At 45.5% G+C, this 222418-nt stretch overlaps 1 protein-coding gene and 1 long non-coding RNA gene across 8 annotated transcripts; one reads left to right on the top strand and one right to left on the bottom strand.

Annotated features, from left to right (window-relative positions):
* Nucleotides 1–12416: 12416 nt before the first annotated feature.
* On the bottom strand, nt 12417–164920 carry BCAR3 (BCAR3 adaptor protein, NSP family member). 7 transcript variants are annotated; one of them, XM_045166074.1, is made up of 13 exons: nt 139434–139573; nt 131058–131385; nt 102730–102769; nt 41036–41164; nt 37640–38085; nt 33257–33360; nt 31224–31876; nt 26143–26258; nt 21815–21986; nt 19127–19238; nt 15930–16142; nt 12850–13035; nt 12417–12805 (listed from the first exon to the last, which is right to left on the bottom strand). In XM_045166074.1, the coding sequence occupies exons 2-12, from the start codon at nt 131372–131374 to the stop codon at nt 12857–12859; spliced, it is 2481 nt and encodes an 826-aa protein (XP_045022009.1). In that variant the 5' UTR covers nt 131375–131385; nt 139434–139573; the 3' UTR covers nt 12417–12805; nt 12850–12856. The 7 variants fall into 7 exon arrangements, with proteins under 7 accessions (XP_045022009.1, XP_025144021.2, XP_044800601.1 ...); XM_025288236.3 differs by lacking the exon at nt 139434–139573 and adding an exon at nt 164753–164920 and having other exon boundaries at nt 12417–13035; XM_044944666.2 differs by lacking the exon at nt 139434–139573 and adding an exon at nt 139811–139908 and having other exon boundaries at nt 12417–13035.
* On the top strand, nt 44268–47500 carry LOC123334056. The gene is made up of 3 exons (XR_006551806.1): nt 44268–44394; nt 47050–47180; nt 47366–47500. It is a non-coding gene; the product is annotated as an uncharacterized LOC123334056 (long non-coding RNA).
* Nucleotides 164921–222418: the final 57498 nt, after the last annotated feature.

The raw sequence follows: 222418 nt of genomic DNA, 5'->3' as shown, positions 1-222418 counted from the left end.
GTTCTTTGCTCAAAAAGATAAGGTTTGGGGGAAATGGAATTATGAAGTTGCCTGAAAAATGGCAGAAGGTAGTGGAACAAAATGGTGAATACGTTGTTCAATAAAGTTCTTGGTGAAAATGAAAAAATGTGTGTGTTTTTTTTTTCTTAAAAACCAAAGGAACTTTTCGGCTAATCCAATATATTCCTGGGTATAATCACTGTCTGTAATCAAAGAAACTATAGACAATGTAAGAGATGCCAAAAGGTGGGGGATGAGAAAATATAAATTAAAACTTTTTTATTGATTTAAATGTGTTAATTTCTGCTGTACAGCAAAGTGATTCAGTTATACAGACATATATATATTTGTATGTTATATATATACAACACACACAGATTCTTTTAAAAATTCTTTTCCATTATGGTGTATCACATGATATTGAATCTAGTAGGACCTTGTTGTTTGTCCATTCTACATTTACAAGTTTGGATCTGCTAATCCCAAACTCCCACTCCATCCCTCCCACCTCCCGTAGCAACCACAAGTCTGTTCTCTATGTGTCTTAAGTCTGTTTCTATTATGTAGATAGGTTCATTTGTGTCATATTTTAGATTTAACAGGAAAGTGATATCACATGGTATTTGTCTTTCTGACTTAACTTGATAATGATGACAATCTCTAGGTTCATCCACGTTCCTGCAGATGGTTATCGTTTCATTCTTTTTTACGGCTGAGTATTATTCTATTTGTGTATATGTGCTATATCTTTATTCCTCTGTTGATGACTATTTAGGTTGCTTCCATGTCTTGTCTATTGTGAACAGTGCTGCTATGGACATTGGGGTGGATATATCTTTTTGAATAATAGTTTTGTTTGGATATGTGCCCAGGAGTGGTATTGCTAGATCAAATGGCAACTCTAGTTTTTTGAGGAACTGCCATACTGTTCTCCATAGTGGCTGCACCAGTTTATGTTCCCACCAACAATGTAGGAGGGTTCCCTTTTCTCTCTACCCCTCCAGCATTTGTTGTTTGTAGATTAAAAAAAAAATTACGACCATTCTGACAGGTGTGAGGTGGTACTTCATTGTAGTTTTGATTTGCATTTAATAGTTATGTTGAGCATTTTTTCATGTGCCAGTTGCCCATCTGAATGTCTTTGGAGAAGTGTCTTAAGTCTTCTGCCCATTAAGAAATAGAAATTTTGATGAGTAAATTCTGTGAACTTTGACAACTCTTAAAAGTACTGGATAATTTTTGTCAGCATTTAAGAGAAAATATAATGGGCACCTGACCTGGGTCCTAAGAATAAGTCACATTTCGGTAGCCTCATTTCTTCCTTTAGATATAAATGCGAAATTCTACAGACATTAATTGTCCTGATTTCAGCACGATTTCAGTAATTAACAAGATTTTGTACTCATTTTTATAAGATTTTAATGGCATTATTGTAGAGAATGGGAGCTTGCAGTGAGCTGATTTGGTAAACCCCAAATGTCAACTCTGAGGAGATAAGAACCATCATAAAATAAACATAAATCTGTCAACTCAAGAAATAGAAAATTACCATTTCCATCTTCTTCAAAGATAACTACTATCCTGAGTTTTATGTTTCTTGTTTTTTTCATTTTACCACATGGGTTTTTTTTTTCTTTTCTAAACCTGATGAGTTTTCCATGTTTTGAGCTCTGTAAAGATGGTGTCATACTCTGTTATGAGCAGGGCTCGTATGTAGCCAGTGCACACTGAAATAGCTGCAGTAAATGCTGTAGAAGTATTTCCTTACTGGTTGGTAAAAAATAATTCTGAAAAGTAGTAAAACTTGTTAATCTTGTAAGTTTCACTACATGTGGTTTATTTCAGAAACCACGTGACACTCCGTGATACATTTCTGGCTTGAGTACTGGAGACAAAGTTAAAGGTCTTACTATAGACATATATTATTTCAGGTGTTGGGGAATCTTCTTGGTTTCATAAGCCCCTTGAGTGGGAGAGGACCCTGGACAGCTAAGCTTAGGAGACCTCCTCTGTTCACCTTTCAAAGAAATGCCTCGTCCTGCTCAAGGGGAGGAGACATATCGAAGATCTGGTAGCAGCTGGGGAGACTGGAAGGGAGTGTGGGTAGACACTGGTGTTTAGGGGCATAGCCTCTTGTGATGCAGAAATGGCCCTTTCACCACTCAGTGGACGTGCATTTGAGCAAACTCTGGGAGCTGAGGACAGAAGAGCCTGGAAGGCTGCAGTCTATGGGGGTCACAAAGAGTCAGACGCCACTTAATGACTAAACAACAGTAGTGGCCCTTTAGATTTTTTTTTTTTAGCATTTTATTTTATTTGGCATCTTATGCTGTGGTGGAGGGTAGCCTGCCTTGGTCATTAAAGAGGGGTAAGGAGAGGGAATCTACCAGCCTCCGTTTCATAACCCAGAAGAATATGGTAAGTGACAGCACAACTGCTCCCTTGCCTCATCTGAGACAAGTACAAGTTCCCAGTTCTGGCAGCCAGGATCATCAGTCCCCACTCAACTTGCTCCGACTCCCTCATCTTTTGTGCTGTCTGTCTTCTAACTGGGTGCTCCTGCCACTGGCTCTTGGCATACAGCCTGCATCCAAATGGTACTGTTCTAACCAGTGAGGTGAGATGGAGATCAGCTGTGTGTCTACTGTCTCTGGGTGCCAGGTAGCACATTCAGTTCAGTTCAGTCGCTCAGTCGTGTCCGACTCTTTGCGAGCCCATGAATCGCAGCACGCCAGGCCTCCCTGTCCATCACCAACTCCCGGAGTTTACCCAGACTCGCGTCCATCGAGTCAGTGATGCCATCCAGCCATCTCATCCTCTGTCGTCCCCTTCTCCTCCTGCCCCCAATCCCTCCCAGCATAAGAGTCTTCCAATGAGTCAACTCTTCACATGAGGTGGCCAAAGTACTGGAGTTTCAGCTTTAGCATCATTCCTTCCAAAGAAATCCCAGGGCTGATCTCCTTCAGAATGGACTGGTTGGATCTCCTTGCAGTCCAAGGGACTCTAAAGAGTCTTCTCCAACACCACAGTTCAAAGGCATCAATTCTTCGGCACTCAGCCTTCTTCACAGTCCACCTCTCACATCCATACATGACCACAGGAAAAACCATAGCCTTGACTAGATGAACCTTTGTTGGCAAAGTAATGTCTCTGCTTTTGAATATGCTATCTAGGTTGGTCATAAGTTTCCTTCCAAGGAGTAAGCGTCTTTTAATTTCATGGCTGCAGTCACCATCTGCAGTGATTTTGGAGCCCCCCAAAATAAAGTCTGACACTGTTTCCCCATCTATTTCCCATGAAGTGATGGGACCAGATGCCATGATCTTCGTTTTCTGAATGTTGTTGAGCTTTAAGCCAACTTTTTCACTCTCCACTTTCACTTTCATCAAGAGGCTTTTGAGTTCCTCTTCACTTTCTGCCATAAGGGTGGTGTCATCTGCATAACTGAGGTTATTGATATTTCTCCCGGCAATCTTGATTCCAGCTTGTGCTTCTTCCAGGCCAGCGTTTCTCATGATGTACTCTGCATATAAGTTAAATAAGCAGGATGACAATATACAGCCTTGACGTACTCCTTTTCCTATTTGGAACCAGTCTGTTATTCTATGTCCAGTTCTAACTGTTGCTTCCTGACCTGCATACAAATTTCTCAAGAGGCAGATCAGGTGGTCTGGTATTCCCATCTCTTTCAGAACTGGAAGGGGAAGTCATTGGAAGAGTTTCCAGCCCTGTGTTAAATCATGGAGGCATTATTTAGTTGGTGGTAGTCAAGTCAACAAAGTTATACCAACCCAACTTTAATTATTTTATGGAGATTATTAGTGATTGATGATTTGTACTACTTTCATTGCTTGATAAACATGTATATTTAAATAGTAAAGGATTATTTTAGTTGATTTGCACGTTGATTTGTACATTAATTCATTTGTTCATAGTGATTTATGTATTAACATCCCACTTGTTAAGTATTTTGAATATTGCATAGTATCTTCTATTTATTTACTTATTTGGCTTTGCTGGTTCTTCATTGCTATGTGGGCATTTTTCTAGTTGCAGAGAGGGGTCTGCTCTTCATTGAAGTGCACGGGCTTCTCATTGTGGTGGTTTCTCTTGTGGAGCAGAGGCTCTAGGGCACATGGGCTTTAGTAATTGTGGCACCTGGGCTCAATAGTTGCAGTTACTGGGCTCTAGAGTGCAGGCTAGTAGTTGTGGCCCATGGACTTAGTTGCTCCATGGTATGTGGGATCTTTCCAGACCAGGGATCGAACCCATGTCTCCTGCATTGGCAGGTGAATTCTTTACCACTGAGTCACCAGGGAAGCCCCTGCATGGTATCTTCTGAGAGTTGCTTTTTCCACTTAATAGATTTATCCATATTTATGCATAGTTCAGTTTACTGTGTATAGTATTCCATTATATAAATATACAGAATTTATCTGTTCTCCTGTTGATGGATATTTGGTCTGTTTACTGAATTTTGCTAGAATAAACAGTGCTCTTATGTACATCCATGTGCATGTTTACTAATAAAAGTCTCTAAGATCTATGGCTAGGAATGGAATTGCAAGTTATGGGTTATCTTTTTTTTTTTTTTTTTTTCTTCTATTTTTTTTTTTTAATTTTATTTTATTTTTAAACTTAACATAACTGTATTAGATGGGTTATCTTTAATTTAAAAAGGTAATGCCACATTTTCCCCCTGAAGTGATTGCAACATTTTTACAGACCTACAAGTTAATGTATAAGTGTTATTTATTCTCCCATCCTCACCAACAATTTAGGAGTAAGACCTCTTTTTTTTTTTTTTTTTACAGTTCAATGGATGTAAAATAGCATTTTATTATAGTCTTGCTTTTTCTTGATTATTGATAATGTTGACCATCATATTTACCATTGTGTTTCCTCTTCTGTGAAAAGCCTCTATATCTTTTGCCCATTTTTTCCTTAGGTTGGTATCTGTATTTATTCATGGGTGTTCTGACCAGGGTTGCAATCATCTCAAGGCTTTGACTCAGACTGGACTGGAGAGTCCACTTCCAAGATCATTCACATCGTCCTTGCCATGTGGACCTCTTCATAGGGATGTTCATCACTATGTGTGGCATCTTGCTTTCTTTAGTGAGTGATCCAAAGGAGAAAAATTCAAGATAGAATAGGCAATCTTTTATAGCCTAATCTCAGATGTGAATACCATTTCTTGGTGATGCAAACCAGCCCTGGTATATGTGGGAGGGGACAACACAAGGGTGTGAACACCAGGTGGCAGGGAAGCTCTGGGGCCATCCTGGACGTTACCTGCTATACTAATACTTCGATATTTTTACGTGCTGCTGATATCTTTCAGTTTTTTCAGTCTAGGATTATTTTTTGATGAATAGAAGTTCATTTTAATGTAGATTGATGAATCTTTCATATTTAATGCTTTCCTATCTAGTTGTAAGAAATTCTTCCTTGATTCAAAGTAAAAAGGATATTCTCCAGTGTTTTCTTCTAAAAGTGTTATGGTTTTGCGTTTCACATGTGGTATTTTAATTCATCTAGATTTTATTTCAGCATATGAGGTAAGGAACCATCACCTCTACCTTTCATTTGCTTCACCATTTGTTCAAGAATTATTTATTTAAAGAAGCATCCTTTCCCCCACTGAGTGGCAATGTTATGCTCCTGTCATATATCAAATTTTTAATGACAGTTTTTTGATTACTGTAATTTAACTCATTATTGACCAGAGGATTTTTGCAGAAATGAATGCCTATGGCTGGTGATTTTTATTTTGGCCCAGCCAATAATTAATTATTTCACTAACACTTTGCAGGTTATTACATTCAGTAGTTATACCTGTAAAGTCTAATTTTCATGAAATATTTGCAATCCACTCTTGTGCAGAAGCAAAAGAGCATTTTCCAGCACGTGAGTTTCATTTTCACTTTCTGTATCAGAATCAGTCACTGAAGTTTTTTTGTCTTTGTTGGTCTAATACTCAACATCATCTGAATCAGAACTATATTCTGAAGAACTATCATTTGTGACACTAGTATATATGTTGCTCAGCCAATCAGGGAAAGTATCTGTATCTGCATAAGATTCACTGAAAAATTTTTCTTCACTCAAAATTTCACTCTGTCCTTTTTGAAAATTTGTACATTATTAATATACATAGGGTTGGAACAAAAACCTGAGTGCAAAATGTAAATGGTAATGATAGTCACAAGTTGTCTAATGAACCCTGGATCATTTTAAGCTCTAAACACTTCACATGGTGATGTTAATTGTACATGCATGCTAAGTCACTCCGGAGAAGGCAATGGCACCCCACTCCAGTACTGTTGCCTGGAAAATCCCATGGACGGAGGAGCCTGGTAGGCTGCAGTCCACGGGGTCGCAAAGAGTTGGACATGACTGAGTGACTTCCCTTTCACTTTTCACTTTCATGCATTGGAGAAGGAAATGGCAACCCACTCCAGTGTTCTTGCCTGGAGAATCCTAGGGATGGGGGAGCCTGGTGGCCTGCCGTCTATCGGGTCGCACAGAGTCGGACACGACTGAAGCGACTTAGCAGCAGCAGTAGCTAAGTCACTCAGTCATGTCCCAACTCTTTTCAACTCTGTGGGCTGTAGCTTGCCAGGCTTCTCTGTCCATGGGATTCTCCAGGCAAGAGTATTGGAGTGAGTTGCCATTTCCTCTTCCAGGGGATCTTCTGACCCAGGGATCAAACCCGTGTCTCATGCCTCCTGGGTAGGCGGGTGGGTTCTTTACCACTCGTGCCACCAGGGAAGTCCTGATGTTAACAGTATCACTCTCTAAAAACATATTGTCTTCAGTCAATAGTGTATTTTAATCATGAGCTTTTGTATTTGGTAGAACAGATACCCTCCTCCATCTGTCTTACTTTCCTAACCATTGATGGTCTTGACTTCCTAGCCATTACAGGTTTAGAAAAAGCTTAATCAAGCTAGCTTGAAAGGTCCTATTGAATTTTGAGTGGGGTTGCATTGAATTTATAGATCGTATTAAGAACTAATTATCTCTAATACTGAATATTCTGTTGATGAGCATGGTTCCTTCATTTACTTTTCAGTGGTTTTCAGATTTTTAATAGAATAACATTAAAAAATTTCTTCACCAAGTTCTGATACTTCAGTTCAGTCGCTCAGTTGTGTCCGACTCTTTGTGACCCCATGGACTGCAGCACGCCAGGCCTCCCTGTCCATCACCAACTCCTGGAGTTTATTCATGTCCATTGATTCGGTGATGCCATCCAGCCATCTCATCCTCTGTCATCCCCTTCTCCTCCCGCCTTCGATCTTTCCCAGCATCAGGGTCTTTTCCAGTGAGTCAGCTTTTCACATCAGGTGGCCAGAGTACTGGAGCTTCAGCTTCAGCTTCAGCTTCAGCATCAGTCCTTCCAATGAATATTCAGGACTGGTTTCCTTTAGGATGGACTGGTTGGATCTTCTTGCAGTCCAAGGGACTCTCAAGAGTCTTCTCCAACACCACAGTTCAAAAGCATCAATTCTTCGGTGCTCAGCTTTCTTTATGGTCCAGCTCGCACATCCATACATGACTACTGGAAAAACCATAGCTTTGATTAGATGGACATTTGTTGGCAAAGTAATGTCTCTGCTTTTGAATATGCTGTCTAGGTTGGTCATAACTTTTCTTCCACGGAGCAAGCGTCTTTTAATTTCATGGCTGCAGTCACCATCTGCAGTGATTTTGGAGCCTCCCAAAATAAAGCCTGTCACTGTTTCCACTGTGTCCCCATCTATTTCCCATGAAGTGATGGGACCAGATGCCATGATCTTAGTTTTCTGAATGTTGAATTTTAAGTCAGCTTTTTCATTCTCCTCTTTCACTTTCATCAAGAGGCTCTTAAGTTCTTCGCTTTCTGCCATAAGGGTGGTATCATCTGCATATCTGAGATTATTGATACTTCTCCCGGCAATCTTGATTCCAGCTTGTGCTTCATCCAGCCCAGCATTTCTCATGATGTACTCTGCATATAAGTTAAATAAGCAGGGTGACAATATACAACAATATACAAATATTCCTAAGCAATGCTTAACATGTTAGATAAAATATTCAGAAAATGTATAAAACATAAATGTACAGCTTAAGTTATTAGAAAGTCAGTAACTTTTAAGTCAGGCAAAAAAGCATTACCAGCACCTCAGTAACCCACCACATTCTTCTCACAAATTATACCCTGTTCTTTCATAATTATCCTGACCTTTTTAGAAAATGAATTTTCAATTTCTATGTATTTTTATGCTTTATTTGTCTTCTAAATATATAGAGTGGTTTTGTTGTAAATTTAGTTGATCACCTCTGACTTTTAACTGGAGGGTTCAGTCTGTTTACATTTATAATGACTACTGATACGTTCAGACTTATTTCTGCTGTCTTTGTGCCTGCTATTCATCTCACTTTTTTATGTCTCTTTAAATATATTTTTGGTTTGTTGTTGTTGTTCAGTTGCTAAATCGTGTCTGACTCTCTGCAACCCTGTGAATTGTAGCAGGCCAGGCTTCCCTTCACTATCTCCCAGTTTGCTCAAATGCATCCATTGAGTCAGTGATGCCATCCAACCATCTCATCCTCAGTCTTTCCCAGGATCAGGGCCTTTTCCAGTGAATCAGCTTTTCACATCAGGTGGTCAAAGTATTGAAGCTTCACCTTGAGCATCAGTCCTTCCAGTGAATATTCAGGGTTGATTTTCTTTTAGGATTGACTGGTTTGATCTCCTTGCTGTCTGAGGGACTCTCAAGAGTCTTCTCCAGCATCACAAATTGAAAGCATCAGTTCTTCAGCACTTAGCTTTCTTTTATGATCCAACTCTCATATCCATACATGACTACTTGAAAAACCATAGCTTTGACTATATGGACTTTTGTTGGCAAAGTGATGTCTCTGCTTTTTAACGCACTGTTTAGGTTTGTCATAGCTTTTTGTCAGGGAGCAGACATCTTAATTTTGTGGCTTTAGTCACCGTCTGCAGTGATTTTGGAGCCCAAGAAAATAAAATCTGTCACTGTTACCACTTTTCCCCTCTTTGCCATGAAGTGATGGGACTGGATGCCATGATCTTCATTTTTTGAATGTTGAGTTTTAAGCCAGCTTTTTCACTCTTCTCTTTCACCTTCATCAAGAGGTTCTTTATTTCTCTTCACTTTCTTCCATTAAAGTGATTCATCTGCACATCTGAGTTGTTTATATTTCTCCCAGCAATCTTGTTGGTATTCTCCATTTTTTTTTCTCTCTACTAGTTTGAAACTTGGACCATAATTTCTGTTCCTGTAGTATTTACCCTTGATACTTTGCATACTCACTTAAAACTTAAAGCTAATTAGTATCTAAGAGTAATACTTTATCAAAACTCTAGTAACTAGTCACCCCACTCCTGGTTTGTGCTACTGTTGTAATTGACTTTTTTTAACCCCACATAGTAGACACTATTTTTAGTGTTTGCCTTAATATACCTATAAGCTTAGCAGTTTCTCTGCTCACTCTTCTGGATGAATTCCTTCCTCTCTCTCTCTCTCTTTCCTTCTTGAGCTCTGATGAGATGCATTGGGTCATTCTATTACAAATTGTTCAGGTCTTTTAATCCAGTATTCTTGCCTGGAAAATCCTATGGATGGAGGATCCTGGTAGGCTGCAGTCCATGGGGTTGTGAAGAGTTGGACATGACTGAGCAATTTTTCACTTTTAATCTCTCCTATTTTTCTTGTCTTTGCTGTATTCTGGCCATGGTCTTCCGATATGTTTTTGAGTTCATTAAAGCTTCAGTAGGATCTAGTAGTAGTGTGAAGTGTGATCAGTCATGTCCAACTCTTTGCAACCCCATGACTGTTCTTATAACCCTGGAAATAATACTGGAATGGGTTATCATTTCCTACTCAAAGGAGATCTTCCTGACTACGGGATTGAACCTGCATCTCTTGTGTCTCCTGCTTTGGCAGGCGGATTCTTGACCACTGTGTCACCTGGGAAGCCAGTTGGATCTAATCTTCTGTTTATTATTAGCATCCAGTGAGTTTTGAGTTTCATTATTATACATTTCTAAAGGGTCTACCTAGTTTCTCTTAAAAATCTGATCCTTTTTTAAATACTCATTTCCTGTTTGAGTTCATGTTTTCTTTATACAAATCCATATATGAATGCTTTGCATTCAAAATGGGATAATTCCAGTATCTGAAGTTGTTGGGATTCTAAATCTTTTCCCCCCAGCATTTTATTTTTCATGACACTGTTTCTGTTTGTGTTATGCTGCTGCTGCTGCTGCTAAGTCACTTCAGTCGTGTCCGACTCTGTGTGACCCCATAGACGGCAGGCCACCAGGCTCCCCCATCCCTGGGATTCTCCAGGCAAGAACACTGGAGTGGGTTGCCATTTCCTTCTCCAATGCAGGAAAGTGAAAAGTGAGAGTGAAGTCGCTCAGTCGTGTCCGACTCTTAGTGACCCCATGGACTGCAGCCTACCAGGCTCCTCTGTCCATGGGATTTTCCAGGCAAGAGTACTGGAGTGGGGTGCCATTGCCTTCTGATATATATATATATATATATATATATATATATATATATATATATATATATATATATATATATATATATATATAGTGTGTGTGTGTGTGTGTTGTTACCACTGTAAATCAGTTTCTTGGTTTTGAGTTTTATAAATTTTGTCAAGTTTACTCCAGACCTATTTGAGGACAGGCTTATAGTTGCTTCCCTGCAGAGACTCAGGTTTGATTCCTGGGTTGGAAGATCCCCTGGTGGAGGGCATGGCAGCCCACTCCAGTATTCTTGCTTGGAGAATCCCATGGACAGAGGAGTCTGGTGGACTACAGTCCATGGGATCGCATAGAGTTGGACACAACTGAGCAATTAACACTTTCACTTGTAGTTGCAAATCCTCGCCAAAGACCATTATCATTACAATTATTTTTCTTATTGTAAATGTTCCCTGGTAACCTCTCTTTTCTGGCAAATTATTTCTTTTCCAGCTTGCCAACAGGGATCCTTTAAGGATTCCTACATAATGGAGGCATTTCATGTTCAGCTCCCTTAAGATACTGTCTTCCATTCGTTGAGTTGATGTCAGTATTTGCCTTTAGGGCTACCCAGGGTTTTTAACTTCCTTTTACAGAGTTTATTTAAATTTGCTGTTCCTTTTGATGAGTGAGGTGAGGAGTAGATTATTTCTTAGGGATTCCCTTTTCATTCTGTCAAATTTGAAAGTGAAGTGAAAGTGAAAATTGGTCAGTTGTGTCCAAGTCTTTGTGACCCCATGGTCTGTAGTCCATGGAATTCTTCTGGCCAGAATAATGGAGTGGGTAGCCTTTCCCTTCTCCAGGAGATCTTCCCAGCCCAGGGATTGAACCTGGGTCTCCCACATTGCAGGCGGATTCTTTACCAGCTGAGCCACAAGGGAAGCTTAACAGTGCATTAAAAGGTATGTTTATGAAAATTTAGTTAGAGGGATTTCTAAGAGCATCTGAACCCCCATACCATCAGAAGTAGAAGTGTGCTTTGGTGTTTTCAGGGGAAAAAAAAAAAAAAAAGATGGCTTTTAAAAACTGGAAGAAGGGCTTCATGATTCTAGGCTGCATTAATGAGAATACAGAGTCCAGGATTTGAAACTAATATTTCCATTTTATTAAATAGACCACATGAGAGCCTTGTACTTAGTTCTGGCGGACATATTTAAGATGACCAATAATAGAGTGATGGTTAAATTATAGTGTAACCTCTGGAACCAATCCTTTTTTTCAAAGGCCACCCTGGAGAAATTTTCACAACTTATTGGAGAAAAGTGGGATATAAAACTATTTTGTGTGATCCCCGTATTATTTAGAAGACAGGAAGAAAAAGCAGATCGGTAAGTGACACTTGGTGGCAGAGTGATAGAAGTTTATTATTGATACTTTAAAGACTTGTATTCAAATTCTACAATAGAAAAAAATTGAGACAGATACTGTTAAACTAGAAAGTATCCCCTTTGGGAAGTCAAAAAACCTAGAAAACTCATCCTTATCAGCCAGAGGAAAAGCTACTTTATTGTGAAATACGTGAAATACTGTCGTGAAGCACACTAGCATCTGGTGCTCACTGCATACCAGCCGCTGTGCTGCACGTGGGACTTGAGGGTTAACTTGACTGAAGTGCAGCTGCTAGCAAGCACCAGGGCTTTTGTTGTAACTTTTAGGTATTCTGGGGTCAGCTCCACCTATATCACTATTTATCTTACCCTGTCCCCTAAGCCAGATACCTTAAATTTTCTGTACCACTCTCTTGATTTTGGTTTACTATCAGGATGTGGTGGCAAGGGAACAGGGTGCCCCAAGAAGTTAGGAGGTGGAATTATTGTACTACAATGAATTGTTTGTTTAGTATTAAAGAGACTGGATACAGTTGTTTCACAAAAAGATATATTTTCATATGACTATTTACATTTTTCATATTTAGTTAGAGAATATCATACAACTGATATCTTCAGTTTCATGCTTTTAAACTCTTCTATTTACACTTATCTGACATGGAATTAAAACTGAAATGGTCATATACCTCAGTAATAGAAAGCAACCAGCCAATATAGCTGGGTCTTCACTTAAATTTGTTGATCAACATTAGCAACAGTTACCTTAATAAATTATCATTTATTTTAAAATCAGTAGTAATTTTAAACAATTCATAAATAAGTGTGCTCTGTGCAATTTACATGTTTAATATCCTGTGGATACTAAAAGCTGTATATTGTCAGTTTTGCACATTATTACTTTTATCAAATGATAAGCTTTCTCTGAGGAGAAAGTAGATAAGCTTGAAATTATATCCTAAGCTTCTCTGGAGAGTTATCAAAACTCCATCTGCTTTACAGGAGGAGGTTCCAATTTACGTGAGAGGGCAGTTAAAATCTGATTGAACTTTTCGTATCTCTCTGTCTGATTGACTTGTGCACCTTTGCTGCCCCAAAGCAATCTCATTTGGAATTCAGTCTTGAAGACTTCACTCATTTCTTCATCTGGTTGAAAACCTAATAAAAACAAAACCAAAAAAACTTCAGTTCTGCTTGAAACAGTGTTGAAAATAGACTGAAAACTTGCTTGTTTAAAGTAAGATCAAAATGAACATCTTTCAGAACTTAAAAAATGCCCTCAAGGAAAAATATAGGATCTTTCTATATAAGGAAGGGGAGAACATCCCCCACCCCCAAGGATCTGAGCAACTTCAGAGAAAGAATAACTAAGTCACTATGACAGAATAAAATTTGTGCGCACAAGCACCATGGGTTGTAGTAGTGCAGGAGTGTTCAAGTATTTTTTTTAAAGCTTTATAATTTACTTGTCATGATTCACCCTTTTTTTAGCCGTACAGTTTATAGAGTTGTATAAACATCACACCACTTTAGAACCCTAGAAAATCTCTAGTACTTCTTCTCAATCCCTGAACCTACCCCACACCATTAATCTGCTTTCCATTGCTATTTTGCCTTTTCTAGAAATTTGATATTATTCCATATTGTTGCCTGTTAATAATTCCTTTTTATTGCTGAGTAGTATTCAGTTATATGGATATACTGCATTTTGTTTACTGAATGGTAAGACATTTCGATTGTCTCCAGTTTCTGGCTGTTATGAATAATGTGAACATCTGTGATTAAGTCTTAGCATGGACATGTGTTTTCATATCTTTGGAAGTGGAAGTACTGGCTCATATGGTAAATATATGTTTAAAGAAACTGTCAAACTCTTTTCCAAAATGTCTATACTGTCTTATATTCTCATCAGTAACATAACGAAGAGTCCAGTTGTGAACTCTATTGTCATCTCAGGTGAGGTGCTGGCATCTCACCGTGGTTTCATCTTATATTTCTGTAATAACTAATGCTTTGAACATTTTTCCATATAGATATTTGTCATTGTACATCCTCTCTGGTATAGTGTCTATTCAAATCTTTTCTTCTCATTCAGTTGTAAGAATTCTTTATATTCTAGATAATAAGTCCTTTATCAGATGTATGTTTGCCAAATACTTTCTTCTAGTCTGTAGTGTGCCTTTTTGCTTCCTTAATAATGTCTTTCAAAGAGCAAAATGTAAAATTTTGATTTATCAGTGTTTTATGGTTCATGCTTTTTATGGCTTAAGAAATTTTGCTGGACACAAGGACTTTCTATGTTTTCCTCATAGAAGCTTTACAGTTTAGCGCTTATATTCTGAGTGTATTCTATGAGGTAAAATTGAAGGTTTTTTTTTGCATGACATTCAGTAGTTCTAGCACCATTTGTTGAAAGATTACTTTATCCAGTGAATTACCTTGCCACCTTTGTCAAGAAACAGTTAACAATCATATGTTTGGGCCCATTTCTTAACTCTCTTTTCTGTGTAAGAGATCTGTTCTACTTATGGCCAAGGATGCTCTCAGTCAGCTCTGTTAGAGCAGGGGAAACCTCTAGCTCGAGTCATACAGGAAGATGTTTCTCATCCTTGATTACTGCTGGAGTAGTTGGCTCTGTCATTAAATATAGTCCCAGCATCTAAATCATAGTCTCTTGGTGGTGGAAAGGGTAACAGAAGCCTTCTATTTCATTCTTCATGTGATGCCAAAATATCTTTCTTTGGCAGATAACCAACTAGAGGCCAGATGACAACTTCCATTCATTGAGTTAATCTGCTTTGAGCCCCTATCCTGGGCAGGGTACTGGGATATGTCGGTGAGCAAATTTCTGCCCTTACTGGGTTCACAGTTAATTCCAGCCATAAGAACTTGCTGTGAAAACCTGTAGCAGGAACAGCTGAGAAAATACCTTTAAGGTGATTTGCTGTAAAACAGCTTAAAACATACTTTTCTCAAAATCCACCCTGATATATTGGCTTATGGAACATCTAATGTAATATACTTACTGGTTTTGTATAAGCAGGCATTCTAATAGTATCTACTGACTTGAATTATATATGCTTTTATTGTTTGAGCCACCAGGGAAGCTCCTATAATTAGCATCTGAGTCCTATACTCCCAACCCTGCTGAACTTTCTGAGGAAAAGAAACAGGTATGTATTGCTTATACCTATAGCAGACATAGTGCAAGCTGTTTAGTCCCAAATTCTGTTTCTGAATTAACAACTTTGTTTTAGGTCAAATACTAGGCCTCTCCTGCCCCATATATTTCTTAACCTTCTGGATCAAACTGTAGGTCCTTGAAGAGTTTTAAAAATTATACAGTGGTGAAGAGACAAGGCCCTTATTCTTGTACTCGCTTCCTAAGTGGTCTTTTTGCCTACAAGCTTCAGCCCTCCAGCCTTCCTGCACAAAGATGCCAGACTGAAAACAAATCTAACCATGTGATAACATCTTCTCATATTTAAAACCCTTCACTGGCTCTTCCTCAGCCACAGTCCTACATGGAAGGCCTTCCCACCTCTGTGCCCCTCTTTGTTTAGCCTAGCTGGCCACTCCTGAAGACACACGGTACACTGATCCAAACCTGGGTTTGGATCAGTGTACTTGTGTTGCTATTCTCCAAGCTCTCTCAATCTCAGAGGCTTGGCTTACGGTGGACCCTCTGATGCCAAGAGCAGAGGAGCTCATGTCCCAGTGTGTCTGGGAAGAAACAAGAATATAGATAAGTCCAATAGAACCCTAACGCCTCATGTGGGCCCATCACGTTTTCTAATTATTATTATTAGTGGTACTAATGGTAAACAAACTGACAAATTCTTTCTTGATCCTTTCTCTGTTTTCTTTATACCACTGACACAAAAGAAGAGAGAAGAAGGATCCTTAAGTCAGGAATTAAGAATAAGTAATACAAGAAATGGAATTCCCAGGTCTTAATCTTTCCTATTTGGTCTTTTTCTAATTGAGAGCACTGATGCTCTTTTCATTCCAATTACTGTGCAGAGAGCAGCTTAACCAAAACCAGCTCTTACCGGCCAGGATCCTCTCAGCATTCATCCGGTAGCTGTCTGCAGCTTCCGCCATGAGTCGGGCCGTTGCCAGATGGTTCAGCATAATCTCACAGCTTTCATCGTTTTTTTCCCACATGTCAGTTCCTTCAAAAGTGACAGCCTCACGTTCCATTAAGGTCACAAGAGGCATCAGCAGTGGGACCGATACATTGTTTGGGGGAACACATGTGGACTCTGAAAAACAGGGGCAGGGGTAAAGTTCTCCATATCATGTTTTTTTCCCCCAAGTTAAATGCAGCGAGTTCCAGTTGAAGATGGCAATGTAGGAGAGTCCTGGGCTTACCGCCTTCTGTGGACACAATGAATCTATGGCTAAGTATGGAACAGCTTCCTCTGGGAAAAATCCTAAAGACTGCATTGTGCAAATAAGAGAAGACCCACATCAAAGTAGGTAAGAGGGGCTGGGAGACTATCGCACTATAAACCCTCTCCTGGGGCAGTGACCCACAATCAGGAGGGAACTCAAAACCTGGAGCTTCAACCTGAGGAGCAAAGGGCTTGAACACCACGTGTAGCACTGCAACTTTTAAGACCAGCACCTGAGATACAAACCCCCAAAACATCTAACTTTGAAACTCAACACTGTACCTGTCTGTAAGACCCCAAGGCTATAATTGTCTGAGAAACAGGTCTTAAAGGGCTTACAAGCTTGAACTCACCTGATCCAGGGCTCGGTACAGAGGCAGCCAATTGAGAGGTGCCTAGATATTATGCAAATTGGCTCATTTGCCAATATTAAAGTTTTAGCCTGAAAGACAGGCTTCTGCTTTAGCATACAGCTAGGGCTTAGGAGGCCCTCAGCAAATGGAAGCTGATAGATGATGCAGTCTTTGTGTGCTGTCTCTGCCTTGCTCCAGCTCACTGATATATCCTAGAAAAGAGCTTATACCTTTGTCCAGCTACCTCTAGAACACTACACATTGCCTAGCTCTGAGGGCCAAAGGGGCTTATGCCCATGGATCCTATAGGACTGTAATCTTTATAATGCCACAAGAAAAGAAAATTATAGGCCAGTATTTGCAAATTGAATTCAACAATACATTAAAAGGATCATATGGATTGATTAAGTGGGATTTATTCCAGGGAAACAAGGATGGCTCAATATTCACAAATCAATATGACATACTGTGTTAATAAGATGAAAGAAAAATAATTTGATCTTAATAGATGCAGAAAAATCATTTGACAAGATCTGACATCCATTTATGGTTAAAAAAAAAAAAAACTCCCAACAAAGTGGATATAGAGGGAATGTACAACAACATAATGAGGCCACATATAACAAGCCCATAAAGCTAAAAACTTTCCATCTGAGAACCGGAATAAAAGGATGCCAATTCACCACTTCTGTTCACACCATACACAAAAATAAACTCATGTAAGACACAATCCCATAAAGCTCTGACACAAGAATATAGGCAAAACATTCTCTGGCATAAATCATAGCAATGTTACCTTAAATCAGTCTCCCAAGGTAGTAAAAATAAAGGGGATCTCATTAAACATGTTTTTGCAAAGGAAACCATAAACAAAATGAAACGACAGCCAACAGATGGGAGAAAATATTTGCAAACAATGTGACCAACAAGGGCTTAATTTTGAAAATATACAAACAGTTCATACAGCTAGCAAAAAACAAATAGCCCCCTGAAAAAATAGGCAGATGGCGAACAGATACATGATGCTCAATAGACAACAGATGCTCAACACTGCTAATTATCAGAGAAATGCAAATCAAAACTACAATGAGGTATCACTTCACAGTGGTCAGAATGGCCATCAAAAAGTCACAAATAATAAATGCTGGAGACAGTGTTGAGAAAAGGGAACCCTCCTATACTGTTGGAGAGAATGTAAATTAGTGCAGCTACTATGGAGAACAGCATGGAGATTCTTAAAAAACTGAAAACAGAGTTGCTATATGATCCAACAATCCCACTCATGGGCATGTATCTGGAGAAAACCCTTAATTTGAAAAGATGCCTGTACCTCAGTGTTCATAGCAGCACTATTTACAATAGCCAAGATATGGAAGCAACCTAAATGTCACTCAACAGATGAGTGGATAAAGAAAGATGTGGTATATGTATGTACACAATGGAATACAACTCAGCCAGAAAAAATGACAGTGCCATTTCCAGCAACACATGGATGGACCTAGAGATTAATTATCATGCTGAGTGAAGTGAGTCAGACAGGTAGATATCTCATGATATCACTTATGTGTGGAATCTAAAAATGATACAAATGAACTTATTTACACAACAAGGTCCTTTTGTATAGCATAGGGAACTATAATCAATATCTTGCAGTAATATGTGATGAAAAATATTAAATATATAACTGAATTGTTTTGCTGTACACTAGATTTACACATCATAAATCAACTATAACTTAAATTTTAAAAGATGCACATGTGTGTATACACACAATGGAATATTATTCAGCCATTAAAAAGAAATCCTGCCATTTGTGACAACACAAACTTGAGGGTATTATGCTAAGTGAAATATGTCAGACAGAAAAAGATAAATAGCATGTGAACTCACTTACATGTAGAGTCTAAGAAAAACAGAAACACCCCTTGAGCTCATGGATACAGAGGACAAATTGGCGGTTGCCTGAGACAAGGGGAGAAGTGAAATGGTTGAAGGGCTCAGAAGGTACAGATTTCCAGTTATAAAGTAACCCCTGGAGGTAGGCTATACGGCGTGGTGACTATAGTGAATACCGCACTGCATATTTGAAAGTAGCTAGCAAAGTGAATCTTGAAGGTTCTTATCAGAAGAAAAAAAAATTTTTGCACCTATGTATGGTGATAGATATTAACTGGTCTTATTGTGATCATTTTGCAACAATCAAATATTGAACCATTATGTTGTACACCTGAAGCTAATATGTAAATTGTACCTCTGTTTACAAAGTTAAGCTCCAAATGAGGTGACTGGTACCCTATGTCTTGTTTTAGCAACTGAATACCTACAAGCAACTCTGTCATCTGATACAGGCTTGATTGACAATCCTGACTGACTCATTGACAATCCTGCAGATAACCTGGAGCCTTTATAACACGCCCTGCTAAAAGCTTTGCTCAAACCAGAACAGATAATGACACTGTCAAGCAGCCCCCAGGCCGCCTGCCCTGACCCAGTGCTCACCTCTGCCTTCATGCAGGACTTTGCTGAAAGGCTTCAGCTGTTTCTCATAGAGGATGGCGGTTTGTGTGTACTGGTGCCGCAGGGCAGTCCACGTTTTTTCTAACCGTGTGATCTGGAAGAAAGAAAAGTGTTATAGCTTTGGAAAAAGGCTCTTTTAAAAATTACCTTGGTGCTTAAGTTTTGAAATGGATGATAGATGGACATGATAAAAACTCAAAGCAGTTGAAAGAGTATAGAGAAAAGCTAATCCCTACCCACTCCCTGCTCCATGTTGCTCTCATGACCCATTAGAGACACACACACTTTTTAAAATAAATGCATATCATACTATACACATATTTTCGTGTTCCTTGTTTGGAAGTTATTTTACATAAGTACATATAGAACAGCATACAACAGTCTTGTTTTATTAAGCCTCAAGTGGTCCATTTATGCATAAACCATAGTTTAGCTCATTTCCTATACGTAAGAGCTTTAAACATATTTTTCTGTTATAGAATTATCTCAAAGATTTTGCAGATGTGCACAAGAGAATATCTGGAGGATAAATTTCCAGAAGTAGAACTACTGGGTCAAGAAATAAAATCTTGATAGGCATTGCCAACTGTCCTCCAGAGTTTATACTGATGTAAGGATGTAGAATTGTGATTTTAAGCATGTTAATGTTACTTTTAAGTAGTAAAGTCTGAGACATATGGAAAATTGCCTAGGCCATGTGATGCCACTGCTCATTTCTTTGGAATCGTTTAGTCCAGACCAACATATGCCACTGACTCTGACTATCCTAATAGTCCCCCATTCACACCCTAAAACCAGCAAGCCTGTGTCTGATGTCTTCTACATGAAACAAGGAAGGGGGAAAAGGGAACTAATATTTAGGGAATGAGGGCCAATTCTGTCAGGTATTTGAGGAATTTCATTTAATCCTCACAGTGCTCTATGAGGCAGTATTTTGACTTCATTTTACAGATCAGAAGACAAGAGATTAGGGAACTTAGTCAAGTTTCACAGCTAAATGGCAGAGATTCATTTCCTTGGCCTCTAAGAACTCCCTGTGTATTCCAAGAGGAGGGTGAGAAAGGATCACCACCAGCAGGTCTGCTGGGAAGGGGAGGATGTGGCTTATCTTCCTCTGGCCACCCATGATGCCACCATTTCTTCTCATGCCCCCTTCTTCTTCCCTGCCCTGAAGCATCCACCTTTCTGAAAGGAGCCCTTGTCTCGGCCCATCTCCTGGATGCGCTCTCTTGATACCAGAAACTGAGAACAGAAGGCAGCACAAATGGCTGTAGTCCGGGGTCAGGTTTAGATGATACACAGAAATGACATGACTCTCGTCTCTGGTTTTTCCTGGGTCTGCCACTCCCCACCCCAAACAGAGCCCTGAGTACTCTGGAGGACTCTGCGCCCTCATTGCTGAAGTGTTGCAGATAGGAAGAGTATGATGCTGCCGTGGGATGGGGGGACCACCTATAAAGGCATGTTTATGTGCTTTGGGATAAGTCCCTAATTGCTGAGTTTGATGTCATGGAAAGCAACCATGTTAATGTCACAAATTCCCCTTCACTACTCTCAGAGGAAGCTCTGGGCTGGGAAGCTATACGAATAGCTAACCTATTAGTCCTCAGAATTATAGGCAGTTTTGGATAAGAGGAAATAAACATAATGTAAATTAGAAACACCCAAATGAAAAATGATAACTCCTGTTAGTATAGTAGAAGTCAGTATATCATGAAAATACAGCTGAACTTGCTTATTTCAAATATTGACCCAAATAATTTCAATGCATCTAAAGAAATTTGAAAGTTCTTAGAATATTATAATTGGAATTGACCCTTCTCAAAATTTCCTGGTGAAAGCATGAAGCATTTCAGCTTCTTGTTTGAAAGGTGACCTTGGTTTCATATAAGGAAATTATGTTCTTAACATGCAGGATTTCAGAGAATCTGTGGCTGGTTGCAAAATAGCCAAGCTAAATGAGTGGTGGCTTTGGTATTACTGGTTGCAGACTGGGTTTGTGGGACTGTGATCTCATACTCAAAGTCACTGAGCATCTACCTCTATGAGGTCCACTTGGCTTCAAAAACAAATTTTCAGTTTCAAACCTCATTCTAAAAACAGACTGTCAAAGCAGATAAATTCAAAGTGCCTGATTTCAGAAACTCTGCTTTAGGGGGTTGTATGGCAAATGAGTCAGGAAGCTGAGTCTTTTAACAGGAGAGTCTGTTTTAGGTGACCTGAGGAACATACTTTGAGATAAACCACTCTAGGGATCCTCAGAGATCAGCTCCCCAAATGTCGTTGTTTCCCAGTCATAACCCCAAACAGCCCGCCTGCCCAGTGACCCAGATGGAAGCAGTCTTTCTTACACAACACACTTGAGCCAGACTTAATCATCCTAACCGGTTCTTCAGGAACATCTGTTGTTCTTGAGGATGACTCTTATTGTACATCACAGAGAAAGTGTAGGCAGTCAGCGATTATCTGCTGTCTTTAAAAACAGAGCCAGAAACGTGCAACGCTGCTCTTGTTTGCCCCCTAATCAAAGCAGCTTTCACTAAGACACGATTTACCTTTTGCATTGACCAAAGTCACCTGTGGTTTGCCGGGCATGGACTTAAAGACCATTTTGCAGAGCATTAAGTACACACAGGCCCACAGGGCTGCACAAAGCAAGCTGAAATTTACCTGTGGCATTTCCAAGGCCTTCATGATGGCTGAGAAAGAATAGAGGTCCCCCATGGAGTCTTTCAGCTCCACTGCCACCTGGATGATCTTATTGAGGGTGGCTGCTCTGTCCTCCAGACTGCCCGTGCAGCCCAGAATGTCCACTGCGATGCCGATGGCCATCGTGTTGTGTCTGAAAGGAAGGAGATGAGCGATCAGGCCAGGGCTAATAGGACCAGGAGGAAATGAAACCAAACTGGCCAAGGAAAGGACTGGCTTTGCACCATTTGCCGCTGTCTTCCTGAGACACACTGGCAGCTCACACAGTTTGGTTGCTGATTGCAAAGACAGACCACCCCCATCAGAGTGACTGCAGAAGGGCCTCAGTGGGCGTCCTGTGGGGAATCAAAAAGGACAGATACCCCAGGACATGGCATGTTCAGCCCTGGAGCAAGGGGCATGAAGGGGCCTTCCTGTGCTGAAGCTGCTCAGAAGTGCACATGGCTCCTTGTCCCTCTCACCATGACAGGTCCACAGAGATGCCAGGTCCCCAACACACTGAGGAATCCTTTGGGAAGCCCCTAAGTCCCCTGGACTGGGGAATGGAAGGGACAGAAAGATGAGATAATATGCTTGATCCAGGAAGACAACATGGATGTGAGAACAAGGGATGAGCTAAGAATAAAGTGGCTTGGGTCAAGGGGCCAGAAAGTGAGTGGGAGTGTGGACAAAGACTCAATAGTGAGCTGGCAGGATTTCTCTGTAAGGTCAGACCCTCATAGAAAGAAATCTTGTATCTACCAACAATCCTCCCTTTTCTCATCCTGAATGCCACGGGTCAACTGCGCAGACCCAGAACAGGAAGCAGAGTGGTCTTTTCTGTACAGACAATGGGATGGATATGAATGGGGTCACAGAGAGGTCTCCTTCCTGGTGGCAGCAGTCTGTAAACCTGTCTCTCCCTCCCTCTGTGGCCCAGGAATGCGCATTCCCTACCTTGGGCCAGAGTGAAAGTGAAAGTTGCTTAGTCGTGTCTGACTCTTTGCGAGCCTATGGACTATACAGTCCATGGAATTCTCCAGGCCAGAATACTCGAGTGGGTAGCTGTTCTCTTCTCCAGGGGATCTTCCCAACCCAGGGATCAAACCCAGGTCTTCTGCATTGCAGGTGGATTCTTTACCAGCTGAGCCACCAGAGTGGCCTTGGGTAAATTTCTCTCCAGGCACTGGTACGAGTGCTGAAGGTGAAGCACTAATTCACAGCTATGGTCGCTTCGATATGACTTGCCTCTGAAACTCTGGGGCCACCTTGTCCTAGAAGTTCACAGCTAAGGATGATATTCCACGCTTCCTGTGCTGGCCTCCTCCTCACTCTTCTAGAGCAAAGAGAGGAGTGATTCATCTAGTGGCTAGCACTACCAGTTTCTCCAATGATTTTTAAATCAGTAACAGGCTCTGCTGTCTCTGAGCATTTGCACATGTGGGTGTGCAAGGTGGTTGCTCAAAGTGTGACCTTAGGCTGTTACCTGACTGCTCCACTCCCCTAGTTCCTCATCTCTAAAATGGGAACAAGGGCTGTTGTGAGAAAGACTGTGTGTGTGCGTAAAGATAATTAAAGTGCCTGGCTCAGCAGTACCTAAAATAGCAGTTGTTACTACACCGGTACCTGTGTGTGCATTTCTCCCTCTGTGTGTTGGTCCCTTTTGCCTATATCTCTTCCCTTTATCTTCTTTTGCTAATTTCCTGTCTTTCTTAATCAATGGATCTTTAAAATAGACTTAAAGTATATTTTTATTATGTTAAGCTTACTGAAGAGTTTTGTTACCCATTTGCAAAGTGTTAAGGTTGAGATGAACATTTTAGCTGTTTAATAGTAAACTAACTTCCTATGTTGCCTTCAATTGATTCTTTAGTCAATGTTTTTTCCTATGTTTTAAGGCCCTTAATAAAAGACAGGTTCTCTATTTTAAGAACTGGCTTTATATCAACAGTTAATTGGGTAATTATATCCATTCATTCGAACAACATTTGCCTCAAACCTCCTGCACACACCGCCTTGGGAAAAACAGCTCAGCAAGGCAATTGTGTAGCAGAAGCTCCTGAGGTGGGTAGGAGGCACAAAACATTTCAGAAGGACATCCCACCCACTAGCCTTGGAATGGGTGGTGACTGAACTGAAGTTTAACATGGAGGGTGGTTTACATTAGAGTCTCAAACACAAGGCTGTCACCTGATCCTGCAGGACTGCTGTAACCTTAATTTAGTAGACACATTGTAATGGAGAGAACCACTCCCCAGGCCCTAGCAGGTAGATCCTACAGGTCAGCTCTGGATGGGGAACAAAGCAAGAAGCCAGACCCCAGGCAGGCGGCAATCAGGAGGAAGAGGAAATGGATGTAGACAAGAGTGGAAGTCAGAAAATAGCCCAGAGAGAAGCCACAAGCCTGCTGACCTCAGCCTGGGCACCCATAAAGCATGCCCAACACAGCTCATGAAACTGATAAAATAAGGCCTGCAGGGCTTCCCTGGTGGCTCAGTGGTAAAGAATCCACCTGCCAATGCAGGGAACATGAGTTTGATCCCTGGTCTGGGAGGATCCCACACGTTCCAGAGCTACAAAGCCCACGGGCCACAGCTATTGAGCCTGTGCTCTAGAGCCCGTGCTCTGCAACAAGAGAAGCCACTGCACTGAGAAGCCCGCACACTGCAATGAAGAACAGCCTCTGCTCGCCACAACTAGAGAAAGCCCGCACGGCAACGAAGACCCAGTGCCGCCATAAATAAATAAACAAGGCCTGCAGCTGGGGAGCTTTCAGTCTGAAAAGTATCACAGGAGAAACAGGGATGCATGGCAGCACAGCTGGTCTCTGCTGAAATAATGACCACGGGCCCAGACCAGGAGGGAGGGCAGGTGAGTGGAAATGAGAAGCCAGGCCCTGGGGCATGGGGAGGGAGAGGATGCCTTGGAGAGCAGGGCTGGCATCTAGAAGAGTGAGCAGGGAAAGTAGGGGAGTTCAGAAGTCAGACCTACCATTGCCCAAAGACACTGAACAATAAGCTGACAGGCATGCCTAAACAACAGCAGCAGGCCTGCGTCCTGCCCTCCTGCCTCCCAGAAGTCTTCCATTCAGCGCTGGGTGTTTCCTACGGGAGGCACCTGTGGCTGTGAAACCACAGCAACAGAGGCACTGGAGCCATTTTATTTGCTTCATAGTCGGGTAACCTTGAAAGCAGCTGTTACCAACTCTCCCAGGCCATTTGAAATATAGTGTTTACTTTCTAGGGGCTAGTGGTAGTCTAGGACTGCACTGTCCACAAACCACATGTGGCTATATTTATACTTAAAATGCTGAAGAGTAAAAATAAAGTTCATCCTTCAGTTGCCACATTTCAGGTGCTCAGTGGTCACCAGTGGCTAGTGGATGCCGTCAGGAGATTTCTGCCATCCGTGTTGTGCTGGACAGCGCTGTGACCCAGAGCATCACAGAAGACCATGGGCAGGGGACGATGGTGCTAGGGCTCCGGCTTCTGAAGCCTCACTCTCCTCTTCTCAGGAGAAGCCAGGGCCCTGGCTGCCCACTAAAGACCACACGAGTGCTGTGGCAACCAGGAAGCTGGTTGGAAAGACAGAAAACTTCAGATAACAAAATAGTCTTGCGCAAAACAACTATCTTTTCATGTGTATCAAAAAGGCCAACTTCTATGGTAATATGAGATTCTAGTCTAGTGCTTCTTAAAAACGTGCCTCGCTACTTCTACCTTTCTAATTTCTAAATATCTGACGTGAGTGGGGTTTAATGGCCAGCCAGGGCCCTGGCTTTCCATGAGAAGAGGGCAGTGATGCTTCAGAGGTCGGGGGCCTGAGCACCTCATCTCTTGCCCTCTGATCCCCCATTTGTCCACACTTCAAAGAAAACACCGTTCAGACCCTGTTCTTCCCAACTTCCCCCACAAACCCCCACTTAATTCCTAAAGCAGACAGAGGGGCTGCAGCTCCCGCTGGAGGGAAGTGGCACGGCACCCCTGCTCCACCTGCCTGCAGCACTGCTCCCAGCCCAGGCCAGCAGGGGGGGTGACCTGTGCTCTAGGGCTGAGCCTCTGCCGGCTTCTCCATCTGCCCATGGAGCAGAGTTGCAAACGTGCTATCTGTTCCCTGACTTCCTCTTTGCCACCTGAGCTTCTCCAGGAATTCTCTGGTCACGGCTTCTGGGAAAGGCCTTCAGGGGCCACACTTCCTCGAGTGAGGTGGCCCTGGGCCAGAGGGTACCTGGCCTCTCCCAGCTCTGAAACCTGTAGCTCTGACAGCCTGTGGAGTTGAAAGGACCATAAGTACAGAGCAGCACTACTCACCTTTCAATGATGTCCAGGCGCAGTTGGTGACCATAAGGCAAGGTGATGAGCTCCAGCCCTGAGTTTACGCCCATGTTCTTCCTCATCTCTTCCGAGACTTCAAGTATCCTCGCAACCTGTCAAGAACACAGGTTGAAATGAACTGGACCAGGAAGTGGGCTTGCTGCGAACATGGAAAGAAATACACTAAACTGGGACACTGTGGATGCACTTGACTTGTGACACTTTTGAACAGCAGCATCTGAAAATACAGTCTTAATACACTATTTGGAGGCTTTTGATACATATACTGGAATGTAAAACCTGGCAGGAAAGTACCTAGATTGGTCTGCAGATTTGGTGTTTCTGCCCGGCCAGAGAACGGTGTGGTTCTTCGAGCTTGTGTCTAACATGGCTGGATCCTGCTGCTAGGTTTGCCGCCAACAGCAGGGCTGTGTGCACACGGAGCAGGCTGATCCCCGGCAGTGGAAAAGTGGAGCTGCGTCCAAGAGCCACTCTGCTGCAGGCTCTGCCGTTCATGTTCTCGCTTAACGGCAGGGCTGGCTCCTATTACCCGTAATTACGCCTCTCCTGGGCTCAGTAAACGCACTGTACATCTGGAAACTATTAGAAACATGTACGGCTATGTGAAACCTGAGGTCTCAAACACACCCACTTCTCCCCCTGAGAGGTCTTCCTTAAAGAAAATCTGGTTTGTCTGTCCCAGTCAGCACTCCCCATCTCAGTTCCAGTGTGTGAGCACAGCTTATTGGAATCAGGTATTAGTTAACCACTTATAGTTATTACATTACCTCCAAATGCTACAGCTGAGTCAGGGCATCTCTAGACCGGGGCTGCTGACACTCACAGAGCACTGATACGTTGATACTAACAGCGCAATGAGCAGGTGTGTGTGTGTGCTAAGTCGCTTCAGTTGTGTCCGACTGCAACCCTATGGACTGGAGCCTGCCAGGCTGTCCATGGGATTCTCCAGGAAAGAATCCTGGAGTGGGTTGCCATGCCCTCCTCCAGGGGATTTTCCCATTGAACCCACATCTCCTGTGGCTTCTGCATTGCAGGCAGATTCTTGACTGCTAAAACACCAGGGGAGGTCCAACTAGCAGATACAATGGGTCAAACCATCCCTGGACATGTGGAGGCACAGGACAATTCCTTTCCTTGTTCCTGTGGAGTTGTCCTCCACGATAATTATCCTGAGCATATGAACAGTCCAGGTGTCTTCGTAACAGTCCACCAAAAACTTCTGGCAGTTTAGCTGATATTAACCTTGACCTTTAAATTCTGTAGTTGAGCAAAGGCACCACCATCGGTCCTGGGGATGAGCTGTCCAGTGCAGACTCCAGAAGAAGATGCAGGATTCATCTGCTCTCAGCCTCAGTTTCCCCTTCTCTAAAACAACTGCTGAGTTTACCTTCCTCAAGGACTTTGCCAAGGATCAAATGACCCTAAAACCTGAGCTATTTACAAAGCCAAGTTATGAATCACTGGCCACATGGAAGGGGGAAGAATTCTGGCCCGATCTCTGGAAAGAGATTTACGCCTTGACCATGGCAAGGCAGCCCAGATGGACACCCTGGTCACCTGCAGTCACACACTCTTTGCTTGTTTAGACATCTGCCCTGTCACAGGCTCCAAACCTAATACATTCAGTCCACACACACTGTGTGTAATAGTCAGAGGCTTGTCACTGATTCACTTTTATTCTGGAAGCTGTATTCCCCTCTTGCCTGTTTTCCTTCAGTGTAAACATGCACTCCCCTGGTCACTTTCCTGACGTATTACCAGGAAATGCCAACACCTGGTTGCCCCAAGGCTGAGCTCTGGGGCAAGGGGTCCTGAGGTCACAGTGCAGCCTGGATTAGGTCTCCTGGGAAAGCCTGGGGCCATGATGCTCAGAGAGGGAGAGGAAGGACGAGCACTTCTAGAGGATTCACTGTGAGCTGGACTCGGCGGGGCAGAATGACACCCGTCCTCATGAGACCTGGCTGCCTTCTGCTCTCCAGATCTTAGCCATCCTGGCTCTGCAGGGTCTCCTAGTTTTGTCCGCTCTTCATCCGACTGCCTGGGGAAGAGCTGCGGTGACCCAGTGGAGCCCTGACAGGGGCCTGGCTGGCCTTCTTCCCAGCTGCCAGGAACCATCTACCGAGAAATGAGGTCGCCATCTCGGTTGCCCTCTGTAGAGGACTCTGATGGGCACTCTGCACTTACGGGCCTGTCTCCCTCACTGAACTGCAGAGTGCCCTGAAGGAAGCAACCTGGAAGGAGCCCAGAAGTAGAGATTTAAAAACAAAGACAGACAGATTTGCCAGGCCCTCCCTTTACAGACCCCATTTCCCTCACTACCCGTCCAGAGTGAATCCTTCATAAACCAATACCCTTCTCTCCCATGGTTCCTGGCCTCTCAGTCTCTGCAAGTGTGCGCTGCCCGCCACCTGGAAGATGCTTTTGTGTTCTGCATCACCAGCTCCTATTCAGCCTTCAAAGCTTGTCTCAGAAATCCCCACCCTGACCCCTCCCTCCGCTATGTTTGAGACCCTACCTTGGAGGCCCTGCAGAGCATTTCCCACCTGGACCGTGGTCCAAATTCTACGTCACTGTCGCTCCTGCCTCTCCCACTATGACCTGGCCTGACCTGACCTGGCCCACAGTTGGTGTTCAATCAAGGCTCAATACATAACACTAGGGAACCGTCACTCAGCCTCAGTCTGGGACAGGCACTGTATGAGGGCTTTAGTCTTCATAAGCACCTGGGTTGTGGCGTTCTTCTCCCTTTAGAAACTCTGAGAGGCGGTGGGCGGGGGGTGGGTGGGGGGGTTAGACTCAGGCAGCTCACCCCCAGAGGCCAGGCCCTTGGCCACTGGGCCTGTCTCCTTCTAGCTTCTGCAGAGACAAGTGGGTAAAGCAGGGCGTTACCCATTCACAGGGTGGGAGCAGCTCAGTGGACGCCCACCCAGCCCCAGCCTGCAAAGGGGCTTACCCTGCTGCCTCCAGGCATTCAGGACCACCCACAGGCCCCACAGGCTGGGCTGTGGGCACAGGTGGGAACCAGCATTTGGGCCCTGGATGCTGCCCAGGCCAGCTCTAGGCTTCCGGGTGGGCTGGTCTGGTTGCAGTTAGGTGACAACAGCCTTTGTTTTACTTCTTAGAGACGCTTGCTGCTCCTGCTGTGTTGGCAAAGCCCGGCAGTCAGTAGTTCAGGAAGAGGATAAGGAAATGAGGGCGGAGGAAGACGAAACAGCCCCGCCCTGGGGGCTGGGGGTGGGCTCATCGTCAGGGGGCTCCCGCTCAGGTCTCTGCCTCGCTGCCTGGGGGCTTCATCCAGCGCCTCTTCCAGGGGTGCCTAAAGGCATACGGGGGGAGTGGGACCCCCACCAGGAGGACAGAATGCAGACAGAGAAACAGAACAAAGAGGAGGCTACACATTCCTTCAGCTGAGAACAGACTGCCAAGGCAGTGGGAAGGTTCCAGACTCCTGTGAAGAGCAGTCGGGCCTCTCACCTCCTCCTAGACAGTGATACTAACCAAGTCCTGCCTGAGAACACAGCGGGGAAGCATTCATTTCCTCCCAGAAATTAGGCTGTTCTATAAACCCAGAGCCATGTTCCCACAAGGAGCTTCCTCCACCGAGAACTCAGACAGGTTCACACCAGGCTCCTGGCCTGCTGGTGTGGTTCTGCTGTCTCAGACCCAGGGCCTATTCATACCAACTAGAACAGGAGACTAAATCCTCTTCCTGTCCAAACAGGTTTAGCTCCCTCTGAATGAGGTAAGGTCTTAACAAGGAAAATTATCTGACCACTTGGGGCCCTGCCCAAGGACACCCAGTGAACCACACAGACAGTCCTTGTTCCTCCAACACAGCCCCATTCCTGGCAGCCCCTCGGCTGTTTGCCCCGAAACAGCCAGCGCCTGCTTAATATTCCTCAAGACAGCTTTGGGAGGTCCCATGCGCCCTGTGAGCCTCCATCAACCGAGGAACTCCCTGGGGAATGCTTGGAGATTAGATTTCCTGCCATGATTCATGACCCAGGAAATTTATTTAGGAAAACCAGTTCCTCAGTAAGCCCTGACCTTTGAAGCTAATTGACTTCACTGAGCTACAAATGAAAAAGGGCTTTAAATCTAAGGCCTCATCTGTTGCTCAAATGAAGGGATCTGTCTCCTTATATTGAGGGGTGGGCTGAGCACACCCCAGCCTTAAACGCTTGCTTTCGAGAAATTACTCTCTGAAGGATGAGGTTGTCTTGGGGCCAGCTATGAACAAAAGCCACCCATATCTAAAAGAAATGCATCAAAAATGATGATAATTTTTTTAAAATGATGATGTAAACAGAGGTTTATGTAGTCACTTGGAAAGATAGTCATGCTATGTTGTTCCATGAAAGACAAAAAAGGTTTGAAGTGGTATGCGTAGGCCTGTGGCATTTCTGTGGTAAACAAATAGATATGCGTGCAATTATTTACACATCTATTGGCGGAACAAATGTTAACAACGGTGATCACCAAGAAACTGGATTTTGTGTGGTTTTCATTTTTTTTCTCCTAATCTGTATTGTGTAATTTTTCTAAAATGATATCTTTTATAATTGTTTTATATTTTTTCTCAACTGAGCAAGTAACTTTAAAAATTTTACCCTAAAGACCATTTTCATAACAATAAAAATAAATATATAATGTACATATGTGGCATATAATGAAATAAAAACCACGAAATCTCTGCTACTCCAGAAACTCCATTTTCATCTACAATCTACTCTTCTTTGGACTTGACTTCATCAGTTCTGATGGAGTTGAGGCAGGGGGAGAATTGAAAATTCACACGAGCTGGGAGAAGGGCATGGCAGGGGTTGGGGGAGGAGAGTAGGGCCCTGGGTGGCCCTGTATCCTTCTGTCCCAGGTGAATTTCACAAGCTTCCTGCCTGGGCAAGGGTTGTCACAGCCTGGGTTCCCACCCCTTCAATAAATCCCACACCCAGGTCATCATCTCCATTGTCCTATGAGCAAACAAGCCACAAGGTAAGGCAGAATGAGGCCCAGACAGAACCCCCTTTCAAGCATCTGGAAATCCCTCCGGCACCTACCTTGCAGTCCACGCTGAGCAAGTGCTGGGCAATGACCTTGGGGTCACTGTTGGTGAACAGTTCTTTTGCACGTTTCAGCATTGAAGTTTCCAGGGGCTTGTTCTCAGGAGGAAGCAGCTTCGACTCAAAGTCGTTGGGCTTGAACGAAGAGGTGGTCTCTAGGAGGGGCATCACAAATGTGTCCTGGTCCTCCCGCCCTGTGTCCCCTGGGGCTGGCGGCGGCTTCCAAGGCCTCGTCCTATCATCATCATCAAGGATCAAGTAGCTGGTGTCAGAGTTCCGGGTGCCCAGCCCCCCATTCTGCTTGGCTGTCAGCAACTCCACGTAGCTGTCCTGGGCACAGAAGGGCAGCCTAGATGCCCCATCATAGCTGGCCGCCAAGGCTGGGTTCAGTTCGCAGTAGTTGGCTTCAGAGTTGAGCCAGATAGATGGAGACGGGGGAGCTTTGAGCAGGGGTGCCTTGCAGGGCTTGGGGGGCGGCTTGGGGCATAGCTGGCTGTCTGAGCCCCTCAGCGCCTCCCCTGGCCTGGCGTCTGAGGAGACCCTCCGCACCACAGCTGGACTCAGAGTGGGCTCGCTGCCCGTCCTGAACACTGGTGAGTTTGGGCAGGGGCTTGTGCCCACACTTGGGGACTGAGGAGGCAGCTTACCACCTGTGGAGGATAACAGAGGGTCAGAAAAAGCTCAGCTGTGAGGCAAACACAAAACAGACAAAATTAGAGTGACAGCTTCTGGCCCTCAATTCATACCCTAGGGCTTTGATTTTTACCCACAAAAGACCAGCCAGTATGACCACTGCAGGTCTGGTCTAGAGCAGTCAAGAGCATGTCAAGGGCATAGGTGGCCCCATGCCACTTCTTGGGGAATTCTAAATCCTGGTGACTACCCACAGCTGGGCAGCAATGCCATTTTATGGTCACAGAAGGTTATACAGTCAAAACAGGGAAATACATCGAGCTTGGAGGGTGGTGAGTAATCTAACCTTACCCTAAGAAACATGTCTTTAGTCACATAGTATAAAAGGGGGAGGGGTCTGAGTCACTCTCAAAGCCAGAGTGGATCCTGCCAGCTTTAAGGAAGAGACAGAGACACATGGGGAAGGGAGAAAAAGATGCTGAGAAAACCCACTTTCAAACAGTTTATGAAGGGGTGACAGGAAAAATCACCCTGTGGTTCCCCAAGGAAGGTCTGTTACAAAAATAATGAAAAACAATCCCATTGCCTATTAGCACAATTGCTTACCTGGTTTCCCCGCATCCCACAGCATCTCACTCTTCCAGCTGTGACAGCAGAATGGAGAGGAGGCGGGGTTTCTACCAGGAACCCCAGGACTGACCCATTCACCCTCTCCCCAGGGAGGAGACCAAGGGGAAGGCACGTTTGTCATGATGACCACCAGTTTGCAGTTGGGCTCAGAGTCAGGAAACCTAGGTTCAAATGCTGGCTTCACCACTTACTAGACAGATGCATCTAGACAGGTCAATTATATCCATGCCTCAGTCTCCTCACCAAAAAGAGGATAACCATGCTCACCTTTAAGGCTTCTTATGAGACTTAAAAGCTAGCACACATTAAGCATCCAGGCTCTCCTGTGGCTCAGATGGTAAAGAATCTGCCTGCAATGCTGGAGACCTGGGTTTGATCCCTGGGATGGGAAGATACCCTGGAGAAGGAAATGGCAACCCACTCCGGTATTCTTGCCTGGAGAATTCCATGGACAGAGGAATCTGGTCCATGGGCTCACAAAGAATTGGACACGACTGAGTGACTAACACACACACACACAGAGTACATGGGGTTGCAAAGAGTCGGACACAACTGAGTAACACACACACACACACACACACACACACACACACAGCATCCAGCTCAGTGATTCGCGTCTGGATACAGTTCTATGAACCCCTCAGCCTCCAGACGTGGAGTCTTATGTCCTTCCCAAATTAGGTGACCAGAAGGAGCAGGGGAGACAGCCTGCAGAAAATCAGGGGAACACCGTCACCCTCCTCCCCCCAAAATTCCCAAAGACTTACCAATTGGCAGGTAACTTTCTGACTGGTGGGCTTTGAGGGACAAGGCTCTTCTGTCCTGCATGTGATCCAGGCAGGCTGGCTGGCTCCCACTCTTCTCTTTATTTCTGAAGCAAAAGACAAATAGGGCAGAAACATGTCATTAAATCATAAAACCTTTAGGCAACATCATGGAAAGTTTAAAAAAAGAAAAAGACTGCTCAGAATGAGAGCACTCCCGTATAGCCTAAGAGTAAAGGAACGTTGGCTGGAGGAGGAAATCACTGATGGGGGTGATTAGTACATGACTGTGCCATGGGCTCCTTGCCGTGTCCCCAGGACCCATCCAGTTAGATCCCCGGCTGCTGCTTCTGAGTCTTTCCATCCTGTTAAGCAGAGCAGGGTAAAGGCTTCAAGATACTCTCAGGAAAATCTGATAAGCTGGAATGTGTACTTTCAACAGCGCCTAAAATTACTTACAGACCCAGGAGGAATGACTTGTATAACTAACACGCGTTTTCCACCAAGCCTTTCAGTGTCACAGTTAGGAAGGAGGCTGTGGGGCAGTTTCCAGTGGAAAGTTCAGCGTCCCCCAAATAACCTGCAGGATTGCCCAGGGAGGCTGTCATACCCATTCAGAAGGACCCCACTGGGGGATCCCCTGGCCAGCCTCCTTGCGCTGAGTCGGGGAAAGGGCTGTGGGGTCATCAAGCAAGCCGGGAGGCACAGGACACAGCATCACAGGAAAAGTAGACCCTAATGACACGATTCACCAGCATGGCTCTGCCCCTTGCCAGTTCAGACTGGCAGTTTCTCTGATTGGGAAGCACAGAGCACAGCAGCGCAGGGCAAGCAGGCCCAGCAGACCCTAGTGACACAGTTCGCCAGCATGGCTCTAACTCTGCCCGTTCAGATCAGGAATTACTCTAATTAGCACCAAAGAACAGAATCTCCTGTTAGCTAAAACAGAAAGCACTTCACCAGTCGAGTGGTAATGAACTTTATTAGTCACCACCCCCAACCCCCAAACTTATGTTACAGAAATTGTGAAAGTTCTTTCCTACCTTTGCAGACAACCAGAGGGAAAAAAAAAAAACAACAAAACCAAACAGCCCCCAAACTCCAGCAACCCCTCAGAGATAAGGCTGGGCAGAGGGCAAATTCCAAAAGGCAGTGGCTTCAGTGAAGCGATATTTAAGCAGTGATCCCCACCAGCAGTCAGACTCCGTGGTCATACACTGGCCTGAAATGTAACCTGGCCGAGCGCACACCTTTTTGGGGGGGTGGGGGCAACCATTTGGCCTGACGTCAGGGAATGTGGGGAACCACTGGCAGGCGGAGGGGCAGGGCTTCCAGCCTCTTCCGTGTTGAGTCCACCCCACCCCCACGTCTAGGTCTTTCTGGACTTGCAGCCTATGCCAAGTGTGATAAGGCTTAGCAAACTCTGCTTTCAAAGGGCAATCCCCAAGAGTGGCTCTGTTAGCTTTGTGTTATCAACATGGAGACTTTCTAAGCTTTTCTTTCATTTTTATCTTAAAAATTTTTTTTTGTATTTTAAATTCAGGTTGTTGAGGGTAGAGCAAGGGGCCTTCCTTCCCAGCACTGTTCCTAGCAGGGGTTCTGCGGGTCACCTTGGCTCTGTTCACATTAACTCCCTACTCATTAGTTGATCAACCAACCCCTAACTCCCAAAAGAACAGAAGATAGCGTTTTAATAGTAGGCTGGTACAAAAGTAATTGCAACTTTGGACTATGAATTTTAAATCTTATAACTAGGCTCAAACACATCTTTATTAATCAAAATACGAACCATTACCATCAACATGTTTCTTTGCCAAGGAGAAATAAGTTTGTTTATTCCTGTAGCATAAAAATCCATGCTTTGAGATTCAATGAACTCTTCTGGAAAGCATTTTCTGCCTCCTGCTGGATGTGGAAGCATTTTCCCTGCGAAAAGTTGTTGAGATGATTGAAGAAGCAGTAGTCGGTTGGTGAGAGGTCAGGTGAATATGGTGGATGAGACAAAACTCTGCAGCCCAATTCGTTCAACTTTTGAAGTGTTGGTTGTGTGACATTTGGTCAGGTGGTTTGGAGAAAAATTGGGCCCTTGCTGATGACCAGTGCGGCTTCCCTGGTGGTTAAAGCGTCTGCCTGCAATGCGGGAGACCCAGGTTCAATCCTTGGGTTAGGAAGATCCCCTGGAGAAGGAAATGGCAACCCACTCCAGTGTTCTTGCCTGGAGAATCCCATGGATGGAGGAGCCTGGTGGGCTACAGTCCACAGGGTCGCAAAGAGTCAGACACGAGTGAGTGACTTCACTTTCACTTTTGATGACCAATGCCGGCTGCAGCTGTTGCAGTTTTTGGTTCATCTCATTGATTTGCTGAGCTTCCTTCTCCGATGTAATGGTTTCACTGGGATTCAGAAAGTTGTAATGGAACAGACTGGCAGCAGACCACCAAACAGTGACCATGACCGTTTTTTGGTGCAAGTCTGGCTTTGGGAAATGCTTTGGAGCTTCTATTCGGTCCAACCGCTGAGCTGGTTGTCGTCAGCTGTTGTGTATAATCCACTTTTTGTCGTGCGTCACAATCAGATTGAGAAATGGTTCATTATGGTTGCATAGAATAAGTGAAGATGATGCTTCAAAACGACAGTTTTTTAAATTTGTGGTCAGTTCATGAGGTATCCACTTATCAAGTTTTTTCATCTGTCCAGTTTGCTTCAAGGGCGGAACAACCATAGCATGAGTTCTTTGGCAACTTCCCTTGTAGTTGTAAGAGGAGCTTTGAAGATGCTCTCAAATGATTGTCGTCAACTTTCAGCGGCCGGCCACTATGCTCCTCATCTTCAAGGCTCTCATCTCCTTTGCAAAACTTCTTGAACCACCACTGCATTGTACAGTCATTCAAAGTTCCTGGGCCAAATACATTGTTGATGTTGCAAGTTGTCTCTGCTTTTGACCCATTTTGAACTCGAATAAGAAAATCATTTGAATTTGCTTTTTTTCTAACATCATTTCCATAGTCTAAAATAAATATAATGCACAGCGTCTTGCCAACTTTTCTTTCTTGGCAGCTAGATAACACGCTCAAGGACTCCTCACTGCCTGAGAGACAAGTCCAGTATTAACCCAGGGCACATCACTTGTAATCGATGGTGGGGCTAGCCCAGCACTCAGTTCTCTGAACTCTTCTCTCCAAGATCCCCCAGGGGTCAGCCTGCAGCCCCCAGACTCTCAAAATCATCTGTCTTAGGAATCTCATCTCTTCTGACCTAGTCAATCACCCTTTCTGTGTGGACCAAGTCCTCATCTAAGCTTTCAGGACTAACTTCACTTCCTAATTCCAGAGCTGTTGCTGGACACTGGCCCTTTGCAAGCCCACAAGTCGCCCCTCAGATGGAGCAACTGGTTTTCCTCCGAAGTCTACCCACTCTGGTCCCTCCTTTGGTATCTGACTTGCCTGTCTCCATCTCCCCACAAGAAGAGGTGTCAGGAAGCCTGGTTCTGAGCCTCCTGACTTTCCTCGCTACTCCATCTGCATAGCCTGATCCTTCATAGCTCACTAGCTGCCTTCCTGCTCCTCTCCCCTCTCACCCTTCTTGCATATCACCATTCCGTCTTGTTCTTAGGACACTCCATTCCCCATGTTAAGTCTTTGAGGCGCTTCAAAGTCTGGCACGAAAGCCTCCGTGATCTGGTGGGGTCAGCTCCCTAAACCTCCCTCTGTCAGCCCCCTGCGTGGACAGACCCTTTGTTCCAGTTCCTCCAGTTTCCACACTCAGAGCCACGCTTGCCCTTTTCTAACTCTGCAACTCAGGCTCTGTCTGAGCCTCCTCCCTCCAGGGGCACACCCTCCCCTCTGCAGCATCTATCCAAATGTCCCCTAGCTTTCAGACCAGCCGGAATCCTTACCTCCTTCACAAGGTCTCTCCTGGTCAGCCTTCCCCTTCCTCAGCAACAGCACCATTTTTTTTTTTTTTTTTGGGGGGGGGGGGCACCAACTCAACTGGCAACTGGGCTTCCCAAGTAGCACTAGTAATAAAGAACCCACCTGCCTTGGGAGACCTAAGACACGCAGGCTCGATCCTGGATTGGAAAGATCCCCTGGAGGAGGGCGTGGCAACCCACTCCAGTATTCTTGCCTGGAGAATCCCATGGACAGAGCAACCTGAAGGGCCAGTCCATGGGGTCATAAAGAGTCGGGCACGACTGAAGCGACAGCACAACTGGGAACTAACCGCGCAATGTCTTGTGTCCGCGATTCCAGCGCCACTTGGAGTTCCACTAACATCTTTCATTGTTCCTCTGCTCCTATGGGAAGCTCGTCTGCTGAGCAGAGCTGGGCCCTGGCCAGGTGAGTGCCCCCCATGGTCCCAACACCACCCGAGGAGGCCCTGACTCACCTGAGGAGGTTGCCCCTGGGCAAGCCCTGCTCTCGGGCCTGGGTTCCGCCCACAGTGAGGCTCAGCCTCTTGGCCGCGTCCGGCCTCCCCTCAGCGAGGCTGCCCTCGTGGGCCCGGTCTGGGGAGGAGGCTCCGAAGCGCTCCTCCAGGCAACGCAGGGGCACCGTCCTGTTGACGGGCTGGGAGATGACGGCTCCGCTCTGCTGCGAGATGGGCCGCCGGCTGCCCACATAGCAGCGCACCAGGCCAGGGATGGAGTCGAAGCTCTCCATCTCAAACTGGTACTGCACGCGGCTGTAGGCCTCGCTGAGCCGCACCACCGTCCGGCGGATCTTGAAGTGCTGAGGGAGGTTCTTCCACTGGCAGGTCAGGACGAAGTCTCCCGGGCTGGACAGAGAATCACGAACCAGGAAGTCACCGTCTCGCCGCATGAGGCTTTCTGACACCTTTGGGACAGAATGGCGAGTGAGGAACAGGCAAGGCAAGCTTAGCTGCACTATGGACAAGACTATAATGTCTCCTCTTCCTCGGTCGGCTCTTTATTTTGTCAAATTCTGAGAAGATTCATTCACTTATGAGCTATTTGTTGATCACCTACTGTGTGGCATCACCGACTCAATGGACATGAGTTTGAACAAGCTCTGGGAGGTGGTGAAGGACAGGTAAGCTTGGCGTGCTGCAGTCTATGGGGTTGCAGGGTCGGACATGACTGAACAGCAACAGCTGTGTGCCAAGTACTGCTGTAGGCACTGCATTTATATAGTGAATGAAGCTGAGCCTCCACTGGCTCAGAGCTTCTGTTTTCACTGCAGAGCTTCTATTCTAGTAGGACAAAAAAGGAACAGGTATGCCATGTCAGATGTTGTAAAGTTAAGGAAAAAGTAAATTGGGATGGGGGCTGTCCTTTTAAATATGGTGATTAGGAGGGTATCAGGAGAAGATGACATCTATGCAGACCTGAAGGATGTGAAGCGATAAAACTAAATTTGTGTCTGGTGGGTCTGATTCTTTCTCTCCCTGCAACACCTGGAGGAGGATGTTGGTTGTCATCTATGGGTCATCCTCAGAGCCCTCTCCAAAGGAACTCCTCTCCAGGCCTGGTGGGTGGGGAGGAGGAGGGTCTGCATGCAGGTGGAAGCCAGGGACAGTAGAACTAGACCTCTGAGGGTGGCTCTGGGCACACCGATTATTCTGTGGGCCTGGAACAAAGTGGCCAGTCTCTCATCCCACAGAGTTATTAGGAAGGTTATATATTTGCATACATAAGATATGAGGCATCCCTGGTGGCTCAGTTGGTAAAGAATCTGCCTGCAATTCAGGAGACCTAGGTTCAATCCCTGGGTTGGGAAGATCCTCTCGAGGAGCGCATGGCTACCCACTCCAGTATTCTTGCCTGGAGAATCCCCACAGGCAGAGGACCCTGGCAGGCTACAGTCCATGCCTTCGCAGAGTTGCGTAAGACTTAGCAACCAAACCACTGCCACATAATATACACAAAGCACTAGCACAGTGACTGGAACATAGCAGATGTTAAAAAAAATCATTAGCTATAAGGATACTGAAGTTGGTAACAAAAGGAGAATTTAAACTGTGTCGTAGAATGGTTGTTCCCATAGCTAGTCTGCCTGGGTTTGTATTCTGGCTCTTCCGTGAGACAAGTTACGTATACAAGTTACACTCCGTTACATCATCTGTAAACCAGGATAATATCTCCTACAGAGTAGCTATAAAGATTTAAAGGAGTAAAGTGTTAACTATGTATGTGTTAGTCAGAGTCGTGTCTGGCTCTTTGCAATCTCATGGACTATATAGCCTGCCAGGCTCCTCTGTCCATGGGATTCTCTAGTTAAGAATGCTGGGGTGGGTAACCATTCCCTTCTCCAGGAGATCTTCCCAATGCAAGGATCGAACTCAGGTCTCCTGCATTGCAGGTGGCTTCTTTACCATCTGAGCCACCAGGGAAGCCCTTCAGAGTTAACTACAACGATCATTATTATCGTTACAGTCTTTAGATATACAATCTAGATGATGTATAGCTGAAAATTTATCCTTATGGCAAGTGGGAAACAAATTTTATGATTATGATAAGGAGAATGATGGTGATGACAGATATCAGATTTATAAACTTTGACAAGTTTTCCAGGACCTGCCAACATTTGATCAGCTAGCTCAGAATAGTATGTTACCATGGTTACCTTAAAATTGCATCTTAGCCTTAAAAATGTTTTCACACAGAAATTCCACTTCTTGGAATTGAGCCTGAGGAAATGAGGATAGCGATGAACACAGTAGTTATCTTCAAGGGTTGGGAGACTGCCCAGTACAGAGCGGAGCAAACATACAATGGATGCAGACAATGGGGGCTGGTTGAGAACAACATTTCATAGCAGGAGAAAATTCCCAGGTTACATCATTAAGGGAAGAAAGTGGGCTGCTAAGTTATAGGCAAAATGAGCTCAAGCTTGATTTGGAAAAGTCTGGCAGGATTTATATCAAAATATTCATAGTGGTTATCTCCAGAAGGGAGAATTATGGGTGAGAGTTTAATTTGCTTCTTTTTTAATTCTATTTTCTATAATCAATTTTAAGCTAAAAGAAGAAAAGCAAAGTTGAAATAAGATTTCTTTCTTTGATGGTGCTGAGACTCTGCTACATTAGAAACAAAACAAACCCATTCACAATACGATGCCCCTCCCCCACCCCCCCTTTCCTGTCCTGTGGTCCTGAGTGACTGACTGGTCGGATCATGTTACAATAAAAACTCAAGGAAAATTCTATACCTCAATTCTGCATTTATTTTTCAATTTCTATACTATTAAATACAGAAACATGATTCATGGCTATGACCCAAAGGACAATCACACAAAGTATATTCTGGCCATGAGTCTGTGGTCGCTGGTATAATTCCTCTTCCCTATTTCTGGGCCAGGAGCCGGATAGGGCAAGAGTAGAGAATGAATAATTGCCGGCCCCACTAGGGCACAGGCGGCCTATTTCTCTGGGTTACCTGCCCTGATGATACCCTCTTTTCACCTGAAATTAAACCACGGCCTTAAGAAGGAAGCAGGCTCCACAGGGTATGAGGCTGCAGGCAGCTGGCCAAGAGTTCAATTAGCTGAACCACAGCCCGCCCTCATACTCCCCGAGGTGCCACCCTGCATGGCTGCCTCCCGCTGGGCTCGTGTTTACAGACCACAGAACACCTGCTTTTCCTTCATCCCCTCACTGGCCACAGGCAAATGGACTTTGAATTCCTGACCTTAGATCTTCCCAAGATCTCCTTAGAAACGGGCCTACGTTAAGTCACCGCAAACCACTTCATATTATTTCGTTTGGGCTGAACTGGAGCTTGCTCCTAATGGCCCTGGGCACATGACCCTGCGTGAGGGCGGGTACCTGTCGGGGGATGCGGCCGTGGTACCAGGCGTGGCTGCGCAGATCCTCACTGCTCAGCAGCAGCTCCTCCTCCAGCTCCTTCTTCAGCCTCTCGGGGGTCCTGTCCATGACGTGCCTCTCCTTGGAGAACTGCAACACAGGGTCCCCAGTCACCAGTGACCTTCCCACCCTGCTCAGACTGGCGAGCCCAGGCCAGCCACCTGGAGAAGACGGCCTTGCAGTCAGCTGCTTTGCTATCAAAGCGGTATATGCCCAAAGCCCCGGTCAGGTAGGGGAGCCTGGATAATGATTACAATTAGCTGTGACCTTTCATTTCTCTGGCTGCAAGTGTGCAGTAAAATTTTCACCTGCACACAGGGACTATGACAGCAGAGTTAGCCAAGCTGTTCCTTTTATCGGTTCTGCTCGTGTAGCAGCTGAAAACGTGGGGAGCAGGGTGGGGGGCACCAGGAAGAGAGATGTGCGGGGCATGAGGAATATCGAAGTTGCCTAGGGAGCTTCCTCGTTCTCCTTCTGAACTGTCCTGACACACAGCTGGGAAGGCCACAGTCCCCACCTGGCCCTGGAGGGACAATACTGTCCAAAGCGCTGCCTTGAGGACCTGAATTTTTTGTACTGGCCAACTCCAGTTCAGGATTGAGTTTGCTTTTAGAAACGTTTAGAGCAATTGGATAGAGTAAGGTCTCCTGCATCTACTAACAGAAGTCTGAGTTTGTGTTTTGTATGTAATTTTAACTTCATTTTTCTAATATTTCATTTTTTTTAATAACAGAGTAGAAATTAAAACTTCAAGAACTGGCTCTTCCTTCAGGCAGTTTGAGAATCACTATATCTAGGTCTTTGCCCAGTGGCCGGGACAGGAGTTCTGGGTGGGTCGCACTCACTGGGGTTTAATTTAGAACCCACGCCCACTTACAACATACGAACTGAACTTGGACACCTGCCTGGTTCCTAGCAAAACCAGGCTCAGGGACTATGGCTGAAGGTCATATAAGAAGGAAAGGGTCATGTCCTTGCATTTTCTCAATTTCCCCAGGTTGGCCTCAAAAGCCTGTAGGACTCACAAAACTATCCTCATCACTCTGCCCTGCACCTTAGCAAGGAAAGAGCCCCCAAACTGCCTTGACTCAAGGAAAAGACCTGGGGGCTTCCCTGGGGGCTCAGTGGTAAAGAAGCCACCTGCCAATTCAGGAGACACAGGTTTGATCCCTGATCCAGAAGTCCCCACAGGCCGCAGAGCAACTAAGCCCGCGTGCCACAACTACTGAGCTGGTGCTCTAGAGCCTGGGACCTCAACTTCTGAAGCCGGCGCAACCTCGAGTCTGCGCTCTGCAATGAGAGAAGCCATTGCAATGAGACGTCTGAGCACTGGCACTAGAGAAAAGCCCGTGCAGCAATGAAGACCCGGCAGAGCCAAAAGAAAATAAATAAAAAAATTTTTTTTAAAAAAGAAGAAGAAAAAGACTTGGGATTTTACCGCTGGATTCTTATCCTCAACCCATGAGGGCGCTGGCAGCAGAATGACTCCCGGGCCGCTTTCGAGGTGAGGCTCTGGCTTACTGATTATTTACTTCTCCCCTCTCCCCTTCCCCTCCACTCCTCACAGTGCAGGCCCTCGGGAGTGTTTGATGGATGAGCTGAATTCCTATCAAAGTGATGCTGATGCTGGCTGCCCACAGCGCCCGCAGGCATCAGCAGTGATGTCTGACGCTGTTGGCTTCGATCATTAATTATGTACAGGTACATCTGAAGAGAGCTCCTGGGGAAGACCTGAGCACAGAATGTAGGCTGTCAACCAGGCCACGTGTGCCATTCGTTTATTGTCTGTCTCACCTCCTGCTACGAGACCAGAGCCCATCTGCCTACCTTGCTGTTGCCCTCGAGAAGTGCATGAACACGTGGGCTACTCCCTACTCACTGAATGAACAGATAACCCAAGATGAGGAAGGTCTGTGACTTTTCTTAGTTATGAAAGTTCTGTTTCCTCTCAAATTATCTGAAACCCTGTTATAGTTGGGAGTGTTGCCATACAGCTACAGGATGATATTCCTCAATCTCCCTCTCTTACTGGGAGGTGCAGCCACATGACCAAGTTCTGGCCAAAGAAGGATAAACTGCCACGCTGGTGGGACTTGCAAGCTGAGATGTGATGGCTGGAGCTGCAACACCATCCTGGAGCATGAGGAAGAAGCCAAGCCACAGGAATGGGGGTGGGGGGTGGGGCGGGCAGAAGGCCTGAACAAGCCCAGGTCCCTCACAGCAGTAAGGCCAACCCCCCAGCCCCGGATTGCCCATTTCCAGGTCTTCCATGTAACCTCTCTTTTTTAAGCCTGTTATTTTCGGTGTTCCTCTCACTAGCAGCTGAGTTAAATCCTAGCTGATACTGTGACCCAGGCCTCTACTTAGCCACCCTGGCAATCTGTATGCCCAGCCTAAATCCCTTGTCCTGAGCCCTGAAAATGCAGCAACCAGCAGGTCCCATCCTCTGCATAACCCTCCACTGAAACTGCATTTGCCCTAAGCCCTGAAGCTATTGCCGTACTTCTGTTTGCATTCTCCTTGCTCCCTGATACCCAACACCCAGGCCATGTCCCCCCATCATCACCTTCTCTCTCTCTCAGCATCTCATCAACATCAAAGTTGTTTTTAACATTTATACATGACAATCTTTTTCTCTAGGTTTTGAGATAATATTGTTCACACTTGTTACCAAAAATATAAAATCAGCTCTGTTATTTCTGTCCTTAGAGGAAAGTCCACAATTACTGCTCTCTTCCCCTATGGACTTGAGAGGCGAGGCACTCTAGGGAGGTACCTAGAGGAGAGAGAAAAGATCAGAAAGACCGACCCTCTCAAATAATCTGGGACAGAAACCAGACTTCAAAAAATAAGCCCTTAAGCTCTTGCATAATTTGTGAAAAGTCAGGAGGTTACACAGTTGTCTAGACTTGTATTTTAAAAGAGGAGGAGGAGAAGGAAAAGGGAGGGAGATGGGGAGAGAAAGGGGAGAGGGGAGCGGGGGAGACAGAGCCACAGTGAGCAAGAACTGCAAAGGGCTCCTTATTTCAAGCTGGTGAGGGCTGGTTCTACCGCATTAAAAGGAGGCAGGTGGGCTGCTGGGAGCGTCTGCTTCAGCAGATGACATGGGCAGTGTCTCCCAAATAACTGAAGAGGCGATTCAAAAGTCACCCACAGGTGACTGATCACCCTCATGATGAAATAGTGGTTATCTGGAGGGAGGATTCCTTCTAGAACTTTCACGTGTAGTTTTAATCATATATATTAACACAACTTTTATTTTTCTCAAGTGCCTGTTTTATGAACTCTTGACCTTGGTGACTCTGATTTTGCCACTGTAGGTAAGTATTTTGATCAGCTAGCAACCCCATGGGTGGTGAGGGGTGACCATAGAAAGGTTGGCGAAATGTATCCATCTGACTGCACTGTGACTGCTACTTGTGCACCTTGAGGACCAGGAATGACCAGGAATGACCAGACCTGTGACACTTGGCAGAATTCGGATGGCTTCCCCCAAACAATGGGACCTTTGCTAATGGCGCACCCTTCCACTTAATTGCTCCCATCTGGCAGGCATTTGAAATTTCTTCTGAAATGCCCCCATCTTGGATAATTTGGGGGTCTTATGGGGCTCCCCTGGTGGCGCAGAGGTTAAAGCATCTGCCTGCAATGTGGGAGACCTGGGTTCGATCCCTGGGTCAGGAAGATCCCCTGGAGAAGGAAATGGCAACCCACTCCAGTATTCTTGCCTGGAGAATCCCATGGACGGAGGAGCTTGGTGGGCTACAGTCCACGGGTTGCAAAGAGTCGGACACGACTGAGCGACTTCACTTTCACTGGCTATGAAGTAAATTCTAGTGATTTAAGGTAACACAACAGTACCTCAGCAATGTTTTTTTTTTGTTGTTTTGTTTTAATTGCAGGCTAATTACAGTATTGCAGTGGTTTTTGCCATACATTCACATGAATCAGCCATGGGTGTACATGTGTCCCCATCCTGAACCCCCCTGGTTTTTATCCCATTTGCATGGTCATCCATGTCCTCTGAAATTCTAATTGATACTACTAATGAATCCTTCCGGCCTTCCTTAAATTACCTTCTAAGGAGAGCCTAGATGAGAGCAGCTCTCACTCATACACTGTTAGTTTATGCACAGCCGAGAATTCAGCATGAGAGACTGAATGAGGGACAGGTCCCAGCCCTCCGACAGCTTCCCATCTTAGGGAAATAGGGAGGACACAGCACATCTTCCATACCCGGTCGAGTCCCCACAGCCTTCTCTCCAGGCTGATCTCTTCCAGCTCTCACAGGTGTTTCCACACACATCTTCTGAATTCAATGTGTTTCAAAGACTGGCTGGACACAGTCATTCTCAATCTGCACTGGGCACCATGCACCCAAGCACGTGTAATTTCAGCTCTGCTCTCAGGTTACACTGGACAGAAGTGCACTGCTCACCAGCCCTTGGACTTTACATTCTTCAACTGCCAGACAGAGACAGCACGGAAATAATTAGGAATAATCAGTCTCTCAAACAGATGCTGTAGATGTTCCTAATGGCCACCTTATAGTTGTACAACTTTTTCTTCAGGCTCAAATTCTCCATTTATCCTTAACTTTGAACTTCATTCCAAGAAGACAAATCTGATTCCTTGTCTCTCAAGCCTCTTATCTTTAGGGGAGACCACAGACAAGGGACTTCGGTTTCTCTGCACCCAGCACAGGCTCTGGCCACCCCGAACTCCTCCGCACACAGCAGCTGGGCCACAACTTCCAGAGGGAGGGAACATGCTAGGCTTTGGGTCAAGAACATTCTGCCCATGAGCCTTGACAGGTTCATTCTAGGGACCAATCCCACTCGCAGCCCCCATAAAAGAAAGATGCAGTCTGGACATACATCTTCTACTCCACATCTTGCCTGAGTTGGATCCATCAGAGATTTGAGAGCAGTTGCTTTTTTTAAGGAGGGGGCCAGAAGGGTGTAATAAAATGTGCTGTGTACGTAAATTAAGTAATAAGCATACCTTGATCAGGAAAGAAAAGGAAGGAAGGAAGGAAAGGAGGGAGGGCTTAGCAACTACTGTATCAGAATTACCACTCACATGGCTCCACTTCTAAAACTTCATCTGGTCCCAGTCGTTAGCACTGGGGTCTGAGATGAGAGGCAGGTAAGCTGATAACTATGGCAAAGAAAGGGATGGATGAGGTCCACAACTGTCCAACCACACTGAAGAGTAGCTGGAAAGTTCCTTAATTACTATAACTGTTGCTTCTCATGGAAATCTGAGTCTAACTACTACTTTCCTATTGCTGACATTTCCATAACTCTAATACCAATGAACGTTACAGCAGAGCCTTTAAGAGCTCGGGCCAGCCTGCCTGCTACATCCATAGGCCACTGTGCCACTCACCAGCTGTGTGGCTTAGGGCAAGTGACTTGACCTCTCTGCAGAGCTCCCGGTCTTCACAATGAGGATAATAATGTATGATGAGAGGTTAATAAGGATGAAATGGATCAATATCTGTGAAGCACTTATACTGTGGTACACAGACAGCACTGTTAATGGTTTTTATAGACATATCAGAACACTATTCTGGTTAACTAGAATAGAAGGTTTACATTTGAGATGTTTAAGGTCTGATGCACAGCCATGATGAAGGGACTGGGCTGGTATTTGGGAGGAAAGCAGCCTGGTACTTGGCTACATGTCCACTGTCTACTTCAGTCTTCTTAAGAACCTCACTGTCCACCTGCCCCAGGTGGTCCAGTTTCGTGGCCAGGACCGGTCCTGGCTTGCTGAGGTTGGCTCTGAAAATCATTCTAATCTGGAATGCACATCTCTGGAGCCTCACATGGCAGGCAAGTCTGGTCTTGACTTGCTGGAATAGCTGGAGCCCAGGAGATGCTTGGAAAACACATTCTGGAGGCACAGAGCCAGCTCCGCCGACGTGCTGGGAACCTCGATTAACGAGGAAACCTCCTACATTTCAACAGTTCTCCAAGGAAGAAAAGCTGGTCCAGCTGCGGGAGGAACAGCTCGGGTCTTGAGAGGGCTGTGTGATGTGTGATCCTGCATTTCAAATCAGGCAGAACAATGGGACCCAGCCTCTCAGGAGGTTTGCGTTGTAAGTGTGCGTGTGGGGGGAGGGGGCGGGGTGGGGTGGGGGAGGGAGGTGTGTGTACCGCAAGCGCAATGGGTGGGAAAGGCCCAGAGCAGCTCATTTGTGCGCAGGAGACAATTGAGAGGATTAGAAAAAGATGGCATCTGCATTATAATTAATATTTATTTTACTCTCTCCCTGCCTGTAAGAAAAGCTTCCCAGTTCCCACAGAATTTTAAATTGTGCAAGGTCATGGAAAGACCATGTCCCCGGGCTGGGAGCTGTGTGTGGAAAGGAGAAGATTGTGAGGCGCCATCATGGGGCCACCGACAGCTCAACTGGTAAAGAATCCGTCGGCAATGCAGGAGATTCCGGTTCAATTCCTGAGTCAGGAAGATCCCCTGGAGAAGGGCATGGCAACGCACTCCAGTATTCTTGCCTGGAGAATCCCCACGGAGAGAGGCTCCTGGTCGGCTACAGTCCATGGGATCGCAAAGGTTCGGACACGACTGAGTGACTAAGCACAGCACAGGCTGGTGGCGGGCAGTGACAGCCTGGGGCCCACCCTCCCGAGGGCACAGTATCCTAGAAGCCAACACAGGGAATGGTGCAACACATCCTTGAGCACTGAAGACAGAGCACTGAATTCTCATCCCTGCCCCTCCGGCTCCTTAGTCTGGGGGAAATTACACCACCTGTTGATCCTTTGATTTTCCTCTGCTACATAAGGGCTCCCTATGGGATAGGGAGGAGGAAGGAGAGGATAGGATATCAGGATTGGCCCTTGAGGGTAAAACTTGAGAAGAGGGAGAGTGCTTTGGGCATTTGAGCTAAGAGTACCTGGGCTTTATCAGATAGAGGTTCTGGTTGGGGTGGAGAGGGCTGAAGCAGGCAGAGACATCTGGTCACAACATCGCTTTTCTCCTCTCCAAGAGAGCTCTATCTTTTCTCTAAGTATGTGGTTCAGACCCACTTCCCTGGCCATTGCTGGCTGACCCAAGCTGGCCCAATCAGAGTTCTTCCTGGGATCTTTCTAAGTGAATTGAGTAAAAAACACCCTGCTGCTGCTGAGTCACTTCAGTTGTGTCTGACTCTGTGCGACCCCATAGACAGCAGCCCACCAGGATGCCCCGTCCCTGGGATTCTCCAGGCAAGAACACTGGAGTGGGTTGCCATTTCCTTCTCCAATGCATGAAACTGAAAAGTGAAAGTGAAGTCGCTCAGTCATGTCCGGCCCTCACCGACCCCATGGACTGCAGCCTTCCAGGCTCCTCCATCCATGGGATTTTCCAGGCAAGAGTACTGGAGTGGGGTGCCATTGCCTGCTCTGAAAATATCATGAGACTGGAAGTACGGAGGTTGCTTCATTTTTTGACCCATAGTGTGGATGAGACTGGGCTGGGAGAATGAAATCATTGTGGGAAGAGAAGAGGAGCAAGAAATGAAAGTGTCAAGTGGCATGCATGTCCCTAACCCCAGGGCATTGCATCAACTTGTAAACTCCCCTGTGACCTCAGTTAGTTTGCACTGGACTCCTGTCACTTGTGACCAGAGAAGTCCTGACCCAGGAAGGTGGGGATAGGACAGATCAGACAGAGGGGCACTGCAGGCTGAGGGCTTAGACCTCCACACTCCAGACAGTGAGGGTTGTTGACAATTGCTGCCTGGGATGGCAACAGGTACAAAGAAAGAGATGCTTTTAGACAGATCAATCTGGCTGCAGTGAGCAGAAGGGAGTGGAAGGGGCTGGGGTTAGTGGCACAAGGCCAGTTCAGTCTTTTGAAAGGTGCTGATGATGCCCAAATCCCCATTTCCAGCCTTTAGAGCTGGTGCCGTGGTAGGATATTTACCAGAATCCACTTCAGAGCTCAGATGTCGATATGGATAAATGGAACTCATCTTCTCTGGAAAGCCTGCTCTTCTCCCCCTTCCCCAGACACTGGCACCTCCTCTGCCCTCATTACTCACACAAGAACCCTCAGAACTGGCTTCCACTGATCAAGTAATTCCTGATTTTCCCTCTCACTAAAGTCCATTCTAATCCCCATGAAAGTTACCCTGTCCTGTTCTCCCTAAACCTTTACAATCGCCTCCTGACAATTTCCCTACCTCCGTGCTCCAGTGGTACAACCGCCGCCTACAAAGTCACAGACTTCTATAATTCCTGCTCAGGGACTTTAGTCAAGGGGTGCCCCACTAGGGCTGACATGAGTCACAGTCTCTCCCAACCCCTCTTCCCCGCAAACAAATGGGCTTCTTACATCTGGTCTGCACTCTCCCAGGGCTCAGACCTGGTCCATAAGGGACACAGACATGCATCCTGCCCTCTCCTCCCAGATTCCTGAGCTTTGAACACATTACATTTCTCACAGCCCCATGAGCTACAGCACCACCCTGGCCGTATACTGATACCTCATATTGGGAGCCAGGTCTGAATTCGATAGAAGGCCCAGGTCATGAGAAGGTGTGGATACATAAGTGGAGACATCTTTGTGGGTCGCCAGAAATAAGCGGCAGAGGCTTCACTGATGGGGAGAATGCACAAGGGCACTGCTATTATGCAGTGGAATCCATGAAAGTGTTAGTAGCTCGGTTGTGTCCAGCTCTTTGCGACCTCATGGACTATAGCCTGCCGGGCTCCTATGTCTATGGAATTCTCCAGACAAGAATACTGGAGTGGGTTGCCATTCCCTTCTCCAGGAGATCTTCCCGACCCAGGGATCAAACCCAGGTCTCCTGCAACACTGGCAGATTCTTTACCACTGAGCCATCAAGGAAACCCTTAAGTCAGCAGATTTGGGGCATTAAAGTTTTTTGGACTATATTTAAAGGGTCCACATGTTCCAAAAGGTCACAGTATTCTACAAATAAAATCCAAAGGCCAGAGATGCCCTTCTCCATCTGGCCATGAGCTCCCTTTCTGAGGTGCACTGATCAGGGGCCCTGGTCACTGGGACTTTCCCCAACTTCCCAGACACACAGTCTCGTACATCCCTCCTCCATACTCTCATCCTGTGGTCCAGAAACAGCAACCCCTCTGTAAGTGCCACTGTGCAGCCTGGTTGGAGCCCAGGCTGGCAAATGCGGAGAGGCTAGAGGAGAGACGGACAAGGAGGCAGGGCCTTAAAGGCCACAATGAATTAGTCTAATTACATCAAAGGGGGCAGGGGATCCACTGTCACATACTGCACAGGGGGGCCAAGGCTGTCTGCCAGGCATGAGCTCCTGGGGGCCAGAGGCCAGGGCTCACTCGTCTGTGGCTCCCAGAGCCTAGCCTGTGACTGGCACACAGTGTGTGTCCAGTAGCCACTTATTGACTGGAACCCTGCTTGCCTTCTTGCCCTCCATGTGGCAGCTTCCTTGTCACTGGGTGGGGAGAAAAAGAAAGAGTCTGAAGGCTGGTCAAGAACAGGTGATGAAAAACAGGCATAGGTCAATGGAATACAATAGAGAGCCCAGAAATGAACCCACACTTTTACGGGCAATTCATCAACGACAACGGGGGCAAGAATATACAGTGGGGGAAAGTCAACCTCTTTAACAAACGGTGTTGGGAAAACTGCAGTTAAGTGTAAAAGAAGCAAATGAGACTCCTTTCTCACATCACATACAAAAATAAACTCAAGATGGATTAAGGACTTAAATGTGAGACCTGAAACTACAAAAGCTTCTAGAAGAAAACATAGTGCACTCATTGACATCAGTCTTCATAATTTTTTCCTCCTCAGGCAAGGCAAACAAAAGCAAAACCAATGGGACTGCATCAAACTAGAAATCTTCTGCACAATGATGGAAATTATTAACAAAATGAAAAGGTCTCCTGCTAAATAGATATTTGAAAACAATATATCTGATAAGGGGTTAATATTTTAAATATACAGAGAATTCATACAACTCAAGAGCAAAAAACCAAACAACCTGACTTTTTAAAATGGGTAGAGGATCTAGATAAATATTTTTCCAAATAAGACCTAATAGATGGCCAACAGGCACGTGAAAAGATGCTTACCATCACAAATCATCAGGGAAATGTAAGCCAAAACCACAATGAGACATCACCTCACACCAATCAGAATGGCTATTATCAAAATGACAACAGATAATACAAGTTGGAGAAAAGGGATTCCTGGTGCACTATTGGTGGAATGTAAATGGGTATAGAAGCTGTGGAAAACAGTACAGAGATTCCTCAAAAAATTTAAAACAGAACTACCATAAGATTCAGCAATTCCACTCCTGGATATTTATCTGAAGACAACAAAAACACTGACCAGAAAAAAACTATGCACCGCTGTGTTCACTGCAGTGTTACTTACCATAGCCAAGATACGGAAGCAATCTAAGTGCCCATCAATAGACGAGTCGATAAAGAAGACTTGGCATATATACACAATGGAATATAACTCGGCCATAAAAAAAAAGAAACCTTGCCATTTGTGACAACGTGAATGGACCCAGAGGGTATCATGCTAAGTGAAATAAGTCAGGAAAAGACAAATACCATAGAATTTCAGTTATATGTGGAATCTAAAAAACAAAACAAGGGACAAACATAACAAAACAGAAACAGACTCATAGATACAGAGAACAAACAGAAGGGAGTGGGGTTGGGGGAGGAGATAAATAGGTGAGGAAGATTAAGAAGTACAAACTTCCAGTTGCAAAATAAATGAGTCAGGGGATGAAGTGTACAGTGGGGGGAATACCATCAAGAATTATGCAATGTATTTGTGTGCTGACAGATGGTAACTAAACTTATCATGGTAATCATGTGAATGTACGGAAATATCAAATCATTACGTTATATAACCGGAATTAACATAGTGTTATATACATCAACAGTACTTCAAAAACAAACAAACTCATAGAAAAAAAAGATCAAATTTGTAGTTACTAGAGGCCAGGGTCGGGGGAGGGAGAATTGGATGAAGGCAATCAAAAAGTTCAAGATAAATAAGTTCCAGGGATATATGTACAACATGATAAATTAATACTGGTTCAATATTATTGCCTGGGAAATCCCACGGAGAGAGGAGCCTGGCGGGCTGTCCATGGGGTTGCAAAGAGTTGGACACGACTGAGTGACTGAACACATACGCATGTATGTTATAAATGTTAACACGTATGTTAAGAGAGTAAATCCTGAGTTCTCATCACAAGGAAAACAAATACATTTTTTCTATTTTTTATCTATACAAGATGATAGATGTTCACTAAACTTACTGTGATAATCATTTCATGATGTATGTAAGTCAAATCATTATGCTGTACACTTTATATAGTTCTGTATGTCAATTATATCTCAATAAAACTAGAAGAAAAAAAAAGAACAGATGATCTTGGCTACCTTTCTAGACTTCTCTTTACTTGCGTCTGTCTACATCTGGGGATATTAGTACCCACTTCACTGGGCTACCTGACCTCATGTACCTGGCATTTAAAAAAAAACCAAGGACCTGGCAGTGTGCCTAGCACATAGTATATACTCATATGGAACAATGTAGAATTTGAAGCCCCTTTAAAGATGCCTCTTAGCTACAAAAATAGAGTTGCTTCACTCACTAAAGAATTTTTTTTTTAAAGAATTATACAATCCATCAGAAGGTTTTAGAGATATCTGGTCTTTGAGAATTTAGCGCTAATGGAGTAAAAAAGCTAGCAGTTGAAACTACCAATTTCTACTCAGGTGTAGGTGTGTTTATTCTGTTCATTTCAGTTCTAAGTTAATAGTTGCTGGGTTTTTGAGTGCCACTAAATGCTTCCATCTGTGCAGAGTGACGCTGATCACCTGTAAGAAGGCACCGTCCCTTGGTGACATGTGTCTCCGTATGAACACACACATGCAGTTACTCCAGCCAGTCACACGTCCATAGCACACAGGACAGGGAAGCAGCCTGAGAGTGCAGGGAAGTTGTGTGTTTTGTGCAAGGGCTGAGGGGTCCTGGTACAGAGATGACGTGTCCTGTGGGGCCCAGGCGGCTTAGTCATCAACATGTTTTTTTGTTGAATTTTTAAGATTGGGATGATTTTCTAGTCATTCGTTCTATGATCAAGGTTGGGAACTGACTTAAGATAAAAAGGGAGGATGGACAGGAATGTGCACAAGAAAAGAGGAGCGAGGGAGTGAAGAGGGAGGGAGAGAGTTTCTGGGCTATTCTATCCTAGTTTAGAGCATCAGGCCACAACAGCCAGAAAGCTATCAGGCTCCCAAACAAAAGTCCCTTTCTTCTGCACAGGGATGATTTTCTCAGCTGAGGGAGAGATCCACAACAGTCCAGGCTGCTCGTCAGGTTCAACCAAACAACTCCACAGGTCACGTTTCTCCAGAAGTCTCATCCAGAAATTACGATCACAAACAAAAGTATCAGTCTCACTGCAAGTAAAACTGGTCTCATTTCTGAGCAAAGACCATGTCCTCCGATGAGCTGGTGGGAAACCCTCTGGGTCTGCCGTGCACTGTCCGTAAGTTGGCTGGAGCCAGGGCAACACAGGCGTCCAGGTAAACAGACCCTCACCTGAAATGCGCTGAACTCCTGCACGTGATGATGTGACGGCTTCACCATGCGGATCCCTAACAAACGTTAGACACACGAAGAGGTGGCGCTCCCCCACCTTGGAAAAACGACACTGTCGATCAGCTTTACTGGAGGATTCTGAAGCCTCACCAAGGATTGTCTTATAAAGTAAATCCACCTAAAAATAAGATACTTTGGAGATTTCAGCACCTTTGAACCACTGCTTTGGGCTGAATTTTAAGCAGTGGGCCAGTTTATAACCACATTCCAAAGTATATCAAGGGCTTTCAGAGATCCAACTGGTATTTTTACCATTGAAAACCAGCATAAATTGATCATGAAGGCACGGAATGAATAAATCCCAATTACTTCTGCACTCTTAACCTTAACCACAGCCTGAAAAACAAAAACCCACTTCTCCACCAGTTTCAGGCACAACAATTTTTAGTACAAACACTCAGCTGTTTCAATCCGAGGTAGAATGGAAAGGAACTGGATGGTGTTTGTGGCAATCCTAAGACCTTGAAATGAAACAATTCATATACTGGTTTCTGGGTCACCTTTGATTGACACTTGCTGGCTTTCATGGCTTGCCCAGAAATATTTTATTAGAATCCAAAGATAAGTGAAGAAAAGCTTGAATTACTAATCCAACTTTTCCCACTGGGGTGCTAGGTTAGACAAATACAGTTTCTTACTCTAATAACTGACTAAAACCAAAGTCTCTACTTAAGAGAACACTTAATTTTGCAACTAAAAGTCCAAAGAGAAGAAATGCTAAATTCAAATTTTAAGTCTCCTGTTTGGTAGGTAAAGCAAAGAGTGGCATGGGCAGTTGGGCGTTTCGGCCTGGCCCAGCGCAGTGGTGGGCACACGGTGGTGGCCTGGCCAGTGGCTCAGGGACGTGTGCAACACAGGAGCATATCTAAGAAGGGGCCCTTCACGCACAGCCATCGAAAATTTGTACGCAACCATTGCCCGGCAGATGGCAATAGAGTGTCTCGGGGAAGCGGCGCCTTATTCTAATTCACACAAAAGTACACTACAAGCTAGGAGAGAAAGGCCCCGGGCTGTCCCAGGGGCCTCTCCGCCTGTTTGGTGTTGGGCTCTTGACAAATGGGGGTCTCTGGTCTCATTTGGGCCCCTTGCCTCTGAGCCCACTCTTCTCAATCCTGAGATTAAAGCTCAGTGAAGCAGTCTTTGGGGGCAGCTTCCTAACCCACACATATTCATCCTATTGGCCAGAGTTCTGCAGAAACAATCAGGGAGTCTTAAGAACTTGATAGTCACTGGAACACTGTGCCTTCAGTTAAACTCAAGGACTTCCCGAGTGTCCACTGTGCTCCTCCCAGGCTAGATTGGAGGGGAGACGCAGATGTGAGTAAGAAATACCCCATGGCCTGACCTGGGCTTACAGCCCCTCTGAGGAGACGAGACATCTGAAGGGAATGTACAGCAACAAATCACATGATGTTCTGCTGAAGTTCTCAGTGTTCTCTGTCTTATTAGAGGTCAGCGAGGGCCCCTGGATCCTTCTGAGAAAGGGATCAGTGGCAAAGAGATTTCTGAAACACTTCACTTAATTTGATGCTAATGTTCAAGTTCCTGGGCAATACAAATTTCTATTTTCTAAAACCTAGAAAGAATCTAATCTTCAGCAAAGAGTCTACAGATGGGTTTTGATGCTGTTTTCCCATTTTATAATTAAACCTGAGTAATTTATCACACTTTACATCGGATCCTCCAGTGCCATTAAAAACGGATTTGCAATTTGCTGTTAAATTAAGATGCCTTTATTTTTTATCACTCTGGGTGATTTTCCTTTTCACAGACAAAGGATGAGACAGGGGTCATCAGATTCTTAACACAGAAAGGAAAATGCCAACAACACCCTCCCATCCCGCAGCCCAAGTCCAGGAGATTTCATTTTATTCATTATCAAACCTTATCAAAAGAGGCTCAGAAACCATGAATAAGAAACGTGAAGAGGGTATCTGTGGACCTCTGGGCTTATCAAGGTTCTGAGAAATTAAATATCATGTATGAAATGAGTTGCCAGTCCAGGTTCGATGCACGATACTGGATGCTTGGGGCTGGTGCACTGGGACGACCCAGAGGGATGGAATGGGGAGGGAGGAGGGAGGAGGGTTCAGGATGGGGAACACATGTAAACCTGTGGCGGATTCATTTTGATATTTGGCAAATCTAATACAGTTATGTAAAGTTTAAAAATAAAATAAAATTAAAAAAAAAAAAATAAAATTCTGCTTTCCATGTGTGTAAATGAAAAAGATTGCTTTCATTTTAATTTGTGCAGGCTGGAGCCTTAAAGCAGCGTACCCACTAAGCAGGCAGCAGTAACTTAATCCTCCATTCCAAACTAATTACACTAGAATCATTCTGATTGGTACCCACGGCTCCCTTTGATGTTAAACTCCTGTTGCCTTTTATCCCCAATCATTCTCTGGGCAAGGTTCTCCCCCCACACCTTCCCATCCTGCTAGATCATGAAGCTATTGCTTTTGAAGTTCAATTTCATTTTGATGAAACACCAAGGGATTGAAAATTATTTCTCACTGAAGGAGACTGATTTCGGTCTGGAAACGGCAGGAGGAATTCTAAGTGTGACAGAATGCAGCACATCCAACAAGAAAATGGCTCTTCCTTCCTTCAAAAGGTTACTCACACGTGAAAGGACTCGCCCCATGCACTCACTACACTGTAAGAGCTCCACACCACCCCCCACAACCCAGCCCAGTGGGTTTGCCCATCACGTTTCTCACCCTTTTGACAAAACATTATTTACTCAGGGGCTCACTTAGTGCTCAGCTCCAAGGGGGTCTCACCTTTCTCTGGTAATAGATACACTGAAACACGATGAGATTGTCAACAGGCCATTTGTTAACATCCAGCCCTGCTGAAAGCTGCGGCGGGTACCCTCCCCTCTAGATCAAATTTAGATGATGATTTCCTGGAGCAGACATCCAAGTAACCCCCGTGCGGCAGCCCTGTATTCTGGTTCCTCCTGGTGAGAAGTCGGATGTGCCCACACTTACAATGAAGGCTGGAGGTCCCTGGTTGCACTTAATCATTTATTGGGTCAGTGATATGAAGGGCTTCAAATAAAAGCCGAGTACCAGTTCCACTGATGAAAACCTCCTGTAAACTGCTTTGCTCCCTTTAACCATGTCCTCAAGTGACTTCTGATAATAACCCCCTCTCTCACAGGGTTGGCACACAGGCTAACCAAGACAATGCAAGTGAAATATTAATCGCTCAGTCTGGCAGTGAGATTCCATTCAGTAAGAGTAGTGCTTTGTTAACATCTATGGAGAATGAAAAACAGACTTCCCTGGCTAAGGCAGACCCAGGATAAGGGTTTGGAGACCAAATGACCAGAGGTCAGGATGCAGAGAGAGCCAAACCAGAAAGCTTACCACTGGTAATTCAAGCTTGTTAATTTAACATCTTAATTCAAATTATGAGTGACTTGGAACACAGCCGTACACCAAATGGATGCCCTATTTGCTCTTAAATAAGAATATCAGAAAATAAAAATCAATTCAAATACAATCCTTTACAAAAAATAAACAAACCCCAAACCCAAATTCTATCCTTTCCTTACTTCACCTCAAATGAATGAGGCATTACTGAATAAACAAAATGCATTGTGATTGAAAGACTCTGGGAGATGTAACTGGCAGAAAAGTGAGATATGCCAAACACGTGGAGAAAAATTCAAAGATTCAGAAAGCCTTTCAGTGTGGGGTGTGGAATAAATGACTTTCCAAATTCTCTCTTTCCAAAATAGCACATGACTAACAACTGTCTCAGAAAGTGCATTATATATCAGAGCTAAGTATATAGTAGGTTTTCAGTAGAACTCAATGATTCATCACAAAATGGGTTTTGGCCAAGCATCAACATTATGGTTATGGTTTCCAATATACAAGTCACATGTATGCCACTTTAAAGGTATATATTTCTCTCAGAGGAATTCAAAGGTCTTGACACCCACATAACTCATCTAACAAGTTTTTGTTTTTTTGTTTTTTTGTTTTTTAATACAAACACCATGTTAGATGTCATGGGCAGGATCAGGGAAACAGCAGCTGGACTTAGAGGGACAAGACACCCGATACAATACAACTCATGTCTCATGAATCATACAATGTCCTTGAAGTTAAAGAGGTAGCAAGAATAATTATATCTTACAAAAGAAAACATGACCAAGGCCGTGAATTTTCGTGACTCGCTTAGACTTTTGCAGTAAAGGATTGCCTGAAAACTAGAATCCAAGTCTCCCAAAATATACGAAGAACTAAACAGGTTTAGTCTGTACAGAAAGGACGTGGGGAACATGAGGTACTGACATATACAAAGGTTTGAGGTGTTCTCATCCTAAGATGACAGGTCACATATTCTTGGTGCAACTCCATAGAGAAATGAATCCAGACTCCCTCCTGTCTTATTTCTAGGTGTCTATTCATACCAACTAATTTGGCCTCAAATAGACATGCTCGAGGGGGAAAAGCACGCATCTGAAGGGTTTACACCATTTAACTGAAGAATAATAATAGCTGGATATTGCAGGGCACAGATTCTGACTCAATACAAGGAACAGCTTTCTAGTAATTAGAGTTTTCAAATGTGGGCATGTATTTCCTTGAGGGTACAGTATACCTCCCGTCTCAGGAAATGTCAAATAGAAGGCTAGTGAAATGACCTCCTATGAAGATTCAGGGCCAGATGACCAGTTAGGAAGTTATTGCAGAATTCCAAGCAGTAACAGGTAATGAGGGACTTTCCTGGTGGTCCAGTGGTTAAGAATCAACCTTCCAATGCAGGGGAAGGAGGTTTGATCCCTTGTTGGGGAACTAAGATCCCACATCACGTCGGGGCAGATAAGCCCACGTGCCACAAACTATAGAGCCCATGTGCTCTGGAACCCACACTCCACAACGAAAGAGCCCTCGGGCTGCAACTAAGACCTGTAAATTTTCAAAATAAAATGGTAAATAAGTATTTTTTAAAAACAGACAATGAGACCTGGACTAGTAAAGTACTGGTGGCAGAGAAAGGAGGAAGGGGCATATGAGACAAGAGCTTAGGAGTAAGTCATGAAGACTTATAACTGATCAGACATGGAAGATGAAGAGGGAGAAGAGGCATGGGAGCTACTGGAAGATGACTGAGCCACCAACTTCCAGCGCAGAAGCTCGAGCGGGGAGCAAGTCTGCGAAGGAAGATGTACATCCGGAGCTGTCTGGATGGAGCGGCTCACCCCGTGCGGAGAAGGGCTTGAGAATCCTCAATGCAGAGGGGGTGTGCTGTCTCAAATGCCCCCCAAGATATGAGTTACAGAGGGAATATGAGAAGAGGGCTGGGGACGCTGGCTTTTAAGAGGCAGGCTAGGAAGAGAAGCTGAAGGACAGGTGTCTTAGTCCCTTTTAGCTCCTGTAGGAAAAATACCACAGACTGAATGGCATAAGCACAAAACATTTCTTTCTCACAGTTACTGGAGGCTGGAAAGTCTAAGATCAAGGCACTGGCAGACTCAGTGGTTGATGAGAGTGCGTCCTAGTTCATAAATGGCCATGTTCCTGCTGTGTCCTCACATGGTGGAGGTGGGGAGGGCAAGAGAGCTCCCTTGGGTCCCCTTTATTTATAAGGGCACTAATCCCAATCATCAAAGCACCACCCTCCTGACCTAATCACCTCCCAAAGGGGCCACCTGCTAATACCATCATGATCAGGGTTAGGGTTTCAACATGAATGGTGGGGGTGGTGGCAGACACAAACATTGAGTCCATAACCCCACAGTATGATGGGTCGGGAAGGATCTAGGACAAATAAGCAGAGTGCATTGTCCTAGAGGTTGAGAGCAGACTTCCAGGAAGGGATGGCCAACAGTGCCAAGTGCAGCAGAGAGTTCTAATAGCATCAGAACTGGACAGCAGCCACCGGACTTGGCAAGGACAGGCCGCTGGTCAGGTCAAGGGGTGAGTGGCCAATGGGAAGTGAGGCAGAGACTGTGTTAACCAGCTCTCTGGATGGAGGAAGCCAGGGACCAGGAAAGAAGACATTGAAATGGTGATTATTTTTAGAATAGGGAAGACTGGAGCTAAGAGGAAAGTGCTGGTAAAAAGGGACAGACTGAAGGTGCCTGAGGATTCTTTGGGAAAGGGGGTGGTCATGGGCACAGGTGGCAGGGCAGGCCTTGGTCTGAGAGAGGGACATTTCATCCTCGGAGGATGCAGGCAGGAAGCGAGGATCATGGATTCAGACACGGATAGAGCTGCAGCTTGTGGGGGCAGCAGTGGGGACGGAAAAGTATCCTGCTTGATGGTCTGAGCTGCTGCTGTGGAGTTAGAAACAGGATCTTATTATGTGTGTTAGAAACAGGCTTAAAGAGAAGCTGGAGGGAGGAAAATATGAGTGAGCTGAGCAAGGACAAGCAGAGCTGATGGGAGGCTTCAAGGACAACAGCATGAGTCAGGGGAGACTCTGGTTACGCTCCCTAAACTCATCCTGCACACGGGAGGCTGACACCCAAACCTTCACCCACTCCCCGCTGCCCTGTGCCATCTGTGTGCTGGCCTCTTCTCTGGCCTCATCTCCTTCCATTCCTTAGCTTCAGCCTGAAGTCCCATGTTGATGTTCTTTTTCTCCCCGGGGTGTCTTCCTCCTAACACTCCTTTAAGACTTGCCCAGTGTTACCACCTCCGGGAGGTTCCCTGACCCCAAATTGGGTTAATCCCTCTGCCCAGCATTTCACATTGTGCTGTGACTTCTCCCTGCCTCTGCATCACCATGTACCTTGGAGAGAGCTGCCTGTATGTCCATTTCCCTGGCCGGACACAGAATTGCTCCTTTAGGACGGAAACTTCCACTCTGTCTCTCCAGCACCCGCAGGCCCTCGAGACACATGCTGGGCATGGGGGTAGGGAGAGAAGATGAATTCCGAGTGGGAGGTTGGTTCAATGGTCCCTCAAATTCCAACTAGAATTAACTTTTTGGTTCTTTGTGTACATGTGCTTTTGTAAAAATGCACACATATTAGAGTGGACACTGGGCAGAGTTCTCCACACAAACTGAAAGACTGATCATAGCTCTTTCATAAGCTAGAAAAATAGGCCGTGACATTCTCATGGCCAGAGCCAGATCCCAACAGTAGCTCCGGGGCTGTGGACACGCCCTGAAAATCCAGATGTGGTCAGGGATGCTACAGGAGTGTCCACCCCAGGAGGCACTCCCCAGCTCTCCCCACCAGGACAGCCCAAGTCTCCTCTGTGGCCCCCAGGGATGTCCAAAATGTGCATCGGCTGGAAGGCCCCACACCTGTCTTTGAAGACATCTTTAAACCCAGCAACAGAGGCCTGAGCCCTCCGTGTACTGCCCGCTCGCACATGGTGCGTGATGACCTTTGTGGCCCAAGCGCCCCCACTCACCAGCATCCTCCCCAGAGTCAGGCACAGCCTCATCTATCTGCTGTCCTGGAGGTACCGACCCACTAACAAAATTTTCCCAGGATCCCAGTCTCATGTCTGCTTCCCACCCACGTCTCTCCAACAAAAACAAAGGTCTCAGCCAGGATCCAAGCTCCAGGGTCTGTGGTGCAGGGGGCTCTGGGACCCAGCCTCTGTCAGGCATGTCCTTCCCCTGGTACTGAAACCAGATTCCCGCAGCTTCCAGATGCCAAGGGAATACATTAAGGTTCTTTAAAAAAGCTGTGCTAGGCTTTTTTTTTTTTCCCCTTCCTTCCTTTGGAGGGCAGGCGAGATAAATGAGCAACTACCAACCACCAAGGGTTGAGCAGGGGCTGAGTCACTTAGACGTTTCCCCGGTGGTTTTTTCTACCTCGCGCAGCGTGTGCTGACGGTGCAACAGCCCCACGACAAAGGCAACTGAGGCTACCGTCAACACTGGGATGTAGCAGCAGCATGCACACTGTCACAACAGCAGACGGACCGAGAGATGGGCCACGGGGACGATGAGCAGGACCTTCCCCCCATCGTGCTCACTCTGACACAGAAAGGCAGCTCCCAATGAAAGCAAGCTCTGAGGACCCAACTCTCCAAGGATGGGCAGTTGAGAGACCTCAGGCTATAATGTATATTCATAGAGAGGCTCTCGATACTTTTTTCAGGGATAAGGGAAATGAGCTAAAACAAAGCAAAATGCAATACCATGATTTAAGCACTTCCCACTACACGGAACTTCGTGGCTACAAAGACAGTCACACCTCCGTATGGGAACATTTATACTTAAAATCCACTGCCTTCTAACAATAACTTCTTGTTGACTAGACCAGTGCCACTGGACTTAGTGACTGGTTAGCTGAGACTTACTGATTCATTTATCCTCTGATTCCCTACTCCAGTCTCCCTGTTGGTGTTCAGAAAGGTGAAATTAAAAGACACTTGATACTTGGAAGAAAAGCTATGACAAACCTAGACAGTGTGTTAAAAAGCAGAGACACTGCTTTGTCAACAAAGGTCTGGATAGTCAAAGCTATGGTTTTTCCAGCAGTCAAGTATGGATGTGAGAGTTAGACCATAAAGAAGGCTGAGCACCAAAGAACAGATGCTTTTGGATTGTGGTGCTGGAGAAGACTCTTAAAGAGTCCCTTGGACTGCAAGGAGATCAAACCAGTCAATCCTAAAGGAAATCAATCCTGGATATTCATTGGAAGGACTGATGCTGAAGCTGAAGTTCCAATACTCAGACCACCTGATGCGAAGAACTGACTTACTGGAAAAGACCCTGATGCTGGGAAAGATTGAGGCCAAGAGGAGAAGGAGGCAACAGAGGATGAGATGGTTGGAAGGCATCACTGACTCAATTGACATGAGTTTGAGCAAACTCCAGGAGATAGTGAAGGACAGGGACGCCTGGTGTGCTGCAGTCTCTGGGGTTGCAAAGAGTCAGACAGGACTGAGTGACTGAACAACAACGAATTCTGCACTTGCAAGGTTAACTCCTATCTCTGGTTCCCCTGAAGTTTCTTGCACAATCACACCTACCTTCCTCAGGAGCAGCCATTGATATGGTGGCAAGTTTCAGCTCCTGTTTCCCTGCCCACATGCAAGGAGAATCAGAGACACGAGGGGCCAGAAGAAATGGGGGCTTGTCCCCATGGCCAGTTCCAGAAGCGGGCTCTATTGTGCTTCCCCCAAGTCCTTCTGCAGTTCTCTATGGACAGAAAGGTGGCCCTGCCACTGCCCCAGGAGGGAGACCTAGTATGTGAAGACCAGTTCTGTGTCTCCCTGAAGTCTCTCCTGAAAAGCTGAGGTTCACACTATTCTTTCTTAACTGAACTGTTAACTGAAGTACTATCAGGGACAAAATTACATTGTTCCACATTCAATGGTCTTCCTATGGTATTGGAGAAGGCTTCCCTGGTGGCTCAGCGGTAAAGAATCTTCCTGCAATGCAGGAGCTACAGGAGATGCAGGTTTGATCCCTGGGTCAAGACAATCTCCTGGAGGAGGGCATGGCAACTCACTGCAATATACTTGCCTGGATAATTCCATGGACAGAGGAGCTGGGTGGGCTATAGCCCATGGGGTCGCAAAGAGTCGGACATGACCACAGTGACTTAGCACGCACAGTATTGGAGACAGGACATTGGGCTTGAGGCCACAGAAACCTGATTTCTACTCCTGGTTCTCCAGTAAATGATTCTAGGGCAGGGAGTTTCTCTGAGCCTCGACCTCTCCCCTGTGGAAAAAGATAAACGATTGCCCTGCGTGACTCAGCTTGCCTTGAGACCCCAGTGAGATAACTCGTGAAGGAACTCAGAAAGCCTTCTGCAAATGGAACAAATGATTCTGTAGACTAATGCTCTAGTGGGAAGTCCTTCAAAGGCAGGAACCTGCCTCAACTGTCATTAATCACCCCCCGCCCCACCTAACAGAGTGCTTTACACATGAAAAGGCTACAACATTTGACATTTGGGGATTTTCAAACTCTAATGTGCTCCACTAATGTCATGGATCTGGAATATCTTCACGGCGAACTCTTTTCCACTGGGTATAAGCAAAAACATCACTTTCTTTTCTTACTCGAGATGCAGTTGTCTTTTGTGAAATGAGTGCCTTATGTGAACCCTTCTGGGCTGCTAAAGCCATGACCCTTGACATGGCCTCAACTCTGTGAGCATCAGCAGTGCCTGCATATCCTTGACTTCCTCTCACTCCTGGCCTCCCAATTAATTCCTTTCCAGGACATGTGTATACAAGTCCACATGAGGCCCTTAAACACAAATGAAATTCTGCATCATCTCTGCAAATAAGATCTTATTCCCTGAAAGCGCCTGTGTGTTTGGTCTCCTATGTGATGAAGGAGCTTTTATATTTTTAGTTTTCTTCCCATACAACAAACACTATTAATAACATTCTACTTTCTCCAGAGATGATATGGATTAGACCAAATGGAAAGTTACCATGGCTACTGCAGTGTTATTTTTGGTATGAGAAATTCATGCCAAGAGAAGCAGCATCCATGGTCAAGAACTGGAGCTTTATTTCCGCTTTGCTATCAGGCAATCAATCCCAATTTAATTTTGAAACTCTAATTACAACAGAAACTAATTATGAGTGGCAGGACCTGAAACCCCTAATTAAAGTGGGAGTCAATAAAGCGATGCAGCATTATCTCTGGGGCAACACTGGCAGGAGGAGGGATTTAAGCACAGGGGCGTCTTCTTTCCCAGGTAACTAAGTAAAACAAGACAGGGAAATGCGTACCAAGGGTCAATGGGGAACCTTGAGCTGGGTCTAAAGGTTTCAGGTTCTGGTGAGTGAGCAGATCAGGCCCTCTCCCTGGACTATGACGATGCTACAAACTAGGGGTGGGAGAGGAAGCCCAGGTGGGAAGGAAGGTGTTTCCATCAACAGTCAGTCACCAGGAGTGACCGTGGTGGGGTAACCAGAGGACAGTTACAAATATGAGAATTGGATCATAAAGAAGGCTGAGCGCCAAAGAAGTGAGGCTTTCGGATTATGGTGCTGGAGAAGACTCTTAGAGTTCCTTGGACAGCAAGGAGATCAAACCACTCAATCCTAGAGGAAATCAACCCTGAATATTCATTGGAAGAATTGATGTTAAAGTTGAAGCTCCAATACTTTGGCCACCTGATGTGAAGAGCAGACTCACTGGAAAAGACCCTGATGCTGGGAAAGACTGAAGGCAGGAGGAGAAGGGGGCAACAGAGGATAAGATGGTTGGATGGCATAACCAATTCAGTGGGCACAAATTTGAGCAAACTCCTGGAGATAGGGGAGGATAGAGGAAGCCTGGCATGCTGCAGTCCATGGGGTCGCAAAGAGTCGAACACGACTTAGCAAATGAACAAGAGCAACCCCATGTTACTGTGGCCTGGTCCTGGAGGAAATAACTGCAGGGGAACAGGGGTCTCTAAACAGAATCTCACCACCCAGACTAGATATTTATGGGTTATTTCCTAATATACCAAATGCTGAGTTGCACTTTACTGAATTAGCAGACGTTGGCTTATGGGAGGACTTCTATTTGAGGGTAAACCTACTGCCAATCCCTGACGTGCACGATTCCCCCCTGGGACCTCCCGGTCTATCTCTGACAGCTTTAAAATACTGTTAATGGCATGACTTCATCTGCCCCACACCAGAACGATCCATATTTAGGCCAGAAACCACATGGTCCTCTCACCCCCACTGGGCTCCAGGATAGAAAGGCGCTTTCAAATGCGGGAGGAAACACTTTTAACCTATGACTACTCACTCTCCTTCAAATCCCCTGACAAAGAGACAGAAACGAACTTTGCAGAATGGTTAGAAATCTACTCTGAACACTCCAAAAGGGCAGTAAGATATGAAGAAGCCTCTCCTCTTCTCAGTGTATACTTTTCTACAAAGGGCTCTTTCTGCCTTTAACAGGGTTTCCTGTTAAATTCTCCTGTTGTAGCTTTTTCAACAGCACCGAATAAGTTGGTCCCTCAGGAGAGGGAGCTCTGCTGTCAGGGTGGGAAGAATTCCTTGAGAGCTTTCTTATTCCTATTTCCCATGAATAAATGAGGTCCCCAGTCCTGCCAGGGCCAACAGGATTTTCCCAAAGCAGACAAGCGCCCAGATCAACGACAGCCTGTACCAAACAGGATTCTTAAGTGTCACAGGTGGGCAACAGAACAGAGGCTTGGTCTTGAAATAGTCAAATGAGCTTGTTTGAATATTTTTATCAAAATAAATAGTGCATTGACATATTACGCAAAACCTTGGGTACTGATGTCTTGTAACAAAGATTAAAAACGGGAGCAGTGGAAAAAAAAAAAGTTCTGAATGAGAAAATGTTTTGGAACATGACTTTAATTTGAAAGGAGATATTTGATGGTTTTTGTACTTCTATACGTCGTTGACATAAGGGAGGAGTGGGGCAAGTGAAGAGAGGGGCTCAGCCATCTCACATTTATTACGAACAAGGGAAGACAGGCAGAGACAAAGAGAGAAGAAAGAAAAAACAGTCTTGAGCTAGTTTGGTATAAAATTTCAGCCCAAGGAAATGGAAAGTCTCCTGAAAAACAGAGCTTTCTCGCTAAGCAAGACAAGGTGCCCCCTTCCATGTGGCCCGATTCTGCTTGCAGGGAAGCTTACCACTAGGAGCTTGTGAAGATCCATCCGTCAGAACAAGTGTCTCTGATTTTAGAGCCAGTGTGCTGCCAACTTTTCCTAGTGCTTTCAAGCCCTCCCAGAGAACTTTAGCTCTACCTTATTTCTAACCACACCTACCTTGACTCCAAGGAAAGACCTGCGGTGATAGAAGCAGCACAGAGCGGCCGAGAGGGCACGGAAGGCATTGCATTCCTTTGGCATCTTTCAGTCTTCAGTCCCTGGACCACACTGTCTTTAGGGTTAACCGAGAGGGGTCTTGCGGCTGACACCCCAGTCCTGCCGCAGCAGCTGTGCAGAGCAGGGAGGAGTGAGTGGCTCCTTCTCCCAGGCCAGGCTGGGACTTTCCCTCTTCGCTGAAGCCAATACGATCCACTCGCTCAATTCTGGCAGGCGGGTGTCCAGCCTGCCATGCACTCGGTGCCAGAAATCCTCATGTGACCAGACTCGCTTTCTGATGAAATTCTAACCTCTCTCAGAAGAGGCTTTGGGCTTTAGCTGTCCCCTCAATTTAGAGACCCAGCAGAAATCATTATTCCCCCAGGGCTGAAGGCACCAGGCACTCTGCTCCTAGAGCTTGTGTCTGTTTGCCTGTCGCCCCAGGACCTGGGAGTTCAAGGAGCACACATCACACCACTCTGTGATGAGAGAGAGGCTCCTTTGAGACAAGGACGGGAAGGCAACCTGGGTGTGACTTTCCCCTGGGAGGCGATCCTAGAAGTCCTGAGAAACCCGGGACTCTCCCAGACCAGCCCTCAGAACTGTTTATTTTTCATTAGGATGCCCCTGGGCAGCCAGTTTGCAGCTGATAACGCTGGCACAGCCATCGCTATTGGCAAAGCAATACTGCCTTTTGGTGTTTAATTAGCAAGTCTGTCAGCAAACACCCTGAGCAGCTCTGCCCTCCCCACCTGGCCCTGCAGCAGTCTGTTGGGAGGATGGGGGACAGGCTGTGTGCCCTCTTTCGACCCAACTGTTTTTCTCACTCCCTTCCTTCACTTTAAATACTTCACTGTAACTGTTCACCCTGCCTAACCCAGATTCAAGGCATGAACCTCGCATCTAATACCACCGAGTGATTCTCCAGCACTTCTTAGGCCTTTATCCCTACCAAGAGCCCCCTGACACCTTAGCGGAAAGGAATTGCTTTTCTTCTTTCATTCCAGTCATAGTGGATTCCCAACAATTCTTTTTTTTTTTTTTTTTTTTTAATCAAACCCAGATTTCTGCCCGTAGCACTTCCTCTCCTATGTTCCAAACATTAACTTTCTGTGGCTTCGGCCACTCAAAAATGGAATGTGTCCTGAAGCTTTCTAAAACTTCACACAGGCAGAAACTTGTAACGAGGAAGAAACAGAACCTATTCAGTCCAGAAAGGAACAATACCAAATGAGGCATGAGGGAGGTATGAGAAATATCCAACAGGATTAGCCTCAAATCCTCAGGAGGCCTCGGCCTTTGGACTAGGTCAAGCCAGCCTGTAAAAATAGAGGACTGTTTGTTCGATGCCTGGTGCGCAGCTCCGGTGCTTGGATGAGGGCTCTGGAGAGTGACAGCCCTCACACTTCCCCGAAGGAGCGGAGGTTCAGCCTAATAAACACCCCGAAAAGGGCATGGGGCTGTCATCACAGAACAGCCAGGGGGCTGACTTCCTTTCTGGTCCCTCCACTTGCTCCCCCCTCCCCCACCAGGATTCCAGGGCTCAGATGTGCTGCCCTGGGTCCTGGGAAGTCCACCTGAGACCTTGGAAGCAAATACCAAGGTTGGGAGGATTTGTGGGGTTTGGAGCTGCAGGGGCCCTTAGAGATGGTTCAGTTGGTGGGTCAATACTGTCCCCCCAAGGTCTATGAACTGAACCTACGAGGAGGCATTTTCTCTCTTTGCCTTCATTTCCATTAGATGGGGTTCAAAGGGTAATAAGTCCACATGAGTGGCCAGGGCCCATGGCCCCAGCAGTTCTGTGGAGACGACTCATCCATCAGACCAAAGCCACCAGGAAGGTGTCCAGTCTGCACCTGCCATTCCTCTTTGGGACTAGAAAGGGACTATTCTTAGCTCAGGAAAAAGAAGAGAAGCAGCTCCTTAAATCCTGAACAGAAATTCAGTGAGATGAGTCAGCCAAAGCCTCTGAATTTCAATACCCTACCCCCACTCCCAGAAAGCGTGAATGAAGTGCATTCCTGAAAGAAAATGTACTTAAAAACACTCAGACTTATAAATTACATAGAATTATGTAGTCAGGTGCTCCAGGGCCAGGGTAAAAGCAAAACAAAAGACACGCAGGTCACTGCAGAATCGCAGCTCTTGTCACCTGAGGTTTTCCCTGTTTACGCAAAAAAAAAGAACATCTCCAAAATGCACAAAGAATTGGTTCTGTCAGGATTAAAGAATGAGCTAATCTTATTAGGTAACTGTTTCCTAAGCACTTTTTATTTTTTTTGTTCCACACCAAAAATAATTTCTAAAGCAGCACTCAAAGGTTTTAATCAATTTCCTCTTGAAAAGGCCAAGGAGAGAGACTAAAATAACATGATGTTATTGCAACTAAAGATGATAATTGCATGAATTTGTAAAGTGCCCTTCACTGACTTGTTATGCTTTTAAAGTCTCCCATCCACACTGATCAATTCCCCCACATTCTTCCTACAATGATGATTCTATTCTAGTTACAAAGAAACAGAGGACCAGAATGGTGTGCTACTCAGCAGAGAAAGGACCCAGAACTCCAGCCTGTGCTTTTGCCAGAACCTAGTATCTGATCAACAAATAGATTCTTCTAATGTCTTATAATTAAACTTGTCACACAGCTTCATGAAAACAGCTTGTGACCCGGGGCAGGGAGTCATTGTCTGATGATTTCCTACATGTGATTTCAGTTCAGTTCAGTTCAGTCGCTCAGTCGTGTCCAACTCTTTGCAACCCCATGAATCGCAGCACGCCAGGCCTCCCTGTCCATCACCATCTCCCGGAGTTCACTCAGACTCAGGTCCATCGAGTCGGCGATGCCATCCAGCCATCTCATCTTCTGTCATCCCCTTCTCCTCCTGCGCCCAATCCCTCCCAGCATCAGAGTCTTTTCCAATGAGTCAACTCTTCGCATGAGGTGGCCAAAGTACTGGAGTTTCTGCTTTAACATCATTCCTTCCAAAGAAATCCCAGGGCTGATCTCCTACATGTGATTTAGGACCAGCCAAATTTGTATTCAGGGCTTTCTAAACACCAGGCCCTTCTGGGGACAGGGGTCAGCATCTCTAATGCAACCCCAGCAACTGACAGAGGCGTGAGGCCAGGAGCAGGCAGCACAGAGCTCTGGGAACCCATCGTGCTCTCTAGCGCCTCCTCTGGCTTCCTGGGAGATTCACTACTCAGCACCAAGAAAAACACCTGTTTAAAAAAAAAAAAAAAAAAAAAAGCCAGTGCTGGGTAGGCAGGTGAACCCTGGAAGAAAATCCTCATGATCTCAGGTCAGATGCTGCCCATCCTGTCTGGGGAGAGGATTAGAGTAGACCAGAAGAAAGCTCCTGCACAAGCCATTCTTTCCTTGGGCAGCCCTAATACGAACCTGCCCTATTTAGTAACCATGGAAACAGGAGCTGCCTGCCAGTCATATTTCACAGACAAGGTTTCTTGCTGGTGGCAGCCCTCGGGCTGGGAGGGACTGAGAGGTGAACAGAGTCCCTTTCCCCAAGTGCCACAGTCCCCACTAGAAGATCAGCCTCCCTGTGAGGTAGGTGCCCTCTCTGACATGGAATGGCGGGGTGGGGTGGGTGGGGGGTGGCAAGGTCTCTGAGGAGGAAGATATGTCGCCAGGGACCTGCTTTTCCCTGTTTCAGGGCCACTGAGAACACAATGCTGCCCACACCTCCACTCCCCTCCCCTCCCTGGGGCCAGCCCAGAAGCAAGGCAACAAGCCTCACTCACAACACACACCAAGGTGTTCTCGGTCACTGTCAAGCAGCCCCAAGTATGGTGACATTGCCCAAGATGGGCGCAGGCTGTGACTGGGGACACTGGTCCAAGGCATGAGGCCTGACTGGTCTCGGCCCACAGGGGACACACTCGGAACATCAGTCAAGAGATGAACAGCAGATGAACAGCTGAGATGCCTCACCTCCCTGGAAAGATCTATCCCTCCTGGCTTTTTGCCTCCACTAAACCCTAGCGATCCAGCTCTCGGTGAACCAAGACAGCCCTAAGGAGCTAGCATGTAAGGCGTTCCTCCTGGGGTAGTGGAAGCAGGAAGAGGAACCTGTACTGGCCCAATCCTAAGGACCCAAGGCCACCTTCTGCAGGCCCTGCTCCTGGGCTCGGGAAGCCCTGGGCAGGAAGGGGGCATGCTTATCAACAGCCCTGCTTCCCTGGCACTGGCCTGTCTGCGTGATTCTGATCACAGTAACCAGGAGGCGAGGGGGCAGGGAGGGGCCGGGGGTCTAGGAGCACCCACCCTCCATAGGAGCCACAGGGCTGGAGGAGAACAGCTGGGAAACCACTGAGGAAGGAGGCCCAAGGAAGAGGTCACCTCCTCCTCACGCCAGACTCAGCAGCTACACAAGATGCCAAAGACAGTTCAACACATTTTCCTATAGGCAAACGTGATTTAGTTCCTACTCCAAAAGGGAATGCAAATTGGACTTGGCGGGAGGAGGGCGGGAAGCGCCGGCCGAGTTCTTAGGGCTGCTTTGTGTGTCGCCGGCAAAGAGAGAGGAACACAGAGGGTGCATTTACAAGCATCTGCTGTGCACATCTCTCTCTGAGGGTTCCCTCAGATTCCTCCAGGGGATGAAAGAGTATGGCTGTGAAATGGTCTCTATCCGGAAGCAGTATTGATCCGCTCAGCACATCAACAAAGAGACAATATTCACAAACAGATTTCTCTCTCTACTGAGTCTTCTGTCCCCTCCACAAAGTTGGTTTCTCTAAAAGGCTACTGAAATTGTATAACTGATAACGTGAAGCACGTGAAGCACATCAGGTGAGAGCACCCAGCCCTGACTGCTTTCTTGAACCATTGCATACAATCTTGTCCCATACATCCCTCCACCAACACCATCACCTATTTCCTGACACGCCCCCAGAAATCCTATATTAGGCAAGCTCAACTTTCTATTTTTAGCATTTAGGGAAAATTAAAAGAACATGCACGAGGCGTAATTCCAGCCTCTCAAACAGCAGATTCAGACTTTCTGGCCGTCTCAGCCTTCTTTGAGAGTCTATGAAAACCATGGACCCTCCTCTCAGAACAAAAGGCACATATTGTGATGTTCAACATACAATTTCAGGGGATTCCTTGCCCTCTGAAGCCCATCCTTACACCCCTGGGAGTCTGACTCATCTGAGACGATCCACCACCCACCTCCCAAGCTTCCTTCCACCCTACATTCGCTGTGTGGGCGCTGCACGCAGAGCTCTCATTTGTTCTCCTGTCACTGTAGTTCGACTTTCTTCGCTGGATGCTTTGCTCTTTCCCCTTCGAGCAACTCAAGAGACCACAAAAGTCCCTCAGAGATCCCCCACCCCCATGCAGAGTGCTGCAGAAATGGCCAGAATGCGCAAAGGCTCCAACCAGATCCAGCCACACTGGCTCCCATCTTGGCTGCCACTGGCTCGCCCCTCTTCCAAGCACTTCTGCAAAATGCATCTGCCGAAACAGCTTCAGGACACAGCACGTTTCAGGCGCTGCTGGGAGGTGGCAGGCTAGAGGGAAAGCAAGGGTCGGTTCAGGTCTTTGTTGTACCACTAGCAAGCTAGGTAACCATGGGAAATTTCTTAACCTCTCTGAGCCCTAGTTTCCTCCTCCAACTTACCGGTTTTTTTTCTTTTTGGAGGATCAAGTGAAATAGGAGATAAAGAGCCTGGCAACAGACTAGACACTCAGCCAGTGTGTGCTTTCTTGCCCTCCAAAGGAAGGGCTCACAAAACCTGGCCCCCTAGACCATTCCTCCCTCAGGGCACACACCCAGCTGCATCCTGTCTCCTGGCCCTAACCCAAGGGGCAGGCTACAGGAGCCATGCCCTGCAAGGACAGTGTGGACAGCAAAGGCCTGAGCCGTTGACTGGCCCCAGCTGGTACACAGTAGCTCTTAAGACTTGAAGGTCAGGAAACAACAAGAAGGAGTTTAGAGCTTCTTTAGCCATGAGATATTTTTTAGCCTTCAAATTTTAAGATCACATATTAAAACTGCACATATGGTTTGAATCACACTTGCTCAGATAGCTCAGATGATTTTCTATGGCAGAGTCTCTGTCACTTGGGGAGTTGTTTGTTTTAACACACAGCATGTGAGTCCACAGCATCTGCCCACTTGGCCCTCACCCAGGGGGACTCCTGGGTCCACTTGCAACTACCACACTCTCCATGTCCCACCACTGTTCCAGCCAGTCTGAGTGGGGGTCCCGGGGCCCCCCCTTTCCCACTGTCTCCACACCAGGTTGACCGCAGAGCTGGGCTTCAGCCTCTGTCCCACCTGGTGCCCTGCCTGATGCTCCTCTAACCTCCCCTACTGCCTGGCCTTCCAGATACTTGTCCTGAGACCAACCCTTCCACATGTATCTAGAGTCCCTAGAAGGGCCATCTCCCATGTGCCTGACTCTTTCTTGTTTTACCAGCCCATGTAACTGGGTACATGGATGCCAACCATTTCTAGAATTAGAAGTGTGTCTGGAACAGCCCTTCCTTGGATGCTGTGCCTGCCTCACCCCGCTGCTCTCTCTGGACATTCTCGGTCACCTCCGATTCTGCTGTCTGCACCTCCTCCTCACCAACCCCCGAGGGCAGGATCACCAGAGTTACAGTGCATTCTTCCAAGGCCACACCCCCCAGAGAGGCTACCGAAGTTCCAAGTGGAGGAAGTAGCCACAAGGGATGCCTGAGAGGGCAGGAATGCTGGGGCAGAGGGCGGGGTCGGCACCAGGTGAGAGGTGCAGGCAACCTCACCTCATTCCTGCCCTTGAACTGGCCAAGAAAACAGAAAGTGATCTTATTAATCTCTTCTCCTCTGTTTTCAAGCAAATTCCAGCCACCTCAACAAATTATTTCTGCGGGAAAACATAATTTCTTCATAGTCATAAATTGATCCTGGGGATCACTGGAGGGACATGCTGGATATTTATGCATTCTGCCCAAAGAGCTATGAGAACCAGTCTAGACCAGGAGTTCTGAACCTCGGAGTGGGAGGGGGCTTCCATGAACCATTGGAAATTGTATACAAACTGTTGTATACAAACTGTTCAACCAGGGAAGGGGTCCATGGTTTTACCCAAGAGTCATGTGACCTAAAAATCCTCACTGATCCACAAAGACTTTTAGTGGCTCTTAAAGACGTAGCCTCTGAGGGTCTTACTTGGTCTACTTTCTAACAGAGAGACGAGTACAGTGGATACCCTGGTCATCATGGACATGAGCAAAGATAACACCCCTGCCCTTGATCACCATGGGCACAGTTGAGTCTTGGCAAGGCTGCAGTTGGTAAGAGGAGATAGAGAGCTCTGAGGCAAGCAGGGCCACCTTCCTTTCTGCTGTTGGGGTGACTTTAAATACCTGCGAGAGGAGGAGAGCTCCTTCCCCCAGCTGGCAGAAGGGCCCGTCTGCACGTATTACTTAGCAAATGCAGAATAGCTGCCAGTGTGACCTTCAGCAGCCCCTCTCCAACAACAGCCTTCTGGGATGCAGTCCCTCCCACTAGACTGTGGCATCTTTCCACTTCTCAGCTGGGCTCCTCAAAGGAGCCTTCATGACCCCATATGCAAGGTCCTCAAGAGCCAGTATTTATACAGAAAACTTTTACCATAGTGTCTGTTTAATACTCACACTAGGAGACACATGGGCTTCCCTGGTGGCTCAGAGGTTAAAGTGTCTGTCTGCAATATGGGAGACCCGGGTTCGATCCCTGGGTTGGGAAGATCCCCTGGAGAAGGAAATGGCAACCCACTCCAGAATTCTTGCCTGGAGAATCCCATGGACAGAGAAGCCTGGTGGGCTACAGTCCATGGGGTCGCAAAGAGTCAGACACGACTGAGCGACTTCACTCACTCACTTAGGAGACACATATTATTTCCATTTCACATGTGAGACTGAAAAGTTCTTCGAGTTAATAATTAAAACGACTATGAATCAGAATGGCTGGCTGTATCGGCCATGCTCATGGAAGCAGGGATACCACCTGGCTGCCTGGAGTATCTTATCTTGTGCAAACCCAAAAGGCAGAACTATAGCTGCTGCACCCGCCCTCTCCCTCCTACCGAGTGACCGATACTCTCGGCAACATAGACGCAGGTCTCCTCTGAAATAGCCCCGGAGGTCCTCGTCATTACTAATGGGAAAGGGCAGGACATGCACAGATGGACACTGAGGCCAGAATCTGAGAAAAGCCAGAAGGCAGCAAAGCTGATAAGTGCAGGGCTAAGGGACAGACTGTCTTTGTGGTAAATGGAGATGCCAACTGTGCCCATTTCTCTACAGGAACAGGCTGACTTGGAGGGTGAGCTGTACGGGAAAGACTGTACTGATTACCAGCTCAGAAATGACACTCAGACAGTCAACACTCATGGAGACAACAGGTTCTTTCTGTCAGTGGTTCAAAGGACAATACAACCCTTGGCCTTGTGTGTGTACCCAGAGGAGTGGGAGGGCAGGGTGGAGGAAGGGAGTTACCAGGAAGAGCAGCAGGAACCCACCTGGACCATCCTCTAGGAACAACACACCAGCCTCAGGGTTAGGCCACTTATGACAAGAGATGCAGGAATTTCTCCAAAGTCAAACTCTACAGGGGGATCCTAGCCCCTCTGCACCACTCCTTACCTCCCACCTATAATTTCCCTGTTAACAATATGGATCTAATAATTAAGCTGGGAGGCAATGGATATCCAGCATATAAGTAAACCAGGAGGAAGACAAGCTAGAGAAAGGTGAGTATAGGACTTGAAAAGATCAAAACAAAAATATCTTTGTAAAACCTAGAATTCATATGCCAATATTTTATGTAAGTATCCTGAATAGACAGTGACAGTTAGAGGCATAGCCTGGTAGAGTCTGATCCTCAACATTCAGGGGGAAAATGATGTAGATAGCAGACAGTGGTTATTACATTTAAAACCTTTACTCCATGGCATGTGTACTCATACGTGTAATGGTTGTGAGAGCCAATCAGGAAACTGAACACTTAATTCTCCAGGCAAGAATACCGGAGTGGTAGCCATTCCCTTCTCCAGGGGATCTTCCTGACCCAGGGACTGAACTTGTGTCTCCTGCTTTGCAGGCAGATTCTTTACCATCTGAGCTACCAGGGAAGCCCCTAATGGTCCAGGAGTGGACATGCGACCTAAGTTAGACCAATCAGAGTCCTTCCCTGGGATTTTTCAAATCAGAGCAGAGGGAGAGGCCCACTTTTCCTTTTGGACCATAAGTTTTAAGTTTATAAGCTCAGAGCAGCCAATAGCCATGTGCCCTCAACTACACAGAGAAGCTGATCTGAGAGAATGCAGCCAACATGCTGAGAGAAGCAGATGCAAGGTCTCAGAGTCCAGATGTGTTTTCCTTCCCCAGAACAATCAACCCAGGACACTCCACCCCTGCCCTTCCCAGTGATAAACTTTCTAGCTCACATCATCAGTTTGAGAGTTTATAGGTTCACCTTTTCAGTGTAAGATTAGGTGAAACCTGAGAGTGAAATATAACACATCTGTGTTGGGCTCCGCTAGAGTTCACATGAATAAGACGTCATCCCTAAACCTGGAATTGTTAACAAGGAGTCAACATAAACTGATGTTACACAGAAACATGTATGACATATGCCCTAGTAACAGGGTGGTACACTCATGTTTTAGTGATGGGTGGAAATTAATGGTGTTTCACGGCCTACTCCGAGGACACTCCATTATAGACACGAGTTGTCATGAGTTCTCAAGGATGAAGCTGGCATGAGTCTGCCTGTAGGAAAAGAGAGAGAACTCATGGAGTTGGAATGCTGTGTGCCACTGAGTGTAGGTGTGAGGTTTTGCTCCCACGCCCACCATCCCTCCCAGGCTAGGGGAAACCGCTAACAAACAGCCCACTCCATCCTGCTTATACAGGCAAGAGCAGCATCTTAAGATCCCAGAGAACATTTCCAAAGGCTATTCTGTTTTGTAGAAAGCCTGAGGACCTGATTCAGAGGTAAAGGCTGAGACATTTCTTTACAAAGGAGAATTTTATCAGGTATGATGGATTACCTGGAAGTGCAACATTCATGACTTCTAGGTCAAAAGAAAGGAAATGTACAGCAACCCCAAACTATATTTAGATCTTCCGAATGTGTTCCCTAGGTCATCCTTAGGTGGACACATCCTGGAAGGAGCCCTGGTGCCCGGGTTGTGTGGCCCTATGGGGTTTCCTTTGCCCACTGCTCTTATTCTATTTATCCCAGTGAGAGGCTCCAGCTCCAACTCCGTCTTCAAGCATCCAGCTACTCAAACACTCATTAAAATGATCTGTGTCCATGTCTGGTGACCTCAGGACCCAGGTCTCAGTCACTGTCATCATGCCAATACCCAGCACGGTGCCAGAACATTTAGAGATAGCATAGGCAACTCTCACTCTGGATCCACAAACACTTTGGAAGTAAGATGCTCAGTAAGTGTGTGTGCATATTTGCAGAGATGGGTTTCTTATCATCAAATTTGCAGAAATACTATTAACTATTTGGGACCCCCCCCAAATAGTTAAGAACCACAGAGGCACAAGATATGACTTGGCACAGGGGTGGATGTGGTCCTCGTTGGTGAATCTGCCTTACCATCCCTGTGGCTGGATTAGGGCTGATTGTCACTTCGGTGCTGAGAAGCACTTGCCTCTCTCAAACTGGGAACTACCCGGGTTCCCAAACAGGAAGAGGCTCCCAGGACACAGTAATTCCCGGCTCCCACCACCTGTGCTCTGTGTGAGCAACCCTGGAATGCTTTGCAAACCAGGAGAGGAGAGGACACAGCCCTGTTGTGCTTAGGCTCCTTCCAGGAAAGACCATGGGAAGACAGAGGGGCAGAGACTGGATCTGATGGATGTAGCTGGACTCCTTTCAGAAAGCACCCAACTGGGCCTGTGAAAAATAAGGATCCAGCTGGGGACTGGTGGCCACAGGAAACAGGCCATCAGCTTCATCATTTCTTCTGTACCAGAAGCTTTTTTGAGAGTGTGAATGGGGCTTTGTGTAGTCAGTTCTCATCCACGGGCTAATAAATATGTGAAACGGCCTCTCAGACCAGGTTCCTGCAGCCTGGACACTGAGGTCATTCAAGGAACAATTAGATGCCATCTGGAGAGAGCTGGGACTCGAAGGGTAGAGTGGCATGCTCTGGTTCCCAGGGTGTGACACATCCTTATCCTCACTGACAGAAAGGATGAATGGAGTCAGACAGCTGATCCATGCTGGGAGCAGAGAATGGGCAAATACACAGCAATGAATAAAAGCTTAAGGACCAGGGGAATGTTCACATTCAGCCTGCCCCAAGGAAATGTACCCCTTGAATGCATTCACACACCCAAGCTGAGTATCTTTGCCATGAACCAAGCTTTTACCTCACCGAGATCTAGGGTTCCATGGGTTTAATATAATGCAACTAAAGTACACCAGCAACTACTGTGGCCCAGGTCCGCACAGTATATAGCGAGCAATGACTTGATTGCGTGAAATCGAGTTAGTACTTACTGAGGCTTCACAGTCCAATTGTAAAAAAACAGGCGGACAACTGTGAACCTATATTTCTGGGATACAGTCTCAGTTTTTTCTTATTTTTACATGAAAATTTTGGCCTTCCCTGGTAGCTCAGATGATCAAGAATCCGCCTACAATGCAGGAGACCCAGGTTCCATTCCTGGGTTGGGAAGATCCCCTGGAGAAGGGAATGGCAACCTACTCCAGTATTCCTGCCCGGAGAAGTCCATGGATAGAGGAGCCTGGTGGGCTACAGTCCATGGGGTGGCAAAGAGTTGGACATTAACACTTTTCTATTTATGATCAGTATTTTAAATGTAAATGCGATTGCTGAGCAAGCTGGGTTAAAAAATAAAAAAGCATAGCTAGAGAAAAAAATATGGATTAAGATAAACAGTGATCATTTTTAAGTGTTTCTGCAGCTTTATAACAGCTCAAGTGGCAGGAGGCAGCAGCGCTCACCGTGGCCTCAGGGCCCACAGGCGCCTCTCCGAGAGCCCATGAGGCCAACACTGGCTTTGTAATAATATTGAGACCTTTTTGCCTTTTTCACTGGGTTAATATTTATGCTGACAGGACAAAAGCCATGATGGGGAAAACCACTGGGACCGTAGCAGTAAGCAAGGGAAAGGCACCAACTCTTCAGTAGTCATTGTGTTTCTTGACCACCATGTTTTTTTTAATTTCTTCTTAAATGTTAAAAATTAAAAATATACTACTACTTTAAAAAAGAGCCAGTTTCACTTAAAGAGTCCTTGAAGAAGCAGTAAGAATCACAGTAGTTTCCCCTCATGTGCGGACAATGTTCCAAGACCCCCAGTGGATGCCTGAAACCACAGACAGGACCAAACCGTATACATGTACATATATATATATATACACACACACACATACACAATGATAAAGTTTAATTTATAAATTAGGTACAGTAAGAGAACAGCTGAATTGCCAACACGACTCGTCTTGTGCTTTGGGGCCGTTATTAAGTAAAATAAGGGTTATGTGAGCAAGCACTGCACTACCTTGGAAGTCAGTCTGACATACAGATGGCTCACACACACATGAAAAGATGCTCAACATCACTCATTCTCAGAGAAATGCAAATCAAAACCACAGTGAGGCACCATCTCATGCCAGTCAGAATGGCTGCAATCCAAGTCTACAAGCAATAAATGCTGGAGAGGGTGTGGAGAAAAGGGAACCCTCTTACACTGTTGGTGGGAATGCAAACTAGTACAGCCACTATGGAGAACAGTGTGGAGAGTCCTTAAAAAACTGGAAATAGAACTGCTATATGACCCAGCAATCCCACTGCTGGGCATACACACCAAGGAAACCAGAACTGAAAGAGACACGTGTACCCCAATGTTCATCGCAGCACTGTTTATAATAGCCAGGACATGGAAGCAACCTAGATGTCCATCAGCAGATGAATGGATAAGAAAGCTATGGTATATATACACAATGGAGTATTACTCAGCCATTAAAAAGAATACATTCGAATCAGTTCTAATGAGGTGGATGAAACTGGAGCCTATTCTACAGAGTGAAGTAAGTCAGAAAGAAAAACACCAATACAGTATACTAACGCATATATATGGAATTTAGAAAGATGGTAACGACAACCCTGAGTGCAAGACAGCAAAAGAGACACAGATGTATAGAACAGTCTTTTGGACTCTGTGGGAGAGGGAGAGGGTGGGATGATTTGGGAGAATGGTATTGAAACATGTATAATATCATATAAGAAATGAATCACCAGTCCAGGTTCGATGCAGGATACAGGATGCTTGGGGCTGGTGCACTGGGATGACCCAGAGGGATGGTATGGAGAGGGAGGTGGGAGGGGGGTTCAGGATGGGGAACTCGTGTACACCCATGGTGAATTCATGTTGATGTATGGCAAAACCAATACAATATTGTAAAGTAATTAGCCTCCAATTAAAATAAATAAATAAAAAAAAAAAAGAAAGTCGGTCTGATAAAAGATGGCTACCAAGTGACTAACCAACATCACCACCACCAAGTGACCAAGGGACAGGATATGTTGGACAAGGGGATGATTCATGGGTTAGGTGGGAAGGAGTTGGGAGGGCATGAGATTTCATCAGGCTATGCAGAATGGTGCATGAATTAAAACTTATGAATTGTCAAAAAAAAAAAGAAAAAAACACTTGAAAAGATACATGCACCCAAGGTTCATAGCTGCATGGCTTACAATTAATTGCCAAGATATGGAAGTGTCCATCAAAAGATGAATGGAAAAAGAAGATGTGTATACACAAGCGTGCACCCACATGCACGCACACACACAATGGACTACTACTCAGCCATAAAAAAGAAATTATATTTTGCCACTTGCAACAACATGGATAGACTTGAAGGGCATTATGTTAAGTGAAATAAGTCAGAGAAAGACAAATAGTGTATGATATCACCTATATGCGGAATCTAAAAAATACAACAAACTAGTGAATATAATAATAAAGAAGCAGACTCAGTGATGCAGAGAAAAAAACTAGTGGTTACCAGTGGGGATAGGGAAGCAGAGAGGGGTAATATAGGGGTAGGAGATTAAGAGGTACAAACTACTAGATATAAAATAAGCTAAAAGGATGTATTACATAACACAGAATGTCAATATTTTATAACTATAAAAGGAATATAACTTTTAAAAATTGTGAATCACTACACTGTACACCCATAAGTTATATAATGTTGCACATTAACTATGCATCAGTAAAAAAATATTGTACCACCACATAAAACGAAACTTATGAAATGTTTCTTTCTGGAACTTTCAGACCATGGTTGACTGGGTGACTGAAGCTGCAGATTGGAGGACCACTGTATTACTTTAGCACATCCTGGCCCCTGAGTCCACTTCTCGAACATTCTGTGTGGCAAGACAGGAAGCAGACACACAGCTCTTCTGCTGCACACCCCACACAATGGCTGTCTTGAGGGAGAGCAACGGTGTCATTAAACCGGGAGCTGCACCAGCTGCTGTTTCACGGAGCACCGTTTTTACTTCAAGGAATGCCTGACAAACAATGGTTATTCAGACATGAGAATTCATTTGGCAGACATTTTCCAAAAAAATGAACAAAGTGAGCCTGTCACTTCAAGGAAAACAACTGACATTATGTGTTGCCAATGCTGAAACCTGAGCTTTTAACTGAAAATTAGAATTTCGGGAAACTTGCATTTATCACCATAAGCGGTAAATACTTTAATGATTTTTCCCAATACTTTAATGATGTTTTTCATGAGTGATGATAATAATGAGTGTGAATTTTTGGTATTGTATAGTGATGTATGTTAACAGCTGGAATATCTGCATAACTCAGCAAACCAATATTTTTCAAATGATCAATGCACGATGATACAAAATCATACACAGTTAAAATTCATTCACATTGCTAGACAGATGAATGGATTTTAAGGGAATAGAGTTAAAAAAAAAAAAAGAAAAGGTCACTGATATGACTTCAGATTCCACACTGCAATTAACCATTATGGAACTACAACTTTACAAATTTTAGTATAATAACAAAGAAGAATATCTCTAATGATCAGAAAAGGCTATTTAAAATACTACCCCTAGGGGATGAGAGGTGGGCAAAATGGGTGAAGGGGGTCAAAAGGTACATATTTCCGTTATAAAGTGAATAAGTCCTGGAGATGTAATGTAAAGCACAGTGACTAAAGTTAATAATATTATATTGTATATTTGAAAATAGCTAGCAAAGTGGGTTTTGAAAGTTCTCATCAGAAGAAAAAGATTTTTGGTAACTATTGTATGGTAATGGATGCTCACTGGTCTTATTGTGATCATTCTGCAATATACTCAAAGCATTATGTTGTATACCTGAAACTAATAAAATGTTACACTAATTATACCTTAATACAAAAAGAGTATTCCTCCCTTTTTGAAATAAATTTTAAAATTGAAGTATAGCAGACTTTGTTCATTCGTAGTGATGCTTCCTAAGGCCCACTTGACATCACATTCCAGGATGTCTGGCTCTAGGTGAGTGATCACACCATCGTGATTATCTGGGTCATGAAGATCTTTTTTGTACAGTTCTTCTGTGTATTCTTGTCACCTCTTCTTAATATCTTCTGGTTCTGTTAGGTCCATACCATTTCTGTCCTTTATTGAGCCCATCTTGCATGAAATGTTCCCTTGGTATCTCTAATTTTCTTGAAGAGATTTCTAGTCTTTCCCATTCTATTGTTTTCCTCTATTTCTTTGCACGGATCACTGAGGAAGGCTTTCTTATCTCTCCTTGCTATTCTTTGGAACTCTGCATTCAAATGGGTGTATCTTTCCTTTTCTCTTTTGCTTTTGGCTTCTCTTCTTTTCACAGCTATTTGTAAGGCCTCCTCAGACAGCCATTTTGCTTTTTTGCATTTCTTTTTCTTGGAGATGGTCTTGATCCCTGTCTTCTGTACAATGTCACAAACCTCCATCCATAGTTCATCAGGCACTCTGTCTATCAGATCTAGTCCCTTAAATCTGTTTCTCACTTCCACTGTATAATCGTTAGGGATTTGATTTAGGTCATACCTGAATGGTCTAGTGGTTTTCCCTACTTTCTTCAACTTAAGTCTGAATTTGGCAATAAGGAGTTCATGATCCGAGCCGCAATCAGCTCCCGGTCTTGTTTTTGCTGACTATAGAGCTTCTCCATATTTGGCTGCAAAGAATATAATCAATCTGATTTCAGTGTTGACCATCTGGTGATGTCCATGTGTAGAGTCTTCTCTTGTGTTGTTGGAAGAGGGTGTTTGCTATGACCAGTGTGTTCTCTTGGCAACACTCTATTAGCCTTTGCCCTGCTTCATTCCGTATTCCAAGGCCAAATTTGCCTGTTACTCCAGGTGTTTCTTGACTTCCTACTTTTGCATTCCAGTCCCCTATAATGAAAAGGACATCTTTTTTGGGTGTTAGTTCTAAAAGGTCTTGTAGGTCTTCATGCATGCATGCATGCATGCTGAGTCGCTTCAGTCATGTCCAACTCTGTGTGACCCCATGGACAGCAGCCCACCAGGCTCCTCTGTCCACAGGATTCTCCAGGCAAGAATACTAGAGTGGGCTGCCATTTCCTTCTCCAATAGGTCTTCACAGAACTGTTTAACTTCAGCTTCTTCAGCATTACCTTTTGGGGAATAGACTTGGATTACTGTGATATTGAATTGTTTGCCTTGGAAACAAACAGAGATCATTCTGTCGTCTTTGAGATTGCATCCAAGTACTGCATTTTGGACTCTTTTGTGGACTATGATGGCTACTCCATTTCTTCTAAGGGATTCCTGCCCACAGTAGTAGATATAATGGTCATCTGAGTTAAATTCACCCTTTCCAGTCCATTTTAGTTCGCTGATTCCTAACACGTTGATGTTCACTCTTGCCATATCCTGTTTGACCGCTTCCAATTTGCCTTGATTCATGGACCAAACATTCCAGGTTCCTATGCAATATTGCTCTTTACAGCATTGGACCTTGCTTCCATCACCAGTCACATCCACAACTGGGTGTTGTTTTTGCTTTGGCTCTGTCTCTTCATTCTTTCTGGAGTTACTTTTCCACTGATCTCCAGTAGCATATTGGGCACCTACCAACTTGGGAAGTTCATCTTCCAGTGTCCTATCTTTTTGCCTTTTCATACTGTTCATGGGGTTCTCAAGGCAAGAACACTTAAGTGGTTTGCCATTCCCTTCTCCAGTGGACAACATTTTGTCAGACCTCTCTACCATGACCTGTCCGTCTTGGGTGGCCATACATGGCATGGCTCATAGTTTCATTGAGTTAGACAATGCTGTGGTCCATGTGATTAGATTGGTTAGTTTTCTGTGATTGTGGTTTTCAGTCTGTCTGCCCTCTGATGGAGAAGGATACAAGGATTACGGAAGCTTCCTGATGGGAGAGACTGACTTAGGGGGATACTGGGTGTTTTCTGATGGGCAGGGCCATGCTCAGAAAATCTTTATCCAATTTCTGTTGATGGGTGGAGCTGTGTTCCCTCCCTGCTATTTACCTGGGGCCAAACTATGGCTTCCCTGGTGGCTCAGAGGGTAAAGCGTCTGCCTGCAATGCGGGAGACCCGGGTTCGATCCCTGGGTCAGGAAGATCTCCTGGAGAAGGAAATGGCAACCCACTCCAGTACTCTTGCCTGGAAAATCCCATGGACAGAGAAGCCTGGTAGGCTACAGTCCATGGGGTCGCAAAGAGTCGGACAGGACTGAGCGACTTCACTTCAAACTATGGTGGAGGTAATGAAGATAATGGTGACCTCCTTCAAAAGATCCCATGCATGTATGCTACACGGAGTGCCCTCAACCCTGCAGCAGGCCACCACCAACCCACTGGAGACTCCTGGACACTCACAGGCAAGTCTGGGTCAGTCCCTGTGGGGTCACTGCTCCTTTCTCCTGGGTCCTGGTGCACAAGGTTCTGTTTGTGCTCTCCAAGAGTCTATTTCCCAGTCCTGTGTAAGTTCTGGCAGCTCTATGGTAGGGTTAATGGCAACCTCCTCCAAGAGGGCTTATGCCATATCCAAGTCTGTTGCACCCGGAGGCCCTGTCCCTGTGGCAGTCCACTGCTGACCTGTACCTTCACAGGAGATGCTCACACACAGTTCTGTCTCAGTCTCTGTGGGGTCCCTGGGTCCTGGTGTGCACAAGGTTTGTTTGAGCCCTCTTAGCACCTCTGGCAATGAAAGTGAAAGAGGAGAGTGAAAAAGTTGGCTTAAAGCTCAACATTCAGAAAACTAAGATCATGGCATCCAGTCCCATCTCTTCATGGCAAATAGATGGGGAAATAGTGGAAACAGTGGCAGACTTTCTTTTTCTGGGCTCCAAAATCACTGCAGATGATGATTGCAGCCATGAAATTAAAAGACACTCCTTGGCAGGAAAGTTATGACCAACCTAGACAGCATATTAAAATGCATATACAATACTTTGCCAACAAAGGTCCATCTAGTCAAGGCTATGGTTTTTCCAATAGTCATGTATGGATGTGAGAGTTGCACCATAAAGAAAGCTGAAGGGCCAAAGAATTGATCCTTTTGAACTATAGTGTTGGATAAGACTCCTGAGAGTCCGTTGGACTGCAAGGAGATCCAGTCAGTCCATCCTAAATGTGATCAGTCCTGAGTGTTCATTGGAAGGACTGATGCTGAAGCTGAAAGTCCAATACTTTGGCCACCTGATGCAAAGAACTGACTCATTTAAAAAGACCCTGATGCTGGGAAAGATTGAGGGCAGGAGAAGAAGGGGATGACAGAGGATGAGAAAGTTGTATGGCATCACCAACTCAATGGACACGAGTTTGGGTGAACTCCGGGAGCTGGTGATAGACAGGGAGGCCTGGTGTGCTGCAGTCCATGGGGTTGCAAAGAGTCAGACACGACTGAGCGACTGAACTGAACTGATGGCAGACTTACAATGTTGTGTTAGTTTTTTGTGTACAGCAAAGTGATTTAGTTATATATATGTGAGTGTGTGTGTGTGTGTGTATGCATGTGCTCAGTCACTAAGTCGTGTCCAACTCTGCGATCTGATTGATTGTAGCCTGCCAGGCACCTCTGTCCATGGGATTTCCCAGGTAAAAACAATGGAGTGGGTTGCCATGCCCTCTTCAAAAGGATCTTCCTGACCCAGCGACTGAACCTGGGTCTTCTGTGTCTAATGCACTGAAGGTGGATTCTTTACCCACTAAGCCACCGGGGAAGTCTCAATATATTCCTTTGCAGATAATTTTCCATTACAGGTTATTGTAAGATACCAATTATGATTCTGTGTGCTATACAGTATTCCTTCCTTTTTTATTTACATATCTGTGCCAGGCCAGATTTTCTTCAGACTTAAACCAAAATAACATAACACAACACAACAGACTGAAGGCTGAAGCATATGTGAGAGTCAAACTCATTCTATCAGACACTAAAGAGATCTGCAAAAATGCAAACCAATGCCATTCTTTCTTTCTCACTAAATTTTGCTCTGGAAAATGACTACTTTCATAAAAATATGCTATTTATATTCCCATAATAGGTTTAATGTTGTTATTTTTAATGAGCTAAATAAACAGTAAAAATTCCTACACTGTAATTTCTCATACAATAAACCAATAGCTAAAACCCACATCACAAAAGGTCTTTGCAGTCCTCAGTAATTTTCAAGCACTGAGAGGGGGTCTTGAGACCAAGGAGTTTGAGAATTTCTACTGTCAGACCTCTCACCTACTTGTTTTATATGATTTTGTTTAGGCTATAAGTTTTCAGCATCAAATCTGGAGTAGGCTAAGGTATGTCAATAGAGGAGTATTTTTATTTTTATAACTATCATAAAAGCATTAATGATTATTAGAGAAAATTTGGGAACAGAAATGTGAAAAACAAAACTCATGAGTTGCCAGGAAGTTAATTTTTACTTCTTACCCAACACCCAATCTTTCCATGTGTTTATCTTACAGAAATTCTCACACATGCACACCCAGCCATCTCAGTGGAAGGCGGTGCCGTCCTTCCAGTATGGTGCGTCATCCTTTTCTCCCACCCAGGTCTAGTCCCGCAGCAAATCCTGAGGCTCTGCCTTCATACTATATGTCTAGAATCTCCCTTCCTTACCACCCCCTTCTGCCATCACAGATGCAAACCATCATATCTCTCATCTGGATGGTCACAACTAGCTCCCAACTGATCTCCCTGCCCCTGCCAGCAACACGCAGGCCACAGTGATCCTGAGACAGCTCCCCATTTCACTTTGTAAAAGCTCACATCCTCACGGGGACATCCAGGCCTGTGCAACCTGCCTCGTGCCCCTTCCTCACTCTCTGACACCAGCTTTCACCGCTCTCCCTCAAGGCCACTCCTCGGGCCCCACTGGCCTCTCAGCCATTCCTCAGTGGCAGAGGTGAGCTCCAGCTTCATGGCCTTGTTCTTCCTGCGTCCTGTCCCCATCAGACATCACTCTTAATTTTGGTTGCCCTCCCTCCCTTTTTTACCTTCGTCCATATTTTTTTTTTTTTTTTAAAGCCATGAGGCTTGCAGGATCTTAGTTCTCCAACCAGGGGTTGAAACCAGGCCCTTGGCAATGAGAGTGCAGAGTCCTAACCACTGGACCGCCAGAAAATTTCCCAGACATCACTCTTGACTTGCCCCTCCACTAGAAAGTTGCCTTCTGGGTGAAGCCTTCCCTGCTTTAAATTTAACATCTCTTTAAATTTAACATCTTTAAAATTAACCCTTTTAATTTAACATCTCTTTAAATTTAAAGAGATGCTTTAAATTTAACATCTTTAAATTTAACCCTCTTTAAATTTAACATCCCCTTAACTCCAACATTTCACAGATGCTTCCCCTGATGACCTTTTTTCTGCTGAGTGCATATCATTACCGAACATGGTATACTCTGTTGCCTTCTTTGTCTTGTCACTGTTCCACCCCATAACGTAAGCTCCACAGAGGCAGGGACCTTGTTCTGTTCATTGCTGTATCCTCAGCCCCTGGAACAGTGACCAGCAGATGGCAGATAGACACTCGATAAACATTTGTTAAATTATATGCTTTGTGTAACAAATGTGACTACATTTGTTAAATAACAACAAAGCTGTTTTTAACAAGAACCCAAATGTCAGTAGGAAACCAGTTAAATATAACTGTCTCATACAATGGCATATTGGATAACCATTTAAAATAAGGAGCTAGATTCAAACGTTTAATATGGAATGATGTACAATGAAAAAAAGCAAGTTGCAGAGCCATATGTAGTTACACATAATTTTTGGCAATCAGTCAAATTGTTCCCCAACTCAGCCTTCTTGTTCTCTTAACAGTTTGACCATTTCAGAATTTCCTAGGAACACCTGAAGTTTCCTCACCTTTCCCATTCAGTAAATAAGAGAGTCCCTATTCTTCTTTGCTGGGCTTCTCAGGTGCTCAGTGGTAAAGAATCCACTTGTCAATGCAGGAGGCCCAAGTTTGATTCCTGGGTTGGGAAGATCCCCTGGAGAAGGAAATAGCAACCCACTCCAATATTCTTGCCTGGGAAATCCCATGCACGGAGGAGCCTGGTGGGCTACATATAGTCCATGGGGTCCCAAAAGAGTCAGACATAACCCAGCAACTGAAAAAACAACACTTCCCTACTGATCTCTCCTGCCCCAGGCAGCCTGGGCACACATTTTCCCACAGGTTGGGTCTCCCTCTCAGTCTCTAACATGTTCATCTCTCTCTTCTGCCTCACCTAATACCAGCTTCCTTCCTTTCAAGTCACCATTTTCTTCATCTGTCTAATCACAATTCAAACATAATTTTTTTCAAGAAAACTTCTTGGTAACAACATGTGAAACTTCAGATCAATGCCAATCCCCCACCTCAAAATCTATATACAGTACTGCAGTGTGTTCGAGTTTTTGTCCAAGAATGTTAGACAATTTATTCTAACAATAAAATGCCTTGACAATTTTGTCTTATATGAAGCTAATGAAAATGACTTGCCATTTTACAAAGTTTAAACAGAGCCATTAGTTCTGAATTTGTAATGCTATGGCACACTATTACATTTAATAATATGCTTAGTCACTCAGTCGTGTCTGACTCTTTGTGACCTCATGGACTCTAGCCCACAAGGCTCCTCTATCCATGGGATTCTCCAGACAAGAATACTGGAGTGAGTTGCCATGCCCTCCTGCAGGGGATCTTTCCAACCCAAGGATCGAACCCAGGTCTCCCACAATGCAGGCGAATTCTTTACCATCTGAGCCACCAGCGAAGCCCATTACATTTAATATTAAACCTCCCAGAATACACAGGTGTATTGCAGCCAAATGCTGTGCTGTTGTGTCATTCAATTACCACTAGGGGGCAGAATTTAACAGCAAACGGTTCCAATACTGAAGAGCCTGACTGCCCATCAGCAGGTTGAAAAGTTACTGGAACCCCATAGCTAATAACAAGATCCCAGAGGTCAGAAGCATGGAGGTTGCCAGAACTACACTTTTAAACAGTATGTAGTAGTAGTAGTAGTGAAGTCGCTCAGTCGAGTCTGACTCTTTGCAACCCCATGGATGTGGCCTGCCAGGCTCCTCTGTCCAAGGAATTTCCCAGGCAAGAATACCAGAGTGGGTTGCCATTTCCTTCTCCAGGGTGTCTTTCCGACCCAGAGATCAAACCGAGGTCTCCTGCATTGCGGGCAGATTCTTTATCGTCTGAGCAACCAGGAAAGCCCTCTTTACCATACACTTCTGCCTAAATGTGTGAGTGTTTATGGTGCCACTGTGACCCCAAAGTTTTTATCCTATACTATGTTGGCAAGAGCAGAGAGGTTAGGTGTGGGAACCTCCTTGCTCTCATGAAATAAAGTCACTGAAGAATTTCTGAAAAAATTTGAGAGATGTGAGGGCCACTTATTCTGGGAAACTGAGAGATCTTCGGAACAACCTCACTGCCTCTCCCCTCAATTTAAATGCCCTTCCTATCTGGTTGTATAGGATCATCAGTCAGCCCGTCAGTTGCTAAATGTTTATTAAGGGGACAAGAAAGGGTCCTTGCCCTGAGAACTCAGTTCTGAGTTCTGAGGAGTTGGTGGTTGCTGTTAACAGAACTACAGAATTTGGCACAGTGCTATGAGGGTAATAGAGTAGTAACGCAGTGACTGGAGCGTTGCTTTTAGCAGGGAGGTCAGGGGAGGTCTCTCTGAGGCCGTGGAATCTGAGTGGGGGTGCACCAGGCACATGAGAATTAGGGGGACAGCTACAAAACCAGCATTTCCTGAGTGTCATCGACAGGGCAGGCACTGTGCTAGCAATTCTGTGAGCATTAACTCATTAAAGCCCTACTTCTCCCATTTCCTGTTAAGGAAATTGAGCTCCAGAGAATTTAAGGAACTTGCCCCAAAGTCACACAATCATGAGGAAATGGCTAAGATGGGGCTGTGTATCTGTATTAGTTTCCTAGGGCTGCTGTAACAAGTAACCACAAACTTGATGGCTTTAAAATAGAAACATATTCTCTGACAGTTCAGGAGGCTAGGAGTCCAAAATCAAGGTGTCCCAGGTCTACGTGCTCTCCGAAGGCTCTAAGGTGGGATCCTTCCTTGCCTCTTCCTACCCTAGCCAGCGGTGGCTGCTGGCGATCCTCAGTGTTCCTAAGCCTATGCACACATCAACCCCAATCTGTCTCTGTCATCGCTTGGCATGCTCCCTGTGTGTCCAAACTCCCCTCTTCTTATAAGACATCAGTCATTGGATTGTTGTTTAGTTGTGTCTAACTCTTGTGACCCCATGGACTGTAGCCCACCAGGCTCCTCTATCCATGGAATTTCCCAGGCAAGAATACTACCATGGGTTGCCATTTCCTTCTCCAGGGATTTTCCTGACCTGGCGATTGAACCTGCAACTCCTGCTTGGCAGGAGGATTCTTTACCACTGAGCCACTTGGGAAGCTCAGTCATTGGATAGGCTTACCCTAACCCAGCACAACCTCACCTTAATTTGATCACATCTCCAGTGATTTTCTTTCCAAATGCAGTTACTTTTGCAGGTACTGGTGTGTTAGGACAGATGTCTTGGGACTTCAACACATCTTTTGGGGGTACACAGTTCAACCCATGACAGCAATCTAGCACCCTCTTCAAGGCACTCAGCTGTTCTACCACAAAAGAACCTTCCAGCCTAAGGAAAGGCAAAGACCCAGGGCAGCAGGAAAAGCCATCATGGAAAAGTTTGTGAGTAAGGTGGATGGCAGGAGATGAGGTTAGCGATAGGCCACACGGGGAGGGCCGTGAAGCCCAGTTACAAAGCTGATTCTGGTCAGAGGCCATGGCTTCAATCCTTGCTTACATGTCAGTTCTCATCTCTTCACCGCCTCTCTGACTGATTGGGATCTCAGAAGAGTCCTCTTTCTTCAGCCAAGGATGAAGGCTGCAGCAAAGAACAAGAATGTGAACCTGCCATATCCCACTTACAGGCCAGACCAGGCTCCCTCGAGCACCTCCAGAAGGCAGCCCAGGCTTCGACCTTGATTCAAACCATCAAGTTCAGGAGTGTAGGGAGAATTCGCTTCTGACCTGGGACACTGACAAAATACATCTCAGGCTGTCCTGGCAATGTCTGGCCTGAGGAGTTATCCACACAAACCCCAGGTAAGAGCAGTCAGGACTCTAGCTGTTTCCACACACCTGCTCACCCAGCAGAGCTGAAGATGCTAACGTGACAAGAGAGACGCTGCTACTCAGAGCAGACAGGTCTACCCAACGAGATGCCGAAATATGTCTGGACTGCGCAGTGTTGCAACAGCATCATCTCTGAGATTGTGCAAGAACACACAATTTGCACAAGGACTCACTGCTATGTCATTAGGCAAGGTCAAGGTGATGCTGATGACCCATGACTGCATCATGGAAGTGTTGGCATGAAAAGATGAGATTTTTGTTGAAAGCCTGCTACACACTGTTCAGAAGTGAAACACGGGTAGTGTATGTGTATACAGCCTAGAGGAGGGGTCTGGTCTGCAAACCTTTTCTGTCAAGGTCCAGATAGTAAACAGTTCAGCTTTGCTACCTATTCTGCCATAACTATTCAACTCCACCTCATAGTGAGAAAGTGGTGATGCGCCAATGAATGGATGTGGCTGTGTTTCAATAAAATTTATGCATACTGAAATTTGAATTTTACAACTTTTACACTCTTCTTTAAAAACAAAAAACAAACATGTAGAAACATAAAATCTATTTTAGCTTGTGGACTACAGCAATAGACAGCAGGCTAGATTTGGTCCCAGGCTGTAGTTTTCCGACTGTCCCCTGCACACCCCCGCTGCCCCACCCCCCAGGCTAACGCTATCCCCAGATGCTTAACTTAACATCACTGTGGTACCATGGTCTTCAATTGAAAATCTCCCTTCTGCCCCTAAAATCCTTACTGACTTCTGGCAAGATGCCAGGCACTGTGTGAACTCTGGATTTCCCCCTGGCTGCTTCTCCATCACCACCCCCATTTAAGTCCTGCCAGGAACTGTCAACTCACCTCATACAATGACTCTTAATTCTATCTCTAAAAGGCCTCCAGCACCTGCCCTGACTTTCCATTCCCACTGTCACTATCCCAGGTTAAGTTGGCCACGGTATACATATATCCTCTCCATTCAGGTTAGGCTCTTGATGACACTTTCTTCCTACCCAGCCTGACTTGACTGAACAATTACTAACACACAGAATCTGCCCCCAAACTATCTGCTGAATGAACTAAAGCAGTAAAAATACCCCCAAGCTCAGCACTCTCTCCATCTGGTCAGCAGTCTGATGTGGCCCATCTCAAAACCAAAAATCTCCCTTAGTGAGATGGCAGTACTTAAGGCTTCAGTTTGCTTTTTTAAAGTCAGGCTCGGTGAGGTATAATTTGCAAATACTAAAAGTCACCCCTTTCTGTACAGTTCTATGCGATCTGAAACAACCCCAATCAAAGTATTTCTATCATTCCCCCAAAGTTGCCTTATTCCCTTCTGCAGTCGACCCCCCACCCCTTCAACCACTGCTCTGTTCTCGGTACTGTAAGGTTTTATCTGCATCCAACGGTCCAATCCTTCTTAATGCTGAAGAGGATGTCACCGTGTGGGTCTGCAGTTTATCCGCTCAGCAGTCAAGACACTGGCGCTGTTTCCAGTTTTTGTCAGTTAGAAATGATGTCACTATAGACACTAACATACAGATTTCTAAACAGACATATGTTTTCATGATGAAGGTTCACTTTTTATAAATGGCCATATTTTCACAGACCTGCAGGATAGGATTCCATGAAATGAAAGAATATCCTCCATGCCTATTCTTCTCACCCTGCCTCAGGAATCTTTCAAAACCGTAGTAACATTAAGCCTCCCAGGAATATTTGTAGAGAAGGTTTTGGGGTGGAGTGGGAGGAGCTGGATGGGAGCTGTCTTTCCTTGCTCCCAGGATGAGCCCCAGGGCTGTTTCCCATTCACTGCTGGCAGTGTTTGATCTTCTGGTCCACGGGGCGGCACTGGCTCTCTGGATGTGCACACTCAGGCAAAAACCTGCAGAGCCAGCCAATCAGGCCATTATTTGGTTCGTGTAACTTGTTAAAATCTCACGGAATGTACAGCGTGCCATTGTTTTTGTAAGTCCCTTTCATGACTTTGTGAGCTGGCTAATTCAGAGCAGGCTGGCCTGATTTCCCCTGCTGGAAGAAAAGACCTTCCTCAAAGACAGCTATTTAACCGTGACCATGGCTGCAACCATCTTGAGCACAAAGCGGGGATGGGGGCTGCAGCCTTGCCGCCCCTGCCCCCACCGCGGCCCCCACAGCCCGGGGCACTTATTCTTGGCGCTGGAATTCACATAATTACTCCTCTTTTAATCTGCTGGGTGACCTAATGTAGCCCTGGCCAGCCGACTGCAGGAAATGGTCTTGTGAGATCTGAGCCTTGGGCAGACTGTCAAGTCTGTAAGCCCCTCTTAGAAAGAGCATTTTGGAGCATTAACCCCATAAAGGATGGGGCTCCAAGTGGCTCTAGGCTCCTAAGTAGTCAGTACACACCCAGAGGAAGAAGTCCAAGGGCTCTGGTCTCCTCTCCAGGGTAAGGCTCCAGTCCCGTCCCTTCATCTAACCTGCAAAGCAAGCTCAGAAACTGCAGATGTCTTAGAAAAGCTCACAAGTGGCTCCAGCAAAAGTCCACAAGGGCTGACGACAAAAGAAAAGGCTATTCATTCACTAGGGAGCTCATGGGAACAAAAGGCTACACTCTGTCCTGACACTTGCGGAGTCAGAAGAGCTGTTTGGTCCGCAGGCACTGTGCTATTTACAACCTGGCCTTGCCTATATAACCTTGGTTAATTTGAGAAGAGTCTCCCCAATGTCTTCCCTACTATGCTATTATTATATTTATTTTCCAATTTGTCTTTCTTAAGGACAATTTATTTTAAAACAAAAAATCTATAATAAACATTTCTTCTAAAAGGAAAATCACAAATTTATAATGAAAATTTCTTCTTAAAAAAATCACCCAGCTCTGCTGTAGCTAATCAGCTCCTTTCCTAAAAATATATACTTTTAAGTCTCTCTCAGAAAAGAGACTCTATTAATATAACTGTAAGGCTATGTGTGAAGAAGCTAGAAAGAATTAGAATCTTCAGTCTAAAAGGAAGATAAGTATAAAGGGAGAAAAGACAGGAAATACTATAAACTGATAAAACTTAGGGTATGTGAGTGTGTGTGTGTGTCGGGGCAACTCCTGAAGGTTAAAGAAGTAGCCCCAGGAAAACATGAAAAGAATGATACAGAGTGAAAATGGAAGCAGGTTTCACAGGTTCAAGAAGGGGTTACAGAAGTGAAAGTGTGTGGATTATAATAGCAAACGCAGGAGTGTCGGGGGAATCTCCAATCTTTTGAGGTAATATGATGGGTGGGCCATTATTATCTGTCACATCCTTGGTCTTCATGTCGGAGGCACAACATAAAATGCCACCCTTGTTCCAACTAATGTGGCAGTTTTATGATCAAGAGTGACAGATTAAGAAGCCCTGACCAAAACCCTGCCCCCTCCAGCTTGCCATAGGCTTTATTGTGGTTCATCTGCCAGTCGTGTCTGACTCCCTGCAACCCCACGGACACCAGGCCTCCCCTTCCCTCACCATCTCCTGGAGTTTGCCCAAGTTCATGTTCACTGCATTGGTTCCAGTCATCTCATCCTCTGACACCCTCTTCTCCTTCTGCCGTCAATCTTTCTCAGCATCAGGGACTTTTCCAATGAGTTGTCTGTTCGTATCAGATGACCAAAATACTGGAGCTTCAGCTTCAGCATCAGTTCAGGGTTGATCTCCCTTAAGATGACTGGTTTGATCTTGCTGTCTAAGGGACTTTTGGGTCTTCTCCAGCACCACAGTTGGAAAGCATCAATTCTTTGGCATTCTACCTTCTTTATGGTCTAGCTCTCACAACCATACATGACCACTGAGAAGACCATAGCCTTGACTATACGGACCTTTGTAGGCAGAGTAATGTCTCTGCTTTTCAACATACTGTCTAGGTTCCTGCCAAGAAGCAATTGTCCTCTGATTTCATGGCTGCAGTCACAGTCCACAGTGATTTTGGAGCCCAAGAAGAGGCAATCTGTCACTATTTCCACCTTTCCCCTTCTATGTGCTGTGCAGTAATGGGGCCGGGTGCCATCATCTTAGTTTTATTAATATTTAGTCTTAAACTGGCTCTTTCACACTCCTCCTTCACGCTCATCAAGAGGCTCTTTAGTTCCTCATAGTTTTCTGCCATTAGAGGGCTATCATCTGCATCAGTTCCGTTTGCTTCAGTCGCTCAGTTGTGTCTGACTCTTTGCGACCCCATGGACTGCAGCAAACCAGGCTTTCCTGTCCATCACCAACTCCTGGAGCTTGCTCAAACTCATGTCCATCAAATTGGTGGTGCCATCCAACCATCGCATCTTCTGTCATCCTATTCTCCTCCTGCCTTCAATCTTTCCCAGCATCAGGGTCTTTTCCAATGAGTCAGTTCTTCGCATCAGGAGGCCAAAGTATTGGGAGTTTCAGCTTCAGCATCAGGCCTTCCAATGAATATTCAGGACTGATTTCCTTTAGGATGGACTGGTTGGATCTCCTTGCTGTCCAAGCGACTCTCAACAGTCTTCTCCAACACCACAGTTTAAAAGCATCAATTCTTCAGCACTCAGCTTTCTTTACAGTCCAGCTCTCACATCCATAGATGACTATTGGAGAAACCATAGCTTTGACTAGATGAACTTTTGTTGTCAAAGTAATGTCTCTGCTTTTTAATATGCTGTCTAGGTGGGTCACAGCATTTCTTCCAAGGAGCAAGCATCTTTTAATTTCATTGCTGCGGTCACCATCTGCAGTGATTTTGGAACCCAAGTAAATAAAGTCTGTCACTGTTTCCATTGTTTCCCCATCTATCTGCCATGAAGTGATGGGACTAGATATCATGATCTTCGTTTTTTTGAATGTTGAGTTTTAAGCCAGCTTTTTCACTCTCCTCTTTCATCAAGAGACTCTTTAGTTCCTCTTCACTTTCTGCCATAAGGGTGGTGTCATCTGCATATCTGAGGTTATTGATATTTCTCCTGGCAATCTTGTTTCTAGCTTGTGCTTCATCCAGCCCAGCATTTTTCATGAGGTACTCTGCATATAAGTTAAATAAGCAGGATGACAATATACAGCCTTGACATACTCCTTTCCCAATTTGGAACCAGTCTATTGTTCCATGTCTGGTTCTAACTGTTGCTTCTTGACCTGCATACAGATTTCTCAGGAGGCAGGTAAGAAGTTCTGGTATTCTCATCTCTTGAAGAATTTTCCAGTTTGTTGTGATCCACACAGTCAAAGACTGGCGTAGTCAATAAAGCAGAAGTAAATGTTTTTCTGGAATTCTTTTGCTTTTTCAATGATCCAATGGATGTTGGCAATTTGATCTCTGGTTCCTCTACCTTTTATAAATCTAACTTGAACATCTGGAAGTTCTTGGTTCATGCACTGTTGGAGCCTAGCTTGGAGAATTTTGAGCATTACATTGCTAGCATGTGCGATGAGTGCAATTGTGCAGTTTTTGAACAGTCTTTGGCATCATCTGCAAATCTGTGATTATTGATTTCCTCCTACCTATCTTGATTCCAGCTTGTAACTTATCGAGCCCAGCATTTCCCATGAAGTGCTCAGTGTATAGGCTAAACAAACAGGGTAACAGCAGACAACCCTGTCATACTCCTTTCTTGATCTTGAACCAATCAGTTGTCCCATACAGGTTTCTAAGTGTTGCTTTTTGATCCGTAAACAGGTTTCTCAGGAGACGGTAAGACGGTCTGGTACTTTCATCTCTTTAAGAGCTTTCCACAGTTTGTCATGATACATGCAGTCAAAGGCTTAGCATAGCTGGGAAACAGAGATAGATGTTTTCCTGAAATTCCCTTGCTTTCTCTATAATCCAGCGAATGTTGGCAATTTGATCTCTAGTTCCTCTTCCTTTTCTAAACCCAGCTTTGACATCTGGAAGTTCTTGGTTAGCGTAATACTGAAGCCTAGCATGCAAGATTTTAAGCATGACCTCACTAGCATGGGAGATGAGTGCAATTGTCCGATGATTAGCACATTCGTTGGTACTACCCTTCTTGGAAATTGGGATGAGGACTGACCTTTTCCAATCCTGCAGCCATTGCTGGGTCTTCCAGATTTGCTGACATAATGAACGCAAAACCTTGATGGCATCATCCTTTAGGGATTTGAATAGTTCTGCTGGTATTTCATTGCATCCACCAGCTTTATGAAAGCAATGCTTCTTAAGGCCCACTTGACTTTGCACTCCAGAATGTCTGGCTCTGGGTAACTAACTACACCATCATAGTAATCCAGTTCATTAAGATCTTTTTTTTTTTTTTAATACAGTTCTTCTGTCACAAGCCTAAAAGTGTGGAACTAGAAGGGACACTGGCCCATCCCCTGGTTTTCTAGTTGTGGGGAAAATGGAACTGATCTTGGGTGGCTTCAGTCTGCAGTGGCTTGAAGCAGGGTTCTTGTTCCTGGCTAGAGACTGAGGTCAGGACACAGCAGTGAGAGCACTGAATCCCAGCCTCTAGACCACCAGGGATAGTGGCCAGTGACAAGGCCCTGGCCTGTCGGCTTTGTAGAAATGAATTTCCACAGAGAGACAGAAAGTAGTAAAACAAGTAAAATGTTTATTAGTAGGAAAAGGTATGTGTGAATAGACTTACATGGGTGGACTCAGAGCTGCACCCACGTGGTGGTTTGAATCACTTATATGGGGCACTTCTGCCGGGTTTCCTCTGGCCAGTCATCTCGCTTTGCCTGGTTCGAGTCTGTATTCCGTTTATCTTGGGGTCTTCTCCTGTGTGTGTGCATCTCTTAGCCAAAATGGTTTCTAGAGAAGAGGCCTTATGGGTAGGTTGACATCACCTACTATGGCATGATGCCTCTTTCTGTTTTGACCTCCAAGGAGCTTTATTTTGAAAATGAGGGCTACGGGGTCTCTGTACTATCTTATCTGGGCAGGGCTCAGTGTTCTCTTTCCTCCTGTGCCCCAACAGGGGACAAACTCCAGTTGCTTAGCCTGGGGCCCATCTATCTCCTGCCTCAGAAGCCATAGGGCAAAGGGGGTAAGTCCAAGGTCATGCTGCTAATTAGACAAGAATGTGAGACAGGCTGCCCTCCCTGGAGATTTTAGGGGCTATGTAACTTGGAGTCTCCTACTGGAATGCTATCTGGGAAGGACAGCACACTGAGCTATTACCATGTATTCATATTTCAGTACAATTATTTTTATCAAATGTTCTAAACAGTTACCTGACACAGATCTAGGAAACTAGACACAGAGTAAATACTGAAGGCAGTAAAAATATGGCGCAAAAAATAAACAGGAGCAGTAAGCAGGGCTTCCCTGGTAGCTCAGATGGTAAAGAATCTGCCTGCAATGCAGGAGACCCGGGTTCGATCTCTGGGTCAGGAAGATCCCCTGGAGAAGGGAATGGCTGCCCACTCCAGTATTCTTTCCTGGAGAATTCCATGGACAGAGGAGCCTGGCAGGCTGCAATCCTTAGGGTCGCAAAGAGTTGGACACGACTGAGCAACTAACACTTTCACTTTTTCACTTTCAAGCAGGTAAAGCAACCCAGAAGAGAAACTCTACTACACAATTTTGCCTAGGGCTATTTCCTCTAAAAGCTATTTCCTCTGTTAAAAAAAAAAAATTAGTTTTATCTAGGGTAAGGAATGCTAGGTACGCACAGGAAAATTCCAGAGCTTACACCACTAACCAAAGTCACTACCTCAAGAGCAGGAGGAAGGCGCAGCTGCATGGAGGTTTCTGTTTTCCAATCCACAAGAAGGGTGTTGTTCAGATACAGTGAAAGAGAATCAATTATATGTGATTACAGAAAAGTATCTCATGACTATACTTAACAGTTAAAATCAGACCTCGAAGATGATCATCATGTTTCAGGCTCCTGGCTTGGGGGGATGTGGAGAGAAGGAGGGGGATAGAGACACAAGGAAAAGGTAGAAAAAGAAAAAGCTCCCCTCTCTGGTGGTCAGAAAAGTAAAGAGACAGAAACAGAGGAGAATAAAGATTCCAAAATTCCCGGGGGTTCTTTGGATCTACTCAAATTTTCTTATCACATCCAAATAGGGACTTCACCACTTAGGGTAACAAGGTGTCCTTGGGAGGCCCCAGCAGGAGGTCAGCCTGCTGAAGAAATGAAGGACTACCAAACGGTTCTAGAGCTTCCCTGCCACGCACTCTTCTCTCCAGTTCTCACAGAGGTGCTCCTCGTAGCCTGGCAACCGCCCCGCAGGTCCCCTGGCATGCCTCCGTATTGATGTGCAGCAGCGCCAGCTGTGGGGAGTGTTGGGAGGACACAGTACAAACTGGACAGGACTGCACGGTGGACTCCTTCTCCACCCAGCTCTCTCCTGCCGCAACACAGCAGCCCCATCACCCCGTGCGTTAAGGGGTCAGCCTCAGTGTCTCCTTTCCTCTAGACATGAGGAGGTAAGGGTGGCCCCAGACCTTTCTCTCTTAATCTGGGAATTGGAAAAACCAGGTGAATATGGTTAGAAAGTCTCCCAGGTTAAGGGAGACCTGGGACTGTGACTCCCACCTGGATAAGAACGGCAGTCGGCTGGCTACCACTGGTGCTTCTACTGCAAGATGGACTCAGTCAGAGATCTGCTCACTGCCCTCCCCCATTCTCAGGTCAGGAAGAACCTCTAAAACCCTGACTCTCAGAAAGGCCCTACATGATGCAACATACTTGATACAGAATCACTACTTTTCTCAAGGAGACATATTATGTGTACAAAGGGATGATAGGGACGAAAGAGCTCAAAGTCAGGGGGCCAAACTGCATTCACCTTATCTACATCTCTCACCTCCGTCTATCATCTTCAGCCACCCTCCAGGCACTAGGCACCAGCTGGCACCAGTTTACGAGGCCTCTGAGGCATGGCTTGGTCAGAAGCGCTCGAGAGGGTGGCTAAGTTTGAGAAATGCTAGGATGGGACTGCACTGGCCCAAGACAACTGACTCATGGGTCCATTCAGACCTTGAGGCCCAAGGCCTCTCTGGAAGTGTTTTCAGAGCTTTAGTGCCCATGGAGATAAATGAAAATCCCTTATATTTGCTCATTAAGTCCCCAAGCCATATCTCCAAACCAAGGGCAAAATGAGAAAGAAAAAAAAAAAAAAAAACGTGATGAGGGACACGGAAATGTCATCTCTAAAGTTCTGACCAGATTCAGACAAGGTTGATAGCAAAAAGTAAGCTTCAGAAGACCTCAGTGAGTCCCAGAAAAGGGGACTCCTTGAGCCACCACTGGGAGCAGTTCTATCACCGCCAGGCAAAGTGGGGAGCCGGGCAGACAGAAGCACGAACAACCCCAACACCTCTTCTTTTAGTTCCAATTTTTAATAGTATCTTTTATTTGCCTCTTGAAGTCTATACTTCTGATTGAGTTGATGTTCACTGCTCTTTTTAAAATTACTTATTTTTAATTGAAGGATAATTGCTTTATAATATTGTGTTGGTTTCTGCCATACATCAACATGAATCAGCCATAGCTATACATATGTTTCCTCCCTCTTGAGCCTCCCTCCCACTCCTCTAGGTTGTCACAGAGTCCCGGTTTGAGTTCCCTGAGTCATAAAGCAAATTTCCACTGGCTATCTATTTTATATACGGTAGCCAATACCTCTTCTGAGTCAACATGACAACTTGCAATGACCAATTCACGAATGAGATGCAATAGCTTAGAAAATATTAATATTAAAATGAGTCCTTCCCAAAGTCTCTGCTTAGGTTTAGAATTTATCACTGGATTATCTTAAAGGCTGGGACTTTAGTAAAAGAGAAAAACTGAGCTGTGGAGTAGCGAGGAGGGAAATGAGCACAGCCTGAATGAGCCGGCAGCAGGAGAGAGCCAGTTTCTGGGACATGGAACAGAGTGAGTTCTAAAGAGCTGCTGTGATTAACACACTGGAGAATTCTAGGACACACTCTTTTATGTTACAGTCAAGTCAGATCAGAGCATGACAGTGCCCCTAATTCCCTGCAGTGCATAACCCGCACGAAAGCACACGCGATGCACCAGGAGGGACACAGACACACCACTCATAAAGTCCTGACCAGATTCTGACTCGATGGCTCTGTTGGTTTAGGATTACATATTTGCTGCAGTCAAGCTGCAACTCAGGCATAGCCACGGCAGAAGAGACGGGAAACGCAATTCCCACCTCCATTCCAACAAACTTCATTATGACTGCCTCAAGTGACCACATGGTTCTACTAGAGTCTTCTCCTCCAGCAGAAGCTTTAAACCCTCCACCCTCTGGTCTAAAAGGAAGAAATGCCAAAACCCAGGGGCAGGCACAGTCATGGGCACACAGAAAAGCAAGAATAGGCTTAAATGCTCTGAAACCGGGAGGCTGACCTTTGAAAAATAAAGATGAAGTATGGCTCCTAGGGGGCAAGCACTTTAAGTCCTAACTTGTGCCATGATTTCTCCTAAAAATGAATGATACATTTTGTCATGACAGATGAGAGTTCTCTTTTCTGTAGTAGGTGCCGGACATAATTACAGTTCTCAAAAATAGAATAAAACCAAACAAACATACACACCTGAAAACTGGGTGTGTGTGTGCAGAAGCAGGAAGTGAAAGGCATTTTAAAACTTGTTTAGCAGTACTGAGTATTCAGATACATTGAATGTCAGTCCACTGGAAAGTAAAAGAATTACACTGCTCACAGGTACCAACTAGCCAGCGAACAAGAGGGTGGCTACTGAGATGGAGGGGATGGCTCAGAAAGGCTCCCTAGTGGCTCAGTGGTGAAGAATCCACCTGCCAACGCAGGAGACACAGGTTTGATCCCTGATCTGGGAAGATCCCACATGTTGCAGAGCAACTAAGCCCATGCGCTCCAACTTCTGAGCCTGTGCTCTGGAGCCCGGGAGCGGCAACTATTGGACCTGGTGCCCCAGAGCCGGTGTTTCACAACGAGAGAAGCCACCACAATGAAAGGCCTGCACATCGCAACTACAGAGCAGCCCCGACTCACGGCAACTAGAGAAAAGCCGGAGTGCAGCAATGAAGACCCAACCCAGCCAAAAATAAATAAGTAAAATAAAGTCTCATAGAGACCCTTCAGTCCTCCACTGAAGACAAACACAGGTTCACAGTTCCTCGTCTACCATTCCAAAATCCCCAAACTCTGAAAACTGAAAAATTTTAAATAACTCATTTGGCAGCACAACAAACCCTAGCTCATTTGGTGACAAAAACATAATGTGATTTACACAAAATCATCTGTAGTCTATTCATCTCACTTTGTGTGAATATCCTTACATTAAACTGTTGTAGTAATGAGTTTCATTGACTCTAGCCCCCTTTAGAGGTTAGATATATGTACCATATTACCTTTCTAAAAAACTCCAAATTTTTAAAACACATCTGGTTCCCAGGGCTTCAGACAAGGGGGAAAGTTTATAAATATATAACAGCGTGACATAAGAGCCCTGCAAAGATTACTAAAGGCCCAAGAGAGTCAAATTACGTCCTGGTGGTTTCAATCGAACCAGCTTCCTACACAAGCCAGAGGACAACATTGTATTAGAAATGGGAAGCCTGTTACCACAGGGTCCCTACCACATGTTAAATCCCGGGTTCCTACCTTCACATATTCCAGAGTTGGGTCCAGGAGATGCTGATCCCTGAAAAGAGAAAATATAAGCATGAGAACAATTGGGAACAACTCATTCTCACACTGGGTATCTAACATTCTCACACAATGTATCTAACATTATTACACCCTATTCATCCACATTATTAAGATGAGTCCACCTCCCAGACAATATCCACAGCCATGAAGTTAGAAAAGACACGTGTTTTCCTGTAAAATTCAAGCCCCCAACATTAGACTATTTATGGCTAGTAATTCTAGAGTCACTAAAGCATAAAAATCAGCCTAAAAGTCTGAGGTAAAGAGCTGTGAGGAGTAACAGACACACCAATAAAGCAGGGCCCCGCAGCACTCTGGACCAGGCGGCTGTGCCACACCCACCTTGACAGAAAACAGGAGCTCAGGTGGGGAGCACAGCCGCCCAAGGTCACCCAGCACCCAGCTAGGTGAGTTCTGAACCCAGCTCTGCTTCTAAATCCCCTGTGTCTTTTGCTGTCAAGCTGAGCAACTCATTCTAATCTTCTTTGGTACCCCAGTGTTTTTTCTCTCCCCATCTAACGTCTGCTCAGATCTATTATAATACTGTTAGGATTAACCAGACAAGTAAAGTAAACAGCAGCAGTGTCACTGAGGAGGCCGATTTATTACAGTGGAAGAGGATCTTAGGCAAAGGAAGGGAGCGGGCACGTGAGAGCTGCTGCTTCCAATACTGGCGGAGTTAGAGCAAGGTGCCCGCCGTAACACAGGATGTGAGAAGACAGTGCCTTTAGAGACTTAAACTTCACAAAATCAACACGTTCCCCTGAAGAGATGAGATCACTTTTTAAACAGAGTGACTCTGAAGCTGGTGGGGAGGTTGTCAGTATATCTACAGAAAGCACATGGCCCTCAGGAGGCGGGGGATCCCCACCCATAGGCAGCCGCCTCCGGAAGAATGAGCTCAAGCCCAGACCCTCAGGGGCTTGGATACTTCCCTCTGTGGAGAGACCCCGGGGAGACAGTAGCACTTCTCTCCTGAACGGGGGCAGCGGACCCCTGCTGGGACACAAGGAGTGGCTCCCACAGCTCAGGGGCAGCCCGTCTTGTTGTAAAATGGACTCCATCCTCAGAGCTGTTCCTGGACTGGTCTGTCCACTGAGGGTTGCACACAGCCATGCACACAGAGGCAGGCTGGCTTCGCGGACGCTCCTCTAGGCTGTGTGAGCTCATGAGCTTCTGAAATGAGTGCCTTTGTAAGGCCAAAGTACCTGAGAAGGGCTTAAGCTCAGAGTCCCTGGTGCACTTCCACCAAAGAGGAGTATAAATCAGTCTTTCAGAGCCTTAAAACCAAGCATACTCTTTGCCACTAAGCTTGTGTTTGTTCATTAGGCATCTTTTCCCAAAGCGGCTGAGTCTGTCTGCTGTGCTGGGTCACCAGCTCTCCTTCTGCAGTCTGGACATCAAGCTGATGTTTCCAGACTTTGTGACCATGAGACCACATGGAGAGGGACTATAAACTTTGTCAGCAGGGCTTTGGCCAAGCTCCCTTTTAAGTTCTCAAACTCCTGGGTTTCTACTGAAGTAACATTTTAGGCTTATAGGCATCCAGTCTCATGCTAATCATCCAGTCCAGTGGTCTGGCCCTGGGAGTGCAGAAAGATGTTACAGCCACTTGGATGCTGTTTCTCATCTTTTTAAAGTGTTTATTTTTAGGTATGTTCTAAAATGTCCATTATATACACTCATACATGTGTGTCTTGATGCATGGATAACAGTGTAGGTGTGTGCTGTTTATAGCAATGATTTGGTCCTGGGAATCTCTCCACACTAAATAATTGAGGACTCTGAAAAATTTTGTTCATGTGGGTTATATCTACTGATTACTGATACTAGAAATTAAACCTGAGAAATTTTCAAGGTGTTTGTGAATTCACACTTTAAAGGTAAATCCATTAAAATATTTACATAAATAACATTTTTATGAAAAACATGTTTTTATAGCAAAAATTTAGTGAGAATAGTGACACTGTCCTATTTTTGCAGATCTTTTTAACATCTGGTTTACTAGAGGACGGAGAAGGCAATGGCATCCCACTCCAGTACTCTTGCCTGGAAAATCCCATGGACGGAGGAGCCTGGTAGGCTGCAGTCTATGGGGTCGCTAAGAGTCGGGCACAACTGAAGCGACTTAGCAGCAGCAGCAGCAGCTTACTAGAAGACACCTGAATTCTCATATCTACTTCTGCATTCAAAATGTTGTGATATGTTTTGGTTGAAACAAATGAAGAAAATCCACCCTCATGAAGTTATGTAATTGAAAAGGGAGGGATACTTTAATAGGTTTTTCATATAATTATGGATGTTCTACTTTAAGAACATACCAAACCTTGACAAGTAATAATTTCTTAAAGGTTAGCTGTGGACTCTGAGGCCATATCTCTTACTCTTTTCCATCTGTCCTGCACTTTGAATGGATCTTTTGTCCATGTCTGATTCTTTAAACACTATTCTGGAAAATACTGGTTCACTGAGTTATGCAGATCTGCCAAATTTTGACCCAATTCATTATAATGTAAAAAAAAAAAATCACATTTGTTAATATCATCACTAATCTCGTTAGAAGTTACTGCCTATAGGAAGTAACTGTCAAGCTCATGGTGGAGGATTCCATGAGTCTTCTAAAATTTTAATTTTTCACTGGAATTTTTTCATTGGCAACTAACAAGGTCAAATATTTTCCCTGAGCTTCATTTCACTCATTTTGGAGGAAATAGCTTCCAAATACCAAGACCACATAGTCATGATCTGTAATTTTAACTTTTTTTAGGTGTTCAAAGGTCATTCTTTTAATAAATTCTTTTTAGAACTTTGCCCAGGATCTGCTCTTCTCACCAGATTTACCTGTAAAAATCCTTTTCCTTTTACCTTCGAAAGCTGAAATATTCCTCTCTCTCTCTTTTCTAGAGATAGACCTGAAAACTGAGCTCCTTCTATCAGGACAGACCCCTCAAGCTCTACTGGGCAGGGAGTGTTGTAACCAACACGGATCAGGCTGGGCGCTGTGTCTGGGTGGCTCCTGAGGTAGCCCCAGCTGCAGTCAGAAGGGTCCCCATTCAGAGTGGGGTCACCTCCAGGCAGGGTGGCCCTTGTGAGACAGGCTAGGACCTGGGACCCTTTACTCCAAGTGTTTGTATCCAGATAAATTTCACCTGGAGCAACAGAATACAAAGAAACCATAAGGAACTAAAAATAACTGCATCCACCCAGGGTTGGGGCAGGTCCTGAATAGCACGTTACAAAAAGGCCAAAATTCAGCTGCCATTTCTGGGCTGCTGGGAGCAAAAGCAGCACGCTGCGCATGTCCTCTGCACCCAACAGGGCCAAGGGGGTTGGAAGATCATCTGCATCACCCTCTAGCCCAACCCACCAAGCTTTCCTTCCCCTCACCCCATTTACAGGACCAGCTCTCCCCCACCGGGGGCTGGTGAGCAAGGGCGCCTGTTACTTGTTTTCACTCCCTCCTGTGGCATCAGAAGAACCCTGCCAGAAATCCTTGGCTGACCTCTTATCAGTTTCTATTGGTTAAAGAGTCCAAGGACCCAGCTCAGTAACATACCTGCTCTCCCTACCACCCTGCTCTCCTGCCCAGTGACCCCAGCACAAAGGAGCCTGGGGTGTTCTCCCAAGCATCCCCCCAGGCTTGCATGGACTTCAGTGTTCCCATTTGATCCTCCACCACACACACTTCTCTTGGCAGAAGAGAAGGAAACAGGAGGTGCTGGTTAGGGATAAAAACTGAAGTCTCCTCCTGACCCCACCCTCAACTGAACCCTACTAAGAGAGTTCTGTTCATTCTGTAAGCAGAACAGTGTGTGAGTGCTAAGTCGCTTCAGTTGTGTCCGACTCTTTGCGACCTTATGGACTGCAGACCGCCAGGCTCCTCTGTCGATGGGGATTCTCCAGGCAAGAATACTGGAGTGGGTTGCCATTTCCTTCTCCAAGGGATCTTCCCAACCCAGGGATCAAACCCGTGTCTGCTGTGGTTCCTGCACTGCAGGCAGATTGCATTCTTCTGCTCACCCTTTTCAGAGAGGCAAGGGAGGGAAGACAAAGAGAGTACGTTATAAATCCAAAAGCCTTAAAAATCATTGCCTTGAACCAAATTAACAGTATATTGGGTTGGCCAAAAGGTTCGTCAGGGTTTTCTGTACCATCTTACAGAAAAACTCAAGCAAACTTTTTAGCCAACCCAAATATTTTAATGTAGAAGTGCTGTGTCTCCTTTCTCAGCCAGCCTAACCCTAACTCTAATCCATCTAACCACAAAGAAGACATAAGCTAGAAACATAGCAGTTGGCCCTGTAGCCCCAGCCTCTAATTTGAAATAGAATATCCAATTATTCATATAAGACTGCACAGCAAACACTCCTTAAACCACATCTTTATACTCTCCAACAGAGTTCACTAGAAAACAAACAGAGAAACTTGGCAATATAAATGAAAAGCTTTTTTAATCTTTTTTTTTTTTTTTTTTTTTGCTTATGCCAGTTATGAATCCCCACCCATGTGAATCCATGATGTTGTGTGCATCTCTACCCCTGAGAGTCTGGTGGGCACCATGGGCCCTCTGTCAGGCAGGCTGCCCTGCAGAGCACCATCCACAGACCGCAGGAAAGCAGCAGGATGAAACCAGACTCTGTTATTCTGTTCTTAAGTTTATTAAGTTTTAAATAACATCACTGTGCTTACTCTGGTTAAATCATTCTTTCCAGTGTCCCACTTTCTCAAGTTCATACTGAGGATGTGTCGCTGGGAGTCTCAGAAATGTTACACATATTTACTATTTTAGTTTGTTTCTCATCAGTAACCAGGTTAATAATTTCCTCTCTCTTAAAGGGACACTTGAGCTAGAAGTGTTTGCTATTTTGAGTTAAGAGGTTCTCCGCCTTGAATACACAAACAGAATTTCACTGACATAGATCTTTTCTGAGCAGTTCAAATGCAGATGGAGATGGAAGTGCCCTATGTCTGTCTTAAATAAGAGAATGTTTTAAGGGAATGGATGTTTACTTATTTAAATATTATAGGCTAAATTAACGGCTAACAGTGATGTCACACAAATGTTCGTTTGGATATAACTAAAAAGGAAATGCCTGTGATAACATGATTGTTTCATACAATGGAGGGATGTGAGAAACTAGATGCAGCTATATCAGATTGGGGCTCCCCTTAGACTCCATGCACACTGGTGGTGCTTTAGTCACTCAGTCATGTCTGACTCTTTGCGACCCCATGGGCTCTAGTCCATCAGGCTCCTCTGTCCATGGGGTTTTCCAGGCAAGAAGAATACTGGAGTGGGTTGCCATTCCCCTCTCCAGGGGAACTTCTAGACCTAGGGAATCGAACCTGGTTCTCCTGCACTGTAGGCGGATTTTTTACCAACCGAGCCACCAGAGCCCTCCATGCACACTAGTGATGTGCAGAATGTGCACTCTTCCTCTGGTGCGTCCATGCATGTTTACTGTAATGGTATTTATACAATGGTATCTCCCTCTACAAGGTGAGCAATCCAAGAGAATTCAGTTGCTCACTTCACACTCAATATTGTATTCATCCCCACAGTTCTTGTATTCATCCCAAAACATTAGCAAGCAACTACAGTAGGCCAGACAACAGAAATACAAGAAGCAAAGGCACAGGCACTGCTTTTATAGAGAGGCTGCAGGCAAGTGGGAAAACAGATCAACCGACTCAGCACAATTCAAGTTAGAGACAGTCAGTGGGAGGGAAGCTCCATAGAGAGGCCTTGAAGCAACATCTGAGTTAAGGTTTGAGGGCTGAGTAGGGACTTGTCCCAGTGAAGAAGCTGTGGGGCAGGTGGTGATGAGAAATCCTCAGGCAAAGAGAGAAGCATGTGATAATACACTACATATGGGGGACCACAGCACTGAGGAGTTGACTTTCCGTTAGCCCTGGCCACCATCATCTCTCACCTGGACTCTGCAATACAAATCCCCAGTTCTGCTCCATCTCTACAACTTCCACACAGTAGCCAGCATGATCCTTACTCAGATCACTGCCCTGCTCAAAATCTTCTACTAGCTCCCATCTTTTCAGAACAAAACCTTGAGGTCCCACTGTGGCCTTTGAGGCCCTGGATGGCATGATCTCAGCCAGCTTTCCAACCTGCGTTAGGCAGAATTTCAAAGATGCCCCTTTCTTGAGATTCCTGTCCCTTGAAGTTAATCAAACACTAATCCAGGTACTGCTGTTGAAGTGATTTTGCAGATGTTAATAATGTCACAAGTCAGCTGACTTGGGGGATTTGACATGAGGGAGTCTGTTGCCAGTGTGATGTTATGCGAGGGTCTGTGACAAGACAGAACCCACAGGAGATGAGAGCTGCCCCTGGCAGATGTCCAGAGCCCACAGTCCTACAACCACAAGGAACTGGATTCTGCCAGCAACCTGAATGAGTGTGGAAGCAGACTCCCCACCCCAGAACCTCAGATGAGAATGCAGTCACTGACATCTTGAATGAGATACTGAGCTGAGAACCCAGCTGAGCCACATGGGACTTCTGCCCTACAGAATCTGTGGGGTAACAAATGAATGTTAGGTCACCAAGTCTGTGGTAACTTGTTACTCAGCAAAAGAACACTGACACGTTTGTTGCCTATTCCAAAGACCTACTGACTTTTCTTTCTGTTGTGCAAACGCATCAAGTCAGCTGTGGCTTGGCATTCACTGCTCCTTTGCCCGGAATAGTCTCTCTATATATACTTGAAGGGGCTTCCCAGGTGGCGCTAGTGGTAAAGAATCCACATACCAATGTAGGAGACCTAAGAGATGAGGGTTCGATCCCTGGGTGGGGAAGATACCCTGGAGAAGGACAGGGCAACCTACTCCAGTATTCTTGCCTGGAGAATCCCATGGACAGAGGAGCCTGCTGGGCTACATTCCATAGGGTCGCAGAGTCAAATACAACTGAAGCAACTTAGCACGTGTATACTTGAAGGCTCACTCAGCCCACGTTACTCAGATCTCTCTCAAACATCACCTCCTTAACCAGCCTACCTAAATGAACACCACCACCACACTCTATCCCCTTATCTGGCTTCATTTTTTCCCATATTATGTGATAATTTATGATATGTTAATTTGCTCATGGTCTGTCTATTCCCTTGAATATAATCCTGCAAGAGTGGGGCTTTCTTGGCTTTGTTCCCCTTGGTGTCCCCCGTGCTCTGCACATAGCAGTTGCCCAGAAACCACTTGCTGAATTAAGGAGTAAAAGAACTACTAAGGAAAGCAGGGGGTTGGGGGAGGTAATAGGTCTGGTGAGGGGTTGGGAGATCAGGATGAAGAAGAGGCAGAGCCAGACTATCAGGGGCTTGGATGCCATGTAAACACATTTACACTTTATCTTGAAAGCAGTGGGATTTGTTGAAGGCTCTCATGCTGGAGAATAACCAGAGATTTGTGTTTTAGAAAAATCTCCATGCAGCAGTATGGAAAACAGATTAGTGGGGTCCAAATGGAGCCAGGAAGACTAAAGGGAGGATACTATGGGGTCTGGGTAAGAGATGAGTAGGCCTGGGTTAGAGTGACAGAGTGTGAGGGAGACTTTTAGAAGGCGGAATAGATAGGCCTTGGTAAATGGCAGGATGTAGTGGGTGAAAGGAAAGACAGAGGTAAGGACACTCACTGAACTCTTTCTAAGGGAACCAGGTAGATGGTGCCTAGCACTTGGTAGGGACTTAATACATTTGCTAAGAATGAATTAGCAAACACCTTGCAGGTGGCGCAGTGGTAAAGATTCTGCCTGCCAATGCAGGAGACGAAAAAGACGTGGGTTCTATGCTTGGGTCAGGAAGATCCCCTGGAGGAGGAAAAGGCAACCCACACCAGTATTCTTGGCATGTACAGAGGTGACTGGCGGGCTACAGTCCATGGGGCTGCAAAGAGTCAGACATGACTGAGCACACATGCATGCCTGCCTCAAGCACTATACCGTACTGACTACCAGGATCTGAAATAGTAAGATTTTATCCCTTCACCACCCATTTTCCATGGTTAGTAGTGCACACGTGATTGCTGCCATTTAGCTACTGAATATCCCAAATAAGCTCTTCTTCCTTCTCAACAGATACTTATTTTCTGGGGGTCTTTCACATCCTTCAAACTATGAACACAGAAATCCTTCTCTTAGAGTATAATAAAATATAATATTTAAGTAATCCCTTCGTACCAGCAAAAGTAGTTAACTCATGAAAACCAGGGAACAATAAAACAAAGGAGCTGTGCAGAAGCTAGATAAGAGAGCCCAGTTTTACATAATGCTTTGGTCTCCTCCATCACCCCGCCTCAGCTGCCACTGCTTGTTTATGTCTTTTCCACAGGACTGTAAGCTCTGTGAAGTCAGAGGCTACTTCTGTCTTGCTCATTAATGTATACTAATCACGTACCAAAGTATTTGTCACATAGCAGCCAATTAATAAATAAACAAGGGCAAGGACAAATGAACATATAATGCACAATTAACCACCTTATATACAAATAAAGACTCAGAAAAATAGAAAGTTCCACCCTGGGACCTTCATTTGCTTAACCTGGCAGACCAGGTAGTCTCAAATCTAAATGATAATCAAATTAAAAATGTATTTTCAAATATATTGTTGAAGTCACAAGAAAGGGAAAGTCTCAGGAAACACAGACATATATATAAAACAGATACAAAAAGAGAACAAATTAAGAACACAAAATGTGAACAACAAAAAGCTAAGGAGGAAAGCAGGGAGGCTAAGCCCTGGGTCGGCCAGACTGAGCAACTAACTCTGAAGTTAGTTCCCTGCATAATGCTAGAACAATCGGACCAGGACTACACCACCCACTACAGAAGAAATGTGCTAAATACAACACAAGACGAAAACATGTTCCAGCAAAGGAAACCAAGGAGAGCTGCTATCTCCACCACAGATTCTGATGGAAACAATAGCAGTAGTAATAGTCTCCCCTAAGAATGTGTAAACCACAAGTCATCCTTTGGGATGCAAATTTATATGACCTGCTTTAATAGAGAATCCAAAACTGAGCAAAATATTAAAGTGTCTGGGTTAGTGTCAGGGAACAATGTAAAAGTGCTTTCTGGAGGAAAACATCATCAACAGAAAGCTACACAGGATATCCACAAGTTTGGTTAAATATAAACTCCCTTTTAGAAATAATTACATACACCAGAAAATAAGCCCCAATGACAATCTCCAAAATGAGCAGAAATGACAACAGATTGAGATCCCTAAAGAATTCAGATATTGGGATTTCAGAGGTAAGCTATAAAATAATGATGCATGATAAGTTTTTTAAAAAGATGGAATAAAAAATGTGACTTAAGAATAAACAGGCAGATACAAAAATAATCTAACATCTAGAAATTTTAAAAAGTTGATCACAACATCTAGATATAAATATAAAAATAATCTTATAAATAAGCCAGACATTACTAGAGAAAATATTTATGAATTAAAATAAATAAATAAATTATACAAAACACAGCAGAGAAAGAGTCAGGGAAAATATAAAAGAGATACAGAAGGTAGAATGAAAAGGTTTACTTATATTTAACCAGAACTCTAGAAAGAGAGAATAGAAAAAGGCAAAAAGCAACAGTCAAATAATGATGGGAAACCTTCAAAGTTAATGAAAAATACTAATTATTAAATTCAGGCATCCCATGAGTCCTAAGCAGTATAAAACAAAAATAAACACATTTTAAGGAAGTTACAGACTACCAAAAACAAAGAGAAGATCTTAAAAGCAGCAGAAGAGCAAAGAAAGGTTGCCCTGACAGCCATGACAATTAGACCGACAGGAGATTTTCAGCAGCCAAAAGGGAAAGTGAGGAGCACAAAATTTCTTGCCCAGAAAACTACGAGAACAAGGGTGAATAAAGACAATCAGAGACAAATAAAAGTAGAGAATACCCTTCAGTGAAGCAGGAAAAGTATGCCAGAAGGAAAACTTAGGGTCTAAGACTGAACGATGCACAGAGAAACTGGTAAATATACAGGCAACTCTAAAACAGCACTCATGGTGAAAACAAGACAATGTCTAATCCGTGGAGTTAAAACACGGACAATCAAGGGTTGGTAAGAATGTGGAGAAACGAACCCTGTGCACTGTTGGTGGGAATGTAAAAGGGTACAGCTGCTGTGGAAAACGGTATGTTGGCTCTTCAAAACGTAAAAGTAGAATTCCCATACAATCCAGCAATTTATGTTCTGAATATATACCCCCAAAATTGAAAGCAAGGATTTTGAAGAGATATTTGTGCACATTTATAGCAGTATTATTCACAGAAGCTGAAAGGTGAGTAACCCAACTGTCCATCAACAGATAAATGGATAAACAAAATGTGCTATATACACAATGTGATCTATACCATGGAATATCATCTGGCCTCAAAAAGGAAGAAAATTCTGACATATGCTAGCATACAGAAGAACCTTAAGGACAATATGGTAGGTGAAATAAGCCAGGCACAAAAGACAAATAGCCATAAGGATGTCACTTATATGAGGTACCCAGAGTAGTCAAAATCATAGAGTCAGAAAGTAGAATTGTGGTGGCCAGGGGCAGGGGAGGGTGTGCGGGGGGCAGGGAATGGGGAGTTGTTGTTTAATGGGTGCAGATTTTCAGCTTTGCAAGCTGAAGAGAATTCTGGAGACTGGTTGTATAACAATGTGAATGTACTTAACGTTACTGAACCGTGCACTTAAAAATGGTTAAGAAGGTAAATTTTATGGTATGTGTGCTGCTGCTGCTGCTAAGTCGCTTCAGTCGTGTCCGACTCTGTGAGATCCCATAGACGGCAGCCCATCAGGCTCCACCGTCCCTGAGATTCTCCAGGCAAGAACACTGGAGTGGGCTGCCATTTCCTTCTCCAGTGCATGAAAGTGAAAAGTGAAAGTGAAGTCGCTCAGTCGTGTCCGACTCTTAGCGACCCCATGGACTGCAGCCCACCAGGCTCCTCCGTCCATGGGGTTTTCCAGGCAAGAGTACTGGAGTGGGGTGCCATTGCCTTCTCCGATGGTATGTGTAACTAACTACAATTTTAAAAGACAAACTAAAACACAGGGCAACATTGACATAGGAGCCAAGAGGAAGGTGCCCGAAGCGCATGTTCTAAATCCTGCATTGCTCGAGAAGAAGGAAAGGTATTGTTTTACTCTATTTTGTTGTATAAAGTCATTTAAAGGTATTTTTAAACTAACCATTAAATGAATAGGAATAGAGGTTTTTTTTTTTTTTTAAGACAATTCAAAATAAGGCAGTTAAAAAAATGACCATAGTTTAGAAAAATGTATGAACAGTACAGACACACAGAATAAGAGGTAGCTATAAACCCAAATGTATCACCAAGCATGGCAACTGTTAACCAGATTAAACTCAAGACAGATTTGCACAATGTAGGATATAGCACATGTAGGATACAATCAAAGTGGTTATTTGGAGGAGTCTAGGAGACTAGAGCCTTAAATGCTTACTTTTAGAGAAGACTGAAATTAACTGTTTCTAGCTTAAGAGAACAGAACAAACATTTAAAAAATAGACTAAAGATTTTTAAAATGCAGAAATTAAAAAAAAAAAACGATACAGTAAGGGAGCAACAGATGAAGCCTGGTTCTTCAGGAGCCTAATAAAATAAACCTCCGACAGATATAATCTAGGGGGGAGAATGAGAGAAGGCACGAAACAGCAGAGAAATAAAGTGGGGGTATAATCAGAGATCCCGGGTCAGGAAGATCCCCTGGAGGAGGAAATGGCAACTCACTCCAGTATTCTTACGGGAAAAATCAGAGGAGGAACCTGGCAGGCTACAGGCCTTGGGGTCACAAAGAGGTGGACATGACTGAGCGACTGAGCACACGCAGCACATAATCACAGATACAAGAGAGCACAGTAAGAGAACACTATGAACATCTGTATACCAATAAATTTGAAGGCTTAGGAAAAAAACAAATTCCTGGAAAAATAATACTAAAATAGACTCAAACAGAAAACCTGAAGAGTCCTATCTATAACAATTAAAAAATTGAGTCAGTTGTTCAACAGCTACAGATCTAGATGGTTTTTCTAACCAGGAAGTTCTGCCAAACTTTGGAATTTATTACTATGAAAATTATAAACTCAAGAAATTTGAAGAAGAAGATATAATTTTGATACTAAAGGACACCAGGTTAATAAAAGAAAGAAAAAGTATAGGTTAATCTTACACATGAAGAGATACAAAAAAAAATCCTAAAATATTGACAAACCTAATTTAAGAATCCAAAAATGTATAAAAATATAATCAAACTGGGTTGACTCCTGGAATACAGAGTCCGTTTAACTTGAGAAAATCTATTCACCACATTAACAGATTAAAGGAAAAATCATTTGGGGCTTCTAATTAATGGGGGGAAGAAGAGGATTTAAAAAAATACCACCAATTTTTCATGATCTCAGCAAGGAAAAAGCTAACTCATCACAAACTAGAAATAAAAAAGAACAAATATATCTGGTAAAAACCTCATTCTTAATGGTGAAGTATTAGAATCATTACTAAAACCAATCAATCAATCAGAAACAAGATAAGGATGCCCCCTATTACTGCTTCCATGCACTGTCCGGGAGGTCCTAGTCAGCACATTTAAATAAGCAAAAGAAATAAGAAGTATAAGAAGTGGAAAAGGTAGAAGAAAACTGTCATGATTCACAAATGATGACTGTAGAACACACAAAGAATCTATACAAAGCTGCCAAGTAAAGCGCGGTTCCCAGATATGAAGGCACTGCAAAAATCATCAACTGTGAGGGACTAGGAGGTTTATACATTCTAGCTTGCGGGTATCCATTTACCACAAATGACCTCATTCCTAGAACATTTAACTGAACTGCAATACAAAGAGACTTAAGACGAGTGTGACCAATGGGCTTCTTCACATGTAGCATGCTGCCAAAGAGGACCAACACTGCAGCCTAGGGGACTACTGGTTTACCATCCTTAACCAACCCATGTACAAGGGCACATCGACAAGCAGGAAAGGTGAACCCAATAGTTGGGAGGAAGTTTGCCCTTTGTTGGCAACCTCAGCCTACGTGCATGTGGACATGGCCTTGGAACTTAGAGCCCTCAGTCACTCTGTCCTCCAGCATGAAGTTCTATCAACATCTCAACACCTTGGGGAGCTGTTGTGGGGAGGAAGAGATAGCAAGAGGCTTTGAATCTATTAAGCTTTTGCTTCCATTGGCCAATATTCCTGACTAAACCCATGTTCTTTCAGGTAAGATTGATGTCGGGGAGTATAGCGTTCTCATCTTATATTTTATTAGACGCTATCCACGATTCGAAGGCCTTGTCCATCTCACCAGCCTCATCTCCTCACCATGCTCCTTACGCTCCAACAAATCCAAACTATTTGGAATTCCCTGAACCAAGAAGTCTACAGAGTCCCCATCATCTTTCTACTCATTTCCATCTTCTCTGACCACTCTTTCCCCTTCCTCCCTCCCCACCACCAACTCACAGAATTAATAACATCTCATCGGCACTTATTTTCTATGCATTATAAAACATATAAAGGAGTACATGTATTATATTGAATTATAATTATTTGTTATAATATAAAACTTTACTATAACAAATAATAATTCAATACAATATATATATGCCTGTTTATTTCCCTTACTGGACTATGATCTCACTGAGAATAGGGACCATATTTTATTTTATTCACCTCTGTAGCCCCAGAGTACAGCTGCTCAATCCATGCTGGTTTGAATGAATGAGTGCTGTGTGTGTGTGTGTGTGTTCTCTCCACTATGCAGCAGATCTAGACTCTAACCCTTCCCACCACACTCCATGGGTTCATCAAGGGAAGAATAACATTGGAGAGAGAGAGGGAACATGAGAGAAATGTTATTCTTGGACTGACGGGCCTCCTCATGAAGGAGATAATATAGCCACAGGCCTGTGACCGAGCGGTGATGGCCGCAGACAGAACTCCCTTAGCAGTGGAAGGTCACTGCTGTCCGGCCAGCGCCTAGCTCCCCAGCCCCTCTGAGACTAGATATTTTCAAAGTGGTCTTGAAAAGCTGGCTGCTTCAGCTGCAAATGAATCTCTCTGGACACATTTGAAATGCCAGAGAGGAGGTTAACCAGGGAGATAACCAAGAGGACTGAGTGGACCACAAGGTCATTTCCAACTGTTTATGGGAAAGTGAAGAACTAGATGCTTAAAACAGGACTGGCCTGGTGAGTGGAGAAATGACATCACTTGGAAAAACATGAGCTAGTGTGTAGTTAGATGGACAGTTTCTCCACTGATACTGGGAATCACATTAAAGTTGCAATAACGAGTTACTTTATCCTAATTAAATTTAAAAACACAGCAAAGGAAACTATACACCAGATGAAAAAAAGCAACCCTTGGAATGGGAGAAAATAATTACAAACGAAGCAACAAATGATTAATCTCCAAAATATACAAGCAGCCCATGCAGCTCAATATCAGAAAAACAAACAACCCTATCAAAAAATGGGCAGAAGGCCTAAGTAGACATTTCTCCAAAGAAGACATACAGATGGCCAATAAACACAGGAATATATGATCAACATTGCTCATTATTAAGGAAATGTAAGGCAAAACTACAATGAAGTACCATCTCACACTGGTCAGAATGGCCATCAGCAAAAACCCTGGAAACAATAAATGCTAGACAGGATGTGGAGAAAAGGAACCTTATTGCACGGTTGTGGGAATGTAAACTGATACAGTCACTATGGAGAACAGTCAATGGCACCCCACTCCAGTACTCTTGCTTGGAAAATCCCATGGACAGAGGAGCCTGTTAGGCTGCAATCCATGGGGTCGCTAAGAGTCGGATGCAACTGAGCGACTTCACTTTCACTTTTCACTTTCATGCACTGGAGAAGGAAATGGCAGCCCACTCCAGTGTTCTTGCCTGGAGAATCCCAGGGACGGGGGAGCCTGGTGGGCTGCCGTCTATGGGGTCGCACAGAGTCGGACATGACTGAAGTGACTTAGCATAGCATAGCATGGAGATTTCTTAAAAAACTCGGAATGAAACTACCATTAGTACATACTCAGCCGTGTCCAACTCTTTGTGACTCCATGGACTGTAGCCCACCAGGCTCCTCTTAGAGATTGTATGGACTGTAGCCCACCAAGGCTCCTCTATCCATGGGATTTCCCAGGCAAGAATACTGGAGTGGGTTGCCATTCCCTTGTCCAGGGGATTTTCCCAATGCAGGGATCGAGCCCTCATCTCCTGTATTAGCAGGCAGATTCTTTACCACTGAGCCACCTGGGAAGCCCCATGTAAAACAGATAGCTAGTGGAAATTTGCTGTATGACATAGGGAGGGCAACCTGGTGCCCTGTGACAACCTAGAGGGGTAGGAGGGAGGTTCAAGAGGGAGGGGACATATGTATACTTTTGGCTGATTCATGTTGTTGTATGGCAGAAACCAACACAACATTGTAAAGCAATTATCTTCCAATTAAAAATAAAAATAAATTAAAAAAAATTTTTAAGTTACTTTCTCATGCCACACAGGGGCATAGTATACACACTGTCTTTGCTAATTAAAAGAAGGATGCAATCTGTTAACATTGTAAGTCAATTCTACTTTAATCTTTAAAAAAAAGAAGAGGCCAAAAAGAAAAAGAAAAATAACCCATAAAAGCTAATTATGAAATTGATTATAAAATATGCATACGATTGTGCTTTAAAACGGGATGTAGCTTTAAAAACAGAGAACTATAACAGTCCTAGATGTGCATTTGAGACAATACATTTTGTTTCATCCCCTTGCAAAATAAATATGAGATTTACTCTCCCACATCTCAAGACATACTCCTTGATTTCATTTGTTAAAGCTGGCTCACTAGTAGTTGACAGGATTAAGGCTGGTGCTTATTTTCTGTTCTCCTCCCAGGGTTAACCCATGACATGAGGAGTTCCTTTTCACTAACACAAAGAACCTTAGGGGTATGCCTTGATGATTAAACGTCTCTGCTTTAAAGTAGAAGAGTGATCTAGACAGAAGCTCACTGCTCTGTAGTGGAGGAATTCATCTTCTATTTCTGTTGTTTAGAGATAACAGTTCACCAGATGGAAGCTGGGCAGCCAAGTGTAACCACTTCCCTTGGTCCAATTATTAAACTTCAATTAATGCTCCTAAAATCACATTAGCTTCTTTGACAACCCTAGAATACTGCTGACTCATTCTAGGGTTGCAATTACCTAAATCCTGGAATACTTTTTCACAGGTGGCTATTAAGCCAAACGCTATACATTTATTTTGGTTTTTTGGACTTAGTCCAAGTCTTTGTCTCTCCTGAGTCCTTCTAGTTGGGCTTCCCCGATGGCTCACCAGGTAAAGAATTTGCCTGCAATGCGGGAGACACGGGAAACTCGGGTTTGATCCCTGGGTTGAGAAGATCTCCTGGTGAAGTGAATGGCAACCCACTTCAGTATTCTTGCCTGGAGAATCCCATGGACTGAGGAGCCTGGCGGGCTAGAGTCTAAAGGGTCGCAAAGAGTTGGACACGACTGAGTGACTCTGCGTGTGCGCATGTGCGCGCACACACACACACACACACACACGGTCCTTCTAGTTAGGTTTGGTCTGTTGTTTCAAAATGCCAAGATCTTTTTTGGATCTTACTTCTATCTCTGACATATTAGTTATTCCCCCAATATTCATAACATCCACCAACATGATGTTTATGTCAGCATCATTGTCTAAAAGATATTTTAAAGTTGGCTAGAAACGGGCTACGGACGCAGCCTAGAGTGTGTTTCCTGTACCATCATCTGGCTTGCAATCACTTTCATCCTAAGGATATCACTGATGACTGACATCTGAATATACACCTTCTCAACGGTCCTCTAATCTACCAACAAAGTAACCCCAGGAAGGAAAGTGAAACTAGTCCGACCTGCTTTTTGGCAAAGCCCTGCTAATTACTACTGGTTGTTGCTTCCTTCCCCAAGTATTCAAAAATCATTGTTCTAATAATCCTTTTTAGAATATTTCCTGAGATGGATGTCAATCTTACCATTTTGTAGATTAATTGTATCTCCCTAGTTCCGTTTTGGAAACTAAAATCCTTATCTATCTTCATCTCTCCTGTCACTGTTGGTGATGCCAGCATTTCCCCAATGCTTCCAATGCTGTGCACTGGTCTGGTGGTCTCAGCCTTTCTTCTGGGGCCTTGGGGCTTCAGCTTATTTGATGGCATTAGAGCCTCTTGTCACGGCCTCATCTACTATCTTCCTTCACCTCTATCCTACCCTTTCCAATCAGAGAAGTCATTTCCTCGACCAAAAAAAAGGAAAAAACGCAAGCTGAACAGAAGCTCAGCAGTTTGGTTTCTCTCACATCCCCCTCTCTTTGGTTTTATTATTCCAAACATAATTTCTGAAAGCCCTTTTTGTTACCCATAGCATTCCTTACAATCCTCTGCTCACTCTGCACTCGAGTTCTTTCCACAGCCCAGAGCCACCCTCTGATATGGGCCTCGGTTGCATGGCCCGACCTTTCCTAAGTCTGGGTCCAAGGCCAGAACAGCCCAGAGCAAGTGGTGGCACAGTGAAGGCAGGCTCTGAGGGAAGGTTACCTAGAAAGCACAACCTGCAATCACCTGGTCAAGGAGAAAAAGTAACATGATACCTGGAAAGATGTTCGAGTCAGAGGTCAAGAAAAGTAGAATTGCTTATTGAGCTAGTGGAGTGACATGGAGGGCAAAAGTGTGGATGGGAAGGCAGGTCAGCAGCAAAGACAGAACAGGTGCAGGTGAGCTCAGATGGTTCAAAACCTGCATCCCCTGCTCCCAGGGCCACGAGCTCCTCAACTGGACAAAAGCCCTGGCCTGTCTTTGAGTCTCCAGCACACAAATACTCAGGGTACTAGTGAATGAATTTATCAGATCAGCCCTGGCTCATCATGCTACAGTCTGAGGGATCCTGTACACAGGTCAGTCCAGGCTGGAGACAGTCCTTCCTACACATCCTTAAACATGAGCGCTCCCTGGATGGTCACAACATACCTGTTCCTCCTCCAAACTCTGGTTAGCATGTTGCTGTCAGTTGTCCTGAAATGCATTTCCCTTTCAGAGCCTCAGACGGTGAGACTCTCTTTGTCATTTCCCTCAACTTGGGGAATCTTTCTTCCTACAGCCCAGGGTAGACTGTACATGAAGACACAATTCCCGTCCTGGTGACCAGAGATCCTAAGGCCCAGCTGCTTCTCAAACTCCTGCTTCTTTCACTTCAGCAGCCAATTCCTGCTCCTATGAGTCAGTTTCCATCTCATCTGAAAATACAGCCATGCCTGATGAATGTGTTCATGACATACACTGAAAGAATGGCAATTAAACCGCCTCCTCAGGCAGATTCCCTAATCATGTTAAAACAGCACCATTTAAATATCCTACATATCACACTATGGTTAGTCTCTACAGGAATCCAAGGTTAATACCAAGTGGTCCTGGTTGACAAAGACCTGATGTGCTCATGGGTTAACTTGTGTTCAGCAGAATTCCAGGACAGCATTAAGTTAAAAGCCACTGTTGAAATCTTAACTTGGCAGCAGTCAGTCAAACTGAATAAAGTAACAACGAGAAAAACCGTATCAAGGCCAGTATGTCTCTTGGCAGGCACAGAGGGTCTGGCATCAGTGAATCATCAGGCTTCAGGCTGGCTAAGCCCAAACACAGCACTTTTGATAAAAGCAGATGCTTTGTTTGGCTGATGTCTATCTGCCCTTCCTCCACTCCTACTGGCCCCATCCACCCTGCCCCCAACCATTCCCCTGCTGCTGCTGCTGCTAAGTTGCTTCAGTCGTGTCCAACTCTGTGCGACCCCATTGGCGGCAGCCCACTAGGCTCCACCGTCCCTGGGATTCTGCAGGCAAGAACACTGGAGTGGGTTGCCATTTCCTTCTCCAGTGCATGAAAGTAAAAAGTGAAAGGGAAGTCGCTGAGTTGTGTCCGACTCTTCGCGACCCCACGGACTGCAGCCCCCCAGGCTTCTCCGTCCATGGGACTTTCCAGGCAAGAGTACCGGAGTGGGGTGCCATTGCCTTCTCCACTCACTGCTAAAGGAGTGTGTCTGTAAAGGTTTCTTCTCAACTAACTCAGAGACAGAATAAAAGTACTTTTATTCTGTCTGACTCCTTGTGACCCCGTGGACTATACAGTCCATGGAATTCTCTAGGCCAGAATACTGGAGTAGGTAGCCTTTCCCTTCTCCAGGGGATCTTCCCAATCCAGGGATCGAACCCAGGTCTTCTGCATTGCAAGTGGATTCTTTACCATTTGAGCCCTAAGGGAAGCCCAAGAATACTGGAGTGGGTAGTCTATCCCTCTTCTCCAGTGGATCTTCCCAACCCAGGAATTGACCCAGGGTCTCCTGCATTGCAGACAGATTCTTTACCAACTGAGCTGTCAGGGAAGCCCCAAAGTGCTACAGTTTTGAGAAAATAAAAGGAAAGACTTCACTCAGCCAAACATATATAGGAACATGCACCCCAGGCCCCTTTTCCAGGTCAGGCATCTTAGAAAAACAGCCCTCACCCCTCAGGCAAAAATCTGAACACCAACCACAGTGGTCTATGTAACCTCTGTCCACGGAGCTGTTGGGGGATGCACAGAACCGCCAGGGAAGGAACCAACCGCAGGCATAATCACCACACTGCTGACACAGGCCCACAGGGAGGGCGGCCCCAGGGGCATGTCTGCTTTAATCAAATCAAAAACGTTTTATAAAAAGAATCAAGTAATGAAAAAATGTGCTTTGTTTTACTACATACTTAAAAGATTAGATCTTTTCCTGTTGAATTTTGTCTCTCATCCCCACCTTCCTTTGAACACCAACCATGTGTGGTTCCTGCCTCATTTCTCTGCTCCCCACTGAACACTCAGCCTCCTATGTTGACTCCCCAGAATGGTCTGTGCTTGGGTTCCTCATGGCTGGGCTCTAGGGGGCCTTCTCTTTATGCTCTATACAGCTCTCTCCCTGGCCAATGGCATCCATTTCTGGCTTTAACATCATTTGTATGCAGACTCCTAACTTTATAACTTTTAGCCCAGACCTCGCTCCATAGCTCCAGGCTCACAACACCAACTGGTTGGTTAACACCTCCAGCAGACATGCAAACATCTCAAACTCAGCACACGTAAAACAGAAGTCTCGATTCTTTGCAATCGAACCATCCATCACCTCCTCCTCCCAGGAAAAAGCAGCCTGATCACCAAATAAAGCCCTGTTCCTCTCCACTCTTCCCCATCTCCGTAAATGGCCCACTCCCCCACCCAGCTCCCTGAGCCATGCTTGACTGTCCCACTGCCTCATCCTTCTCTATCAAACCCTCAGTAATTCCGGTAGATTCTACCTACAAAATAGATCTTGAATCCTCCCACTTTCATCTCCCCTACTACCCTCCCAGAACAGATCCCCTCTGCTTTCTGAACTTCTGCAACTGTCTCCTGCCCTCCCTCCAATTCCTGTTTCGCCTTCAATCACTTCTCCACTGAGTCTTCTATTAACTGAGCCAGATCATGCTATTCCCTTGCTTAAAACCCTTTAAAGGCTTCCCTTTGACCTGTGGAGAAAATCTAAACTCCTTAGTGAGGTCTAGACTGGAACCAACAGAAATGCAATGTGAAAAACATGTAATGTAAACTTTCCTAGTAGTCCATTGAAAAGAAAGAGGTGAACTCAATTTTAATAATGTTTTAAGTTTATATTTCAAAAATATTATCTTAATACATCGTAACATAAAATATTAATGAAGAAGTTTACATTGTTTTTTTATATTCAATCTTCAAATGTTCCCTCCTGCAGAGAACCCTTCTCTCCCCCCAATTCAAGGAACTCAGGGCTCTCTGATATGACCTTCCTTGTACCTCCTCATTCAGTTTAGTGCCCTAAACTGGGCACTCCCCAAGGACAAGGCCCACATCTATACTTTATGCTCCACTGGGACCTGGTACCCAGCACAACGTGTGTGCTCAGTTACTCAGTCGTGTCCGACTCTCTGTGGCCCCATGGACAGAGAAGCCTGGCAGGCTTCAGTCCATGGGATTCTCCAGGCAAGAATACTGGAGTGGGTTGCTGTTTCCTGCTCCAGGGGATCTTCCCGACCCAGGGATCAAACCCACATCTCCTTCATTGGCAGTCGGATCCTTCACCACTGAGCCACCTGGGAAGAACCCAGCACAATACCTGACATGAAATAAACTCAATAAATACTCAAAGAAACAGTGAAGACACAGACATTGAGTACAGAGACAAGCAGGCAAGGGCTTGGGCCAGCTCACCAAGGACAGACTCTATGTCTCAGTACCATGGTGTGCTGATTTTCCATGTGCCATGGGGTTGTCAGACCTGTAAGCTTGAGTGGTGGCCAAGATGCCCTGCTGCAGGGCCGCTTAGAGCAGACCCAGATAGAGGGATTCCGGCCAGACTGTCAACACATGGGAAACTTTCTCCCACGGAAACCCGCAGGCATTGAACGTGATCTCAGGTTACATACGAGGATTAGTAGCCTCCAAGTTCTGGCCTTTGGACTTCCAGGAGGAAGGAAGGGCGGAAACCAACATCTAAGCCCCTGCTCCATGCCAGGTCCTGAGCTAGGTGCCTTCATGTGGGGTTGTATTTGACCCCCAAGCCACCCTTTGAGGATGTGGAGGTCAAAAAGATGAAGTAACTTACACAAGGTCACAAAGCCACCCAGTCTGTTTGCTGGAATCAACCCCAAGGTCACTAGCTGCTTTCTTTGATATCCACGGCTACATCAACATCCCAGCAAAATGCCCAGTGGCCTTCAGGTCAGGCGTCACCCAGCAGAGTTGGCAGGAGAAGAATAAGCTGCTATGATCAGGTGGAAGTGAGAGCAAGGACATGACCTGTTCTATCCAGACTCCCAGAAGGCAGAACCAGGCTTAAGAGTGGAAGTCAGAGCCGTGCCATTCAGTGGAACTTGCAAGTTTAGTGACCAGTGAATCTTCACAGCACCCCTCGGAAGCATTATGCTCACCCTCAGTTTATAGTTTAGAACCCGTCCTAGTTCACACACCTAGTAGTGGATAAACTGAGACCTCCTGGATTACATGACTCGCGTTCTCTCTGTCCACCCCTGACTACTTTTGCAAGTGATTCTGGAACTACAGACGTAAAGGCTGGGTCAACACGGAAGGTTTCTCAGACTTCTATAATTTGTAAATAACAGCACAGTCCAAAACCAGGAACACCCTCAGTGTTGGGGCCTTGGAGGAAACAAAGCTTGAAATTCTGTAGGCAATCCTGCAGCTAGCCTCTAAGAGACAGACTGGGTGGTGACAGCATAAGAAAGCTGTGAGCAGAAGGGTGGCTGTGGCCGGAGGTGGCCGGAGGGCTTATCACTCCCGTGGCTCCAGTCCAGTCCCCACGAAGGGATCTCCTAAACAGCAAAAGCAACTTCTCCAGCTCCCACCTCCGGGCCTGGCTGGGATGGCTCCCCAATCCACTCGTGATATGAACACGAGTCATCTGTAACTGCAGAGCATCTTCTGTCTACAGTGTGCTTCAACCTATCCTGAGGGGTGTGAAAAACTCAGAGTTTCTGACTCACAGAAGACTGACAAACCTGACTTTTGCTCAAATAATGTGCAGGAGGCCTCAATAAACAGGAATTTAAAGCAGATTTGTTGGGGGGGCTGGGGGAGGAAAGAAGATGTTGAACAGCTCTACTTAACAAGGACGGTTTTGTGTAAGTCTGATCATTTTCTTGGTTGTGGTTTGCAATCAGTTAAAAAAAAAAAAAGTACTTCAGTTTTCCCCCAGAACAGCTGAGAATGCACAGATCCCAGCCTTTAGGTTGAAACCATCCCTGTGGGTAGAAGATTTAGGACACTGTCAGGCAGCTGGTGGGCCTGCAGGCATTCCCCATTCTTTGGGCTCCCCCAACCCTGGGTTGGTACCAGATGCCCAGCAGGCGCTGAGCTCACCTCTGACCCAGCTGCTCCTGGCCTCTGCACACTAGGGGCCACCAGGACCTGGACGTGCACCATGGCTTGGAATTCACTAACCCATCCGCAACAGCTGCACTTAAACACCAAGGGGCATTTCAAACTGTTCATAAAACTTAACTTCAAAATTTAAAAATAAAAATTCAATGCATGGGTTATTACTTTCTGGAGACATTCTTGGCTGTTACGCCATTGCCACTCTGCTAACTCAATAAATGCACCTTCTCCTAAAAAGAATTTATTCATATTAAATAGCCTTTCTTCAAATCTAAACCCAACTTTTTCTCTGTGCCCAAAGAGCTTCCAATTGGTAGACAGCAGACATGCCCATGTATAAACTGAGCAGATGCTTGCGTGCGGACCTTCAAATAGTAGATCCTTCTGATTAACGCTGTGCTAAAGACTACTTTATTTGCATGTCTGGGGGACCATAAATCAATAGTTCTAGAACTTGGTGGCTGTGGAAACAATTTTTCAGATGACAGTACCGTCACAGCCTAGAATTAGTGTTTGGAGAAGGGTCTTCTGTACAGAGCCTGTGTCTTAACACTTCAGCTTCAAATTTGAAGAGCTGACACTATGACACAGAAGGTTACTTAACTGCCTGGGAAACGATATGGGATTTTAACTTGGAATAATTCTGCAGACTTTCTGGCCCCCATTAGTTAAAACACTTGTGACTAGTCAGTCAGCTCCACTCATGCAGATTAATGAAACACCGCATTGTCCAGCCACATGCTCCCACAGCACAGAGGGTAGAAGGAATTACGCTCTCAGCAGCTGTTCCCAGGAATGTGCGCCTCCACGTACCCATGGGCAGGGAGAGGACCGACAGTGGACTCCAAGCGCTGACTCTTCACCTATCCCAGCAATGCAGACCTCTCATATCAGGAACCAGTCTCCTCTCAGCCCAAGAAGGTCCCAGATTGAAATAAAAATTCATCCTTGAAGATGGATGAACCCAAGGGACACCAGCCAAACAACGCTAATGTCAAGAGGAAATCCCATCTGCAGACTGCTCAGAGAAGCCTTGCTCAGCCTGTAGAACAAAGGCTCCTTTTGTGACATCAAGCAGCAGGTTTAAGAGCGTTGAGCTCCTCACTTTGGCTCCTTTTCAAACCACAAGTATATCCAAGGGCAGCCAAGACAACAACAGAGCCAAGAGATACGGGTTTCAGAACGAGGAGACCAGTTCCCCTTCCAGGCCTGCCTTCTGCCTGCTCTTGGCAGCCAAGGCTCTAGCTCCTCAAGGGGGGGGTGTCTGAGATGCTGCAGTCAGACCCTGGGGACTGAAGCGTTCATGCGAGAAGATAACTCAGAGATGCCCACAGCAGAGCCAGCCTTCTTGCAAGGCTACAGAGCACAGTGTCTGGGGAAGGCCCTATGATAGTTATTGAGTCCTAATCCTAGCTCAGTCACACATGAGGGTCTAATCTTAGGTGCCTCAACCATTCAATCTCTGAACCATTTATTCAGCTGTATTGATGACAACCTGATGCTGCTGCTAATGATGAAATCTGCTGTCACATAGGGTTATGGTGTTCAAATAAGATAACTTATGAACAGGAAGATATTTTATAACTATAAAATGTAAGGGAATAATAATCCATGTGAATATGACACATGTTTATATGACTGCTTACTAATGCAAATTGTTAGGTCAAAAGGAAGACTTCCTCTGCTTTGCCTGGGGCCTTCCACAGGGTTGATATTTACTTAATATTCAACCATAAAGGTGACTTTTTAGTGATTAATAAAGTAAACAAATTTGTTGGAAAAACAGCAAACTTGCAACTTAGAATATTTCACAAGACAAGGAGGTGCTATCTGGAGCGCTTCCCTCTGAGTATAGGTGGGCCCACATGAGGAGCTGCGGGGGGCCACTCCCCAAGATGGCCCCACCATCGTCATGCCAACCCCAAGTGCAATGGAATGGAAGGCTTGCAGGCTTGACATCTGGGAGAGTTGAACTTCAGCTACTCTTAGCTGAAGTTAACTCCTGAATTCACTCTGAAAAGAAATAAGGCCAAAAGAGTTTATCTGAAACAAGGCAAAAAAAAAGAAAAGAAACCAATAATCCTGTTAAAGGTAGACCTAACTAGTCTTAGGTCCCTAGAGTCAGGGATTCAAAACTCTAAAACACACACAGCTCCCAGCTTCCAGTGGTGAGTGAACCAGGGTGGTGGGTCTCACAGCTCTGCCGGGCTGTCAGAGCTGAGTTAGGAACAGAAATGCTGTTTCTCTCTCGAGGTAATTCTGTCCAGCACCTTGGTCACACTTCCCACTCTAGAGGCTCAGGTTCTCATTCAAACAGCCTGTCCCCAGCTTTTCACTTTCACAAAATGTTACTTGTTGACACTTTGACTTGTTCCAAAAAGTAACTGAGGCAGCTCATAATCTTATTAGGAATACTTAAAAGGATTTAGGGAGGGGAAAAAAAAGAATATAAGGTGCTTTGAAGTCCTCAAAACTGAGAACAACTCAGGATATTTTTAAGATGTATCAGGTAAACAAAATACATTAACAATAAGGCTGCAGAGTGGGGGAAGAGGACTTTAGATCCTTTGACACTCAGCATAATTTTGAAGGATGTGCATTTACTTCCTGTGCTGACCTTTAACAATAAGGTATTTTAAGTTAAGGGGAAAAAACATGAATTTGGATGAACGTAATTCTGAATCAGAAACAAACCTAAACCAGCAGCACTTGTTAAGTCTTCCACAGCCTGGACTTTAAACTCATGACTTGAGTCCACCTCCGATAAGATCTAAGATCTGATCTACGTCCAAGTTAGTTTTCCAGTTAAAAAGGTTTGAACTGCTGGCAGGTTGACAGCCTGGGCCTCAGGAGTTTATTGAGAACTTCCTCAAGCTACAAAGGGTGACTCCATTACTACCCCTGGCCCCTGGGAGATCCCCCTGGTAAGAGTAGACACCTAGCCTGGACTTTGTGAACCATCTCCATGTGGTAGCCCATGGATATCTAGCTCAATATAGAGTTTAACTTAATGAATAAAAAGTGGCCACAGGAAGCCAGGTAATAAGCAGGTTCTGATTCCATGAGTCCAGCCTGGGCTTAATTCTGGCTAGCTGGAAGTTATTTTCCTTCACTGCCTCATAGCCTCCCTAAGACAGGGCAGTAATGACTCTGCTTCTGCATGGCAGTGCATGAGGTGCCCATGATGAGATATCAACATTACTGTGCACATGTGCTTCCACGTACACCTGTCATCAGCAGGCCACCCACCTGGACTCCGCAGAGCAGAACCACCTGATGCCCAGAATGCCCTGGGAAGCTGTGTGGTCTGATGTCAGAAACCCTGCACACTCTCCAGTGCTTTCTCCAGAGACTATCTGGGCTTCCACTCATCTTCTCCTGTAATATTGCAATTATACAACTCATTCTGAACTCTTGCCTGCCTAGGCCTTTCCCAACACTTGTACTATTTGTCTCTCAACATGCCACACTCCAGCCACAGGTCACCCTAGCTTGTTTTGGGTTTTTCAAACATGTTCCCACCCCTGGTTCCTTGCACTTGTTCTTCCTATGCCGGGACAGCCTTCCACTGACTCTTCTCCTCAGAGACTGTCCACTCTATAAAAAAATATAACCCCAATAAATCTCCAGCATATTACTATTTCCTCTATATCACTGACTATAGCCTGCCATTGTCTTGTTTATTTACTTGTATTTATCATCTGGATCCTTCACTACAATGTTTGCTCTGGGAGGACACCATTTCTCATGTTCCACTGCTATCCTGTCAGGGCACATGTTTCCCCACCCTGTAAAAGGGCAATGATTTGATAGCTAAAATGTCGTCTATGTCAGACCAGCTCTTTAGTTAAGATACTTAGAGGATATGGGCAGAATTTTCCTGGTGAAGCAACAGTGCTTACAAAATCAGCATATTCTAACACAGGTGTTCAATATACAGGTATTGAACAAATAAATGAGCTAGGACCAAAGCGGCCTTCCGTACTACAGGGCTGCACAGAGAGAGCGATGTAAGGAGATACAGCGGAAGAAACCATCCCCCTGCTTACCCAACAGCATCACAGGCTGCTGGCCTTGCTCAACAGAAAAAGGGGTGCAGCGGTTCTAAACCAGCTCCACAAGCAGGGTCACAACTAGGTCCATTTCAGACCCAGAGAAAAAGCCTTTACGACCATGAGTCTTATTTACCCAGGTCCCTGGTGGACAGAAGAAGACAGCAATTCCTGTTCTAAAGTATTCTGAAGCTGACTTGATGATGGATCCAAAACCAAACAAGATTTTATTTCAGCTTGTTGACAGCTAAACACAGGTATCCCCGCTTTTTGAAAGTGTGCTTGACACTACTTTGCTTTTACAAAATGACCTACATTGGGACTTGATTTCACTAACAGAAGTCTGAACGGGAATTTTGCTTTTGTGGAAAAAGGTGAAATGCTAAAATAGCGTTGAGTGTCTGTTTTCTGGAAGCTGCTGCACAGGCGGTGCACACGCAGAGCAGAGAGGGGCAGCACCAAGTTCCCTCCAGAACTACATGCATCGTCGCAGCATCAAGCCGCCCTGGCCCTGAGCTGTGCGTGAGCATCTGTGCTTTATCTCCATTTATGTTATGCATCCATTTATAGTATGATGTGTCCTAGGGGAACTACTTCTTCACATCATCTCAGCTTATGGAAGGTTTCATAGGCATGCTCTGGATAATGGGGACGCCTATACAATTATAGACATCCTAATTATAGAAATCCTGGCATCTCTATAGAAATGGATGGATGCAGTTCATAATCTGAGGCAAAAAAAAAAAAAAAAACATACCGTGGTTCCCTCTGAGGGACTTAATGATACAGGAAGCTGACCTTAAAATACACTTAATATCATCCAAATTGGATGATATTAAGAAATGGTTCTTTTTTTAGATGTTACAGTTTTTTATGCTGTAGCTATATGTTTTTTTAAAATAAGAGTCCTTATCTTTGAAAGACATATACCAAAATATTCACAGATAAAACGAAGTCTGAAATTTGCTTCAAAATAATAACAGAGCACAATAAAGCTTTGCCTGAAAATAATAAAAATACCAGAGGCAGGAAAGTGGGTGGGGTACAGCCAACCACGAGTTGATAACTGTTGAAGCTGGGTGATGGGTCCATGGGAGTTAATTAAACTATCTGTTCTACTTTGTGCATGTTTGATATTTTTCCTAAAAAAACTTTTTTTTTTTAAATCCTTTAAAACAAATCATTTTCATTTGTGAAATTAAAGAAGCTACCTGAAGGTGAAGGCTTCGCCTTTCCAGTCTTGCAGGGGCTGCTCCTGGATGACATCCTGGATCAGAGGTGAGTGGTGCCGTGGGGATCTGGAATGGGGGAGGGTCCCCACATGACTGAAGTTATCACAGGACCTGATGGGAGGAGGGCCTTTCTTCTTCCGGGGAAGGGTGCCATGTATAGACACGTCTTGATAGGCATCTGCATGACGCTCAACGAGAGGGGACTTGCTGCTCAGAAGGTCCATGGACGAGGCAAGGGGGAACTGGTGATTCACTGGCATGTTTCTGGGAAGACTTGCAAACTTTCCCGCAGCCATGATCCTCAAGTCTAAGGGGGAAAGAAGAGAGTGAAGCCATAAATCTAAGAAAACCATGAGAACTGACTTCCTCCTTACAAAAGGAAATGGAAATAGATCATGTAACAAAAGAAAATGCTCACGAAGTGTTAAAGGATAAACATCACTTGTGAAATTTACTATGATGGGAAGTTTATTTATCCCCTTCTTCATCCTATAGAAGAATGCTCCTGGTTTGGCATCAGATCCACCAATCTGTGTGTGTGTGTTAGTCTCTCAGTCGTGTCCAGCTCTTTGCGATCCAGTGGACTGTAGCCCACCAGGCTCCTCTGTCCATGGAATTCTCCAGGCAAGAATACTGAGGTGGGTTGCCATTGCTTTCTCCAGAGGATCTTCCTGATCCAGGAACTGAACCTGGGTCTCCCACATTGCAGGCCAATTCTTTACTGACTGAGCCAAAATGGAATAGGGCAAATACATTTCAGAGCCTTTAGAGACACACGAGCCAGTTTATTACTTCAGATGACTGAAGCTGATGGAAAAGCATGACTAACAAAAAAGAATACTGAGGAAAGATAATGAGCTCATGCATTCCCACCACCCTATAAGCAATAAGAACAGGTGAAGATGGCTGGAATTCCTTAGCTGCTAGAACGCCTTCAACCCAGCTCCTCAGTTGTGCTACCCAGAGAGACAGGACAGATTCCTTCTGGTGAAGACCTGGTGCTTGTAAATAAATCAATGTACGCTAATTAACGAAGATGGTCAGGGTTCAGGAGGTGGGCCACTCCTCCACACATCAGTGGGCTCAGCTGGAGAGGAAAGCCATGGGGTGGGGGCTCCAATTGTCCCCTCGAGGGGTCAGGGACCCGCCTATCACCAACAGAGTTAAGCAATGTGCATAGGTGCCTGTGGAGTCAGGAGAGTGGGAAAGGCAAAAAAGAGAAAAAAATGGTAGAGAGCCGCAAGGAAAGAAATGAAAAATGCTGTGTGTGAAAGCAGCCTTAGCAGTTGTTTCCAGCTATTACCACTAGCAGAGAGTTCACCCTGAGCAGGGTTAGCACCTCTATCCTCTAAATAACCACTATGGTTTTGATCTAAGCCAAATTAAATGATATTTTAAAGGCCAATATAGGGCTTCCCTGGTGGCTCAGTGGTAAAGAATCCACCTGCCAACGCAGGAGACATGGGTTCGATCCCTGATCCAGGATGATCCCACATGCCACAGAGTGACTAAGCCTGTGTGCCACAACTATTGAGCCTGTGTTCTAGAGCCTGTGCTCCACAACAAGAGAAGCCACCACAACGAGAAGCCCAGGCACCACAACTAGAGAAAAGCCTGTGCCACAGAGAAGACCCAGCATGGCCAAATAAATAAAATTATAAAGGCGAATAAATAGAGAAGGAGAAACACAAGCTTGAATAAAAATTACAGCTAGTCCCAGGAGACAGAAGGTTACAGAATCTGTACCACTAGTCACAGTATTAGACTGATCCAGAGATCACAGCTGCACAGCTAAGCCCCACGCCCTGGCCTTCCCCGAGCCTGGTGAGGAACATGCCTCTTCACTCTGCAGTCTGTTCTCAGGCCGTGCAATCCCCATTCTTCACAGACCACTGTCTCCCCTGCAAAGGGAGTGGTGCTGAGTGAAAATCATCACTCTCTAGCACCATTGCAGACAGTTCCACAAAGGATCTGGGGACCTGGGACTTGGCTTGGGGACAATCAAGAACAGAATCTGGTAAAATAAGAGGTGGACCCAGAGCAGTCAGCAGAGTGCGCAGAGGAAACAAATGACAAACACACCCACACCCACACCCACACCCACACTCAGTCCACTGTTCCCACACGTGACAGAGAGAGACACTGAAGTGCTGGGTGGAAGGAGGCCCTTCATTTAAGGCATATAATCTGAACCCTGCCAGACCTGGTAGTTCTGAGGCCTGTCTGCTCCATGCTTAACTGGGACCACACAGAAGGCCGGCTGCCAGCGGGTGCAGACAACGGACTGTCAGTCCCCGCGGGGGCCCCTCCCGGGTCTGGCCAGTACCTGGCACACTGTCAGCACTTGTTTCATGTTGATCATCATTATTAAAAAAGAAACCAAACTCCTCAGCCCTCTCCTCAACACAGATGACGTAAGCCGACTAGGATTCCCTCATCCCACCCATACACACTCACAGCCATGAACTCTCACCTGCCCGAGTTATCAGCACCTTTCTTCTCCACAGGCTTGGATCAGTCCCAAGAACCTGGTGGGGAGATCCAAAGTCCCACCCCCATCACACAGAATCTCTCCGCATGCAAAGGCCCCTCGTGTTGATCACGTCTATCTCCAGGCTAGGATGACAGACAAGAGTTACACTGGCTCCAGCGTCTCCAGCAGCCTGTTTCCTCTCTGCTTATCCAAGATCTATCTATTTCAAGTCTGAGCCAAAGTGCTTTAGAATGCCCTTCGGCAAGTTATCCACACCTCAGTGTATTCTCGAGGGATGTTAACACCTGCTTTTCCTACTTTCAACTCAACAAACATTTAAGTGCCCACTCCAGATAAGATACTCAGAGAAACAAAGATGCATAAACCTCAATCCCTAACTATGAATTCAAAGAGAATACAGTTGACATTTGAACAACTCAGGGTTCATCTGCATGTAATTTACAGACAGCCCTCTGTATCCACAGTTCCCCCACATCTACAAATTCAACTGACCATGGACTGTAGTATTTACTACTGAAAAATATCTGTGTATAAGTGCACCTATGCAATTCTACGTGCCACCCCCACCCCAACTCTGGGTGGCTCAGTGGCTAAAGAATCCACCTGCAATGCAGGAGATGGGTTTGATCCCCGGGTCAGGAAGATACCCTGGAGAGGGAAATGGCAACCCATTCCAGTATTCTTGCCTGGGCAATCCCAAGGAGCCTGGTGGATTACAGTCCACAGGGTTGCAAAGAGCCAGACACGACTGAAGGACTAACCAACAACAAAATGACAAATGCAGTTCAAACCTGTGCTGTTCAAGGGTCAACTGCAATATAACTCATTGATGGGACCCTTAAGATGCTGGAGGGAAGAACAATTAATTTTGATAAAAGGGCTCAAGGAGGATCTCAGAGAGGGCATCACTGGAGATGAAGATTTTGAAAGGCTGGAAACTGTAGGGAAAAGCCTTCTAAGATGATGTGGTAACAGCAGATGCATAAAGGCAGGAAGTACTTGCAGAGGCTCAGGAACCTAAGCTGTGCAGAGCAGCTGGAGTGAGGCTGAGAAGTACTTCCTGGAAGAAGCACAGCTTAGGACCAGATCACAAAGTCCTAAAGGGTGTGTTGAGGTGTTTGAACTTGACTGTCAGTGCTAGGGAAACTCAGGAAGAGAGGGATGGAATCCAGTCTGTGCCTGGGTAGGGAGCTCTGGTGATTCTGGAGGGGACAGAAGAGGAGGTCAGTCAGACACCAGCAACAAGCCAGCAAGGAATGATGAAGGACTCCGACCTGGGACAGTGGCCACGGGAAGGGAAAGGCAGGGCAGAGCGAGGGGCTAAGAGCTCAAGTCCTCTTGTATGGGATGAAGGAGGCCACAGCCATGGGAGGATGGTGCTGTGCTGTATCACTCAGTAGCACAAGGGGTGACCCTCTCAGGACGGCGGGTAACAAGCTCACCACTGGGGCTGTTGAGTGTGAGGTACCCAGGACGGTTCTGTCTAGCAGTCTAGATACTCGTATGTTCAGTTAGAGGCCAGTACAGAATGTAGATTTTTAAGAGTCATCAACATAAAGGGAGTATTTAAACCAGAGAGTAGATCCGTCAGCTTGTTATTATCAGATGTGATAACAGATGTGAAAGTACCTCTTAAATTGTCAGGAACCATGCAATATTCCATGAATTATATCCCTGCCCTCTCTCACCTGGACTGCTTCAAGCCTATAAGGGCCAACACCAGGAATGAGTTCTGGAAAAGCAGAGGCTCTCAACCTGGATACACATTAAGAGTCCTCGGAGAAGCTTAGAAAATTCTGACACCCAAGCCATGAACCAAACCAATCAAGTCACAATCTCGGTGAATAGGACCCTGGCATCAGTCTTATCAAAATCCTTGCAATATTGTTCAATGTGGAGCCAGGTTTGAGAACCACCAGGTAAGTGGGTTTCTTTGGTACAGAGCAACTGACACTCAGATTACTTTCTGGGTAACAGAAAAGAATGACATAGAGGAACAGTCAGTCAACAGCAGCATCCACTAATTCTTCTATCCAACACACATCTAACGAGGGCCTCCTATGTGGTGGGCACTGTGTGGGTGTTGGGGATGGTGTCAAACAGCTGTCCTCCAGAGGTTCCTATCCTATGGAGGAAGCAGACAGTAAGTAATGACTTTATGTATTGGTGAGTCCCCAGGCTACGGGGGCACGCAGAGTGGAAACTGGGGTCTAGATGAATCTAGCAGCCAGGAAAGGCTTCCCTGAGGAAGGGGTGCTGACCCGAAGGCTGTGAAGCAGAGTTTAATAATGGGAGGATGAAGATCATCCTAGTTGAAGTTTCCCGTGTTACAGTTAAATTTCTCAGCTGCAGATAAATTGGAAATACACAGGCCAGGCTCTCCTCAACAACCTGCTGCCTCTAACTTGGGACTCTTCCCCATTAAAATATAGCCTCGTCCCGTGACTAGTCACTGCGAAAGACTGGTTCCAGCCTGAGTCCAATGTCAAGCTTGAGTCAATCCAACGAGTAGGGAGGCGGGCCTTGGCCAGAGACCCAACTTTATAAAAACAAACAACAGCAACAAACCAAAGTGGGGTGGGGAGTGGAAGGGAGAACTACAGGTGGAAGAAACTCATTTGCAGTCTGTGGGTTGCTCTGTTTCCTACTTTTTATTTATTTTTATTTTTTCCAGACTCCAGGAACCTGGGGGAAATCCAGAGGTTGGAGTGATGGAATCTAGGTTCAAGGTACGTACTTTCCACTCTGCCAGAGAAGCCACCTACCACAGCTGATCACTAGGCAGAATCTCAGCACGTGATATGTAGATGGGATCTCAGAGGATCAAGCCCCTTCCCTTTTCCAGATAAGGAAAATACATGTTCATTCACTCAATATATATTCTCTGAGGGTTTACAATGTACCAGAGCTGCGGCTATAACAGAATAGATAAGCTCCTCCTTCTCATGGAGCCTACACTGCGATGGGGAAGTCCAATCAACACAGATTAAAAAAAACAAATTAGGGAATATCCCAGTCATAACTGCCCTAAAGAACATGAAAGGGTGTTCTGAGAAGAGCTCTCTGAAGAGGGAACCATGACATGAGACCTGAAAAGAGAGAAGGAACCAGTCAAGAAAAGATTGAACTCCCTTCAGTTCCAGGCAGGGGATTCTGCAAATGGGAGGGTCTTGAGATGGGAACACATGGGTTGGAAGAGCATGGTGGAGACTAAATTCAAGTCTCCAGTTTCTGGCTCCTAAGTTTTCTCCACTTGGAGATACTTCTGTCTTGATGTTCCTAGCCATTATGTACTATTTAATTTTTGAAAATCAAACATGGTGTGACTCAGAACCTGGGCTTTGAAGACACTCATAGGTTCAAATCCCTCTCTGCTACTGACTTACTGTGTGGCCTGGGACAAGTGACAACCTCTCTGACAGTTTCTCATTTGTAAAAATGGGTTAACAACATCTACTTCATGGAGTTGTTGCGAAAAGTAAATGCAATTGTGTATGGAAAGCCCTTGACATACAGCAAGCATTCCAAAAATACCAGGTCTCCTCTAAGCAGGGCAGAGACCATGTCTGTCTTGCTTGTCATTGCATCCCCATCACAGTGAGAGCTCATAAACGAAGTCACTGCTTCTGGGGAAGACTGCAGCCAGGAAGGATGAAGAGGGAGATGTTTAAACCAAGAACAAAAGATGTAACGACACCCAATCAAGTATGACAAGGGCACAGATACACAAGCACATGAAGTGAGCCCACATTCAGTCTTTAAAATAAAAGCCCAGGTGAGACTTTGGCCATCTGACTTCACCCGTGCAGGTAATCAGACACAGCGTCCTGACTCCGTCTAAAGCCAGATCTTGAAATATACACAAAGGTCAAAGACTCTACATCTTGATAGGAAAATATGAGACCCACGTGTACGTTCAAAGAGCTGAAATCTCAGTAGAGATGAGAGTGAGCCTGACATACTCCCAACCTATGTGCTGCCTTCTTGACCCTGGTCAGCGGCTATGCTTGGAAATGCTTGTGAACAACAGGCGTGACTCCCTTCCTTTATAGTCTCAAAGAAACTGACGATCGCACACAAGTTGAGGCAGAGATAAGCAGTCTATTTGTTTGGATTTTTCAATCTTACTTCTGAAATGAGATATTTTCAAGTTAAATTCACAGACGGTCATGGGATATGGGCTTTAAGAGCTTTCTGTCGTATTTTAAACTCTGGAAATGTAAGCCCCTCCGCTGCCCTGTTATGACCATGACAGAGAAGTTACAATCCAGATCTGTAGTTGTATATCTTCTCTGCAGAGGCGGATAGGAAGAGGAGATGGCAAACCACACATATAAAGCTGGCTTATCCACTCAGAATGAAGCTCTGCCTGGGTGTAGGAATTAAGAGTATCCCTTTATTTTGAAGTACATTATGGAGTCTAGCCAAATGATTGAAGTATGAATAATTCTTCCATGGATTGAATTTCAAGCAACACAGCACAGGATCTACATGATAAAGGTCTTAAGATTAGCATCCATTCGACAAGCAGTCCTTTCTATATGAATAGGAGATTGAGATCTCCTGTTAGTCATTCTGGAAATGTCAGGCTTCTCGGGGAATGTCAGGGAAAGTTGGAGTCAGGGCGTGAGAGAGCCGTTAGTGTGGCAAGTTGTTTACAGCTACATTCCATATGTCCCCTTGTACACTCACGTACAACTGCCTGGCCTGTGGCTTTCCCGATATTAACTGAGCAGCCCCTTCCCACTTGTGACTTTCTGAACCGAGGTCTCCCCCTTCCTCCCGAATCTCGTTTCACTCCTTGGCAACAAGCAGGGAGATTATCCGTTCTCAAACTGACCTTCCCTCCGCCAATGTGTCTTCCTTGGAAAGATCTGTTGTAGCCTTGGTAGATAAGAGTCAAGGTTTAAAATGCATGGCTGAACGCACGGCTCTACTTTCTATCTCAGCTAATAGCTTCAGGTGAAAGATAAACGAGGTTAGGAGAATAATCTTTTACCTCCTCACCCTGCTTCAAGCGAGTTAAAACCAAAACCAGTTTTCCATCAACCCCACCCAAGCCTAGGCACGACCCTCTGGGTTCCTCCACGAAACACACCGCCTCGACAGCTGCTTTGGAGCCCACTGAACTTCCCACGACTGTGTACACCTGATCAAACTTTTAAGGTGGAGGCAGCCTTAGTAGGTAAGGAAAGACCGGCTGGGACCGGAACCCACTTTGCGTTGCGCCCACCGTCCCTCCTTTCCCTGCCTTCACCTCCCCTTCCCTCCCTTCTCCGACGAAGAGGGAGCAACACAACCAACTATTCATTCTTTTTCAACAAAGGGAGAGAGGGAGGGAGCTGTTGTCAACAGTTACGGGGCGGGCGCCTTCGCCTGCTTTGCAGACTTTCCAAGAGATTAGTGGAGAAACTCGCCTCCTCCAAGCCCAGGGCTTCCAGCGGAGCAGCCCCTACCCCCACCTCCCTGGCCCTCACATCCCGCGACCGGCTCCGGCTTCTGCGGCCAAGAGGGAGGGGACCGGGAGGCGCGGCTGGACGCTCAGGGGGTCGGAGAAGCCAGCACCCGGGAAGACGCAAAGAGCAGAGATGCTCGCGGCACGTCGCCTCCCGCCGCAGGCCCCGTGTGGGGAATCCCACCCGGTTCAGAGGCCCCCTACGGGCGCAACCCCGTCCCCAATTCAGCCACTCCAGCCCCCAGTCGCCAACTCGGCTGGGGGAGCGGTAGGGGGTCGCTGGCTCTACTTTCCCCAAAGCCTAACTTTCGCCAACAAAGTTCCAAGTCCGTCCTCCAAGGGAAGGGGGAGGCCGAAGCGCCCCGGGAGAAGCCGCACCCCCGCGGGACACGCGGCGGAGACTCACCTCCCAGCGCGGGGCCCGGGTTCTCGGGCTGGGGCTCAGAGGAGCCGCACGGTCTGCCCCGCGCCACGGCTGTTCCCGGAGCAGGAGCGGCTCATAATCGGTGGAGCGCGCCCACCGGGAAGCCGGCGCGCGTCTCTCCTGTGTGCCGGGCAGCTGGGGCTCCGGTTCTCTCCCCGGCCCCCGCCCGGGCCCAGGCAGCAGCAGGCGCGCCTCTGAGCCGGCGACGCGCACTCGGCCCTCAACTGGTGATTTGCGGCTTCTCGGCCCCACCCCAGCGAGCCTATTCGCACAGCCTTGCGGAACCCCCCGCGACATTTACATGCGCTGACCTCGCGTAGCCCTCCTCTACCCGCATTTTAGTTTGGCTCTCCTTGTACCTCCTGAGAAGCCAGTCCTCAGGTGTATGTAGATCGACCACCTTGTCACTCTACCCCCAGGGGAGACAACCTCACTTTATCCACCTCTCCCCTCCCCGCGTAATTTAATTACCCAACAGATCTGATTTGCTTGTCTGCCGACACCTGGCTGGCTTTGTTTAAAGGGGTTTTGATGGGATAAAGACCCAGGTAACCACAAATGACCAAGCCCTTGGAACAAGCAAATCAATTACACCCATCTGAAGATATTAACAGCCAAGTGGGAAGTGGAAGCTGCACTCTGGTATTAGATGGCTTGGGAGGGTAAAAAATTAGAGCCTAGTGGAGGACTACCAGTTATGAAGACCTGTTATAAAGCTATAGAAATAGTAATTGGTAGCAAGGATAGACGGAGAAGGCAATGGCACCCCACTCCAGTACTCTTGAAATCCCATGGACGGAGGAGCCTGGTAGGCTGCAGTCCATGGGTCACGAAGACTTCACTTTCACTTTTCACTTTCCTGCATTGGAGAAAGAAAGGGCAACCCACTCCAGCGTTCTTGCCTGAAGAATCCCAGGGAAGGCGGAGCTTGGTGGGCTGCCATCTTTGGGGTCGCACACAGTCGGACACCACTGAAGCGACTTAGCAGCAGCAGCAATGATAGACAATAGAATAGAGTCCATAAACAGATCTACATTATAAGGTCACTTGATTTACATAGAAGATGCTGATGTGATGCACTGGGGAAAGGGTGATCTTTTCAGTAAATGATGCTTGATCAACTGAAAAGCCACATGGAGAAAAAAAGAAGAATCTTGACCTCTACCTTGGTGGTGGTGGTGGTTTAGTCACTAAGTCGTGTCCGACTCTTGCCATCCCGTGGACTGTAGCCTGCCAGGCTCCTCTGCCCATGGGATTCTCCAGGCAAGAATACTGGAGTGGGTTGCCATTGCATTCTCCTTCCTTATTCTATACCAAAAAATCAATTCCAGATGGATTTTAAATCTAACTGTGAAAGATAAAACAATAAAAGCATCCAAAGTAAATATAAAAGCAATTTTTTTCATGACCTTACGGTAGGCAAAGACTTCCTAAACACTCACAGTACTAACCATACTGCTAAGTCGCTTCAGTAGTGTCCAACTCTGTGCGAACCCATAGACGGCAGCCCACCAGGCTCCCCCGTCCCTGGGATTCTCCAGGCAAGAACACTGGAGTGGGTTGCCATTTCCTTCTCCAATGCATTTAAGTGAAAAGTGAAAGTGAAGTCGCTCAGTCGTTTCCGACTCTTAGCGACCCTATGGCCTGCAGCCTACCAAGTCTCCTCCATCCATGGGACTTTCCAGGCAAGAGTACTGGAGTGGGGTGCCATAAGGAGGGGAAAAAAACACCTGATCAATTAGATAACATTAAAATTAAGAACTCCTGGGCTTCCCTGGTGGCTCAGTGGTAAAGAATACACCTGCTAATGCAGGATACACTGGTTGGATCCCCGACCTTAGAGGATCCCACATGCCAGGGAGGAACCAAGCCCTTGTGCCACAATTTTTGAGCTTGTGTTCTAGAGCCTGAGGGCCCCATCTACTAAAGCCCATAAGCCCTAGAGCCCTTGCTCCGCAACAAGAGAAGCCAGTCAGTGAAAAGCCCGCACTGCAGCTGGAGAGTAGCCCCTGCTAGCTGCAATGAGAGAAATCCCGTGCAGCAACAAAGACCCAGAGCAACCAAAAATAAAATAAATAATTAATTTAAATATTAACAACTCCTGTTTATTCTAAGACACCATTAGTGAAAAATCAAGCCACAGAGAAAAGATAATTGCAACATACATATCCAAAAAACGATTTACATAGGATATATAAAGGACATTAACAGATCAGCAAGAAAAAGGCAGAAAAACACAGCTGAAAAGAAGCAGAATATTTCAACAGGCATTTTGCAAGTGGGGATAAACAGTTATTTCTCAAAAAGTCAAAAAACATACGAAAAGGTTCTCAGCTTATCTCAGAAATGCAAGTTGAGGTTGCGCTGTGATCTCCCTTCACACCCACCAGAATACCTAAAATTAGAGAACTTTGTATAACATTTTAGAGACCTGTTTGGCATTATCTTCTACATAAGCGTTTGACCTAGCTCCTTCCTTAGTTATATACCCAACAGAGATAATACAATATTCACCAAAAGACATGTTTAAAAATGTTTATAGCATTTCTCTTTATAAGAGCCCAAGAGAAACAACTCAAATGTCCATTAATAGAAGAGAGAGAAACTATGGAATCCTATAAGGATGAATGAACTGTGTCTACACTCAACAAGATGCATGACTCTTAGTATGTGATGTTGAGTAAAAGAAACTAGAGACAAATGGATATATGTAAACTTCAAAAACAGAATATATTTATGATGTTAAGGGTGAAGACAGTGGTTATCTTGAGGGTGTATAGTGATAGAAGGGGAACCCAGAGGTGCTCTAGGTGCTGGTAATATTCCCTCTCTTGATCCAAGTGCTGGTTGCATAGACATGTCCTATTTAATAAAAATCAACTATCTCTCATTTTATAAAAATTAATTTGTACACTGCTCTGTCCATATGTTTTCTTCCAATAAAAATGTTTTTTAAATTGTGCCATGTTGGTATATTTTATATCATTTTCATTCCTTTGAGGACAAGCCATTGGTGAATCTGCAAAATTCTAAGTGCAGCATCTTCAAGAATCATTTCTATCTTTTCCTTATGGGTGTTTTTGTGGGTTAGTCTTTATCTTTCCTACCTCATTAGAAGCATAAATTTTAATTTTTGTTAGATTTTCCCAAAATATTTAGTGCAGTGAATGTCAAACAGACCAGCTGGTATACTTCTAAACTGAATTATTAGAACTGCATTTACTGAGTTTCTGCTACTCTGAAGTGTCACTGAGAACAGTGGTAAAACTTTGGTTTTTCTTGATTTTCAAAATTCCCTGAGCACCTACATTGGGTAAAAATTCTACTAATGAAGCATCATGACAAGGTAGTAACAAAGACTAGAAGACAACTCACACCCAAGAGGCCGTAGGCGAGTCACTGTTCCTCCCAGACCCGCTATTTCTTCAGGAGTGAATGAGCAAATAAATGCTAGGACTCAAGGAAATAATACATGTGAAAGTGCCTAGCATATGATGGTTCTCTTCAACTATTACTAGGTCTGATGACACATCCGATCATAATACCTCTGTGACATAGGAGGCATCTCTATCATTAGATAACATTAAATCATTAGATAATATTTATATGGAAGGAATGGAGAAGGAAATGGCAACCCACGCCAGTGTTCTTGCCTGGAGAATGCCATGGACAGAGGAGCCTGGCAGTCTACAGTCCATGGGGTCGCAAGAGTCCGACACGACTTAGTGACCAAACCACCACCACCACCACCACCATACAGAGGGAAGCAGACTCAGAAAGATTAAGTAGTTTCAACCGTAAATTCATTCAACAAACATTTGATGTGTGTCTACTATGCGCTGAGCCATAGCTAGTGAGAAACAAAGTCAGGATTTGAATCAGATATTTTAACTTCAAGTTCAGTGGTCTTTCCATCACATCACAACTACTTTCACATTTGTATCTCCAGTGCCTAGCATGTAGTGGGTGCTCAATACATTAATGAATGAGTAATGGGAGTATTTTTAATATAACCTTTTGATTAGGTAATATGATTCTTGTTACACAAATTTTATATATATACACACACATATATCTGTGTATATATATGTAATCTCACACACACCATTATATATATACATGAAATGGTATGCAGTGAAAAGTTCCCTTCTTAACTCTTTCTCCCATCAGCCAGTCCCCCTCCCACCATAGGTAACAACTGCTTTTAAAACGTGTGTCTGACCCAGTTTCCCTAAGTGTGTGTATTATTCCTCACTCCTACACAAAAAGTAACATACTATATCCATAGTTCTACACTTCTCTTTTTTCACTTAATATATCTTGCAGATTTCCCCATACTAGTGCATGGTATCCTTTTGAAGAGATGTATTGTACTATACTTTATTCAATAAATGCTGTGTTGATGGACATTTAGCTTGTTTCCAGTCCTTTCCTATTACAAACAATACCGCAATGAATAATCTTTTATATATAGTATCGATATGTATATCTCTAAGATAAGTTTCCAGAGGTAAAATTGCAAGTCAAAAGGTATGTGCTTTTGTAATGTTGATAAGTGATACCAAGTTGCCTTCCACAGGGATTATACGAGTTTATACACCCCAGCAATATAAGAAAATGTCTATTTCTCCACATCCTTTTCAGAAGGTATTAATTTTTGAATTTTTGCCAATCTGATAAGTAAAATGTGAATTTTAGTGCAATTTAAATTTTCAGGTCTCATAATAAGTACTCATGTTGAGTAGCTACTTGTTTTTCCTTTTTGGAATCCACACTTTCATTTTTCTATCCATTTGTAGGTCTTTTTATTATTTTTATAGGACACCCTTCTATATTAGTTCTTTGTGGTATGAACTGTGAATATTTTTTCAATGATGATATTAAAGAAAAAATTGATATATGTAAAGCAACGTTATTTTAGGAAGCTCATTCCAGAAGCCATATGAAATGAACTAGAGAAGTGAGAGCCACAGTGGGACACTAATTAGAAGTCCATGGCAACAGCCAATTGTCACACAACAAGAGTTTTGACCTGGCTGATGACAGTGGAAATGAAAGTTAAGGGCCAAAGTTATTACCAACAAATAATTGGCAAGAGTTAATAATCAGCAATGATAACAATGACAGTAACAGTAGCTACAACTGTTTTAGGAGTAACTACAACCCAAGCACTATGCTAAGTGCTTTACAGAATTTAAGCTGTGAATTGGTACTATTATTGCCCCTATTTCACAAATGAGAAAAGTGAAGAAGTTAAGTGACTTAACCCAAATTCACTCTAGATATAAGTGGAAGAACCTAGGCTAACCCCAGGTCTATCCGACCCCAGCTGCCTGGCAGAGTGAAGAACAATGATCAAAGGTCTGCAGGCTGAGCGCCTGAGTAATGCCTGGCTTGATGACAGATATAGAGAAGCCAGGGACCAGCTGCCTCTGACTGGAGAGCAACACGCTTACTCACAGGGACACTGAGCATTTTTCAATCTTTGACATACATCACTCTTCCCTCAATGTCTCTGAGTCAAAGGGGGTAGTATTATCCCCATGTTACTGATGAGAAGACTGAGGCCCCATGAAATCAAATAACCAGTTCATATGTTCTATTCTCTGAGAAACCTTCTCTGAAACCCAAAGCAGGGCAGATTCCTAGATTATGTGTGTCTTACAGTCTTCTTTCCTTCCCAGAATTTGTCACAGTTCATAATTACACGTTTATTTTTGTTTAACATCTGTTGCTCTATAGTCTCTAAGATCTATGCCTGGTTTTGCTTTTACTTTGGTCCTAGTTTGGAGCACATAATTTGTCTGTGTGTACTAGTCGCTTAGTTGTATCCGACTCTTCGTGACCCCACGGATGGTAGTCCACCAGGCTCTTCTGTCCATGGAATTCTCCAGGCAAGAATACTGAAGTGGGTTGCCATTCCCTTCTCTAGGGGATCTTCCTGACCCAGGGATCGAACCTGGGTCTCCTGTCTTGTAGGCAGATTCTTTACCGCTGAGCCACTTAGGGAAGCCCATAATTGGCAGGCAGGAGATATTTATTGAATGAATGAATGAGCTCCAGGCCTCTAGACCCTTCGTCCTTTCGTCTTTGGTATTACATCATAAAGCTCCCTAAAGCTAAATAATGTAATGTCATGGATGTGGGCTGTGCTATAGACAATTTGAGGATTCAAACTTCTTTAAGTGTACAGTCAGCTTCCACATTAATGTTTAGACAGCAAAACCCTGGGCTGCTTTAACCAAAGAGACATATGAAAGGACAACATAACCAATGAAATGGAGCTGATGACTTCGGGCAATGCACAAGGCTTTGTCAGGGAGCACTTACCCAGGCCTTGATCACCACCTGCCACAAAGTAATTTGTTGAGCCTCACCCTGTAACATCATTAGTTAACAGGTAGCTGGAGCAGGCATTGGGCAAAATGCACTTAAAGGAAGAATAACTCCTAAAATTTAAGCTTTACTCAGCTCTACATGGTAACAAGTAAGGAACAACAGATGCTTAGGCCATCACTGATAAAGGTCATACAGAAGATCTGAACTTGAACAATCACAGACAGAGAAACTGAGAATTCCCTGAGGTTGCTGCTACTGCTGCTGCTGCTGCTAAGTCGCTTCAGTCGTGTCCGACTCTGTGCGACCCCTGAGACGGCAGCCCACCAGGCTCCCCTGTCCCTGGGATTCTCCAGGCAAGAACACTGGAGTGGGTTGCCATTTCCTTCTCCAATGCATGAAAGCAAAAAGTGAAAGTGAAGTCGCTCAGTCGTGTCCGACTCTCAGCGACCCTGTGGACTGCAGCCTACCAGGCTCCTCCATCCATGGGATTTTCCAGGCAAGAGTACTGGAGTGGGTTGCCATTGCCTTCTCCCTGAGGTTACTATACTATAAACCACTGTCCCAAAGAAGGGGCAGCTCTGACATAGACCAGAGGAGAAAATGCTATGGTATTTTCAGAATTCTTATCCTCTAGGCTCCTGGCCCATGAAGAGCTAGCCATGAGCCTGGTGTCATGGGAATCCCAGTCTTCCAAGCAGAGAAGTCAACTCAGCTTTCAAGAGGCCTATATGATGGCCATAAATGCCCAGTCATATCAGCTAGAAAAGTCACTGTAGGAGGACTACAGTTCAATAGATCCTCAATAAATAATGAATGAATTAGAGAAAAACAGATGGAGTTCTTGATAACACAGGCTCATTTTCTATATAAGGCACATATTTGAACCACCAGTTCATGGAACTTGGACCCTCATCCCCAGTGACTTCCTTAATTTGATGACAAGTTTTGCATTAATTAGCTTCTCAACTTAGGCAATATTTGGAAGAAAATTATCTAAAATGCCTGTGGATAATTATGGAATTCCAGATGATTTTAATGTTCTTATTTACACAGCTCCAGACTTCCCTGGTGGTTCAGATGGTAAAGAATTTGCCTGCAATGCAGAAGATGCAGATTTGATTTCTGGGTTGGGAACATCCCCTAGAGAAGGGAATGCAACCCACTTCAGTATTCTTGCCTGGGAAATCCCACAGACAGAGGAGCCTGGTAAGCTACAGTCCATGGGGTCACAGAGTCAGACACAAGTGAGCAACTGAATACACACACACATAGCTCCCGCTTTCCATTTTTTCTTAAGTAAGCATGTATTATTATTATTATTGAAAATGTCACTTAGAAGACCAATTCATGGAGCCCTACCATATGGAAATCATCACCAACTCAGCATGATATGCAGATGAGTACATCAACAGGAACTTCTGTCCTTGAGAGGAATACAGGACAGGTACAGAGAGAAGGACTGGCTGTGATAGAGGTTCCCTGTGCTGTGGAGAAACAGAGAAGGGAGAGATGGAAAGTACTGGGGGACAGATGCTGGTGAAAATAAAGGAGAGGAGTTTTGAAGAAGAAATGCTTTACTGTGGAAACAAAGAAAGAGGAAACAAACGTATGTGAGACCTGGTGCAATGGCCACCTGGCTGCCCTCTTGAGTTACAACGGGAAGGGCTCAGTTTAGAGGCTGCAGACTGCCCAATGGCAAGTAGAGGTGAGCCCTGCCGGCACTGTTCTAGTGCAGAAGAAGGAACCCGGACAGTCAGAGAGATGAAGGGAGTATGAAGCCTACCAGCTCCCCTACACAGGAGAAGTCAGGCTGATGGGAAAACCTGACTTACTTGGATGTCCTCATTCAACCTTTGAGAGCAAAGTTGGCCCTCCAGATGAGTGGGCTTCAGCCTAGGAGCACGGTGTGTGAGACATGGCTGAGACACTCACATCTGCCATCTTATTAAAAAAAAAATCTTCCTAGCAATCTTATCACTTAAAACTCTGTCATTAGTTGCTCATTCCTTTGTGTTAGGCACTGACCTCTGCCATGCTCTTTTTGTAAAACAATGTTAATCCTTAATGGATGACTTAATAGAACCCAGGCTGTAAACGCGCACTTTGCCAAGGGACTCTGCTTCTAGGGATCTGTCCTGCAGAAACACTCACTCATCTGTGCTCAGGAAGATATTCACAGCAGCATTATGTGCAGTCAAAATAAGATGGTTATCTGCAGAGGAACGCCTAAATTGTAGCATGCCTATACTATGCAGCTGATAAGAATGAGGTAATTCTATAGGTACTGACACAGAATGATACCTGTGAAATGTTAAGTGAAAAAAGCAAATTGCCTCATTAATATAAAAATAATGAATTTGTGTGGGGGTTATGTGTCTACAGGTATAAAACATCTGGAAGAATTTCCTCCCATCATCCTGAGGGGTTAAATGGACAGAAAAGTGAGAGGGAACTTTGCTTTTTCCTTTATGCTATCCTAATCTGTTTGCATTTTTTCCAATGAGCACTGATTGCTTTCATAATTAAAAATAATTTCTACTGGTGGCTCAGACAGTGAATCCACCAGCAATACAGGAGACCCAGGTTCAATCCTTGGGTGAGGAAGATTCCCTGGAGAAGGGAACGGCTACCACTCCAGTATTCTTGCCTGGAGAATTCCATGGACAGGTAATTCCATTTAGGAGCCTGGCGGGCTACAGTCCATGGGGTTGCAAAGAGTCTGGACAGGACTGAACAACTAATGCATACACTACTATGTGTCAAGTATTGTTCTAACAGCTTTATGTATATTCACCAATTTAATTCTACAATAATCCTGTGAGAGGGCACTTTCTTAACCCTTTCTACAGATAAGGACTCAGTCCTTGCCCGGGTCACACAGAGGTATATAAAGGTGTTGAGCTTTGAACCCACGCCAGTTGGCTCAGACTTCGTGCTCTTAATCGCTAGATTATAGTGCCTCAAAAAGATGACATAAATAAACAGATAAATAGCACTGCTTTTAGAGGCAGACACACCTGAATCCCAGTTTCTGCTGATTAACTGTGTGATTCTTAGCAAGTGTCTTACTTCTGGGTGATTTTCTCCATTTGTAAAATGGAAATGAGATCGTCACATAACTCAGGAGACCACTTTGAGAACTACACAAAATATGTTTAGTGCCAGGCATTTAGCAAGTACTTGACAAACACAGACTATTTCCTCTATTAAGCTTAAATGATCAGCCCTTTACTGTATGTTAATTTAATTGGCTGTTTTCTTGATTGGCTGCCTGGCAGCATCTGGTGCTTTAGAGGTAAGTGGAGAAGGAGGAGTTGGGAACATGCAGGGACCTGGGCTCAGACCCAGAACTTGAAAAGTGCTGAATTAACACTTCACAGTTTGGCCTACAGCCAGTCCAGTTAAGAAAACAAAATTAACAGTATTTAGGTGAGTTTCAAAATCATTCTGGGGTAAAATGTCATCATTCCATTTTTAGAATAAGGGTATTAAGGTTCAGGAATTTGCCCAAAGTCACCAAGACAATTAAATAATAGAGCCAGGACTGAAATTTAGCCTAATTCCACGTCAACCCTCTTTTCACAGATCCCACTGCCTGAATTAGATAGCATCACTGACTCTATGTTCATGAGTTTGAGTAAACTCCAGGAGACAGTGAGGGACAGGGAAACCCGGCATGCTGCAGTCCACGGGGTCAAAAAGAGCTGGATCCGACTCAACAACAACAGCAACAACAACTGTCTGAGTTGCTGTGGGGATACCCTGTTGGGAAGCGGTGATCACAGTTTCTCAGAAGAAATGTGCTAGAAAAGTGATGAGTCTGGGAGGAACAGTACCACCGGGGGAACGCCCCACCCATTCCATTGCGGCTGTTGCTGAGGGTGGGAAATGGCCTCCTTACACTTCAGGGATGACAAGTGTGACAAACCCCCTGTGGGTGGGGTCCATACAGCCCAGGGGCAAATTACCCTGCCCCTTTTACTCTGCTGTTTAGCGTCCTTATCTGAACAGCAGTCATTCTACAAAAGGGACACAAGCCATTGTGGAGGAGGCAGGGGGCTGCAGGCACGTGGCTGCAGGAAGCTGGCTGAGGGTCCAGAGCACAGTCCAGCCCTGAGCCATCAGGCTCTCAGCTCTGCCTTTTAGTTCAGTCGCTCAGTCGTGTCTGACTCTTTGCGACCCCTTGAACTGCAGCATGCCAGGCCTTCCTGTCCATCACCAACTCCCGGAGTTTACTCAAACACATGTTCATTGAGTCGGTGACGCCATCTCATCCTCTGTCATCCCCATCGCCTCCCACCTTCAATCTTTCCCAGCATCAAGGTCTTTTCAAATGAGTCAGTTCTTTCCGTCAGGTGGCCAAAGTATTGGAGTTTCAGCTTCAGCATCTGCCTCTAGCTTCATCCTGATCCTTCCCTATTTTCCCAAAGCACCAGAGGTCAGGCAGGAGCCAAGGAGAAACTGTTCTCTCCTTTTGTGAGGCTCCAAGGCCACCACCCATTTTTTAGGCTCAACCAATCCCTGGGAGGTCGGGGTCATTACAAGTCTCCAGAGAGAAGGGAGAGCAACTGGGGAAGTGGATCAGAAAGAGGAAGAGTTCTCAACCTTTTTTCCAGCTAGACATTAACATTGCATAACTTACTCCCATGTGAATGCCTGGGCTATTCGAGCCCAGGGTATGAGGTGTGATTCCACAACTTTCTCTTTCACTTAAGACACCTTTTGGTTACTAAAATGAAGATAAATATTACAGCTGGGGTTTGTGATGCTTTTGTCTCTACTTTTGTGTATGCTGGGAAAACGCCATAATGAAACATTACAATAAAAATTTTAAAAATCCCTTGGATGTGTAAAAGTGGTGTTATGATAAGGACAAGCTTATGTCTATCAGTTTATTTTTTAAATAAATTATTTACAGCCAGTGGTACTGCATTATCAGTAGTGAGGTACCTCCGTACCCCAGAGGCAGAGCAGCTGGGACAGCAAATTGGAAAATTGGCTGAGGTCATACATCTGGTCCTTTTCTTTTCTCTGATTCCCTCCTCATATGAACCTGTCCCTCCCCAACATCCTCTCTCCCCACCCCACTCTGTTGGTGTAGGGCACATCTTAGGTGGTGACCATTTGGAATTCCTTTGATGGTCCTGTTGACAGTATCGAGGTCACGAAATAGAACACGGTCAAACTCCTTGGAAGAAAAGCTATGACAAACCTAGACAGTGTATTAAAAAGCAGAGACATTACTTTGCCAACAAAGGTCTGTCTAGTTAAAGCTATGGTTTTTCCAGTAGCCATGTATGGATGCAAGAGTTGGACCATAATGAAGGTTGAATGCCAATGAATTGATGCTTTTGAACTGTGGTGTTGGAGAAGACTCTTGAGAGTCCCTTGAGCTGCAAGGAGATCCAACCAGGCCATCCTAAAGGAGATCAGTCCTGGGTGTGCATTGGAAGGACTGATGCTGAAGCTGAAACTCCAATACTTTGGCCACATCATGTGAAGAGTTGACTCATTGGAAAAGACTCTGATGCTGGGAAAGATTAAGGGCAGGAGGAAAAGGGGACAACAGAGGATGAGATGGTTGGAAGGCATCACTGACTCAATGGACATGACTTTGAGCAAACTCCAGGAGATGGTGAAGGACAGGGAAGCCTGCTTTGCTGCAGTCCCTGGGGTTGCAAAGAGTAGGACAGGACTGAACGACTGAACAACAACAGCAAAGTGCCCTGGAATTAGCATAAGAGGCGGCATTGAGGAGTAGATCACCACATGTTCTATGGGAGAAAAGAGCCTAAACTGCAATGATAAGCAGGCAGGAATTTGCTGTATGACACAGGGAGCTCAAACTCGGTGCTCTGTGACAACCTAGAAGGGTGGGATAGGGTGGGAGGGAGGTTCAAGATGGAGGAGACATATGTATGCCGATGGCTGACTCATGTTGATGTATGGCAGAAACCAACACAATATTGTAAAGCAATTATCCTTCAATTAAAAATTAAAAAATTAAAAAAAATTTTGACGATAACAGCTATGTTTCCTAGCACTAGACTAAGTGCTTTACCACATCTCAATCCATCCTTTCAGCAACACAGAGAGGAAAAAGTTAGTAAACCCATTTCACAGGTGAGAATACAGAGGCAGAGAAATTAGCCAAGTTCACATGGCTAAGACATGGAGGGCCCTTGACTGGACTCTCTGACTTCACTGCCTACATCACCTCCCATCATGAGTTTGGGTTGAATGGCTTGAGAATGCTGGGGAATAGAGGTGTGACACTTGAAAGAAGCAAGCTCTCTGGGATGGGGTAAGACTTGAACACATTGCCCAGCACTTGGTAGGAGGTGCCCAGTAGATAGATATTTGTGAACTGGATTCTTGAACAGACTTTCAGACACAGGATGGGGGTGGGTGGGAGTCTTCAGTGAGTTGGGGTCCACAGTCTGGGCCTCCATGCACTCTTGAATATCCCATGGCAGGAAACCACATAGACGGGTCACAGGTGTATGGAGAGTCCTTGAGCATTTCCTGCCCTGAGTGGTCAGGGAGCGGCAGTCTCACCATTCCTGGGAGCTTGTCAGAAATCCTGATCTCGGCTCCACCCCAGACCTACGGGCTCAGAACCTGTACACTAACCAGTCTCCCAGGTGACACGTGCAAAGGCCTGGCTCAGCAACCTCCCACAGCAGAGGTGTCAGCCGTCATCCTGGGCATCCCCAGGCAACTGGGGACAATTCCTTTTCCCTGTTTGAGGCTGAGGCAGGCTAAGACCATGTGCAGCCTAATCTCCTCCTGCTGGAAAGACCCGTCTGAATGGGAGTGGGACATCTCAGTTGTCAGCATTTCCAGGAAGTTCAAGCCCCTGTGTACCCCCCATGTGACCCTGTCTGTCTCAGGGCTCATGAACTTGGAGGGTGTGACAGGCGCACTTCCTCACAGTGTGACCAGGCAGTGACAAATGCACCACATGGAAGGAAATTAGTGAATAATCCTCGCATATTCTGCACTGAGTCATGTTGGCCTTCCTTGGGGATGTGCTCCAGCTGATTAGACTTACGGTTTCTGTTTCTTTGTTCAGAGTATACTGCTAACGAACACCTTAGAGAGTGTCCCACAGAACATAAGTACTTACTGGGGACAGCAGATCAGGTGGTTCCCGACCTGGAGGTAATTTATAAAGAAATAATAATATACTGTTACCACCTTTGGTCACAAAGAGAAAATAAAGGACAAGTAAAATGCTTCTGTCAACACAGACTGTACAGTAATGATTTGACAATTATTAGGGACAGAAACCAGAGAAGGCAATGGCACCCCACTCCAGTACTCTTGCCTGGAAAATCCCATGGAGGGAGGAGCCTGGTGGGCTGCAGTCCATGGGGTCGCTAAGAGTCAGACACAACTGAGCGACTTCACTTTCACTTTTCACTTTCATGCATTGGAGAAGGAAATGGCAACCCACTCCAGTGTTCTTGCCCGGAGAATCCCAGCAGTCCATGGGGTCATACAGAGTCGGACACAACTGAAGCGACTTAGCAGCAGCAGCAGGGACAGAAACTACTCAACAGGAACTCCAGGGACCCTCCCCCGACCCACCCCCCTGCAAGCTCCCTCACCTCTCCCACACTGCCCTCTCCCATTTGCTCTGGGCTCAGTGTAGAGTGTCATCTATAGTGACTGATGGTGGCCAGCCCTGCCCACTGCTTGAGTTCCTACAACTGGCATCTCTGTGTGGTTTGCCTATTCGATCCTCATGGCAGTGCCCTGAGTTAGTATTATGATCCCTGCTTTACAGAGGAGGAAATTGAGGTTAAGTTGCTCACAGTCACATGTCCAGAAAGTATTAGAGGAATATAGATTTGACAGGGTTCTAAAGTTCAAGTCTCTCCTTCCACTACTGGCTACTTCAAGCTCACCTGGCTCCCTGGGGAGTTTCAGAGGTGGGATAGGCAAAGAATGGAGGAGAGGGTGGTACCACACCAGTGGCTGTCGATTCCACTTATGTGTCCCTCTGGTGCCAGGTCCCAGACTCCAGCTGCCCTGCACAAAGAGGAGAAAAGTGGACCCTCCCCAGTTCTCAGAGAATTATCTAAGCCCATGAAGTTTGGGGGATGGTGTAAACCCCTTTTTAGAATGGACTGTTTACTGATTCTGTTTGGAAACAGAGATGAAGTAAACTTAATAGAACACTTTTGCTTTGAAACCCAGATGACAAGTACTGACCATCTGCTCTTGGGACCTGAGAGCCAGACAATAAGGGCATAGAAAGATGGACAGGACAGCCAGTCAAAGGAAGCAAGGCCAACAAGTTGATTCAAGTTTCAACCACCCTATTTACATCTGAGACAACTCGTCAGAGGAGAGATGATCCAAACCCAGAGCCACAAATGTTTCAGAGCACACTGTTCTGTCTCCCCACCAGGACACCAGAAACTGAGTCTGCTATGCTTCTTTCACGGTAGAGCTCCCCAGCTAGATCCTTGCTCAGCATCCCAAATGTGAGCCCTCCTGACATGAATCCTCTCCTTCACCTCTCTCCAGGGCTCTCCTCTTGCCTGGCCCATCTCTCCCTGCTCCCTTCCCAGGGTGTCTTCCAAACCTCTCCTCCATCCAATCTTCCCTAAACTCCTCTTTCCTACCCTGATATCAGTGTTCTCAAACTTGCCTGATCATCATAAGAATCACCTGGGAAATTTGACCATGCAGATTCCCAGCTCCTTCCCCTAGAGATCTGGATTAGAAAGATCCAGGTGGAGACCAGGAGACCCCATGTTTAACAAAATCTCATGTGTCCTTTTGATCAGGCACGTTTGAGAAACCTTGACTGTCCTCCCCCTGTTTATGCTAGAGCTGGCTACAGTCCGCAAAACCACCCACTCCTGTCCTGTGATAACACCTCTGAGGCCCAAAGGACACGACCTCTCAGCCCCAGCAACCTGCACCTGTGCCTCACTTCCTCTGCCATCTACCATCTTGTTTCTCTCCTTCCTTTCACCAAAGGCTCTGCAGTTGTCTCTGCCCCAGGCCTTCCACTGAAATTGCTCTCCCTGAGGCTGACAATGATTTATAAAGTACATGATCCAGTGGACACGATTCAGACATTGTGTAATTGAACTTTTTGCTAAGCAGACATTCATGACTACTCCCGTTTTCATGAATCTTTCAACTCCCTTGACCTCTGAGACACCATTTTCCCCTGACTCTCTTCCTGCATCTTCCGCAGTTTCTAGTCGGTCTTCCTTGCTGGTCCTCTTTCTCCAGCCACCTTGAAAGTGGATGTAGCCAGGTCCCAAGCTCAGCCTACTCTTCCTGGTCATCACGTGTACTTTCATAGTTTAAATGCAACCTGCTTCTTGTGCTCAGTTTTCCATCCAAATGGCCTGCGAAGTACTGATTATGGCATGGACAGTTCAAAATTAGCACTTCCCAAGCCTAGCCAACCAAAAAGCCGGGGCCTCCTCCTTTTGTGTCAGGATGATACTTCCATTCATCTGGTTGCCCAAGCTAGAACCCTGGAAGACATCCCGGTATTCATTTCTCTCCATCTGCACACCCCCACAATACACAGCCAATCACTCACGGAGTTCTGAGCGTTTCATGCCTAACTAGTCCTCAAATTCATGCCCTCCTCTCCTTCTCCCCATCATGTCTCCAGTCAAGGTCCTCACTCTCTCTCACCTGGACATCATCTCCCGGCTGGTCTCTCTCCTTCCCATCCTGCCCTCTTTCAGCCAGTCTTCCACTCAGTCACCTGAGTGACATATCTAAAATACAGCCTCATCCCATCTCTCCATCACGTAAAGCCCCTCAGGAGCTTCTTGTCACCCACAAGTTGAAGTCCAAACTATCCAGGATGGCTCTCCTGAACTCATCAGTTTATTCCATGCCTCCATGTCAATGCTCACAATTTCGTCCTTCCTTTATCTAACCAGCTTTCACCCCACCCTCTGCCCTCAGCCCAGGCATCATCAAACTTTTTGGTTCTGTTTGGCAGGGTTAGTGATCCTTGAAAGTATTCCTCTAACACTCTATGCTTACCAGATTACATTGGCAAACTCAACTGCTAACTGTGGAAAGAAAGTTTGAGGATAGTTTTACAGATTTACAACCTCCCTCCAGCCCTAGTTGTTACCATAGTGACTGAGAGCTGGCTCTTCCTTGCACCTGTGAATGTGTCTGCAGCCAACCTTCCCCTCCCACTGCCTCTCAGAGTGAAGCAGGAGGACCACCCAGGAGTCAGCCCACCTTTATCCCTGCTCCTCAAAGGGAGTGGCCTCTCCTGGCTATTGGCAAAGCTTCCAGAAACTTGGCTTTGAACCATTCATGGCTAACAGGTGGTCCAGATATTCTGGCAGGGACCATAAGTTTAAAGTAGAGGAAGATGGAATCATAAAACACCATGTTTTCAGAGTACCTTAAACCCTAAGGGCCAGGTCACTGGTGAGGGAATACTGTGATTATGTACGCTGGGAGCATCCTGCCAACATACCTGCCCTCCTCAGGAATCCTGAGACGTCAGAGTAAGCCTTTAGGAGGTCTATTTACAAGCCAATCTGCTGGCCCTCTCGTAAGAAAAGTGAAGAGGCTGGATGGATGCTAGAATCCTCAAAGCCCCAGTGTACTCCCTTGAACACAGTGGAAGCAGATGCTGACTTCAGCTTCTGCAGAAGCTTCTTGGATAAGCAGGGGATTCACACTGTTACAGGAGATGGGGTATATAATACTGCTGGGCCTTGAGTGCCGAATAATGTCAGAGAGAAGAGTGTTGAATTGGAGTCTGTGGAGCCCTTCAAGTGTCCTCTGGCCTGGCCCTAGTCAGAGGTCACAGCTCCTTCCACAGAGGGGGCTGGAAAAGCTGACAGTGCCAGTCTCTTTTGTAGCCTAAGCCAGCCATGCTATGGGGAGGGTTACAGCAGAGTCAGGAGCAATGAGTTCAGAGGAGGCGACAGAAGCAGCGTGGCCAATCCAGATCATTAAAGCAGAGCATGGAAAACAGGGCTGCCATGGGCAGTTGTGCAGGCCATTCACAAGGTTGCTCAGATGAAGCCGTAAATGAGGCCTGAAATCCAGCCTGTGCACCCACTTGCCAAGTTGTGTGTCCTGGTATAGAACCACATTTTCTTAGAAAAGGAGGTCCTTGTTTTTAGTTTGCAAAAAGGGTTTTTTTGGGATTGCAGCAGCCCTAATGGAGAAGACATTAATAACAGTAGTGAAACAGCTTAGGTGATGGCCAGAATAACTCAGGACCTGGCAGAAATTATAAGAGTTTGGTATATTCATGACTGTGGCCCCAGCCACCGACACTCTAATGTCCCATTCCTGAACAGGCTGGAGGACACCTGGTAAAGAGAGGTTTGGGGAGCCCGAGGGACCCTCCTAGTGGGGGGCTCAGAATTTCAGCCTACCGAGATATTGCCCAGCCTCATGGTTGTGTCCTTCTTCTTGTCACCCCCTCCCCATCACCCCACTCCTTCCTGCCCATCTCCAGTCATCCAAGGCCCCCATGGCCAGAGGAAAGATCAGCATATTCAGACTGTGGCCCCGGCCACCTAACCCTAATGCCCCATTCCTGAGCAGGCTGGAGGACACCTGGTAAAGACAGGCAGTCTCCCGAACTCCACCTGTGACCACCACTTCTTTCTGCTCTTAGTGGAGCCCTCGACTGGAGACAAGGCCACCAGCTTGTGACTGAACGCCTAAAGTGAGAAGGGGTTGCTGAGTTTCCCACTTTGTTCCTCTCTTGTTTACAGCTTTACCTTAACAGCATTTACTTTTGGTTCCCACTCCATGGGTGGTAACCTGCCAGGGGAACTTACAGGATTACAGCCTCATTCTGAAAGCTAACAGCACACAACATAAGCGAGCCTGGGGGTTGCCTCCTGCCTTTTTGTCTTGGGACAGAAGGAGACATGCAAGTTAAGGAGCCTCTTGGGCACAGAAATGGAGAGGAGGCTACTCAGAGTAGGGGAATAAGTTTTTCTGCACCTCTAGCTTTTTGATGCTGTGCATGCTATGCTAAGTCACTTCAGTCGTGTACGACTCTGTGCGACCCCATAGGCAGCAGCCCACCAGGCTCCCCTGTCCCTGGGATTCTCCAGGCAAGAACACTGGAGTGGGCTGCCATTTCCTTCTCCAATGCATGAAAGTGAAAAGTGAAAGTGAAGTCGCTCAGTCATGTCCAACTCTCAGCGGCCCCATGGACCGCAGCCTAGCAGGCTCCTCCGTCCATGGGATTTTCCAGGCAAGAGTACTGGAGTGGGGTGCCATCGCCTTCTCCAGATGCTGTGCATACATGGCCATATTTAATTCTCCAACAACCCTATAAAATAAATATCATCTCCATTTATAGATGAAGAAACTTTGCTTCAGACAGGAGAAATCACCCTGGCCAGCTAGGAATCTCTAGGGATCCAATATGAATTTCCTGGTCTGTCTGACTCTGACACATGGGTTTTTTTTTTTTTTTTTTTCACCCATAGTATGTCACCTGCAAAGATCCTCCCTTGAGGAGAGAGAAACTCAAAATAGGGAAAAGGAACTGAAATAAGTTGAGGAGTTTTGCTTTAGCAACTAAAGCATATCCCCCTAGGATTTCCCTTCCCATTCATAATTTCAGAACATTCTCAGGGGACATTTCATTTCTTGCCTCTCCCCCATGACAAGGATTTTTACACAGGTAAAATCATTGCATTAAAGCTATACCTTGTGAGGGGGAGGAGTGGATAGAATTCTTGAGTTAATTACATGTGAGCCAACAAGGAAGAAATTTCTTTACCTCCAGCTAGCTTCTCAACCCACTGCTCAGCCAAAACATCATTTCTCAGGGAACAACTGCCAAGACCCACAGTTGAGTTAATAAAATGTGAGAGCAGGAAGGGGCTGTAAAGAGTAATAGCCATGTTTACTGAGAGCTTATTATATAACAGCCAAGCACTGTTCCAGGGACATTACGTAGAGACCCATTTAATCTTCAGAGCACAAACAAGGAAACCGAGACCCAGAGAGGTGTCAGCGCTTGCCCAAAGTCTCCCAGCTCTTATGATGAGGCCTTGGAATCAAACGCACACAGTCTGGCTCCTACAGGCTGCTCTACCTCCAAAGATCGTTTCTCCTCGCTGCCCTCAACCTCATTTCAGGGGTGAAGAAACAAGCCCAAGCGCAGAGCCAGGCAAGACGCCGGATCTTCTGAGGGAGAACCAGGGCTCATGCCACCAACCAGGGGCTCTGAGCACCCAGGACTCCAGCTGTATGCTAACTGCACTTCACTCAGCTCAGAATTTAGATCCCACATCGTGCTCTGAACCAGAAAATTCTTAAATATCTATTATCTGTCCAACATCTGTACTGCACTAGAGCATCCCTGATGGGCTCACAGAAGGCTAAATATTGCTCCCCTCTCCCCTGCTCAGCAGCCGGATACAAACAGAAGCCAGGAGGGATGGTGGCAGTTCCCACATCCAGTGGGGCACGGCAACGACTCAGAGAGTCTCCTGCAAGGCCAGCAAATATTTTGATAATCTTTCCCCTACAGGATCCTCCTGTGGAGAACAAATGGACACAGTCGGGAGCAATCTTCTCAGCAGATTCCACAGGAAGTCACATTGGTGGAGGGGATTTTGATGTTCAGGACTTTTGGGAAGGGAAGCAGCCTCAGAGGCAAGGGTGTGGGGGGCTGGTGGTGGACAGCAATCAGGGGGAGGCAGACAGAGTGGTGGGTACAGCCTTCAGAGTCAGTGTCAGACCTGGGCCTGAGGACAGGTCCTGCCACTAGAGGCTGTGTGACCTCACAGACTGCTATGCCCCTCTCTGGTCCACAGCGTCCCTGTGTAAAATGGAGATGCCAAGAGCACTCACATCCTAGACGGGCCCTTGAGAATTAGACACAGTAACAGGAAAGAGTCAAGCATGGGGCCTGGCCCTTGCAGGTGCTGAAGAACCATAAAAATAATTGGCCTCGTGGGATCCTTCACTTTCTTTGAAAGAAGCTCCTAGGATGTGTTGTCCACGGTCACTAGGGCCCTTTACGGAGCTTCCCTTAGGGGGCCTGACCCAAAATATGCCTTCCAGAGCAGAGGAAGATCCCTGAGTGACAGGCCACCCCTTGGCCACAAGCTCCCACCACTGGAATAGAAGAAACTCGAAGGCCCATCCCTGCTGGCCACTATCTCCCACATACGTGTCTGGTCAGGTGGGCAATAGGAAAGCCCCACAGATTCCATGCATGAGACATTTCTTCACAAAAAGATTTTTTTAAATGAACAGTTATAAGAAGCAACATAATATAAAGCCATTCACAAAAATGATGCAGTACAGACTGCGCAGCACAGGGTAGAGTGTGGTTGGGCAGGACCACGGGGTCGGGGCGGGGGTGGGTACCTATTTGACATTAATGACCTGTTTTGCTCCCCTCATGTCCATGTTCTGGGCCAGCCCCCAGGACTTCTTTCCAAAGATGCATTTGCTTCTCTTTTCTGTGTCTACAGGCCCTGCAGGACAGGGACACAGAGGGCTGCCCTGGAGGCCAACATTCTTCTGGTGACTCACCAAGCAGGTAGTGGGTGCCTGAGGCAAAAGAACCACTTCCTGTGTCGCTGAGCTGCTAGTCATCTAACCGATATCTGCCCCATCACGGTCTTCTCCTCTGAGAGCAGCCGAGTCACTGGCAAGGGCAGGGTGGGACCTGACCCAGGAAAGGCGCTGGGTGAAGATCCCAGAAAAAGCATGAACCTGTGGTTTGGGGTGGGGCGAGCAGTGGACACATCACTTTATCCACAAAAGGAGCCTCACCTTCCTAAAGGTATCGACCCATCCACCTGAATCCGGGGAGAGACACTGTCATGGTGGAGAGTCTTAGGGCCAAAACACATGCCCTTGTGCACATCCCACCCCCACGCACATCCACGTCCACACAACACACATAGCCTTGTGCACATCCCATCCCCACGAACATCCACGCCCACATACCCATGTCACTGTGACAGATGCCTTCCTGAAGCTGAACTCAGGCTAATGCTTCCTTCACACTGTCCAAGCATCCTGTTTGATGTTATAGGAGGCAAGTAGGAAAATATGTGTCTAGATAGAGTGGTGTATGCAGGAAGGTTGAGGGATGGGACAGACTTTATGTAGGGAGGGAGAATGTTGCAAGAAATTCAAGCACATGGGCCAGAAAAAGTCTTGAAAAACAACTGCAGTTTAACAGTCTCCCCTATGTGCTGTCAACTTATCAGCTCAGGCCTGAGGGCAGGGGAGGGCATGGCCAGCTTCTTACAGCCAGCTGACCTGGTTATCAGACCCAGCACCTGGTTTTGAGCAATGAGAGTAGCCCCTGTGGCCACCAGGCCCTCCAGAAGCCCATGGAGTTTCCAGGTTCAGGCCCAGATCCTGCCTGATGGAGCAATGACGTGCCCTGTCCAGGATTTGACTCTGCAGCTTCAGCTCTAGTGTTCCCTTGGAGGCAGCTATGGGCCACAATGCTTCATCAAGACGGAAGTCAGATCACCGCCTGGGCCCTCTCTGGAAACCTCACACCAGCCAGTGGCATGGAACTGGGCTGGTTCCAGCCCTACCAGAAGCCCTGGGCATCATATTTCAGCACTTCTGCTCTAGCTACTCCCACAGGAAGGAGAGGGTCTGCTCCCATCTTGTTTCTAATTTCAAGAATACTGCTGTCCCCTTGGGAATCCTCACCTTTTCATTCGAGTCACAGTGGCAGCTACCCATGCACTTCAAAGGCTTTAGGGCTGATTGCCATCAAGCCCAGAGCCTTGGTCTCTGCGAAGCAAACAGGCCCAGGGCCCCGAGAAGCATCCTGCTGTCTGTGGTCCAGGGCTGGCCGCTGAGGCCGGCACCGGACAGAAGAACTCACAGGTGTGCCTGCCATAGCAGCTTAGAAGTGATGAAGAAGTGGAATTTTGGTCAGGTCAAGCCATCCTCTACTTACTAGAGGCGGGGGAGGTTACACATGCAATCTTGTGGTGAGGGATCTTATTTAGAGAGATAAAGAATACATTCATAAAATAAGAAAACTACTTTTAAAAATTATTCATTTTTTAAAGGTCAGTTTTGCATGTGTGTATATGAGTGCACATGCTGGGGACTTTTTAAAAAGGTGAAGACCTACACACACTTTCCTATTATATGTACATATAATGATAATACATATTACATTTATATAATGCATTTGGTTTACAAAGTACTTTTTTTTTTAATTTTATTTTATTTTTAAACTTTACATAACTGTATTAGTTTTGCCAAATATCAAAATGAATCCGCCACAGGTATACATGTGTTCCCCATCCTGAACCCTCCTCCCTCCTCCCTCCCCATTCCTACACAGTACTTTTATATGTGCATTCATTCATTCATTCAACAAAACTTCATGAGCCCCAACAAAGAACCAGACACTTTTCCTTGGCATGTAGTGACATAGCAGTGAACAAGGCAAGACCCCCACTTTCACTGAGTGCACGCTCTAGTTGGGGAATCAGACCATTAACCACAGACAAGGGACCAGCAAGGTAATTTCAGGGAGCAATGAGTGCTCAGAAGATCATGAAGTTAGGTAAGGCCGGCACTATACTGTCCAGTATGGCAGCCATTAATTACATGTGGCTATTTACATTTAAGTCCAAACTGATTAGCATGAAATTAAATTAAATATTCAGTTCTCCAGTTCACACTAGCCACATTTCAAGTCCTGGAGACACATGAGGATAGCAGCTAGTGGTACAGATACAGAACATTTCCATCATTGCAGGAATGCCCACAGGACAGCGATAAACTTGAGTGACTGGGCTGATTTCACCTGGGTGGTCAGGGAAGCCCTCTCTGAGGAGGTACCTTGAGTTGAAACCCCCAAATGAGAACTAATGGCCCACAGACCTGGGTGGGGCTGGAGCAGTGGGCGGAGAGTTCCAGGCAAGGTCCAAACGTTGGAGTGAGTTTGGCAAATTCAAGGAACAGAAAGGAGGTGGGTGGGACGGAGTGTAATGGGCTGGAGGGTGGGGAGAATGGAGAATAGTGAGGTCAAAAGTAATAATACAAACAGCTGGTGGCCATTGAGTGTGTGCCAGGCATCCATGAGGTCGGTTCTATTAGCCTCCTTTCACACATGATAACACAGACACAGAGAAGTAGACATGTTCACAAAAGTCACACAACTTCTGAGGGGCTGGGGCTGGGATTTGCACTGGGCAGCATGGCCGTGGGGCGCTCAGCCTCTCCACAGAGACTTGGGCTGGTTAGGAACTCCCTGGGAGCGGTTGGGACCCTACCTGGGGGTCATGGGAAGTCATCACAAGTTCTTAGGCAGGACAGTGACTTGATTTATTGCTGCTTTGAGCACTTGGTCTGCTCATAGCAAAGAGAATAGACTGCAGAGGGGTTTACTGCATCAATCCAGAGATACCGTCACTGTGTCTCCAACTAGGATGGCAGCAATTCTTTGTATCTTTTAAAGCCTAGTGAACACTGCACTTTTTTTGGGGGGTGGGGTGGAGGGGGCATTTATCTCCAAGGACTTGGGCAGAAAAAATAATGATTCATTTCAAAAAACCCAGAACACTTTAGACACACCCCAATAATCATTTAGCAGTAGGAAAGCCAGTTTTTGCCAGCCTTCCCTAATTCCACTTAAAGATTCCCATATTCTTTAGATTGTTATCAATTAAGCCAACCATCTTTCTAAACAGGGAAGTTGGTCCTGGCTCCACCAGGGTTGCTGCTACAGATCGGAGAAGAAGATGGAGTCTTGCCTCGGGTGGGAACCCAAGGTGTGGGGTTCAAGCGTGACAGATGATCTTATAAAGTCTTTATTGTATTTGTTACAATATTGCTTCTGTTTTATGTTTTGATTTTTTGGCCCCCTGAGGCATGTGGATCTTAGTTCTTCAACCAGGGATAGAACCCACACCCCCTGCATTAGAAGGTGAAGTCTTAACCATTGGACTATCAGGGAAAACCCCCCTATTGCTTCCTCTTTCTCTTCTCAGAAGGGATGGGATTAAGGGGAGCAAGAGGGGTCAACTTGTGTTTCCCTTCCAGCCACAGTTGCCTCCTGAGGCCCAGAGTGTGGTGGCCCACTTGGGACACAGGTTGAGGTCTAGGTCACAGCCCTGTGATTCCCCATACCTAAGACCCTTTCTCCTATGTCAGTTTGGCTAAGTTCTCAGCAGCTCCCCTTTTTTATCCCTAAAATGAAGATCAGTTCAGTTCTGTCACTCAGTTATGTCCAACTCTTTGCAACCCCATGAATTGTAGCACGCCATGCCTCCCTGTCCATCACCAACTCCTGGAGTTCACTCAGACTCATGTCCATCGAGTTGGTGATGCCATCCAGTCATCTCATCCTCTGCCATCCCCTTCTCCTCCTGCCCCCAATCCCTCCCAGCATCAGAGTCTTTTCCAATGTGTCAACTCTTCGCAGAAGGTGGCCAAAGTACTGGAGTTTCAGCTTTAGCATCAGTCCTTCCAAAGAACACTCAGGACTGATCTCCTTTAGAATGGACTGGTTGGATCTCCTTGGAGTCCAAGGGACTCTCAAGAGTCTTCTCCAACATCACAGTTCAAAAGCATCAGTTCTTCATTATTGCTAAATATTGTTCTATCTCACAGTGCTGTTGTAGAATGAAACAAGTAGAATTAAAGAAGTAAAACAGAACAACTATCCTTGCTGGCTATGACATCAGATGATCATCACTGGCAAGGAGAGGATAGGGGAAAATGTGGCCAAAGCCCAAAGCCCAGTCTCAAGGTGATGATGAGTAAGGATCCAGAATCACCCAGGAAACAACCGCCCCGGAGCCTCTGTGGGTGAGTCAAGAGATTCTCCTACACTCCAGACGCTGCCCCAGAGGCCGCTTACTAGGCTGGACTGACACCTCCCCGTAGCCCAGGCCACAGTTCTGCTGGTTCAGCGCTGCCGGTGCTCTGGGGCAGAGTGCAGCCACTGGGCTCCTTCCTACCTTGCCTGTGCCCTTCTCCCTGGCTGGGTTTGGTCAGGAGCAGCTGCTCCTTAGCCTTCTCGGTCTGGTGTGAGGACGTTCACATGGCGCAGGCGAGGCCAGGCCGCTTGCTTTGTTCTGCCGGAGGGTGACTGCCGCAGGTAGCGAGCTGGGTGGACCCGGGTCTGCGGTCTCTCCTGAGGGCACCTCTCTGGGCTGCTGGGCTCGCACGGCTCATGCCGCCCCAATGCCTCTTTGCATGTGGTCTCAGCAGCTGATATCATTCTAAGTAACAGTGACTCACAGGACAGCAGTTCCTTCTTTTTTTTTGCCAGAACCACTTTATATAGATTGAGCCTTTCTGCCAGGTAAAGAAGGTCTTGACCTTTCAGTAGAAGTAGAGAGAGGCCAGTAAAATGTGATTAGGAGCTAAACCGAGTTTGAAACTGGCTCCACCACTTACTTTGGGACAAATTACTTAATCTCAGGTTCTTCATCTGTAAAATGGGGATAGGCTGTGACTGACACGTAGTAAGTACTTAAATAGGTGTTTAAAAAGTAAATTTCAATAACAGGGGATTGGTTATATAAAGTCAATATAATGGAATACCACACAGTATTCTAAATCTCTATTATAAAAGAACTGTGAACTATATTCATGATCAATTACTAAGTGAAATGACAAGACACTAAAAAAACCTCAGTATACCATTATTATTGAGAAGAAAATAAATCTATATATAGTGAAAAATATACATATACTAAAAGGGTGCTTTTCTATCTTAAAATATGAGTGTTCTGTGTGTTATTTTAGTAATAAAAGTAATTTGAAAACAAACTATTCAGTAGTTACAACAACACTTATTCAAACATAGTAGATGTACATAATCCAGAATAAGTGATCATGCTTTAAAATGCTGATCATGGTACTAATAGTGATTCTGACAGTTCCCTAGCCCAGTTCATTCAAAGCTGAGGCTGACACATGACCACTACCACATGCTTTAATGATTAGCAAAGTGTTACCATCAAAAAGGAAAAAATAATAACATCTCACACTTATCCATGTCTATAAATACTATTTTCCTTCTGGGAATAGTAATAATAAAAACTGACCGTACCAACACAGCCAGATTTAAATCTTACCTATGCAACAGGTGACCAACACACATAAACAACATAAACAAAGAAGGAAATTGCAGTATGTAGACACAGTGAATCGAGCATGCTTTGCAAGGTGGCACGAGAAGGGAGAACTGCATGAGTAGACAGGATGGGGTGGGGTTGGGTGGGGGAGCATTCCTCCAGCCATTGAGTCAGAGGTTTCAAGAAGGAAACGGAACTTCGGGGCCTGCTAAAATAAAGGAAGCAGATAAGCATCTCTTTTTACTGCTCACTTGTGTAGAACTTGCATGGAGAAAAGAATAAGAACTACTCCCTGAACCGTGACCTTCAGCAATGAGCTGCCTTCTCAGCTCTGTCCCCAAGCCACTTCTCACCCTGCTCTAGGGGCTTTCAAAACAATGAAAATCCCCAGAAAAGCTGGATTTGGGCTCTGATGGATGGGACTAATGCGAAAGTGAATCCTCTGTGTGTCAAAGAGCAGGCAGCAGGATGAATCCAAAGACCATCTTAATGTCACTTCCAAGACCTGGCTGTATCCAGTCCCCTAGGAATACTCGCAGTTTCACACGTCCCCTGCCCGAATCCAGCCAACAGTGGGTCCTGGGAAAGCTGTTGTGATCTCTTTCATTTCCATATTTCTAGCTCATAAATTTTCTTACCTAGCATCTGATTACCCTCAGGGACGTAAAGAACTGTGAAAAAAGCAAAATGCTAGTTTCTGAAATCATGCTGGCTAAATGAAACTTCTGACAGACAGAAACCTGTTTCAAGACTCACACAGACTTAGAGAATGAATTTATGGTTGCCAGGAGGAAGGATGGGGCAAGGGGAGGGATAATTAGGGAGTTTGGAACGGACATGTACCCCTGCTATATTTAAAATGGATAACCAACAAGGACTTACACTATGGCACATGGAACTCTACTCATTGTTATGTGGCAGCCTGGATGGAAGGGGCATTTAGGAGAGAATGGATACATGTGTATGTATGGCTGAGTCCCTTTGCTGTTCACCTGAAATTATCACAACATTTTTAATCAACTATGTGTGCATGCTAAGTCACTTCAGTTGTGTCTGACTCTTTGTAACCCTTGGACTGTTACCCTCCAGGCTCCTCTGTTCACGGAATTCTCCAGGCAAGAATACTGGAGTGCATTGCCATGCCCTCCTCCAGGAAATCTTCCTGATTCAGGGATCGAACTTGAGTCTCTTACATCTCCTGCATTGCCAGGTGGGTTCTTTACCACTAACCATCTGGGAAGCCTGCTAATTGACTGTACCCCAATACAAAATAAAAAGTTTATCTTTTTTAAAAAAGAAACTTGTTTCAGTTCCCCCTTCTATCTTTGCAATGTCACCACCATCAAGTCCCTTGTGTAACTTACTTTATTCACAGACCATGTTGAAACCCACATGAGAAAGATCATTGCAGTAATCCCTTAAACACCTGAACTAGCTGGAATTACTTCTTTCCAAGAAAGCATGGGGTCCCGGGACTGTACTGGCTCCTCCCAGGGCTGTGCCTGGAGCACAGGCAGGAGAGGTTGGCAGGCTGTTCTATTTTTCAGTGAGAGCTGGCAGTGATTACAACACCCAAATAGATGCTCTCTGTTGATGCTTGTGGGGGATCAGCTTTTAAGCTTATTAAAATGGGGGTCAGGAGAACTGATTGCACATTTGGAGAAGGAAAGGAAAAGAATCACTAGGAGGAGAGAGACAATTACCTGAGAAAAAGTCCTCCTTGTGTTTAGAGAAAAGGGAGGCTGGGGAGCCCGCATGAAGTCAGAGCTTTTTCCTTCCAAGAGCAGCTGGTTCAAAGCCAGGGAGAAGGAAGGGATGAGGGCTGTCACAGGCTTCCTGAGGGCCCCCGACTGGGAGGCACATGAGGTAACACCAGGCCTTCCCCAAGGTGAGGCTGTTTTCCTTGTCCTTTCAGCAGGACCTGCTTTCTGACCCGGAGAGTTGGAGAGGCCACGCTGATTTACAGCCGCCTCTCTTCCCCCTTCTTTCTGATCCTCCCAGTCTGTGGTCTGTTCAAAGCACACTCAAGGGCAACAGAGGCCAATGAATCTGCCTAACCGGAAAGTGGTTTTGAGCTGGCACCCGTGCTGTGACATATACTCTGTCTTAAAGCAGGTCCCTTGCGCTTCAGTGGAGCGCGGCTGTGTCTGTGCAGGTGTTTGCAGAGGCTCCCAGAGCCCAGAGCCCACTGCCTCTGTGGGGTCCTCCCAATTCCCCCCAGAACAACAAGGAGGAGGGAGGGGAGAACTTCCTGGACTAGAGATGGAAAGAGGGAAAAGAAGGCAACTTCGATGGAAAAACAGGTGTATTTTTAAAAAAATTCTATGTATCATTTACAATTTTCGATTGGTGGAAATAAATTATCTGGTCAACTAACCCTTCTTTGTAAGGACTGGAGTTTTGCTCCTATACCATTATCTTGGTAGAATTTATTTCCTTGATGGAACAGCATATAATTCTTTCACATCTCTATTTCAAATGCATACTTTTTAAAATAAGAAAAAAGACGTTACCTTTCCAGAATTAAGTCACAAAATAAATAGATCTGCTCAGTGCTGTATTTTCTTTGCTTTCCTTCTGCAAAGCTGTTTTAGGGAACACGTGTATCTTTAGATTTCTTTTCACTGATGAAAAAAAAGGTTAGGCTGGCTGAACCAAATCCACAAGGGAATGAAATAAGATTCCAGGAGCTTCAGTATTTTCAAAACAGTACAGATCCACTGCTGGTGGGACAGGGTGTAGAAGAGTTAGAGGTTGAAAGTCAAGAGAGGCTGGCCAAGAGATGGCCCCTTTCCTTGCATGTCATTGCGCCTACTGCAGGGACCATCCGGGAAGCCAGGCAGGCACAGCCATGCTGTGCCTGGAGCAGCTTTCTCCTCATGGCTCTGGTTTTTGTCACCTCTTCCTTTGCCCTTTGAAGGGGACTTCTGAGTGGGGAGAACTAAAACCGCAAATCACTCATTTGGAGGGACCTTATCCTGGCAGGGCTGATTGGAAAACTCAGTGCAGAATCTCGAGAGTCCACCAAGCTCTGCCTCCGCCCCTCAGCTGTAAATCATCACTCTTCCCTAACAGATGGCTGCTACAGCTGACAGCATGTCCCCAAAGTGTGGCCCCGAGTGACGGCCATGAGTTCAAATCCCTGAACCCTGACTGTGTTCCAGCTCGGCATTAGCTGCTACCCCTGATTCCACTCACCTCCCTCTACTCTCCTCTGCTTATCTTCCATTGAAGTGACCATTCCACTCCTTGAATCCTTAACACATACAGTCTCATGCCTGAGTTTTTCAGGTTTCTGAACACCAGTGTCTCTAAGAGCCTCCTGCTGCTAAGTTGCTGCTAAGTCGCTTTAGTCGTGTCTGACTCTGTGCGACCCCATAGACGGCAGCCCACCAGGCTCCCCCGTCCCTGGGATTCTCCAGGCAAGAACACTGGAGTGGGTTGCCATTTCCTTCTCCAATGCATAAAAGTGAAAAGTGAAAGTGAAGTCGCTCAGTCGACTTAGCGATCGCTTGGCGATCCCTTAGCGATCCCATGGATTGCAGCCCACCAGGCTCCTCCTTCCATGGGATTTTCCAGGCAAGAATACTGGAGTGGGGTGCCATACTCCCCTTTTATGCTTCTAACTCTCTTTATGCAATCATTTTGCAGACTCCCTAGGCTTCTCTGGTGGCTCAAATGGTAAAGAATGCGCCCGAAATGTGAGAAGGCTGGGTTTAATCCGTGGATCAGGAAGATTCCCTGGAGAAGGGAATGGCTACCCACTTCAGTATTCTTGCCTGGAGAATTCCATGGACAGAGGAGCCTGGTGGGCTACAGTCCATGGGGTTGCAGAGCCAGACTAGGCTTCTCTGTGGCGTCTCCTCCCTCTTTTCTTCTCCATCCTTGCCCCTCTCCTGACACTGCTCTTCCCTCTCTTCAGCCATTTCCCTTTTCCTCTCTGGCTCCTCCTCCTTCCTGCCCCTTTTCTTTTTCACACACTTTCTTTTCTCCCATCCTCCTCTGCTGCCCACCATTGGCCCCACCACATCACTGACCCCCAGGGTACCTGGATGAGCATCACAAGGAAACGAGATGCAGCCCCTCCTAAGGATGGCTAACTTGGCTTCTCAGGGGTTTTCCCCAACTCTAATGGTTACAATTCATAATGAAGGCCAAATAAGGACAGGACTCCTCACAGCTGTATTGCTATTCTCTTTATCTCATTTGTCTAAGAACCTCGACTTCCTCGGTCCCCCAGGGAATGGTCCCCTAATCATCCAGTTTCTTGTTCTTCCTAAAGGAAACTTCTTAGTAAGATGCCGAAGGCCACCCTGACAGCTCTGATCTCCACTGATCTTCCACTCTCATACGTTTGCTCTTTGAACTCCTAGCACTCCTTCAGTTTCTCAAATGTGCTATATACCCTCCTGCCTTAGGACCTTCGGTCTCACTATTCCCTCTGCTTGGAACATTCCACCTCCTCCCCCTGCTTTGTCTAGTTAACTCGTTTTGTTAGTTATCTGTGGCTGCGTAACAAATTACCCCCAAACCTACTGGCTTAAAACAGCAAACGCTTTTTATCTCACAGTCTCTACGTGTCAGGAGTCTGGGAGAAGCTTAGCTAGATGGTTCCGGGTCAGGGTCTCTCAAGAGGTTCCATCCAAGGGGTCAGCCTGAGCCCCAGTCTCTGGAGCTGGAGGGTGCCTCCCCAGCTTTTTTACTTGGCATTTGGGAGACCTCAGTGCCTCTCAAGCTGTTGGCGACCTGAGTTCCTTGCTGCTTGGCCTCTCCATGGGCTGCCTGAGTGCCTTTAGCATGTGAAAGCCTGCTTTTCCCAAAAATTAATGATCAGAAAGAGAGAAGGGGCCCAGAACAATAGCTGTAGTCTTTTGTAGCCTAATCTTAGAAGGGACACAGCATGTTTTCTGCCATATGCTATTGGTCAAGCAGACCAACCCTGGCACAGTATGGGAGGAGACCATGCATAGTCTGAAAACCAGGAGGTGGGAGTCACTGGGGTTCTTTGTGGGGGCTAGCTAAATGACACTTCCTTTCCCTTGATATGTATTTGTAGGGTTTTGTGATTAAAGTTTATAGTCCATTGGACCATAAGCTTTTTGAGAATATGTATCTATTTTGCTCATGTATCAATCAGCCTTTGCTATAAAACAAACTACCTGAAAACTTAGTGGCTTTTAAAGTGTTCATTTATTATTTCTAAAGTGTCTATGGGTCATCAGAGTTCTGCTGACCTGGACCAGGCTCTGCTGATCCACTTGCACTTGTTCATGTGTCTGGCATCAGCTATTAGCTGGGTTAGCTGGGCATGATGGACCTGAAATAGCCTCTCACCTCTAGTGTCTGGCAGGTGACAGGCCATTGGCTGGGACAATGAAAGTGAATGGGCCTGTGTTTCTTATTATTCAGCAGGCTAGGTGGGTGTGTTTGCATGGTAGCTCTAGGGTTTCAAGAACACAAGGCCTCTTGAAAGATCTGGAAAAGGTATGGTGTCACTCCCACCACTTTCTATTGGTCAAGGAAAGTCACAAGCCCAGGGCAGATCCAAAAATGGAGAAACACACAAGCTTTTAAGGGAAGAGATGAAAAGTCACACTGCAAAGGGGCTTGGATGATGGGAAGTAGAGAACGCTGCCATTTTTGTAAACACTTTTCCATGGTACACCAGAACCTAGCACCCACTGTGTGACCCCAGGCAAGTTTTCCTTTACCAAACTGAACTCCATTTTCTTTTGGGGGCTTCCCCAGGTGGCTCATTGGTAAAGAATCTGCTTGCCAAGCAGGAGATGCCAGTGCAATCCCTGGGTCAGGAAGATCCCCTGGAGAAGGAACTGCCAACCCACTCCAGTATTCTTGCTGGGAGAATCCCATGGACAGAAGAGACTGGCGGGTTACAGGGGTCACAAAAGAGTCAGATACGGCTTAGCCACTAAATAACAACAACAACAACATTTCAGAATTGCCATAGGGTTCAAGTGCAATTGGACACACAAGTGCTGAACCTGGTGGCAGGCCTGGAATAAACGTCATCCCCCTCCCTTTACCCTAGTGCCCTGCATCACCTTGACATCTGGCCTCGCCAGCCCCAGCCCTGGCTCACCCACCCTGTCCCAGGAAAGCTACATCTCTGCATCTCTTGCCCATAATTAGTGGCATCAGCATGAGCACAGCTAAACTCCAAGTGGCAGTGCAATTCCTGCTGCTACAGATGGGCAGGAGGACCACCAGTCAGGGGTGATTTTTGCCACTGCCTGGCTCAGTTCTCTAATCCTGAGACCCAGAGGATCTTCCTCTGTGCCTCTCAGGTGTCTGGAGGCTCAGCTGCCTTCTGGTTTGCCCTCCAGCCATGCGCTTGCTGCTTAGGTCTACTTTGTAATCTAGAAGACATTTCTTCTTCCCAGGTTGGCTGCCTTATCTCTACATCCTTCCCTTTCCTTTTTTACATCTCCTTCATCCCCCCTATGCCTCCTCTAACCCCCAACCTATCTTTTTTTTGAGCTTTTTCCATCTGTCAGGCCATATGCTATGTACTTTTTCTAACTGCCTCAGGATTTCTTACACCAACCCTATGGCATAAGAACTATTACTACTGTTTCCTTGATGAAGAGACTGAGGCTCAAACAGTTCACATAACTTGCTCCACCAGTGTGGTGGGTGGTGGGCCCAGGCTGAAATCTGAGTTCTGATCCCAAAGCTTTTAGCCTCTCCCCAACCTTATACGCTCTATCCTCTTGCCTAGGTGCTCATTCTGCGGCAGTGTCCCGCTAGAACGTTTCTTCTCCTGTGTGGCTGGTCTGTGCGTTTATCAGTGTTTTATGAAAAATTACCACCTTCCTGGATTTCCCTGGTGGTACAGTGGATAAGAATCTGCCTACCAATGCAGGGTACACAGTTTCAATCCCTGGTCCGGGAAGATTCCACATGCTGTGGAGCAACTAAGCCTATAGCCGTATCTACTGAGCCTGCAGTCTAGAGCCTGTGCTATGCAACAAAAGAAGCCACGGCAGTAAGAAGCCCGCACACTGCAGCTAGAGAGTAGCCTCTGCTCTCCACAACTAGAAAAAGCCTGCTCACAGCAATAAAGAACCAGCACAAACAACACCACCAATTATAAACTAATTTTTTAAAAAAGAAAATAGCCACACACAAAAATTTACCACCTTCCTCTTCAACTCTTCATCCTCCTTTTCCCTAGGGCAGCGCAGTTCGACAGAACTTTCTATAGTGATGGAGATGTTCTGGGCATTGTCTATTAGGGTAGCCATTAGACACGTGGCTTTTCAGAATTTTTGATATGTACCTAGTATAACTGAGAAATTGCATTCTGAATCTTATTTAACTGTAATCAAGTTAACTTAAAATAGTCACAGGTGGCTAATGACTGTATACACCAACTCTAGGGTCTCATCTTGGTGAAGGGAGGATGGGGAGTCAGGGTGGGGAAAGGATGGGGAGAGAAGACTTCTGATGAAGCCACAGGGCTATTTTCTCTTGAATATTGAACTAAGACTAAATTCACATAAGGAAAACTCATTTAATGATGTCCAGATTCCTGGTTCAGGTCAGCAAGAATGCTTGGGCCGAGGAATTATTTTGAGGCTCTTCAGTGAAACAGACTTCCTCTGCAACACTCAGACTGAAATGAACTCATCCCAGTGTAGAGAAAGAGTGAGAAATCACTGCCATGAAGTGTCCTTCAGTGTGTGCTAGGGAACTCAACATTGAGTCAATCTAATTTTTGGCCTGCTGTTTGCAATTCTACAGAGCCTCCCAATCTATAGACTTGAATGCAGATTTTAAAAAGGATACAGAAACTGAAGTGCTATTTTTTTTTTAATTAAGACAGCTTCCAGGGCTTCTACCCAAACAGACTTCCAAATTGGTTTAGAAGGGCATGGCAACCCACTCCAGTATTACTGCCTGGAGAATTTCATGGACAGAAGATGCTGGTAGGCTACAGTCCATGGAGTCGCAAAGAGTCGGACATGACTGAGAGACTAACACTATAGTGAGACTTTAAAGATGAACAAATTTCTATTGGAAAAAATCTGCTCAGTTCTGGAAGCAAAACAGTCATTCTCTAACCCATTTATTCACCCAGCTTTTCATCTAACACCCACAAATATTGTCTGAGTTCATAGCAAGTTCTAAAGTGCAGGTAGAGAAGGCAGAGTTTAAAAAATGGGAAAGAAAAATAACTTTTATAGATTCAACTTTTTAATTTCAAAAGTAAATAGGTTAAGTTTCTTGCTAGTAACCCAAAGGATATGGTGTTAAGTCCATGCTCTTAGTATCTTTTACCAGGTATTTTTTTATCTGTTCATTTATTGATCTAATATTGTCAAGTCTCTTTAATGCACAGACTGTCCATTTAGTTATTGCCACAAGAATTTTGAGGTTATAAAGCACTTAAATTGTACTGTTATTGGAGAAGTTACCTCAGTAAACTGCAGTTTCTCTCTTCACACTTCTCCCTGGAGTGGGGGTCCTTGAGGGCTAGCACATGTCACATTGACTGCAGTGTCCTCACTCCCTAGGACACCAGCTGGAGTATGGTGGGCGCTGGTTAAAAGTTCCTTGAAGGAACAGTAAACCATAGAAATGTGGCATTTGGCTAGATCCATGATCTACACAGCCAGCAGTCTGTCTCTAGCATGGGAGTCAAAATCGCAAAGGAATCTGAAGTAACTTGCACTGAGATCAGCCTGCACGAACTCACTGAATCCCCTCCTTTCCTTAGTTACGTTTTCAGTCTCTAGAGTCTCAAAGGATAAGAAATTGTCTAAGAGCAACAGATCGTCTTTCTTTCCTTTTTTATCCACTCTCTGTCTCTCTCTCTCTCTCTGGGCATATGTTCTGAAACCTCATCGAGTTCAAAGGTTGTCCTCTATCTACCCATAACAACACAATATTTGGTGAAGATTTTAAGATTATAATACTTTCATCCATGACTTTCATTGTTTCATAAACTTCTGTCACACTCATTTTTAACTTGTGCCTTTACAGATCAAAATGTATTCTTGAAAGAATCCTTTTTTTGAATATGAAAGTCACCCATTCTGCCTGTTTGTCGTCTATATATACTCTTCTCTGGATGTCTTTCATAAAGTCCAGTAACAAAACCTGTATGGGTACTGATTCATTTATTTGAACACTTGTTCAACAAATGTTTATTGCAGCACTATGTGCCAGGGGCTTCCCTGGTGGCTTAATGGTAAAGAATCCACTTTACCCTGCAACAGAGGATAAGAATTCACTGAATTTGTTTTGCAATGCAGGAGACGCAAGTTCAATCCCTGAGTCGGTAAGATTCCCTGGGGGAGGAAATGGCAATCCACTCCAGTATTCTTACCTGGGAAATCCCATGGGACAGAGGAGCCTGGTGAGCTACAGTCCATGGGATTGCAAAAGAAATGACTGAGCAAAACAACAATTATGTGCCTGGCATTACAATTCCATATTGAGTTAAGACTGAATAAAATTACAAACCAGAAGTGCCTTCTTGTACTCCCTCTGCTATGCTCCCTTGCTCAACTTCTAAACAAATACTATATGTTGCCTGTTATGGGCAGAATGGGATCACCTCAAAATTTAGATGTTGAAGTCCTAACCTCCAACACCTCAGAATGTGACTGTTTTTGGAGATAGGGCCTTTAAAGAAGTAATTAAGGTACAATAAGTCATATGGCTGGATGCCCCTCTAATATAGCTGGTGTTTTTCTAAGAAGAGGAGATTAGGACCCAGATATATACAGAGAGGGCTTCCCTGGTGGCTCAGATGGTAAAGAATCTGCCTGCAATGCAGTCCATATGAAGACACGAGAGAAGCTGGTCACCTATAAACCAAGGAGACAGACCTCAGGAGAAGTCAACCCTGCTGACATCTTGATCTTGAACTTTCAGCCTCCAGAACTGTGAGGAAAAATACATTTCTGCTGTTTAAGCCACACAGTCTGAGGTACTTTGTTATTGTAGCCCCAGCAGACTTAATACTTTGGTAATTCAGCCCTCCTCTCTGTATCTTTTTCCTTTTTTTCACCTTCTTCTCTTTGTTTTATCTTATTTTGAACTGTTGATCTCTTAGAGATGTTTACTTTCCACTTGTGTATCTTCTTTCTCTGGCTAGTTTTGTAAGTTCCTCAAGAAAAAAAAAATGAGGGGAACAAAGCACGGTCTTCGGGATTTCCACCTTCCCCTATGCAAAAAGTGGGGCCATTTTAAAGGTAAGGAAACGAAGGACCTGGGGAAATAGACTAAGCTCCCAACATCTCTCAACTGGCCAGTGGGAGAGAGGGAATTCTCAGTAGACCTGCCTGGTTCCAAAAGCTGCCAGACTTGCCACCTCGCCAGTCTGCCTCCTTGAGTGACGAAGCTGGCGGCTCACAATTACCTGACCGCCTCAGGGCTGGCCCATAGCAGACACCCAGAGACTATTTATGGATTTGATTTAAATAAATGCAGATGGTCTGATTGATCCAGGGCAAGTAATCTGAGAGCAGATGGCACCTCTCGAGGAGAAATGCAAAGACCTGAGATGTTAGGCATCATTATCTCTTCCTCTTCCCAGTTGACAGATAAAAGCTTCAGGCTTGGCCTTCACTCTGTGTGTTTTAGATTTGTGTCAGAACAAGGCACAAACCTTAATGCATTTGAGTAGCCTTCAGTCAACTTGCAATTATTTGTAGTAACAGAGAGCAAAGATGACATCTGCCAACACCACCAAGTTTCCCAGGGCCAAGAGTGTCAAAACTTTTCTCTAGCTGGAGGTCAAGTGTTTCACCTCCAGCAGAGAGGCCTGCAGTGAGTGGATGCCGCAAGAGCCCTAGTCAAGCGGCCGGGGCAGGAAGAGCAAGAAGCAGGCCAGGAGCAGCTGCCCAAGGAATCAAGCTCTATTGTGGCATAAAACATTCTGGAAACAATGGCTATTTAGCTGCTCTTTTACAGTGAAAATGCTTATAAAAATAGATCTGACCTTACATGCTTTTCTACATTTTTACCATGTGCATTTATTATCTATTAAAAAATCAATGAACTTTTTTTGGAAAAAAGATCTGTGTAATCTTACATCCAAAGCCTAAAACAGTGTAGAGTTGACTTAAGAAGTCAACTGGAAGTCAGTAGACAGGGTGTTAGTTCCTTCACTGCCACTAATTTTGTTTCTAGAATACAGATTTATCCAGCTTAAAACTCCCAGAAACCCAATCAATTACAGAATAAATTCCAACTCATTAGCCTGGCCAATGAGATTGGGGTGATCAACTTCTTTGCAGATTTCCCTAGAAACAGACCCATAGATAGGATTTGGGTGCAAGTTGTACAAGATCCTTCAAAGAAGGTGATCCACAGAGCAGAGTAAGGCAGTGGGGATGTGAGAGACAGGGAAGGGAGGAACACCAATTAGGGTGCTTTATGAGCTGGTGACCACTGTGGGGAAACTTGGTTCAATTTCCCCAGGTTCCTCTGAAAGACTGTGTACATACATTATCTGATCAAGAGCTTGGAAGCTGGGGAATTTATTCATCAGCTGCCTTTCTCATTGGCTGGCCTGAGGGGACTAACTCGGCAGCCCTTCTGGTCTGCTTCATACAAGAGCTGAACCTGCTCTTTGTGATCAGAGAATGCACTGAGGCAGGGAGACGCAGGTGCCTGAACCAGGAGACTGCAGCTGGGCTGGAGAGAACACAGAAATGGCTACAGTCCTGCGCAGTTCTTTCCATCAAGAGATGGAATCTACTTCTTCAGCCCGTTTATCTGGACTGGTCTTTTGGGGGATAGAGTGCAGAGGTTGCAAGGTTATGGGAGGTCTTGGCCTGGGCCTCAGGAGACCTTACGGTATCTATTCTTTTACTCGTAAAACTCTGCTGCCACCATATGAATAAGGCCAGGCTACTGTCAGTGCCCTTTTGCTTACTTCAGAGCTTACCTGTAGCTTTGGACAGTTCCCTTAAATGCTTTATTGATTAGCTTCTGCTGTATAACAAACCACCCCAAATTCAGTCACATGAAGAGGGTCTGCTTCCGAGCTTACTCATATGGCGGATGACAAAATTCCAACGGTTCCTGACTGGCTGTTGGCTAGAGGTCTCCATTCTGCACCACGTGGGCCCCTCCAGAAATTTGATCACACTGCAGCTGTATTCTACCAGTCAGCAGAGATCAACTGTGAAACGCTATAGGCAAGGGCTAGCCAAGGATGTGAATACCAGGAGGTGAGATCACTGGGAGCTCCTTACAGACTGCCGACCTCACTGCTTCTCCATCATCCGCCAGTGTCCTCTGCCACATACTTTGCTCTTCAGATCACTCCCTCACTCCCTGAATATGTAATAATGATAACAACTATTACTGGTATTGCAGGCCTACTAAGTGCCAGGTGCTGCGATGTGATAGTCTATGTATAAAAGCCACATCCCTTCTTGACCCATGAACCCTTGTCCCCTGGGAAAAGATTTCCTGTGATATTGTGACACAAGAGGAAACAGGTATTTAGTAATTCTCCCCAGTTCCTGGCACAGAACTCCTAAAACCTTTGGAACTTCTGAGTGATGGGGTAAGAGGAGTGTCTCTGTTAGTCATAGTGAGCCCCTTTCCACCATCCCTGCCCTCCCTGGATGGCACTGCCTTCGCACAGCCGGTCCACTCTCCAGCCACGGTGCCTGGTGGAGAACCAGCCAGGACTGCTGCTGTCAGGCTGCTCCTCGCTCCTGCCGCTCCGCTGGTGAGGAATATGACTCGTACTTGCCTTTGTTCTTTTCCAGTGAAAGGAACTCAGAAGCACTTCAGTCAAACAACAGCAAAAGGTAGAAAAGATGAGGATGTTCTGAGGAGCAAAGGGAACACACTCCCACCCATACCATACACACCGGGCCTGGGAGCTTGGTCCCGAGCTTTCCTGTTACCTCTCCCTTGCTTAGGAGGAGAAGAGAAGGAAGAAGCCCGCTGGAACCCCCAGTGCTCTGGGCCTGTCCCTGTGCTCTCAAGGTGCCATCTGCCTTACCACACACCCACTCCAGATACTGGGGGTGCATCAGGGTGTTGGGCAGCTGCAAAGAGCCTGAGCCAGCTCCCTGGGTACTGCTGGCTGAGACCATGGGACCCCTGGTAGCAGTGTGCAGATAGCAGCCTGCAAATGGCTGGACTGACATCTCTGGATGCCTTAGAAGTTCAGGGATGCCTCAGGCAGGAAACATTTCAGAGACATTTAGGTGGGGCAGGAAGGAAGGGTAGGGAAGGCCCTCTGAAGTCAGCACAGTGAGAGCCAGCATGAGGGGAAAGCGGATGGTTACTTAGATCCTGGAGACCAGTGCCCAGGACCGGTAGCTCAGAATCCTCAGGAATCTCTTGAGTCTGGTAGAATACAGCAATAGACTGCCCATGGTGTTCTCTCTGCCTAGAAAATCCACCTTCACTTTGTCCACCCAGACGAATCTTAGCACCCTTTCAGATGTAACCTGAATGTCCCCTCCCCTGGGAAGTCCTCCTTGACGGCACACAGCAAGCATTCCTCCATAGGAACACACGTGGCCTTGTGATTCTCCCTTTAATGACATTGAACTTTCCATAGGGATCCCCTGCCTGGTGGCCCAGAGGCCTTGGAAAAAGACTGGCACTCTCAGAAATGTTTGTTGAACTGAGTATGATGGAGAATACTAAGGATGTTTCTGTGTGTGCTCTAAGAAGGAGACACACCACTCACCAGGCACGATCTTCTACACTAATGAAGTGACGTGGCTCTCCCAATCTGGAAGCTCAGATTCCGGTGGGAATTGTTCTTTCTGAGCCTTCAAGGCCATGACCTCTCAACTCTGGAAGGGCCAGGTGGTAAAGAAGGGAGAGGGCCAATCCTGAAGCCAGGGTTCTGTGGGCTCAAATTCTGTCTCACCTGTCAGCTGTGCGGCTCTGGGCAGGAGAGAAGACAGCAAAGTACTGACTGAGAGGACTCTTGGTGAGGACCGAACATGGTTCCACAGGCCTGGGCCCCTACAGTAGCGTCTGGCACAGGACAAGCAGTCTGTAAAGTCAGCTCATATTATTCATCCTATTTCCCCGGATCACAGGAACAGAGCTCCAAACTATCTCAGGGAATACCCCGAATGTGTCTGGGGACATCGAACGTGGTGGGGCCTGGCCATCACTGGTGTTCCCACAGGCTCAGGCCAGGTCCACTGAGGCAGAGGGCCACCCTAGGCCAGTGTCAAAAGAAAGGCCTTTGTAAGGGAACAGGGCTGAAGGGTGACCTTGGCTCCAAGTGCCTGATCCCATGCACTCGGGAGCCTCCCCATATCTCTGCACCCTGGTTTGGGATGCTAAATGAGAGCCTGCTTAGATCTCAGGCCTACTTTTTTGTTTTTGGCCTCCTGGCCTTTGCTGCTGTCCTCAGGGACAGGCTATTTTAGGTAGCAGTCAAAATAAAACTGAGATTAACCCAGAATTCTTGGCAGTCAAACAATACCATAATTATGTGCTTTTTAACTTCAGAAATCAGGCAGGCGAGGCTGACCCGCAGGGTCTCTGGGGTGCTTTGAGGATAATAAGGCCTGCATCCTGCGCTGTGTAACCTTCATACACCCTCTGCTGCAAGCGGCCGCCCAAGAACCATCAGACTCTCAGGGTCACTGTCTCTTCTCCGGGGAGTCATATTGTCCCGCAACAATACAATCTGCTTTAACGCCAGATCATAGCAGGTTTGGAAGGGCAATGGACTGCTGTCTATATCATAAATCCCTCTCGCAGAAGTTCTGGCCCCAGGGGCTGGTGGCCCGCAGGGAACAGAGGATGCTTGTCCTGCAGGGCTGGTTTTCAGGGCAGGAAACCACCCACAGGAATGTGTCTGTGCTTTGATTGCCAGCAAGGGACGCAGACCCCTCATCAGGGCAAACAGGCCCCTTCCTCTTTGCTGGGAGCCGAGGGGGAGGGGAGGGAATTAGTCACACATACGAGCAACAGGATTAGGTCCCTGAGAGTAAAAGCCTCCCTCCAAGCCAGAAAGAGGGAAAAGAATGGGGGATTCAAGGAGCTGGGTGTGGGGGGTCGAGATGAAGTAATACAGGTCAAGGCCTGAAGAACAAAGAGGCAGTCGTGATTAGACGCTTCAGGCAGATCTCTAAGCTCCCAGAAGCCAGAAAGGAACTGCCAGACCCCAGTCCCAGGACAGCCCCAAGGTGTGCCTGGAAAAACACAATTTTTCCCCAACTCTGACCTAGCCCTGGGAGTAAGGTGCTTCTGGAAAGACGATGTCCCTAACAGAATGCTAGATATTAGCTGGGAAAATCGACCTAGCAGTGAGACTGGAAGTAGGAAGACATGTGCCAGTGCCCTCTGGCCAAGTTGCCTTGGCAGGAGGCGAACAGACGGCACACCATGGCTGTGCTCTCGAGAGGCAGGTGCGGTGGTCCCGAGGCCCTGCCCTCCCTCCTGGGGTGCCCGTGGTCCACTGTTCCTGTGTTGAGGGCTGAGTCCCTCTCCTGCCTTCAGGAGCCCTCCAGTCCCCACTGGCCCAGACTTCCTGCCAGGTCTCCTGGGAGGTACCCCAGAGGAGTGCGTATTGTCAAGGATGGATACCCACTCCCTATCTGCTGTTAGTTTCTTTGGTTTTTATTTTTGTCTCAAAAGCCTGACATGTCTGACTTTCTCTGCCACACAAGCCACAAGAACAACAAGCCCTGGGAAGCTGGGCCTGGGGACTGGACATGCCCAGAGAACTGATCCTGTCTCAAGAGAAGCCCTTGAGTTTGTCTGGGGGCAAAGGAAAAAGAGGCTGAGTAATAGCAGGTGAAGGAGGCCAGGAGCTTTAAACAGGTGGGCCTGGAAGGCAGGGCCCCCAGCGGCTCTTCCTGGTAAAGGCTGATGTGGTTTCACGCTAGAAGGGTTGCCCTGCTCTCATTTTCCATCCTGTGTGGTCTCTAATTGGAAAGGGAAGTCACATTCCAGTGTGAAAATGAAGCCGCTGGGCCACCTCCCTCTGGGGATGCCTGGTGGCACTTGTGTCCTGCGGAGCTGGAAGAACTGGACTGACCCCTGTCTGGGGTGGAAGGGGCTTTGGACAGACAGGTTGGGTGGCAATAAAGTGATTAACAAGCACTGTAAATGGACTCCACTGGGCCTCGGCTGGTGCTTGGGGTCTCAGCCAAAGTACGAACAGGGATGCCCAGAGAGGAGTAGAAGCCCCTTGAGTGAGGACACCCTCTGCCGGTGGCTGGGGCTCCTGTCTGGCCCTCTGGACTGGGGATATTTATAAGGGGGGACATCACCACCAGTCCCATCACAAGTGGATTTCCTAAGGGCTGTGTCCAAAAGCCTTTGGAAGGAGGATGGCCCTGCTGACTTAAATTTTGGACTTCTGGCCTCCAGAACTGAGAGAGAATGAACTTCTACTGTTATAAGCAACCCCGATTATGGTCATTTGTTACAGCAGCCCTAGGAAACCAATACCGCTTATATGTGTATTTCTAACACAGGAAAGAGATTTGCATACCAGTAGTTTATTGGAGAGTCCTCTCAGAAACAATACCTGCAAGGCTGTGAAAAAAAGTGGGGGTGGGCAGAGGGAAAGGCTGAACTGTGATGCAGTTGGAACATCTCAGCCTATTCTGGGGCAGTGAGACTGGACGGTCCTGCAGAGTTGTCTCAATTTGAGGCCAAGGGGCTTACCTGGGGGCTCGGTGGTAAAGAATCCACTTGTCAATGCAGAAGACATGGGTTCAATCCCTGGTCTGGGAAGATCCCACATGCTGCAGAGCAACCAAGCCTGTGCACCACAACTATTGAGCCTGTGCTCTAGGGCCCAGGAGCCGCAACCATTGAAGACCATGTGCCCTAGAGCCTGTGCTCCGCGATAAGTGAAGCCACTGCGGTGAGAAGCCTGAGCACGCAACTAGAGAGTAGCCTCTGCTGGCCACAACTAGAGAAAAGCCCACACAACAATGAAGACCCAGCACAGCTAAAAATAAATAAATAACATTTGAGGCCAAGGGGCCAGGACTTGGTACGCCTGCACCAACTAGTCGTTGGATGTGAGCAGCCCCCTGGGACAGGTACAGTCTTGGGGTGGGGGCAGCTCTCTTCAGAGGAAAGCAAGGCCTGGGAGGTCTCAGCTGTGAGCCCTCAGCAATCACTACCCCCAGCATCTGGGGAAACGAAAGCCTTGAAGGTCCTGAAATGGAGAACTGGGGATGTATCAGCAGGCACTAAAATACCCTTCCAGGTTTCTCTATCCTCCCTAATACGCATTTTTAGTTTTAGCATCACATGTATAAAACACCTGAGCTTTCAGTATGTTTGTACAGAAATATAGCAGAATATATAAAGTATAAACCTATTATTAAAACATCAAGTTTTCTCTGTTAAAGAATATAGAACAAGCTAATTTTAAGGAAGTAGAACCATGTCATATGACTAAATTATCATGTGATTTTTCTAGGCCACAGTTTCTTTCTATATATACCTAAGTTCCAGACACACTGGCTGTATTTCAGTTCTTCCAGACGTCTCTCTTGATGCTAGCTTGTTTTTGATGTGATCTGTTCTCTCTGCCTGATGAACTTGTCTCCTTGGAGCACCCCCACTGCCTCTGAACCCTTGACTTCCTCTTGCTCATCCTTCCTAACCTGAAACCCCACTCTCACAGAGATGCCTTTGCTGATGCCCCCTAATCAATTCCTCAGCAGCACCTTGAACTTGCCTTTCTATTCCTCATCATGCTTCCAGTTGCTGCTTCATCAACTTTAGGCACAGAGCTGACAGTGCGAGTACAGGGATATTTGTTGAATTGCGTCTGTAATCTTGCATGCAGTGCTTGGGGTCTAGATTGAACCTTATTTACTACCCTGTGCCTTCACTGCTCACAGAGGGCTGTGTACTTTTGGACACTTGCTAAATGTTTTTGAATGGCTCAGTGGGTATAGATGGAGAGAAGATAGATTCTGTATGCATATATATGGGTTTCCTAAATTGCGCCAATGGTAGAGAATCAGCCTGCCAAAGCAGGAGATGTAAGAGATGCAGGTTCAATCCCTGGGTCAAGAAGATCCCCTGAAGGAGGGCATGGCAACCCCACTCCAGTATTCTTGCCTGGAGAACCTCATGGACAGAGTAGCCTGGCGAGCTACAGTCCATAGGTTCACAAAGAGTCAGACATGACTGAAGCAACTTAGCACACATGTATATATACACACACACACACATGTGTATGTATAATCTGTGTGTGTATATATCTTTATTTATAGCTATATCTATATATTCAAACTGATCCTCCCAATACCCAGGAGCTGAAAACACACAATGTAAGACTCTATGAGATGCTCTCCTCAGGGTTTCCAGGACCAGCCCCGCAAAATCCATGCATCCAGCACAACTGGCCTGCTAGTAAGCGTTAGAGGGAAATTCTGGCTTGCTTGGAAAACATCTCTGGGATCTTCCCTACAGAAGATTTCAAATAATATATGTCCTCACCAGAACTCATAATCTTAGTCTAATCATGAGAAAAGCACTAAACAAACATCAATTATGGGATATTCTACAAAATACCTGACCAGTGTTCCTCAAAACTGCCTAGGTCATCCAAATAACGAGTCAGAAACTGTCACATGGCAAAGAGTAAGGATGCTTACTTGCAATGTGGAAGTTTGCATGGGATACTGTAACAGAAAAGAATATTGTGGGAAAACTAGTGAAATCTGAATAAAGGGTAGAGCTTAGTTAATGATAATATACCAGTGTTGGTTTCTCAGTGTGACAAATGTTCCATGTAATGTAAAATGCTAACAATAGGGGAAACTAAGCTAGGAGTATGGGGAATTCTGTACTATCTTTGCAATTTTTCTGTAAATCTCAATCTAATCTATTAAAAAAAAATTCTGGGAGAAATCCAACACCAATTTCATGCCAGGGGAAAGCCATGGGGCCTGAACAGTCCTTTGATGAACTATTTTATTGGGTAGGGAGTAGGCTAGAAAGGAAGGAGGTGCAAGATCAGGGGCTCAGCTATAAAAACACGTCCTAAATGGGATGAAAACATCAGTGGGAAGCCTGTGTCTTATATAAATAAGTAATAGATATCAAAAATTATATATTTCAGGTGCCACCTTAATCAAAGCAACTTTCTCTGCCTTTGACACAGTGCATGGCTGAAAGATTCCACATGCAGGTTCAAAATCCCATGTTTCCACTCCTCCTCTAGCTCAGGTCAAGTGATGACAGAATTAACACCCCTCTTCGCACACAGCCCTATTCAGGAGTGAGTAATGCCCCAGGCCCAGGAGAAGTGGGTGGAGGGACCAGTCCTCTGAGGCTCTAGATTTTGAGAGCCTTCTCCTCGCTTGCCCCCACCTCATGGGGGAATTAAGGCAAGAGGGCTCTGACACCGGATCCTGATCCAGGCGGTCTAAATCCCGGAGCCCCAGGGCAAGGCTCCACAGGGGGTTTGGCAGGCCAAGCTGGGAAACAGGGCTGAGAAGAGCAAGCCTCTTGGGCAGGTGGCTTCTCCCTAGGGTCAGCAGGTTCAGGAGAGAGTTTCCTCTCCAGGGAAAGTGAGAAAGAGAAAGAAAACAATTAGCATGGGCAGGGAAAAGAACTTCACAGGACCAGCTTTACAGTATGGGGCCAAAATTAGTAGGATTGGTGGTGCAGGACAGGCTCTGGGTGAAACCTCTTTCGAGACAACGTGCTCAATGCTAGAGGAGCTCTGTGAGGCCATGAAGTCACGGGGACAGAAAAAGCAGCACTGAGAGTGGGGGTGCTCAGAGAGTGAAGAGGACTGGAGAGCAAAACCTGGTTGGAGATACCTGAACTTGGACAAATGACTCAGCGGTTGCCATGGAGTCAGAATAGCATTTCCCAAGCCCTTGTCACACGGCCAGGCCACTCTTGTCACCTGCTGGATTACAGCCAATGGCTCCCAACCACCTTCTCCCGCCCTGAGGGAACCCCCACTGCCTTTCAGCTGCATCACCTGCTCTGAAACCTCGAACCCCAGAAAATGTCCACAAAGAAATAAAGAGGTTTCCGTCTCCTTCTGTCTGACCCTTCTGTCTGATGTCTCTTTGGGCAGTAACTCCAGAATTCCCCAGTACCAACCAATCCCTGCCAGATGGGGCCTCTCCCCTCCATGGTTGGTAGCAATGGTCATTTCTAAACAAATATCAACCTTGTGCAAACAACAGCTGCAGAGACAGAAGTGCTTGCCCTGCATCCAAACACTCTATCAGTGGGGTTAGTATCTAAATACCTGCAAAGCAGCAAAATGAAATACAAAATTGAATTTGGGAGTAACATGTACATACTACTATATTTAAAATAGATAACCAACAAGGACCTACTGTAAAACACAGGGAATTACACTCAATATTTTGTAATAATCTATATGGGAAAGACTCTGAAAAAGAATATCTATATATGTATGTATGTGTGTCTATATATGTGTGTGTATGTGTGTGTGTGTGTGTATAAAATCTTCCCCAGTGGCTCAGTGATAAAGAATCCACCTGCAAGGCAGGAGATGTGGATTCGATCCTGGGTCATGAAGATCCCCCAGAGGAGGACATGACAATCTACTCCTGTATTCTGGCCTGGGAAATCCCATGGACAGAAGAGTCTGGCAGGCTACAGTCCATGGGGTTACAAAAGAGTTGGACACAACTTAGTGACCTAACAACAATTGTATATATATATATATGTGTGTGTGTGTGTGTATATATATATATATATACACACACACACATATACACACACGTATATGTGTGTGTGTAACTGAATCACTTTGCTGTACACCCAAAACTAACTCAACACTGTAAGTCAACTATACTTACATTAAAAAAATACAAAATTGAGACCAAAGTGGCATGTTACCAGGTGCTTCGGGGAGAAGAGCTTGGGAAAATGATTCTTTACTAGATTCTAGTTTGTAGGCAGCTTTAAAGAAAAGTCCGCAAGGATTCAAGCTCAAATGAGACACTCCCTCCGCTTGCTGTGACCCTGCAGGGCCCGCTTCAGCCCAGTTTGCCTCCTTTTTGGAGGAGGGATTTAGATTAGACAAAGGCCGTAGGTTTCCCCTTAGTTTATAAAACTTTAGAAACAGCATTCTACTAGGAGAGAGAAGGAAACTCAAGTTCATTAAAGGCTTATTCTGTACTATGAAGTACCTCTGAATCACTGAAGGTTAAATGAAACCACCATGTAAGTCTTTGAAAATATAATTCTTTTTCAAAAAACTGTGGATCTAAAGGTTCTGGAATGGAGTTAGTATAAGAGAAAAGCATATGACTTCAAATTCATTCATAAACATAAATTATAACTTGAGAAAAGACTTTTCTCCCCTGTAGTTCATAGGTCTTTGGTCATTTATCCTCATGTTGATTATCCAAAAAAAAATCTAACTTATTAAACGGAACACTTGGTTAACTAGAGTATATTGGGTGGCTCAGTGATAAAGAATCTGCCCGTCAGTGCAAGAGACACAGGTTCAATCCCTGGGTTGGGAAGTTCCCCTGGGGAAGGAAAGGGCAACCCACTCTAGTATTCTTGCCTGGGATCCCACGGACAGGTTAGCTTGGCTACAGTACAGGGCATCACAAAGAGTCAGTCACTACTTAGTGACTAAACAAAGTATACTGGATGTAGCTTTTGCTTTTGAGAGCACTGAATTCACACACAAAAAGTAAAGAAGCAGAGGCAACATGGAACATAGGAACTGAGTCTGTATAGTGTGCATGCAAAGTCCAAAATTAAACCACTGATACAGAGTAAAAGATCCAAACTGGTCTGATAATATAGGAGCTAGTTTGGACCTGTGAAACCAATCTGGACCAAGACTGAGGCAAACAGAGATCTTATGAAAAGAAAAGGTGCATATGAAGGTGAACTCCCAAGAAGAATAGCTCTTAAGAACTTATTAAGCAAATGAAGAAGCTCATTATCATAAAAACAGCTATAAAAAAAAAAGTTCCCAAAGTATAGGCAGACCATGAAGAATTTTTAAGGTGATGAAAATACTCTGTATGCAACTATAATGATGGATACATGTCCAGACCCTTATGTACAATACGAAGAGTGAACTGTAAGGTAAGCTATGGACTTTGGGTGATTATCACATCAGTGCAGGTAAAAAATGTGCCATATGTGAATGATGTTGACAATGAGGAGGCTATTGTGAGTGGGTCAGGGGGTATATGAGAAACCTCTGTACCTTCCTCCCTATTTTCTTATAAAAAGAACAAGTTCTTAAGGACTAAACACACTGAAAACCCCAAACATTTATGTTCTAAATCCTCTCCCGTCACTGGGGAGTACTCCCCCAACAATTATACATACAAAACACTGCGTTGGGGACAGGAACAGGAGGACGCTGACCTGGGGGTAAGGCCGGGCTCACAGGCCCTCCCCCAGGACTGCACTGGGGTAGCAGCCTCACAGGAGGGTGCTGAGGATTAATAAATACCCGCTTCCTAGCAAGGAGCTGTGAGCCCCTCAGATGAAAGGCGCAAAGTAAACACAGGCCAGAAGCCGTTGGAACACTTGGGAGACTTTAGCGCAGCTGGTGAGGGGGTGGGTATAGGGGTGTGTGTGTGTGTGTACATGCCCGTGTACATGTGTGTACTGCTTTCCAGGTCCTTTTATTTGCTCAGAACTCTTGGCCCACTGGGTACCAGGGCAGTTTAAATATTATTCATTGTCATTTTTTCTTTCCAGCATTAGGCCACATAGGCAGTAAACAAGTGAATTTGAAGAGCAAAACCTAAAACCAAAACCCAGTCTCTAAGTAGAAACTGGTGGCTTTTCTCCTGAAAATATGGCCTTATGTCCTTTCTACAGGGAGAGGAGAAACTGAGTCTTTACTGGAGGAGAAAGTTCAAGGCTACTGAGGTGAGCAGGCTGGATGGCAGCCGGCAGACAGGAGGAAGAAAAAGAACAATATTTCACCTTTGTAATTACATGGCATCTTCAGGCCAGTTCAAAGTGTTCTACACACCTCACCTAATGGATATTTACAACACTTGAGAGGTATGGAAGAGGTGGGCTATGTAAACCCGTCGCTGAGATGGGCAATCTTGAGGTCCAGAAAGGTGATGTGTTCTCTATACTCTAAAGGCCATATGTTCCAGGTGAGGCCTGCAAACCCCTCAGGGTCCAAGAAAGTATTCCAGAGTAACCGTGAGCATCCTCTGTGAGAATTATTGATTTTTCATTCATTTTTACGCTAACCTAAAAGAATAAACATTCTGCTATACGTGTGACTCCCTGACAAGGTGGCACTAGTGGTAAAGAATCTGCCTGCCGATGAAGGAAACGCAAGAGACACAGGTTCCATCCCTGCGCCGGGAGGATCCCCTGGAGGAGGGCATGGCAACCCACTCCAGTATTCTTGCCTAGAGAATCCCACGGACAGAGGAGCCTGGGGTCACAAAGAGTTGGACATGACTGAGGTTGAGAACACACACTGACAACAGAATGCTGAGATAGTTTCCAGGCACACATCTGAGTTTGTGTTTATAATCACGCCATCTAACAGTGCCTGCATGCATCTCTCAGTGTAGTATTCCTCACCCTGGAGCACATGGATTTGTCTGGGGTTCATTGGATGCCCTAGTTTGGGAAACGTTGCTCTATGACATGGAGCCTTCTGGTAGGATCTGCTATACTGTGGTTGAATCTCAGTCATGAGCCAGACGGAAGTGGTGGGACTGCAGTAGCATGGTTCCCACAGTCAGAGAGGCCAAAGGGGTGGTACATGAGGTTGTGATGTGGCCTGGGCTGACCTCTGGAGAGGTCAGATGGGGGTGAGTGGGGACGTGGTTTCCAGGGAAGTGGTGATGCTTATAAACAGGTGGTGGCAGCCTTACAGCTTTGCAGGGGCCACCCAAGGGCCAGCCCTCATGGGCAGAGGCTGGGGCATCCAGGCAGGGCAGGGTCCCAGCAAAAAAGGTAGTGTTAGTCCAGTTCCAGCAGAACTCAGGGCAAACCAGGAAACCAAGGCACGGACTCAGTGGGCCAACCTGGAGGGGATTCAGAAGAGTGGGCACACAGGGACACCCCTCCCTGGCACCCCAGCACCAGGTTTAAGGCAGCACAGGGACTTCCAGTGTGAAACACTCTCCACCCAGTTAGCTCTTCCTCACCCTTCACTTATTACATTAAGTGTCTGTTCCTCAGGACTTTCCTGGTAATCGAGTGGTTAAGAATCTGTCTTAGAAGGCAGGGGATGTGGGTTTAACCCCTGGCGGAGGAACTAAGATCCCACATGCCATGGGGTAACTAAACCCATGCATCACTGCTACTGAGCCCGAGCCCACACAATCTAAAGCCCTCATGCCACAGCTAAAGAAGCCACACACCACAACGAAGACACAGCACAGCCAAAAATTAAAAGTCAGTTCCTTCGGGACACCCGCCCTGACCTCCAGACTAGACAGACCTCTCTGCCAAGCACCCACAGCGGCCTGCACTTCTCAGTGACTCTCTTCCACCAATGATTAGCTGTTCAGGGTGTGTTTTCTTAACTGAACTGTAAGCCCCCCTCCCCGCCCCGAGGACAAGGGCTGAGCCTGTCCTGTTCCCTGCTGTGTTCCCCAGCACGAGCTCATAGAAGGGCTCTGTAAATGTTACTGATGAAATAAAAAACAATGTGAGTACAGGTCATTCTGGTTTGAGTCTCCAGTGCACCCTCTTGCTTGGTCAGAAGTGGACCGGATCTGGTTATGCTGAGCCTGAGGTGGCAGAATTCGATGCCAAAAGTTTGAAAAGCAACATTCTCCAGAGATGCTCTTATAGCCCTGTGCCAGGAGCCTGAGTTGTAGGATACATCTGCTGTCATCCCTCGTGATTCCCCTGATCTAACCCCCAGAGTCCTCTTCTTCCTCTCCTCAGCTGTGATCTCACTCCCGGCAGACAACATGGGGCCTCTCTGAGACTTTCCTCAGCACCAAGCCCTTTTGCTTTTGGAGACAACAGCCCATATCAAAAACCCTAAAGTGCTCATTCACCTCACATGAAATGTAACATATTTCACCATGGAAGAGGTAGACTCAGATGCAGCTGACTAGCTGGAATCCTATTACACTTTGTAGACATTTACTTAAACATTTTTCAGTTTTGTTATCATGGTTTCCTTTTCTTATTTTGGAAAAATTATATTCCACCCCCAGCTCTCAGAATTGTTTATAGGCCCATGAAAAGCTAATTAACCACTTATTGGATAATGTGGTCCCAGGTTCAAGGAAGCTATGTGCCATGACCTGAGCCACCAAACAATGAGACTCAGACACACGTATTGGAAGCACAGCATTCAGCAGCCTCCCTACGGATTCTGTAGGCAGAGCAGAGGAAGAACATTCCTGCCGTCAGAATTAAGGGCCCTGTCTGTGAGTGGTGGGCAATCATTCCTAAATAAGGCATTTGGAATGTGTAACAGTTCGGCTAGGCTAGTCACTGCACACTGGCTGCAGCCATGGAACGTGGAGGGACTGGGAGAAGGAGAAACCAGGGAGTGTGGCAGCAAGAGGTAGGAGGCCAGAGATGCTCATTTAAAAGCACAATTATTAAATTAAGCTTCCAAACTTCCGTTTTAAAATAACAGATTGAATATCCAATTTCATGGAATGAGGAGTGGTGATGAGTTTAATTAGAAAACGTGCCGGGCATTATACCAAGTCCTGCAGAAAATGAACAGCCCCCAGGTGGTTCACGTATGTAGACAGAGTAGGTGTAATTACCAAGCACAAGATGACTGTGTGAGCAGAGAACAGAAAGCAATAATCGTGGGGGACTGGGTGAGGAGACAGTAGGTAATGGGACCTACTGTAGCTAGAGACTATGGTTTCTTAACTGGACATGGAAGAGGGCATAAGAGGAGGAGAACGAAACTCCAGGAAGAGGAGGCAAAATGACTAAAGCTATACAAACAGAAATTAATGGTTTTCACTGAGTGCTTTCTAAGGACCAGGCTCTGCTCCAAGTACCTCACAGTTAGTCATTCTCCTCACAGCGCTGTTATGGTGATGCTGTTATTCCACTCGAGGGGGCTGAGGAGCCTGAGGCAGAGTCAGACCCCAGATCCCCATCCTTAACCTCCTGGCCTTTACCCACATAGGTTTGGGAGGGTGGGGGGTGGGGGTGCGTGAGGGAAGAGGCCACTAGGTTGGAATTGGAGAACTGGATGAGGCAACAGAAATGGGAGCAGACTGGGAGCATTCTTAAGTGCCATGTCAGGATTTTAAATTTTATCCTATAGACCTTTCTCAGAGTGGTATCCATGATCATCTGCATGGGCATCATCTCAAGCTGGTGGGAATGCAGAACCCTGGGCGTCACCCCTGACCTACTGAATCAGAAGCTCCAGGATGGGGCCTGGTAAATTACTCAGCCATTAAAAAGAATATATTTGAATCAGTTCTAATGAGGTGGATGAAACTGGAGCCTATTATACAGAGTGAAGTAAGCCAGAAAGAAAAACACCAGTACAGTATACTAACGCATATATATGAAATTTAGAAAGATGGTAACAATAACCCTGTATATGAGACAGCAAAAGAGACACTGATGTATAGAACAGTCTTTTGGACTCTGTGGGAGAGGGAGAGGGTGGGATGATTTGGGAGAATGGCATTGAAATATGTATAATATCATATATGAAACGAGTCGCCAGTCCAGGTTTGATGCACGATAATGGATGCTTGGGGCTGGTGCACTGGGACGACCCAGAGGGATGGTATGGGGAGGGAGGAGGGAGGAGGGTTCAGGATGGGGAACACATGGATACCTGTGGCGGATTCATTTTGATATATGGCAAAACCAATACAATATTGTAAAGTTAAAAAATTAAATTAAATTAAAAAAAAAAGCTCTTCGGGCAATTTTTCTGCACACTCAAGTCTGAGAACCACAGCTATAGGCCATGTGGATATACCACCATTTTTAAGTTGGGGAGTAAATGGTCAGATACGCTTTATAGAAAGCAGTTTTGAGTAATGGATGAGTTGAAGTGGAAAGCCTTGAAGCAGATGGTCAGCCAAGAGTCTCCTGTCCTCTCCAGCCGTGGTGATGGCCTGGACAGAGAAACAGCAGTATGGAGAGGGCACTGCAGACAGAATGATAGCAGGATCCTACTGGAGAGCGAGGTACGAACAATTATATCAAAGTTTCTACTTGGGCGGCTGATGATGAAGTTGGGAAGTAATAGAGCAGACTTGGATTTAGAAGACTGGAGCTCAAATTCAAGCTCTGGCACCTGCCAAGAGTAGTACAGTGGCACCCAAATGTTTTCACTTGCAAACTGGAGATAGTATCACCCATCTCATGGAACTGTTGTGAGGGTTAAGTGATATACCACAAGGAAATATGCACTTTCCTGACACCTGATAATGTTTCATGCTTGTTTCCAAAAAGGAAGATTAAAAAATAAACTAAATTGAAGAGAAGAACCTAACAAGCATCCCCAAGCCACAATCACAGTTGGAACCTCCCCCTCAGAGCCCACCCAGCAGGTCAGTGAGAGGGCTGCCCCGTCTCAGTGCCAAGGATGAGCTGAGCTGGGAAGGAATGTGCTGAGGCTGAGCAGAGCTGGCCGCAGGTCAGAGATGAATCTCCACCTGGCACCGGCATCTTCCACAGGGGTAGCAGCTTCTCCCACAGCACATCTGTGAAGTTCATCACCAGAAAACAGGGCAGGCTAGGGCAGACCAGCAACCAAGTCTAGGAAAGCCTGCTGGAAGACCACTTGGGGTCTAGGAGCAGAGGAGCTGCAGAGATGCTGTCTTCAATCAGGTGAAGGGGATCCAAGATTAGGTCCAGGGTTGCCAGAAAACATATAGGATGCCCAGCTAAACCTGAATTTCTGATAAACAGTGAGTCATGCTATAGCTTAAGTATGCCCCCGTGTAATATTTATACTAAAACATTATTCATTGCTTACCTGAAATTAAAGTTTAACTGGGTCCTGTATTTTTGTTGGCTAAATCTGGCAATCTTAATCAGGACCCTGCAGGTCTGCACAGGTTAACCTTGGAGCCAGGACAGGAGAACAGGAACAAAGCGAGGAACAGAAAGGCCAAGAGGGTTTGCCTGAGTTCTCTGTGGATGACACAGTTCCTTGACCCCATGGAGGAGGCTGGTGGGTCTGGAGTTGGCACTGCCTCTGACCTGGAATTCCAACCTTGACTTGTCCATCAAACACTAAACTTCTTCCTTCCTCTTTGTTGTACAAGTTAATCTCCCAGATTCTGCCCCTGCCTACCCGCTGGGTTTCCAGCTGTGCAGCTGTGAGATGACCTGCCCTTCCCTTGGGAACTAGTCCTTCCTGATTGGCACGGCTTTGTGGCGGCTGCCACATCTTAGGTGACCCTCACTCTGGTTAAAGGAGGTGCTCTGGGGCTACAGAGAAGCCTATGAGATGGGAAATGCAGTTAAGCTACCAAATCAGGGAGAAAATTAGGTTCATGTTACACAGTGATTAAAAACAGTTAAGTGTTAATAAGTGATGTGCCTAGATGTTCATATCTCCTGAATTTAAGGCCCTGTTCAGTTCAGTTCAATTCAGTCACTCAGTCGTGTCCAACTCTTTGCGACCCCATGAATCGCAGCATGCCAGGCCTCCCTGTCCATCACCAACTCCCGGAGTTCACCCAGACTCACGTCCATTGAGTCGGTGATGCCATCCAGCCATCTCATCCTCTGTCGTCCCCTTCTCTTCCTGCCCCCAATCCCTCCCAGCATCAGAATCTTTTCCAATGAGTCAACTCTTTGCATGAGGTGGCCAAAGTACTGGAGTTTCAGCTTTAGTCCATTCTGAAGGGGATCATCCCTGGGATTTCTTTGGAAGGAATGATGCTAAGGGCCTGTATATTTTTAAAAATTCAGTAATGATTGGTTACAATCTTTAAGCTCTGATCTTTTAATAAAATATTATACTTTTCTAAAAATAAAAAAATGACTAAAAATGTGTACTGTATAATCTTGGGCTCAGTTAATCTTATCTATAGAAATTTAGTCTCTTAGATCCTGAGGCAGAGCCAGCTTCATGGGTGTATAAACTGTACAGGACTCAGGCTCAGAAGGGTCCAGTGTGTGTTTCACGCTCTGCTGCTGCCATCCTGTCATTCTTAATTTCTGAGCAAGGGGCCCTGCACTTTCATTTTGTACTGAGTCTCACAAATGATGGACTCAGCCCTTTTCTAAGTGGACGGAATGTGCCCAGAAATCAAGTTTAGTACACAGAAGAAGAAAAGAGCTTCTGAAATGCCAGCCTTGAAAACCCTGAACTTGTGACACGGTGGCACAGAATCGAGAGGAAGGCAAGTCAGGTCAGGCAGGTATCTTGTCACCTGAAGGTTGCTCATGGTGACACAAAATGCTGACAACAGCTGCCAGGCCTTGCAAAGTCAGCACACAGAGTCAGGCCACAAAGATGCTCTTTCCCACGGATGCAGGCATGAATAGCAGAAACCTAAGGGGCTGGCTGTGGGGAAGAGCATTCCTGCCTTGGCCGCAGGCTGGGACATCCATTTAATCTCATGAGCAGGAACTTCCCTGGTGGTCCAGCGGCTAAGACTGTGCTCCCAGTGCAGGGGGCTTGGTTCGATCCCTGATCAGGGAACTACATCCCACGAGCCGCAGCTAAGAGCTTGGGTGCTGCAACTGAAGATTTCACATGTCACAACTCAGAGCCAGTGCAGCCAAATAAGCAGACATTTAAAAAATGCCACAGAGCATCACCTCCGAATCCACAGCCTGTCTCCTGACCTCCATCAGCCATCAGGGTTGGCTTCACCTGGTGGGCTTAGTTGGTGTGCCCTGGGTGGGCCTGAGACTTCTGGTGAGGAGCAGGGGAGAGGGTGCTAGGGTTTGTCCCCCATCTGCTCACTCAACATTCTTTTCCTTCTTTTGTCTGCTTATTCATTCCCCCCCTGCTCTCAATCCCTGGTCCTCTGTCTCCTTCCGGTCCCCAAACCCCTGATGCATCTGGTTAGTGGCTCTGCAGAGCAGAGGTCAGGAGGGGATGGCCTTTCCCACCCTTTCTGTTCTAGTCCAGTGGCCCAGCCTAATATCCTTGCTATCTTAGGTGATAGGCATTACAGACTGACTGCCAGGCCGAAATGCTGAGTGGGAAATTCAGTAGAGCAGGCCTTTTGTTTGTTTCTAATAGGAAGTTAGGAATTACCCCAGAGTACCAGCTGTGTTTTCAGCTGACAGACTTGTGTTCAGCCTTGGATAAAAGTGTTCCTGCTGACTTCCACATCCTCTGCCACTGGCTTCACTGATAACAGCAGCAGATGACCCAGGTAGAGCTTGGCTTTCTGCCCACTGGTCTCCACTCTAGAGTCCTTGCTTGGCTAACATCAAGTGACCAGTGCCCAAGTAAGCCAGATGGCTTCAGAAAGTATGCTTACCAGAGTCAGATGTAATTCAAGATGCTGGTACTTGGAGGAAGCTCTATGTCCATCAGTTAATGATTGGGGTTGCTGTACCCCCAACATTCCAATAACAGCAATGCAGCAAGGCCCAGATTAAGACAGTAGCTTGCAACAGAGAGGAACATGCCAAATAATCAAAGATATTATTTTTTTCTTTTAGTTTTTCGTGTTTTTAAGAAACAATAAAGAGCGAACGGAAGACTCCCTTCTGATCCCCAGCCTTTCATTTCTCATTCCCAGAGGCGATCAGTATCACCAGTTTAATTATTTTTCCAAAGACATTCTTCAGACACAGTCATACACAAATGAATATATTGCCCTTTTACTTTAAGTAGAGAGAATAGCATACTGTGAACACTCTCTACACCTTGATTTTTTCCCTTAATAATGCAGCTAGGAGAACATTCCTTTAACAGTCCATACAGATTTACCACATTTAAAAAATTGCCTAAGGACTTCCCTGGCAGTCCAGTGGTTAAGACTCTGCACTTCCAGTACAGGGAGCACAGGTTTGATCCCTGGTTGGGGAACTAAGATCCCACATGCCACATGATGTGGACCCCCAAAAAACTAGAATTGGTGGGTCAAAGGGGGTGAGCGTCACTACTATATATAAAATAGATAGCCAACAAGGATCTACTGTATAATAGCACAGGGAAAAGATGAAAAGAAAAAAGAAGGTACAAGTCTTTTCGATCACTGCCAATCAATCAGGTGACTAGCATGGTAGCATCCTAGTTTTAATTTGAATCTCTGATTATGACTGAGGATGAACCTAATTTATTGGGTTGATGTTGTTTTTCTTAACATACCCCAGGAACTCTTTACGTAGTAAAGAAATTATCCCTTTGTCATTTATTTTGCTAATATTTTCCCCACTTTGTCTTCTGAGATTGTTACTAGCTTTCTTTTTTCTTTTTACTGAGGTAAAATTCATATACCATAAAGTTAATCATTTTAAAGTATACAATTCAGTGGCATTTATGTTGTGCAAGCATTATTTCTAGTTTCAAAGTATTTTGCTTCTGGGACTTGTAATAATTCATAATTTTAAAAATTTAACATGTCAATTACAATCACTTTTTTATGGCTTCTTGGTTTTTTGTCACAAAGCTCCTGGCTCATCTGTTTTCTTGCAATTTAACACTTTCTTTTCTTTCCAGACTAAATTTCAAGATTATATTATCAGAGCTTCCCTGATGACTCAGTGAATAGTCTGCCTGCCAGTGCAGGAGACACGGGTTTGATCCCTGGTCCAGGAGGACCCCACATGCTACAGAGCAATTAAGCCTGCGTGCTGCAACTACTGAGCCTGTGCTCTAGAGTCCAGGAGCCACAACTACTGAGCCTGTGCTCCTAGAGCCTGTGCTCTGCAACAGGAGAAGCCACCGCAAAGAGGAGCATGGGCACCACATCCAGAGAGTCACCATCACTCCCTGTAACTAGAGAAAAAAAGCCTGAGCACCCAGCACAGCCATAAATACATAAATAAAGTTTAAAAAAATAATAAAATAAAACTCTATCTTAAAAAAAAAATCATCATTTCAACCACTGCCTGATCAGCACCTTTGTCTGTTCCTCCTTTTGTAAAGCCTACTCTTAAACCCCAACCTTGGCTTTGTTCAACCACCACCCCGCCCTTCTCTGCTACAACCTGGGACTGCTGAGCACTGCTAGAGAAAAATCACACAACCACATTTACTCATTCAACACACAAGTAGATATTATTATTAATGTCTGATACCTCTCTGGAGACAGCACAGTATAGTACTAAGATCATCAGCTCAGGTCAGACTGCTCAGATTTGAACCTCACTCTGACACCTGTTAACTCTGTGACCTTGGGGAAGTTTCTTAACCTCTCTGTGCCTTGGTTTTCTCGTCAGCTAAAAGAGATTGTTGTGAGGATTAAGTGTGTGTCAATATCTATAAAATAGAAAGATGCCTGGCACATATCAAGAAATCAATAACTGTTAACTATTATAATTACCATTACTATTATTTTAGTCCTTACAATGACACTGCAAGGAATGCATGTTGACAGACTAAAAACTAGCTTCAAAGAGGTTAAAAATTTATCCAAGTAACACATGGTAAGTGATGGACTCAGAGTCCATGTACTGACCTCCACACCATGATGCCTCAATGCAGAGATAGGAATGGAGAGCCGTCTGTGTCTGGCATTTCAAACTAGCAAGTTTAACCCTGAAAATGTCCTTTTGAATTTACCCAAGGCACTGGAGAAAGGGAGGTGGGTGGTGCAGGCTGTCAGAGTGTGAAGACACCTATTTGGAAAAACGGCCAACCAGAAGGTTGTAGGAGCAGAAAGAATTAGAGATATTACACTTGCTCCATTCCTCTTTCCTGCTATAATCCAATGAGCTCCTCACAGCAGAATTTTAGAAGCAGAGTAGCTCCATATAACTAAGGGTCTTTATAGTCTAAAGGGAAAATGGGAGCCTGTAGCTTAAGATTTAAAGCAAAAGGCACTCTTGATTGCCATGGGTGACAAGGTGCTAATGGTTTCTAATAATCTGGGTTAAGTGTTTGTCACATGGGCTGTGATTAAAACTGCTGCTCCCAGGGTACCCTGGCAAGTTTCTCTCCATCTGCCAGGTTCCATTTTCTCTAATTGGCTTTAGCACCTGGGCCTGCTTAAATGGAATTTGCACCTATTAGAAGCAGTTTTCTGTATACTACACAGATTCCATCCTTGTTGTCTACTTTTGGTAAAAGAAATTCCTCCCCAAACTGAATTAGACTGAGAATTAAAATCCTCAGTACTAAAAATCTCTACTGTTTAAATACCCTGACAAAATCATCCTAGGTTTCTGTTGAAGTTCATTATTTTACAGATCGAAACATGGAGCTTTTTTTGGTAAACCTACTATTTAGAAAACAAACAAACAACAAAACCCACACAAAACTATTTCAGAAATGCAACCACACAGAAAAGAAAATCTCTTGCCAAAATGCCACCATATAAAGAAGACAATCGAAGAAAAGGGCACTTGTTGAAATGCCACCAGCATCACATTGAACAGAACTGGAAAGAAAATTAATATCCTGCTAAACTCTATAAACTTTTCTTCAATCACTCCTTTTAAAAAATGCAACCTACGTTTAAAAATCATATTTGCTAAAAGTCAACTCTCTTTATGTAAGGATAATAAAATTATTTGACCAGATTTCGGTATTAGAAAAAATTGGGGTACTAAATTGAAAATAGTTCAGAGATGACTGGGTTGGATAACATAAGACCTGTGTTCTTAACAGAGATGCTAGGTTCATTTACTGCTGCACAACAAAATTACCCACAAAGTTAGCAGCTTGAAATAGCAATCATTTATTGTCTCTTACAATTTCCTTGAGTTGGGAATTTGGTTCTGGCTCAGATCTTCTCATGAGACCATAGTCGATATCCACCAGAGCTGCGTCATCTGAAGGCTTGACCATCAGGGTCAGTTCCCCCTTTGCTTCGCTGTTGGCAGGAGGCCTCAATTCTTCTCCACACGGGCTTCTCCATGGACTTCCCGAGTGTTCTCAAGGTATGAGGACTGCCCCACTCCAGACAATTCAAGAGACTGAGGTAAACCCACAGTGCCATCTGAGACCTCCACCATGCCATCTACCAGGCTCTATTTGTCACCCAGGCTGGATGTCATTCAACATGGGAGAGACTACACAGGGTCATGAACAGACACCAGGAGGCAAGACTCACTGGGGGCCACCTTAGAGACTGGACACCCCAGTTGGCTCTAACATTAACTGTTCCAAGATGTCTTCTATTGATGCCAAGTATTCCTTTCTTATATTCCCATAACACCGAACTCCACTCACCCCCACCCCACTAGATGCTTCTGCTTTCAGTTATACATAGAAATTTAGAGCTGAATCTCCAATACTCTTGCCCGGAAAATCCCATGGACGGAGGAGCCTGGTAGGCTGCAGTCCATGGGGTGGCTAAGAGTCGGACACGACTGAGTGACTTCACTTTCACTTTTCACTTTCATGCATTGGAGAAGGAAATGGCAACCCACTCCAGTATTCTTGCCTGGAGAATCCCAGGGATGGGGCAGCCTGGTGGGCTGCCGTCTATGGGGTCGCACAGAGTCGGACACGACTGAAGCAATGCAGCAGCAGCAGCATTGTAGTAACCACCTATTCCAATTCCAAATGTCCCTTGGGATTAGATATAAAATGATATGTTTACATGTTTCTCTACTCCTTGAGGATGGGAACTATGTCTTATTTTTAAGTATCCCCAGTGCCCAGCATAAAGCCTGTAAAATATATAAGTTTGACCTGTCTTGGATGAATTATTTTTGTTCTCTTGACCTCAGTTTTCTTGCTTGTAATAGACTGATTTTTTAAAGCCACTTGCACTTTATCACGTAAATAGTTTTGTTTCCTAGTGGAGTGTGGTCCTGTGGTATGACAGCTCTTCACTGCTTCCTGGAAGCATCCCCTTTTGGTTTTGGATAGAGGGAGTCCACTGGCTATTGTACTGTGGAAGCAGAGACTCTCAAAAGGCAGTGGTGGGATAAATTGTCATCAAAGGGTTCAGTTTTTGAGCTGAAACTAGTTCAAGAACACTTCTCAGATGTATTGCGCCAAGGGAAAAGAGGGACAACAATTTCAGACAGACAGACTCCCTCATTTACCAATTGGTCTGATCATTACTCCCCTGCTAGAAATCCCTTTGGTTCTCTACTGCCAACAGCAGAACTCAGATTCCTTTGTCTGCATTCAGGAATGCAAGCCACCTTCCTCTTCAGAGACCCTTGCTCCGGGCATGCTGCACGTTGGCTGTCCCTTGTCTAGGGCTGTGGTTTCTTTATCCATGGTAATTTACCCCTATGTAGCCTCTGTCATGGAGAAGGCAATGGCACCCCACTCCAGTACTCTTGCCTGGAAAATCACATGGACGGAGGAGCCTGGTGGGCTGCAGTCCATGGGGTCACTAGAGTCGGACACGACTGAGAGACTTCACTTTCACTTTTCACTTTCATGCATTGGAGAAGGAAATGGCAACCCACTCCAGTGTCCTTGCCTGGAGAATCCCAGGACGGAGGAGCCTGGTGGGCTGCCGTCTATGGGGTCACACAGAGTCGGACATGACTGAAGTGACTTAGCATAGCATAGCCTCTGTCAAACAAACTATCTTTATATATATAGATGCCAGCACTATCCAAAGATTTCTCAAACTGAGTTTAAGTTGTTTGGGAAATTGTATTCCCAAAAGACACTTGACATTAAAACTATATGAAGATGCATGAAAGAAATGATACTGCGTAACTTTTCCTAAAATATTTCATCTAATAGGGAGTGGGAAATAGACTATAGTCTATTCATGTATACATGAATTAATTGTGCCTTCTCAGGGTCTTATTTGATGTACCAAATCATGCTAGGGAGAAATTTGGGCCCAGGAAAAAGAAAGATTTGAAGGCGACTTTCCATAACAAGTGGGCTAGTAACTCATGCAACCTAATCAACCCTGAATATTCATTGGCAGGACTGATGCTGAAGCTGAAGCTCCAATACTTTGGCTACCTGATGTGAAGAGCCAACTCACTGGAAAAGACCCTGATGCTGGGAAAGATTGAGGGCAGGAGAAGGGGGTGACAGAAGATGAGATGGTTGGATGGCATCATTAACTCAATGGACGTGAGTTCGAGCAAACTCTGGGAGATGGTGAAGAACAGGGAAGCCTGGTGTGCTGCAGTCCATAGGGTTGCAAAGAGTCGGACCCAACTGAGGGACTGAACAACAGCAATAGTAACCCATGCAGAGGCAGGTGGCCCTGTAAACAGCCCCAAATGTACCATAAATCTCACGAATCAGTTTCCAGTGCCCTGAAGCATACAGCCTCTATATTGGGAGCTTCATACAAAATAAATTTACTTAAACTTATCCAATAAGCCCCTTTCACTATTAAAAGATGGCCCATATGGGGTAACATCTGATGTAGCTTTTCCTCCAGGCACTTGTCCAATGTGGTTTCAAGCAGATGGTGTTTTCCCAGGTTCACCCCTTCAGAAAATGTTGGGAGGACTTTGCTGAGAGCAGTCAATCACCCAGGAAGTACAGACAAGCCCATTCTTACCAAGTTACTCTTAAGTACACTGACCTCATTATTTGCTCGTAATATGAACAGGTACTTATTCAATGTGTCTCTTTGTATAGAGATTATCAGTTTGCCTGTGGGCCCATCATCTCTCTGTCTACATTATTGCTGTCTGTTTCTTTAAAAGGAGGGTTACAGCTTCATGGTGGCCATGTACAATGCCACGTAAAAGGATGCTGGAGAAGGGCAGGAGGCAGCAGAATATGTGACAGAAAGTGTTGGGAAAACCAGTGAATCTAACCTAGCCAGGCTGGATTACCTCACATCCAGGGAAGCAGCGGACTGGATGCAAGAGTAGCCCCACCCATCCATGTCGTACATCACAGTTAGCCAGAGCTTTCATGTCTCCCATCTCACTTCACCCTTGCGATGGCCTGGTTAGATAGGCATTATTATCCCCACTTTACAGACTGGAAGAGCCAAGGCTCAGAGTGTGATGAGGGTGTTAGTCACACTGGAACTGAGTGGCAAAGTCATTTATTCCCAATGAGGCTCATTTGCAGGGCCAGCTCTCGGGACAGTACAAAGTTGGTGAGGGTGTCCTCACCAGCCTCTAGCCCTCAGAATGGACTCTAACAGGAGTAAATGTCTCCATTGCTGGCCTACCTCAGGGTTAGACATATCAAGAGGCCCTCACTACCTCAGCTTCTCCAATAGTGGCACTTTCCATGAACAACCAGTGAGTCCAAGAGAGAATGTGGGATCCCTTCCCCCATACTTGAATTGTGACTCACAGGCCACCCACCTGCAGAGAGTCTGGCCCTTCTGCACACAAGGGAACCAGGGTTTGAAAAGACTCTCCAAGAGAAATCAAGAAGCATATTGGAACTTCCCTCCAGGCTCTTTCTTGGGCAGTTTCCCTTGAAACCCAGTTTTCCCCATGGTATTGTTGATGACAAAGCAGGCTGAGACCAAAGCAGATGCCTGCCCTCCATTTCTACAGAAACTCCTGTCCCGCCTTCCTTGGCTTGGGCTTCCCCAGACCTCCCTCACTGACATGATTTATTGCCTTCATTAAATAGGATGCTTAGCCAGATTCAATGGATTTCATGTCTTTCCCACAAGGAAATCCCCTTAGGAAGCAAGCTGACATGGTGTCTGAAAGAAGAAAAGAAACTGTGAATGAAAGCTATTCGCCCAAAGAGAAACTCTGCAGTTTCTCTAACTTGACTTTGAGCTGGGCCAAGACCCAGAGGCATTTCTTTTTTAACTTAATTGTCTCCAGGGAACCATAGCTAGAAATCAGGCACGCATGTCTGCCCTACACAGCAGGTATACCCCTTCCTGGGGATGGCTGGGGCTTCAGCGGTTTGAAGATCTTGTGGGTGACGTTAACTCTCTTCCCACAAACAAATAGACCCTTTCAGAAAGCCAGGTGGAGCCCACCACGTGGGGCAGGGTGGACTCTCCACGTCACCTGCCAGTTTTGTCTGGTGGGAGTAAAGGGGAAAGGGTCATTATTGGCTTGGCAGCTGGATTCAGCCTCTGCCTGCCTGCAAGGAGTTGGGCACTTTGATGACAGACTATTTCACCCTGCAGCAAGTGAATAGGGCTTTTGTCAACATCATCCGTGGTGCAGCAGGGTGACCGACTGTTCGGTTGCTTTTAGAACTGCTTTATCATAGACTTTTCTTGTTATTCAGAATTTACTCAACATTAGTTTCTTGGGCTAAAATCTTTTATGCAAAGGAAAAGTGGGTGATAAAAATGCATTTCTCTTTCTCTCAGCCACTCACCATCTTTTTTTTTACCCCCCTTGAATCCACCCCCTTCAACCCAGCACATAATCAAATAGACATTCCACAGTCTCTTAAAACTTGTTAGGATTCATTTTGATATTTGGCAAAACTAATACAATTTTGTAAAGTTTAAAAAAAAAAAACAAACTTGTTAGGCAGAAAAAGTGTCCTGGATTCTCATTCTGTCTCTTCCAGGTGTTCATAACTCTGTGTGTAGGATGGGAGTGCCTTCCTGCCTTACTCACTCATTTGTTGGTTTCCTCATCTAAAAAGTGAGGCTATTCACAAATTTTACTCCCGGGCATGTTTCTGAGGGTATATGATAAGATGAGTAAAAATGCTGAAAGAACTCTTCAGAAGACAGAAGTATTTACTCACTCATACATAGAACTTGTGTGAGTTTAGAGGATAGTTAGAGGTCTTTAGCATAATAGAAGGCTGCAAGTTTAATGAATAATTCAACAGAGGTCTCTTGCTTTTCTTGGGCTCTCCCAGGAAAGAGGCAGCTGACTGTGCATCAGCTCTTGGAGTTGTAAGCATGTAGGGCAGGAGGAGAACATCCAACTTGCTGAGGGAAGTGGGCAACAGTGGCCACCGGCCCTTGTTCCTGAGAAGCCTGAGCTGGGTGTCATCACTGTCCCAGAGCTTGGAACGATGCTCCAGACACAGACGCTATAAGGCTGCACTCAATCCCAGAGTCCTCCTCCTAAGCCACAGACTGCCCGCCCTCCACTGTCTCAGGATGCCTTTTGCAATGAACATCTACAACCCCAGAAGTAAAGTGGAGATGGTCTATGTTCTTAATCCCGAAAAAAGGAAAGCTTCATGGGTAATTTAGAATCTTAAAAAAACAAAACAAAACATGAATACCTTTTGCTGAACAGAGCAACTTTCTCAGAGCAGCATAAAGGGAGAGGCTGTTGCTAAATTGGTTCTCCCCACAGCCTGTGGGCATCCTTGGGGAACACAGGGTTGGCCCTGCACGTACTCCTATGAACGTACTCGTTGCACTCCAGGCTCAAAAGCCCAAATCCACACCCTCCCACTCTGCACCACACCTTAGTTTCGGCTTTCTCTTTCTTTGCTCTCCCCTTCCAAGCCAAACTTCTTGAAGAAAGGTCTAGGCTCTGTCCTTACTAACATGACTCACTCCTGAGCCCCCTCTACCCTGGCTCTACTCCCACTTGCTCCTGATCACTTCCTGATCTTCCGCTCCAGTGGCTACTCAGTCCCGCTCAAAGCCCTCTCTTTCTGGGGCTCCTGCAGCACCGGACCCTCTTACTCTTCTGAATCTCCTTTTAGTTTCTGATTCTTCCTTCTTGGTTTTCTTCACTGACTCTGGATCCTCTGCCTCTTAAATTCTGGCTTTTCTCAGGGTTATGGGTCATGGTCTTCTTTCTTTTTCTTATTCTTTATATTTTAAGTAAGCATTTGTCATTATTTTTATTGGTTAACAAGACCCTCTGAACAGCCTTCTTCAGTTGGAGAATCCTCTACCTTAAGAGTTTAGGTGAGAAGCACAGAAAGTCTTAAATACTTGCTTTCTCAGCTTCCCTTAAAGGGTCCTTCCCTCTGGCAAATAGACACACCTGAAACCCACCTTGGACTGGGACACTAGCCTCAGCAGGCATGCGCTGAGGGGCTCCATTCCAGCGAGGACAGAGGCTGCCATGTCCAATTCTAGTGTCCAGTCGTACAAGCTGTGGCTTCCACACCTGTGTTGCTACAGTCAGTGTGAGAGCCACGCCCTGCTTTCCACCAGGATCCATCTCTTAAGTAACAGCATCACATCTGCAGAACTTACTCTCTTTACCCCAAGCTGCTGAGTGAACCTCCTAAATAGTTCTCGATTTTGTCTTCTTCTGTGTCCCGGGATCACTACATAAGATTAGGATCTCACTTATGGTATTGGAAACAGCCTTCTAATGAATTTACCTGTCTTTGCCTCATGCCTTTCAATCTAATTTGCATGGCTGCCAGACTGGTCTTTCCCAAATGTAAAACTGACTTTATTGTTCCCATGTTTAAAACCTTCCAGTAGCTCCCCATTGCTTTCCGGATAAAATCTGAATCCTTTAACATGACACTCAGATGCCATCTCCTACAACTGTCCCCCATGCACCATGCTCTGGCCATACCTCACTGCCCGTGTTTCCTGCACAGTGTTCCCACACATGCTGCCCTGATGCCCAGCTCTAGGCCTTTGCTCACTACAAACCTGGAGATGCTGGCCTGCTCCATCTCACCCACCTGCCAGCAGAAATGACTCATCAAGTGCCTCTGATTTTGACTGAAAGCCAAGCCTACTGTACTGGTTCACTGGAAGGCCTTCACCTTAAGAAAATGGAGATGTCTGCTTCCCTGTGTCCAGTGTCTCTGGAAGAAACAGAACCCTAGGAGAACAAATAAATAAAACCCTCATTCATTTATTTCTCGAGCATATATTGAATGACCACTCAGTGTTAGGTACTAGGTGTTTGGATTGAGCAGTAGGCAGACAGTCCTTGTCTATCCTCGTGGACATAGCAGGACCAGCTGAACTCATCCTGTCTGAGGCTAACCTGATATCTGGGCTTCTGCACTCTCTCCTGAATTCCACTCCAGTTCCCAGCTCCCTCACTGCCCCTCCCCACCACCAGCCAGATCCCACCTCCTTCTCTACTCTCCCTCACAGAGGGTTGCATCTTATTGTGTCCTTTACTCCACAGCTTGATCTCCTTAATCTCTCTCTCTGTCATCTGAAAAGTGAAAGTGTTATTCCTTTAGTTATGTCTGACTCTCTGCGACCTCATGGACTATAGCCCACCAGGCTCCTCTGTCCATGAAATTGTCCAGGCTAGAATACTAGACTGGGTTGTCATTTCCTTCTTCAGGGGATCTTGCAGACCCATCGATCGACCCTGGGTCTCCTGGACTGCAGGCAGATTCTTTACCATCTGAGCCACCAGAGAAGCCCCCTTGTCTGTCATTTATCCATCACCAAGAACTGGTTCCTCCTAGAAGCCCTTGCTGCTGTGGCTAACTCCATTCCTTGAATCAGATGCCCTGATTATTAATTATTCAGTCCAGGCTGAACTTGAGTTGGCCACACTCAATAATCTTGTGAATTTAACCCCTTGGCTCTTCTATAGAGGGAAGCAGCTCCTCTAATCACAATCCTTTCAGCCTCTCAACCTCCCAACCATACACCACTGTTTACTTGCTTGTCTCCCCACGGGGTCACTGCAAGTCTTGCCATTTAAACTGCCCTCTTCCCCTATAATTTTCCATGTCTGGCAAATATTTACTCTTCCTTCAGACTGCAAAGGTCACCTCACCTGGGAAGTCCTCACCCCATCCCTACTTTTCCGTCACATTACCTCTGTGATATGCTTGTATCTTTATTAGCACTTTCCCAATTCCACTGTAATTCTGTCTTCCCCACAAAGCCAAGACAATGTCTTAAAGCATTGTGTCCCCTGTTCTTGACCCACTATGTAACAATAAAGCAGACTATGATATACATGTAAGTAACAAAGAGTTACCAGTCACTACTAAAGGAATGCAGTCCTGAATATTCATCAGAAGGACTGATGCTGAAGGGGAAACTCCAAGCCACCTGATGCAAAGAACTCACTCATTGGAAAAGCCCTTGACACTGGGAAAGATTGAAGGGAGGAGAAGACGGGGACAACAGAGGATGAGATGGTTGGATGGCATCACCAACTTGATGCACATGAGTTTGAGCAAGCTCTGGGAATTGGTAATGGACAGGGAAGCCTGGCATGCTGCAGTCCATGGGGTCGAAAAGAGTTGGACACGACTGAGTGACTGAGCTGAACTGAACAAAGAGTTGGACATGACTGAGCAGATGTCACTCACTCACAAAGTAAATGCCAGGAGAAAATCCAAATCTCACACTGAATTCAAAGCTCTAAAGTTAGATCACCTTTCCAATGTTCCCTTTCTGTAAATGGCATATAATGGTTACACAATGAATGAGATAAGCACATGACAATGCTTGTCTTCTGGTTCTGAACAGAATCCATCTTCCATCTTTCCTTCCCCTTTTACCCAGTGGCAAATGTCTAACAACTGGTTCCCTGGAAGAAAGCCTTGTAGAGTTTGCCAATTTCTAGGGTGAAAATACACACCCTGTAAAAACACAGCTAATTTCAAGCCATTGACATGATGGTTCTGAAGGTGGAGCTGGGGAAGATGTGTGCCATGACTCATGAAGCCTGCAGGAGCCAGTTCCTGGGTGCCATTGCCTTTCTTCACTCTTCACAGCTGATCATCCAAGTCTGCTCATGCTGAACTCTCAGCACCCAGCTCTTCTTCAGCACTTCATGCTTGACCACATCTCCCCTTCCTTCCATATCTCACCTTATTTTCCAGAGGACTCTCCCTTTCAAATGTTACAGTTTTTCACTGCATTGTTTTCCTGTGACTGCTATAGTAAATTGCTACAGACTTGGGGACTTAACACAAACGTATTCCCTTGTGTTCTAAAGGCCAGATGTCTGGAATCAGTCTCATTGGTCCAAAATCAAGGTGCCAGCAGGCCCAGGCTCCCTCTGGAGTGTCTAAGGAAGAATCTGTTCTTGCCTCTTTCAGCTTCTGATGACTGCTGGTGTTCCTTGGCTTGAGAGCGCATTACCCCGAGCCCTGCCCCTGTGGTCACACTGCCTCCTCCTCGTCAGTCGCTGTCAAATCCCCCCTTCCTATCATAGGGACACTTGTGATTGCATATAAGGCCCTTCTAAGATAAACCAGGATAATGTCCCTATCTCATGATTCTTAATGAGTCATGTCTACAAATACCCATTTTCTTAGAAGTCAGCCTTAATGGGTTCCAGAGATCTTTGGGGGGCCATTATTCAGCTGACTGCACTCATTATTTTTGAAATAATGGTCTTCCCCCATTAGCATTGCCGTAGCGCGGCTTCAGCCAGAATGGAAAGCAAGCACCGTCTTTTGCCCTTGCCAGTGTGCTAGGGCATTCTCTTGTGCTTTTCTCCACCTGCCTGGCTTTTTCTAGTCTGTCTGGCTTACCTCTGGTGATCTCTCAGCCATTAATAATCCTAATTTCCTGCTGACAGTCTTTTGACTCATAGTAAATAGAAGGTTTGTTGTCCAAAGAAAAGCATACATGGAGTTATTTCAATGGTTAAATAACCCACTAGATACTAGCTTGTGAGTGTGATGTGCTCTAAGTTGGTGTGTGTGTGTCCTGACTATGCCCTTCATCAGGACAGTACTACAGGATGTGTGAAAGAATGGGCCAATCGATCCCAAGAAAATGTTGATAATAAACCAGTCATAAATTATGTCAGGAACATATCTCCCTGAAAAGTGAAAGTTGCTCAGTTGTGTCTGACTCTCTTTGACACCAAAGACTGTAGTCTATGGAATTCTCCAGGCCAGAATACCGGAGTGGGTAGCCTTTCCGTTCTCCAGGGGATCTTCCCAACCCAGGGATTGAACCCAATTCTCCTGAATTGCAGGTGGATTCTTTCCCTTTGGGAAACATGGGAATAAAAAGAACCAAACATAGTCTAGCCTACCCTAAACATTATTGGTATGTTGGTGCTGATAAAACTTTGATGATCATCTTTCTGCAAATTGCTTTTCCATATTTAAGGTTATTTCTTTATATTCATGAATTCCCAGAATGACTGGGTCCAGTTGAATATTGTTAAACATATTTCACCTTACTGCTGGGTTTTGGTGGCTCTGTGCCATTTTCAGCCCAGAGATCCAGACCTTCTGAGATCAGCCTACTTCCACCTGTCCGAGCTCCCTCCACTTCATTCCCCCATGAGAACCACCCATCACAGCCAGGCTGAACTCCTCCTGTCTCTCACATGCAGTGTCTGTCCTGTGGCTCTGGTCCAGCTTCTCGGGTCTCCTTGAATACCCAGTCTTCTCAGATTGCCCATCCCTTGCCTCTCCTTCAAGGCCTAGTTCAAATCTCCTCTTGGAAAAATCCTTCTTTAAAAAGGCTGCCACATGTGGGTTAGTGTCATGCAGGGAAAAGAGTATCTGGTTTGGAGTCAGACTTTCTGGGTTCATGTCCATGAGATCCCTGAGATAAAGTCATTCATCCTTCAGGGGCCTCAGTCTCCTCCATTCATAAAGCAGGAGTTATGATCCTGGTTCTGATGGCCTCCAAACTTGTCAGAAATGAATAAAATAATGATAGGAAATGTTTTTTAAAAGCTTCATAAACACAGGGCTACAATGCTATTTCTTCTTTCACCAGTTCTCCTTTGATCTTTATTGTCTATGCTACATAATTAACAGCACTTGATAGGCTGACCTATTTATTCTTTAATTCTTCACATACCTGGAACTATATTCTTGCCTGGTATGATGTTGTATAGGAAGCCGGCTTGTTCACTGTAGCCTGTGTGTGTGTCTCATCCCTTCAACTAGATTGGAATGTATGGGGTAGGAATGGTACCTTAAGCTTCTATTGTTCCCCATGACGCCCTGCACAATGCTGGCCACAACGAAGGTGCTGAAGGAACACGGGACTGGGAGCTTATGCAGCCTTACTACTGCCCCATGCCAGGTTAATTTCTGCTTTAAAAGCTTAACTTACTAAGTTTCAAATTGCAAGATGATCTGCATTAACCACAGGGCACTGTGTACATCTCAAAAATGTGTTACTGGGTCCTTCAACAAAAAAGGGGTGAGGATGGTGGTGGTAGATTTGTATTAATCTCTCACTACAGCCTCCAAAGCCACAGGAAAAGAACATGTTTGGATCTAAGTATTTATTGGTCACTGTTCCTTCATGGTTCTCCTTTTTATCACCGTTCCCCAAGTATTTTTTAAAAATACAAATTATGAATAAAGTAAAAGGAAACAAATTAGGTAATGCCATTTTCCACATGCGCATTTCAACAGAGAGAAGATCCAAAGTTTCTAAAATCAGATTCTTTAACAGTGTCTAGGAAACTATGTGATATTGGTTGAGTATATTTTAAGAAAATCCAACTTCTAGAAACTCAAATTTATAAAACTTAAATTAGGAAGCAAATTTTCACAGGAGTCTTTTACTAGGAAATTCCTCCTTCTTTTTGTCATTCTTGAGTCCATTAAAATGGACTTAACGTAAAAATAATTTTCAGTCATGAAATCAGGACCACAAGTATTAAGTGAATTGTATCTATTTATCAAAATCTTCATTCTTGATATATTTACTTGCTCAGTGAGTCATTTGCTTAAAAATGATCTTGGTTTTTTACTTTTCCTGCTTTGGATTTAATATTTCAGCTTAAAGCTATATGATAAATGGGGTTTTCTTATCTTAAGATGAGGTACCATAACTGATCTCTGTTGAAGGAATTTGTACTCCAATTGAGCAAAGATTATTCTTTCAATGTTCCTTCAATACTTGGCACTGAAACAAGAAATCTAAAATTAGCTGCCTTCAGAATCCAGGTGTAGGCTAAGTGGAAGCAATTCAGTTTGTTCCAGGAAGGCAGAGAAATTGTTCAAATAGTAAATAGAGGTCTAGTCCAACTGCTTCTTTCACTAAAACCAAATTTTCAGGACTGTCTCTTTCTGCAAGGAACAGAAAACCACAGTAATTCTGAGCTGAAAGGGATGAGAGAGGGCGTCTTGTATGAACACTTCAGCTCAGGGGATGAAGTGACTACCTTTCTGAGCCTGCTTCCACACTGCAAAATGGAGTCACCTCTCATCGCCTGCCCACCACTCAAAGATACTGGGAGGACTAAGTGAATGGGCTTTTTTTTTTTTTTTTTTCATAAAGAAGAATAAAATAATGCCATCTGCAGCAAAATGGATGGACCTACAGAATGACTATCATCAAAAAATCCACAAACAGCAAAAGCTGGAGAGAGTGCAGAGAGAAGGGAACCCTCCTACTCTTGGTGGGAATGTAAATTGGTACAGCTACTATGGAGAACAGTATGGAGGTTTCTTAAAAAGCTAAAAATAGAGCTACCATATAACCCTGCAATCCCACTCTTGGGCATATATTCAAGAGAGAAATGTGATCTGAAAGGATACATGCACCCAAATGTTCACTGCAGCACTTTTTCCAACAGCCAACTTTAATGGAAGCAACTTAAATGTCCATGACAGAGGAATGGATAAAGAAGATGTGGTACATACATACAATGGAATATTACTTAGCCATTAAAAAGAATGAAATAATGCCATTTGCAGCAACATGGATGGACCTAGAGACTGTCATACTAAGGGAAGTAAGTCAGACAGAGAAGGAGAAATATCACATGACATCCCTTATATGTGGAATCTAAAAAGAAATGATACAAATGTACTCATTGCCAAAACAGAAAGACTCAGACTTAAGAAAACAAACTTGTGGTTGCCAGTGGGGAAGGGATAGTTGGGGAGTTTTAGAAGGTCATGTACACACCGCTATATGTAAAATGGATAACCAACAAGGACCTATTGTACAGCACATGGAACTCTGCTCAATGTTATGTCCCAGCCTGGATGGGAGTGGGGTTTGGGGGCGAATAGATTCACGTATATGTATGGCTGAGTCCCTTAGCTTTTTACCTGAAACCATCACAACACTGTTAATTGGTTGTACCCCAATACAAAATAAAAAGTTTAGAATTTGAAACAAAAATATGGATGGATCTAGAGATGATCATACTAAGTAAGTCAGAAAGAGAAAGACAATATATGATGTCACTTATATATGGAATCTAAAATGACACAAATGAACTTATCTATGAAACAGACTCACAGATGTAGAGAACAGAATTATGGCTGCCAATGGGGAGGAAAGGCAGAGGAGGGATGGACTGGGAGTTTCGGACTAGCAGATACAAACCGTTACATAGAGAATGGATGAACTAGACGGTCCTATGGCATGGCATTCAGTATCTTTTGATAAACCATAATGGAAAGGGATATTAAAAAGAATGTGTATGTATGTATAACTGAATCACTTTGCTGTATGGTAGAAATTAACAGAACACTGTAAATCAACTATACTTCAATAAAATAAATTAAAAAAAATTTTTTTAATTGAATGGACTTTTAAAACTGTAATCCTAAGGCATTATTCTTTTCTCCATTTACTTTGGCAGCTCTAAATCTTGTCTATACATTCTTTAACACTCCTCCCATCCAGAAATGCCCTCACTTTGACTATAGGCGGCCAACCTCAGAGACTTGCTTGTAACCAACAGAAGCAACCAATTTTCGAGGCCAGATCAGAAAAGATGATTCCACTTCTGCCTGCTTCTCTCTGGACACTCACTCTGGAAGAGCTGCCCACTGCATTAGGAGGTCAACTACCCTGAGATGCTGGGCTGTAGGGAAGCCACCTGGAAAGGCCAAGTGCAGGCTCTCTGGTCAGCAGTACTCATCTTCAAGTCCTTCCCTGGCCAGGCAGCAGACGTGAGTGAATAAGACTTCGGAAGATGCTAGTGCTCAACCATTGAGCTATCTCAGGTTTTGAACCTTCGCAGTTGATGTCCCAGACATTATGGAACAGAGATGAGCTTCTGTCGTTTCTAAATCCTTGATGGGGACCTCCCTGGTGGTTCACTGGTTAAGAATCTGCCCTGGAATGCAGGGATGCGGGTTTGATCCCCGGTCAGGGAACTAAGATCCCACATGCCGTGGGGTAACTAAGCCTGCGTACTACAACTACTGAGCCCACGAGCTGAAACCAAAGATCTCATACGATGCAATGAAGACCCTGTGTGCCGCAACTAGGACCCAACACAGCCAAATAAATCTAAATGAATAAATATTTAAATCCCTGACCCACAGAATCCATGAACATAACAAAATGGCTGTCTTTTGGCTACTAAAGTTGCGCTGATTGTTCCACAGCACTGGTGATGGCCAAGTCACAGCACAACCAGGAACAGTACCCAGCACTGTACTTGCTCTGTGCCAGGCACAACGGCAAGCACCTCACATACTGACCTGACTTCATCCTCACCACAGCTCAGTGAGGAAGTCCCGATTTCCCGTCTCACAGGGAGGAAACCGACCATGAGCGGGGCTAACGATTCACTCAGGTTCCACAGGGACTTCGCTGACACTTGGGTCTGGCCTGAGCACAGCCCACTCCTAGGCCACAGCTGAGTCCTCCAGTCCCAGGGCCTTCTCCTGTCTGCTTTTGGTTCTTCCCCATTTGTCATCTACAATTCCTGTCTCTTAAGGGCTAGAACAAAATCTCTTCATATTTCTGATTTGATCGACTTTCAAGCTGGCCTGGTACCACCAGGGAGGTTCTCAGACTGTGAGACCACTTTGCCCACTCCCTAAGGCTGAAACAGCCAAGCTCTGCTTTGCCTCATAGGCCAAGCCCATCAGATCTAGTTTCTTCTAAGCTGTGGTGAGACAGTAACAATTTACAGAGCAACTCATTTACACATCCAGATCTCAGAAACATTCTGTGGTGGGGACTTCTCTGGCAGTCCAGTGGTTAAGACATAATGTTTCCAAAGCAAGGGGTATGGGTTCAATCCCTGGTCAGGGAACTAAGATCCTACATGCTACAGGGTGTGGCCAAAAAACCAAAAACTATTGTGTGACTCATTTACCCTTGGTCCCCAGAGTTATTAGCACACTTGTGACAAATTATCCGGAAGGTTCTCCATACACTGGTGAGCTCAACCGACTCCATGGGCTGCCAGCTTCCAAACTGTTCCTAAGCAAGGGTGTGTGGCTCAGACTGCTGCCCTGGTAAGGCCTTTCCCAACTGGAAGGGAAAATCCATGGTAGCATTGGCCCCAACATCCTCAGATCCCCTGGAGCTATAGATCTACCCAAGGACCCAGATAAATGCAGGTGCCTTTGAATGTCTTCAGGGATGGTGCCCAGGATGCACCTCTTTGCCTTGCACCTACAGATCCACCATGGCTGTTCCCGTGTACTCTCTGAGCGGTAGCACCTGCATGCTCAGTTCGTCCAGCCCTCACCAAGCCCAGACCTCAGGCACTTCTCACTGGCGAGAGGCCACCTCTTCAAAGGCAGACATGAAATAGGGTAGGTACTAACTTTTCCAGTGAAAACTGCCACTACCACAGAATGGGGAGGGAGCTGGCTCATCCTAGCAGTGAAATCCCCCATAGAGCCCCTATCTCCTCCTGTCACCTAACTGCTATGCTCCAGAGAGAGCTCTGACTGTCAGCCAGCACCTCTGAGTCTGGAATGGCTCTACAGCTCATCTATGGGAGATGGGAGGCTTCTCTTTCCAATCTGAGCTGGCGCTGAGCCCTTACCATGCATCGGGCATTGGAAATACTAAGGTGCACAAGCCAATTTCTGATCTCACTTGCAGATGAAGACTGTTCTCAATCTTGTCTTCCAAGTATACCACCAGGTGTCAGTCAGTTGTGACAAGTCACTTAATATCAATAACAAGATATATCAGATTTGAAGTAAGAGTGGGTGTATGATTGTATGCACAATACTGTTGCTTAGGGAAGGGTTTATGATCCTCCCATCTCACAGTGAGGAAACCCATTCAGACATGGGAAAGGGTGCTGGAGCACGGTGGTCTGAGCTCTGTGAGAGGCACGTGGTGAATATTACACCTGTGAGGTCATCAGTCTTTGACCTCAAGGCAAAGGGCTGAGAAGTACTGTGACCCCAGTGAGGGTGGGGGTATGCCCAGAACCACACTGCATACAACCAACCAAGGAGTCTGCTCTACTTTTTCTCCCAGAGAAGGTACTAGCCAGCAGTAGGCTGCCTTTCAAGAAGCTGACAAACAGAAGGGAAGGTTGTCTTTTGGTTCTGGTGAGATTTTGTGCACTTGTATGTTTAGGCAAAGAACAGTGCAGTGGAGCTGGCTGCAGCGGTGTCTGTCCTGTGAGCATCCCTTCTCTAGCTGACCCCTCACTGGTGACCTGTGGCAAATCACATGGTAAACTTGCAGAATATTTTCACATTCACCATGGTAGGCTGTGACTGGTTCAAGTTTAAGACCCTTCAGAGTAGGTCTTCCTGCCATCTCCATGTGAAGAAATGACCTCAGAGAGGGTCTGCTCCTAGTCCACAGCAGGTGAGGGACACAGCTGGAATTCAAACCCAGATCTTCTGTTTCCAAACTATATTTCTTGTATTATACTCAGGTGTGTTACACCCAGCCTCGTGAGGGTGAGGGACAAAGATGTGGCTACGTCTTCAATCTAAGGGAATGGAGGCTCCCATCTAAAGGGAATGGAGGCTGATCTCGTGTTGTTAAATGTCTCACTGGCTCATGGAAGCCTGCTTCTTGGTAATGGCCATGGAGCAACCTCTCTCTGCTTAGTCTGTCTTCTTGGCTTTGTCTTGGCTGCTCTCTTGCAGAATTTCCTGTTTTGAGTACACACATACCTCCTCTTCACGTACACTCCCAGGACCATTCTAGATTTGGCAGTGGGGAAACACTTCCACTTAGAGCTTTGATAATCAGTTCAGACCAGTGACTGCCTGAGAGTCCACAGGTCTTACTTCCTGCTGTTGGAAGATGAGATCACCTACCAGGTGCCGTGGTCACCACTGAGCTGGCATGTGGGCTCTTTTGCATGTACACGTAAGGGTACATTACTGTGATTTAAATCACAGGAAATCTTGCAGCAAAGAGAGAGTAAAAAATGTTCCCACAGCCAAGGACTTTTCACCCCTCAAAGTGTTTCATAATCAAAGTGTTTATTGAACTTCAAACTGAATGGCCATTTAAAGGGTGATCGCAGCCCTTCCACAGTCAAAAAAATTAAACTTCTGGCATCATTAATGCTGAGTCTTGGCTCAAGGTTCGAAGACTACATGGAATTCTGCCCCATGTATGCAAACATTTCGAGAACTGCTCAGTTAGCCTTCCTGGAAAAACAAGCCCACGTCCTGCTGTCTTCCTTAAACTTTGATCTTGTCAACACAGGGATCATTGAGAGTCTAACTTCTAAAATGTTGGACTGTGGGATGATTTGAGAGAATAGCACTGAAACATGTATATTACCATATGTGAAATAGATTGCCAGTCCAGGTTCGATGCATGAGACAGGGCACTCAGGGCTGGTGCACTGGGATGACCTTGAGGGATGGGATGGGGAGGGAGGTGGAAGGGAGGTTCAGGATGGGGAACACATGTACACCCATGACTGATTCATGTCAATGTATGGCAAAAACCACCACAATATTGTAAAGTAATTAGCCTCCAATTAAAATAAATAAAAAACAAAAAAATAAATAAAACACTGGACTCCTTTGTTCTCTGAACATGAAGGGCAGGATGCAGAGTAACTGTATAACAAGTGACGGATCCATGGTTGTCCATGGGGACACCTGCTGTTTCTCTAGCACTTCATCCTTCTGGAAGGCTTGCATGATATCATTTGACCCACACAGTGCATCTCAAGGATGAAATAGAGCTAGACTTTTAAATCACCATTATGTGGATGAAGGCATAGAAATTTATAAATGTATAAAGAGATACAGGATGAAAGAGTCTGTGCATGTACATGTACACATGCCCAGAAAGGAAGAAACATTCCATGATTTAAAATTACCTAAGATGACATCTGATGATAGGGGCTTTTGTACCATTTTAGTTTTTTGTTTATTATTCCATGTCAGGGTTATCTGGAGTCACTCTGTCTCCAGCGCTCAGACCAAACAAAGTGGGAAATCCCAGAGGCAGGAGCCAATCTGTAGCTGAAGTTCACCTGCTCTGGACAAATAAGAGGGGGGAGAATACATCCCCTGTCATGTGGGCTGCCAGGCTCTCCTATCTACAGCCTCTGACAATCTGAGTGGATGGTGGAGAACTGTCAGCTCCACAGACAAAATATATCAGAATTCTAGAGCTATGCATAGCCCTAAAGGACAAAATAAAGCTGACTTTTCATTGCAGGTAGTGTTTCTCCCCATTGGGAGAAATTGGGTTTCCAATTTTTTCTCCCCAATTGGGTTTCTCCCATTGTGTGTTAGTGCTCTTCCTATTCTAGAAAACAATGGCAGGTCCAGAGTCATCCAAGGACTATTTTTGGGGTGCTCAATCTTAGCCATGTCCCCTTCACTCTATCTCTGCAACACCAACCCCTGGTCTAATAATTAGCCCTATTACCTCCAAGTAGCACAGAGCCCTCCATCCCTTCCTCCTAGAAACCAGCCCAGAGGCCAACCTGGAGAGCTCATCACCCACTTTATGTGACATAAGTTCTTGTCAACTTTGCATTTGACTTTTCCTTCTCTCTGGGGGATCTTGGGATTGGGTAAAAAAGCTGATGAAGCAAGTTAGTATCTTGTGCTTACTTTCCAACTTCATCTGAAATTGTTATAAAATGCATTTAAAAAATTATTTTAAACAAAAACATTGACAGAAACTGAAGGGGCCTCAGCCAGTTCCCGGAGGTAATACATCATTTGGACAGATGTGTGTCTGCGTACATCGTCCCTTCCCCACAAGCACCTCCTGGGGGAATGCGCAGCTACAGCCTCTAGAGAGGATTGGAATGATTTTTGGCACCGACAGCCCTCAGAAAATCTCGGCTTTTAGACTATTCCCTTGCATTCCCATTGTGTCAGCACTATTAATAGTTAGCCTCCAGGGGCTTCCCTGGTGGCTCAATGGTGAAGAATCTGCCTGCCAATGCAGGGACATAGGTTCGATCCCTGATCTGGGAAGATCCCACATGCCTTGAAGCTATTAAACCCTTGTGCTACAACTATTGAGCCTGTGTTCCAGAGCCCAGGAGCCACAACTACTGAAGCCCCTGTGCCTAAAGCCCGTGCTCTGCAACAAAAAAAGCAACCGCAATGAGAAGCTTGTGCACTGCATGTAGAGAAAAGCCCACGCAGCAACAAAGACCCAGTGTGGCCAAAAATAAGTAAGTAAATAAATAAATAAGTAAATAAAAAATAAGTAAATAAACATAAAAAAAAAAAGTTAGCCACTGGTGTGGGGTTCTTGGCCTTACAAAATTTATACCCTAGGCTTGTAGAGCTTTCTGGAATGGGAACAAGAGACACTGAGCTGTTCTGAGCTTTTAGGGTTTGAGACGGGGGATCTGAGGATGTGCGCAGTTGTGGCTCCTCTTCACCCCCAGGTTGGAAGCCACGGTGACTGGGGTCTGTTCTAGACCTGACAGACAGATGAGTGGATCTGGGTTCTTTGCTGAGAGGCAAAGAGGAAAACCCACACTCCTGTTTCCTGTCATAGTCAGAGGATTTGTGTTCAGACTGAGGAAAGCCAGAGATCTTCCTAAAGGAGCGCACATCATGGGGCCTGGGGCATGAAGCCAGACCAAGTGGGGAGCACCCTTGCACTCCCCTCTTCTCCAGAGGAGGAGCAGGCCATACAGCTCCCCAGCTTCTTTTCCTTCTTATCTTTTCCTCTTAATCTTTGGCGTCTCACTCACTTGTTGAACTAGCTAGTGGTAAGACTAACTGCATAATTTCCCAGCTGACTTCAGATGGAAGGCAGTAATGTCTTTGTGAGGTAAATGTGCCCAGGCCACCAGGAGAAAGGATTCTGCAGTGTGTGTTTAGTCAGCTGTGGGACAAACAGCTGAACCTCTCTCGTCCTCTCCTTTTCCTTCAACAGGGCCAGACAACCCCCACAGGCTGCAGAGGGCAAGGCGGGCATCCTTAGGCGTGAACTCTTTCTTCCCTGGGTCATTCCTTCAGCAACCTCCTCGCCACCCTGCTTCTCCCACCACCCAGCCTCCCTGCAGACTACTGCCTGGCCTTCGGGGCCCACAGCCCTCCTGTCCAGTGTCTCTAAGTGTAATGGGTCGGCTTCCTTTGGGGAACAGACATTGGGATGGAGATTTACATGCAATTACTGGCAAGTGTGCTTGGGAACGGTACTGCCAGGGAGGGAGAGGAGGCTCACACGTGAGGATGCACCATCAACACAGAGACGTCAACACCCCACAACCCAGAGGGAGCTGTGAGGCTGAGTCGGCCCTTCAGAGAGGTCCTGAACGGAAGCAAAGGGCTAAGAGTTTGTACCTCTGCATCATCCAGTCATTGGAGGCAGTTGACCCTGGGGTGAGGGCACAGCCTTGGGCAAAGCAGTTCCCTTTGGGTGAGGGCAATTTCTGGGGAAGGACCCAGCTCTCCCCACCAGCAGGCAAACTCTCCTGGCAGTGGGAGAATGAGGGCCTTGGTGCTGATGGGAAGTCCGGCTGCACTGCCCGCCAGGGTGCAGAGAAAGAGGAGGAGGAAGCTGGGCCTCCAGCTTCCACTGCTCCAGGTCAACCCCTGGGAGCTGACCTGACCTGTCAGGAGACAGGGCCAGAGGAGAGAAGAAGGGCTTCCCAGGAGCCCCAGCAGTGGCTGGAAAAGAACACACATTGGCTGAGAGCAGCTGGGTAGGCCTGGCCCACAGAGGGTGAACTGGCTGCCGTGGGGGAGTGAGTCCAAATGACCTGCCTTAGGCCCAAGTGGGTCTGACATGGCCGAATAATTTGTCTGAGAAAAGCCACTAATTGGGAGTCAGCTGTAGGATGGTCTAAATCTATGCCACTCTGCTGGATTCCCAAAGATTACTGCAACAACTAAGCAATACTCTGCTTTGAGTGTCCTGGTGTGTGTCATTTTTAAAGCATGGCGGAGTCATGGGTTCCCAGGAGGAGAATATCTGAGAGATGTTCACACCAAACTTAGAAGCGAAGTCTGCCTATTTTTTCACTTTTCTTACATATATGTATCTTTTCCCTCCAAACAACTTGAGTTCTCCGAGTCACTTAACAGGTCCAACTTGGTTCTCTGCTATCTTTTTACCCTTGTGGCTCATTGCTGCTGCATGCTAAGTCGCTTCAGTCATGTCTGACTCTTTGTGACCCTATGGACTGTAGCCTGCCAGGCTCCTTGTCCATAGGGTTCTCCAGGCAAGAATACTGGAGTGGGTTGCTAGCCCTCCTCCAAGTTATCTTCCTGACCCAGGGATTGAACCCAGGTCTCTCATGTCTCCTGCATCAGCAGGCAGATTCTTTACCCCTAACGCCCCCTGCCGCATCTTTATTTTTCCATTTCACTTGAGAGGAGAGACAGTGTCTGGTGGCTGAGGAGAAGCTGTTGGGGGATAGAATGTGAGAAAAGTCTGGCTCTTTGCCACCTCCAACCCTTCTCCAGGCTGAGTGGGGAAGTGGTTGGTGGAGGCAGGTGAACTGTTGGAAGTTTCCAGGTCTGCGTGCCCCAGCCAATGTAACTGCCAGCACCCCATTAGCCCTCTCCCCTATACTCCTATGCAGAACTGGATATAACACCAGCTTATCACTATCCCCCAGCTAACCTCACAGAATGTGGGCTGATGCAAAGACAGCCTGTGACACAGTTAGCCCGACTCTGGTGACAGTGTTTGAAGTGTGGCAAGGGTAAAATATTGCCCCAGTGGTCTGGAGGGCCTGTGCCACCAACAAAGAACCATTATGACAACAGGAAGGCGCCGAAAGCCCAGCACAGTGTAAACAGGAAAGATCTCTGTCTCCCTCTCCTCTTCACGAAAGAGAGGGAAAATTTAACCCTCTGGTGCTTGGCTAATTCCACAGCAACACTGATCAGGGCCACTGCAGGGTCCCCACCCCACCGGGAGCAGCTCTGGGCTGGAAGGCTACATTTCCAGCCAGGTCAGGGGTGATGCCTGGACCTCACCAGGTGGCTTCTGTAGGTTCTGGGAAAGCAGCATATAAACTGGGAGCAATGCAGGAAACTTAATGGGATTTTAATTTTTTCTAGCCTACTGCTTTTTCTTCCTTTTTTCATTCCAGCTGTATCCATCAAACATTTAAATACTCACATGACATATGTTTATTGAAAACACCAACACTCCCTGGAAAACCCCTGTTCTTCTCTTATATGGCTTCTTCTACTCATAAGGTCCTGCTTCCTCTTCTCCACAGAGATACCCCTTCAAGATCCACCTCTTTCTCAAAGCCATCACTGCTCATGGCTGCTTGCTATGATCTTCCCTTCGCTTCTCCTTCCCTCTTGCACCGTATTCCCTGCCCTCTCCACCCCACCTCAAGATCCCCCAGGTGTACTCCCTTCTCTCCAGCTTAGTTCAGGCTTCCACCATCCCTTGCTATTTCCTGTTATTCCAGCCTCTGTCCTTCCCCCTTCAACCTAATCTCTTGGCTGCAGTGTTCATCCCCAAAGACAAATATGATCTTGTCATTGAATGATCTGAACACATCTATAATAGCTAACATTTATCGAATGTTTGCTGCACGCCAGGCTCTGTTCTAAGTGTTCTTGATGCAAAACTTGTCTAAACCTCACAATAAACTGTAAAGTAGGAATTATTTCTCCCATTTCACAGATGAAGAAAC

Source organism: Bubalus bubalis, chromosome 6, assembly GCF_019923935.1.
Source record: "Bubalus bubalis isolate 160015118507 breed Murrah chromosome 6, NDDB_SH_1, whole genome shotgun sequence".
Lineage (NCBI taxonomy): Eukaryota > Metazoa > Chordata > Mammalia > Artiodactyla > Bovidae > Bubalus > Bubalus bubalis.
Note: the sequence above shows the minus strand (reverse complement) of the source record. Positions and strands in the feature narration are given on the sequence as shown.

Coding starts and splice junctions, on each gene's coding strand:
- BCAR3 (XM_025288236.3), bottom strand. CDS start 131,374: ATGGCTGCGGGAAAGTTTGCAAGTCTTCCCAGAAACATGCCAGTGAAT. Junction 41,165..102,729: donor CAACTCTGGAATATGTGAAG/GTAGGAACCCGG, acceptor CCTGTGTTGCAG/TTCTCCAAGGAGAGGCACGT. Junction 38,086..41,035: donor ACGGCCGCATCCCCCGACAG/GTACCCGCCCTC, acceptor TCTGTCCCAAAG/GTGTCAGAAAGCCTCATGCG.